Source organism: Eublepharis macularius, chromosome 1 (genome assembly GCF_028583425.1).
Source record: "Eublepharis macularius isolate TG4126 chromosome 1, MPM_Emac_v1.0, whole genome shotgun sequence".
In the NCBI taxonomy this organism is placed as follows: domain Eukaryota; kingdom Metazoa; phylum Chordata; class Lepidosauria; order Squamata; family Eublepharidae; genus Eublepharis; species Eublepharis macularius.
This window is the reverse complement of record NC_072790.1, coordinates 150084902-150373259: the sequence shown is the minus strand read 5'-3', so window position 1 is coordinate 150373259 and position 288358 is coordinate 150084902. Positions and strand designations below refer to the sequence as shown.

Below are 288358 nucleotides of genomic sequence, written 5' to 3'. Positions count from 1 at the left end.
TCAACCGAGGGTCCCACTGAGGAGTAATAAGGTGGCAGCCGACAGTACCCACCTTCCTGCCTTGACGGAATGGACGGGAGTTGCGGGACACATTCCCACCCAGCTGAAAGGGGTCCCGTCAGTCTCATTGACAGGGGAGCCGCCACGTTGTCAACCAACTGTATCCCTATACAATACAATTGGCTGCGCGATCGCAACTGAGCTGTGTAACCAAGGAGGGAGCAGTAACAGTGAAGCAGGGGCTAACCTGAGCCGCCGTCCTGCCTTTGCGGAAAGTAGGGGATGGGCAGGACAGGAGACATTGTTTGGACGGGTCAGAGTGGTTCCTGAGAGAGGGAGACGGAAACGTGATAGCAGCAGCAGCAGCTGACATCAGCCACCTTCCTGCCTTTGTAGGAAGGACATCAGTCGAGCGACCCATTCCCCCCTGCTCAGGGCTCAGCGTTTGCGATGGATGGGGGCACCGTGCGGCTGAACTATATGTGAAACAGTTCCTGAGCTGCTGCGCAAGTGCCCAAAAGAGGCTGCCATCAGCAACATCACCCACCTTCCTGCCTTGCCGGAAAGGATGGGAGGGAGAGGACCTGTCATGTGGGGGGTAAGTGGGAAGATCCCCCTGCAACCGCCAGGCCAAAGAGGAGCACACTGGTATTCCCGGCGTGGGAGGGAGAGGATATGTCGTTCGGACCAGGGGCCTGATCACCCAGCCACCGTGGGTCCTCACCCGAGGGTCTCACTGAGAAACAGTGCGGCGGCAGCCACCTCCTGAGCCATCAGCCTCGAGGTTGTAAGCAATGTTGTCCCAGACCCCGAGGGAACAATCTCCGCAAGCGCAGCCTGCCAGAGTGCTCTGCTCTCACCAGCATCACCCTCAGGGCAAAGTGACCCTCCCACTGACCCCCAATCAGAAGAGCTGGTGGCCCCCTTTTTCCCCCCATGGATGTTTCACTGGGTGAGGAGGGAGACAGGCTCGGGTGGTGCCTCTTCAGGTGCCGAGTCAGGGCCATCGAAGACAGGTGCTTCGGGTTTTTGCCCCTGCGCACCAGGACATCACAGACATGGCACCGCACCACACGGGGGTCATCAGGAAGGGCCCGAAAGTGCCTCCATACGGAGGCATTGAAACATCGACCACTAACTGTCCCTTGGGAAGGAGGATGAATGGTTACAGGCTGCGCTGCAGGGCTGGACATGGACGATGGGGTGAGGGGTGGACTGCAGGCAGGGACACCACCAAGAGTTTGGGATGGGGACAGGAGGGATCTTTCATAACACACATACCATTCCTCCAGGGATCCATCGCCCACCCACCCCTCCTCAAAATGTTGAGATGCTTTTTCCCCTGCGCAAAGACCTCTTTGGCCTCCTCCACAGCCCACACAGGTGAATTGGGGGGAGTGGGAGGACTTCCTGCAGCCCCCGAGCCACACCCAAAACCGCTTTCCACAACTGAACCAGGAGGACTGCCTTCACCCCACAACCACCCTTGGCGGCCTACACAAGAGGAAGACTCATTGTGCCACCAAACTAGAATTAAGGAGGACAGAAAAGGAGATGACTCTGTGTGCCCTCCGCCGCGGTGCCCACTGAGCTTGGTCCCAGGGCCTGGCAGCAGCCCTGGCCCCAGAGGGAGGGACTAGAGCCCTAGCCCACCACTCCCACAGACCTGACCCAATCAGGCACTAATAACAGTGTGTGAGCCCTCAGCTGAGGTGCCCACTGAGCTTGGCCCCAGGGCATGGCAGCAGCCCTGGCACCAGAGGGAGGGAGGGACTAGAGCCCTAGCCCACCACTCCCACAAACCTGAACAGATCAGGCACTAATGTGAGCCCTCAGCCGAGGTACCCACTGAGCTTGGCCCCAGAGCCAGGCAGCAGCCCTGGAACCAGAGGAGATAGATCCCTATCCCCCAAATCCAAGCTGAATCATACTCTCAGTCTCTCTCCCCAAAGGCTAGCAAGTGGCAAGCAAGAGCTCTGTCCCACTCCACTGCTTGCTGAAAGTGAAACCCAGCCTGGGAGCCCACGGCAATTTATAAGCACAGGTCCCATTGAGCAACGCAGGAGGTCTGTGTTTGGCCATCAGAGCTGCCTATCAGGGTTTGTAGGGATGAGATTGGAGTGCCCTTGGCTACAGGACACCCCCTTCCCTCTCCCTTCCTGGGTGTCTTCTCCCAACTTGTAACTGCTTTGCAGCTCCGTGGTTGGAAGGAAGACCTGCCGATCAAGGTAAGCTGGGCTTCCATTCAGGTTTCCAGGACGACAGAAGGAGCGCAGACAGAGTTCAGGCATTCCCCCGGCTTCCTTGCCAGGGGAATTGATTGCTGGTGTCTGAGTGTCTGGCTTCCCGAACCGCAACTGAACGCACCGAACCGAGCCTCTTCTGAACGCTGGTTTGTTGGCCATGGACAATCACAAGCCACCGGATCGTGATTGCGCGATCGCCATTTTCGTGGGTTTTTGAAGTTCGTAATGCAGTTCGTGCCCATCTCTAGTCGTGACAGGGCAATTGTGTTTTCTGACTCTATCAGTATTCTCCATAGTAAATATGAACAGTGGATACACTTAAGGCATTGTGGACAGGTTTGGAAGCTTTGTTTAATGTTTGTCCATCAGGCACTGTTAAGGTACACTCATCTCTCCTTCACACTCTTGTGTTCGCTATGGGAACCATCTGTGTAGCTGTAGAAAACATGATTCCTTCTTAAGTGTGAAGCAGCTTACTCACCCTTCACTTGTCAAGTTGAATTATATTTTGATAGCAGATGACCTTTCCTTACTTATTAAATCTAAAATATCAATGAAAAAATCTGTTTCAACTTTGTTAAATCCACATGTAGTTCTTTGTCACATCTTTTATTTCATGTATAAAAGAGGAGGTATAAACTTCTTTCGGAACCTAACACAAGTGCAGTTACTTCATTTTTAAAAAACTGGATTTAATAGTCCTATTTAATTCTGTGCGCACACACATGCACGCTAATTTTCATGAGACTAACCAAAATATTGTGCAAGCTTCTGAGTTCCCCCAAGCGTTTCCCATTAGATTGGAGGTCCAGTAGAAAAAAGGGGGAGGGGTTACAGTGCTTCTGGGCATAGTGAGTTATTCCCTGTAGCCGTAGTTTCAGAAGCCATATACCAAGAACCTGTGACAGGTTTAATTGGATTATTTCGTGCTATATGCAAAGAGTGGCTGAGAGAAAGAGAGAAGGAAATGACTACAAAGTAACAGGCACAATATAATATCCCGTTGTTTATCGTATTTTGCCCTAGCACTTCTTGGAATACAGCTGTCTTGTAAAGTCATAACAGGAAAAAACAGTAGTCCTTATTTACAAATACATGAGATTATGTACTAAAATATCAGGAAACAGCATGCGAATTTTCCAGTTCGCTGGACCTCTTCCATCAGTTCGATACAAAAGAAAACAGTCCAGAGGCACCGTAAAGCTTGTTTTTTATTTTGCTGCAAGAGACTTACACAGGTACGCCTCTGAACCAAGCTTGGTAAAACCACTACGGGGGCGGGGAGGGACCACACAGCAGTTCAGGGCGTGGTGGACTCCCACAGCCTGCTGCTTGAAGAACCTTACTAATGGGATGCTGCGGTTCCATTTTAAGACTCGCCTCAAGGCTCTTGAAGCTTCAGACGGAGAGATTATTCCGCCGTCTGAAATCCCGTTTTATGTATTCTTCCTCTCCCCATTTGTGTGTTTGTGTGTGAAGGGCGTAAATGAAAACCTTTGGCAGGTTCTTGGGCCTCGAAATATCTAGAATATTTTGGGAAGTTCCGAAGACGTCTTTGGAGCTCTTTGTAACCCGTGTGCAGGCACGGCTTTCGGGACAAAACGTAATCTGCTGAATTTCTGCTTAGAAATTTTTATGGAAACTACAGAGCCCCTTCCTGGTAAATGTGGGGCGGGATCTCACGTCCTGTTACCATCATCCTTTCCGAGGGAGCCGAGCAGGCGAACCTCTCTATGACGGACCATGCCCGGGGGAAGACAGGAGGAGCCCGAAGGTTCGAAGCGCGCTCCTTCCCGTTTCTCTGACGTCACGAACTGGAATCCCTCTTGGTGGGGAGGCGTGCGCGCGCGCGCGCGCCCAAAGGCTGCAAAGAGCTCGCAGGGGGATCCACTGGGGCTGGGGGTGACGGAGCCTGGAGGGTCCTGGGCGCCTCCTCCGGAGGGGGCGTGGCGGGCCACAGGGGAGCCTTCGGTCGTGCTCTCAACCCCAGCCGCCGCAGCGCTTTCCTTCTCGTGCAGTCAGCGGCCAGGAGCCTCCCAGACATGTGCCTCAAGACGGTCGTGGCCGTAGCCGGGGCGTGAGCGTTACCACTTCGAGCTACTGCTGGTTCTGCATTCTCCGTGCTTGGATCTCAGGCTCCGTTGTGCTCTGCAGGGGTGAGTCTTCGCACGGAGATCCAAGGGAATATGTGCGTGGTGATGAACGCTCCACACCAGTGGCTGGACTGGACAACGTGTTTCAAAAGCGCAGGGGGGTGGTCCGTGGGTGGAAGCTCTGGGGACTAGGATGTCTCTTCCCGTCTTCAAAACGAGTTGGTAAAATGCTGGGACTCCATGCCTACCCTGTAATGTGTGCGAGAGAGAATTCTCTTTCTCTGTCAGTGTGTATGTTGCATATGCTTGTCTATTGGCTCTGGGTCCTGCCTGTCAAAAATACAATGTGTTGCTCCTACATATTTACAGGATGCATTTCAGGTAAACGCTCAAATGTTATAACTTGTGAAACAATGCTTAAGTGGTGAAAGAGAGACTTTCTCGGGCAGAATAGTATCTCTACATCTTATGGCTTCTTATAAAGGACAAGGTGGGTTTGCATTATATTTTCTGACAGAAAAAAATTGGTGGGTTGTGTACCTGTTTGATCTGGAAGAGTGACTCCCTGACCTCAGAAATTTTGGGGTGAACAACAACAATTCAACGTAAATGTACTTTGTACTTGCTCAGATGTATTTTCTTTTGTTATCTACAGGCTTCTGGGGCTGAATTTTGGTGAGCAAGACTCAAATTAAGGTTTAGGACAGCATTTATTTGGCTCCAGTGCCCCAAACACCATAACATCTACCTGGGAAGAATGTGGTGTGGCAGCAATACAATACAGCAATACAGGCTGGCTGTTTGGCCAGGTGTGCCAAAATCAGGCTAAACCCCAGCTGCACTGCCAATGCCTTGAACTCACTTTGTTCTATTGGACAAAGGACTGGCATTGCATATTGAGCAAAAGGATGTGGTGAGTTCCTGTTTGGCACACTTACCAGGGGTTACCTGCCTCTGCTGTAGGTATACTTCAGGAAATTATCAGATGACAGACTGGAATACAGGAGCCAAGGTGCCCCTACGTCACTTTAAATGCATCAGTGCTATACATTAATAATTAAGGGGTCCCATGTAATTAGCTGGCCATAATTATCACAAGCCTGGATTACGGTAATGTTTTATACATCCAACTAGTTTAATAATAATAGGAGTTTAGTATTGTTGGTTCAGTGAAGGATGCCTGTCACTCAGTCTGTGTTGTCAGAGTAGCCCTATGTTTACCTAGGCTGTTGGGAAAATGTTGCCTTCTGGGTGCTATTGTGATGATGACTGGAAGACAGTTATTATGTAAAATACAAGACTTCTTAGGAGTAATTTCAACGTTATGAATATGGAGGCAGCAAAAGTTGTATAAGCAGCCAAAAAAGGCAAGAAACCAATTTTGAGGGCCCATTTCTCATCATGTTTTTGCTACGTCTCAGCTTTGTTAGTATACTTATCAAGATAAACTTACACTGAGTGCTGATCGTGCTTACTTGATTTGCAATGGAAAGCATTGTTAAAATAAATCTGGATTTAAAAAAAAGAGACAGGCAGGCTGATACCATCTTCTCTGGTACCTATTGACGTGCAAGTAGAAGCTTGCACTGCAGCAGCTATCCTAACATCTTGTAAGAGGCCAGGCAGGTCAGAACTAGCATGAAGCACAGTAAAAGCGTAATTAGGAAGGATAAGATGGTTTGATGTGCTATCAAAATGAGAAACTTGGAATTGGTATTGCTGACGTAGCTTAGGGATTCTTCCTACTTCTCCATTATTGCAAAAGTAATACCTTATTTAATTTCTGGTCTGTACATTTTAAGTAAATTAATGAAAAGAAGATTTTAAATCTCAAAGTATTAATGAGGTAATGAATCCTATACAAATAGGGACGTATAAAAATTCATGGGGGAATAGCCTGCCTTGCAATTCTTTAGTGGGGGGGGGGACAGAGCCCAATTTCCAGTCCTCATGATCCTGTCACAGTAATCCCAAGTATAAGGCAATGAGTGATCCCCCCTTTCTTTCATGACTGCTTCTCTGCTTCAGCAAGGGAAAGCTAGGAATTTTTTGGGTAGAGACTCTTTCATGTCTCCATCCCCTCCCCTCAGTTTCCACTGACTGTGACATTATAGATAGATACATGCTGTAAATGCATACATAAATGCTAGCTAGTTTCCTCTAAATATGCAGAAGAAAAGTCAGCTAAACTGCAAGAAACCTCAAGGTCAAATTTACATCCTAAGTCAAACTATAATCAACGCTCTGCATCTAACATTAACAAACCTTTTTTTAAAAAAATCAACATTTTCAACATGCATCAAGAGTTTGGTTTTGGTACCGAGGATGTCCAGCGTTTTACACCAAGCAACATGTTCACAGGCAGAAGTTCTGAGCATGTGCTCAGTAATATGAGCTGTTGGCTCAGAGGGAACAAGTTTATTTCTTTGATAGCAAGATGGACCTGAAAAAAACTGAGAGAAGTTGACAAGACAGTCAAGAAAAGTCCTGTTCCCATGCTGAGTTGGAAAACGAGTGCCTTGAGGTAGATGAAAATGATTGTGAAAAAGGAGCCATTTTTCAGGTGACAAACTGATATCACCAAAGATATGCCTATGAGGTAGCATATTTGATAATGATGAATGTAGATGGTTTGTAATAGGTGCATTAGATACATGGTGACGTCGCCCTGGTACATAGGGGTTCACATCCCATGTAGGGTGGGTCTTTTTAATAGTGCGGGGAAAGAGTCTGCACTCATGGTTGATACTGGCATCTAAATATTAGGAAATGTAAACAGGAGTCTTCTGTTTTATTCCCATAAGGCATTCATAGACTGGTGCCCATTTTGTTAGATGCCTTTCATGAGGTCCTGAGAGAAAATTTAAGTTACTAGGTATAATGCTGAATTCTAGAAACCCCAGGGTAACACTTTCAAAAACATCAGTTCCACAGTTAGGTGATTTCCTCACTGGGATGAGTTTCTGTGGTGTCCCTGTTGCTGCTGTGATTGCCAACAAAGTAAAGCGGCAACAGGGCTTCCACGTGGCAAGTTGTCCTGCATTTTCCCTGCTCCAGTCCCCTGGCAGCATCCATCACTCCTGCATAGGTCTGCCAGCCAACAACTAGCAACTGCTGCAAGTCTGGGAGGTGCGCTGTCATTGCAATGGCATTACATCACTTCTGGGGGAAACCTGGAAGTGACTTCAGTCTGCTGTAGGAATCATCAGTAGCTCCATGGTTTTACCATATAGTTACTAGCATTTCCTACTAGACTAATGTCACTTCCAGGTTTTCCCAGAAAGTGACATGATGCCATTGCAACAACAACAGCATTTAAAAAAAAAATTCTCCTGCTGGTGGTGGAGAATCCCCCTGATGGAAACATGGCAAGCCTAGCCCTGAACTATTTAAGTTTTTTTAGGATTTTTAAAAAAACAGCTGTTGAGTATTCCTGGCATTCATTTCATTTCTGAAAGCATAAAGGGAAAAAGATATCTCTGCAACAGAAGGGCTAGAAACTTAAACTTTAAAAAAATCCTAGAAATTCAGAGAATCTGGTGTGTAGATTGTTATAATGATATTCAGTTACCAGTGAGAAAAAACAAGAAGCACCCCCCTCAGTGGCAAGGGGAGAAATAGTCTCTGTGGGATCACAGGCAGGCAACATGGCTGTTGTGTTGGCAGGGCTAGGAAAATCCAGACTTTCCCACCCACATGGCAGCCATCCAGGCTTTGCTGCAATCTTTCCAAAAAGTAGGTTTGGAAAAAATGACAGAAAGATAGGAGAAAGAAGCTTATGACCCTATTAGGAACTTATTATTACTTACTTCATTTATACCCCATCTTTCTCCTCAGTGGAGATCTACAGCAGCTTATATCTTCCTCCTCTATTTTTTCCTCACAACAACCCTGTGACGTAGGTTAGGCTGAGAGTGTGTGACTGACCCAAAGTCGTCTAACAAGCTTCCATGGTACAGTAGAGTCTGCCAGATCCTAGTCCAAACCCACTACACCACACTTTTTATTAGTTTATCATACAACATAATAGGCCATGTATTTATATTACAGCTACTTGCTCAGGCCAGGGACTGGTAACTCGTCAAAAGTGCCATCTGAGTGACTCCTGATTTGCTCCCATCAAGTGCAGGAAGCCAGGGTCCCGGATCCACATTTCCGTGACTCAAGTACAGGATCTCCATCTTTGCAGGATTTAACTTGTTGACTTTGTCTCAACCATCAGCCATGGTTTCAAAAGCATGCTCCAGGACATCTGGGGCAGATCCAGTCCAGCCGTCCATCAACAGATATAGGTGGGTGTCATCTGCATAGTGGTGGCACCCAAGCCTGAAACTCCGCACCAACTGGGCGAGGGGGCGCTAAGGTTAACCTTTCTCAGAGTCAGAGAACTTTGAGTGGCAGGTTACTCCAATGCCTAAGCTGAGAGAGGAGGGTTTTTTCCAGTCCTGGCAGAGAGAGAGAGAGAGATTCTGTGAGGAGAGTTGAGAGATAGAGTCCTCAGGGAAAACAGTTCCAACACCAGTAGGAGAACTGGGAAAGTTGCCCGCAAATTTGGGTAGAATGTGCAGACTCCCAAATGGGCCAAAAGAGAGGGGTAGATCTTCTAAGGATAGGAGATATTCCCTTCCCAGTTAAACAAGGAAATAGTTCTGACAGTAGAGAGATCCCTGGTTGGGTGTGATTGAAAACTGTGGAGATCTTCAGGTACAGTTAAGAACTGAAGGAAAGCACTGGTGTGTTAAGAGGGGGCTTGGGGCACTTGAAAGTAGGTATCACTCTTCCTAACCCCAAAAGAGAAAGAGAATACTAAAAAAAAAGTATGGGGCGTGGCGTCGGACACGACAATGGCAGATGCCTGAGAATGGAGCTCTGATCTTCCTTACCCCCCCGCCCCCGATTAAAAAATCAAACTTTAAGAGTCAATTTGAACTAGCAAAGCATGGGCAAAACTGCCGGAAAAAAGAGTAAATCCGCAGTGCTACTAGCTCTTTAAAATTGCTTACATCGAGAAGTGAAAGCAAAGACTGCCCAAATGTGGGAAATAGCACTTCAACTAAAATGGCTGCTACAAGTGAGGTGAACAACGCCGAAGAACTACAGGTACCGGATAATGAAATAAGCTTAAAAATTGATCGCCTTGAAGACAAGATAGCAGTTAGAATTGAATCCTTATTAAAACAACAATTAATTGAAATAAAGAAAACATTGCCGCAAATAGCCCAGATGGCTGAATCTGTGTTAGAACTTGGCATAACTCTGCAAAATGAAGTGTAAAGTATGCAAGCTGAAGAAAAATTGGCGAGAAGCAAATTAATTGACCTTGATGATAAAATGAGAGAGAATAATTTAAAATTTCATGGCTTTTCTGAATTGGTTGAAGAAAATACTAGCCTCTTAGTTTTTCTAGCTAGATGGTTTGCTGAGTAAATCAATTTGTAGGAAGGATTAATGCCAACTATAGAAAAAGCTTACAGAATTGGAATACCATTTGGCCTTCAAAATGGCACAGGCAGAAATATAATTGTTAAGTTCCTAGATAATCTCACAAAAACAAACATTCTGCAAGAAGCTAGGAAAAAAGGTCATTTCAGCTTCCAATTAAAAAAAATTCAAGTATATCAGGATTTATCCAGAGAAACGCTTGAAGCCAGAAAGGAACTTAAATCAATTGTAAGCAAGAGGCAAGAAGCTAACATTAGATACAGGTGGCCTCCTCTAACAGAATCCTAGTACGTCTTCAAGGGAAAACATACCATGCGTCTGATCTTGACAATGGTTCCCAGCTTCTGCATGATCTCCATCTGGACTCTCAAAAAAGTCTTCTGGAGAATCCTCGCAAAGAAAGCAATCTGAAACAAGCTACTCTTGGAAAATGGAGTAAAATATCCATCAAGCAACTTTCCTGAAGGAAAAAGGACTCTGGACTTTCTGGACATAACCTGAACTACTTAAAACTAAAAGCTACAACAATGGCACTTGGGGGGAGAGGTGGGAGGGAGGATTATCTGGAATCTAAAGCCCTTTTATACCAGTAATCCCCAGATATAGGGTACAGTTTGCCCTATGTGACTGGTCATTTAACCAGTTAACTTGGTGGATAACATGCTGTGTTCTTTACTATTTTCTCAATGAAGTTGAATTCTTTCTATTACTGCTCACTTTTCTATCTCTATTTCTTCTTTCTTCTTTTCTATTTTCTCTGTGAGTTCAAGGGGGGAGGGGGAGAGAGGAAACAAAGAAAATCAAGGAAGTGTTTAGATTATATAAACAGCGAAAACTGTTAGCATCATCGCTATTCATTGCTATACTTTGTTTGCACTGTTACTGGTTAAAATTGAATTAGTAAAAGTTTCATTTACATTTTGTGCCAGGTTTGAAAATAACTTTGCTAGAAAAAATAAAAGATTTACTATGTTATGCAGTCTACCAAATGAGAATATGGCATATAACTAAAACTACTTCTTTCTTTACTCTATGTTAACCAAAGTGCTGTCTTTCAATTGTAGGGGGCTAAACAACAGAATCAAAAACAAAAGAGTCCTGTCAGCCCTCCTAAAACAATGTCCTGATGTGTTCTTACAGAAGACTCATATCAAATCACAGACAAATCTGGTTTTTCACTCGAGTTGGTGGGTACATCAGTTGCAAGCCACAGATACCTCCAAATCTTGGGGTGTTGCTATATCAATGCCAAGAAATGTTAGATTTATTAGTAAAGTGATTGAAAAAGATCCAATTGGCAGATACATCTTTGTTAAGGTTTGTTAGTCTCACAGAAAATTACACTGGCATCATTGTACGCCCCAAACCAAAATCAGATTCAGTTTTTAAATAAGAAATTAACAAAATTGCAATCTTTTCACAAAGGTGAAATCATAATTGGGGGAGATCTAAATATAATAGCAGACTATAATCTAGACCATTCCTCCCCAAAATATAGGTGTAAAGGTCAGTTCAAAAAGAATAAAATTTCAAAAACAAAATCTGAACTTCTACAAAAAATATTCATAAATCTTAATTCCTCCATTGGTAAAACCTGTAATTTCATAATGGAGAAAGGTTCTATGCCACCATCCTGGTCTGATTCCAACATTATAGTTATCCCAAAACAGGACAAAGATCTCACCAATCCCAGTTCATACAGGCCAATTGCCCTACTAAATCAAGACGCCAAGATATTTACAGGGGTTTTGGCAAACAGATTTAAAAAAATAATTACGAATTATATCCACTTGGACCAAACTGGTTTTATGCCTCAAAGGCAAATGACTGATATTCATAAATCATTAAGCATCATAAATTACTATAAGAATACTCACAAAGAGGCCATTCTTTTAGCCTTAGATGTTGTAAAGGCGTTTGATAGATTAGAACCAAAATTTTTGCAAACTCTCCATTACTCTATGGTCTTTGGTACCAAATTCTTAAAAGCTCGCCAGATGATTTATGCTTCTCCCAAAGCACAGCTAAAAATAAATAGTTTACGCTCCAATGATATCACTCTGACTCGAGGTACAAGACGGGAGTGTCCCATCTCTCCCTTGTTATTTGCTTTGGCAATTGAGCCTTTAGCAAAAGATATTAGACGTCCCCCTGATATCAAAGGTATCCAAATAGGAGAATCTGAATATAAAATGAGTTTATTTGCTGATGATATGGTTTTGTACCTCTCCCAGCCTGAAACCTCTTTTAACAATCTTACCCTTGTGCTACAAAAATTTGGACAAGCTTCAGGCTTAACAATAAATCATTCCAAAAGTGGACTCTACCTCATCAATCTTTCTTCAGCCACCTTAAATAAAATCAAAAATCAATTATCTTACAAATGGGTGAAGACTACATGGAAACACCTGGGTGTTAAAATTCCTTAGAGTTGAATGAAATTTTAAAATATAATCATTTAGAACTACCTCAATCACTATTCCAAACATGTAAGCAATGGAATTATAAGAATTTATCATTATTAGAAAGGATACATTTAGTCAATAATGTTTCCAAAATTTTGATTCTACTTCAGAGTTCTACTGATCAAAATCCCTTCAAAACTACTTAAAATTAGCAAAAGAAACTATCAAATTTTATCTGGAATAAGAAACCCAGAATAGCTCATAGAATCCTGATTAGACCCTCAACTTTAGGTGGTTTTGGCTTGCCAGATCTCAAGACATACTATGAAGTTTCCCAGTTAAAAAATTTGCTAATACTACTTGACCCAGCTATACAAACAAACTGGAAGGAAATAGTACAATACTACACCTATCCTAAAAGTGACCAAGAAACAATTTGGAGCTCTTCAACTTCCAGAGCTCTAACAATTAATAATAATCCATTCCTTAACTCAGTTTGGGACAACAAAAGACCAAAATTATCAGCACCAATTTCACCTCTCTCTTATTTTACAGGTCAAACTTGGTTTACATCTGCAGAAAATAGAGAATCATTTAGTATTTGGAAACAGGCTAATTTAGTGAGACTTACTGATGTTACCAAAAATGAAATTATTTTGGAAAAATCAGAACTAGAAGATAAAATGGGAGCAAGAATCCCATGGTTTGAATATTTACAACTGAAGCACCTTATTGAAAGTGCAACCATTAAAACTGTTTTGAATAAACCCTTAACATATTTTGAAAAACGATAAAAAATGACGTAGATCATAATAAAGGTATGATATCAAAATTATACAAAATTCTTTCTGCATCCTCAGCTCTAGACAGTATGCCTTATCAGAAAGCCTGGTAGAAGGATTGTAAAGGAAACCATACAAAAGAAAAATGGAAGGAAATTTGGCAATCATACATATTCAGTACTAATATAGTGAATATCCGCATGCAATCAATGAAAATCATTACTCATTAGTATTTAACCCCTGCCAAGCTGCACGATATAAATCCCAACATTTTTCCAAATTGTTGGGAAAATTGTTTGTGGGAATGTGTTCACATTAACCAATCTGCATTCAAAAGCTGTGGGAACCGTAACAATGTCAACTTCAGTCAACAAAAGACTCTCCTCTGCAGAGTCTGCACCGGACCCCAGCTCTCTCTCTCTCTCTCTCTCTCTCTTTCTCACAGAGGAATGAAAAGAAAGCAGAATGAACTCAGCAGCTTAACCTCCTCTGCAGAGTCTGGGCCAGGCCCCAGCTCACTCATTCTCTCTCTCTCACACTCACAGAGGAATGAAAAGAAAGCCGAATAAACTCAAAGCAGCTTGGCCTCCTCTGCAGAGCCCGTTCTGGGTCCCAACTTGCTCTCTCTCTCTCTCTCTCTCTCTCTCTCTCTCTCTCTCTCTCTCTCTCACACACACACACACACACACACACACACACACACACACACACAGAGGAATGAAAAGAAAGCAGAACGAATTCTTTTTTAAAAAATTTTTATTGGTGAGTTTATATTTCATGTTTAATACATACATTCCCATCATATCTAATTTACTCTAACCCTCACCCTTTCCTCCCCCCTCCTTATCGAGTTCCAACAGCTTTCCAACCCTTAACGCTTCTTATTACTTAACTTGACTTCACTTATATTCTTCTATAACACATATATCATAATATCTCTTACTCTAAGCATATTCAAATTGTTTTTATATATACTATATTAAAATCACTAATCCACCAATGTATCCATTTTACTCTTCCTTGATTAAATTCTATATTCTAAGTAAGATTTGCTTAAACATAATACTAGCTTAGATTGTAATAATTAAATTCCCCCTTAATGGTAAAGTCGCGTATCTCTTCTATTTACAACATCACATTTTAATAGTTCTCAAACTGCCACAGTTCTCCCTTCACATCCCATTTTTTTTCTAAATATTGTTTCAGTTTCCCCCAATCAGCAATAAATTGTCCTGGATCAAGATCTTTAAGTTTTCTTGTCACTTTGTCCATCTCCGCCATGTACAGCAATTTATAAAACCAATCTTCTATAGTTGGTATTTCTTGTATTTTCCATTTCTGCGCGTACAAAAGTCTTGCTGCTGTGGTCATATAAAATAACAATGTTCTGTACTGCACTGGAACACCTTCCATTCCCAAGTTCAGTAGCAACAATTCTGGGTTCTTATTTATTTGGATTTGTAAAATTTCATTAATTGCTTCAATTATATCTCCCCAGTATTGCTTAGCTACCTCACAAGTCCACCACATATGATATAGTGACCCTTCGTGCTTTTTACATTTCCAACATTTGTCTGACATATTAGTGTTTCCTAGCGCAATCTTCTTTGGTGTTAGATACCATCTATAGATCATTTTGTATACATTCTCTTTAATGTTCGTACAAGTTGAAATCTTCAATGTGTTTTTCCACAGGTGCTCCCACGCCTCCATTGTTATTTCTTTATTGAAATTTACTGCCCACTTCACCATCTGGACTTTTACTATTTCATCCTCCGTATGCCATTTTAGAAGTACTTTATAAATCTTTGAAATTTCTTTTTTGCCTTCTTGTAATATCACTTCTTCTAATTCTGAGTTTTCCATTCTTATTCCTCCTTTTAAACAGTCCAAATTGAAAAGATCTCTGATCTGTCTATATTGAAACCATCCATAACAAGGAGACAGCTCTTCTTCTGTCTTTATTCTTATTGTTGAATATTGTATTTGTGTTATCTCCTTGTAGGTCAAATGTTGCGGTTCATTGTCGACAGTTCTTGGATCTATTACTTCATACGGAACCACCCATGAAGGAATTCCATCTTCCAAATAAACCTTATACTTCTTCCAGATTGTGAAGAGGCTTCTTCGAATATAGTGGTGCAAAAACATAGAGTCTGCTTTAACTTTATCGTACCACAGATAGGCATGCCATCCAAACAACTTTTTGTGTTCTTCCAAAGCCAGCAATTTACGGTTTTTTAATGTTATCCAATCTTTTAACCATGCCAGACAAATTGCTTCATAGTATAGTCTTATATTGGGCAGTTGCAAACCACCTCTTTCCTTCGCATCCTGTAATACTTTCATTTTCACACGTGGTTTTTTGCCTGCCCACACAAAGTCTGAGATTTTCCTTTGCCATTTGTCAAATTGTTTAGAGTCTTGGATAATTGGGATTGTTTGCAACAAGAACATCACACGTGGTAGAACATTCATCTTTACTGCTGCTATTCTTCCCAACCATGATAAATTCAGTTTGTTCCATTTTATCAAGTCTCTCTCTATTTGTATCCACAATTTCTCATAGTTATTTTTAAATAGATCTATGTTTTTCGCAGTCAGTTCAATACCAAGATATTTTACTTTGTTAGTTACCTCACAATCCGTTATCTCCATTAGTTCTTGCTGCTTCTGCTTGGTCATGTTTTTACATAGTATCTTCGACTTCTTTTTATTCACATAAAATCCAGGCAAATCTCCGAACTCCTTTATTTTGTCTATTATTTTAGGCATATTCTCAATTGGATCGTCTACTATTAACATTATATCATCCGCAAATGCTCTGACCTTGTAGGAAAATTCCTTTATTTTTTGCCTCGAATTGTATCATCCTCTCGTATTTGAATCATCAGTATTTCCAAGATCAAAATGAACAACAATGGAGACAGAGGGCAGCCCTGTCGTGTACCTTTGCTTATTTTCAACTTTTTAGTTAAGTCGTCATTCACTACAATCGCTGCACTTTGGTCTCTATAAATTTCTTTAACTGCTTGTATGAACTTTGCTCCCATTTGCAGCTTTTCCATAGTGGCAAACATAAAGTCCCAGTTCAGATTGTCAAATGCTTTTTCTGCATCCACAAAAAAGAAACCAACCTCCCTATCACAGTGCTTATCATAGTATTCAATAGCATTTATTACTGTCCTTAAATTGTCTTTAATTTGTCTATTAGGTAAGAATCCGGCCTGCTCTTCTGCAATAAATTCCAACAGCCATCCCTTTATCCTTTCCGCCAAAACTTTTGCAAATATTTTATAGTCATTGTTCAGCAACGAAATTGGCCGGTAATTTTTAACATTGGTCAGATCCTGTCCATCTTTCGGAATCAGTGATATGTTAGCTTCGTTCCATGAATCGGGAATCTTATGGCCTTGCATAACTTCATTCATTACCTCTCTCAAAAAAGGTGCCAATTTGCTAGCCATCATTTTGTAGAACTTTGCCGTCAGTCCATCCGGTCCCGGTGCTTTCCCTAATTTCGTGGATTGGATGGCCTCTTTTATTTCTTCCTCTGTCACTTCCCTATTTAATTTTTCTTTCCAGTCCTCTGACATCGTTGGAAGTTTCATTCTTTCCAAATACTCCGCTATTGAATCTCTATTCACTTCTTTTTTCTGGTACAGTTTTACATAGAATTTATAGAAAGCTCTACTAATAGCTGGTTGGTCCAATAATGTTCTGTCTTCCTCTCGTATTTTAATTATGGTTTTCTTCTCTTTTTTCTTTTTTAATTGCCAAGCTAGATATTTGCCAGGTTTATTTGCACCTTCAAATGTTTTTTGATTCATTTTTTTCAAGTTCCACTCCAACTCTTTGTTATTCATTGCCGTCAATTGCTCCTGCAATATTTTTATATCCTGATATATACGTTTCTTCCCTGGTCTTTTCTTAAGTTGTATCTCTTTGGCTTTAATTTTTTCGATTATTTCCTTTCTTTTTTCTTCTTTTCTCCTTCTGTCCCTTGCATTCAAGCCCATCAATATTCCCCTTATTACAGCTTTGTAAGTGTCCCATACCTTATGAGTTTACACATCCTTATTTAAATTGTATAAAGAACTTGGTCTCCTTTCGTAGCAACGCCATGTTATCTTCTATCTGCAGCAAGTCTTCATTTATTCTCCATCCTCTTCTTTTAGCATTTTTTCCAAATCTCCACATGATAGGATTGTGATCTGAGCCTACCTTAGGCATTATCTCCACATCTCTAGTCCACAACATTAGTTCTTTGGAAGCCCAGATCATATCGATTCTTGATAGAGTAGCATGCCTCGCAGAATAAAAGGTATATTGTCTGTTTTTTGGATTTTGTCTCCTCCATACATCTTCCAGACTTTCCTGTTCCTTAATCGCAAAAAACGACTTTGGCAATAGTCCTCTTTTTTTTGGTGCAATTTTAGATTTCTTATCTTCTTCCAAGTTTGTAACTCCATTGAAGTCGCCTGCCAGAATTATTTGTCATAGGTCAGCTCATCGAGTTGTTTTTGTAAATCCTTGAAAAAGTTTTCTTTCGCGCTATTGGGTGTATAAATTCCAATCACCAAGGTCTTCTTCGAGTTCCAAATTATTTCCACTGCTAAATATCTAGCTTCTGCATCACTTAAAATTAATCTTGGCTGCAGTTCCTCCTTTATATACAACGCAACTCCTCTCTTCTTTTTGGAGGCTGCAGCAAATTCATTTCCAAGCTTTACAAATTTCAAATACTTTAAATCCTGCTTTCTGATATGTGTCTCTTGGAGACATACTATGTTACATTTTTGTTTTAAAAGCCAGTGGAAAATAGCCTTACGCTTACAAGGTGAATTTAGTCCATTTACATTCCAAGATATTATTTTACACTCCATGATCACATTCTTGTACTTTTTGGTAAGTCCTTTTCATTGTCCCTAATAAAGTTTTCCATCTCGTGACCCCACCTGATATTTCTCCTTACTCCACCAAATTCAAATGCCAGTCCTTCTGGTATTTCCCATCTGTACCTAATTTTCAAATCCTTTAACATGTGGACCAGCTCTCTGTATTTTTTCCGCTCCAACAACACCGCTCTGGGCAGTTCTTTCATAACTCTCACCACCTTCCCGTCGACTTCTAATGGTTCCTGAAACTGTTTGCTTACGATTGACTTTCTTGTGTTTCTGGTCGTAAATTGCATGATCATATCCCTTGGTAACTTCTTCTGAGCTGCAAATTTTGAGTTAATTCTATATGCCACGTCCAGAAGAGCTGCAACCTCCTCTTCTTCTTTCCCCAGGTAACCCGCCAACATTTCTGTAATCTGCTCTTGGGCTGTTTTTTCCACAATTTCCGGAATCCCGCACAATCTGAGTTGATTTTCCATTTGTTTACATTCAGCTACGGCCATACTTCCCTTCATTCCTCGCATCTCCATTCTCTGCACGTCTGTTAAGGTGTCAACCACATTCTCTACTACATTAACTCTCTGCTGTGTAGCTTGCAAGTCATTTTGTACTTGATCCATTTTTTTTGTGAGTTCTGCCATCTCAGATTTTAATGCCGCTTTAAAGTCCTTAAAATTCTCCTGCATCATTTCTTTAAGCTCTTTATTTCCTTCTGAAACTTCTTTATCCAAATTCTCCAGCGCGGTTTGCCACTCCTTCTTCGACATCATGGGGCTAGCTCTACTTCGCTCCCACGTGTCTGCTCTTTTCCTCAACTCCGTGGCGCTAGTTTGTTGCTTTCTGTTTTTTTTAAAAAGTCCAGATTCAGTTTATTTTTTAGAGAAAAGAGTTTGCGTAGTCCAAAATGTCGGGCGTTTTTTCTCTATGGTTTTATATTGAAGCAATCGCCCTTACCTTCACCAAAGATGGCCTACTTCCATTTTCCTTGAAGTCACAGCTTTACCCTGTTTCAAAATGGCGACCTTCCACTTCCGTTGTTAACAAGCCGCTTCTTGCCAGTCTCTTTATGATTCTGACGCACTTCCTGTTCCTCTTCTTTTCACAGCAGTTCTCGCGATATTAAAACTTTCTCACAGTCTGCTAGCTCTTCCTAGCTGCAGGTATGTAAACAATAATCAATTTTCCGCATTAACTTCTCTTTACAGTGTCACTTTTTAAAATTTAATTTGCCGGAACTTCCTCCTTTACATAACAAGTCTCTTGCAGTTTTTAGATTCTCTTTATCACTTTATTCCTTTTTATAATCTGTCCCGTATTAAGAGATAGCAATCTTTACCTTCTTAGACGTTTCTCTTGGGTTGTAATCGCTGCTTCAAGTATCCAATTAGTTCTTACTCCCTTTTCAGTTTACTGAAGCTTGGGTATGTAGGTCTTATGCCAGAAACTGACTCCAGAGCCACTGCAGAGATTTTGGCAACCTTTCTTCGGGTGGGACCTCAAGAGTGGATGGGGGCTCGTTGTGTAGAACCCCCCTCACACCCGAGATCAATGCACCCTCAGGTTCTTAAGCGTACTTGCCTGTTCTCCACCTGAGAACAGGGGGCTGCGGGAAGTTGGCGCCCCTCCAGCCTCCACAAACAGCGGCACGGACAGCCCAGCTCCCTGAGCTGCGTTAGACCTCCATGAATCCCAAACTGGAAGTCTCGAAAGCAGAACGAATTCAAAGCACCTTAACCTCCCTCAAAGCACCTTAGCCTCCTCTGCAGAGCCCATGGGAAGGAATCACATGGGCAGATTCCAGAGCTGCTGGAACACCGTCCCAGGGTGTTCCCCCTCAAAAAAAGCTCTGATACTTCTGTAATTGTCTTGTTTCTTTGTTATTTGTATTACGTTTAGCAAAACGAAATAAAAAATAATTTTTAAAAAGTATACTCAAGTGCTTGGGGGAAAAACAAGGGAACAACAGAAGCCTTAAGTAACAAGGAAGAATATAAGAACTGAAGTCTGAGAATGTTCTGAACTTTACCTTGGTGAATTAACAACAACATTCGATTTATATACCACCCTTCAGGACAACTTAATGCCCACCCAGAGCGGTTTACAAAGGATGTTATTATTATCCCCACAACAAACACCCTATGAGGTGGGTGGGGCTGAGAGAGCTCCTAGAAGCTGTGACTGACCCAAGGTCACCCAGAGGGCTTCAAGTGGAGGAGTGGGGAATCAAACCTGATTCTCCAGATTAGAGTCCCTCACTCTTAACCACTACACCAAACTGGCTCACCTAGATATAAAATTTCAACTCCTGATTTCACTTAACCTATCCCCTCTAATGTAAATAAACTAAATAGTTATGTTTGGATTTTTAAAAATGCCTCTGTGACTTTAGGATGAAGGAACGTCGTAATTGGTGGCAGTGCTATGATTCGAAAATAAAACCCACAACTAGTTTGTCCCACCACAGATTCAAACTGAAATAAGAAAATATTTTATAAATTTGTGAGGAATTACCACAAAATTCCTGTCAGAAATGGCACCACCATATCGACCTAGAGAGGTATACAGGGGTGAAGGAGAGGAAACATCTGCTAAGGGGAACCCTAGTCAGGAGGTAAAAATTATGAGGATTAAAGTTGAATTGGCAACAATTGAAGCAGAAAAGGCCAGAATTGAAGTGGAGAAAGAACGACAAATACAGTTAGCAGATAGAAAAAAAAAGAAAAGGCCAGAATTATGGCAAAAAAAGAATTAGCTTGAATGTCACAGCAAGAGAGAGCGAAAGAGAGCGAAGCTGAGAGGGAACATGAAAAAGAAATGTATAATATGAAGACGAGGGAAATTCAGTTAAGAGCAGAATTGCTGCTTCCACAGAGAGGTGGGGAAAGTAACTCAGTGGAACGAAAGAAATTTCCACGTTATCAAAAAGGGGATGATGTGGAGGTATTTTTCTCCAGTTTTGAACAAACTTGTGGAAATTTTAGGGCCCCAGATGAGGACAGAATGATTTATTTGCACTCAAAGATTTGTGGAGGACTGAGCGAAGTATACTCAGAGATGAGGAAATCTCAAATTATTTGCTTTTTAAGGAAAGAGATTTAGACTGACTGCTGAACAAAGAATGGAGAAACGTATGCCCAGCTAGGCTGTTGTTTGGACAAAGCCTTAAACAGATGGGTTGAAGGATGTAAAGATATTTGAGGAACTGAAGCAATTAATAGGCTAGTGCAGTTTTACAGATAAGTTCCCTCACAACTGGTTTCTGACAGATAAAAAATTAAAGACAGTCAATGAGACCGCCACTTTATTGGATGAGATAGAAGGGGACTTGGGAGGATCTCTTTTCCCACCCACCCCCCATCAAGAAAAATAAAGTTTGAGGCACGTCAGAGAAAATTGAGCCATTTAAAACCAACCCTGTGAGGCGGAGCACTCCTGAACTAAATAGGAAAGGAGGGATAGTGGGCTTTCATTGCCAGGAAGAGGGGCACATGAAAGCCCATTGTCCAAAGCTGGACAAAGAAAAACAGCAAGCTTCATCTAAGTTTCTCATACCCGAGACCCTGCTAGAGTCTTACAGGTCTGGAAACTGCAGGAGGATTTAAATGGAATACTTGGAGCCTGTAGACATAAATGACAAAGAAGTAATAGGCTGGAGAGATACAGGGGCAAAAGTCACCTGAGAAAAGCCTAACTTAGTAAAGGAAGTCCAGTATTTACCAGGAAAAATATACAAGATTAAGGGAATTAGTGGCCCAGAGTGTGAGGTGAACTTGACAGAACTCCCTATTATGGATTATGGGAGTGTGGGGAGAATTGGGTGTTCCCATTTTGTTAGGGAGTGACCTGGCCTCACAAGCTAGGGTGTTAAAGTAATGACCAGGAATAGGCCCCAAAGTCTGGCTTCAGAGCAGCAAACTAAGCCTGAGACTCAGGAAGTTGTTAAGGATACCAGTTGTAGCCACCTATGCATCTTCATAATGCATATCCAAATTGGACTGTAATGACTTCATCAAGCAGCAGTTTGCTTTTGATTTTTGAACACTGATCGGAAATGAAAAAAAATCAGCACAATCTCTTGAAGAATATAATGTGCAAATATACACGTGTTAAATAAAATTCCACTTCCACTGTTGCATGGTGGGATCCAATCCTATGTGTTGCTCATTTTGCATTGTGGCATGTCTGCTCTTGGCTGTGAAGCAGGAATATCTCTTGTTTGAGAACAAGTGTATCTTTTGTTAAGAGTGACTTTGATCAGGAATGTACGAAGGAATAAAATGCATATGCAGCTTGATCAAAAACCAGGTACACGAACCATCTATGTGAGAAGTCTGAGCTCCTATAGTAGGAATGTGTACGGCTACAGGATAATACTGCACAGAGGCATACAGCCAGAAACCTTCCATTATGTTTGCAAAGCTGGATCTTCTCCTGCCCCCTTCTCCACAAATATAGGGGATGGGAAAAGTGGTGAGTGGAGGGAGAAAAGAGCTACTTTATTTCTGTTGGGCAAAATATATGAGTACTCATTAGGGCTGCCAGTCCCCTGGTGGGGGCAGGGGATTCTCCACTCGGTGCTCCCATTCTTTGCCCTCCATGGCCACTCACTTGGCTGTGAGGGGGGAAGGCTCTGGGAATGGGCATGAGGGCCAGTGTGCAGCAGGCACTAGGGTTGCCAGGTCCCGTTACCCTCCTGGCAGGAGGGGCAGGCTCAGACATTCACCATTTGTTTGCTTTCTTGGTCATGCTTTGCATGCATGTGCTCCTGGGCCTGCGTGATGATGCCACTTCCAGGAAGTGACATCATCATCCAGGCCCAAGAGTGCACCCTGGAGGCCTGTGCCCCTGCCTTTTCCCCCACCAGCCAGGTGAGTGGTGGCAGGAAAGGTGGGAGCAGGGGATCCCCACCCCCCACTGGGGGAATGGCAACCCTAGCGGACATGCTTCCTCTGGATGTGATAGCATCACTTCCTTAAGTAATGTCACTGCACCCAATGGTGGGCATGCTTCTGAGCTTCACAAAGATCCAGATTGGCCCCAGTGGAGTGTAGGAGCATGCTCACTGCTGAGCATGATGCTGTCACTTCTGGAAGTGACATCATCACACCCAGACGGGAGCACACACACAAGAAACTCTGAAAGGTAAGTGCCAGGCCCCCTTCCCATTGGGAAGGTAAGGAAACCTGGCAACCTTGGTACCCATAAGTGGTAACAGGGAATCAAGCTTGGCTATTTCAGCAGGAAAATGGAAGTGAAGGAAGCATTAATAAGCCCATCTCCCCTCCCCACACACAACTTTCCCCCCTCAAAAAGCAGCCTCAATGGCTGCATTTGGAAGAGAAAACCGTCTTTAAAAAAAACTTAAAGAACTAAACATAACGTGTTCTGTTCTAAATTCTGGGTTTCCCATTTTTATCAAGATTCTTCGCTGATGAAATATGTCAGATCTAGTGTGAGTCTGGTTTAGTAATTGATCCAGTAATAGAGGCATCCAAGGTTGATTGTTTCCACACAAAAATATTGTTGAACATGGAATGGTGGGGGGGGGGGAGAATGCACACATTATCCCATAATCATCCAATTTTAAGGTTGCTAGGTCCTTTTACCCTCTCAGCGGGAGAAAGGGGACCTGGCACTTAACCTTCACAGTTTTCTCCTGCTCATAAAGTATGCTCCTGGTGCATGATGATAACACTTCTGGAAGTGACATCATCATGCAGGCCCTAGGAGTGCTCCTGCGCTTCACACGAGGGAGTGCTTCCGGAGGCTGTGCTCCCTGGGAGGCCCATTGTTGCGCCTTTCCCCTCAGCCAGCAAGGCGAGGGGTGGGGGAGGCTAGGAGCAAGTACCCCCTGCCCCCACTGTGGGATCTGCAACCCTATCCACTTTATACGTTTTCTTCTACTTTGCTGCATTCTTTTTCAAGTAAAGTAAATAGTAAACAAAGGGAGAGTATCACGGTAATGTACAAATAAACAAAAACAAACAAGCCGTGAAATCTAACTAATGAGTGTCTCTATTGTAAATCAATTCTTTTTCAAACCTGCTGTCAGATAACCTTTTTTGGAAAGACTGCAGAGAAAGCAACTTTGCATGCTGTGTGGATGGGAAAGTGCACATTTTTTTAAGGTCCTGTACACATCAACATCATTTTCCTTGTCTCAGCTGAAGGCTTTAAAAAAATCCCATAAATATCTAGCCTTATTCACTGTGGAGAACATCCCACATATTTCTACAAAGAAAGGGGCTAGAGACTTTAAAATGAAAGCTAGGAATTTAGAAGGACTAGTAGAGCATGGTAATATATTGTTATAACTTTATAGCAGTTTAGCAGTTCTCAGTTAACATCCCCTCTCCCCCAAAAGCCCTCTCGTGGCAAAGAGAGGAAATCGTAGTCTTAGAGAAGGAGCCTGAGGAAAGGAAAGTGCATGTTGGTGTTCCATTGCCAATGTGAATATCTCCGTAGGTGCAACAAGACCTACACAGAGAATTGTTGTCCTGTGAAAGTCTTTGACTTCTGGAGAAAGGGTGAGGGACCAGTCCATGAAGATAATTAACACTTCCCTAACCAATGGGGACTTTTTCAGATCTTTGAAGGAAGTGGCAGTTTGTTCAGTGCTAAAGAATCCTTCACTGGAGCTGGCCAATCATAGGTCATTTTAACTGACCTTTTCTAGGGGAAGTGATTGACTCTTCAGAATTTCCTGGATGATTCATGTGTCTTTTTAATTCCTGTGTGTTAGATCTGGAGTGCTTTTAAATCTTTTATTTGTTTATCTCAGTCTTAATTCTCTCAACTGGACTATTATAGTTTGGGTCCTTGCAGCCTGGTTGCTGCATTATTCTCTACCTTAAGTTGGAGGAGGTAAAACGGGATAGAAATATCTAAAATAAATCTTTTTCAGTCTTGATTTTGGCCTCACTATGGAATAGCGACTGGCTGTCTACATGGACAATCTCCATCTGTAGATGGATAAAGGGGGTGCTTTCTTTTTAGTTCTGTTAAATCTTAGCAGCTTTCAATATAGTTGACCGTGCAGTTCTGCAGACACATTTGGAATATATTTTTAGAATTAAGGGAACACCACTTACATGGGAAGATGGATTCTGTGGGGTTCCAAGGGATTCTGTATTGTCTGTCTCCCATCTTATTCAGTGCTTGTGTAAGACTACTAAAGGAGACGTTGATAACATCTGGCTTTATATCTCTTTAAATAAGGATTTTTCTTTTGTTTTTTTCATCAGTTATGGCCCCATATAGCTTTGATGTATTCCCTGAGTTCTGCACTTACACTCAAAATACCTCAGTTCAGTCTTCAAATTTAAAAGGTGGCTTTTTTGAAGTGCAGAATGTTTTCTGAGATGTAAGCCTCGGTCCAGCCTTTTGTCCTCCCCTTTATTCCTCTGCATCCTGATTGGTTGAACAGCAATGTGTAACCCACATCCTTTCTCCCCTTTCTTCTCCCACCGCTCTCAGACCTCATCCATTAAAAAAAAATAATATCATTTGTTCTGTGTTGCATTTGCATGCTTACCTTGGCAGTATGAAGTAAATTGTCTTCTCACCAATACAAGCTGTTTCCATTGACATTTTGTTCAGGAGTCTCTATTTCCTGTATTTTTAGACCATTTCCCCCCATTTTAAAAAAAAAAAAAACATTGAGACATTGCTGTTTTAACAACAAATCCCTCTTAATATTTTAAAGTTTCCCTCCAGAATGCCTCAGCCAATCAACACACAGAAATTTTGTTAAATTTGGAGCTCAAAAAAACCTGTCCAATCATTGACAGACAAGTACAAGGTGAGGCAGAGATTAACCATAACCCCTTTTAATGTGCAAACTTTACAATGTTGTAATACATGCTCAAAAAAATCCACTCTGATGAAACTGCTGACGCCAGAAAGCCCACAGCAGAAATAGGGCATTTTTTTTAATGTGCAGAAACAAAAACCAGACACCACTTCAGTTTGACTCCCTCCAGTGTGCAATTACAGAAGCCCTACGTAGATCCGATCCTTGTGGGCTGAATACTGAGAAAACCCACAGTAAGTGACTCTGCAGAAAAGCCCTAAGCCTCCATCTGTTCGCTTGGCCTGTGCATGGATGTCATAATGATCAAGTGGCTGAGTGAGAACATACTGAAGCTGAATGCAGATAAGTTTAAAGTTAAGCTTGTTGTTAAGGCTGGTGTTCTGGGGGAACTGTGCTGCCCACTCTGGATGAGATAATTCTCTTTTAACAAACTTATAGGGCCTGATTACATATTACGCTGTTTCCAGATTCACCTTGGATCCTGTCAAATGAGACATTTGCTGGGAATTCTATGTGGAAACCTAAGTTTTGGGTACAAGGGGCCTAATTTGTATTGGGACTGTGGGGAAAAGGGGCCTTTTAACCCATGCAGTTGGGAGGAAAGCATACATGCAAATATGCTTTAGCAAGAGCCTCCAAATACCATGTCATTCCTGCTTTGAGATAAAACCAACCTTTTGGCCCTTTCTGGCACATAGAAGTAGCAAGTGCTTATAAGGGAAAATGTATTGCAGCTATTAGTAAATATTCTAAAGCTGAATGTGATGTGTGCTATTAAGACAAAATGATATTGGATGTACTGAGACACTTTGAAGAAAGAGTTCAGAGGTAATATGTCATACTTGGAGAGCTCAGCAAAATTCCAGAAGGGAAGACATTGTGGCCAGAAAGGAATGACGTATATGCTTAGTTTGCTTACACATATTTATATTAGGACAAACAGAACTTTCTTACTCTTTAATTTTGACTGTTATAGGAAAAACAGTATGAAGGAGGCAATGTCAAATAACAGTACAACAAGTATATCTCAAGCAAGGAAAGCAGTGGAGCAATTAAAAATGGAGGCATACTTGGACAGGATAAAGGTAAATTGAAAATTGCGATTATGTTTACACCTTTTTACATATGTTTACATATAAATATATATTATTTCATGGTCATAAGTATATATTATTACATGGTGTATTGCAGAAATATTTAGCTAGAAACGAAGGATATGTTGCTTGTATTTTACAGTACTCATGTTTTAAGTCAGTGGGAGTTTTGCCATTGACTTGAGGAGTATCAAGATTTCACCTGTATTTCTTGATAAGCATTGGGACCACCTCTGTCTGTTGATAAAGATCATTGTCCTTCTTTATTTAGGAAAAAGGCAGATTATTTCCATTCCCAGCAGAGCTAGCAGATTTATTAAGCATCAGATTTGATGCCTCCTTTTCAAAGTACAATTTATTTTTGTTGTATTGAATGAAGGCCTTTTGAAGCCTTGATGCACATCTCTTTAGATTTTCAGTTTGCCACACAAAGGGCTCTTTGTTTATAAAAGGAAATTAAATAATGGTATAAACTGAGTTCATGATTGTCCAGCAGCAAGGTTAACATATGTACACGTTTGCATACATGCACACACCACAAATGCAATCCTGAGAACAGTTCTCTGGTAAACATCACCTTAAATAGACCTGAGTGGGATTCTGAGTAGACCTGCTTAGGATGGCACTGTAAATCTGCTGTTTTCCCATTGCAGTTTATTTCAGAACTTGAAATTATTACAGTACTGAAGTATTTCAAAAAGCACCTCCACAAACTATTCAGTGAACATCTTAAGGCCGTGCCTAAGCATATGTTATTTGAGAGCTGTGAACTTTTTTTTTAATCTGTTGTCATCCCAATTGTTTTTTAAATGCTAGAAATTCAAATTAACAAACAACCGGGACCATGTAGACAATTTTAAATAAACAGAATGACATGCCAGAACACCTGCATACTCTCTTCATGTGTTATGCCTTTCTCAACAATAACAACAGGAAAATGCAGATTCTCATATATAAGTACACAAATACAGGAGCAAGGCCTTCTATCCTTATTGAATTCCATCAGAATTAAGAAATGTTTGCAACAATCTCTGCATAGGCTCTTGAATAGAATATAACAGTAAGTGATGTAGCTTCAGAAGGTCCCCTGTCAGAAATGCACCTCCTTTGGGAAAGAACCTAGTCGTTTGCGGGCCCAGCTTGATACCTCCGGGTTTCCAAGCAAAATAACACACTGACTCTTAATTTGGAAAAATTAGGCCACAACTTTATTGATTACAGCGTAACAAAGAGCCTTGGTGGCGTAGGGCACGGATCCCAACATCGGCAGACCCGCCTGTCCACCAATGCCTCTCTACCCTGTCAGCCCATCTGCTGAGAAGGGGACACCACAGGGTGACGGATAAGGAAGCCACACTGGGTGGTAGCCTCTGTGTGGTCCCCAGTCAAGCCACACTGGGCGGTAGCCTCTGTGTGGTCCCCAGTCACCTGAACGCAGGCTTGTTCTGTCAGCCCCCCGAGCTGGGGCCTACCACTGCCAAGCCTGGTCCAAGACCCCTTATGGGGATCCCTTCTATGGGAAAACAGTGCACACAGGCCCTTTTTCGCTCCCAAAGGATCGGTGCCCAACGCCCAAACTGCCACTGGAGCCACTAAATGGCTCCCCACCAAAGCTCTCCCGCTGCAACCAACAAAGTAACCCTGCACGGATATCTTGCAACCATATGTCTTGCCCCCAGCTGGAAAGATGCACACCATCCACACGATAAAGGGGCTCCACTCGAAAAGAGATGTCAGGGTGGGCAACCACCATGCCCCCCGTGGACAAGATGAATTTCCCCACTGTTTTGGACAGCCGTCTCCAAGCCAAATCAACCTTGCTGCCATCCCTAGCCCCCCACCAATTCCGACGTTCCAACAAGTCGGACCATAAAATAGTCATGTTCGAATAACTCTCTGTCAAGACTCCCAAATCTGTCAACATGTCCTGCAGCACGTCCAGCTTCTTCAGCCCTGGCAAGTCATTCTCTCCAAGTTGTATCACAACCACCTCCGGCAGTCCCACTTTTTTGGCCAGCCGAAGGAACCACGGTAGCAAGGCTTTCCACTTCATTCCCCTTGAACCATACCAAACTACTTCGATCACATGGTCGAGGCCAAGTTCACCTCCCCAGCCAGAAGTCTTCGCATAACGAGCTGCCCAGTAAATAATGCTGTGGCCCATGATGATCCACATCTGCTTAGCGTGACCTGAAGAGACTAAAAAGAAGGGGGATTAATAACCAAGTCCGGACGCACATACGTCTTGTAACAGCCGGATGCCCATCTGCCAATGGCCCAAACTCGATCGGAGGAGAGGCCAATCTGAGAGGCCACTGTGGCAGCTCCAATTCTAAACTAATGAGCACCGAACGCCTGTGCTGGAAAGCCGGCGGAAGCCAAAGCAGTCCATAGCACGCTGACAAATTGGAAGCGTGATGGGGGGTGCCATTCTGATGAACAAACAGAAAACCCTCCCCGCCTGGCCGCAGTGCCAGGTAAGCTGTCAATGCCCGAAGAGGACATGGACTGGTTGTGGCCCCCCCCAAAGTGAAATGAACTCCACAGCCCCGCTGATCCATCTTAGATCCCCTCAAATGGATAGATACCCTAGCATTCCCCAGGGAAACATCCCCAAAACAGCTGGGGGCTTCACGATGGGAACCAGCCACTAGCTCCCCTGCACGGAAAGTGCCGAAAAAGGCCAGCGTAAAAGCTGCCTCGAAGAGCCGTGCCTCATAACTGGAGTGGCAGATGGCGGACAGACGGTTTAGCAGGCGCCCCAAAATGCGGTATGTAATAGGTCGTCTGGAATCCAGTGGCGGAGGCACTAACCGCCTCCAACCCTCTATGGCCTTACGAGCTGCAAACAGATTACAAGGATCTGGGAAACCCCTGGCTTTGCTAAAGAATGAAATGGCTGCTAGATGCCCTTTCGTTGTCCTTGGGGCGAGCCCCCTCTCCTTCATGTGTGCCAAGTACTGAAGAACCATGCCCCCTGAAGTAGGGAGGCTGCCAGAACCCCCCCCCCATTGCCGGGAAACCAACAGAAAGGTAGATAGGGCCCGACTATAAGACTGCACTGAGGAAGGAGCAAGAGATGATAATACTCCCTGCACTATGGAGCGCTCCCAAGATTCCACAGGTCCTCCGGGAATGGATCCGGCTCTTGGTGGGCTTCTGGCGCCAAGGCAAAGAACCGCTCTGTCTGGAAGTGAGACAATGCGTCGGCAATGCAGTTATTAATACCTGCTATGTGCTTCACAGAAAAGTAAATATTATTAATGAGACACACCAGGACAAACCTGCGAACCAGGCGCATGACCCGCTTAGAGCGCGATGACTGCTTGTTCAAGACCTTGACCACTGCCATATTGTCACACCAGAACAATACTTTTTTGTTTTTAAATTGTTCCACCCATAAGGTGACTGCCACAAGAATAGGGAAAAGCTCGAGGAAGGTGAGATCTTTTAGCAAACCTGCCCTGCTCCAACTTTCAGGCCAAGGTTGGGAGCACCACCGACCCCCCAAGAAAACCCCAAAGCCACCACTCCCCGCGGCATCGGAATGAACCTGCAGGTCAGCGGCAATGCCGCTAGATTCCTGCCAGAAGGAAACCCCATTATAGGTTGACAAAAAGGCCAGCCACATTCTGAGATCCTCCCTCATGCCTTTCGTGATCCTAATGTGGTGGCGCGGAGAAAGGGACCCCAGCGGTGGCTCTCGCAACTCGCGCACAAAAGGGGCGACCTGGGGAAACCCCTCTGCAGGCAAAGTTGAGGTGGCCCAGTAGGGACTGAAGCTCCTTCAAGGTAACTTTCCGTCGGCCGAGCATTGATTGAATCAGATGTGTTAAGGCCTGAAGCTTGGCTTGTGGGAGCCTAAAGCAGCATTCCACCGAATCCAGTTCAATGCCCAGGTAAGTAAGTTGGGATGTAGGGCCCTCAGTTTTTTCCTCGGCAAGAGGAACACCCAGCTCCAAGGCTAGGGCCTTGAAACCGGCCAGCCTCTCCCGGCAAATGGGACCCATTGATGGCCCTGCCAGGAAAAAATCATCCAGGTAGTGCGTGACCTGAGGGCATCCTAAGCGAACTTTGGCAGCCCATTCTATGAATGTGCTGAAAGCCTCAAAAGCCGCACAGGCTACTGCACATCCCATGGGCATGGCCTTATCAACATACCAGGCACCGTTAAACATGAATCCAAGTAAACAAAAATCATCAGGGTGAACCGGTAACAAATGAAATGCTGACTGTATGTCACACTTAGCCATTAGGACCCCTTTTCCCCACAAACATACCAAGTGGACCGCATGGTCAAGCAAAGCGTAACGTACAGAGCACAACTCATGAGGAATAAAATCATTAACTGACGAGCCTCTGGGGTAGGACAGATGATGAATAAGGCGGTATTCACCTGCTGTCTTCTTGGGGACGACCCCCAACTGAGAGACACGTAGGTTGGGCAATGGTGGCTTTACAAAGGGGCCCGCAACCCTGCCAGCCCCAATTTCTTTTTCCAGCTTAGCAGTGACGACCTCAGGCATGTCCCTTGCTGACCTAAGGTTGCCTGAAATGGTAGTCACTCTGCGGCCCGTGAATGGGATGCGGAAACCCACAGTAAAAACCCCACACACAAAAATTCAGCCCCGGCCCTGTCCGGGTAACGGTCCAGGAGACAGCGGAGGGCGTCTATCCGTATGGGAGATGGGGCGATATTCATGTTCAAGGCAGTTCTACTGCTTGCTCCCAGCTGCAGGCTGGGAAAAACCGCTGACGCCTGCGATGCCCCCTTCTTTCTTGGCACCCGCATTGGCAGGTCGGCCCCCCCGAAAGGGCAATTGGCTACCCCCGTGGCGAGGACAGGAGGTTCGCGTGTGTGGACTAAGGCAGGATTCACACAAGTGGTCAAATTTACATCGTGCCTGCTGACAATTGCCTAGGTTGTATTCCCAGCAAACCATCTTCTTATCCCGCCTAGAACCCCATCATCCTGGGCGAGATGATTCTCCCCTGCCCCTCATGTGTGGACCCACCAGCCAAAGCCATAACTTCTGACTTATCAAGTCCCACCTCCTCCTAGCACTATGAGAAGCCCGTTTTCGAAAGGCCTCATCATAATCAAGGGCTGCCGATTCCCCGGCCAAAGCCCGGGCCCTGAGCACATTAGCTAAATGACAGGAAAGGTGCCATCCCCTCTCTGGGCAAGCCATCTGCACAACCCCCATAAATACGGTAAAGCCCTCCAGCCAATTTGCAAATGACCGTTCTACTTCCACTTTCTTATCCTTTCCCTTCTGTCGCTTATAACGCAGGCGTGAGAGACCATCCTCTGCTTCTGGGCGGATCAAGGAAAATATATCTACATAATAGCCATCCAATATGCGTCTGTGCATTTTGCGGGACAGGTGTGCCCCAGGAGAGTCCCCATGCTTACTGGGGAGGAACCCCCGGACTCTGAGGCTCCCCCCGCCCAGACCGATGCAGGATCCCCCATCCCCGCCTGCCTTTTTGACCGCCACCGTGTGGCCCAAGCCGGGATAGGGGGCACCATAGCCGCCGCCCCCAATAGTCTCCGTCCGATCCCCGACCCCCCTCACTCGAGGAGGACTCACTTGATGTATCCGAGGAATCAGAGTCGCCTCTCCATTTTGAAACCCTCCTCGTGCAACTCTTCTTTTTCTTGTGTTTCATAACGATGCCCTCTCTGACCTCGGGGCTGGATGACGCACTGCTAGATGGCGCCCTGGGCGTTCCCTTTCTCTGAGCAGAACGCGCGGGAACCTCCCTGGAGCTGGGCCCCTCTTCAGGGGACACGTCATCCTCCAGAGGCGAGCTACCCGCCTCTATTCCAGAAACAGGAGCCCCCAGCAAATCAACCCGCTCCGTCAAGCTCTGAAGGGCCCTCGACAGACCTTGTATGGAGGGGCCTGGAGCGGGACTTGCTGCAGTGTCCCCATGCTCCAAGTGCGGCCGAGCCACCGTGGCCCTGCTGCGTGCCCCCTGTCCTGTTCCTTGTCTTTTTTCCCTGTGCCTCTTCCCCTTTGAGGAGCCAGCAGAGCCGCTCCCCCGCCGTGGGCGGGGTGGAGCACTAGCACCTCTGCCCGTTGCATTGGGCCTCACAGCATAGGCCCTGGCTGCCTCAACAGCCCCAGTTATGTGGGTGCGCTGAATGGCCCTGGTGACTAGCCTGGTAGAGGGTCTCCCCCTGACCATATCGATCTGAGACAACTCTCCTGCCCTTGCAGGCGCCATGTGGCGAGTCCCACTCTGCCCCCTTGAGGGCAACCTGGATTTATTACCCTTGGGGTCCCTGCTGCCTTTTTTAGTTATTCCCTTCTCCTTCATCCGCTGCTGGCGGTGCTTTTTACTTTTCTGGGCACCGTGGCCCTCACTCATGTTCATGTGCCTTATGCCTGAGACCACAGTTGGGGGGGGTGCCTGCACGCCGATACTACCACGGCGGCTCTCACCCCCTGGCTCAGCAGGAAAGTCCTCTTCAACAGGCCCCCGAGCTCTGCGCAGGAACAAGGGGACTCCCGGCGCAGCTCTGCAGCCGCGCGATGAGTCGCGCACAGGGCCCAAGGCGCGGCTCTACAGCTGCGCAAAAAGCTGCGGGGAAGGCCCTTGTCCACCTCCGGAGCAGCGACAGCCCAACCGTTCTGATCGCTGTTCCGGAGAAACTGCGTCACTGGGAGGCCGGCCTCTCGCTTAGTAGATAGCGAGGGGACCTGAATGAAAACTACTTCACTCAGGTCGGGCAACGGCTCTCGCCCTGGCTGCTCCCAGCCAGCAACTGTGATTTGGCTGGGATTCTTTCAATTGTGTGCTCCCTGCCGGAGCTGCGGGCACGTTCCTTTGGGGCCGGCAATGACGCTGCTCCTGCTTGTTTCCTCCATCCGCGCGGGCCCGCAAACTCTGGCTCAGGTGAGTTCCTTGAAAATGATAATTTGGCTGATGGTCTGCAGAGACAGGGCCAAATAGCAAGGAGGTTCAAGCTAATGAAAAGGAACCATGGTGGAGATGCAAGGAAAGGGTGGTTTGATATGGCCTTGCCTAATACAGAGGATGGATGGAAAACCTCCTGAGAACTAGATGCTAGCTATTGAGATTCTTGCAGGAAAAACAAAAAGAGTCCAGTAGCACCTTTAAGACTAACCAACTTTATTGTAGCATAAGCTTTCGAGAAAATTTTATTGTAGCATAAGCTTTTGAGAAAAGCAGGAAAAAGATACTGAAATGTATGTATAATGAATCAATGCTGTAATCCAAAAACCAGTGCTAAATACTGTTGCAAAAGTCCCCCCCCCCAAGAAAAGAGGTTAGTGTGAAATAGTGAATCAATTTGCGTAATTATTTATTTAAAACATTTTCCCAACCTTTCCAGCATTGAGATGAACAGTTAAAAAACATGAATGTGATTTTTTAAAAAAAATGTATATATAACTATAGCAACTAAAACATTAACAGTAAGCAAGAAAACAACTCCCCCCCACCAAAAAGCTTCATCTGCTGTCAGAAGATGATAATGTGGGACAGATGAACCTCTGTGGGAAGGAAATGCCACTGTTTTTGGTGCCACAACCAAAAAGGCCCTCTCTCAAATTGCCACCCATCTTGCCTCAGATGATGGGGGTACTTGAAGCAGGGCCACCAGACATGACTATAATAGTCAAGAATGTTCATATGGGAGTAGGAGGTCCTTCAGGTATGCTGGTCCCAAGCCAGATAAGGTTTAAATGTAAATATTAGCACTTTGAATTGGGTCAGGAAGCAAACTGGGAGGCAGGGTAATTGAAACAAGACTGGAGTGTTATGGTCCCTATGACCCACTCAGGCTGGCATTCCTGCCATAGCATCCTGTCTTAATTGTAGTTTCCAAACACTCTTTAAGGGCAGTCCCATGTAGAGCTCATTGCAGTAGTCTAATCTAGGTGTTATCAGCGTATGCACCACAGTTACAAGATTTTTGTTTATCCTGGAAAGGATAAAGTTGCAAGATCTTTTTAATCCAGCTCACTAGTTGAAGTTGGTGAAAGGAATTCCTGGCTATCACTGCTACCTGTTTATCCAACAGGAGATCCAGGTCCAACAGTAAGTAGCCCAAGCTATGAACCTGCTCATTTAGGGCAATTGCATCCAGAATAGGAGACACATCAATTCCTGGGTCATTCCTTCCACCTACTAGTAGCACTTAGATGCCATAAAGATTAAGCTTCAGTTTATTCGCTTTCATCCATCCCAATACTGTCTTCAGGCACTGGTTTACATCCCTGAGATCAGTTGGGAGCGCAAGATAGAGTTGAGTATCATCACATGGTGACAACCCAGCCCAAATTTCTGGATGACTTCACCTATTAGTTTCATATAGATGATAAGACGCATGGGGACCAAGATGGAACCTTACAGGATCACATAGGTCAAAGGCCAAGGAGCAGAGCAGGAGCCCCCCAGCACCACCTTCTAAAACCTACCTTTTAGGTAGAATTGAAATCACCACAAAATGTTGCCTCTCAGTCTCAATCCTGAAAGGCGGCCCAAAAGGATACTGTGATTGATGGTATAGAAAGCCGCTGAGAAGTCCGGGAGAATCAACAGGGTTGCAGTCCTGTCCATCTCCCAGTGCAAATCATCCACTAGGGCGACCAATGCTATTCTAATCCCATAACCAGGCCTGACATGTGAGTAGTATAAATAATTTGCATTATAAGTACTGGGAGAGATAGCTAAATGGGATATCAAAACTGCGTTGCTGATCATACTTTTTTCAAAAGAAGAAACACTTATTTTTTTACAAGTGCCAAATCATGAACAATTATGTACCTTAGCTATTGAGATTCTCTCTCACTCTCAATTTTTTAAAAAAGAGGCAGAGAGTATTGTTAACTATTTCTAAAATAGTGTTGTGAGATCAACAGTGGCGTTAGTAAGATGTTTGTGGATGTGCTCATTTTAGATACAAAGCAAAAGCAGAGTGGATGTCATTGCAAGAACAGTAATTATGCTTGTCTTGTCTTGGAAGGTGACTGTGGTAATTGCAGCATTTTCTCTTGTCAGTGAATGTTATAATTATAGTGTATCTAACAGGATTATGTTCTAACTTGGGCTGTTTTAAATCATCTCCTTTACTCTGAAATGTAAGGGTTGTCAGACTGTGGCTAAATAAGGTACTCTCTGCAAGATTCCCTTTAGAAGCAAGAATAAGTCCAATGTCTGGCAAAGGAAGCTTTATTGCAGAAAAGGTCCATTATAGTCCACTGTCCTGAATAGGAGACTCAGGATGGTACATGATCATTGTTACCAATGAAGAGCAAGCATAGGATACAGAGTAACAATACCCATCTGGAACAGCCTCCCCCCACAGTTCCCAAAACAACATCTTTCAGTCCTGGGAAGCTGCTCTCCTTCAAGGCCAATGCCTGGTGGAACGGTGTTAGACAAAACAGTCTCCTCTGGTGGGAATGCTGCCTGGGAACTGGTGCACCTGAGGAGAAAATACTTAAACACTAAAAGCATTAGAAAATGGAGTCAGTGTAGCTAAGATATATACTGGACCTGACATTTCTGCCCCCCTTAAAATAGATCCCCCCCTGGCTTATATGGGTAGCGAGTATGAAAAGCTTTGGTTAATCTAGGAGCATGAACATGTGCAGAGTTCACCCATTCATCGTAACCAGAATCAAAGTCCTTCCATCTAATGAGGTAAAAAAGCTGATTTCTCTTGATTTTAGAGTCCAAAATTTGTTGCACCTCATAGTGTATTTGGTCGTCAATTAAAGTTGGAATGGGTGGAGCTTTGATATGCCATTTGTTGTCGGTGGGAGCTTTCTTCAAAAGGCTGACATGGAACGTATCATGCACATGGCGAAGGTTCTTGGGCAATATTACAGCAACAGTCACTTTATTTATTACTTTGCGCACAGGAAAAGGTCCTAAGAATTTCAGAGCGAGTTTGCGGCTTGTCTGAGCTAGCTTTAGGTTCTTTGTGGAAATATACACATGGTCTCCTGGTTGTAATTCCCATTCGGCCACACGATGGCGATCTGCGTACTTTTTGTAATCCAATTTGGCTTTTTCAAGGTGTCTCTTAATGATAGTCCATTGCTGCACCGCCTCCCCCCACCATGAGGACACATCTGGCGATGTAGAGGAAGGGAGGGGGGTTGCGTCCAATGGGAAGGGATTGAAGTGAGTCCCATATACAATTTTGAAGGGGGCTTTTCCCGTTGAAGCGTGTACACTGTTGTTATAGGAAAATTCGGCTAGAGGGAGAAGGTCCACCCAGTTATCTTGTTGGAAATTGATGTAGCAACGAAGGAACTGTTCTAATATTTGGTTTGTTTTTTCGGATTGCCCGTCGGTTTGTGGGTGGTGGCTTGAACTGATACCTTGTTCAATATTCAACATTCTCAAAAGCTCCCGCCAGAAGTTGGCAACGAACTGTCCGCCGCGATCCGAAATCACCTTGGACGGAAAAGAATGTAATTTTACGATGTGTTTTAGAAACAGATCCGCTAGCTTTCGAGCGGAGGGTATAGCTGTACAGGGGATAAAATGGGCTTGTTTGGAGAACAGATCTACCACAACTAAAATACAATTATGTCCTTTTGAAAGAGGCAGATCAGTGATAAAGTCCATGGAGATTACTTCCCAGGGCCTGTTTGGCGTTTCTAATGGTTGCAGGAGACCCGGAGGTTTCCCTTTCCTGGTCTTTGCGCTGAGACAAACAGGGCAGGAACTAACGTATTGGGAAATGTCTTTGCGCATGCCCGGCCACCAGAATTGTCTTTGAACTAGGTGTAAAGTTTTCAGGTACCCATAATGTCCAGCAGTGGGAGCATCATGACAGCGCTGCAAGACTTCCAGCTTAAGGCTGTCCGGGACATAAAATTTGCTCCCAGCTAGCCAATCCCCCTGTGGGGATTGGGTTAGTTTGTTTCGCGGAGCTTTATCCCCCTCCTTCTCCACTTCAGTTTTAAGTTTCGATTTCCATTCTTGGTCGGCCGGGAGGGGCTGCTTAGTACGGCTGCGAGTAGTCACCACGCCCCCAAGTTGCTTAGGCGAGAAGACCGTGTCGACAGTCTCCGCCCGTTTGCTCTTATGTTGGGGCATGCGCGACAGGGCGTCTGCCAAAAAGTTAGTTTTGCCCGGGAGATAATTGAGGGTGAAGTTGAACTTGGAAAAGAATTCCGCCCACCGTAATTGCTTGGCATTCAGTCTGCGTGGGCTTCGGAGGGCCTCCAAATTTTTATGATCGGTCCAGACCTCAAAAGGGTATCTCGCCCCCTCCAGCCAATGCCTCCAGTTTGTGAGAGCTGCTTTTACTGCAAAGGCCTCCTTCTCCCACACATTCCAATTCCTTTCTGCCTCTGAGAACTTTCTAGACAAGAATGCACAAGGCCGCAATTTCCCATCCTCCCCCTTCTGCAGCAAAACCCCCCCTATCGCCGTATCGCTGGCGTCGACCTGTACTATGAAGGGGGATTGTTCGTTGGGGTGGGAGAGGATGGGTTCCGTCACAAATTGCTTTTTAAGGCATTCGAAGGCCGTTTGGCAATCGGGGGTCCATTGTAGTTTAGCAGAGGGTTTTTTGGCTTGGTCCCCTTTATCTTTGGTTTTCAGCAATTCTGTTAAGGGGAGTGTGATTTGGGCGAAATTTGCTATGAAGTCTCTATAGAAGTTGGCAAAACCCAGGAAGGATTGCAGTTCTTTGCGGGTGGTGGGTGTTTGCCAATCCTGGATCGCCTGTATTTTGGCTGGATCCATTTTCAACCCCTCTTGTGAGATACAATACCCAAGGTAAGTGAGTTCGGTTTTATGGAATTCACATTTGGACAATTTGATGGGCAGTTTATTCTTCATCAGGGTGGCCAGGACCTTTTGTACCATTTGAACATGTTCTTCCTCGGTGTCAGAATAAATTAAAACATCATCAAGGTACACCACCACCCCTTTGTACAGAAATTCATGTAAAACTTCGTTTATCATGGACATGAATACAGACGGGGCTCCCGTCAATCCAAAAGGCATAACTAAGTATTCATATTGTCCGAGGGGCGTATTAAACGCGGTTTTCCACTCATCCCCTGCCTTGATACGAACGTGGAAGTAAGCATCTTTTAGATCTAATTTCGTAAAGATCTTACCTTGGGCCACGACGTTGAGAAGGTCTCGGATGAGCGGTATAGGATAGGCGTTGTTGGTGGACACTGCATTTAGTCCTCGGAAATCCGTGCACAGTCTGAGTCCCCCATCCTTCTTTTTCACGAAGAGAACTGGAGCGGCGTGGGAGCTAGAGGCTGGGCGGATGAACCCTCGTTGGAGGTTGGTGTCGATGAATTTCCGGAGCTCTTCACGTTCATGGAGACTCATGGGATAGAGTCGTCCTTTAGGCAATGAGGCTCCGGGTAAAATTTCTACCGCACAGTCCGTTCGTCGGTGCGGGGGTAGAGTATCAGCTTCCTCCTCCGAGAAAGCATTTAGAAAAGGCCAGTACGGTTCGGGTATTTGGTTGACTTCTTCTTGGGTGAGGAGGGCTTTTTCTTTGTAAGTTGGGTCTTCGCCCCAGTTTTGATTCCAACGGTGAAGTTTACAGTTGGCATGATTGAAGGTAATACATCCTTGAGCCCAGTCTATGTAGGGATTGTGATCACATAGCCATTTGCTGCCTAGAATTAACGGGTACTTGGCAGTAGAGCTGATGACAAAGGACCTCTTTTCCCAATGTTGTCCCATGCCTGTGATCACCGGGATGGTTTCAGTCGTGACCGGATTCATACTGGTACCATCCATTTGTTCAAAAATTACTGGATTTTGTAAATCCCGAGTTGGTAAGACCAGTCCATTGACTAGAGCTGGGGCTATGATGTCTCTTGAGCAACCCGAGTCAATAAGAGCTTGCACCCGAATGTGCATTTTTCTCTCTGGGTTGATTAGAGTTACTGGCATGAATAAAATGGACCCAGGTGGCCGGTTCCGTGCAGGGACGGGCTTAGGGCGGATCTGTCGTTTGGGCCCCTTTACGACAGATCCATCTCGTTTCCCGACTGGGGACTTTCTGGATTGACTTCTGCAGATGGGGAAGCGGGATCGTATTCCATAACTTCTTCCGCTTCCAGCCCTCTTTCTGAGGCTGGCCTTTGGGAAGCGCCACGGCCTCTGTTTGCTCGTGGAGCTGGAGTCGGGCGTTGGAGCGTAGGGAACGGAGCAAGGGTTGGACGCCGTAATTGAAGCGGAGGTCTTTGCACAGGCCGGTAGGGGCATTGTGCTGCAAAGTGACCAGCCTGTCCGCATTGCAAACACAGCCCTTGTTGCCATCTAGCATCTCTCGCTCCACGGGTGGCGTAGCCAGCTCCCCGAGCTCCCTTCTGTAAGGTCAATGGTCTTCTTTGTCCCGTTTGTTGTTGTTGCTCAACCAAACGGACTTCTAAAATGCGATTCTCCACTTCGCAAACGAGTTGAATCCAACCTAACAGCGTAGGGGGATTGTCTTGCATGAGAGCTCTGTCCAAAAGTCTCGGATTAAGTCCTTGTTTGAACAGAATAATTTTTGTGGACTCCTCACACCTGGGGCACTTGGCAGCCAATTGTCGGAATTTCGTGATATAGTCTCTCGCTGACATGCTGCCCTGCTTAATGGCCTGCAATTCTGTTCGGGCCCTGGTTTCCTCTAAGGGATCTTCATATTGTGCTCTAATAGCATCCACCAACCCCTGGAGAGTATCGAGTTCTGGGGCCCCGATATTATATAGTCCTACGTACCAGTCCGCTGCTTTCCCTTGTAAGCGGGAGCCGAGGTGTTCAATTTGGCTGGCCTCGCTGCCGAAGAGGTGTCCCCACCGGTTGAAGAATTGCACGACTTGCACTAGAAAAAAACCCAGTTTGGAGGGATCCCCATCAAAAGTGGCGTCCAGTTTCACCCAACCCATTGGGAGGTCTTGCCTCGGAGCCGGGGCTGGGTAGAAGTCCGCCGGAAGCCTCAATGGTACTTGAGGTATGAGGGGACCCGGTTGTGCTGGCGGTGGCCTCACCGGTTGAGCCGGGGGTGCCGGCCTCGGCTGGGCTGGCGGTGGTGCTCTCGGCTGGGCTGGCGGTGGTGCTCTCGGCAGGGCTGGTGGTAATGCCGGAGGTGCTGGCCGTAGCGGTTGAGGTGCTGGCGGTTGAGGTTGGTGCGGCGGAGTAATAATCGGCCGCTGAGGGGTGGGTTGGTGGGGTCGCAATGGTGTAGGTCCCATCGGTTGGTTCGGAGGCGGTCTTACGGGCTGTTCCAGTGGCAAACGTATCGGCTGCAGCGGCGGGGTTAGTTGTGGTCGAAGCGGAAGGGGCCGCAGCGGCGAAGGCCGAACGGGTGGAAGGCCGCGCGGGCTTGCCCCCCCAGGTGTTGTTGTTCTGGGAAGCATCGGCTGGCCTTTTGGCGCTGGTAGACCATCTCCCGGAGGTTGCCCGACGGGAACAGTTTCGCGCGGTTGCCCAGGGGCTCCCTCCCCGGATGGAGCCACGGGTGCTCCCGCTTGGTCCGGCCGGACCGTTATAGGGGAAGTATGGGGGGGTATCACCGGTGTATCACTTGGCTTTTCCTCCCCTTCCGTAGTCCTCTCAACGGGGGTCTCGTCTGGCGGTACATCCCCTCCCGTGATAGGAGGCTCGATGGGAGTCTCACCGGATGGCACAACCGGGTGATCCCTTCTCGGTGGAATTTCCTGCTGAGTGGGAAGTTCCTTGGGTTGTTCTCCCGATTTGCCAGGATAGGTTCCCCCCTCGCTGGTAGGTGACGACCGCTGCTGAACTTCCTCCACCGGATAGGAGATGACACTTTGAAGGGTAGCTATCTGTATCGCCATCTCTTCAGGAGACAGTCTTTCTCCTGCCCCCATTGAGGAAATTAAATGAATGGCGTGAGCCAAACTTTCTTCCATATCCAACAGCTTAGCTTCTAATTGTTGCATACGACTTGGCCCTGGTTGTTCGCTCAGGGAACCTTCATTCGCTGTACTCACCGGGGAGAAAGGGCCCCACGGAGGAGGGTCCCCTTGGACTATTCGCGACCTCGCGGCTAGAATTCCCTTGGCCATACCCGTCACGGCCGAGATGCTGGTATCTACCGCATAGGTGCGACCTCGTATCTGCTCCCAACTTTGTTCAGGGACTTCCGTTGGCTCTTTCCACGGAGCAAGTTCGGAATAATCCCAACTCAGGGCGCCACGGCGGGACGTGTCCCCCTCCATCTGCTCAAACGTCCTGTTCCAATATCGCCATGGTTGGCTGCTATCTAGTTCCGGGACGGTTTCTAGGCTTCGGCGCCCGTCCATCGAGACTCGAGGATGGAGTCCACCTGCCCGGCGCTCTCTGGTTTCTCGGGGTCTGGCTCCCCACTCCGACGGGGTGGGTACCGAGATCAAGGGGAGAGCGGTTGCTTTCGGCCTTGCCCCCAGGTTGCTTTCGGTCTCGTTTCGAGTACTGAAGTCGATGAGAGGCAGGGTAGAAGTGGAGGCTCCGGTTCCGTTCCCGGTTGCTCCCAGCTCCTGGGAGTCTTGGGTTTGCACCGGTTGATTGTCGGGAGACGCATACGGATCAAACAAAGGATCCCTGTCCGGGACAACCTTGGATTCCGCTGGGCCCGACTCAGACATGATTGGTAACAAAATGTCAGACTGTGGCTAAATAAGGTACTCTCTGCAAGATTCCCTTTAGAAGCAAGAATAAGTCCAATGTCTGGCAAAGGAAGCTTTATTGCAGAAAAGGTCCATTATAGTCCACTGTCCTGAATAGGAGACTCAGGATGGTACATGATCATTGTTACCAATGAAGAGCAAGCATAGGATACAGAGTAACAATACCCATCTGGAACAGCCTCCCCCCACAGTTCCCAAAACAACATCTTTCAGTCCTGGGAAGCTGCTCTCCTTCAAGGCCAATGCCTGGTGGAACGGTGTTAGACAAAACAGTCTCCTCTGGTGGGAATGCTGCCTGGGAACTGGTGCACCTGAGGAGAAAATACTTAAACACTAAAAGCATTAGAAAATGGAGTCAGTGTAGCTAAGATATATACTGGACCTGACAAGGGTAAAAATCCACAATTGTTCTACAGGCTACTGATTCTCTTTTAAATCACAAGTGTTTGATAACTTAGGCCTTTGGATACATATTTTGTCCTGGGGAGGAGGTGGTGATTGTGCAAATGTATACATATAATATATAAAAAATTAAGTTTCAGTTAATGGAGGATTATGGAGCTGGTAGATACCAAAGACCATCTTAACAAGACAAAGAGAACAAGATAATTTTTTATATTGGATACATTAGTCTTTCTTTACCTTCATTTTATTTGTATCACTTGAGATTTTAATCAAGATTTCCTGAAGAAAATCAAATGAAAGATATAGCAAGAAAGATATACAGAACTTTGTTGTTGGTATTGCCAAGTAACTTATATTGTGCTTTGAACCCTCCCTTCCTGTGAGTGCCATTTGGGGGGGCAGTTTTCATAAACCTAAATATAAGAGTAGAATGCCACTGGCTAACAAGTAAGTTTGCTCACTTACCAAAAGAATGTATGCAATGGCACGTTGTGCTCTCTCATTCACCTGCACCTTCTTTATGTTTAAGTCAACATGCTTGGTTTGTGCTTCTAATTTATGGAACTATTCAGAATGTTTCCACAGCCACCATGACATTAGTGCTGATGTTCAGGTTTGTATTTCTATTTATCTTTTTGTTTTTTAAAACCCATCTAGGTATCCAAGGCTGCTGCTGATTTATTGGCATACTGTGATGCCCATATGGGAGAAGATCCACTTATCATACCAGTGCCTGCATCTGAAAATCCCTTCAGGGAGAAGAAGCTGTTGTGTACTATTCTTTGAATTCCCTTACAATTAAAAAAAAAGTCCTATGTGAAATATTACTGATGATGCATGCTTGTCCTGAAGACTTCATCTGGGTTGCACAATAATTTAGTTCAGTAATGACTTTCTTAGAACACAGTACCATTTGATGTTACTGTAAGTATTTTACATGAATGTTTAAGATAATGTAACATTTTCTATTAATGCTCTATACTAAATATTTCTGTTGTTGACAGTAATTTTGTTATGAAGGGACTCCATTTGGTCTCATATGTCTGCTAGATTGCTAGTTAGCCAGTTTTGTGTGAATGTGTATGTTTGTGAGAGAAACAGCTATTGATAGGAGCAATACCAACTCTCAGATTTAAAAAAAATGTTTTAGTTTAAGAAAGATTCATTTAGTAAATAGTGTTGTGCTTGGTGATACCAATGAAAATGTTAGAGATTTTCAGAATCTAGGTTTACTTCTCTGTTTTAGAGATGAATCTGCTAGATTGCTCAACTTTAATTTTTGACAGCATCAATAAATTCCAGATGATGGGCACAACCTAAATCTACAAGCCACAGTAAGACTGTGCTGATATTAAGCCACGGGTCATAATAACACACTAGAAGATTAGCAAGGGCAATATGTGTAGCAAGAACAACTGAAGAATTGTTGCTCAGGCAACTGAAGAATTGTTCCACAGGTTTAAATGGTACTTTTTACAAGTATTGAATCTTACACTTCCAGTTTAGCATTATAAAACAGTGCAGATAGCTATCCCCTGGATGTTCTTTTAATAATTGCTTTTATCCCAGGTTGGTCACTGCATGCTCTTTTTACAACTCTGCATGCATTAAGTAATTGTGTTTTCTTTCTTGTTGCCTTAAGTTAGCTTTTATCCTTAAACATTTCCTTGCGTCCTCTAAATAAGGGCAAAAGGATTCGTGTAATTTTTCCTTTTGGACAACCACCTTTAACTTGCCTCATGCTCTGCTTTCAACCGTGTTGACCTAAGTCCTTTTCTCCTAATTCATGTTTTTATGCTTTTGATATTAATTTAATAAAGAGGATTTTGATTTGTGATTGTTACCTTTGCAGATCTGGGGTCAAGCCTGTGCCGTGGATTCATTGTGTGACTTGGATATAACCCTACTTTCTCACCCTCATTCCCCATCTGTGTACTACTTAAGTAGTGAATATTGGTGCCATCTTCCAAGCTAAAACTGCTGAACTGGTATTCATTAAGAGGTTTTGCAAAGTCTGCCCCCCTCCAACAAAGTCATGGGATTCATTAAGTGGTTTCATACAACCTCTTCCCCTCTTGAGCATTTTCTTACTTACTACAACTGTTTACTATCTTAGCAAGACCTGGAATGCCCCACCCATCAGGGGTGATTACTAACTTAGAGCAATTAGTGAATGATCTCTGTTTTTCTTGATAAGATTTGAATTTTACAGACTTACATATACTTCCTGCATTTCCTTAACCCCGCAGTTTTATTTTTTATTGCCCTATTTAAAATGCCTACATATGAAAATCCACTTGTATATGAATGTGTAGGTTCTAGTCCACAAAAGCTAATGCTAGAATAAAATGTTATTGGTCTTTAAGGTGCTAGATGACCACTGGTGTTTTTACAAGTTGTGTAGAAGATTAACCCAATAAAGGATGCAAAGAACTCTATCCTAAAACTGCTACATAGATGACCAAATATAATACAGCAGCAAATGTATCTCTCAGCCTGACTAATAATTTGCTTATTTGCCCCGGTATTAACTTGGAATATTTTGGATGAACCTTACACTAGAAGCCTTGGAAGTGATCGTAGGATTAGTGTTTTACAGCGTATATTTTGATAATTTCTTACTAACCAATAAGAGACACTGTTTATAGTCCAGGGGATAGAAGAATAGAAGTTAATCCAACCATAAATGCATTACAGGAAACTAAGTCCTACTGAAGAACAGGAGAAATGGAATAGACAAACATCCTTCATTTTTCATGACTTTTCTGTAGCTCTGTAGATGACATCATTTCCAGGTTTTCCCAGAAGTGATATCACACTGTCATCAATGGCTGTTCTCCGCCTCCCCCACCTCAGTCACCTGCTGATTGCCCCTATGTATAAACATGGTTTCCTATCCCAAAGGTTCTCTATCAAACTAAGGCAGTGGTTTTCAGCCCTTTGTTGAGGAACCTCTATAATATGTACTGAAATACTGTGAAACCCTGATTCCCCAGCCTGCACTCTCCAATTGGTGGTGGAGAGTGCAGGGGGCACCATAAGCTGACTTAATGGTGACCCCTGCTGGGGTTCTCATGGCAAGAGACTAACAGAGGTTAGCCATCGCCTCAACCCTGGTCTTCATTGGAGGTCTCCCATCCAATTACTAACAAAGGCCAAACCTGCTTAGCTTCTGAACTGCGACAAGATCAGGCTCACCTGGGCTATCCTTGTTAGGGTGTCCTCTCCAATTCCAGACTGGTAATAAGTGTATTTAACAATATAAAGGTTTATATTTAACAATATAAAGGTTATAAACTGACTAATTAACTATAACTTGGAGAAAGTGCAGATCCAAAGAAAGGAGGCTGACAAATTTCACAGAACCATGGTTGGAAAACTATAAGCTAAAGAAAGAAGGAAACTTGGTACATTCAGTAGGTAAATACCTGTTTGATCTTTCACCTGTCTTGTCTGATCATTGGAGCTTTCACATTAACACAACTGACTCAGGAACCTATAAAGACATGCTCTTTCTCCCTCCCTCCTGCTCTCTCTCCTGTACTGTCCTCAGTAGCTGTATGTCATTGGGAGGGGTAGGGGTGGGAATAAGGCTTAGCTTGTCTACAGGCAGCTATGTGAGCATAGGCCTAGTTACCACAAGAAATTAATCGTTCATAGCAGGGCTTTTCTCTACCCTAGGACATTCTAGTAAAATTACACTTGCTGCCTTTTAATTAAATGTTAGCTTATATGTCAGGCTTGGAGTTTTAAATATGAAATTCAAGGCAAAATGTACAGATGAGGTTATTTCAATTCTCAGAGCCTTGGAGATAAAATATATCCTCACTCTACATCTGTGAAGTGCTTGGTGTATCTCTACATACTTTAAAAGGAATTCTAGCTGATATGGCAAATATTTTTAATATACTTTTCTGAAAGCAAGAAAAAAAATTACTTGCTTCCTTTGTAATAAGCTCCACTAGGGAACCCTTTCTACATCATAATTGATTTGTTAATTTTAACAAGGCTGCTCCAGTCACCATGGCAACATGTTTATTTGTCCTTTTCCCGTTGATATAGGTCTAACAGAGAGAGAACATGAAAAATGTAGGCCATGCTGCTTTATTCTGGTTATCATTATCCCCACCATGTTTCAAACATTAAAAATGTTAAATGCAAATATAAACAATTTAATATTTCTCAATTCACAAACCATGTTAAGCCAAATAATATATATTTTTAAATATTAAGCAAACAAAGGAAAAAAGGAAAACTCAGTTGCTGGCATGGTATAGTAACCTACTGGAATGTTATTATATAGTATAAACAGTGTATATTTAATTGAAAAATAAAACAAGAGTCCAGTGACCGCTTAGAGCTAACAGAATTTATTCCAGCATAAACTTTTGGGATTCAGAGCTCACTTCATCAGATGGAGGAAGTGTACATCCTTTAGGTTAATCCATTTATATATATAATAGATGTATGGATCGACCTAATGAGTGTAAGTAAACTCTGACTTTCAAAAGCATATGCTGGAATAAAATCTTGAGCACTCTGGACTCCTGTTGCATTTTGCTGCTACAGACTAACATGGCTACCTACCTGGAATTAAATTTAACTGGTAGCACAACCTGAATAGCCATTTGCTCTGTGCAAATATGATGAAGCTATGACTAATGATTAGCAAGTTTTTAAGATGAGTCATCCTGTAGAACTTTCATTTAGTGTGGTATTTTGTTCAAGAAGTACAAGCCCCAGATTTTTCCAACCCTACCAGTTATGAAGGTAGAAAGCCAGCAGTAGTGCTGGGTGCTATCTACTGCTTTGCAGGGAGGCCACATGTATGCTTATCAATCTACTAGGTAGAAATTGTGGGTGCATACTTAATGTATGGAGCCCATGGCTCTTAGGGAACAGGTTTGTTTCCTTGAGGCTAGGGTTGCTGACCTAGAGAAGTTGAGGGGGAGAGAGAAGCTTGGGGTGAGACCTTTGCAGACCTACTAGACCTCCTCCTATGCTGACAGCTCCTCTGCTGTCATGGAGTTTGTGGGTCTCGAAGTTGGAGGATATCAGGCTGAGGAGGAGGGAAATGGTGCCTTAGAGGGGACCCTTCCGTGGATGATTGACCAATGTCCTTGCATACTGAGGATACACATCTGGGTTGGAGAGGTGGGATTTAGGAATGGGTTATTTGATTATTAGGAATATAGAGAGCAGGGTTTGTGATGGGCATTTTGATGGCATAGCATTGCCTGCCTGGTACAAAGGTTGCAGGTGTCAAATGCTGTCTAGATAGATAGATCGTGCTGGGGAGGAGTCAGCAGTTGTGGTGCACATTTATACAAATGACATTGGAAAATATAGTCCTGTGGTCTTGGAGAAAAAAAATAGGTTAATAGGCAGAAAGTTCAAATCAAAGATAGTTTTCTCAGAAGTGGTATCAATCCAGGGGAGTTACTTGAGGGGGTAGTAGGCTTAAGCCCAGTACAACTGCTGAGGCAATTTAGCAAGTTCATAAACCATGCACAGCACTGGTTTATTTGCTTTTGTAAAGATAAGAGGGGGCGGGACCTTCTGTAGATAGTACTGTCTGTGTAAAGAAACAATAAAGAGACATAGAGTCAAATAAGCTAGAAAACATTGAATGAACTGCCTAACAATTGTTATGGATGGAGCAACTAAGACCTAAAGGGTACATTAATTTGGAAGTATACTATCATCCTCCAGTTCAAACCCTTGAGGCTGATCTCAAGATGGAGAAATTAATAACGCCGGTAACTAAAACACATAAGGTAATATTGGGTGATTTCAATTACCCTCATATTTACTGGGTAAACATATACAGACAATGGCAAACCGCTTCGGAACATCTCTTGCCTTGAAAACCCTGTGGGGTTTGCCACCAGTAAGCTGTGACTTGATAATACGTTCCACCACCAAATGTGTTTGAGTCATGCTGTAGAAATGAGGTATGTAGACATCATAAATGACTGTGCATTGGAACAATTAGTCACAGAGCTAACCATAGGGGTAATGAGCTTGGCTTTGGTTTTGAGTGGGGCTCAAAACCTGGTGTGAGGTGTAGATATTATTGTACCAGTTGGGAACAGTGACAACAATGCTATTAAGTTCATGCCAATGGAAAGTTACCCCTAAAGTCCTAAGTAGTAATGTTTTATGTCAAAAGAGGGAAGTACATAGGAAGGAAGCTGAAAGGGAAGCTCAAGAGAGTCAAATCTCAAGAGGCTGCTTGGAAGCTATTTAAAACCACACTAACTGAAGCCCAGATAGAATGTATTCCTGGCTTAGGAAAAGTTATGCCAAGTTTTAAAAGATGTCTGTGTGGTTAACAATCCAAATCAAGGAGGATATAAAAGGTAAAAAGGCTTCTTTAAAAAGTGAAAGGTCTGACCCAATGAAGTGAACAGAAGGGAGCACAGAGTCTAGTCTGGCAAAAGAAGTGTAAGTCAATAATTATGCAAGCAAAAAGATTATTTGAAGGATTGCTACAAGTATCAAGACAAACAATTGGCATTTCTTTAAATATATCAAGAGTAGGAAAATGGCTGGAGAGGCTGTTGGGCCTTTATGTGATCAAGGAATAAAAGGACTGTTAAAAGAGGATGGAGAGATGGCAAAGAAACTAAATGAATTCTTTGCATTTCCAGGAAAGGAGTCAGAAGAACAGAGTCAAATGGATGTGAAGAGATGAAGTTCTAGACCTACTGGGGAAATTAAAAACCAACAACTCTCCAGGTCCTGAAGGCATACACCTGAGGGTTCTTAAGGAACTCAAATGTGAACCCATTAACTTACTAACCCATATATGTAACTTGTCATTAAAATCAGTCACTGTCTCAGAGCACTGGAGAATAGCAAATGTTGCAAGAAGTTTAGAATGTGGTCCGGAGGGGAACCAGAAATTACAGGCTAGTTAGCCTAATGTTTGCTGCAGGCAATTGTAATCAAGGATAGAATTATTTGGCACACAGAGGTACAGAGTCTGCTGTGGGAAAATCAGCATGGTTTCTACAAGGGGAAGTCCTGCCTCACCAACTTCTTGGAGTTCTTTGAGAAAGTGAACAAACATGTAGATAACTGTTGTTCAGGTAGACATTATATACTTGGCTTTTCAAAAGATTTTTAACAAAGACTCCTGAGAAAGCTTAGCAGCCATGGGGTAAGAAGACAGATTCATTAATGGATTAAAAATTGGTTAGATGAAAGGAAGCAGAGTAGGAATAAATGGCATAGTTCCATGAGGATCTCCACAAATTAGATGAGTGGGCAACAGTGTGGCAAATGAAGTTCAATGTAGGTAAGTGTAAGGTGATGCACATTGGAACAAACCCCCCCCCCCAATTTTAAGTACATGCTAAAGGGATCTGAACTTGCTGAGACTGAGAGGGAAACAGACCTTGGAGTGATCACGGATTGTTCAGTTAAAATGCTATCACATGGAAATGTGGCTATAACAAGTATCTTCTAAAGTTGGTTTTACTTAAGGCCAGTAATTATAAGCAGGGCTCATTTTGAGGGGGAACGCACAGGAACACAGTTCCAGCAGTTCCCCAAAGAGGTCACATATCAGGTGGCCCCGCCCACCTTACTCTCGACCATTTTGGGCCCGTTTTGGCCTGGATTGGGGCCGAAACGGCCTGGATTGGGCCCCTGATGGGTGGTAGATCACTCTCCCGCTCATCAGCAGCCTGATCCTGATCATTTTGGGCCCCTTTTCAGCCCTTTTCAGCTCCTTGATGCCATTTTGGGCCCAATTTCGGCCCTGAATGGCCAGGATTGGGTCCAAAACAGCCAGAATAGGTGGTGTCAGGGGGTGTGGCTTATGCAAATCAGTTATACTAATGACACACTTCTGGTGATGGCAAGAGGCGTGGCAAATGCTAATGAGTTGTGCTAATGAGTTGTGCTAATGAGTTCCTCCAGCTCTTTTTCTACGAAATGCCCCCTGATGATAAGCAACTGGCTCCACAAAGTTACAAATACTACATTCTAAGATTATAAACAGCTACAATTTGTGCTGTATTAATGCTTGTGCCTTTGGAGTAACTTGCCTTAGATAAGTAGGTGACCCAGTTGCTATTTCATGACAACTAACTCTCATTGAGAAAACATTGATCTGTCAAAGGAGAGGTCAAATAGCAGATGAAATATTATTCTAAGTTGAAGTCTCATATTTAGAAAAGCAGATCTTATCAACCAAGCCATAAAATATCAGACTACAGATTTCTGAGCAGTTTTGAAAGATAAATTCTAATATGGTTAAGAGCTTTTTAAAAAAATTGTGGTTAAAAAAAAAAGTCACCAGATCAGGCTGTAAAAGCTACCATCTTTATGCACACTTTGTTTCATAATAAAGCACCAAATAGACTGCAAGAACAGCGAACAAGTTTCTTTTGCATTCTGCTCCCCTTGCACACCTCAGCTGCACACTCCCATTTTTCATGGAGAGTGGTAGTTATTGTGGTGCATAATGGAAAAATTGTAGTCCTGTAGAAACATTCTAAATGTAGGTGCAAATTAGTATGCGGACTGAAATTGCAGTAACAGGACACACCCTGAACTTCCATTTGTTTATTGAGTATAAAATCTGTGTAGCCTCCAAAACATTACATTTTCTAGGGTCCTGGTTCAGGAGATGTAGAGCTTAGATGGATTAAATTATGCAAGCTGGAGACCCACAAGGAGCCCTCCACTATTGCAATGGACCTTCCTACACTATTCCATTTTCCCCCTTTTCTTGAAAGCTCCCCCCATCTTCTTTCCTTTCCCTCCCTCCCTCCCTCCTTGCTTTCCTATGCACCAGCCAACCTACCTTTATCTCCCCCCTTCTTCAGTTTTCCTTCTTTCCCTATCCCTGGCAGTCTTTATCTGGAAAATGTCTGGCTGAGCTGTGCAATGTCAGCTGCTGAACCAGGCCGAGTTGCATGGTGGGAACCTCCAAGGACTTATGAGGGGCACTTCAGTTTCCCCTGTATACCTTTCCCCCTACTATTTCCTCTTTCCTTCTCCTGACAGCCCTACCTTTCCTTGCTTCATTCTCTCCTTCCCAGACACCAACCAGCCTATATTTTAACTGCTCACTATCTTCAACTATATTATTTATTTACTACATTTACACCCTGCCTTTCTCCACAATGTGGATCCAAAGCAATTTATATCATTTTCTTCCATTGTAGCTTCACAACAACTCTATGAGGTAACTTAAGCTGAGACTGTGTGACTGACTGAAGGTTGCTGTGACAGGCCTTTTCTTTCAACTGAGGAAACCTACACAGCCTCCTATAACCTGGGGGACCTAGGTTTGTTTTGAAATGTAGATCTTTCCCCCAGTTGCTAGATATTCTTAACAGTAGTGAGTGTAAAGGCTTTGGGTTCTCTGCTGTGAGGTACATTTTGTTGCAAGAAGAACTCAGAGATCACTGAAGCAGGAGGTCTGTTCAAATAATCAAGATGATTTACTTATGTACAGCTTGCAGAGAAGTTAGCCGTGTTAGTCTGTGGTAGCAAAATCAAAAAGAGTCCAGTAGCACCTTTAAGACTAACCAATTTTATTTTAGCATAAGCTTTCGAGAATCAAGTTCTCTTCGTCAGATGCCTGATACAGAGACTGGACAAACCCAGAAGAGCAGAGGGAAGAGGCAATTAGGGGGGGAGGGGGAGGGAGCAATCAAAACATTCCTTTGCTAGTATATGTAAACATCTCCTTTTGGTGTGTGTATCAGTTGGCTTCAAAGGAGTTTGCCCTGTTAGTTTGTAGAAGCCAAACAGCTAGACCATCCAATTCCAATGCAGTATGGGCCTTCGATAACCACAGCTCTCCCTGCCAGATGCATCTGACAAAGAGATCTGTGGTTCCCGAAAGCCCACGCCAGGTACCACTGAGCTCCCCCAGACCCCACCTCTGTAAAGGAAATCTGTTACCTGTGGTAATGTGATAACCATTCATAGTCCCTATTCAGTCCCAGCTTGACAGAGTCAAATTTGCATATGAATTCCAGTTCAGCAGCCTCCCGTTGGATTTTGTTTTTGAAAGGTTTCTGTTGAACTACAGTGACCTTTAAGTCTTTGATGGAATGTCCTGGTAGGTTGAAGTGTTCTCCCACTGGTTTCTGGACGTTTCCATTTCTAATGTCAGATTTGTGTCCATTTATTCTTTTGCGTAGAGGTTGGCTGGTTTGTCAACAGAAACCTTTCAAAAACAAAATCCAACGGGAGGCTGCTGAACTGGAATTCATATGCAAATTTGACTCTGGCCGAATCCACATTACCTTCGCGCGTCCCGGTGTTGCGCTAAATGTCCGCGAAACACCCGGAAGTATAGAGTCTTTCAAGCGCGATTTCAGAAATCGCGCTTGAAAGACGCTATACTTCCGGGTGTTTCGCGGACATTTAGCGCCGCGCGGAGGTAATGTGGATTCGGCCTCTGTCAAGCTGGGACTGAATAGGGACTATGAATGGTTATCACATTACCACAGGTAACAGATTTCCTTTACAGAGGTGGGGTCTGGGGGAGCTCAGTGGTACCTGGCGTGGGCTTTCGGGAACCACAGATCTCTTTGTCAGATGCATCTGGCAGGGAGAGCTGTGGTTATCGAAGGCCCATACTGCATTGGAATTGGATGGTCTAGCTGTTTGGCTTCTACAAACTAACAGGGCAAACTCCTTTGAAGCCAACTGATACACACACCAAAAGGAGATGTTTACATATACTAGCAAAGGAATGTTTTGATTGCTCCCTCCCCCTCCCCCCCTAATTGCCTCTTCCCTCTGCTCTTCTGGGTTTGTCCAGTCTCTGTATCAGGCATCTGACGAAGAGAACTTGATTCTCGAAAGCTTATGCTAAAATAAAATTGGTTAGTCTTAAAGGTGCTACTGGACTCTTTTTGATTATGTACAGCTTGTTTTTAAAGAACAGATCAGCAGCCCAGGCCTACCAACATTCAAAGGAGAAACCTGACTGAGGCACATAAATTTAAGCTAGTTATGGCTTCAGATTGTGATTTTAATTCCTTTTAACAGTTTCAAGTACAAACAGGTTTTCATTGACTAGCCACCAGGTTATAAACTTTCACACATGCACAAGATTCCACCCAATCAACCTGCCCTTACCCAAGAATAAGACTAAAGGGTGCAAGATGTGATAATCACCAGAGACAGTCCTCACAACTTTGTCTTCTCACAGAGATAGTTACACCATTCTGCCACATTACCAGGCAGAGCTATCCTTGATACTGTATGCTCTTTTGCTGAGGCAGACCTGAACTGAACTGCTGCTGTGTTCCTGCCACCATTCTATCCTCCCTGTGACAAGTGATTGGATGAGGGAGCAACACTCCCATAGGTTCAGGGATAAAACAGCTGAGTGACCATTTTACTCCTCACGGGCAGAACAGCCTCCTGTCCATCACAGCTGCCCAGAAAGATTCCATGACAGAGTAGGGATTTGTGCCAGCTGCTGAATAATAAGCAGCTGGGCCAGGGTGAGTCATGGAAGTTGCATGGTATCATCAACAGGTGGTTTGAGCTGGGCACAGCCCCTTGAGTCCTCTCACAAAGGCCAAAACAGACCTGGAAAGGTCTCCCCCTCCCACTGTCTTTTACTGACAGAAACTAAGGTTTCAACTGGCAATACTGTTATGGGAGCTTAGCAATGACCACAGAGGGTGTTTGTTTCTTAAAGTTACAGGCACTGCTTCCACAGTATTTACTGAAATGCAAAACTAAGTTTTCCCCTTATGCTATCAAAAAAGGAGGGGTGCTGTTTTACAGATCCATACAAATAACAGTTATCTCCAATAATAATTTTTGGAGTAACATTTTAAATGGGCCATGTTCTATTCAGGATCAGTTTCCTTTTAAGTAAATATGGTATATTTGGGGGTGTTTACCCCCTACTTGTGTGAGTTTTTTTTTTTGCACAAACTTGGCCTTTTTCTCAGGTTTGTAGAAAGACTTGTCTTGTACGTTCATGACTCCAGTTTCCAGATTTAAGTATTCTCAAATTAGACGATGTTGAGATTTAGATATATTGATGCCTGCAGGTTCCATAAATCATGGATGGAACTTACTACTGCATCACATTCTCCTTTCTGCTAGTTCATCTTGCCTACATTTTTAACCTCTCTATAGGGCTTATAGCATAGATCTGACCTGATAACTGTCTATGCAGGTTAATTACTCCTTTGCCTGTGTCTGGATGCAAAACCCACAATCTAACTACCATGGTACAACTCTTTCCAGATTACACCACTTCAAGCTACTGATGGATGTTAGTGTGCATATATTTCTTCCTATATAGAGATTAGGCAACCCTTCCAAAGTTCATCCTAAACCTGTATTTTTCAGATTTCGTTAGGTTTTTTGCTGCCACCTGCTGGATAAAGTAATAAAATTATGCACGCTTCAAGATGAGGAAGGCATGATTGAGTAAATCAGTAGCTAAATACAGCATGATTTTCAACTGCTTCAACTACTTTAAGTTTCTGAAACTAATTCAGTGCAAAATATTACTATTTGAACAGACCTGTAGTTTGGGGAACAAAAGTGGAGGAGCTATTCATATTGATTTTATTCTGTCTGATTTAGGGTTGCCAGTTCCCTGCTGGAACAAAACTAACAATATGAGAGCTCCTTCGGTGCAAAACCAGTAACAATTAAGGGAAAAGACCCTCTACCAAAGGGAAAAAATTATAGATATTCTTCAATAGTACATTAATAAATATTTTTGTGAATTTTTAAAAACTATTTCTTGTTATGTAAAGTGCAAAGTGGTGAAATGTGCAATGTAATAATCAATGAACAGGAATGCCTATAAATATAATAATATAACCTTATATGAGAAGACTATATAACAATCCTTCCTGTCATCACATACAATCAATGTTAGAATATTACCATAAGTTAACACTACAATAAAATATATAGTCCACAAGTCCAATTGGAGAAAAAGGTGACCTCAAAGTTAATCTTGCAGGTAAGTATTCTTCGGTATCTTTTTATTAGTAATTTATATTCCTTCTCTTTACAGGTACAGTGACCATGTGTCAACCAGATCTTCCCACTGGAATGATATTCCTACTCCAGAATGTAAAAATCCTGTTGCAGGGCAGAGCCTGACAGGGCATGCTCACATAGCAACTTTCCTATTTCGTATTTAAAACTTTTTCAAAGGCTCATCATTCCATAATTGCTGTAATAAATTATCCATAATAAATATGTTACAAACTGTCAAAGTGTTGTTCTAATTTTGCTAAAAACTTTTTAAAAAACCTCATGTTTACATTCTGGAGTAGGAATATCATTTCAGTGGGAACATCTGGTTGCATGATTGTCTGATAGTTGCAGTACTCCTTGGCATCCCCTTTTTTGGGGATTGGCATGTAGACTGAGTATTTCCAGTCTGTAGGCCATTGTTTTGTTTTCCATATTTGTTGACATATTCTTGTTACGATTCTGATGGACTCCATTTCTGTAGCCTGAAATAGCTTTATTGGTATTCCATCTACTCCAGGTACTTTGTTTCTCCCAATTGCTTTGAGTGCAGCTTTTACTTCACTTTCTAGGATTTCTGGTTCTTCATCAAAAGATTCTTCATCAAAAGCATCTGTCATCCTTCCATCTCTTTTGTATAGTTCTTCAGTGTATTGTTTCCATCTTTTCTTTATTTTGTCCTGATCAGATAATGTATTTCCATGTTGATCTTTCAGCATCACAAGACGTAGCTTGAATTTCCCTTTGATTTCTCAGATCTTTGGGAACAAGTCTCTTGTTCTTCCTTTTTTTGTTGTTCTCTATTTCTTTGCACTGGTTATTATAAGAGATTTCTTTGTCTCTGTATGCAAGCCACTGAAAAGCTGCATTTAGAATTTTGACCCTATTTCTGTCGCCTTTTGCTTTTGCTTCTCGTCTATCTTTAGCAATTTTAAGAGTTTCCTCAGTCATCTATTTAGGCTTCTCTTTTCTTTTGGCTACAGGAATAGTCTTTGCACATTCTTCCTTGAAAATATCTCTGGTTTCAGCCCACAGTTCTTCTGGCTCACGATCAATTAAACTTAGTATTGCAAATCTGTTCCTTACCTGGTCTTTAAATTCTTCAGGAATGTTATTTAGATTGTATTTTGGCACTATGATTCTTTTGGTGTTTCTCTTCAGTTTTATTCTAATTTTTGATATTAGCAATTCATGATCTGTATCACAATCAGCTCCTGGTCTTGTTTTAGCTGAGAGAATAGAGCTTCTCCATCTGCTGCTTCCAATTATGTAATCTATTTGGTTCCTGTATTGGTCACCTGGTGATTTCCATGTATACAATCATCGTTTTGGTTGCCTGAAGCATGTATTAGCAATGAACAGGTTGTTGGCTTCATAAAATTCTATGAGCCGCTCTCCTGCTTCATTTCATGATCCTAGTCCAAATTTTCCAGCTATCTTTGATTCTGCTTTATCACCCACTTTTGTATTCCAGTTGCCCATGAGTATCAGCATATCTTGTTTAGGTGTATGATCAATTTCTTCTTGACACTTGCATGAAAGTTTTCTCTTCCTTCTTCCTCAGCAACCATAGTTGGAGCATAAACTTGAATGATGGCTATGTTAACAGGCTTTCCCTGAAGTCTGACTGATATTACTCAGTCAGACTTTGCATTGTAGCTCTTAACTGCTTGTGCTATGTCTCGCCTCACTATTAGAGCAATACCGTTTCTTTTGAGTTCATTTCCGCAGTAAAACACTGCGTGATTTTCTGCCTGAAAATGTCATGAGTCGGTCCACATTAGTTCACTCACACCCAGGACTGCAATGTTTAAACGTTCCATTTCTTGTTTTACAATTTTTAGCTTACCTGTTTTCATACTTCTCATGTTCCATGTTTTTATTATGTGTGTCGCACAGCTTTAGACATTCCTTTTGCATCTATTCACGTCCACAACTGGACGTCCTTTTGGCTTTAATCCAGTCCCATCATTAAGAATAGCACTATTCGTACTTGTCCTCAGCTCTTCCCCAGTAGCCAATTGAGTGCCATCCGACCTGGGGGTCCTGTCTTCCAGCACTATATCTTTTTCATTTTGGACTGTCTTGTCATAGGGTTTTCAAGGTAAGAGATTAGCAGAAGTGGTTTACCATTGCCTTCTTCCGCTACGCAGTACTAACCAGGGTTAGTTGAAGTGATACTGCCATTGTCTGTGAGAGATCCTCTGCCAATGTCACCTTCCATTACTGCTGCTGCCCAGTAGCTAACCTTCAAGAATTCTTCCACTCCCATCACCACTGGAACATTCAGTTCACTTCTGCTGATGTGACCATTGACTCCTGAAGGGGGTGGATACATCTTAGTCTGATGTCGCAGTTTTGACCATTCCACCTTAAGTGACTCTTCTAGAAGTTTAGACTCTTGACCAAGCCTGTGCTCCTGACAGTGTTGCTCTCAGCTTCACTGACACACTCAAACCCCCTCACTGCATTAAGGTGTGTATCTAAGAGGGAGTTTCTAACTTTATATAGATGTTTTTGAAGGACTGGGTTGATTTCCTGGCATTCACCATGTTTACTGGAACACTGCAATACTCCTAGGTGTAGGAAGATTCCCTACTCTGTACTGGAAAATATGCAAGTCACAATTCAACAACTGAAAGCTCAAAGTGTCATCACAAAAGTGACTAACAGTGCAATCCTAAGAAGAGTTACTCCAATCTAAGCCCATTGAAATCAATGGGCTTAGACTGGAGTAACTCTTCTTAGGATTGCACTGTAAATCCACTCCTTGTGTCAGCAGCCTGGATATCAAGCAAAAGAAAAACAGATCACTATGAATTTGCCTTGATCCCCATGATCTTAGTAAAGCAGTGGTGAGGCAACGTTTCCTTATTTCCACTTGTTAAGGATGTCAGGAAGTTTGGCAGAAAAGAAGCAGTTTACCATTCTTAATGAAAAAAGATGGCTACTGCCAAGTAAAACTGGATAAGGAATCTGCAGAAGTGTGCACCTTTAATACTCCATTTTAACAGACTTCTTTTTGGTATTCAGTCAGTAAGTGAAGTATTTTAGCAAAAGAATCACAAATGCTTTGGCAACATTCCAGGTGTCCACCTCATTGCAGATGACTTCATCATTGCAGCAATGACTAAGGAAGAACATGATGCCATCTTGAAATGTATTCTTGACAGGGATATCAAGAATGCACTGCTGAAGGAGGAAATTCTGCATGGAAGCAGGCTGCCGCCTCAGGATTCTGTCATTAGACTAAGAATCAAGTGTGCAGATCAGACAGAGACAAACAGAATAATTTAGTCCAAGTTCACATTCAAGGCTTATAATGTACAAAAAGACCAGTAGGCATATGCAAAACCTTGTTCTGCAACTTTAGGTACAGGGGTCCATTGAACATTGATTCAATAAAGCAAATGATAATATTTGCTATGATACTTCTGGGCTAGTAGAGAAAGTGCAGTTATAATCACAGAGAAGACTGCCAGCTTATCATGTGTGAAGCTTGGCTCATACTAACCTTTCTTCGTATGATCTGTGCCCTCCAGTACATGGAAGAATTTGGCATTGCGAACTAGTCAGTCTGTCAATGGAGACATTTTTATTTAAAAAATACACTATACCATCTGAGTTGGATGGTGCATCACAAAGTGATAAAGTGAGCTTTGGTATTTCCTCCCACAATAGATTCTTCTTCTCAAACACATACCAAAATTTGCTTATCCGAAGACCACAAGCTTTCCCATCCTAATTTCATTGTTCATATGCATGCGCACAGCATCTAAGTTACACATGCATCCTCTGCATATCTATTTCTCAGATTTAAGCCTTCTAACCTTTCCATGTTCCTGACACATTTTCTATCATCAAAGCATTGGCTTGAAGATCTATCTACCCTCCCATCTCACCTAGTTTGACCTTGCCCTAGAGTCACCTCCCAGACACTGTCCACTCTAGGTTCTCAGAGCTTAAAGCCAGCAGAGTTTGCCCCATACTTCTGATTTTCAGATTCCAAAATGCTAAGGTTATGATTTTATATCTTTTCTTACCATATTCAAAGCAACTTACAATGAAATGCAAATAACCACTACCATTTTACCATATTATAGGATTAGATCCAACCATCCTCCTAAGGAGCCTTTTTCCCATCTAAGAACTCTTCTTCCAACTCCTTTCATGGAAGACATCTAAATTGGACAAAGGATCCGTAGAATGGATGAAAGCTTCAGACTTTTCTCAGTGGAGTGGAAGGCTAGGAGCAGGATCCACCTCACTGGCAACATCCACACAGAGGATTTTCTCTGCCTTGACTTCCAAACAGCATCAGATTTTTCGGAGCATCTGCATAATGCAGTCCTCTAATTATCCTCTTTCAGGGTGTTCCCCACCCTCTGTATACTGTTTCTCAGACCTGCTTTGATATAATCTTTCCAGAAATTTTAATGTTATAACAATGGTTATACATTGTTAAAATGTTATCGTGCTATACTGCAATATCAGTTACCAGATAAAAATAAGCCCCCCAAAGCCTTGGGTAGAGGGAGAATGCAGGGGAAATGGTGGCTGTAGAGGAAAGTGTGCACAAAGCTCCTGTGTGGACAATTCATTGCCAGTGCAAATGCTGCTGCATTCCCAGTGCCAATGACAGAAAATGGAGATTCAATCCTTGCTATATGGGTGCAGCTTAACAGAAAAGGTCTTGCTTGTCATCTCTTAAGTGAGAGTTATTTACGACCTTAACAGTAATATCAATACGTTACTTTGTACCCAGAAGATAACTGGGAGCCAGTGAAATCCATGAAAAAAAGGAATAATATGTGCATGGCATCCTTCCTTCATAGGATGATGCATTTTGTCCATATTGAAGTTTCTGAACACTTTGTAAATGTAGCCCCACATTGCAGTAAAAAAGCCTGACAGTTATAAAAGTATGAGTGACAGTTGGCAAATGCCTTCTCTGAAGATAAGCCTGCAGCTACTGAATCAGATGGAAATGGTAAAATGTAGCCTTGGTTAATGCTATTATTTGTATGTCCAAGAACAGTCTCTGAGTCCAGTTGCATATCCCGACTGGCCACTTAACTATCTAATGATGCATGAATAACAAGATGACTGTCCACATCTGGTGATTTAGGAAAGTTAGAATTTTCAGCCTATCCTGTCTAGATTCAGTTCAGGTAATTGTTTGTTCTCCTACAAGATAGTTCCATGTTTGTTTAATGTGTCACATTTTTGTTTGTTTAATACGTCTACTTAGGTTTTGGTTCAGCATTGTTTTTCAGCTCTGTATCATATATCTGTTTTCAAATTTCTGCTATCAGTACCCTACTGTATTATTTTTAATGTCCCAGCCACTGATCATGTTGACTTATTCTATATAATCTGCCTTGAGTCTCAGTGAGAAAGGCAGCCTATAAATAATGTACATATAAATAAATAAGTTTACACAATCTTAAAAGAAGCAGACATTGCAGATTTCATGTTTTGAAAGAAGCTACCTATTTTATTTTAATTTACATATTGTATTGTTCACTGTTCTGGATATTTTTAAAGAAAAATTATTTATAGATATTTTAAATACATTAAATAATAAGAGAATACTGCTCCTGTTAAAACTACAATCTGATGTGCTCATAGTCAGCTACAAAGAGGAGAGACCTATGGGAAGCTCATTACGAAGCTGTGAGGCAGCACCACTGCTCACGCATCAACATAAATATGGCTCCACTCCTCCACTCCCTATGGACTTTTGCAGGAGAGTTCCACTGGCAGCTGAGCTCAGTGAGGTGAGGCACGGCCACTGCCAAGAGCATCCATCCGCCATTCCCCTGGCAACCCTGCTCATACCAGCCAATGGCCACACTGCTTCCCTGACAAGCAAGTAGCGGTGCAGCCAATGGGGACGCCATGATCCCCGCTGCCCACCAACAGCCCCCCCCGTCAAGGAGCAGACATCCCTGGTGGGGAGGGGGGCAGAAGTGACAGTGAAGGTCTGGATTGAACACCCACACTCTCGCTTGTCTAGCCCCCATTTCCGATGAGGGCCAGTGGCCACAGCTTGGTGTGCCTGCAAATCCCTACCGCTGCCACAACTGCTACCATGAGAAACAGGTTCCCCCTCCCTGAAAAGTGGGACCAGAAAGCCTGCAGCACTTGGGAGCAGCCCTCAGGATCCGGAGATGCAGGTGGGGGTGGGGGGTTCTTCAATGAGTGACAGGAATGCCCACTGGAAACCACGCGAGAGGCCAGAAGGGAGTGCAAAGCACCCAGACTTGCAGCAGTGCCATTTGAACACATCACTGCATCACAACAATGCAAGAACGTGGGTTGGACCTCGAGAGCCATGCCCTGGTCCAGGGGTGATGCCCCCCCCAGTGGACTGACAGCCCGCAGGAGCAGAGAAACTGCTCTGGGGGCTGCCATTTACCCCCTACCTGTGCCAATTTCCCAAGTCCATCCATGCTTTCACAAACAGAGAAATGGAGGGTGGTCCATCCTTCTGGAGGAGCCCTGGAGATCCCAAGACATCGCTCCACAACCCCCACCTCCTAGCAGTAACTTCCATCTTCCCCTCTGCCTGGCTTATCAGATGCCAGCAGCTCAGTCTGTCAGAGAATGAACATCCTCAGTGGAGGATGCCCTGCCCTGCCCTGCCAGACATTCATGGGTCACACTTCAATTCCCACCCCACTGCCTGAAATTACATTGAGGAGAGGGAAGGAGGCAGGGAAGCTGGGCAGGGCGCCACTTGACACCTGGCAGCAGAGCCCACCTCGTCGATCCCAGCCCCAAGCCAGGAAAAATTTGCAGGGATGTGTGAGAAGACGTCCTGACGGGGAGTTGGCGGTGGTGGCAGCTACTTAATGTCAAGAGAGCAAGCGAACAGAGAATAAAATATGTGTTGTTTTTCAACACACGTTATTAAACTGGAAAAGGTGCAGAGGTCCTCTGGAAGTATTTCCTGCTAATGTGGCTGAACTCCAGGCTGCCTTGGTAAACTGCTCCCTGGGCAGGACCTGAATGGCACTCACGGAGGCTTATAGGGGGCTCAGACAGCCATACTCCTTTGTCTCCCGAACGAGTGGCTATCTGCCTGCAGGGGGAAAAGACGTGTTGCATGTGACCCAGGCCAGTGCACGGCTGAGGCCAAGCCCCCTCTGCAACATTTGGGAAAGTGTCCATTGGTTGAGGCAGATCCACAGGAGCAACTTGCAACCACATGATGCAAGATCCTCTGGCGAGACAGTACTCTGCCTTGGGATGATCTTATCCCATGATGGAGAAACTGAAGTGGCTGAGCATCCTCCAGCAACAGGGTGTTACGAACACTCAGTCAACCCGACCATTGGCCACACTTCCTCCTCTTCCAGGAGAGGCCCCAGTTGAGGAAATCTGATCAGAGCATCCACATGGTTAGCCGCCCTTCCCAAATGGCTGTGTCATGAGTAGTTTTCTGGGCAACTGCTTCTGTAGCAGGCAGTGGCTGCCGCTACTGCCCCTCCCCCACTGATCCTCACCTGAAAAGGCTGGCAGTCAGGTGAATTCAGGTGAGGGGGGCAGCTGGCAGAAATCAGCGAGCTGGGTTAGCCACCACCCCAGCTTCTTCTTACCTGTCAGTGCTCCCTTGCTTCTTACCGAGCTGGAACTCCAGAGTCAGATAACCTGCAAAGGGACCTTGATGGCTATTGTCAATTAGTCAGACATTCTGGACTTTGCCCTTCTTCCCTTGAGCAAGTGCAAAGTTCTCCCAGTTTTCCTTGCAAACTGTGAGATGGGGGAGCTTGGAGGGGGGTGTGCATTGAGAAGAAATGAAGGCCCCTGTGTGGGGCTGATTTGATAGAAACTGGCCCCTAATCTAGTGTTGGGGGCTAATTTTTATCAAATCAGTCCCACATGGGGGCCTTCACTTCCTTGTTGTGTTGGGAATGATGTCATTCCTGGCACAACCAGGAATTGTGAGAGTAGGAGGGACCCCCTCTTCACTCTCCCCACACTGTGAGGCAGATTTTCCCACCAAACTTCAGTTTCCCTGCTTTACTAAATAGCGTGTAATATTCGTGGTTTTGAAAGTGTTTGTCCCACCCTGACATGCAGATATAATTTTGGCTTTTTAGCCCAGACCAGGAACTTGATGGGGAAAAGTAGGAACTGTCCTCCTTTTTGTTGGAAATGGCACTAGAGACTGTATAATATCAAAAAGAAATAGTAATTGTATTTTACAGGCAGGGATTGAATTAGTCAGGGAATGGAAATGCGGAGGTAAAATTTTGTTGGTATTACAGAATGCACTTCATGTAACAGGCAAAATAGTATCTGTGAAGCTTATTTTCATATATTCTCGGTTATTAACAGTGGGAGATGTTTTATTTAGTAAGATATAGCAACAATATTTTTTTCAGGAAGTTTCCTATGACAGTTCAAGTTTTCTGGAATTAGTCACTTTTCTTGTGCACTTAACTCATTCCTTTCTTGAAACTAGAGGGTATTTTGATCTCTTCAGCAGTCTAAAACTGTTTCCCCTTCACAACAGATCCAAGGTCTTCCTCAGAACCAACCTCCCTTCAAAACTGGTCCAGAATTAATCTTCTCCTCAGAAGATATAACCCCTCTTCTTTTTGGCTTGAAAGGGAGTCTCAACCCACTACCCAATCACTCTTGCCAAAACACACTCCCAGTTCTCTAGTGTCTGTATTCTCTAGTGTCTGTATAAAGTGAACTTCAGCTTATGATGACCCTTAGACTTTGAATTCTTAGGCGGCGTTCTTCCTCAGGACAGTAATACTACAGTTAAGGCAAAGGAGTCTTCTCTCTCCACTTTAACGGTGAACCTGTCGGACTTTTCTTGTCAGACTCTCTGACTCCAAATCCTGTCAGAAATCAACTGCCTGCCTTCAGACTGGTTCTAACTGACCCATCAGAGAAGAAGAAGCAGGCTGTCACGCAAGCTCTTCATTCTAGAGAATAGTTAACATTTCCCCTCCTATCTCTCTGATTTTGCTGCACTTTGGAAATCTGTTGTTAAGTGCAGTCCATCACAGAGGGCTCTGAGGCCCATTCCCCATACTTTCCCCCCCTGCCAGCCAGATGAGAGGTGGCACTACTCTCATCCACACAGACATAGATTCACTCAGCCCTTTTCACACAGTTTGCCTAAGCTAGACAGAATAACCTGATTACATGACACACACAGGCTGACCTAGACTTCCTCACAGTTTATCTGAGTTATCCTGAAAAAATACTTTCTCTCAACACTGTCTAAAAACTGCAGTTTCCTCCACCCCCTGAGGTAAAGCTACCATCCAATCAGAGTACACTTCATTCACCCATCCTGCTCCTCCCTAATACAAAAATATATTATATTCAATAAAATCACAATAAAACAACAGCCTAATAACAAATTAAAAACCGCTCTAGTCCCAACCCCAGCCTATAATACCCTGCAAAAAACATAAAATAGAAGGTAAAAAGGAAGGCTGTGATTACTAAGAACCAGCATGGATTTCACAAGAACAAATCATGTCAGACTAACCTTATCTATTTTTTTGAGGAAGTTACTACCTTGCTGGATCAGGGGATTGATGTAGACATAGTTTAAGTCGATTTCAGTAAGGCTTTTGATAAAGGTTCTACATAATATTCTTGTTGACAAGTTGGTAATATATGGTTTGGATCCTATTACTGCTAGGTGGATCTGTAAGTCGTTGACAGATTGCACCCAAAGAGTGCTTGTTAATGGTTCCTTATCCTCTTAGAGAAGAGGGAGCAGTGGAGTGCCTCAGGGACTGGTCCTGGGACCTGTTCTGTTCAACATTTTTATAAATGACTAGCAATATAGCCTGTTGTGGGAGGAAAATACAATGGGGTCTAGAAAGGGGAGGGCAGGCAAACAGGCATTCACTCCTCCTCTGTCACTGATTACAGCTGGTGAAAGATGGGGGTGGGCATTGTCATCTACTCCACACCTGATAGGCCTGATCTCGGGCATGTGAAGGGATAGTGGGCCTTGCTGCCCGCTCCATGCCTGATACATGCCAAGTAAAGGGGGGGGGACATTGTCTCCTGTTCTGCACCTGTGGCTGGGTGAAGGGGGGAAGGCACTGTCGCCTGCTCCAAACATGATCCCAACTGGGTGAAGGAGGTGGGCATTGCCACCTGCTCCCTGCTGGGTGAAGGGAGGAACAGGCATTGCCATCTACTCTGCACCTGATTCCAACAGGTGAAGGTGGGTGGTGAGCTTTACTACCTGCTCTGCTCCTGATCCCAGCTAAGTGAAGGGGGTGTGGTCATTGCCACCTGCTCTGTTCCTGATTCCTGCAGGTTGGGGGAGGCAGGCACTGCTGCATGCTTGGCTCCTGACTCCAGCAGGGTGAAGACAGGGAGGGCATTGCCACCTGCTCAGTGGCTTATTCCGGTAGGTTGAAGAGGGCAGGCATTGCCACCTTCTCCACTCCTTTTTCCAGCTGGGTGAAGGGAAGAAGGGATTGCCTTCTGCTTTGCGCCTGATCCCAGCCAGGTGAAGGCGCAAGGTGGGCACTGCCGTGATGGTGGGTGATGATGGTGGGGTTGAGCATTGTCACCTGCTCCACTCCTAATACCAACTGGGTTAAGTTGGGGGGTGGACATTGCCACTGGCTCCACTCCTAATACCAGCTGGGTTAAGTTGGGAGGAGGGGCACTGTCACCTCCTCCATTCCTGATCCCAGTCGGGTGAAGGATGGCAGGCATTGCCATCTGATCTGCTTCTGACCCCAGTTGGGTGAAGGGAATGGGTATTGTCACCTGCTCTGCTCCAGATCCCTGCTAGGTTTGGCAGTGGGTGGGCATTGCCACCTGCTCTGCTCCTAATAACAGCTGTGTTAAGGTGGGAGGGGAAATTCCACCTGCTCCGCTCCTAATACCAGCTGGGTTAAGGCAGGTGGTGGGGATTGCCACCTGCTCCGCTCCTAATACCAGCTGGGTTAAGATGGAGGGTGGGCATTACCATCTGTTCTGCTCCTAATACCAGCTGGGTTAACACACGGGGGGGGGCATTGCCACCTACTCAGCTCCTAATACCAGCTGGGTTAAGGTGGGCGGTGGGCATTGCCACCTGCTCCGCCACTAACACCAGCTGGGTTATGGTGGTGAGAGCCAGTTTGTTGTAGTGGTTAAGAGCGCGGAACTCTAATCTGGAGAGCCAGGTTTGATTTGCCACTCCACTTGAAGCCAGCTGGGTGACCTTGGGCTAGTCACAGTTCTCTGGAACTCTCTCAGCCCCACCCACCTCACAGGGTGTTTTGTTGTGGGGATAATAATGAAATACTTTGTAAACCGCTCTGAGTGGGCATTAAGTTGTCCTGAAGAGCGGTATATAAATTGAATGTTATTATTATTATTAAGGCAGGGGAGGGCATTGCCACCTGCTCCACTCCTAATACCAGCTGGGTTAAGGCAGGGTGCACGCATTGCCACTTGCTCTGCTCCTAATACCAGCTGGGTTAAGATCGGGGCAGGCATTGCTACCTGCTCCGCTACTGATACCAGCTGGTTTAAGGCGGGGAGAGGGCATTGCCACCTGCTCTGCTTCTAATACCAGCTGGGTTAAGGTGGGTGGTGGGCATTGTCACCTGATCCGCTACTGATACCAGCTGGTTTAAGGCAGGGAGAGGGCATTGCCACCTGCTCTGCTTCTAATACCAGGTGGGTTAAGGCAGGGAGAGGGCATTGCCACCCGCTTTGCTCCTAATACCAACTTGGTTGAGGTGGGGAGTGGGCATTGCCACCTGATCCGCTCCTAATACTGGCTGTGTTAAGGTAGAGGTGGCATTGCCACATGAACTGCTCCTAATACCAGCTACACGTGGCCTTCGGCAGCTGGGACGCCAGAGGAGGAGGAGATGCTGGGGAAAAAATGAGGGTGATACCCGTAGTTTGCCATGAAGAGGGTTTGCTGGGTACAGGAGTACATCGCGTTGTTGTAGGTGAATTCAGCCAAGGGAAGGAGGGTCACCCAGTCATTCTGCTGGTAGTTGGTGTAACACCTCAGGTATTGCTCCAGAGTGGCATTGGTGCACTTCGTCTGTCAGATTGGGGGTGGTGTGCAGAGGACAGGTAGACTTGGGTGCGGAGGAGAGCATGCAGGGCTCGCCAAAACTGCAGGACTCCCTGATTTGTGACCAGGTGGTCTGGTATCCCGTGGAGTCGGAAGACGTGCTGGAGGTACAGTTGTGCAGTTGCTTGGGCTGTGGGTAATCTGGGATAGCGAACGAAGTGACCCATTTTCGTGAACAGGTCCACCACCACCAAGATGCATGTGTGGCCTCTGGAGCGGGACAGGTCCATGATAAAGTCCATAGAGATGGCCTTCCAGGGCCCTGGGGGTGTAGGCAGTGGTAGCAACAGTCTAGAGGGTTTTCTGGGGTGGTCCTTGGCCCACATGCAGGTGTTGCAGGAGTCCACGTACTGGGCCACATATGATTGAACACGAGGCCACCAAAATTTCCAGGTTAGCAGGCAGGTGGTCTTGTGATAGCCAAAATGCCCTGCGGGCCTGGCATTGTGTGTCAGCTGCAGCACCTCAGTTCATAGCGATTCCAGGGGAATGTATAGTTGGCCCCGGTGGGTGAGTAGGCCATTTTCCTCTGTGAATCCTGCTGACTTGGGCTGTTGGGAATCCTGGAGGCACTGGAGCTGCCTTTGGGCGAAGGGGTCTTGTGACTGCTGGGCTTATATCCTATCGGGGAGACTCTGGATGGATTGGGTGACTGCAAACGTTTCTGGGGATAGGATGGTGGCCAGGGGGGTTCATCTCTTGGCAGCGAGGTGTATTCCGGTTTTCATGAAAGTGCATCTGCCCATTTGTTCTGGGAACTGGGCACATAGGTAAGTTTGAAGTTGATCCAAACCGGGAGAAGAAGAGGGACCATCGAATTTGCCTCTGATTGAGGTGGTGAGCAGTCTGGAGATGTTCCAGGTTCCGGTGGTCCGTGAGGACCTGGAAAGGATGTTGAGCCCCCTCGAGATGGTGCTGCCAGACCTCGAAGGCCGCCTTGATTGCAAGCAGCTCCCGCTCCCAGATGGTATAGTTTTTTCTGCCGGGAAGAGCTGGCGGGAGTAGTAGGCGCAAGGTCATGGGGGGTTTGAGGGTGAGTTCCGCTGGGAAAGCCCTACCCCAATAGCAGTACTTGAAGCATCCGCCTCGACGATGAATGGTAGCTGGGGGTCCAGGTATCGTAAAACTGGTTCTGCAGTGAAACATGCCTTCAGGGCTTGAAAGGCTTGGTCTGCTGCAGGTGTCCATTGGAAGGGCTCCCGGGGGTGCAGTAGTTGAGTCAGGGGCATGGTGATTCAGGCAAAACCCGGCACAAATTGCCAGTAGTAGCTGGCGAATCCTAGAAACCGCTGCGCGTCCTTCCAGGAATGCAGGGCCTGCCATGTTTGTACGGCCTCAATTTTCTGTTAATCCATGCAGATCCTGTGTGGTGAGATCACATGCCACTGACTCTAGATGGAAGGCACACTTCTCCAATTTGGCAAATAGGCCGTGCTATCGCAGTCGTTGTAGCACAGTGCGCACATGCAGAGGGTGGTCCATTGGGTTGTGGGAGTAAATCAGGATATCATCCAGATAAATGATCACAAACTGGTCCAATTGGTCCTGGAACACATCATTCATGAGTCTTTGGAACACTGAGGGCGTGTTGGTCAGGTCGAATGGCATTACTAGGTACTCATACTGCCCATGCCTGGTGCTGAAGGCCATCTTCCATTTGTCGCCCTCCTGGATGCGCACCAGGTTGTATGCCCTTTGGAGGTCCAACTTGGTATATATCCGTGCCCCTTTCAAGCGTACTAGGAGGTCAGAGATCAAGGACAATGGGTACCGATCCCAGATGGTGATTTTGTTCAACTCTCGGTAGTTGTTGCATAGTCGAAGCTCTCTGTTTTTCTTCTTAACAAAGAGTACTGGAGTGGAGGTGGGTGAGGTTGAGAGGCAGATGAAGCCTCATTCCAGGATCTTGGTGAGAAAGTCCTGGAGGGCAGCTAGTTCAGGTCCTGATAAGGAGTACAGCCAGCCTACAGGCAGGGGTGCCCAGGGAACCAGATCTATGCCACAGTCATACAGCCGATAGGGCAGAAGTTGGTCAGCCCCTTTCTCCTCAAACACGTCCTGGAACTCAGCGTACTGACTAGGTAGTGCAGGAGGTACAGGTGTAGCCGTAGCATCATCTAGACCTGGGGTTGCGGTCTGGTGCAGGCAGGGGTCCCGGAACTGGAGCTCCAACTGAGTCCATCCAACCAGGGGGCCATGGAGGGTAAGCCAAGAGAGTCCCAACACGAGTATTCGGGCAATATCAAAACCTCTCCCAATGCTGATGAATCTGCAGCATGAGAGGTTTGGTTTCGGTGTCCACTGGGCCGGAACACAGTGGGCGCCCATCAATGACCTCCACTACAGTGGGTGTCGCCTTGGGGCACAGGGGAATGTCATGCTGAGTGGCGAACTGGGTGTCCATGTAAGAATGGGAGGCCTCTGAGTTGATCATAGCATGAACAAACAGCCAGTGTGCGTTCAGCAGGTGGAGCTTTACAGGCACAAGGAAGGGATCGGGGTGGTCGCAGGGGACCTCAGTGGAACCAACTAGTTGTCGGGCTGCAGATGGCGCTGTGTCGTGCACAGGGCTGGGCACAGCAGGCAGGAGGCTTACTGGTACTACAGGGCTGAACAACACAGACTGGAGGTCAGTAGTCCAGAAGGCAGCAAACCAAGGTCAAGAAGTCAGACCAAGTGTCAGGACCAATATGCCAGTCAGAGAGAGGAGCAGGCAGAAGGGTAGTCAGAAGGCAGGCCGGGGTCAAAGTCCAATCAAGCAGTAGAGCAAAGCACAAGGCAAGGCAAGAGCGTTCAGGCGTAGGGCTCTGGTAGCAGGGAGTGGCGAGCTGAGTTGCTTCCACGCTTGGTTTCCTCAGTGTCTTCATTTTATGCTGTCCTAATGAGGAACAGCTTTTGCCTCTCTCTCTAACAGCTCCGCTTGGTGCTGTGCCTGTAAATGGGCACTCCTCCGTCTCTCCAGCAGAGCTGTCTTATCTCTATGTTTCCTCCTTTCAGCTGGCCCCAGGTGCTCGGGTTTCGCTTTTGCCCTGGGGGAGTCTTTGTCTCTTACAGCCTCTGTGGAGGTTTCTGGCTGTTCCTTGTCCCCGACAGTCTCTGCAGAAGCTCCAGGCTGTTCTTGCTGAATTCCCTCTGGAGCCGCAGCAGTGGTTTCTGACTGCTCTTCCTCTCCAATAGCTTCTGCAGGGGCTTCTGCCTCTAGAGAAGATCCTGCTGGCCCTTCCTGCTCATCTTCTGAGGAGGACTCTGAGGCAATAGGTAAGGTGGCCAGTCGAGGCTGGGGCTGACTCATGACACGCTGGTTCTAGAATGAGGGTTCTCTGTTTCACAGAGCATCCGATGGCGTAGTGCCCTGCTTCACCACAGTGTAAACAGAGGTTGTGGGTGTGGCACAGCTCCTTCAGGCAGCAGGCGGAAGCGTCCCACGCTCAGCTGCTCTGATTGGTTCTCCTTCCCTGGTGGGGCCCCTGGCCAAGGGTGGTGATGTGATACACAGGCCTCCAGTTGCCCATCGATACATTGGCACAACAGAATCAGAGCTTGTAAGGCTGGAAAGGCGTTCGACCCTGGTCCCCAGCTCATCTGTCTTCCAACAACCCTTCTACATATTGATCGACCAAGATGGCCTCATTCCAGTCCAAATCCTGGGCCAATAGCTGGAAGGCAATGGTATACTGTGCCACAGTACCTTTCCCATGTTTCAAGGCATGTATTCTCCGGTTGGCCTTTTCGGCCTTCAGGGGGTTGGCAAAAGCAGCGGTAATGTGTGACTCGAAACCTGGGAAGATCTCCAGCAGGGGAGAGTGGAAGAGTAACAAATGTGTAGCCCATTTAGCTGCCTGTCTCTTTAAGAGGCCGAGAACGAAACCAACCTTTATCTTATCAGTGGGGAAGTCCTGGGCCTGAAGTTCCATGTAAAGTTTGCACTGGGCAAGGAAAGCGGGAAGCTCTTCCACATTCCCCTCAAACTTGTCTGGGGGGCTTATGTTAGTAGCAGCAAGAATTCTATATGCTCAATATTGGAAAAAAGAAGAAATACCGAATGTTGAAGAATGGACAAGGAAGCTGTTGTACATGGCCAAAATGGATAAAATAACTAGACATTTGAATGAGCAAGATCCAGAAACTTTTTTGGAGGATTGGAAGAAACGTAAGAAATATTTGGAAAAGAAATGCGATGTTAAAGGACAATTGTGGTCTTTGGAGGGATTTTAAATTTTATATAGAAAGACTTTAAGAAAAACATATTAAGATCTTTACCATGGTAAAAATGATAGCAATATAGTGTAATAATAATAGCTATGAATAAACAGGGGGTTCGAGTGTTGTTGGAAGTCAACAAAGAAAAGGGGGAGGGGAGGGGGTGGGGTATATATCTATGTATTAGGGTTAATTTGGATAAGTTTAATGTATTAATCAATTATTGTATATTGCCTCATCCAATAAAAATTATTTTTTAAAAAAACTTGTCTGGGGGGCTGACTGGACACCTGTCAGGCAGAAGTATGGCAGGTGCAGTATGGAGAGTGGCCACCTGCTGTTGGAGCATGGCCAGGACTCCAGTGAGTTTCAGCACCTGGGCTTGCAAAGCCGTCAGGCTCTCAGGGGTGGCTGCAGCAGCATCCATGCTATGAAAGTTTGTAGTGGTGGAAGCAAACTGTCGTGGGCTGGGTCAGCACAGGCAAGATAGTCTGAGTCTGGTCCGAGGTCGGTGCACGAGTTCAAAGCCAGGTGAGAGTTTCAAGTCTGAAGTCCATAATTCGAAAGCCAAGTCAAGAGGTCCGTAGGTCAGTTACCAGTCAGAGTAAGGGCTATCCAGAGGAAGAGTCAAGACATGGTCCAGAAGTCACACAGCAAGGCAAGGGCAGGGCAAGGTTCAGAGTGGTCGCAGCAGGAACAGGATTCCAATGTGTTGCTTCCACGCCTCCTGGCTGTCTATGGCAGGCTTTTATAGATAGGCTGGGCTTGCAGCCAGCTGCCTGGGAGCTATCCTTCATCACTCTCAACAAGCAGCTGGCGTCTAGCCAGGAGGTGTGCACTTTGCCTCCTTACCTGTATTTCAGTTCTCAGCTTCACTCAAGGCACTCGAAGGGTGGAGGTGAGCCTGGAGGCCTGGAGTCGGCTAACTGGGTTTCACCGGCTGCATCAGAGCTAGAGGGTGTTGGTCCTGCCTCAGCTGTTGGTGGTGCTGGCTGATCAGCAGGTATTCCCTGCTGGTCAGCTTGTGTTAGCTCCCCTTTCTCTGAGGAGTCCTTAGCTTCTGGCTGTTCAAGGCTGGCTGCACAGAGCTCCTCTTCCCCTGAGGATTCCTCACTATCACTCAGCCCTGTCTGATTCACGACATCAGACTTCACCTTGTTCCTGTGACTCTCCAGACTGGCCCATGACTCTGCCTGTACCTAACCCTGGAACCAACCTGTGGATGACTCTGCCTGTACCTAACCCTGGAACCAACCTGTGGATGACTCTTGGAACTCCAGACCTTGCAACTCAGACTGCCCCTCAGACCAGACCAGACCAGACAGCTTCTGGACTGTACTCTGACCTAGGATCGGACCTTGACTAAGTTGGGGCTCTTGCTTCTACTTGCTCCATGCTCTGATGGTGCAACCTGTGCCACCCCACCCCAGCCCACAACCCTGGTGGTGTTAATTTGTGAGAAGGACCACATCCTCTTCACTCAGTCAGGTCTTGGTCACACAAACCAGGACACAATTGTTCTTTCTAATAAGCTCCTGGAGGGTATCAATTTTGTTCTTCACTGACCTGGTATTACACATCAAACTGGAAGAGAAGGGAACACACTGGGCCTGACCACCAGTATTCCAAGAGACGGGACAGAGGTTAGAAGGGAGCCAAGTATATCCGTATCTTGCCCCCCTTCTTTGAATTCCATACCTCCCCCCTACCCAATTGCTAATCCTGAGGCTTGAGTTGCAGAGCTAGAACTAAAATCCAGCTGAGCAACAAAGTAAGGCATACACCAAATTACTACTATTTCAGGTGCAAAAGCATAGTAGACCCAGTTGGATGGCAGAGTGACATTTTGCATTCCAGAGAAAACCACTGGGTGTTGATATACTGCAGAAGATGAACTGAACAGACATGATTTTATAATGTCCTTGATAAAGTGTATGAAACAGGATCAGAGCTAGGGACATTTGGATGTTCGGATGGACATTCTTGGACACACTGTTGTCCCAGCTGGGACTGGACAGTTTGATGGCACTTTGCTGTCCAACTGAACCTGAACCTGAAACAAAGAGAAGAAAAGTCAATACAGAGGACATTTGAAGGTCTACATACTTAGCGTTTATATATTCACCTGTGTACACATAGTGGATAGTAACCATGTGACTCTCTTGGCCGGATGCTTCAATGTGCAGCAAAGGAAGCAAGACTATAGGAGAATCCACGCTGCTACATATAGCTGTCCATGAGAGATTTATTGTCACTCTAAGAGTGTATGATTGCTTACACATTTTATATTGTGATTGTTCTATTGTCACCTGTACAAGCAAGATTTGCTTGCAATGTTGTTATCTGTTTATTGAGTATTGTGCATTGTTATATTCACTATTTAATATTTATTGCTTACTTTCAATGTAATCATTCCTGTTGAGATATTTATCGGTATATATTGTATGATATTCACTCTTGAGCATTTGCACTTTATAAATTACTAGCTTGATACCCATGCTTCGCTACGGTATTTAACTACTTTAAATCTAGTTATAATATTTATGGGTATGTAACATTTTTTGGTTGGGGGGGCGGTTTGAGTTGGTTTTGTAGTATAATAGCATAGTATCCAAGCTTCACAAAAGTGTTTGAATAAAGCGAAGCATGTTGATGTCTAAAACTGATGAAGTGAATTTCGAAATGTAACATTTATTGAAAAGATTTTTAAAAGGAAAAGATTGTAATGCAATAAATAAAGTGAAAAATACATACAACGTTTTTTTTCTACTGAAGGATCTCTTTGTAGACCTCATTGGTAGTTCCCCTCCACTTTGGAGCCCTCACTTTGAGAAGCTTGTGGGCTGGGAAGCCAGGAGGGTTGAGCATTTTGAGGAACTCCACAGGGTAGTGAACAGCATCATCCATTTGGACCACTGAATCCACAGATCTGTACTCCATTTCTGCCCCTTCAAGGGAGTTAAGTTGTGTTTCATCAGTGATGACAGCCTTGTCATTCTTGGGGGTCAGAGTGGCACGCTTGCACAGCCCATTCATGGACTTCTTCATGATAGTGATATCAGGGTATATTGTGGCTGTTAGGTCAGCTAGGGTCGTCACTACTGTGCCCAGGCCTGCAGGGATGGTCACCTTTCCCTTGGACTTATGACTTGCTGGTATTTGCCCACTGCTGCTCAGTGCACTGCAGGAGTACAATGTGCATATTTCTTTGCCGCATCTCTAAGTTGCTTCCTTCTTTTAGCATCGGTATTTCTTGCACAACTTTGGCCAGGAGGCTTCTTGGGGGCAGTAAAAGGTGATGGCTGCAAGAGGTGTGAGGAGAAGTTGGACTGAGGGAGGGGTGGTATGGTGGGCCCTTCGGCAGGTTCATGTGAGAGGTTCACATTGAAATGACCCTTAGAAAGGTCATGCACCCATCTCCCCATGAACATTTAAAAACTCAGCTGCCATACTGACTTTTATATAAAATCCCTTTTCAGGAGTCTTTACTGTCTTTCTTCAACTGTCTGCAGTTTCCTTGACCTAATTTTTACCTCAGAACACAGTTCCACAGCTGACCCATCAGCCTGCCAGCCACACAGGAAAGCCAGGCCCCACAGGGAGATTGGCAACCCTAGAGAGGAGGTGTATTTTTACCTCAGGACACATTCAATGACTGGGAGTCATTGAATGTGTCCTGAGTACTGTTTAGAATGTTGGGATGATGACCAATCAAGGCCACATATGCAAAAGACTTCAGGGCAGCGTGGCTGAGTTGGCAATTGGTGGTGGGGAGGGGGATGAGCAGCCTCCCAGCCACACAGGGAAGCGGTATCCCTATGGGAAAACACATTTGACCCCTTTTTACCCCCTTAGGGGGCGAATTTCTTAAAATCTCTTCTTAGTGAGCCTCTACATCACAAAAGGAATGTTCTCCCCAAATTTCACATTTCTAGATCCAGGGGTTTGGGCTGGGCATTGATGAGTCAGTCAAGATACTTGTCTTTATATATATAATTTATTATATAGATATTTTACATTTATTGATTGGTAATCCACAGGGGATCTTTGTTCCAACTGTTCCAGCATTTGTATCTGCGGAGGCCTCTTGTTGTGATTTGGAACCTCCAAGTGAGGTTTGGAGATCTCTTGGAATTACAATGGATCTCTAGACTACAAAGATCAATTCCCCTGGAGAAAATGGCTGCTTTGGAAGGTGGTGGTGGACTTTATTGTATTATACCCCACTGAGCTCCCTCCCCTGTCCTCCCCAGGTTCCACACCTAAATTCTCTAGCAATTTCCCAACATGGAGTTGGCAACCCTATTGCCTAGCAACGTAGCATACGGTCATTAATCAATCAGGATCCTGCATTGCCATGTAAGGTTGATGTTCTGCAGTTATGTCAAGTCTACATTACACTACTAGGAACATGTACCACTTTCTCATGAGAACTGCAGCTGGGTCAGATAAGTTTCATTAGCTTGGGTGCTTAGGCCTTAGACTAATCTTGAAGACTTCAGTAACTGCACCTAGGCTGCAAAAACAGTGATGTCACTCTCGTACTAGCAACTTTTACCCATAATGCATCTAGCTCTTGTCAGTAGGCCTAACTCTTTTGGGCCATTCAAGTAACTCAATTATCATACCCAGGAGATTCAGTCATCCCACCTACCCCACTGCTTTATCTGGTACCCATAATTCACCCATCTTTAAAACCACTTTTGGTCATCTTCTGCTTTATCTTTACAAAAATCCCACCCAACCAATAACAGCCAGAACTCTTACTTTCCCATTAGAGCAAACATTTTGCTAAGTTTCCAAAATCACCACCAATAGAATTTAGTTCCAGTAGTAAATGCCTACTGGAAAATAGGACAAAAATAGCACCCCAGTAATGGAGAAATTAGGTTTAATTTGATCCCCAAGGATTGCTCCTCCACCACTAAAATCACTGGACAGAGACCACCACCACCCCTTGCACTACTTTGGATCTCTTTCAACTGCATTAAGACTTCTGGACCAAGCAACATATAAAACTTTCTGCTTTGCTTCTCTAAGACTTTCACTCTTCCTTCTTCCTAAGCTTTATCCCTTCACTGAAGAGCTGCTCAGGGAGAACCTGGATCCTCTGCCCTCCTACCCCCCACTTCCCTGACTCTCTCTTAGGGACACTGTATGCTCAAACAAGACTGAGGATGGGTGGATTCGGACTTTCTGGATGAGCCTGAGGGAGCAATACCTACCATAATTGGGTTAGCTTCTACCAGAAAACTTCTGATTTGTTTGTTGTTGCCAATGCTGGTATGATTATTTGCATTTCAGTAATCCCCCAAATTTAGTTACAATCTACCTGCATTTCTCACTTTTCCTTCTGATAATTTTACATCTTGAACAAAGATTAAAATTTAGGTATTGATTCCCTCACTGTCTGCCGTTCCCAGCCCCTCACAGACGTATTGCCCGAGTTTGCGTTTATTTCAAGCATGGGCAAAAAATCCTTGTCACAGAAATCTAGTACATATGGCAAAAAGCATTTTACATGTGTACTCTGAGCATTTCTGGTAATAGCTGGAAATTTAGAGAACATTCAGATTGGCCTTGGTCAGAATTTGTATGGGAGCCCACCAAGGAAGGCCAGGGCTGCCATGCAGAGGCAGGCAATGGTAAACCACTTCTTAACATCTCTTGCCCTAAAAATTCTACATGGTCACCATAAATTGGCTGTGACTTGATAGCACACAAAAATATCAATATAGCAATATTCAGTTGCAAAAAAAAACACCAAACCAGAAGTCCCCTCCAAAAGAGGCTTGTGTCCAGTCATTGTTTTCCATGTGAGTACCTAACCTGAGTAGCCCAAGTGAGCCTGATCTGCATCTGACGAAGAGAACTGATTCTCGAAAGCTTATGCTACAATAAAGTTGGTTAGTCTTAAAGGTGCTACTGGACTCTTTTTGACTTTGCTACTACAGACTAACACGGCTAACTCCTCTGCATCTATGATCTTGTCGGATCTCAGAAGCTAAGCAGGGTTGGCTTTGTTTAATAATTGGATGGGAGACCTCCAACAAAATCCAAGGCTGTAGAGACAGGCACCTCTGTTAGTCTCTTGCCATGAAAACTCCACCAGGGGTCGCCATAAGTCAGCTATGATTTGAGGGCACTCTCCACCACCACCACCTGGAAAATACTGAGATTATTTCTGCAAAAATGTATTGTGTGAATTGGTCCTACCATTTATAACACTCTTGAAATCAGGAGACTTCCAGTCTAGTTAGAAATGTTCTTGAATCAATATGAATTTTACATTTCTGAATTTTTGGATTTTCCAAGGGGTTAAAATTCTGTTAAAATACCAAACTTAATTGTTCTTTTAGAAACGGGAAAAGGTTTTGACAGTAACTGTTTGTGAAGCTTGTACTTTTTTACAAGCCGCTTGACCTTCCTAAGGTTTATCACATTCCCTTTCTCGCTACCAATTCCGCTGTAAATGTTGTGACTATGTGGGCACCAGCCGACATTTCACGAAGTGATCCCAGATTCGATATGCCAGAATCGCAGAGCGCTGCCTTGGAGGATGGTGCTGCTAAATGAGGGGACCAACCTTCTCACCCTCCTACGCACAAAAAGCCAGTTGCCCGGAGACGTGGGCGTCATCGGTGGTTTTAAAATTGCTCAGTTCACATGTTCATGCACTTGGGAAGTATTAAAATCTGGAAGAGAACCTAAGGGACTTACCTTGTGCAGGAAAGCGACGGGATTTTAAAAGATGTTTCTATTATTAATAAGCATAGATCAACGCAATTTTATAAAGTCAGCAGCAGGAGGTAGGGGAAAGGAAAAGAGAATCGTTCAGCTTTTTTATGCAGCACAGGTCTTGACCACTATTCGTTCCTCCCTAGCACTTTTCTACCCGTTCAGCTCGCTGGGGGAATCTCCCGAGAGAAGGCTCGGTAAGGTTACAGCATGTCGAAGAGCCTCTCGGGGGCCAGAGAAGGCGGCTCCCTTTCGCGGCCAGGCATTGTGGGGATTGTAGGCAGGCGCCCGCTTCTGCGCGCCTGCTTTCCCCACTCGGGGCGGGACTCTAGCTCCCGCCCGCAGGAAGAGGGCTGGAGAAGAGACGTCTGAGATTGCCGGCTGCTGCGAATCGGGGAGCCTGTGTTCTCCCTCCGGGTCAATCCATCCCTGAGAAGAGAGGTCGCCGCCACGGCTGGGAACTGGCCGCCAGCGGCCAATGCGAAATTGGCTGGTGCTTCTGTGCCCGTGTGCGGTCGGGGTCGTGCTGCACCTCTGGCTGCTGCTCCTCAGCTGCCCGGCTGGTGGCCCCGGGAAGCAGCACCCGGCAGGTAGGGAAGAAGGCAGCGACACAGGCCGCCTTGGTGTCAAGCCGCTTCGCCGGAGGGGAGGGGGGGTGCATCTCGCAGAGGGGGCATTGCGCCTTCGCCCTCCAAGCCGAGTGTGAGGTAATGGAGGCGAGAAGCAGATATGCGGGGTGGCAGCGAAGGCGCCACCCGTAGCAGTCCGTGCTGGGGCTGTGACAGAACAGGAGCGAGGAGTAGCGGAGACCGGGTTGTTTTTTCTCCCATTTTTCTGTGGGGTAAATTCTCCTGGAGTAGGTGGACGTCAAGAGGTTAAGGTTGCTGGTAGCGCTTCTGTGCAAGGAGTTAGTGAGAAGGGAATGTCTGAATCTCCCCTCCTCACATACACACATGCAGTCACCCAATGGAAAACCAGGGACAAATAGTATCGCCCCTCAGCGTGGTTACTTCCTCTCATTTGGGATGGAGTGTCCTAAAGAAACAGGGATGGTTTAGCAAAAAATCTTAGGGCAGGCAGTTGAGGCTCAGGAGCCAGGAGAAAAGGTTTTAGTGGGTAGAGTGTCATGGTTCCCCCAAAGACTTGAAGTTAAGTTGGGGGGTAGAGAGCTAGAGGGGATGCAACAGAGGGGATGGAACAGAAACTGAGAGCATATGGGAGGAAAGGAAACAGATAACTTCTGCCTGCTTTGTGGGAAAAGGGAATGGGGTAAAGCATATCAAGGAAAAGACGTTTGTAGCCTCATCTTATTTGTAGCATGCTTATTTGGACGTTCAGTTTGGAGTTCAATGAGAACTCTTTCCAAGTAAATGGGGTTGCAGTGTTAGATTTTTTGGGTCTTTTGCAGGAGGATGCCGTGATTCAATGGCAGAGCATCTGCTTTGTATGCAGGCTCAGTCCTTGGTATGTCCAGTTTAAAAGACTAGATAGTAGGTGATGTAAAAGACCTCCACCTGAGACCCCCACAAAGCCGCTGCTCAGGTCACAGGCTATAGTGTGAACACGCATACATCTGTTAGTACGAAAGCCAAAATGTGTTCACTTAACAAATGAAGCTGGGGTCCAGCACCTGGATAAGTATGGGGTTTAAATTACATGAGCTGCTGTACATATGTAACATGAGAATTAGTCAATACATGCGCAAAGAAAAATAAAGAGTATGCTGTACACATATTGTTATGGAAAAGGCTACTACCTATCAGAGTAGAATAACCAGAAGACAGAGTAGAATGTACTGACCTTGATAGACCTGACTTGTTATAAGGCAGCACCGCACAACATTTGTTGTTATGTGTGTCTTGTCTGGCCTTTGTCTGTACTGGGGAGGAGGGAAAGGGCCAGTTAATAGCAACCCTTATTAGAACCACAGTCTCAGGTATGGGAAAGGTACCAAGCAGCCAAAGCAGGTAAGATCTGAGATATAATCTTGGCTTTCGTTTCCCAGAATTTAAGAGTGCCGGGGGGCTCTGGCTACTGGTAACAAAAAATAGTTAAGAAAGCTGTTCAAATAATAAGAAAAACATTGAGAAACAAACTTGCTGTAGAGCAGCTTAGACATTAATTGCCTTTGAAATTGTAGTCTTTTTAAGTATAGTCAGTTAAGATGGGGAGAAAGTACTTGCAAATAATTCTCCCCAAAATGTTCATAGGATTGTTGAACTTTGGCATGTTTCTATTTTAGGTGTTGATTGCAGTGAACTTCTACAGGCAACCAGAATAAAATCTACACTTGGAGTAAAAAAATGATTAATTTGTTCTCTGTTGATGCTTGAAAGCTAGCCTAAACTTGCCCTTCAGATATGATAAAGGCTATGAAACCAGTTTGTACGGATATAAGGCAGTGGGCAGAAATCTTTGTGATGTAAATGATGGGCTGCCCTGAAAAGGGTCTTCCTGAGAAGATGCAGAATGTGACATGAAAGCTTATGAGTGGGGGGGGCAGAATCTTGCTTTAAGATGCCACTACTGTTCATTTTTGCTGCAACAGACTAATATGGATACCCCCTGTCAGGGCTTTTTTTCTGGGAAAAGCGGTGGTGGAACTCCGTGGGTTGCCCTCGGAGAAAATGGTCACATGGCTGGTGGCTCCGCCCCCTGATCTCCAGACAGAGGGGAGTGTAGATTGCCTAAATAGAAGGCAATCTAAACTCCCCTCTGTCTGGAGATCAGGGGGCGGGACCACCAGCCATGTGACCATTTTCAAGAGGTTCCATTCCACTGCGTTCCAGATGAAAAAAAGCCCTGCCTCCTGTTAATTTATTAGCTGGGGATTATCCATGCAGACATACTGGGGGTGTGTGGGGAAGATGGCTGCAGGAGGGTACTGCTAATTTAAGTTTATTTGCCTGTCTCGTATTTTTCAAAATTATGGGACTTTTTAGATTTAGGGAAACAGGAATGTGTTTATGCTCTACCATTATTATTCCATTTATGCTCTACCATTATTATTCCACTTCTTGTTCAAGTATTCTCCCCTTTCTCTATTAACTTTTAATTATACAGAAAGTTAGCCTTTCCTTTGTATGAAATTTGTTGTATTGTGGTCATTCTACTCTCATGTGAAAAGTCTGACATGCTCTGTGACCTTGAAGAACCACTTCCAGTCAGAGTAGATGGGATAGGGCAATGATGGCTTTATATGCATATGTCGTCTCAACTAGGATGTTGAGAGAGATGTGAACCACACTGCTTTTCAGTTCTGAGTGTCTTTTGGAAGTCATCCTAATATTTGGTAAACAAGTCCTCAAATACCACTTGCTTGCATCAGCTGTAACAGTTCTCGATCTCAGCTAACTACTTTGTCAGAATAGTCCAGTGGTATTTGAAGTATATTGTGAAGAAACTGATAGATAGCTTGCTGTATTTAAGCAGAACTGTGCTGACATGGTTTTCATTAATTTTGAATAAGGGAGGTTTAACTGATTAATAGTATGTAGCTGCATTTTTATAGAATGAAATATCATCAAATCTATTCATCTCAAGCCAGTTCCACTTCCATTAGAAACCTATATGATATAATTGAACCAGTGAACCATATTTTCAATACAAGCTGACTAAAATTTACAGTAAACACTCTCCAGCCAGATTCAAGTCCAGTAGCGCTTTAAACACCAACAAGATTTCCAGGTTATAAGCTTCAAGAGTCAAGCTCTCTTTGTGAAATACAAATAGAAATGGAGCTTCCTGAGCCCTTATATCTCAGTCAGAAGGTGGGAGGGGTGTTGCAAAGAAGAGAGTCAGCATACAACGGTACCATGCAAAATATAATCATCTTGATTAGAGCAGGGGACAAAATGCAGAAAATTAGCATCTGTAGTGAGACAAGAATCCTATGTCCCTTTGCAGCCCCCAAGGGGGAGGGGGGGTTCCATTGTTTTGCATTTGTGAATGAACTCAAGTCCAGCAATATCACCTTGTAATCTTCCACTGAAGTTTCTTTGTTTGAGGACTGCCACTTTTAGGTCAGCAGTGGAATGACTGAAATGTTCTCTCACTGGATTTTGAGTGTTATGGTTTTTAATGTCAGATTTTTGCCCATTTACTCTTTTGCTTAGGGACTGACCTGTTTGTCCGCTTTCTACAGAAAGTGGAAGGTTATTACTGATACATGGTAGGATATATAATGTTGGAAGATGAACAAGTGAATGAACCTGAGATGGTATGGTTGGTGTTGTTAGGTCCAGTGATTGTGTTGTTAGGGTAGGTGTACAGAGTTGGCATCTTGGTTTATTTCAGTCCCTGGTACCAGAGTCTTGTGTCCATGTTAGGAAGTACACTGTGAGTGAGAAGTTGTTTAGGGTTAGGGGGCTGTTTGTGGGCAAGAAAAGCCCCCCCCCCCGATGCCTATGAGAGAGGAGTATAATTCATGAGCGTATGCTACAGGTCATTTATGACGCATTGAAGTGGTTTGAGCTGAGAGCTATATGTGGCCACCAGTGGTGGTCTGTTATATAGATGAGAAGAAAAAATATAAATCCAAAATAATTTACCGTAAAACATATTTTTTAGTCAACAGAATGCTTCTCAAAATACCGTAACTAACCTGACTTTAATGTTCTCAGAAAGCCCTAGCAGAAAGCATTTGTTTTCACACCTCTACTCTAACTTACTCCACTCCATGAATGACTGAATACCGTACTGTGTTTACTCTTTCCACATAGAATCACAGGAACATAGAGCTGGAAGGTTTCTCAAAGGTCATGTAGTCCAACCCCCTGTACAGTGCAGGAAATTCACAGCCACCCACACCACCTCAGTGACCCCTACTCATTACTCAGAGGAAGGCAAAAAAACAAAACCCTCCAGGATCCCTTACTAATTTGGTCTGGAGGAGAATTCCTTCCTGACCCCAAAGTGGAGATTGGCCATCTTTATCTTTTTTTAGGGCAGTAAGTCTAATTAGGGGACACACCTCTTTTATTTAGCCATTTTTGTTTACTTGGAGGAGTATCTTGCTTTCATAACTTGACAAATAACAAATCTGGACACTGTTAATAAATTTAAATACATTTAAAGTGATAGCCTACACTCTCTTAAGGATCATTATCTCGGTTCAGAAGCATAGCCTTCTGCGTAAATGCAACTTTGATTCCCATTTCTTGCTCACCATTTTCTAGATAGAATCTATCAGCCCACTCAAATGTCCACCACATATGGGAAAAGTTTGCTTTAGGAGTTTTAAAATACCAGCAAGCACCTTCTGATATTTTATAAATTTTAGCTAGCTTCATGGATATGGGTACCATATATTTACTTGATTAATGAAAACACGTATGATAATATTGTGACTGTAGGGATCCATGCATGAAGCTATATGTCAGAACAATGCCTTGCAAGGCAAATATATTGAGACTCAGTATGGTATAGCGGTTGAGTAGTATCAGGCTAGGATCTGAGAGGCCCACGTTTGAATCCCCACTCTGCCATGGAAGCTTGCTTGGTGACCTTGGGCCAGTCACATTCCCTCAGCCTAACCTACCTCACAGAGTTGCTATAAGAATAAAATGAAGGAGAAAAGAATTATGTGAGCCATGTTGGGTCTCTGTTGCGGAGAAAGGTAGGGTAAAAACAAAGTAAATAAGTATATTAGTATAATATGAATATAATTTTATTTCTCATTCTAGTCAGCCGAAAGGTAAGCACGAAGATGTTTGCTTCCATTTTTGTTCACAGACAGGAAAATAGCATTAGGAAACGTAGACTAAGATATTTTATCTGGAACATGAAGTGTAAATTGGTAGATCTTCGGGGACATAGTAAAATTAGATTTCAGAAATTACTTCTTGTGTTTTACGTGCAGTAGTTGTTCCAAATTGTCTTGGCATTTAGTTGATTTGTCATCTTAATTTTTTTATTCACTCTCAAATTAAGCAGAGTGAGATAAAACTGATCCCATGCCAATGCTAAATATAAATCTAAGTCTTTCCATAATAGAATAACTGATTGGAAATAGGTCAGGAGTACATACTATCTATCTTCCCTTATTGGCTTTGGGATTCTTGCCACATTTATCAGGTTTCACTTTTAGCGAGCATCCTAATTAAAAGAAATGGGGACTTTAATAACAGGCTTTATTGTATGTTTATTTTTAGTGACACTTTTGACATTATAATTGAAGATCAACATAAATAACAAAAATACAGGAAAAAGTGCACTATGTATTATTAACTTTACCAGATCCTAAAACTTTTAGAGGGCAGAGTCTTGTCAGTAGATTAAATGAATGTTTGTGCTCCTCATATTATATATCCTTCCTTCTCAGATGCTATTATTTGAATCATCTGTAAACTATACTATGGTAGTAGGGATGTCAGGTGCCCCTACCCTCCAGGCGCGCGGGGGGGGGGGAGAACCCGGTGCTTACCTTTTGGCCATTCCTGTGTGGTCCTTGTGTGTGAGCTTCTCAATGGGCAGATTTTGGCCCCAAAGGTGTCTGATTTGGCCTGTCTGGGCCAAAATTGGCCCACAGAGAAGTGCAAGAGTACTCTGAGAAGTGGCATGATGACATCACTCCCAGTGGGGGAATAGCATCCCTATATGGCAGGGATATAGGCTTCCCAGTTGCCTGCTGGTGGCCCCATTGGTGGGAAACCCTCCAAAGATCACTTGCCACCAGCAGGCAACCCAGGAAAGTGTATACCAGACATGTTCTGTGCAGGGCATAATGACATCACTTCCTGAAGTGACATAGTTGCACCAGCTGCAGGAGTTCTGTGCCTTGCTGTGGCTAAATGTGGCTCCAAACAGGCCAGAATTAGCCGGAGTATGCCTGTGGCCAGCGTGATGACATAATTTCCAGGAAGTAATGTCAACAAATCAGGTAATTCCCAGGTCCCCCCTCCTGCTGGAAAGTTATAGGAACCTGGGACCCCCCCCCCCCACCACCACCTCACAGAGACACAAACCTTTCACGCTCCTTGCCACCCAGGCAGGTAAGGGCTGGGAGTCCACCGCCACATGCCATCACCTGTCCAGCCTCCACCACAGCAGGCAGAGAGCCCTGACCCACATCCTCACAGGACCCTCTCTGTCCTCTTCCAGAGGCTCCACCAGACAGGCAGCCAGTTCCCTGTAGGTACCCTTACCCAGCTAGAGCCCAGAGCTATAGGGGGAAAGGGAACTGGCTGCCTTATATATACATTCCTTATTTCAATTCTAAAACAGGTTTCCTTATATATACATTCAGACTAGGCCCATTTAACATGCTCAGAGCTTTTGTGTATGTTGCCTTATTTTCCCTCAGCTAACAAAAGGTCCGCCAGAGTTAAAGAAAATTTATTTATTTATTTATTAAATTTATAGTCTCTGCAAGTGGGTTCAGAGTGGATCATACTAACAGTATAGAATTTTATTGTTCAAAGTGCTAGTGCAAAGTGAAAAAGGCATGGTGTCCTTTAGGCAAAGGGTCTACATTTTTCTTTTCCTTTGCCTATCACCTTTTCCTTTGCCTAAAGGACACCATGCCTGTGGGCATTATAATGTATGTGCTCTCTCGGTAAATTCAGATGCCATTTTCAATTCTAAAACAGGAAAACGATTATTCACCAAACACTTCTCAACTTGTTCAACCCCCAATGTAGTGTATATAATAGAATGTAAATGTGGGCTGCAATATGTAGGGAACACAACACGACCCCTGAAAATACGAATCCAAGAGCATATGTTGAAAATAAGAAACAGCTCTTGAGGCACCTTTAACACAACACTTCAATCAATTTCACCCTTGTGAAAGGGATTTTAGATTCTCAGTTTTATATGTAGCAGATCCTGCAACCACTACACCCATCCAAAAATTGTTATTATGTATTGAAGCCGAATGGATCTTCGGATTGGGGAGTTTGGCACCCGTAGGTTTGAATAACAAAATAGACTTTACTGCATTTTTGTAAAGATTTTATTGGCACCAGTCACTTTAAATGTGATACTGCCTTAAGATTTTCACTTAGTCATGGCCACTATGGATATAAATTAAGTTGACCTTTTGAGAATTACATGCTTGTAAGGAAGATACTTGCCAATGCTGACGTGGCGAAGATACTTGTTGAAGAGGATGTAAGTAATGTAATGTTGTATAGGTCAATTTTGTATTGTGTATGGAGTGGATGCTTTGGTGTTACATTAATTTCTGTATTATAGGTGTTAAATGATGGCTTGATAAAGCGTAACAACGTGAAATGGGCTGTTACAACTGCTGATGCTCCCATTGCCAGCCGCCCAGAAGACCTATATTCCATCTTGTCTCTCATGGGGATTTCTTTGTCGTCCTTCATTGACAGCTTTTGCCTACAGGAGAAGAAACAACAGATTTCATATTGGACATTGCATCATATGAATTCAGTACTCTTGTTGCCTATCATCATTTAGGAATTGGAACTGTTATATTGGACTGTTGAGCATTGGGTCTAAATACCTATGCATGGAGTAGATTATAAGTTATTGAAAAAATTTTCACTTTGCACTAGCACTTTGAATAATAAAATTCTATATTGTTAGTGTGGTCTTCTGGGACCTGCGGTCCCCTTGTATTTTCAGATTGTTGAGACCAGTCCTTTTGATTGTTTTGTTGTCAGAGTGGATCACAAGTAAGATACATAAAAGATAAAACACTGGTATCATAAAAATAAATTACAGGCTGTTAATACATCCGAAGTGCAGTACATATATTGCAAAACTTTATATATTTAATCTATTTACACTTTATTTTTGTTGATGACTTCTATTTCTTTGCACTGGTTATTATAATAGATTTCTTTGTCTCTGAGTGCAAGTCTCTGAAAAGCTGCACTCAGAATTTTGACCCTATTTCTGTCACCGTTTGCGTCTCGTGTATCTTTAGCAATTTTAAGAGTTACTTCAGTCATCCATTTAGACTTCTCCTTTATTTTGGCTACAGGAATAGTCTTTGTATAGTCTTACTTGATAATATCTCTGGTTTCAGCCCATAGTTCTTCTGGCTCATGATCAGTTAAACTTACTGCGCAATCCTATGGGTCCGAGCCATAGAGGTGTGTCTGCAGAGGCACAGAGGCAGCACTGTAGGGTTGGGTCCTGTGGTCGAAGTGCTCAGGTGGTGGTGGCAGCAACGTAGATTAGGGAAGTGGGAGTGGTGATAAGCAATGTGGGCAGAGCAGAAGGGTAGGGCCTGCCCCCAGCAGCCAATGGGCACTGCTGCCCTCTGACAGCTATAAGTGGGGCAAGGGAAGATGCAGCCAGTGGGCGGGTTGCAATCCCAGTGATGCGTGCTCCATGCCCGGAAGATGCCAGAACACCTCCATGATCCCTAGGCAAACTGGCCTATAGAGAATTGCTAGCTGACCTCTAAACAGTGATCGCCATCGCCCTGGACATGTAAGGACCACGGGAACTAGACACTAATGTGACCCATTCTGCCCTTCCCCTCATGGTCTGTGCAAGTTCACAGAACCAGCATTGCTTCCAGATGGGCGTCTAGTTGCTGCTTATAACCCTAGACAGAGAGGCCATCACCTCCTGCGCTGCCCTCTGTGATCTGGGACACAGCAGCATTGTCAGGTTATGTTCCTGGACTATGTGACACCTGAGGAGTGATGGTGCCCCCCCCACATCGGGCATGGCAAAGCCCTCTTAAAGGGACCCTGGGTGGCTGCCCTGTTCTGCCCATCTCTGCCACAGCAAGCATGTGTACTCATTTGGTGCAGCCTCCCGCCATTGCAAGTATGCCCCATGCACGTGGTCCATTGCTGCCATCCAGTGCTCGTAGACGGTTCCTGTGGGTGTAATGCAGAATGACCACTTGTAATGGGGCGCATCCATCCCATGACCCATGGAGCTGCCCCTGTAGCGGGTGCTGCCCACCCCTGGAGGGGGATGCTGTGGTTGGGTCTGGGCAGGCCTGAGGCCTCTCTTGGCTCCCTCTAGCACCCAGCCTGCATGGGCCACGGGTCGCGGGCAAGTGGCCTCCACCCTAGTACTTACTCTGCACGGGGTCTGCCCTGTCCTCCTCTAAGAAATCGTGCTTGGCATCCCCACTGGCCTCATCCAGCTGCTGCCGCATGAGGTGGGCCTCCTCAGCATGATCGGGGAATAGCTCCGCGAGGTCCAGAGGACGCGCAGTCCTCACTGCCTCATCACACAGGACCTCGTTGCCCTGGGCCTTCGTGATGAGCTGGGTGCCCATCCTGCTTTCCCACTCTTCCCGCGATCCATTGCCCGCCATGCTGCTGTGATGGGCAAGGCTGTTAGGGTGGGAACAGGATGGGTGAGTCTGCCGCCAGGGCCAGGGATGAACTTCTTTAGGGGGGCAGCCCCTGGGGGTTCAGCTTCACGACCCTCCCATTGCCCTTGGGACTTGCAGCTGAGATCGCAGAGCCTGCAGGCAGGGACCCCGCAAGTGGGACAGGCCTTCACAGAGGAGGTGGCTAGACCACATGTGGCCATCCTGGCATCTTTGGGGACAGCTGGGCGGCCCATTGTTGGATGGTGCCAGCCCTGGTCGACTGCACCGCACAGGGTCCTGCTTGCCTCGAGCATGTGACTGAGGCTGGGGCACCTACTCCAGCAGTCCGTAACCGGCCCAATTGTGCAGTGCTCATGCCATAGGCACGCAGGCCACTGCCCCAACCTCAGCCCATCATAGGGATTGGATGCTGCTCGGCCTGTTCCAGGGTGGCAGGGCCGGGGGCCACTTGGATCTGCATGTCCTGCACAGGCTGCGGCGTGTCCTGTACAGGCTGTGGTGCACTGGCTTCTCTTCCCCAAGGGGCCCTGACCAGGACCAGGGCTGATAGTCGCCACCTTGTTCTCAGGTCGCCTGAGAGGATTTCCATTCCAGCTCCCCATTCATCCCATGGCTTGTGCATGTAGTGATGTGGCTTCTGGAGCACATGTTTGTGGGTCCTAGTGGGCCACCTCCTTTTCGGGGAGTTCGCTCAATGGCTGTGGCTCAGAGGTGGCCAGAGGCTTGCCATCCTCCAGGTAGTGGCCTGGGATCTCTCGGAATTGCGACCGATCTCTGGGCCAGGGGGATCAGTTCTCCTGGAGGTAGTGGCTGCATTGGGGGATGGGAATTACGCGATCATTCCCTGTTGGGGTCCCTCTCTTCCCCCACTCCTGCCCCAACTCTTCTGACCCAACTCCCAGTATCTCCAGGTATTCCCCAACCTGGAGCTGGCAACCCTGGGCACTTCATGGGAGCAGGCACCTGGCGAGAATGGTGTAAGCAGCATGGTGGCTCCTGGGTCCCACTTAGGGCTGATTGTTCCTGGAGGCCAGGTGTGCGCCTGTGAATCCATTTTACCACTTGTGGTGGGCAGAGCAAGTGGGTGGGGCATACAGACTACTAGCCGCCTGGTACCCCGTAGGGCTGATGAGACTGGGGCTCCATCACTCTCTGTGAGTCTGGGAGGCACTACCAATCGCAAGTTCCCTCACCCTATCCCTGGATGTCCCGGTGACCACTTGCCCCTCATCTGGCCAGGCAGATCACCCCACATCCCTCCAGGATGCTGGTTCGTGGGATTCTGTGTTCTGGTCCGCCTGCCCCCTCCCCCTGTCATATCCATGGCGCTCCATTATTCTGGCTCTCTGGCTGGATCTCCATGGCCACTGTAAAATATTCTGGGAGTGTAAACATGGTTGAAAGCGGTGGTGGTGACAGCTTTGGCTAAAGTTTCATGGGTTGCCACCCTCCTGGAATCATAACTGATCTCCAGGTAACTGGGGCCAGTCCCCCTGGTGAACAGGCTGCTCTGCAAGGTGGTATCTTTGGCATTATACCCAACTGGGGCATTCCTATCCCCATACTTCACCCCCTCCTGTCTCCACACCCAAGACTTCTGGGATTTCCTGGACTGGACCTGGCAACCCCAGGCCTCACCTCTCCCTTCCCATTGGTAACATGTGATGGAGGGTGGTGGGACTGGGTCAGATGCTTGTGGGTCCAGGCCACAGCATCTCTGCCCATGGGACCCAACCCCTCCGTCCCAGCCCTGGCCTGCGATCCACTGCGGGATTGGGTGAACGTACATCCTGAGGGGAGGGGGGCCTCAGCGGGCATGGAAGCAAACAGACAGGCATGTATATGTCACTCATTACATGGTTTATTGAACTGGATATGTTCAAGGGGTGTCTGGAAACGTGATTGGCCATTGCCCCTTGTCTTGGAGGGATACATTGGCCACTTGTGTGGCTGCCCAAGCCTCAACACCCAGACCTAGTCCAGCCCACTCGGGGGTGGGGCTGCAGGAAGGGGTGCCTTCTGCCCATGCTCCCTGGGCTGGACCGGATTGGCCCTTGGCATTGGATAGTCAGAGGGGTTTGACACCATGTACCTTCATCTTCTTGACGGGTTGCAACCAGCCTGCAAGGGGAACAGACACATGGGTGGCAAATGGATCCAACCTGGTCTATGGCCACTGTAAAATGTTCCAGGAGGGTAAACATGGTTGGAAGCGGCAGTGGCGACAGCTCCAGCTCAAGTTTCACAGGTGCATCCCCTGGCTGGATGACGCATGACCTTCTTATGAGGAGGCGCTCTGCATCAGGAGATACTTCCTGTCAGGGAAGTATCTCCTGTAACTCAGTCAAAGGACTGAGGACTCACCGGCAATGGGAATTTCAAACATCTGGTCAACCTGATCTGTGGCCCCACTTCCTCCTCAGCCGGGAGGAACCCTGGCTTAGGGAGTCTGACCCGGGCCCCTTTTGGGTCAATAGCGGCTGCCTCCCCCCCCCCCGAATGACTGTGTCAAGAGCAGTTTTCTGGGCAACTGCATCTGTGGCAGGGAGACACTGCCACTGAGCCCCCCACTGGTGAGCCTCACCTGCAGATGCTGGTGTTTGGGAGGTTTCAGGTGAGGGTGGCACTTGGCATGAAGCAGCAGGCCAAGTTAGCCACCACCCCAGCTCCTTCTTACCTGTCAGTGGTCCCTCGCTCCTTCCCGAGCTGGGACTCAAGAGTCAGATATCCTGCAAGAGAACTTGAGTGGTTATTGGTTGTTAGTCAGATGTTCTAGACTTTGCTCCTTTTCCCATGAGTGAGTACAAAGTACTCCCAATTTTCCGCTAAGTCCACCCAGTGCACTCATGGGCCGCCATTGTGAACACCCACTCTCCCACCTCGCACACAAAGTCCCTGCGGCAGGGGGCTGTAGGGCAGAGCCTCCAGCTGCCTGTCCACTTACCTGAGTGTAGGCAGCATAGCCAGATGTTATATAGGGTGCCTGGAGAGCTGATTGGGCATGGCGATGGGGGCTTGCCCACCACGGCGGTTACATAGGATTGGTCCCCACAGTAGTTAGCATCCTATGCTCCTTCGGGCCTCATGGACGGGGCTGGGTGCCAATAGGGGGGCCCAATTTATCCTATGGGCTACACGCCTTTTTTCTAGGTGTAACTTTTCACCACTGCAGGGGGTGTTCCTGGGCCTGAGGCAGCTTAGGAAGCTGACTAACTCGGAGCCCGCCCCAGCTCTGCGCCCTCCGGTGCTGGTGCAGGGACTTGTACCTCATGCATTCGTTTGGCCGCCAAGCATGGCCACGGGTGTCTGGCCCGTCTGTGGTAGCAAGCCTCCCCACCTGCTGGCAGAAGAGGGGATTACGCCCATGTAAGTGCAAGTTGCACTCACGTAAGCCTTAGTCCTCTTCCTGTGCAATTTCCACTCTCCCCTTAGGATTGCATTGCCAGTATTGCAAATGTGTTCTTTACAAAGTACACGATCCAAATACTGCTAGGTAAAAGTGAACCCCTGCAAATACCAACCCCACAACCAAAAAAACTCTACAGAGAGCGAACCAAACCTCTATGCCAACAGAAAACAAAAACACCAACTAGCAAACAAACAGCCACCAACAACAAGGGAAAACTGCCCCGCCAAAGAACTAGCAAAAATTAACACACAGCACAAGAACAGGGGAAAACACCGACCCGAAGAACAATAGAATATAATAAGCAGGAACTATAAAACACCAAAAGAAGCACCCCAACTACAGGATAAAACAGACTTGCCTAGAAGAACAGCAAAATAACAATAACAACAATAAATAAATGCCAAACCAATTATCCTCACCCACAGTACCTCACCCACAGAGAAAGCCCATCCAAAGCACCCCACACGCCTCACCCACAGTACCTCACCTACAGAGAAGCCCAACCAAAGCACCACACACACAGCAAAAAAAGAACAAGCAGCAAATATTAAGCAGCAAATAAATTTAAAATGTAAACTAAAAGAAATCCCTTCCCTTCTCCCTCACCCACCAAAGCAACCCCCTCCCCACAAAGAGAAAAAAACCCTGTGAATCTAATGACTCTCAAACCAGTCCAAGTAAGGTGCAGTGCCGTAGACCTCTCAGGTTCAGAAGTCCTCCTCCAAGTGCAGGTCAGCAGTAGGAAGGAATCACTCTCAAGGAATCCACACAGTCTTGGAGAAGTCCAGCAGGCCAGCCAGAGTCACAGCCCAGACCACAGAGACAGAGAACCAAGCCAGCAGAAGCAGCAGTATCACCAGACCAGAGCAAAATGGAGGCTTCCAAACAAGCCTCCCATTTAACTTTTTGCAGGGCAGTTTAAAAAGGGCACTCTCCTTCTCTAGAATCTCATTAGCCAGAGAAAGAGAGCTGCTTCAAGGATTGGCCAGTCACACTCCTCCCCTTCTCTGTTCCCCCTCTTCCTTCCCCCTTCTGCCTCTGACTCACTTCAACTCTCTTTTCCCTCCTCCTATCATGTCAAAAAAGGTGGGAAGCAGTGTTTCTTGTTCCTTTGCAAAGGAACAGGAAGGGGAGACTCCTGACATTCGTACTGAAGTTTACCAAATTTAACTGAATAAATTTGGTAAACGGAAATTCAGTATTACCAAATTTATTTAGATTCAATTCGGTAATACCGAATTTTACTGACTTAGGTAAAATTTGGTAATTTTTACCAAATTCCAAACCTGAACTGCACATCCCTATTTTAAATTAACAAACATACTGGGGTTAAACAGGAAAGATTTCAAAATAATAGAACAGATTTACAGCCAGCTATCTTTCTGCTGCTTCTCTTATCAGCATCAAACCCTTGTCTCTCTCAGTCTTTCCAAGAACCTCTTTTCCCTCCAATGGACTCTAACCCTGATTGGCCCAGTATTCCACCCCTCTCCCATTGGCTGTCTCTCAGGAGAGGTGGAGCTGGAGCCAGTTTGTCCGTCACATATACCTATCAGTACCACGAGGTCCCCCTTTGCCAGGAGGGCAATTTATTGAAGCTAGCCTGTTGGGCCCACAACATGGAAGCAAGAGCTAACGCTCTTCTTGAAACCCCTGAAGCTCAAACACTTATTAGTGAGCTACAGGACAGACAGAATACAGTGCACACTCCATCAATTTTGGTTAAGTTATTAGATTTGTTGACACCAGCCTTTACTTGTAAACCATCGAGAACTCAATCATCTCTCTGCTCATGGTTCAACAATGAATGCAAGAAAATGAATAAACGTACTCAAAGTAAACATCGATGATTCAGAGATTATCATAACCCTCTATTGCTTCAAAAGTTTCTTCAAACAAAAAAGAAATATAAAGCCATGATCCATAAGAAAAAATGCAAAGTTATTTATAATGGATGGAATGCTTTAATTAATGCTTCAAGGAATAGTAATTCTAAACAATTTTGGACATTATTTTCCTCTATTCATATACCTATCAGTGTTTGAGGGTAATTTAATTGTTTTCTAATTTTACTGTGTAAACTGCTCTGGAAATTTTTGTTGAAAGGTAAAATGTTAGTGTTGTAAATTAATAATCAATAACATGTCAATATGTATGGCAATACAGTAAATATACACAGAATTTTTCCTGTTGGCGTCACTTTAGCTGCTTGTGTGTTAATCTTTCAGTTCCACAAATATGGGAAATTATTCTCAGAAATTTTTGATACCTTGTCTATTATCTAGAGAATACATTTCTTTTTAAAATTGTTTGTCTTGTGAAATAGATTTGGATTGTTTAACTTATAAGAAATCATTTGGCTAACTCTTACTCAAAGAGTTACAAAATAAGAGCAACTGTGGGACAAAGATCAAGATGGGTAGTGTGTTAGTCTGCAACAGTAGAAAAAAGCAAGAGTCCAGTAGCATCTATAAGACTAACAAAATTTGTGGTAGGGTATGAGCATTCATGAGTCACAGCTCACTTCTTCAGATACCACTAGAATGTGGGCCAAAGTAAATATGACTGTTTCCTTGTGTTTGCCAGGCGGCGCTGCTGCCATTTTAAAGTGATTTAAAAATGTTGTGAGTGATTGGGCCCCCAGTGCAGTGGGCAGATGTGCTCTTGATTCCCTTTACTCCTTTTCATGTGCTGAAACATCCATGTGGGGTGTGTGTGCACAGCTGTTTTGGCAACTGAAAAGTTGTGGTAGGGCAACAAAAGTGCCTCCGCCTGCCGTGTGCCTGATCACCACTTCTAGGTTGACCTTATGTTAGCCTTTTGTAGAGAAAGAAAAAGCATTGTCTTAAAGCAGAACAGATTTATTGAAACATAAGCTTTTCTGGGCTAGAGCTCACTTCATCAGATTCATCTGTTCACAAAAACTTATTAATAAGTGGATTCTTTTTTAGAGTGGCACAAATCTTTTTTTAAAAAATAATGGATCAAACTCTGTAAATCTGTTCCTCTAACAGAGGGCCTTTCCTCTGGTACAGGGAGCTTTCCATAGGATTCAGTCCCCCCCAAAGCAGCTTGTAAGTTACAATCTACTGACCCAGTTCTGTTTCTGTTTTTTAACCCTTTTCTTTTACTGCTGGTGCATTTTAAAAATGTGGACTTTAGATTTGTGATACCATATGGTTGCATGCTTTTCTAGTAAGGCATTATTCATTTATGTACTCCTAGGTCTGTTGGCTTTCTTTCCTCACTGGAAACCGAAGCATTACGATGTCATTGTAGGGGTACTGTCTGCAAGACACAACGAAGAATTGCGTAATGTTATAAGAAGCACTTGGGTCAGGCATCTGAAGCAACATCCAGGATTAAGTCAACGGTAATTCCCAGTACTCACTCTCTCTCTCCCATGAAGCCCTAAGCCTAATATCATTGCTTACACATATGAGGTGATTACATTGGTTTAATTTGTATTAATTCAAAATATTTTACAATCATTACAAACAAGTTGAGGAATTCTGGGATGGAGGAACCCTTTGAAATCTACCCCTCAAGTCTTGCCCTCTAGGATTCTTAAGCTTTGTGGGGTTTGATCATGCAAATTCCCACCCCCTTCCAACTACTCTCAATAGAACATTTTTAGTTCTTAGGCTGATTTTTGAGGGCTTATTTTCTTTTTTCTGCACCTATGATATCTCCTGAGTATTTAGAGACCTCTACCTTGTCTGTTAGCGATTTGGTTTGGCTGCTTTCATCATCTAAGAGGTGGTGAGACACTTTACTGTTAGATATGTTGATATGTAAATTAATACTTGATAAGTTATAGAGTGTTCTGATGTCTAACTCTCAGTGCTCTCATATGAAATACTTTGAACAAAATTATTCACCTGCTTGGCAGTTCATTTCTTCATTTTTTAACATGAACTTCTCATGGCAGTGTCTAGAATAGCTGGATTGTTCCACAGTGACACGTTGCTGTATATTAAAATATGCATTAATCTTAAAGAAGAAAATTGATAGTAACTTAAGACTAGTGGGTAGAAAGAGTTTGTGTGCTAATTTTATTAACAGTTTAACATATAATTGTTGTTAATCCTTTATTATGAGAAAAAAGCCTTTATACAGGACAAACCTGAAGTGTGTTATATCAGTGATCTTAACTGTGTTATGGGGTATTATGAATACATCCTGATGTGTGGGGAACAGATATTTGCCCTTATATTTAGTATTCTGAAGATGGTGATATGGAAATCAGTAAATCTTCTTAATGGCAACATTTTAGTGTCCTTGTGAAGTTCATAATTGGTGCACGTGGATGTGATGTGCCACTGGAAGATCGAGAAGATCCTTATTCATGCAGACTTCTGAACATCACTAGCCCAGGTATGAATGTCAGGTTTTGTATTGGATAGATTAGTGATTTTTATAAGGGTATTCCAAACCATCAATCTTGAAAACTTTATACGTGAAGCCATCACAATTCAGCAAATCACATTGGACTGTTTAGTTGTGTTAGACTGAGCCATGATATAGTCTACAGTCTTATCAACCTTTATTACGGATTAAGATGCAAGCTGCTTCTAAGTATATTATCTCCTGAACTTGCATTGATGATAATTAATATGGAGATGTTCCATGCCTTGTGTAACAGAGTATTCTGGTGTTACAGGATCTTGATAACTTCCTCCCCACTTTAGATGGTCTTGTCTTATGTTCTTTTTTTAATAGTCCTGAATCAAGAAATTGAAGCATTCACTTTGCCAGAGGATGATACTTCAATGCTTTCTGAAGACAGAATTGTCAGTGTACATTTCAAAGTCCTTTACCCGATTGTTATCACGAGCCTTGGGGTTTTCTACAATGCTAAGGATGTAGGATTCCAGAGAAACATCACAGTGAAACTGTACCAGGCAGAACAGGAGGTATGCTGCTATCGTTATTGTAACAGAATGGATTAAATCCATAGCCAGGTTAAGCGTAGATTGAAGGAGAGATAAAAAAAAATCTCTGAAGAAAGAAAATGCATTATGGGTGTTGTAATATTCAATCTTTTGGCAGTTTTATTTTCTTATAGGCAATTATATATAATCAGGTAGTTTTGTTATTGTGTGTGGAAATCTATATTCAGTATGAGCATTTCAGAGCTCTAAACATGGCAGTATGTTCAGGGTGATGATTAAATCATGATTTCTTTTACCATAAAAAGAAGCTAATGGCACATGAAAAAAGGAACATATTCTTTCCTTACTAGGCCACCAAAAAAGATAAAACATGCCAAACTACTCTTGGGTTTTCAGTAGAGCTGAGCTGGAACAGCTTTGTTTTTTTTAATTCTGTTGAACTGTGTCCTCATTTTTAGTAAGCTTTCAACAGTCCCCTTGGAATTTTGTCTTTTATCCAAACCCTGAATATTAAAAAGTGGACAAAACTCCATAGATACTTTTTTTTTTTTACATATGGGGAACTTTGTAGTCCCTGAGTTAGCCCAGAGGGCATAGCTCATTGAAACTCTTGACCCTTTGGGTCAAGGGAGCTGTGAAGTCTATAAGTAGTCTGAGCAAACTTGATGAAGCTCCCCAGTCCATTGAACTACAGCTTAAGCAGAGTCACTTAACATGTAAGCCTTCCCCTAGCCCACATTATTTTTGTATGGAGGGCTTCCAGATAAAGGATCTTTATTTGTGCTTTAACTTAATCAAGTTGAGGAGCTTAGTCAGTCAAGCTCAGAAACTTCACTGCTTCTCTTCTTCCAAGTCTTGGATTTTCCCTTAGTTGTATCATGTAGGGACTGTATAGTTTTTATTGCAATTCAACCTTTGGGAGTTTTTCTATGGCTCTGTCTGAGCTGTGCTTAGTGCTGAGGACTTAAGACAAAAACCAGGGAAGTACAATTTCCTTAAAGGGCCGTTTTACAACAGTTTTACAACAGTTCTTCAAATTGCATTCTATTTTGGAAATATATCCATAAAAGGGAGAGTCATAAATAATTAGCCTGTAATTAGGGTGGCTTTCATATAACTTACATGAAGTTAGCAGACATTACACTATATTTGGTAAACATGTCAAACTTAAGCACCTTTCACATTTCTGTTTTGACCTGGTTGTTATCAGTTGCTGTCCCAATTTTGTGTTAAGCGATGTGGGGTGGCAGATTCAAACAGCATTTGTTTTTGTTTATGAATTGTATGTGACTTGCTGTGGCCATTTCAAACACCACTGCTATTTCTGGTATGAGAAGTGTCTACCCTGCCTCCCCCTGGGCCACCAGGGCTTTTGCATTAAAGAAAAAAATCTGCACAATAGTAGTGCTGTAAGGAGAGATGTAGCAGGTTTTCTGATATCTCAGTTTTCATGTTAAAAAAATAGTCTCTAGCCCTTTCTGTTATGGTGACAAAGGAAAAAAGACAATTCCAACAACCTGCTATACCTATAGTTATAACTCTATAGTGCTACTCTATATATGTTTAAAAAAAAAGAATGTGCTGGAATTGGATGGGAAAATAAAAAGGCAACACAGTTGGAAGTGCTATGGACATTTCAAACAGTACTCTGCAGCAAATAGAAAGCACATTGAAAACTTGAATGGGAAAAGCAGTTTTTAAAAAACTCAATCCAGCATTGGAAATAGGACAGAAGTGGCTTTGTCTGAAAAGGTTAAAAAAATCCATTTGCACCTGGCAGCTGAACCAGTTGTGTCCGAAATGGTTCAAAAAATCTACTAGTAACCAGCAGCCAAAATGGTTTATAAAGGCAGTAAGCAAAGGGCCTTGTCTGCCTTTTTTGTTCTGCAATTGGTACAGTTACATGTGGAAGAACCTGAAATTTTGGTATAGGGGCTTGTAAACATGTTGGTTTAAACTTATTACTTGCTTTGTTTTGCGGTCCTTAAAAGCTGGAATTTTATAAAAAAATGTATACACTACTTACAAAGTATGCAGGAGATTGCTTGCTTTCCACTATTCTTTAAGCTGCATTCCTAAAAATAAGGAAAGTAAGACTCAACTCTATGGGAGTAACTTCTGAGTAAATATAGGTTCATGTTGCAGAAGCACTGCCTTTTTCTGTTGTAAACTTGGGCCGTTTCCACACACCCTTAAAGGGACTGCACACTACTGGAATGCTGATAACGTCTCCATTTGCAAAACAGATATGGGCCGTTTGGCTTCTGTTTTTTCTGCACCTTTTCTGGGACCACGGAAAGTGCGTTCCCAAATAAGGTGCCGGAAAAAAGAGAAGCCAGATGACTGGAAACTATTTTGCAAATGGAGATGTCTGGATTCATGGGGGAAAGCTGCCAGTTTTCAGTTAGTGAGCTGTCCCTTTAAGGGCGTGTGGAAATGGCCTTGCTCAGGGAGTAAGGATAAATAATATTAATGATAAATGTGACTTACCAATTTGTTGCTTTGTTTTCGTAGGAGGCACTGTTCAGTGCCCGTTTTAGTCCTCCTAGTTGTGGAGTACAAGTGAACAGACTCTGGTACAAGCCTGTAGAACAGTTCATTTTGCCTGAGGTATGTGCAGTTTTTAAACTGGGCCATAGACAAAATAGATACTTACCCATGGAGTTTGATTTTTTTTAACTTGTAAAAGATGGTTCAATCTTTTTTCAATATGTATTTAATTTGGCTTTGAAAGTGTATTGGCTTTGAAGGTTTTGCAGTATCACTCATACCAGGCATTAGCATCCATTTGTTTTTGCAGTGTAAAGATCTATGCTTAAATTTGTTCTTCATAAGAAACTGAAATCATAATGATATAGGGAGGTGGCATTCATGAGAACTGCCTCCAAGTCTTGGTCTGGAGAGAGCAATTCTGTATTGGTAAGGCAGCTTTTGCTTATAGGGCGTCAGGAGGAGGCATGAGTAGACCATTATATTCTATAATGTTATAGGTTAAAGTCTGTTCATACAGTGGGGAGAGCATTGAGTCTTGGATTTAAACCTGGATTCAAATCCTGTAGTAGCTTAAGATTTATGGAGAGGCCTTGGGCATATTTTTTTCTCAGACTATTTTTCATCTATAAAATTTGAACATTAGTGACTTCTGTCATGGGGCTAGCATGGTATTGAGTGAAATAAAAAACGATCATTATATGATTCTCCTGAATTTTGTGGAAGTAATTGTTCATTGAACAGAGAGGTATACAAGAAAAATGAACACTGCGTTCTGAAATTTACAGATAACTTCTGAGTATTAGGTACTCATCAGTGATCACACAAGAACCACTTCCAAATAAAAATTACCATAAAATCTGTTATAAGTATGTAGCTATGCTTGCTTTTCATTTCCCAGTGTGTATATATTCCCATGTAGAAACACAAGAAACTAGCATCAAGCTTCATCATGCCACATGTTTTCAAGTTAATTTTCAGTTGTTAGTACCATTTAGGAATTTAGCAGTGTGTCATAGGGCACATTGTGTTGACTATTGATGTCCAGATTGTGAATTAGTTTGTCACTTATGGGACAATAAGACAAGTGTGTAACTTTACTAAGACAACTGTACTAGTGTATTCCTACATTGCGTAAGGAGGAAGCCAAATAATGTACAAAAGTTGTTCATTAAAACAAACTTTATTTTAAATGTGTGTCATGGTTTTAGGGGAAAACAAATTTCACTTATGTCTTCAGTTAAGGATAAACTGCTTTACAGATTATCATTAGGTGTTGACAAAAACATAAATGGGTGTTGATTACAAGGCTTTTTGATCAATCTGAGGAATGAAGCTTGCTGTGCTGCCGTGTCACAACTGTTCAGACTCTGGATGGAAGAGGTGAGCAGATGGCAACATTCTAGACCTAAGGAATATTTTTGAGTTAGTAATTCAGTAGCATGTTCAGTGATAAATAAATGTTTATAACCGTAATCTGAGCCTTGATTTTGCAGAATCCTGTGTATATATTCTTCTGTTTCTGTTCTGAGCCTCTGGAAGAAATACAGTGAACTATTTTGTCTATACAACAGATTTTCAAGGGTGGAACAGGGGAAGCTGACAACAATTATAGTGTCTTTAAGAATGATTTACTTGTTTGAGTTTGTTGTTGTAATTGCCCTGAGTTTATATTGAAAAGGTACTTTTAAAGTGAGGATTTACAAATTGTGGCTGAACTTTGTAACCATTTGTTGTTTTTTACTCACTAGCTTTCAAGTTGAATCTCAGCATAATATTATCTGTAGCAATAAGAAAATTTCTGATCTAACTGGAACATATACTAACAGTGAAATCAGTGAGCTTAGACTGGAGTAACTCTGTCTAGAATTGCTCTGTAACTGTGTTAATAAAAGGAAATCATTCTTTAAATTTTGTTTAAAGCAGCAGTTTGGATATTTGCCAGGGGTATACACAAACTGCAACATTGTGAGTTACAAACTGCAATATTTTTAATGGAACCTTAATATCTGTCATACTAGAACCTGGCATGAAATGATGGTTCAGTAGGCAAAAATGGAAACCAGATGCAAGAGAGTGGATCAAGGAAGCAACTCAATCATTTTTTTTCTTCTTCACTGTAACAAGGTATCTTTAAAAAAAAAAGATTATCACTTCTTCGGGTGTGATAAGAACTAGAGACACCAGATATTCCATACCCTTCAGTCCTGGGGCTAAGGGGAGAGTCCAGAGAGAAGGCCTAGGAATACAGAAATATCCTGGGATGGGAAACAGAGGCAAAGAGAAAGGCAGACATGAGGGAGAAAGAGACTTAGCGGGCAGCTAAGAAATGTTATTTCTCTGCCACTGTTGCATCAGCTAGTTCATAACTATCCCATTTGTTCAAGGTAGCTCAGAGTCTGCTGATTCCAAAATCTGATCCTTTATTGTCTCAGGAACAGATAGTTGTGATACTCTTGTACAATTTTTTTGCTGATAAAATATCAAAAATTCACTCTGATCTGGATGCTGGTTGAAACATTAGGTACAACCGAAGAAATACCTAATATACACTGTGCGGTCTTTTTAATGACCCAGTTTTAATGACCCAGTTTCCAGTATGGATTTTGACAGGATCCTGGGATCTGTGAAGGCCATTACTTGTGCCCTGGATCCTTGCCCGTCCTGGCTGCTAAAATCATGTAGGAATCACATCAACAAGTCCTTATTATCTATTATAAATCAATAACTAATCCAGGGCACCTTTTCTTGGATGCTCAAAGAGAAAATCTTTTCACTATTAAAAAAAAAATCCCTACAGAAAAATTATGTAGCCAATTATTGCTGAGTCTCTAATCCGGCCTTTCTAGGCAAAGTAATTGAGAGAACAGTAGTGGACCAACTCCAGTTCTTCTTGAATAACTCAGCTGCTCTGGACTCTTTTCAGTCTGGCTTCAGGCTGGGCTATGAAACAGAGACAGCCTTATTGGTTTTAGTTGATTACCTCCATTTGAATATAGACAAAGACCATGCCTCCTTGTTGCTCCTATTGGATTTATCTCCTACCTTTGATACATTGGACCATGTCATCTTGTTGAGGTGCTTGGTGGCAGCAATTGATATCAAAGGATGTGTGTTATACTGGTTCAGATAATTTCTCATGAACTTGACACAAAGGGTCGCCATTGGAGACCAGTTATAATAAATATGGGTCCTATCCTGATAGATTCCACAGGGCACAATCCTATTCTTCCTCCCCCCTCCCAATGCTTTTTAATCTCTGTGTAAAACCCTTAGAACAAATCATTCCTAATTTTGCGATTGGCTGTCATCAATATGCCAATGATACCTAGTTCTATATATCCTTATCCAAATCTCCTAGTGATGCAGTAGAGACCCTGAATCACTGCCTGGCTGCTGTGGTTAATTAGCTAAGAGTGAGCAAATTGAAACTAAACCCTGGAGGTAATGTTGGCTTGCAAGCAGGAATTCTTAAAGGACGTTGTCCTCCTTACTTTCTGTGGGGCTCACCTGACCCTTACTGACTCAGTTAAGAGCTTAGGGTTATTCTAGTTCCAACACTGCTGTTGGAGAAGCAAGTTAAAGCTGTAGCAAAAAACTCTTTCTTCCAACTCAGTCCAGCTCAGAAGATAGCACCCTACCCTGATTGATCTGATCACCTGGATCTGCACCACAATAACATTGACATTGATGGTGGTAGAGAGTGCCCTCAAGTCAGAGCTGATTTATGGTGACCCTTGGTGGGGTTTTCATGGCATGAGACTAACAGAGGTGGTTTGCTGTTGCCTGCCTCTGCAACACTGGTCTTCATTGAAAGTCTCCCATCGAATTACTAACCAAGGCCAGCCCTGCTTAGCTTCTGAGATGTGATGGGATCAGGCTGTAATGCACTTTACATTGATTTCCCCTCAAAATCCACTCAGAGACTCCAGATGGTGCAGAACACTGTAGCTAGGACATTCAATGAGGAAAAATGCAATATGATCAACATTTAGGACTTTAATTGAAAACATACAACAGCATAGGGTAGCAACAAATCTAAAAACTAGCATAAAGCCAAACATAGCAAAATCAACAACTGCTTGTACACATGCATTCTCTGTGTGGCCCCCATCTTGTGGAATGGCCTGCCTGATGAGGTCAGAAAGGCTAGCCTGGCTTTCTGCAAACTAGGCAAAGCTGAATTACTTCAAAGGCTTTTCTACACAGATAATAAGGCTGTACTATAACAATATAGTTCAGAAAGAGACTTGGATGAATAAGTTAGGGGCTGTGGTCTGTACTGTCTGTTGTAAGCAGAATCCTATTATGTAATTCTTGCATCTTTGCTGGTATATAACTGTAATAAATCAATTTTTGCATAATTTAACATATGTTAATACTTAAGTTCTGCTTCTGTTCTGTTTAGATTTCTGGTTGGTTCTAAATTTGTACAATTCAAATCCTATTGCATTGTCTAGCTCATCCTGTTGATTGTATTGACTTACTCTGTGTAATCTGCCTTGAGTCCAAGTGAGAAAGGCAGACTATAAATTATGCAATTAATAAATCTACATTTTTTCCTCTCCTCACACACTTAGAAAAGTGCCTGGACAAGCAGCTTTGCATATGAATAGGAAACAGAAAGTAAGAAGCAAAGTACTTAAACAGAATAATTGAAACTTTCCCCACATATAGCAAAGCAGCAAGGAAGGATTGATGAATCGCTGCATCTTCTGTCTACATTGCAGGGAGTTATCTGGCCCCAGGTGGGGCGGAGGGTGGGGGGAGGGATTTAGCCACCATGGTGAGAAACTAGCATGTGCTTCTAGTACTTTTATAGAAGGTTGTTCATAAGCTTTTAGAATTACTTGGAGGGTTTAATCTTTGATACATTATATTTTTATTGTATTTTACGCATGTACCATCTTATATGTATTTAAGACTGTAGTGGCCATGTGGTAATTGTATTTATCTTACAAGCATATTTGGTGTAGACCCAGATTGGCTATGGCTCTTTTTCGTTGGCTTCCTTTCACGTGATGGCAAACTCACATGTGCCTTTGTGTAATGTGTGATGTGGCCCTATGTTTGCTAGAGTTAGTCTGAGAAATTATATGAGATTCTCTTTGGAAAAGGGGGATCTGAAAGTCACTATCTGGCCAAGGCAACTTCACTGAGGTCTTAATGGCAATGCTAGGTAATGCCCCCTGCAGCAGTGTGTTTGTGGGGGGATCATAGTTACCTTGTCCATTTCCTGTTGAAATTGCTTCCTATTAGCTATAAACCTTGGGGATTGCTTTTCTGTTCCTAGAGGCTGCCTGGAACTCTATTTGAAACAGGGGGAAAGAAAATAACACAATATATAAATGGTGGATGAATGTCATCTGTCTTCTTGATTGAAGTGCATCCGGTCTTTTGATATTCTTAAAGACAGCAACTGAAATAAAAAAATAATAACTGGTTGTCAGATCAAATTTATACTGCTTTAGAAACCTTTAGCCTGGTTAAAGATGAGAAACTACAACCAAAATAAACAGCAAAAGAAATGGAAAGAGGCAAGTTTTAAAACAGAATTTCTCTGTCCCTGACTCAGCCATGTCTATTGTTTGCATATTAATGGTAGTCAGATAAACAACAGGCATTTTAAAGAAAGGGGATTATGTCAATACCTGTTCAGTTGTGTTCCTCAGTGCGAAGGCTGTGAGGGTGGCATCTAAATATTGAGAAACCAAATAGTCTCAGATGTGCCACATTTTCCTTTCTGTAGTTTTAAACTAGAAATTTTCACTGGACAGCTTGCAGAAAGAATAACTGATGGCCAATGTCATTGTTAACATGCTGCCATACTTTTCTGTGGGAAAAAAAGGATTCTGCAAGTAACAATACATGTTAGAAATATAAATGAATTAAGCTTCTCCAAAACACTTGAAGTTTCCCCAGTGTCTATTTCCTATTAACAGATACAAAACTCAACTTGAAATCAAATCTTACTATATAATTGAGTAAGCGTATTTCAGACAACTCACTTTATACCCTGGTGCACTACCAGAGGGCGCTGCCATGGAGGGAAGCCTAGGCAAGGTGCCATGTCGCTCCAGAAAACATGCCATAGTGGGAAGCCCAGGCTGGAAGCAGGATGGGAGCAGGTGGCAATGCCCACCTCCCACCTTCACCCAGCTGGTATTAGAAGTGAGACAGGTGGCAATGTCCGTCACCCAACTTAACCCAGCAGATATTAGGAGTGGAGCAGGTGGCAATGCCCACCCCTTGCCTTCACCCAGCTGGTATTAGGAGTGGAGTAGGTGGCAATGCCCTCCCCGTGTCTTAATCCAGCTGGTATTAGGAGCGGAGCAGGTGGCAATGCCCACTCCCACCTTAACCCAGCTGGTATTAGGAGCGGAGCAGGTGGAATTTCCCCTCCCACCTTAACAGCTGTTATGAGGAGCAGAGCAGGTGACAATGCCACCCCCGACCTTAACCCAGTTGGTATTAGTAGTGGAGCACTTGGCAATGCACACACCCCCTTTCACCCAGCTGGGATTGGAAGCAGAGCCTTGCCCATCCACTGCCTTAACCTAGCAGGTATTAGGAGCGGAGCAGGTGACAATGCCCACCCCTGGCCATCACCCATTTGGAATCAGGAGTGGAGCAGGTGGCAATGCCCACCTCGCACCTTCACCTGGCTGGGATCAGGCAGAGAGCAGAAGGCAATGCCCTTCTTCCCTTCACCGAGCTGGAAAAAGGAGTCGAGAAGGTGGCAATGCCCACCTTCTTCAACCTACCGGAAGAAGCTACTGAGCAGGTGACAATGCCCTCCCTGTCTTCACCCTGCTGGAGTCAGGAGCCAAGCATGCAGCAATGCCTGCCCCCCGTCCCAACCTGCAGGAATCAGGAACAGAGCAGGTAGCAATGACCACACCACCTTCACCCAGCTGGGATCAGGAGCAGAGCAGGTAGTAAAGCTCACCACCCACCTTCACCTGTCAGAATGAGGTGCGGAGAAGGTGGCAATGCCTGTTCCTCCCTTCACCCAGCCATAGGTGCAGAACAGGAGGCAATGCCCCCCTTTACTCGGCATGTATCAGGCATGGAGCAGATAGCAAAGCCCACTACCCTTTCACATACCCGAGATCAGGCAGATCAGGTGTGGAGCAGATGACAATGCCGACCCTCCCGTCCTTCATCAGCTGTAATCAGTGACAGAGGAGGAGTGAATGCCTGCCTGCATGCCCTCCCCTTTCTAGAGCCCATTATATTTTTTCCCCACAACGGGCTATGTTGCTAGTTGTATAAATAACTATGCAACACATTAATAACAAAAAAATAGGAATAGCATCTCTTATCTTGTCTTTTCATAGATGAAAAGAAAGGTAAGAGATGTTATTCCTTTTTTCATGCCAAAGTTTGGTACCCAGTTTATGTATTGCTGAAAGCTTTACTCTTTTGAGTGCTATATATATTTATTCTTCAAGAACCTGTCTTCTGCAGATCAGAACTGGCATTTGTTCTTTGAGCTAGAGACCTAGGAAAAAAGTAGGGTTACATCGTACAAACCATGAGTGAAGGGCACTTGCATTTATAGATCATTCAGATCCCCACTTTCCCTTAGCCACCCCCTGAGACCTTTGAAAAGCTGATGTTGTAAGTCAGGGAAACCTCATAGACAAAATTGGGCGGGGGGGCCTTCTTTGAAGAAGGGGGAATTGGGTGACATTGTCCTCACTTCTATCTTTTACTGACTGAAACTCAGCCTGGGAAAGAGCAAGGAGGGCTGATATTGCCCAGTTCCCATTGTTCTTCACAACATTTGCCAGTTTTTCCATGGAACTCCAGTGATGGAAAATTCCAGCTTTTCTTTTTTTTTAAAAAAGAATTTTTATTGGATTAGAAACATACAATAACAATTATAATCACATTCTTTAATTTTTTCTAATTCTAACCCCCTCCCTTTCCCCCCCTTTTTATTTACTTCCAACAGTTTTCCAACCCCCTATCCACTTTCGCTCTACTCCTTCATATTTATTTTATTTGTTTATTATAATATACTTTCAGATTCTTCTAAGCACTATTTCCACTTCCTTTCACATATAAATTGTCATATAAATTGTCATATAAATAAAATCCTCTTAATCTATCTTCTTCATTAAAACTACTAATAATATTCATTTTGATAACCTGTGTTTTATCTTACTCCTTCTATTCTCTTCAATATGGGACAAACAATTTGCCCTCCTTTATACATCAATTCCAATACTTCTATACACATACTTATTATACACACTTATTGTCATTTGCTTAGGCTTCTGTTCTATATGTTGTTCTTTATCTATACATATACCATAAGTCTAACAATTAGACCTATCTTTGAATTTACGTATGTATGTATATATTCACTCTATGTTATACGGTTATCTTTCCAAAAAATATAGATTAGTTAATTTCTATCCCATTAATTCTCATAGTATCAACGCTATTGCTACTTAATATAATACTTAAAAATCATATAAAGTTGCTTAGAATTTTTCCATTAACTCTCCACCCCCTCGGTATAGTCACTTCTCTCCTCCTGTGTACCTCAATAATTTTCAAACTGCCACAGTTCTCCTCCCACCTCCCATTTTTTCACCAAATATTGTTTCAGCTTTCCCCAGTCCGTGTTAAACTGCCCTGGATCAAGGTCTCTCAGTTTTCTTGTCATTTTGTCCATCTCCGCCATGTACAGCAATTTGTAAATCCAGTCCTCAGTAGTTGGCACTTCTTGTACTTTCCACTTCTGCGCATACAAAAGTCTGGCTGCTGCCGTCATATAGAATATCAATGTCCTATGTTGTGCTGGGATGTCTTCCATTCCCAAGTTCAGTAGCAGGAGTTCTGGGTTCTTGTTAACTTGAAATTGTAAAATCTCACTCATTACTCTTATTATTTCCCCCCAGTACTGCCTAGCTACCTCGCAAGTCCACCACATATGATACATTGATCCCTCATGTTTTTTACATTTCCAGCATTTATTAGACATATTCGAGTTCCCTAGCGCAATCTTCTTTGGCGTCAGATACCAACGGTAAATCATTTTGTAGATATTCTCTTTAATATTGGTACATGTCGTGATTTTCAATGTATGTTTCCACAAGTATTCCCACGCCTCCATTGTTATTTCTTTGTTAAAGTTTATAGCCCACTTCACCATTTGCACTTTAACTGTCTCATCTTCAGTATACCATTTTAACAACACTTTGTAGACCTTAGAAATTTCCTTTTGGTCTTCTTGTAAAATTACTTTCTCTAATTCTGAGTCTTCCATCCTTATCCCTCCCTTCGCACAGTCTGAGTAATAAAGATCTCTAACTTGTCTATATTGAAACCAGTCGTAGTTTGGAGACATCTCTTGTTGCGTTCTTATTTTAAAGGATTCTATTTGAGTTATCTCCTTATACGTTAAACACTGTTGTTCATTATCGACCGTTCTTGGATCTATTACTTCATATGGAACCACCCAGGAGGGAATTCCTTCTTGTAGGTATTCTTTGTACTTCTTCCAAATTGTGAAGAGGCTTCTCCGAATATAGTGATGCAGGAACATAGAATCTGCTTTTACTTTATCATACCATAGGTATGCATGCCATCCAAATAATTTTTTGTATCCCTCTAAGGCCAGCAGTTTGCGATTTTTCAATGTGATCCAATCCTTCAACCATACCAGACAGATTGCATCATAATAAAGTCTCAAGTTGGGCAGTTGCATTCCCCCTCTTTCTTTTGCATCCTGTAACACTTTCATTTTCACTCGAGGCTTCCTGCCTGCCCACACAAACTCTGATATTTTCCTCTGCCATTTATCAAATTGCTTGGAGTCCCTAATGATTGGTATCGTCTGTAACAGAAACATAACTTTTGGTAACACGTTCATCTTGATTACTGCAATTCTTCCCAACCATGACAAGTTCAGCCTATTCCATTTGATCAAATCATGCTCTATTTGAGTCCATAATTTCTCATAGTTATTCTTAAATAGATCTATATTTTTTGCAGTCAATTCAATTCCCAAGTACTTCACCTTACTTGTTACCTCACAGTCTGTTATTTCCGTTAATAACTGTTGCTTTTGTTTAATCATATTCTTACATAAAATCTTTGATTTCTTTTTGTTTACATAGAAACCTGCCAAGTCTCCAAACTCTTTTATTTTTTCTATTACCTTAGGCATGTTTTCAATTGGATCTTCCACAATTAACATTATATCATCTGCAAACGCTCTGACCTTATAGGAAACGTCTTTTATCTTTATACCACGGATTGCATTATCTTCTCTAATCTGCATCATCAAAATTTCAAGAACCAAAATAAACAACAATGGGGATAACGGGCAACCTTGTCTTGTACCCTTTCCAATAATCAGTTTTTTAGTCAGCTCGTCATTCACCACAATTGCTGCACTCTGGTCTCTATAAATTTCTCTCACTGCTCTTATGAACCTTTCCCCCATTTGTAGCTGTTCCATGGTGGCAAACATAAAGTCCCAGTGAAAATTCCAGCTTTTCAATGGTCTGAGGAAGAAGTTGCAGGAAAGGGGAAGTGGGAAAGATCTCTGCATGAAAGGGCAGTTAATGGTGTGTGTTCATCCGCTGCATTTATATGCATGTATACTATGGACTAGTCAATTTAACCGCTGAACACCATACGGTAGAAGCTGGAGCGTATAAGATAACAACTGGAATTTCACTAATATAATTTTAACAAGGAATCATCAAATATTAAATTAAACGATTGTTTGATTGTTGTGGGTTTTCCGGGCTGTATTGCCGTGGTCTTGGCATTGTAGTTCCTGACGTTTCGCCAGCAGCTGTGGCTGGCATCTTCAGAGGTGTAGCTCTTGTGCTCATACGAGGCTAGCCTGGGTCAGGTCATACCCCTGATCCAAGGGCTCAACCAGTTCCTGGCCAAGGTGCTCCAGCATGAGCAAGATGCCAGCCACAGCTGCTGGCGAAACGTCAGGAACTACAATGCCAAGACCACGGCAATACAGCCCGGAAAACCCACAACAACCATTGTTCTCCGGCCGTGAAAGCCTTCGACAATACATAAAACTATTGTTTACCAGAGCCAGGGGCCAAAAAAGTGTGACTGGTGAGTAGAGGCAGTTGAAGCATATGTAATAGAAGTGGTAGATCGGTGATGATCTGATATTAGATCCTTGATGTTTTGTTCCTGGGTTCGACCTGGACGTGAACGGAAAAAAACAAATGAACACAGTGTTCGTTGTTCGTTGCCATCCACGAACAAGGATAAACGAACAGTAACAAACATGACCTGTTAACAAACATGTTCATTGTTTGTGGGGGCCAGAATGGCCCTCTTGGGATTTAGAGAGCCCATATTCACAGAGAGTGTTCAACAGGCTCTCCTCCAGCCATCACCCAAGTTTGGTCAGGATTGCAAAACGGATTTTGGAGTTATACATTCCCAAATCCAACACCCTCAGGAAACTCCCATTCGATACAATTGGAGCCATCAGTTGAGTTTGGCCCCGTTTACAAGTGGAGGACTCCCATGGCAGGCTGCCTCCCTTTCTCAGGGGTGGGGGGTTTGGCCGCTCGCTGGTGGCACCCCCCCATGTACCCACCCGCTAGGCCTCAGAGAGGCCGCCTTCCAGAAGTCATTAATATGGCAGGCTTGGAGAGGTGGTGGCAGGCCGCCTCCCCTCTAGGGTGCGGAGGGTTTGGCTGCTTGCCAGCGGCACCCCCCATGTGCCCACCCGCCAGGCCTCACAGAGGCTACTTTCTGCTCGGCTGGAAGGTGGGTCATGTTGACGGCCACTGGGCCTGGCGGGCTCGGGGAGGTGGTGGCAGGCTGCCTCTCCTCTAGGGAGCAGGGGGGTTGGCCGCTCGCTGGCGGCACCCCCCATGTGCCCACCTGCCAGACCTCATACTGGCCACCTTCCAGAAGCCATTAAGATGGGTCGTGTCAGCGGCCACCGGGCCTGGCGGGCTCAGGGAGGTGGTGGTGGGCCACCTCCCCTCAAGGGGGCAGGGGGTTTGGCCACTCGCTGGCAGCACCCCCCATGTGCTTGCTCACCCGGCCTCACAGAGGCTACTTTCCGAATGGAAGTATGGTGGGTTACGTTGGCGGCCGCTGGGCCTGGCTGGCTCAGGGAGACGGTGGTGGGCCGCCTCCCTTTCTTGAGGGTGGAGGGGTTTGGCTGCTCGCTGGCAGCACCCCCATGTGCCCACCCACCAGGCCTCACAGAGGCTACTTTCCGCTCAGCCAGAAGGTGGGTCATGTTGGCGGCCTCCACATAACCAAATGACCCAGCAACAGTCGGCAAAGAAAACCCTCCAGCAAGACATAGTGGCATACGTGGAGTCCTTGCACACACAAACACACACCCTGGTGGGTCAGAGACACCAACATACATCCACCAGATGGGGACATCATGGCATCGGGGCCGATGCTGTTGTCCGCACCTTGCATAGTGCAGTGGCTGTTGCTGCCAAAATGTACCAGCTGGACATGGAACATTGGACGGTTAGGTACATGGTATAGATAGTTTTCTCAATAGATAATTGGGGAGATTGGTGGATTGCATAAATACCCACCACTCAGAGACACCTTTCCTGCGCAGGCAGGACAGGCACCAATAATAAGCAGTGTGAGCCCTCATCTGAGATACCCACTGAACTTGGCACCTGACCATGGAAGGAGCCCCAGGAACTTAGGGGGGCTAGAGCACGACACCACCACTCACAAAAACCTGACCTGAGTAGCCACAGGACAGGTAATAGCAGTAAGTAGCTTTGCCCCAGAGCCAGTCAGCAGGCCAGAGATCTTGAGGCCGCTGCAGAAGAGCTTTGCCTAGATTAGAACCACAGTAGACTGGGGTGGCTGAAAGCACAGGTAGGTCCAGGTCCAGGGAGGGATATCCAAGCAGGTGGAGGTTGACCTTAACAAAGGTCAACATGTCCACCAGGTCCAGGTGCAGACATGCACAGCGGGGATGGAGGCGGTCTCCCAGGTGGGAGAACACCCACTCGCTCTGCACGCTGGTGGGAAGGCAGTTCAGGATGTTGGTTGCCATGATGGACAGGTCCAGCCATACAGCAGATTTACTCGCCCAATACTCTTAACGGGTTGGACTGGGGGGGGGTCAGTGGGCTCTGCAAGGTACTCTCACACCATGGCCCCCGCCGAGTCCTCCACAGCGAGAGATGCGCCCACTGTGCTGTGGCCAACCATACAGCCCACCAACGAGGCCCAGAGATCGAGTGGGCCCATTTGGGTGAGTCTCTCCTGCTGTGGCTCTTTTCCCGCCTCCTCTCCCTCCTCTGCCGCCTCCTCCTCCTCCTGCCCCTCGCCCCTGCCCGGTTCCCTCTGTCCTGCCTTCTCTGCCTGGAAATGGAGCACCACTTTCCAGCGCTGCATCTTGCCCTCCCACATGGTGATGCTGCCATTGATCCGGGAGTCACAGAGGGAGGTCATTTGGTACGGCACCTCATGGTGCAGAGGTTGCAAGCGCTCGGCCACGCATGCCTGCATTGTCCTCACAAAGTCCCTGACCCTGGGGAGCAGCTCTTGCTCGTGCTGGAGCACCTTGGCCAGGAACTGGTTGAGCCCTTGGATCAGGGGTATGACCTGACCCAGGCTAGCCTCGTATGAGCACAAGAGCTTGATGGCCTCCTTAAAAGGTTTCAACAACCGGGACATCTGGGCAACAGTTGGGACATCTGGACATCAGCTAAGGCTGAGCTTCTCTCCCTTCCTCAGAACATCCAGCGATGACAGGATGTCCTGCAACGGGCCCTTCTGCTCCATGTCATAGGTGGAGTTCCAGCGGGTGGGCAGGTCCTCATAGAGGTGGTGCTTGGGGTCCCCCTCCCCCTGCCTCTGGAGCAGCTCACGGGAAGCGATGCGCCAGTAGCTGTCCAGCAGTTTGCACGTCCACAAGGTTCCCTCGTCCCAGCTGTCTCTTGGCTTGCTCCCTAGACCAAGAACATCCCTCATGACCAGGTGCAGCTTGTGCGCCATGCACACCAGGCCCGGGAGGGATGCCTCTTTCAGGGCTGCCAACATGTTGCTTCCCGCATCCATCACCATGAAGCCACGGACAAACCCTTCCTCCCTGGTCGTTCACTCCCTCAGAGTCGCCTTTATCGTGGTGGTGATGTTCTTCCTAGTATGAACATCATCCGTCCTCTGAGCCTGGAGAAGAACTACCCTGTAGCCCGGTGTCAAGCATGGCACCTGTTTTCGGGTGCCAGTTCTTGGCCTTGGGCAATTGCCACCAGTGGGCGGTAATGCCAAGGTAGCCGTGATGGCAGCCGCTCCAGAGGTCTGCCGTGAAGTGTATGGTACGGCCTTTTGCAGTCGACAGCTCCCTGAGCATCATGTCTCATGGTAGAGGGCAGGCAGGACTCGACGGCCAATGGTGCGCCGTGACAGCATGGAGAACCATGGGACAAAATGCTGAAGCAGCCTGCAGAAGCCCACACTCTCCACGACGGATAGGGAGAATCCTTGTAGGGCAATCGTCTCTTCCACAACACGAATGCCCGCCTCCTGAGCCCTCGACGTCATCCTTTTCAGTGGCACTATCCCCAACCCCGAGGGAACAACCTCCACAAGGGTGGCCTGACTGAGCGTTCCGCTCCCACCGGCAGCAGCCTTGGGGCAAGGCTTCTTGCTTGCAGTGGATTCCGGTGACCCTCCCACTGATCCTTGGTCAGAAGAGCTGGTAGCCGTCTTTCTCCGCCCTGCCAGATGTTTCGCTGGGCGAGGACAGAGACCACAGACTCAGGTGGTGCGTCTTCAGGTGCCTACTCAGGACCGTTGACAACAGGTGCTTCAGGTCATTGCCTGTGCACACCAGGGCATTGCAGGCACGGCACCATACTACATGGGGGTCATTCGGAAGGACCTGAAAGTGCCTCCACACAGAGATGTTGAAACGTGGCCCACTAAGTTTTCCAGGGGAAGGAGGACGAAGGGTTACAGGCCGCGCTGCAGAGCTGGCACTGGAAGACGGAGTGAGGGGTGGACTGCAGACCGGGACAGCACCGAGAATTTGGGATGGGGATGGGATGGATGTTTCATCGAACCCCAACCATTCCTCCACGGATCCCTTGCTCTCTTCCTCCTCCTCCTCAAAAAGTTTAAAGAGATCCTCTTCCCCCAGTAGCAAGACCTCTTTGGCCTCTTTCACAGACCCCACAGGTGAATCTTGGGGAGCAGGAATTTCTGCTGCCCCCGAGCCCTGCCCAGCATTGCTTCCCGTGGGGCAACCGGGACAGTCTTTCCACTTCCCCCCACGACCACCCTTGGCCTCTGCTCTAAGCCTCGTACCAGCAAACAAGAATTAAGGAGGAAAGAAAAGGAGAGAACACTGTGAGCCCTCAGCTGAGATGCCCACTGAGCAAGGACCCATGGCCTGGCAGCAGCCCTGGAAACAGAGGGCTCTAGCCCAGCACACCCAGATACCTGACCAGATCAGGCACTGATAATAATCAATGTAAGCCCTTAGCAGAGGTGCCCATTGAGCTTGGCCCCAGGGCCTGACAGCAGCCCTGGAACCAGAGGGAGGGGGTAGAGCCCTAGCCCAGCACACCCAGATAGCTGACCAGATAAGGCACTAATAATAATCAATGTGAGCCCTCAACCGAGGTGCCCACTGAGCAGGGACCCAGAGCCTGGCAGCAGCCCTGGAACCAGAGGGAAGGGGCAAGAGCTCTAGCCCAGCACTTCCAGATACCTGACCAGATCAGGCACTAATAATAATCACTGTGAGCCCTCAGCCAAGGTGCCCACTTGTCAGGGCTTGCTGTGTGTGCCACTGGGCAGGGCGCCGGCATGCCTGGCTCTGACTTCAAAGGGGTATCAGGGATACTGCAGGACCCTGCTCTGTGGAAGGAGGGACGGTATACCTCACCCAGACTCCCTCTCAGTCCACTTGCTGACCTGCTCCCATCATCCCTCTTAATCGCCTCCATCTCCTCCTTCATCAACTTGCCTCCTCACTCCACTCCACTCCACTCCACTCCACTCCACTCCACTCCACTCCACTCCACTCCACTCCACTCCACTCCACTCCACTCCACTCCACTCCACTCCACTCCACTCCACTCCACTCCACTCCACTCCACTCCACTCCACTCCACTCCACTCCACTCCTACACAACCCACCATGAATACTCTCCTGAGCCAGCTTTTATAGGGTTTCCTTTACCTGCCCCCGCCCTTCCTTCCAAGCTCTCCTGATGCTGCCCAGCTGTGTCTGCCCTCAGGTGTTCCTTCCCTTTCACTAACTCCTCCTCGCCTTCCTTGCCTCTCTAGCTAGGTGGGGTTAAATGTGAATGTATCCCAGCTGGGGCTTCCCCCAGGTGTGCCTCCTTTTCTTCCTTCTTCCTTCTCCCTCAGTCTTTCTTGCAGGACAGGGCTGGCAGGGCTTTTCCAGGTGATGCGCCTTGGCCATCTCTGCCTCTGCTCGCGAGGTGCCACCCTGGCCAGTGTCTGAGCTGCCTGTCCATTGTGGCTGGGCGTGGCTGTGCTTCCCTGGTCTTGCTCATGAAGTGCTGCCCTGGCTGGTGTCTGGGCTGCCTGTCCATTGGTGCTGGGCGTGGCTGCCCTTTCCTGGCTGGCTTCCCCCTCCGGCTATCCCTCTCCCACGCTTGCGGCTGGCTGTGCTGCCTTTTCTGGAGCCTCTGGGTGCCCTGAATCTACTGCTGGGGTGCCAGGACTGCTCAACCCTGGACAACTGTCTGTTGAGGCAGCTGGGCAGCTGTCTCTCGAGGGTCTCCCATCCTCTTCTCCAGGTAAGTCCGGGGGCTGGGCTGTGGACCCCGGACACCACTGAGCTTGAACCCAGGGCCTGGCAGCAGCTCTGGAACCAGAGGCTGGGGCTAGAGCCCTAGCCCAGCACTCCCAGATACCTGACTAGATCAGGCACTAATAAAAATCAATGTGAGCCCTCAACCAAGGTGCCCACTGAACTTGGCCCTAGGGCCTGGCAGCAGCCGTGGAACCAGAGGAGATGGATCCCTATCCCACCCATAGAAAAAATTCTTTCTCCAATGCACTCTCCCTGTCTCTCTCCCAAAATGCTAGCAACAGCTCTCTTCCACTGCACTGTCTGCTGAAACTGAAAGCCAGAACTTGGAGCATGCTTTCTTTTATAACCAGAGGTCCCATAGAGCAACACAAGAGGTCTGTGGTTGGCAGTCACAGCTGCCTAACAGGGTTTGCAGGGATGAGATTGGAGTTCCCATGGCTACAGAACACCCCTCCCCCCCCAGTCTTTGCTCCCATGTAACCAATTTGGAACTCCACACTTGGAAGGAAGACCTGCCCATCAAGCTAAGTTGGTCTTAGATTGGGGTTTCCAGGGCAAGTGAAGGAGTGCAGACAGAGTTCAGGCAGTCCCTGCCTCCGTTGCCAAGGAAATTGATTGAAGGTGCCTAACTGTCTGGCTTCATGAACAGCAGACGAACGCACGAACAAGGCTTGCGACGACCACTTGTTCATTTAAAATTGCACCTCACAAACGGCTTGCTTGCGAACAGCCAATTGGGCTGTTCGTGGCTTTTTTTTGTTCGTATTGCTGTTTGTGCCCACCTCTATCCTGAGTTCTTACAACCCAAGCTATTTCTTTGCAACAGAGAATAAGGAGTTGGGGGAAATTAAAGGGTAAAATCTGGGATAGTATGGATTGATCAGCCATGCAAGCCAGATAAAAAAAGGCTGCATTGCTCTTAAAAACAAACCAACCCCTTATAGCTGGTTTTGCTAGGCCTTCCTCTAGAACCTTGTTTCCTTTTTAAGGCCAAGCAATTAATTTTTCAGTGTAAAAAGTTTGCTTGAGGTGTAGTTCCTCTCACCGCCCCCTTTAAAACTTAGTTTTATTAAGTAGACAATATGAAAAATTGTATATCGGGTGCAGATCCAGAAGGTACATGTACAGGCAGGAGCCCGACGGAGAGTTACTTGTACTTTCCATCTCTTCTGATTAAGATCAGGCACAGTAAAACATTCTTCTCACTGCAGGCTCCCAAAATTCTTCCCTAAGCAAGCACTGGGGTAGAAATTGTAGTTTGAGTGTAGTGTTTGTGTTTTACTCCCAATATCATTGAAGTGGAGTAACTGATAAATAATAAAAGAGAAGTGATAAAAGTACACTGACAGCTAGGAAATAGTGAACTCTTGTGAGCTACCTAAACTTGTAAGGAGCTATAAAATAGGGGGGGGAAGGCAAATGAAAGCAAAGTAATTTGGTCAGTGAGTTCAAACAATGTGTTCAAACTGAACAAGGGTTTCAAAAGAGACTATTGCAATCCAGTAATCTGGCTTTATTTTTACTATACGTCACTGAACTATTTTAATATGTGTTATATTTTTTTCATTCTACTTTCCAAAGTTGGAGCCATTTATTATTTTGACAGACATGAGGTTCTAACCCACTGTTTGGGGGGATAAGGGAGAATGCAGTTCCAGGAAGGCACTTGCAGGGGAGGTTTGGGAGATACAGTACTTAACCCCTTCTGACCTTTTAGTTTTCCTCTGTGGTTATTTTTCATTTCTGTTACACAGCTCATCTGTGGGAAAAAAACCCAGCCTCTAAAAAATGCTGAGAAGGTGTGGGATTTATAGTGAAAGGTTTAAACATCCTTTATTACTCACATTCACTCCTGCAATTGCTTGCCCTGCTTCTGAATTAATGCTCTGAGGAAAATGTGGGCTTGGGAACATCTTTGTTCTTCATATCATTTTTCACCCTTTAAAATGTATCTAGTGTTATTGTTAACTAGCAACATAGCCCGTTGTGGGGAAAAATACAATGGGCTCTAGAAAGGGGAGGGCAGGCAGGCATTCACTCCTCCTCCGTCACTAATTATGACTGGTGAAGGATAGGGGGGGGCATTGTCATCCGCTCCACACATGATCTGCCTGATCTCGGGCATGTGAAGGGGTAGTGGGCTACCTGCTCCATGCCTGATACATGCCTAGTAAAGGGGGGCATTGCCTACTGTTCTGCACCTATGGCTGGGTGAAGTGGGGAAGGCATTGTTGCCTGCTCCCAGCATGATCCCAACTGGGTGAAGGGGGTGGGCATTGCCACCTTCTCCCTGCTGGGTGAAGGGAGGAACAGGCATTGCCACCTGCTCCGCACCTGATTCTGACAGGTGAATGTGGATGGTGAGCTTTACTACTTGCTCTGCTCCTGATCCCAGCTGGTTGAACGGGGTGTGGTCTTTGCCACCTGCTTTGTTCCTGATTCCTGCAGGTTGGGGGGGGGAGGCATTGCTGCATGCTTGGCTCCTGACTCCAGCAGGGTGAAGTTGGTTTCAAGAGGATTGGACCAAGTAACTCTTTTACGTGCTGAGTTGGTTTCTAGCCACCAGGAATACACCCTCCCTGTTGTGTAGTCTTTTGTATCCCTACGGAATTTCTTTATCTTAATTTCCTTTGTCTTCTTCTCAAACTCTGACACCTGTGCTTCCAATTCCGCCAATTTAGTATCAAATGCTGTATGTATCATATCCTGTTTAAGAGTAGTTTCTAAGGTGGTAATCTCTTTTTCTAAATTGCTCACTTCTACCTTGGCTTGTTCTATAACCAATAGCATCAAATCCATTGAACACTTATTGAGGACCGCTGCCCATCGACTCTTAAATTCTTCATTATTCTGAAACATCCCCGTGGGCTTATTGATTCTTAGTCCCCTCGGGATCCTATTGCAACGAATATAATCCGTGAGGGAAGTTGCATGCAAATCGTATCTAGTTCTTTTCTTTTTTATAAACTACAACTGTCCCCAGGAGTCCTCATCCGGTGTATCAGCAACATTCATTATTGAGGACATCTCTGCTAGGATTCTAGCCTTATCAGCTTCAGAGAAAGTCAAAAACCCATCAAAAGAAGAGTTAGACATAGCTCTCAGTACAAATGCCAAAAACACAAACAGAAGACAGGGAGGGAATTGCCACCTGCTCTGTAGCTTATTCCAGTAGGTTGAAGAAGGTGGGCATTGCCACCTTCCCGACTCCTTTTCCCAGCTGGGTGAAGGGAAGAAGGGCATTGCCTTCTGCTCTGCGCCTGATCCCAGCCAGGTGAAGGCGCGAGGTGGGCATTGCCACCTTCTCCACTCTTGATCCCAAATGGGTGATGGCGGGGGTGAGCATTGCCACCTTCTCTGCCATGAATACCAGCTGGGTTAAGACAGGGCAGGGCATTGCCACCTGCTCCACTCCTAATACCAGCTGGGTTAAGTTGGGGGATGGGCATTGCCACCTGCTCCGCTCCTAATACCAGCTGGGTTAAGTCGGGAGGGGGGCATTGTTACCTCCTCCATTCCTGATCCCAGTCAGGTGAAGGACGGCAGGAATTGCAATCTGATCTGCTCCTGATCCCAGCTGGGTGAAGAGAGTGGGTATTGTTACCTGCTCTGCTCCAGATCCCTACTGGGTTCAGGTGGTGGGTGGGCATTGCCACCTGCTCTGCTCCTAATACCTGCTGGGTTAAGGCAGTGGGTGGGCAAAGCCACCTGCCCTGCTTCTGATCCCAATAAAAAAAAGAGACACCCACTCAAAACATATGGTATACCAAACAGTGCTAACACAAGAGTGGTTAGCAAACACAGTCAGAAAGAACTGAAAAATCAGAATGGATGTGATATATTCACATACAGATTCATAACAATGAAGAGAGTCAAAGCGAAAGCAATATAAAGTACAGGTGCAATTATTCACACTTCTTCAAGTAAGTACAAATATCCACACTTCTTCAGGTGAGTACACAAGTAATTCAATATTCATATCTATGTAAAGTCCAAATAATGAGACGTGTATATTCACGGGTGGAGAAATACATGAAGATGCACAAAGCAGAGCACGACGCCCTACACACGGCACCGGTATGTCCTGCTGTTTCGTCACCGCGACCTCCTCAAGGGCGAAACGTCTCCACCACTCTAAAATGATACATAAAATAAGTAATACTACCCACATGCCATCATGCCCTATAAATGTCAAAAAATAAGGAACGTATACAAAACTTACCCAAATACTTAATAAGTTCTAACACACAAACATTAACAAATTTAAAGCGCAGCACCTGGCATTAGTCAACACAGTCAAGTCGGCATTTTCCAGCAACGAAATGCATAAAGAGGTGTGATTAAATACATAGCCTCGTTAGATAACCCCACAAAGTTAACAGTCCAAGAACAAAGTATCCCAACTTTAACATACACAGTAACGAGGCATAAGCAGCCAAGTTTGTGAGTGAATGAAATTTACAAGAAGCATGAGAGATCCAACTCGCTATTCAGCCCCGCAAGTTTCAACGTGTTTAACATAAAAATCCATTGCGCTTCTTTCTTAAGTAAAGTCGTAGAAAGCAGACAGCTCGGAACTCCCCACAAAGATAAAGAAACAGTCATCAATATTGCATCATTTGCTAACAGTCCAAGAATAAAGTATCCCAACTGTAACATACACAATAACGAGGCATAAGCAGCCAAGTTTGTGAGTGAATGAAATTTACAAGAAGCATGAGAGATCCAACTCACTATTCAGCCCCGCAGGTTTCAACATGTTTAACATAAAAATCCATTGTGCTTCTTTCCTAAGTAAAGTCGTAGAAAGCAGACAACTCGGAACTCCCTGCCCATGAAACAGAACTGTGAATTGAAATTCGTTCTCCTGATGGCCACAAGTAATAAAATGATCCACCAATGGGGCATCCTTAACCTTGTTGCGGATGCGGGACATGTGTTCCAAGAGTCTAGTCCTCAAAGGTCTGATTGTACTGCCCTCATACAATTTGGGGCAGTGACAAATAATCAAATATACAACCCCAGTAGACTGTCAAGTAGTAAACTGTTTCAGAATAATAGGACGACCACTTGGCACCACACTGACCCTATTGTCAGTTAGTGCCAACGGGCATAGGCGGCAATGGCCACATTTGTAATGCCCAGATGGTGCAGTCCTAATGGGGACGTTACCCTGAAGATCCAAATGAACAATAAAGTCTTTGATGTTTCTTGTTCTGTGGAGAGCTACCAGGGGCCGTGTCAAACACCCAGGCACCTCCCTCAACAATGGCCAATATTTCAAAATCACATGTCGAATGTGATTGGCTCTAGAGGTGAAGTCTAAAGCCCAACGAATCCTGTTGGAGGGCTGTTTAAGTTTGGGATGAAACAAATTTTCTCTAGGAACCGAGTCAGCTCTAGAACATGCTCTTTGTAACACCCCAAGAGGGTATCCCCTATTTACAAAGGATTGAAGTAAATTTTTGATTCACTGGCATAGTTCCTTGGATCGGATGCATTCCGTTTAAGACGGCGATGCTTCTGATCCCAGCTGGGTGAAAGGTGTGTGCATTGCCAAGTGCTCGGCTACTACTACCAGCTGGGTTAAGGTCAGGGGTGGCATTGTCACCTGCTCTGCTCCTAATAACAGCTGTGTTAAGGTGTGGGGTGTGTGGGCATTGCCATCTGTTCCGCTCCTAATACCAGCTGGGTTAAGACACGGGGAGGGCATTGCCACCTACTCCGCTCCTAATACCAGCTTGGTTAAGGTGGGCGATGGGCATTGTCACCTGCTCCGCCACTAACACCAGCTGGGTTAAGGCAGGGGATGGCATTGCCATCTGCTCCACTCCTAATACCAGCTGGGTTAAGGTAGGGGGCAGGCATTGCCATCTGCTCCACTCCTTATACCAGCTGGGTTAAGGCAGGGTACACACATTGCCACTTGCTCTGCTCCTAATACCACAGTTAGAGGCAAACCGAAGTGCAAACAGAAATCCACAAACAAGGCACTTACTACAGAAATTTACAAAACCGTCATTACAAATTCATTATATATTTTTCAAAGTTATTTTCAAAGTGCTCAGTGCAAACAAAATAGTAAACTCAATCAATGAATAAATATCCAATATTTACATACACAAGGAGAAAACTGAACAACCGTATCTCTTTAAGAGAGTCCCATGATGAAAATCCAGGCTTTTTAGCGTTTCTTCGTTGGTTTTCTTTACCTTGCTCATATGAATGCTGTATTGAAAATCATGAATGTTCGCGTTGTGAAATGAGATCCTGAACAGAGGAGAGGAGTTCCCATGTGGATTCAGACAACCCGCCGTATCCAACGACTGCAGGTAGAGAAACAACAGGAAACATCCAATGTATGAATCTCTAATGTTTTTTCTTTTTTCAAAAGGTGGATTTCTAAGATGGATATAGGGACCCAAGGGTCCCTCCGGCCCTAAAAGCTGCCAGCTGAAAATTCAGCTTGTTTCGTGCCACTCCCACTTCCTCAGGGGCCAGTCTTGTTTCCACTGATAAATAAATTTCACAACTCAACCAGACAGAAATTTACATGCTCAGAATTCAACACACACCCATACAGTCATGAATGAACTCCTCTCCTCTGTTCAGGATCTCATTTCACAACGTGAACATTCATGAGTTTCAATACAGCATTCATATGAGCAAGGGAGTCTCCTATTTTGTAAAGAAAACCAACGAAGAAACGCTAGAAAGTCCGGATTTTCGTAATAAAATTTTTATTGGAATTAGAATCATATAATTTCATATTACAATCAATTCCCATTTCCCAATTTCTAACCCCCTCCCTTTCCCCCCTTTTCTTTTGACTTCCAACAGTTTTCCAACCCTTTGTCCCTTCTAAGCAATAATTCTTTAACTATTTTTTATACTCTATACCTTATCTTTGAGTCCCTTCTTCCACATTAGACAAACAATTTGTCCCTTTTTAACATAATTTCGTAGTTTCCTGGTTTCAAATATTTGTATAAGCCATATACCATATGACCCATACATTCATATAAGTCAACCAATTTAACTTATATTCCGTATATTACTTTGTATAACTATCCTCAAAAATTATCAATCAATTTGATCCCTTCAGATAGGCTCATTCAGTTTAACATATTACACGTTTATACCAGAAACAATATTAATCTTATAGTTAATTATTTTCTATCCATTTTCTATATATTTTTCTATACATAACAATCTAACGAAATAACTGCTTAGACATTTTCATTTCTCTCTCTACCCTCCAGTAAAGTCACCCCCCTCTACATTTTGTCATATTTCAGTAGTTCTCGAACTGCCACAGTTCTCTTCCCACCTCCCATTTCTTCAGCACATATTGCTTCAGCTTCTCCCAGTCTGTGTTGAACTGTCCTGGGTCCAGATTTCTCAGTTTTCTTGTCATTTTGTCCATTTCGGCCATATACAGCAATTTATAAGTCCAGTCCTCAATAGTTGGCACTTCTTGTACTTTCCATTTTTGCGCATACAAAAGTCTGGCCGCTGCTGTCATGTAAAATAACAATGTTCTATATTGGGCTGGAATGTTCTCCATTGCCAGGTTCAGTAGCAGGAGTTCTGGGTTCTTATTAATTTGAAATTGTAAAATCTCACTTATTACTTTTATTATTTCTCCCCAGTACTGCCTGGCTACCTCACACGTCCACCACATATGATACAGAGAGCCCTCATGTTTTTTACATTTCCAGCATTTATTAGAAGTGTTCAGATTCCCTAGCGCAATCTTCTTTGGTGTCATGTACCAACGATAGATCATTTTGTAAATGTTCTCTTTAATATTAGTACACGTTGTAATCTTCATTGTGTTTTTCCACAAGTGTTCCCATGCCTCCATTGTTATTTCTTTATTAAAGTTTATGGCCCACTTCACCATTTGTACTTTAACTATTTCATCTTCAGTATACCATTTCAACAGTACTTGGTATACCTTGGAAATTTCCTTCTTATCCTCTTTTAGAAGTGTCTGCTCTAGTTCCGAATTCTCTGTTCTTATGCCTCCCTTTGCACAAGCCGAATTGTAAAGATCTCTGATCTGCCTATACTGGAACCAATCATAGTTGGGTGATAACTCGTCCTGTGTCTTTATTTTAAGTTTAGAAGATTCTATTCGGGTTATCGCCTTATATGTTAAACACTGTTGCTCAGTATAGACAGCTCTCGGATCTATTACTTCATACGGAACTACCCACATGGGGGTTCCTTCTTGTAGGAAGTCTCTATACTTCTTCCAGGTTGCATATAGGCTTTTCCGTATGTAATGATGTAGGAACATAGAGTTCACTTTTACTTTGTCGTACCATAGGTATGCATGCCATCCGAATATTTTTTTATATCCCTCTAGGGCCAATAATTTCTTATTCTTCAACGTCATCCAATCTTTCAGCCACACTAGGCAAATTGCGTCATAGTAAAGTCTTAAATTGGGCAGTTGCATTCCGCCTCTTTGCTTTGCATCTTGTAAAACTTTCATTTTCACTCGAGGCTTCTTGCCTGCCCAAACAAAATCTGATATTTTCCTCTGCCATTTTTCAAACTGCTTAGAGTCTCGGATAATTGGTATTGTCTGTAACAAAAACATTACTCTTGGTAACACATTCATCTTTACCGCTGCAATCCTTCCCAACCATGACAAATTCAATCTATTCCATTTGATCAAATCTTGCTCAATCTGAGTCCATAATTTTTCATAATTGTTTTTGAATAGATCTATATTCTTTGCAGTCAGTTCAATTCCCAAATATTTCACCTTGGTTGTTACTTCACAGTCCGTTATTTCCATTAACAATTGTTGTTTTTGCTTAGTCATATTTTTACATAATATCTTTGACTTCTTTTTGTTAATATAAAACCCTGCCAAATCTCCGAACTCTTTGATCTTCTCTATCACTTTTGGCATATTCTCCATTGGATCTTCCACAATTAACATTATGTCGTCCGCAAATGCTCTAATTTTATAAGAAAAGTCCTTTATTTTTATTCTGCGGATTTCTTCATCTTGTCGTATTTGTATCATCAGTATCTCCAGTATCAAAATGAATAGCAGCGGAGACAACGGGCAACCTTGTCTTGTTCCTTTACTTATAGTCAATTTCTTGGTAGTCTCATCATTCACCACAATTGCTGCATTCTGGTCTCTATAAATTTCTTTAACTGCTCTTATGAATTTTTCTCCCATTTGTAGCTTTTCCATAGTGGCAAACATAAAATCCCAGTTCAAATTGTCAAACGCTTTCTCTGCATCAACAAAGAAGAAACCAACCTCTTTATCACAACGCTTATCATAATACTCAATAGCGTTAATCACTGTCCTTAAATTGTCTCTGATTTGTCTACCAGGTAAAAAACCTGCTTGTTCCTCCTCAATAATTTCCGAGAGCCACCCCTTCACTCTCTCTGCCAGTATCTTCGCAAAGATTTTGTAGTCATTGTTAAGTAAGGATATAGGCCTGTAGTTTTTCACACTAGTCAGATCTTGGCCCTCTTTGGGGATCAATGAAATGTTGGCTTCCTTCCAGGTATCTGGAATCTGTTGATCCTTTAATACTCCATTGATCACTTCTTTTAAGAATGGTACCAGTTCGTTGGCCATTGTCTTATAAAATTTGGCTGTAAGTCCATCTGGCCCTGGTGCCTTTCCCAAATTTGTTGATTGTATTGCCATTTTTATTTCCTCATCCGTTACTTCATTGTTCAGTCTGTCTCTCCACGCTTCCGAGATTACTGGGAGCTTCATTTTCTCCAAATATGTCGCTATTGATTCTTTATTGACCTCTTTCTTGTTATACAATTTAGCATAAAATTTATAGAAGGCTCTACTAATGGATATCTGTTCCAAATACGTTTTGTTATCTTCACATATTTTGTTTATTATTTTCTTTTCCTTTCTCTTTTTCAATTGCCATGCCAAATATTTCCCAGGTTTATTTGCACCTTCAAACACTTTTTGATGCAGTCTTTTAAGTTTCCACTCCAATTCTTTATTATTCATTGCTGTCAGCTGTTCTTGTAATATTTTAATGTCCTGGTAAATTTTCTTTTTCCCTGGTCTCTTCTTTAACTGTATTTCTTTGGCTTTTATTTTTTCCATAATCTCCTGTCTCTTCTCCTCTTTCTTTTTTCTGGCTCTTCCATTTAGGTCCATTAGTATGCCCCTAATTACCGCCTTGTAAGTATCCCAAACCTTGTTGGTTGGTACTTCTTTATTCATGTTGTATTGTATGAAGAACTTTGTCTCTCTTCTCAGCATCTCCATATTCTCTCCCTCTTGAAGTAAGTCCTCATTTATTCTCCATCCTTTCCTTTTGCTCCTTCTCCCCAATTTCCACATTATTGGATTATGATCCGAGCCTACCATCGGCATTATTTCCACTTCCTTAGTCCATAACGCTAAGTCTTTTGAGGCCCAGATCATATCAATTCTCGATAATGTAAAGTGTCTTGCGGAGTAAAACGTGAATTGTCTGCTTTTCGGATTTTGTCTTCTCCATACATCTTCTAAGGTTTCCTGTTGTATCAGTTCAAAAAACAACTTTGGTAGCAATCCTCTTTTCTTTTGTGCAGTTGATGATTTTTTGTCTAATTCCAAATTTGTCACTCCATTGAAGTCTCCAGCAAGTATTATCTGATCATATGAGAGTTCATCTAGTTGCTTCCTTAAGTCCTCAAAGAAGCTTTCTTTTGCTCCATTAGGTGCATAAATTCCAACTACCAGCACTTTCTTTAAATTCCATACGCATTCCACTGCTATAAATCTGGCTTCCACATCTTTCATTACAAACTTTGGCTGCAGCTCCTCTTTAATGTAAAGCACTACTCCTCTTTTTTTCTTATTAGAGGCCGCTGCAAAATCATTGCCCAATTTTTTAAATTTTAAATACTTTACATCTTGTTTTTGAATATGGGTCTCTTGCAAACAAACAATATCACATTTTTGTTTTGATAGCCAGTGAAAAAAGCTTTTTCTCTTATTCGGTGAGTTAAGTCCATTTACATTCCAAGATATAACTTTACACTCCATAATCATAATCTTGTTGCTGGTAAGTCCTTTTCATTGTCTCTTATAAATCGCTCCATCTCTCGTTCCGATCTGATGCGTCTTTTGGCCCCTCCAAATTCAAAGGACACTCCCTCTGGTAGTTCCCATCTGTACCTGATTTTCATGTCCTTCAAAATCTGAATTAGCACCTTATATTTTTTCTGGTCCAGTAACACCGATCTGGGTATTTCCTTCATAATGATAATCGTCTTGCCGTCGATCTCCAATGGATCCTGAAACTGTTTAGTCACAATCTTCTCTTTCATATTTCGGGTCGTAAATTGCACAATCACATCTCTTGGTAGTTTCCTCTGGGTCGCAATTCTTGAGTTTACACGATATACCACGTCCAGGATAGCCACAACTTCCTCCTCCTCCTTCCCCAGGTATTCAGCTAACACCTCCGTCATCTATTCTTGCGCTGTTTTTCCTTCCACTTCCGGCAAACCGCGAAATCTTAGCTGCTTCTCCATGTGTTTGCTTTCCGCAACCGCCATTCTCCCCTTCATCAGCCTCATCTCTGTTGCGTGTCAGCTAAATTCTCCACCGTGCCTTCTACTACTTTAACTCTCTGCTGTGTTCCTTGCAGTTCATTTTGCATTATTTCCATACCTTTCTTTACTTCTGACAGCTCACTTTTCACTGTCTGTTTAACCTCTTTGATCAGCTCCGGTTTAATATCCTTAAGTTCTTTAATCACTTCTAAGAGTTTTTTGTCTAGGTTCTCTATTGCCGATTGCCACTCTTTTTTCGACATCGTGGGGCTTGCCTTGGCTCGCTCCCACGAGTCCGCCCTCTTCCTTAACTCCGTGGCGTGAAATTAAGCGTCTTTTTAATTTTTAATTTAAATGTCTCAGTCTTTTTGCAAAGAAAAAACTTAAAAAATCCAAAATGTCGGGCGTCTTTTCTCTATGGTTCTTCTATAGTTTTTGTAGTCCAAAATGGCTTACTTCCTCTTCCGCTGAAGCCGCGGCCTTTCCCCTTTCAAAGATGGCAATTCCCTTCTTCCTGCCCTCCGGCAGGGGCCGCTTCTCTCCAGCAACTCTATTGTTATTACGTACTTCCTGTCTCCCGGCTTCCCGCAGTAGCTCTCGCGATGGCAGAATTTTCTCACAGCTCCATAACCGCAAGTATTCAAGACAATAGTCCAAATTCTTTAATAACTTCTTTAAACTTAGTCTTTTTTCTGTTTCGACTCTTGCCGAGTCTTCTCCTTGTTATAATTAGCCTGTTGCAGTTTTAAAATCTACTTTTAATCTTCTTTACTTTTAACAATCTGTCCCGTATCAGAAGATAGTGATCTTTACCTTCCCATTCACTTTCCGTGGGTTGTAATCACTGTTTCAATCTTCGTTTCTCCTCCACTCCTCTTTCCCCTGTTGAAGCTTGGGTACGTAGGTCTTATGCCAACCGCATTGGCCCCGAAACTGCCGCAGAGATCTTTGCCGACCTGTCACAGGGTGGGACCTCAAGGGTCGTGAGGGGGCCCGTCGCTCCGCTACTGATACCAGCTGGTTTAAGGCGGGGAGAGGCCATTGCCACCTACTCCTCTTCTAATACTAGCTGGGTTAAGGTGAGGAGAGGGCATTGCCCCCTGCTTTGCTCCTAATACCAACTTGGTTGAGGTGGGGGGTAGGTGGGCATTGCCACCTGATCTGCTCCTAATACCAGCTGGGTGAAGGCAGAGGGTGGGCATTGCCACCTGCTCCACTCTTAATATCTTCTGGGTTAAGTTGGGTGATCACCCAATTTAACCCAGCAGATATTAGATTAAGACGGGGGGCAGGCATTGCCACTTGCTCTGCTACTGATACCAGCTGATTTAAGGCGGGGAGAGGGCATTGCCATTTGCTCTTCTTCTAATACCAGCTGGGTGAAGGTGGGAGGTGGGCATTGCCACCTGCTCCCATCCTGCTCCAGGCCTGGGCTTCCCACCATGGCATGTTGGGTGATGGGCATTGCCACCTGCCTCACTTCTAATACCAGCTGGATGAAGGTGGGAGGTGGGCATTGCCACCTGCTCCCATCCTGCTCCCGGCCTGGGCTTCCCACCATGGCATATTTTCTGGAGGGACATGGTGCCTTGCCTAGGTTTCCCTCCAGGCAGCGTCCTCTGATGGTGCACCAGGGTATAAAGTGAGTTGTCTGAAATACACTTACTCAATTATATAGTAAGATATGCCATGATTATAAATGCCTTGTTTTTAAAGCTTATAAAACAGACTTTTCCCCTAATAAAGCAAAACAAAAAGAAATGACCGATAATGAATTAAAATAAGAGAGAGGCATTGAACATAAAGTTGCAGATGATATTATCAAAAAATGATGATATCAACAGTAGAGGGACTGGTTTTTGAGGCTCCTGTTGGAGTGCTGGTATGTGCAATGCATGCTGTTATTGATAGCACACATTGCATGGCCAGCAGGTGCTTTTGCTTTATGGTCCTGGCAGACAAGCAAAAACTCTTCCATGTATTTCATTGGAGTGATCCTAGTACTAAGGGTCCTGTTATCCCTAATTGATTTTCCCGTACATAAAATGCAGTATTCATGGTTCAAAAAGCTGTTGGCTTAGGTAAGGATATGTACATTAGAACTAGACTGTAATGCATCTATTTTATTTAATTCTCCAGAGAGAACTTTAAAAGACTTGAAAAATCCAATTGTATAGTTAGTGTATGTGTGTGTACATGCATGTACATATATAGATATGTTGTGTAACAGTATGTGGTGGGTTGTTTTGGCAGAGTTTTGAAGGCACTATTGTGTGGGAAAGCCAGGATCTGCAAGGCCTTGTTTCTAAAAATCTTCACAAAGTGACGGTGAATGATGGAGGAGGTGTCTTCAGAATCACAACGGTTGGTCAATTGTTCTCACATTTGCATATTATAATGACAGCATTTTGGTAAACATTTTAAATAGGTTCCTAAATTCCTATCAAATACTTTTTGTGTTATAGTTGAGCTATTTCCAAAACGTGCTGTTATAAACTTTTAAACATTGGTAAAATCCACTCTCTTTTCTCCTATCCTGGTGTAAAGATGCTGTTTTATTCTCTTTATCTTTCTTAGCTTTACTGCAATTTCCTTCTTGGTTCACCCGCTTTCCTTTGCTTGACTCTCTGTCTCATTTCATTCACATTTTTCCTTTGTTCTCCTTTTCGGTTCTTTATTATGTCTGGTATAAACCTCTGCCTGACACTTTTAAATATCTGTACACTTTGGCCTCACTCTCTCTTCCCTTTATTTGCTCCCTAGTCTCAACTCTTCATTCCCTTAGGCAGTATCTTAGATTTTTTTCCTTTATTTCATTCTCTGTCCTTTCTCTTTTTCTGCATTTTTTCTGGGGAGAAAAGTGATTGTATCACAGTACTGCTGTCCAGGTGCCCCAACTCTCTTCCTTTACAATTTTTTTTTAATGTGCTGAAATGTACCATGCTTTTCAAACTTTTGACCTTTGGCTTCTGCCCTTCTTTTTCTCTGCCTTCCCTCTTTTCTCTATTTGTGTTGTCTTTTTAGATTCTGGGCTCATGGACCTGATTCATCATCTTTTATATTTTTATGTACAGCACATTGTTGTTAAAAGTTTCATATCTATTATTATACTTATTTGCAAATCAAAATATTGCCTTTGGATCAAATCCCTTCTCTCTGACAATTTTGAATGTTTTTAGTGGTATACAATTACACCAATCCACAACTTTTAAAAAGTCTTCAGAGATGAAATGCTAATATTCCTAGGGTTCCCAGATTGAAGCAAAAAAACCCCCCAGACCCTGGGGTTCCTTGTGTGTGCTAAGTGTGTGCGCATGCTCCCAGGCCTGGCACAATGAGGTCACTCGTGGAGGAGGCTGGCTGGGCCACCTGCTTCTCCAGCATCCTGCCACTTCCCAGGCACAGTGGAGGAGGCAGGCTGGCTGCTTCTCCAGTGCTCCACTGCTTCCTGGGTGTGGTGGAAGAGGCTGGCTAGGCCGGATGCTCCTCTGGCTCTCAGGTGGGCGAGCGGGTCTGCTGCATCCCTGGGATGGCTGGAATTAGCAGGAGGAGGCAAAGGTGGTTCAAGAGGCTGGGATGCCTGAAAGTAGGGGGGAGGGGGAGGAGACAAAGCTGGCGCAGGAAGGCCTGCCGGGACTGCCATATGCTCATGGATGCCAGCAGCCTGCTGCCCCTTCTCCCCATGCTCAAAAATACCAGATATTTATATGTCCGGTATTTTAACTGTGTTTCCCCCAGACAGTCCCAGAAAAAAATGGACTGTCTAGGAGAAAACCAGACACCTGGCAACCCTAAATGTTCCTAACCTTTTGTTGCTTCTTACCAGTCACTCTTTTGTGGTTATCTTAAAATAAGTGTTGTGTTCTTAGTTTAAGACTCTGGGACATGATTTTACCTAGAATTGTTTTAAATTATTACAATAGAATCCAAAAGTGCTAGGAGAAGGACAGAAAAGAATGAAATATTATGTCCTTATATTTCAAGCAACATGCCCATTACTAAATTCTGAAAAAAATATTTCTATTTCCATTTATATAAAATATTTGCTTTTTTGTATATGTAAATATTCACTAAACAAAGTATTTTAGATTCTTTTGTTGCATGGTTGAATTTAAAAGATTAATTTCAGAATGACAAACAGAAATGGAGCCATTTGTGGAATTAATATAGCAAGTACCATGGCATTTTATTGTTCCTTGTTCATTTCATGTTGATGGTTAGACTGTATAGTATATTGTATACAGAGACCAGTATGTTCAAGTGGATGTTTCAGAAGATTCTCTATGCTTCACTGTTTATTAAAACTGTGTTGGGGGAAAAGAGTAAGGGAATAATCTCTAGCAATTGGTTTTTCACATCTCCCTTGGGAAAGCTGTTAAGGAGTTGTATAATATTTCGTTCCAGTTGTACGGTAGTTGGATTTCCACTGTAAATGCAGGATATGATTCCCTTTGGATCCCCAAATAGTGATTTAAGTATTGGCTGATGTGGTTTGATAATTTGGGGTCAAATTGGGCATTATGTTAAACATGAGGCTCTGGTCAAAAATGTCAACAGCAAATGTAGCTTCTCTAATCTCCCACTGTAAATTCTGGTAGAATTTTATTTATCTTGTTCATATCCTCAAAAGGCTCAGTGCATGGAGAGGGGAGCAATATTGCATTTGCTGTCCCTCACATGTTTGAATGAAAGTATATTCAGTAGTTTTCTTTCCATTCGTGCATTGCTGAATCCAACGCATTGAACTTATGCACTTTTGAAAATGTGAATAGGTTTTTTGTCTTTTAAGCTGCAAGTCCACTTAGTTCATGATAAACTTGACTCACCTTAGGAATCTTGACTTTGAATACAAGATGAAAAGGGATATATCTATTGACAACACCAAACAGTTCGCTTCTCTTACTGTAAATAAAGATCTGTATGCCCTTTGTTAGCTGCAAAGGTCATGGATTAAATTTACTTCTGGGAAATGAATAGATTGCAGCCATGATGTAATTGTCTTTTTAAGGCATTGGTTTAATGGTTCACAAACTATTCTGAGCTATTGCATCTTGGTCAGATGAGTTGCCACCTGAAGGTGATGAGCCAAAAATGTGTCCTACAACTGAAAAGCACCCCAACTGATTTGCTTCAAGAGCCCTTGAAAAGAGGGTAGTATTGTAGCAGAGTTCATGGGTGCCCAAGTTTCTCTCAGTAGTGGCAATTATTATTAAATGTATTTCTTAAAATAACCACATCTTTTCCTCTCACCAGAAAGGGCTTAAAAATTCTCAGGGTAATTGCAGCCTTAAATATTCCAATGTTCTTGACAGTTAAAAGAGGTTCTGGATTGTTTTAGCTGTATTGTAAAAAATGACCTAATTCTCATATTATTAATCACTATGTGAAGTAGGCAGGAGAAGGATCATTGCCATATGAATTTACGCAAGGTGTGGAAGGAATCGCAGGTGGTTTTATTTACACTATTCAAGGTGAGTATGCAGATATTCTATAAAGCATCTAAAGGTGTCATCCATGAATAATTATGCTGGCAGATGCTTTTTCCTTCGTTGCTATATGGGTAGCTGAGCTCAGGCAAGTCTCAGATATATATGCCATACTGCTTAGACTAGTGGTCATGCATCTTCCACTCTGTTTGGAATACTCCTTTGGTACAAGTTTGTTTTTCTGGGATTCTAATATCTGATTAGGAATTGTAGTAACTTCTCTGACAAGTTGCAGCATTGGTATCATCGGCGCTACTTTATCCCACTTAATTTTTTTTTGCACTGGCTTATATCAATATAATGATTGAATGTAAAATGAACAGATTCTGTGAATTCCCAGCTTTCATTAAAAAACAGGACGTCTCTAGCTCTTTCTCTTCCGGAGATATAAGGAAAAAGCCATATCTCTGCAACGGAAGGGGCTAGAGACTTAACTTTGGAATCTAGAGAACCCACAAAACCTATTTTTGGGGAATGTTTATATCTCTATATCAATATAAGTGTTGAATTTTTTAAAAGAAGATTGAAAAAAACCCATGTCTTCAGGGTAGAGGGGGGAGGAGAGAGAGTGGTATGATAATAATAATAATAACATTCGATTTATACCGCCCTTCAGGACAACTTAATGCCCACTCAGAGCAGTTTACAAAGTGTTATTATTACCTCACAACAATCAGGTGGGTGGGGCTGAGAGAGCTCCAGATGACGACAGTCCAGTGATTACAAAGTGGGTTGGAGGTGGGAGTGAGTGAGATAAAGAAAACCAAAAGAAACATGCATGAGAAAAAGGTAACTCAAAATTGGCTTCCAGAAAAACATTGGGGTAGAAGTGGTCTCAAAAGAAATGGAGGGAGGGGGGAACAAAAACTAAATGCACAAAATTGCTTGCAGAAATCAGGGGATAAACTGAAGCAATGTGAGGCCAGAACTGATGAAAAAACATTGTGCAGAAAACCCTTAATTACACTGACACTTTCCTATGTGCCATCTTGGAAAACTGCACTTGGATTTCTCAAGAATAATCTAGTTGCATTCTTGTTGATATGACGGGAAATCTTAGAAAATATGGCTTGTCTATAATTGTCATGTGGATGCTGTACATAGCTGTGATTAAAAAAAATTTTAACATCTCCTGCCTCGTTTTCAGAAGGAGAGGCCCTTTTACAAAGCTTGCAGAGTCGCCCTGAAAGGATTATGCATCATGTAAATAAACTTAAAGAGGAAGATGCCTTATTGAAAGATGAAAGCAACACTTACGAAGATATTGTTTTTGTTGACGTTGTTGACACATACAGAAATGTTCCAGCTAAATTATTATACTTCTATCGATGGTAGGTGTGAAAAGAATGTTGCGACTTTGCCAATGGGCTTTAGTACAATTAATGTGCTTTTTTTGTTGCTTTTTGAGGCTCAGTTTGTATGTCTTGCTGCCTGGTTGCAGTTTTTTTGTTGTTGTTGGCTCCATCATATTCCCCAGCAACGAATGCACATTTTATACTTTGGAGAAAATACAGTTGTTCCCTCAGATTAATTCATCCCTTGCTGTTTTGATTTCCATGTGAAGTGTAACTGGGTGTTAAGATAATACCAGTTGGCATTATCTGTAATACCATTAATAAAGAGCAGTACATGCACTGCATATGCAACGCAATCATTGCATTGTTGTGTGAACTTTTTAAACTTTACGTTTATTTTTTTCTCTTTTCTCTTTTTTGTATATGTGTTCTCGGTAGTTTGTGCTCTGCCCAGTGCACCTCCCATCTTAATGTGCATATCCAGTCCCATTTTTATTTATTTACTTACAATATTTACTAGCCACCTTTTCTCGAAAGGTGCTCAAGGTGGCTTACAATAACCATAACCAAAAATAACAGTTAAAACATAGTTAAAGTATGTTAAAAGCTCTCCTAATAAAACAGTCTTCAGCTATCTTCTTAAACTAGAGCAGGGGTCCCCAACTTTATGCCTGTGGGCACATATGTGTTTTTAGAAAGGGGGTGGGGTCAGGTGGGGCTTTTGCCCAGCACGGATTATGATTGGCCATTGGATATTTGATCAGCTGTGTAGATTTTTAAAAACATTGCTTTCGCAGAGGCTGCTTCCAGAGTACAAGAATCTTCACTATATGACTGAAGGTAAGCTGCAGCAGCCATTTTGTGGCAGCCATTTTGTTGGTCAGAATTTCAAATGGACCCACAGGCTCAAAAAGGTTGGGAACCCCTGAACTAGAGAGTGAGGGGGCTAGGAACACCTCCCTGAGGACATTGTTCCACAATTGTGGGACTGCCATTGAAAAGGCCCTCTCATGTATACCCACAAACTGAGCTGCTTTGATGTTCCTGTGATCTTAACTTCTGGGCAGGAACATATGGGAGAAGACTTCAGATACCCTGATCTCAAGCCACTTAGGGTTTTAAAGGATAGAACTAGCACCCTGAACTGGGTTTGGTACTCCATGTAGTTGCTGCAATATTGGGGTCACATGTTCCTGATAGTTGACCCTAATCAGCTGTCCAGCTTCAGCATTCTGCAGTAGTTGCAGCTTCAGAACTATCTTCAAGGGCAGCCCCAAGTACAGCATATTGCATAAGGCATGGATCACTGGGATAGTTCTGACTGAACCAGGCATGGATGCATCTGATGCATCAGCCAAAGCTGGGCAAATGAATTCCAAGACAAGGGAGATCTCAGATCACTGGTCAACCTTTTTACAAACCCAGAGAACCTCTGCTTTGTCAGGATTAAGTTTCAGCTTGTTCACCATCATCCAGCCCATTACTGATTTCAAGCCCTAGTTCAGAACATCAACAGTCTCTTGCCTCCTGGACTGAAAAATGAAGTAATTTAGGGATAGTTTAGGCATTGTGACTTTACAAATGTCAAGCCGTGCCACTTAGAGTCAATAAATCCCAGTTCAAGACTATTTTATCTTCCACTTTTCACTTTTTGCTTCAGTCAATATATTGTATCATAGACAACACTTTAGTGCAATGATATTTTTCACTAAGGTTGTACATTTAGGCCACTGAACCTCGCTGAAAGATATCTGATAACTACAACAACTCTCTAAATACCATTGTGAATACCATAATTCATTTTTTAAAAAATTGAGTGCTACAATCCTCAGCTTGGAGGGAGGAGGCAATATTTACTTTTACGAACAAGCACTTTTATTGTTAGGTACAGAAAGAAACCAAAGTACATAGATGAACTCTACCATAAGAAAATATGATCTGGTTCCATAACAAGCATGTATGCTGGTTTTTATACCTACAACAGCTGAGTTACATCCCGTTAATAATGGATTAATTACAAAACTGGTGTTGCTGCACCAAGAAAGTAATTGGTACATCCTATCATAACTAGTCTTTCATCAGCAACTTGCAAAGCACCATTGCACAATAGGCTGAACTCAACTCACTTGATAAGGATATCTTTCATAGTGTCCATGTACCCACTTTTCTACCATAATCTTCCAAACATCAACAAAGAGAACCCAAGATAGGACTAAGAGTAGCTTCTGCCCTTATTCCACCAAACCAACAGACAAGAGGCAGCATTAGTGGTCCAACAGAACTCTTCTATTGCTTATACTTTTCGATTTAAACTTTCCAATAGGCAGCAAGGTCTCTGCGCGCAGCTTCATATCAGATCTGTTTATGATATTTTTCTTCATTTTGGAGGGTGTCTGCCCCTCTGTCTGCTGCCAGACAAGCAGCAACATGGCTGTCCCTCTGCAGCAAGATTATTCCTCATTTCTAATCAATCAAGTAAGGACAAGAGATTGTGGTATTTATCAGTTAGTGGAAATACCATGCTGAGAACAAAATGCCATTACAGCCCTACCTGACCGTTCACTGAAATTTCTCTCTCCAGTCCTAAGAGTTCAATGTGAACTTGGGTGTGCCGATTTTTGCAGCATTAACAATTTTTATCCCATTGAATTCAGCTCTATCTTGCCTGAATTCATCAAATTAAAACAGCTAAATGAATGAATGGGAAAATTCTTTCCTGAGTTTTCTTTTAGTCCTTTATATAAAACCATGCTACCTTGTCACAGTGGTTCAAAGGAAGAAGGAGAAGGGGAAAACCAGAAACAGGATCTTGCTTCCCTAAAACAGTTTCATTATTTGTTGCTCTGACACAATAGCCCTACATTCTCAGCAGGTAACTGCCACCATTTAAGTGCCTGTCACTTAATCTCACAGCCTGGCTCATCTGAGTGCTGGCATAGACATAACCCAGTCCTTTTGCATCTAAGTGATCTGGGGATGACACAAAGTATAAACTTTATTTGGAAAACAGAGGAAGGGGAAAGTTGCATATAACTATTTACATTGGAAAAGGGGAGTAGGGAAGGAGTCCAGACACATGGGAGGATGCAAAACGGAATTTAAATAACACAGAATACAGCCTGAGTAAATGGTATCCAATTCTTCATAGATGCTGTGGCATGTCAGCCTGACATGGGCCTTTCCTGTAAGGAACTCTTCCCATGTTCCTGGGAAAGGCAATACTAATTCTCTCTTGAGGTTTTAAAAAAGTAAATAAAAATAATTTTTTTGTTATCACATAGTGCAAGGCACAGACTCGGTTCCCTTCCTAGCTGATGATAAGCCAATCCGCTGATTCTTTTTGGAGGAAAAATAGGGATTCCATTCCCCCAATGGGGGCGGGGGATCCCTCTGCCCCCGCCTTGACTTACCTAACCAGTGGGGGAGGAAGGCATGGGAACGGGTCTCCTGGGCACGCTCCCAGGGTGGCGTGATAATGTCATTGACATCATCATGCCATCCCAGGAGCACTCCTGAGCTTCGCCGTGGGCTGATTTGGGCTCCAAATGGGCTGAATTGGACCTGTTTACCAAAATTGGCCTGCTGTGAAGTGGGTGCATCCCCCTGCACCTGCATGGTGACGTTGCCGGAAGTGACATCACCATGCAGTTGCGGGACCATGCATGAGTAAAGAATAAGGAGGTAAGAGCCAGGTCTCCTGCTTGGAGGGTAAAGGGACCTGGCAACCCTAAGGAGAAACCCTGTTCCTCTCTCTGGGCATTTATGATTTTCTGTCCCATTTCCAGTGTGACTAGTGATGCTACCTGAAGGGATAGCCTGGCTTTGGAGCTTAATAAGAAACAAGAACATCGTGGCAATCAGGATGGGACTCATGAAAAACTTAGACTGGTTTCATGTTTACAATAATGTATTAGCATGTTACTCAAAATCACCAGAAATATGCACTTTAGTAGTGTATGGACAATGCATATAAAAATGCAGCTTCTGACATGGCTAGTTCATGTTATTTGCTGGTTTTACGTTTGTTCAGTCCAGTAATGGTCAATCTTTTGACAAATCACAAGTCATATTCAAATATTAGGTAGTCTAGTGTACAACTACAGGACATACACAGCTCTAATCTATTGAACTGTAGCGCAAGACACTGCAGTGCAGGAATACAGGTCTCATTTGGGTTGTAGCTTGCAATCTACCTTGCTCATGTCCTGGCTTGTATCAAACTCTTGCGGCCTGTGCCACTTGTGGCACCAGTGTTGCAAGCTGGCCACCCATTCTTTTAATGCTTTTATCAGTTGGTGTTATATTATTGTAATTCTAAGCCACACTGCTTAGTTCTTCATCAGTGGAGTATCGTTATGCGGGTTGAGCCTCCTATTTGCTCTGTGGGCAGGGCTTATGCAAATTTCTCACAAAGTTTTCCATTATCCTGAGGCAGCACCCTGTCTATGCCCTGCCCGCTCCATGGATGGATGAGCTTCTACAGTTCTTTCTCCTCATTTAGGAAAAAGCAGGACAAAATGTTAGAACATCTAAAAAAGTTTTCATCTGCTTCCCATGACTCTCACTCACTCGCAGCACTTGTTGGAGCAAAAAAGAAAAAAACTGCCTCAACTGGAATGTCCCAAGGCAGCAACTGCAGCAGAACCACCCAAGACAGTACATTAGTCTAATCCTTTGGGGCCCCAGAAGAAGCCTCTGCTATGGCTATAACTCCTCTTCTTCCGCTGAAACTCTCCCACTTTGAAGTACACATGGCAAATGGGTCCATCAGCAAAAACACCCTCAATATGTCCAAACCAATGACTCTCACCCTGTCATGTTTGCAAGGCTAAGAGGTTGTGACAGGTATGAGCACCGAAGGGCATTCCCCATCCACCTCCAACCTCAACTATAGGAATTGAGCCTCAAAGCAGTTAATAAGACAATGGCACTGCATTTGTCTTCAGATGGTCACTGTTCTCTCATTTCCCTACCGATTATCATCTATGGACCTTCCCTCCAACCAGACCTCTGTGCCTACGTTACTAAATATTGTTAAGCACAATCTCAGGGAAGTAAGGCACAAAAAAGGAGACACCATAGAATTAGGAATGAGGATTCCTCCTTCTCTCTCTACTCTCCCTCCTCTCCTTCCCCTCCCAGGAGGAGACAAAGAAAGGGGCCCAATAGAAGCCAGAAGAGTACCTGGGGGAACTGAGCTTTTACTTCCCGGATCCCAGAGCTACCCTTAGAGATCACCATCGCAGCTTTTATGCTAGGCTTGCTGGACCATGAGTCCAGTGTTCTTCTCTGCCCTTTCTCCCCAGGCCAGAACACTCTGCCCCTTCTAGCCATTTTGAAATCACTGCACTCCAACACTGTTTCAGAATCCATGTCTTTGAATAAAGAAGAAGGGGTGTGGGTGGGGGGAAAACAACATTGTCTGGCCCAGCCTTGACAAGGCTGTTCCAATAGGAGTATTTCCCATGCCTTCTCGGGAAGGTCATCTCTGGCTTATGATTTGTTGGACAAGCCACTCCTCAAGACACTACCAACAGGGGACATGGTAGGTTCTTTTGCCAGCCAGGCCCAACTTCCAGATTCTGCCCTCCCCAGACTCCTTTGACAAGGCCCTCAGAAACGAGTGGGCTTCCCTGGGTGAAGAAAGAGGTTTAATCTCCATGGCAATGAGAACGTATCCCCTATTCTCTGCCACTGTGAAAGCCCTGAAGGTACCCAGGTGGATGTCTCAGTGGCTGCCCTCGTTTCTGGAGCGATTCTTCCCAAGGACAGGGAGAATACCCTTAGAGACCAAAGCAACAAAAATAATGAGTTCTCCCTCAAGAAGGCAAATGAAGCCTCAGTCCTCGCTATTAGGGCAAGTATAGCCTCATTGGTCTTCTCTGGAGCTTCCATTTTCTGGGCATAGGAGCTATTGCAGGATCCAGTCTGATTCAAGTAAAACTTACTAAAACTCAATTGGCTGGAGCTAAGAGTGATATGACTCACACTTCCTTTCAGTGGGTGATAGAGCATTTTCATGTCTTCATCCTTACCAACCATATACAAGGAAGACTCATGTCTATCGTCAGGGAGGCACAAGGTCTCGCTCTCTCCAGTAGATAGCAACTCTTCTATTCCAATGGTCAGTCCCACCTTGGCTGCCTTTTGGCATTTGCAAACTGAGGGCAGATTGGCTTAGCTGCAGGACTTGGATCCAGGTGAATGGGCCTTCAATCCCAGGGTCTTCCAAATGGTGACCAGGAGGATGGGCCTCTCCTGCTTGGACTTCTTTGGATCCCAAGTTAACAAGTGACAAAGTTTCTGTCCAGATTCCCATTGGAGGAGGTGGAGGGTGCGGATACACTCTCAGCCCCTGGCCAAAGGGACTCCCCTCTGCGCTTTTCTTCTGCCCATGCTCATAGCCAGAACAGTTAGCAGGATACTAAGAGAGGAAAGAGGTCAACCTCATCATGCCCCACTGGACAAAGAGATCCTCATTCTGATGGTACTGATGGCACAACCACCTTGGATCATTTCATCAGCCCATGATATTCTCCTACATTCTCCCTGTTCCATCCCAAACCAGGTTGGCCCCACCTCTGTGTGGAGATTGAAAGGAGAGTGCTAGAGCAATATGGTTATCCAGAAAACATCATTAGGGTGATTCTGGTGCCCTCTGTGCACAGGATCTATAAAGATATATAAAGTACTGCAGAAAGAAAACTGGTACTCTTGCAGCGGGGGTACCAGAGGTCCTTCACTTCCTCTGGATAGGCTAGGCCAGGGCTTCAGACTTAACACTCTTCCGTGCCAAGTGGTAGCCCTTTCATTGGTTTTCTGCCCTGTTGCAGGACAACCTCTCTCTATATACAGCCATATAAAACATTTCCTAAGAGAAGCAGCATAATCCAGTCCTCCTATCTAACATTGTTTTCTTATGTGGGACCTCTACAAGGTGCTGAGAATCCTGCATAAATCCTTCTTCAAATCCTTGAGGTCAATTCCACTAAAAATACTGTCTTTCAAAGTATTTTTCCTCATAGCCATTATTTTAATCAGGAGGATTTTGGAATTCGCTACTCTTTCAATCCGAGACCTGTGTTCCTTTCAGGAGGATTTGGTGACCTTGTGCACTGATCCTTCTCTTATACTGAAGGTGAACTCTAGGTTTCATAGGAATCAAAAGATCCATCTTCATTCTGCCTTTGTCCCAGCTATTCTAAGGAATATGACTGATATGTTACATGTGTCCACAACTATATTAGAAGAACACAAGCCTTCAGATCTTCAGTTGCTCTGTTTGTCTTTCTTACTAAATAGCGTGGAAAAAAAAGGCATACATTTCCCTGGATGTTAGAACTGAGTTTGAGAACTCTATTAATGGCAGATGTCTGAAGCTGTACTTGGAGGAGAGGGGATTATGCACCCCTTGGGTAGATAAGAGTAGCTATCTCCCAGAACTTTTTAAAAATAGGATTATGTTATGTACCAGAAAAGAAATACAAAGAATATTAACTTTCCTATTAAGCTGTGTGTAGTCTTGTAACTTTCAGCCAATGCAGCTTAAACAGAGGTCAACATTCTTTTATCTGTTCAAGGAATTACATTGCATGCCATTTTGTCTGTTTAGTACTTCCGTGTGCCATCTTTTGGCCAAAAAGCCTTCCAAGACAGCTAACTATCAACCAAAAATATTTACTAGTAAGTGATTTTGTGTTTAACATATTTACAAGTGCAATCATTAGGTATACTAAAATAACACATGCTTATCCCACAAATCCAGAATTTGGAGGTAGCAACTGAAAAGGCCCTCCCCACAGCTCCTAATCAACCTCGTTTCAGATAAGGCCTTTTTCACAGGAAGGCTGCTGTCTGGTGCTCAGGCATTTTGATGTAGATGGAAGTGATTTGGGCCCAAGTGTTTTATATAATGCAGAAGACAAGACCAGCACTTTGAACTGAGCCCACAAACAATTCAGTAGCCGGCGTAGCTAGTAGACAACTGATCTTACAGCAAAGATCAGTTAATGTTCTTGCTACTGAATTTTGTGTCAGTTGAACATTCTAAACTGTCTTCAGGGGCATCTTGGTGCATATCGTATTACAGTAATTGAATATAGGTGTTACATGTGTAACTGTGTCAAGATCAGTTAAAAGGCATTTCATTGTAATTCCATGATTTTGTTTGTTTGTTTGGCTACAGGACGGTAGAATCGGCAAGCTTCAACGTATTGCTGAAAACAGACGATGACTGCTACATAGATCTGGAAGCTGTGTTCAACAGAATAAAGCTTAAAAACTTGGGCAGACCAAATACTTGGTGGGGAAAGTGAGTGCATCTTTAGTATTCATGATGATGATGATCATCATCAATATATATGATAGTCCCCAGGTGAACTCAATCTCATCAGATCTCAGAAGCTAAGCAGGGTCAGCCTTGGTTAGTAATTGGATGGGAGACCTCCATCAGGGTTGCAGAGGCAGGCAATGGCAAACCACCTCTGTTAGTTTCTTGCCTTGAAACCCCCACTGTGGATCACCATACGTCAGCTATGACATGACAGCACTCTCCAACACCAGAATTTCACAAGAAAAACCAAATGGGTCCCTGATGTCTAAGAAGCTTACAATAAAATAGACAGTGGGGAAAACATGGGCTAGAAGATACTTTTAACATACAAATATTTCTTGCAAACAAAATTCAGTTTTACAGTGTTTTTGTGTTGCTAACTTGAACTTCACAGTCACAGAAGTGTCTCAGGGACTTCTGTAGCAATGTGATTGATGAAACCAGTTTCAGGTAACTGTTTTAATTTGCAGTATAAGGACCTAACGGCAGAGCTAAAGGCAAGCCGTTACACTGCATGAATTGTAAGTTAAGTGCTTGGTTTGTGCACTGTCAAAATGTAATATGCAGCTGAACAGCACAATCAATAATTAATGTTTCTGTGCACCAAAAGTTTCTTTGCATTGTTTACTTTGAAGAGGACTGTTAAAGAACATTTAACAGTGTACAAAAAACATGTGCTAGAACCTTTCTTTTAAACTCGTCTTGACTATCTTAGCTTGTACCTTGATGCATTTCCCCATGGGCCTTTATCCATTATGGCTGGTAGAACCTGTGATCTTACACAGAGAAGTGCTCTGTGTATGAGCGAGTGAGTGAGTGACAGACATGCTCCATATTGACACTATGAAAGCCAGTGATTAACTCAATTACAAAGTATTTTTATAGTACACTTTCTAGGAAATGTGTCTAATTTTATCACTGTTTATTGCTCTTGAACTTTTTATTCCAGGGATTGGATCCTATCCTTTTGCTCCACTGAGTTGTTCCTCCAAGACAAAATACTTTCTTAGGGCACAGGACTGTCCTATGCCATCAAAGTTTTGTGTATCAGAGAAATATGCTGGTGCCGGTGGAGCAAAAGTTTGGGATATAAATTGTCGAAGGCTTTCACGGCCAGAGAGCGATGGTTGTTGTGGGTTTTCCGGGCTGTATTGCCGTGGTCTTGGCATTGTAGTTCCTGACGTTTCGCCAGCAGCTGTGGCTGGCATCTTCAGAGGTGTAGCACCAAAAGACAGAGATCTCTGTGTCACAGTGTCTCTCAGTGAAAGGAAGCATTTGTAGCCAATTACATTAGAATGCCCCTCAAGATTTATATTGGTAATCTCTCTGGATCTCTGCAATCATAATGGAGTTACATACAGACATTTTTCCTGCCCCTAAAATGGTTGTAGTTTGACTTGCCCATTGTACCAGTGGGCTAAGAGGAGACAAAAGAAAAAAAACGTGATCCTGCACGAACCATACCTTGGCAGCTGGGGAGCAGGGATTGCTATTATCCTCTGAGAGTCTTTTAACTTTTGCAGACTTACAGTGCAACCTATAATAGGCATTGACTGTATGTTCCTCTCATTGGGAACCAGAGATAAAGCGTTCTGTTTATTTACCATCCACCCAGCTCCCCACTAAATACTCTTTCTGAATTGGCAGAGATGATCTCAGATGTAGTGTTGGAAACACCTAGACTGATCATTCAGGGGGACTTTAACATCCATGCTGAATGCTCCACATCAGGGCCGTCCCAGGAATTCTCTGATTCCCTGGTGGCCCCGGGCCTCTCTCAAATAGCGACAGGTCCCACACATGAAAGAGGTCAAACCTGGGACTTAATATTTTGCATTGAGGCTTTGAAGGAGGGCCTTGCTTCGGGGTTGGAGATACAGCCTGAATCATAGTCTGACCATTATCTAGGCAACAGTCAATATTGCGACAGTGAATACCACCATCCACCCCCAAACCAGGAGGACATATTAAATTAGTTCTCCCAAAAAGGTTCATGGACCTTCTAAAATGCCCTGAGGGATCTTAGGATTCCAAACACATGCTCTGTCAAAGGTGCTGTAGGAACATGGAATGTGAAGCTCCTTGAAGCCCTTGACAACATTGCCCTTTGACGACCTCTCCCTCCCTTGATATGGAAACCTGCCCCATGGTTTACCATGGAGCTGGGTGACCTAAAGAAGGCTGGAAAATGTCTAGATAGATGCTGGTACAAAAATCATGCTGAAACTGATAGAAGTGTGCTACACAGTCAATTGGAAGACCTATGAAGCAGCGCTGAGGGCAGCAAAGAAAAGTTATTTCTCTGCAACTATTGCATCAGCCAGCTCATGACCATCCCAGTAATTCAAGTTATCTTGTCATCTCCTAATCCTAAATCTGAATTTTAAAGACCATTAGATGTGATGCCTTTGTAAAGCTCGTTGCTAAAGAAAAGCACAAATATGCTTAGATCTGGACAGCAGCTGTAATAGAGGTGAGGTCAAAGAAACACCCATCACACTGTCTAGTTCACACATGGACTACTTTAACAGTTTAATGGATAGCTTTAACAGTTACAGTGGATATTGACAGGCTCCTGGCATCTGAAAGCCACAACCTGTACACTGGACCCTTGTCCATTTTGGCTGCTAAAATCATGTAATGACCACATATATGAATGTTACGACCCCTTTCTTTCTCTGGGGTAGATTTAGTCTTTAAGCCTTTTATTCTTGCCCCCTCTTGGTAGATTGTTGCCACCAGGAATTAAATTCTAGAATAACTTAATTTTTTCTTTTTAGTAACGTGTCCAAGGGTCAGGCTTTTTCATGGTACTATGTGGCCCTGAGGAAAGGAATGGGATATAGGAATGACAGATACTCTGGGATATTAAAAAAAAAACCAAAGTAAACTTTTATTTTTATAAGAAGCATATTGGTTTCATATTATTTCTAAAACTTGATGGTTTCAAAAGAGTAGTTCTCAATTCTTAAAGTTACTTTACTTAAACCCAGTCACATAGATCTTCTCTCAGGCTTCACACACAGTTTGCCTGCTTTTGATATTAATATTTCTCTCGATCACAAGTAAGACCTTTTCTCAGGCACACACAGTTTGCCTGCTTGTCTCTGACTGTTCTTTCACAAACACACAATTCAGGTTTCTACATAGGTTATATTTCTCTCAGACAACATAAACAAGCTCAGGCTGCACACAACTTGCCTCTCTTGCCCTGATTAAATATTTTCTCTCCACTCTCAATCTAGAATTGCATTCACTCCACCCACACTCTCAGTCATCAACCAGTCATATCACTCACTCATCCCTCTCTTTCACCCCCTCTTCATCTATACCTCACCAAGTGTTTAAAGACACATACACGCATTTACTTAAAATCATTACAATGAACCTTTGAGGTATATTGTAAATCAGTCATTAACTCAGGGCACCTTCCCCTGACTTCTCAAACAGGCAGTTATCCACCAGCTACTTAAAAAACAGCCCTAGACAAAAGCAACATGGCAAATTATCGCCCCATCTCCAATCTGCCTTTTCTGGGCAAAGCGATTGAGAGAGCAGTAGCTGACCAAGTCTTCTTGGATATGTTTGGTGCTTTGGACCAACTTCAGTAGGGATTCATGCTGAGGTATTGGACAGACACTTCTCTGGTGGCACTAGTTGATGATCCCTGCCCGAACGTAAACAAAGACCATGCTTCTTTATTGTTCCTCCTGGACCTATCTGCTGCCTTTGATACAGTAGACCATGGCACTTAGTTGAGGCATCTGGAAGCAGGAGTGGGTTTCAAGGTATGTGCCTTAGACTGGTTTAAATTGTATCTCTTGGAATGGACTCAAAGGGCAGCTGTTGGGGACTATCTGCAGAATGGGAATTATTGTGTGGAGTTCCACAGGTTGCAATCTTATCTCCCGTGTTGTTCAACCTCTATGTAAAACCTCTAGAAAAGCAAATAAAGGTGGCTGCAAAAAATGCTTTCCACAAACTCAGCCTAGCCTGGAAGATGGCCCCCTACCTCAACATGGCTGATCTGGCTACCTGGATCCATGCCATGGTAGCAACTTGTTCACCACTCTGGGTGAGGTACTAATCTGTCTAGAAGAGCGGTATATAAGTGCAGTTATTATTATTATTGAGACTTGTTGACTGCAATGCACTGTACATTGGTCTCCCCTCTAACTTAACTCAGAGACTCCAGTTGGTACAGAATGCTGCAGCTCGGCTATTATTGGGAACTAGGAGAGCCATGAGTGTTACTCCCATTCTACAGTCACTCTGTTGGGTTCCTATCAGTTACCAAACCTAATTCAAGGTATTGGCTGTCACCTACAAACTCTCCATGGCCTTGGAGTATCGTATCTATGGGACTGCCTCTCTCCCTATATTCCACCATGGCAATTTCGCTCATCTGAACAGGACCTTCTTCAGGTACCACCCTTCATATGGCCAAAATCAACAGCTGCCCATACATGAGCATTTTCTGTTACTCCCACATTATGGAATGACCTACCTGAGGAGGTTAGGAAAGCTCCCACTATCCTGGCCTTCCATAAACGATGCAAAACGAAATTGTTCAAGAGGGCTTTTCGCTCAGATGGGAGGCTGTAGTGTAAGAAAGTGGCCTCAAGAGATCCATCAGTAAAGAGATAGGGAGGGACTTCTGGTTTGGATTTATGGCGGTCTGAAGCAGCCTAAGACTTGGGCTGTCCGAGACACTGTTTTTCTTGGAAAGCAAGGTGCCCCAACACCCGTTTCCACCCCAAATTCAGGGAGAAGTTGAGCTCGAATGCTACGCACCCCCAAGAGTGTGTGATCTAGGTGAGGGAGGGGGTTCTGAATCAAGGACTCCCACCACCACCTTGAGGTCCTCTCGGAGAAGGGCGAGCTTCTATCTCTGCAGTGCCTCAGGAGTCATTAAATTGGCATAAGATCATCAGAACCAAGCTTCAGCAACAGCTTTTACCAAAGAATAAGCAAAGGAAACAACACAGACAACCCACAGAATCGGCAAAGGTAAAAATCGTTATCGGACTTTTAAAAATGGGAGGGCAGTAAAAAGACCAAGGGAAAATAAAGTAATGGACAGAATATAAAAGAAGACACGTTTAGTAATAGAAGCAGAGTAAAATTGAAGACGCTGGGGAAGTAAATAAGGACTAAAAATTTGAAAAGAAATATTGTTTATACTTACTGCGGTTAGAACTGAGCGGAGGGGGGACTGGAGAAACATTGTGAGATGGGAAGTTAACAGCAGAGCAGACAACTGGATTCCTAGCAAGGACAGCAAAGCAAAAGGGAAGAGGATTGACGTAAAAAGGAAGAAAAAAAGTATACCACTGGGAGGCAACGAAGGTAACAGGAACAGGAAGTGTACCATCTTAAGTAAGGTACAAAGTTAAACCAGAAATCATAGAGACGTTGCAATGGTACCATAGAGAAAAAACGCCCGACATTTTTGGATTTTAAAAAGGCTTCCCCCCCCCTTTTCTTTAAGAAATTTTAAGAAAAGGCAAGGTTTAAACGACTCAACACGGATTTGAGGAAAAGAGCAGACACGTGGGGAGGCTTGAAACCGAGCCCCACGATGGCCAGGAAAAAAGGAGCAGATAAGGAATGGCAAATTTCGGTGGATGCTGCGATCGAAGGACTGGGGAAAAAAGTGGCAGAGAATCACAAAGGTTGTTACAGAAGATGCAAGAAATGTTGGCAAAGGATTTTAAAGAGATGAGAGATGTTATTCAAGCCGATGTAGCTGCACTGACAAAAAAGATAGAGGGAGTAAAGGAAGATTTGCAAGTGACAACTAAAAAAGTGGAGCAGGTGGAACAAAAGACAAATGACATAAAAGCAGAAATGAAACATGAAAATCAAGCGATTCAGACGAGTGGCAATGATGGAGGGTAAGGCGACGGAAAAGCTGTTAAGATTTCATGGCATTCAGGAATCTGAGACTCAAACCACACAAGAACAGATGACAGAGATATTGGCAGAATTTTTAGGGAAAGAGAAGGATGAAATAACAGCAAATATGGATTTGGCGTACAGAATCAATTCGGCTTTTGCACAACAGAGAAAGCTACCAAGAGATATTATTGTGCAATTAGTGACAAAGAGAATGCAGGAAGAGATACTTAAGAGGCATTTCGAAAAACTTTTAATAAAGGAGGGGAGTAGAATTAAGATCATGAAAGAAGCCCCAAAACGGATTCTCCAAGAGCAGGAAAAATATAGGGAATTGACTCAGAAACTAAGAGACAAAGACATCAGATATAGATGGGAAATTCCAGAAGGTCTAAGCTTTTATTACAAAGCCTTGAGAATTATCATCAAAACAAAGGAGCAAATGGAAAAAATTTTACAGGAAAATGCAGAGGACTTTCCTGGACTATTAAAAATGTAAAATATGGAGTACAAATTAATATCGTGGAATGTGAATGGACTAAACTCACCTCAAAAGAGAAAGACAATTTTTCATTGGCTAAAGAAGCAAAATTGTAATATAGTATGTCTACAAGAGACACACATTAAAGATAAAGATATAAAATATTTAAAAAACAAACAATTGGGGAAAGAATATATATTAGCGTCTATACAAAAGAAGAAAGGAGTAGTGATTTATGTAAAGAAGGCTGTAGAATCAAAATTAATTTTTCAGGATCAAGATGGAAGATATGTGGCCATGGAAATAAATATAAATGTGAAAAAAATATTGGTAATAGCTCTCTATGCGGCAAATGGAGCAAAAGACCAATTTTTTAAAGATTTCTTGAATAAATTAGATCAGGATGTATTTGATCAGATGATATTGGTTGGAGATTTCAATGGTGTGGTGGACTTGCAATTAGACAAGAAATCAAAAACAACCGTTAAAAAATCAGGGAAGCCACCAAAACCTTTTTTTGAACTAGTTCAACAAGAACATTTGGAAGACGTATGGAGAAAAGAAAATCCGAAAAGTACTGAATTTACATACTACTCCGCAAGACACTTATCATTTTCACGTATTGATATGATTTGGTCAACAAAAGATTTGACTCTATTGACAAAAAAAGTGGAAATTTTACCGAAGGTGAGCGCAGACCACAACCCAATATTATGGAAATGGACAATGGGTTGAAGAAAATTTAGATGGAGAATAAATGAGGACTTATTACAAAATCAGGAAAATTTGAAGTATTTGAAAGTAGAAACTAAGCAATTTTTTGTAACAAATAACAACAATGAAGTCTCAACACAGATGGTATGGGATACCTATAAGGCTGTAATGAGAGGAAATTTAACCTTACTTAACAGTAAGGATAAGAAAAGAAAGCAGGAGAAATGGCAAGAAATTCAAGAAAAAATATATAAAAAAGAACAACAATTGAAGAAAAGACCAGGAAAAAAGTCGATTATACAGGAAATTAAAATATTGCAGGATCAAATAACAGCCATTAGTAATAAAGAGCTAGAATGGAAGTTAAAGACATTAAAGCAGAAGTCATTTGAAGGAGCAAATAAACCAGGAAAGTATTTAGCCTGGCAACTGAAAAAAAAGGAAGGAAATGAAAATTATTAATACATTAATGGAGGAAGGTAAAGAATTGAAAGATCATCAACTAATTAAGCATGCGTTCTTTAAATACTACAACTAAATTATTTCAAAAGAAATCTGTGAATGTACAAGAGATAGATGGGTATTTAAGGAATGCCTACTTACCAAAGGTACCAGAAGAGATGAAACAGAGACTGAATGCTCCAATAACAGAAGAAGTCATACAGGCAATTGAAGCGGCTAAGATTGGGAAAGCACCAGGACCTGATGGGATCACAGCTAAATTTTATAAAGTAATGAAGGAGGACCTAGTACCGATTTTAAAAAATGTAATGAATGATATGCTTCAAGAAAAGGGTGTCCCAGATACATGGAATGAAGCAAGTATTGCGCTGATCCCAAAAGAAAGCCAAGATTTGACAGAGTTGAAAAATTATAGACCCATATTGCTTATAAACAATGACTACAAAATAATGGCAAGAATACTGGTGGATAGGCTCAAAATATGGTTAATGGACTTTATAGATGAAGATCAGGCCGGATTTTTACCAAACAGGCAGTTAAAAGACAATTTGAGAGTAGTGATAAATGCTATTGAATATTACGATAAGCGACCTGATAAGGAAGTTGGCCTTTTCTTTGCAGACGCAGAGAAGGCCTTTAACAATTTGAACTGGGATTTCGTGTTCACAACTATGGAGAAGATGGATCTAGGTAATGAATTTATACAAGCAGTGAAAACAATTTATAACTTACAAAGGGCAACAATATGTGTTAATGACGACCTGACAGAGAAGTTGGAAATAAGGAAAGGAACCAGACAAGGATGTCCACTATCGCCGCTTTTGTTTGTGATGGTCTTAGAAGTATTATTGAGGAGGATTAGAGAAGACGATAGTATAAAAGGAATAAAAATAAAAGGATCCTCCTACAAACTGAGAGCATTTGCAGACAATGTGATGTTTATAGTGGAAGACCCTCTACAAACCTTGCCAAGACTGCTGGACAAAATAAAGGAGTTTGGAGATTTGGCGGGTTTCTACATAAACAAAAAGAAGTCAAAAATAATAACTAAAAATATGACTAAGAAGAAACAACAAGAATTAAGTGAACTAACAAACTGCGAAGTGGTACACAAAACTAAATATTTGAGGATAGAGCTGACAGCTAAAAATATAGACTTGTTTAAGAATAACTATGAAAAGCTCTGGACTCAAATTGAAAGAGACATGATAAAATGGAATAAATTAAATAATCCGTGGTTAGGTCGAATTGCCACAATTAAAATGAATGTACTGCCCAGAGTGATGTTTTTAATGCAAACAATTCCAATTGTGAAAGATAAGAAACAATTTGAAAAATGGCAGAGGAAGATATCAGAATTTGTCTGGGCAGGAAAGAAACCAAGAGTCAAGATGAAAGTTCTTTGTGACGCGAAGGAAAGAGGAGGAATGCAGTTACCTGATCTAAGACTTTACCATGAAGCGATATGTTTGGTGTGGCTAAAAGAATGGGTGTCTTTGACCAATCACAAGTTATTAACGTTGGAAGGATATAATAAATTATTTGGATGGCATGCATACATGTGGTATGAAAAGTACAAAATGGATGCAATGTTTCAGCACCACTACCTTAGAAGGCATCTATTGTCAACTTGGCTCAAGTACAAGAAATTTATAGAACTAAAGAAACCACTTTGGATTGTTCCAGCTGAAGTAATTAACCCAAAGATGGAATATCAGGGAAAGGAATGGCTTACCCTCAAAGAATTAATAGTATTAGACAATGATGGGTTGAAACTTAAGTGAAACGAGGAGTTGCCATTTAAATATGGTTAGTTACAATATAGACAAATTAAAGATTTATTTGATTCAGAACATAGAAAGAATGGTTTTAGAATTAAAAATTCAGAACTAGAGGAGCTATTATTGGGGGATAATAGTAAAGCAATATCTAAAATGTATACGTTGTTATTGAAGTGGTTTACAGAAGAGGAAACAGTCAAGGTGCAAATGGTAAAGTGGGCCATAAATTGTAATAAGGAAATAGCGATGGAAGCATGGGAACAATTATGGAAAAATACCTTAAAAATATCAACTTGTACCAGTATTAAAGAGAACAGTTATAAAATGCTGTATAGATGGTATTTAACACCGAAAAAATTAGCCATAGCTAACAAACAGTTATTGAATAAATGTTGGAAATGTAAGGAGCATGAAGGTTCTCTATTTCATATGTGGTGGACTTGCCAAAAGGCTAGAGACTTCTGGTCTAGAATATGTGCTGAAATGTCTTTGATATTACAATACAATGTTGCTAAAAATCCAGAAATGTTATTACTATCTTTACATTTAGAAGAGGTTAATAGAAATGATAAGATATTGTTGTATTATATGATAGTAGCAGCAAGAATTTTATATGCTCAATATTGGAAAAAAGAAGAAATACCGAATATTGAAAAATGGACAAGGAAGCTGTTGTACATGGCCGAAATGGACAAATTAACTAGAAATCTTAAAGAACAAGATCCAGAAACTTTTCTGGAAGACTGGAAGAAGTTTAAGAAATATTTGGAAAAGAAATGCGATGTTAAAGGACAATTGTGGTCTTTGGAGGGATTTTAAATTTTATTAAGTAAGATTTTAACGAAGGGAATATATATAAGATCTTTACCATGGGTAACATAATATAATTGTATTATAATGAAATAATAATCTCTATGAATAAACAGGGGGTTCGAGTGTTGTTGGAAGTCAATAGATAAAAGGGGGAGGGGAGGGGGTGGGGTTATATATTCAGAAAGGTTTAATTTGAATAAGTTGTATGTATTAACCAACTATTTTATATCACCTCATCCAATAAAATCTATTTTTTTAAAAAAAGTAAAGGGATAGGGAGGGACCATAAAGTTCACTACTATTGCTGTAAATGGTGAAGGACCATAGACTTCACTACTGTGTTGCTGTACGTACTATCTATTGCATTAAGTATGTACTCCTATGTACTACCAGTTGCTTTAAGTATGACTGTACTGGGTAGTTCTGTGTTGTCTAATATTAGTCCTAGAATTGTTTGTGCTCTCTTTTGCAGCATTTCTTCAACTTTTTATTGGTTTTTTTCCCTAATCTTATGTCTTTGTAAACTTGCATTTATTTATCCTATGGCATTGTTTATTGAAATATCCTTGACACTGACTGTGTTAATCTCACGCCATATAATCTGTCTTGATTCTCAGTGAGAAAGGTGAACTATAAATGACATCAAATAAATAATGAATGAATGAGAAGTAAAAGCTTCAACCTATGAAGCAGAATATTTGGGTCAGAGGAGCAAGGCTTTGGTGAATGCATTAGATCCACTACCTCTAGAACTGTTTGAGCCAGTGGATCTTGGAAGCCAATTTAGGTGACCTCTTTCATACAGTTACAATAATATCAGAATAGGGAACAAGTACATCTATAGTGAGAAGCACCTATAAACAAATAGAGGAAGTAGAGGAGGAAATAGATCACCTCTTTCCTGTTTGCATTTCTGTTAAACTGTAGGATGGAAAAAAGCAGCAGGAAAAGAAATCAGAACAAAAAATTTAAAGTTACTGTCTGAATTATAGTCTATTTCTCTGCTTTATCAGAAGGCAGGAAATCTGGGGAATGAGGGTACATCCCTTCTTGTCTGGTACTCTACATAAAGAAACTCATTTACTCAATGCATTTCTTGTTCAATTTAAACATTTTTGTTCAGGATTTTGAGACTTTTTTTTCTTTTGGGAGACTAAGGCTGGTTGGTACTGTCAGTTCCAGTCAGATAAGAGAGGTCTTGAGCTGCATGTGTGCAAAACTGTAACAGCTCTCAAGGACAAAGCTTGAAAGAGGCTGGCATTAGCCTTCCAGCTTGCTAATACATAGCATTATGGGGATGAAATAATTAATTCTTCCTCCAGGTAACTGCAGTGCTTGTCTCAGGTAAAGTCCCTTGTAATTGGTTAAGTTATCTGGACCTGCTGCAGGTGGCTACCTTGCAGGGCTCATTTTGCCTGTTAGCACCCAGGTTTGAAGCTTGCCTCTTGGTCTCAAGCTGTGGATTAAAAGAGACTGGTGGCAGCTCGCTATGCTGATGACTAGTGAGGCTTCACTTGCCAGTCTTTTGGAATTTTGCACTTTGGCACTTTCTTAGGCTACCAACAGTCCTCTGGGGATCCGGACAGGCTTGCTAGGAACCTTTAGACTCCTGAATAGACATGTAAAATTTTCAGAATTTTTTAAGCTGCAGGGAGGGTGGATGCGGGAGAGGGGGAATTATATATACAATATTTGCTGTCTTATCAATCCTAAACTAATTTTGCTGCTTTAACAACATATTTATTTATTATATTAGATTTTTAGTCCACCCTTCCCACCAGGTGGGCTCAGGGCGGAGTACAACATTTCAAATTACATAAATACATAAAATGTATACTATTTAATTTAGCATATAATATTGCTATATTTGACATTTATAGAATGTAAAACTTATAAATGCTTCAGTGTTTACAAGCAAAATTGCAAATATATCCAATACTTGAGAGAAAACTGCAAGCTGATGTACTTTATGCTACTTTAGCACATGTATTTTTATTTTTTGCTATCTGAAAAGCAGGAAAAAAAACAGGAGTTAAACAGAAAACACAAATTTTGTAGTAAATAACAAAAAATATTATTTGGTCAAAAAAGTCACAAACACGGAATAAAATTAATAATGTTTTCATATTATAGCATTTTAATTATGTACAAAACACATTTAATAATAAAAGAATCAGTACCTCAGGTCTGAATTCTGATTCTGAGCCTTCATTTTTATCTTCATGCAAGCTTGAGGTTTGCATGAATTAAAACAAGCTTATCTCCTCTTTCTTAATTTATAGGTACAAAAATGCATCTTGGATTTAAGTGCTGTATATGTTTACAGTATGTTTCAGTATACCCCCAAATTTCCAATTTTTCCTTTGGAATTTTTTTAAAGGCTGGGGGGGGGGGTGGAGAAGAAAAAACATCCTCCTTCCCCCAAAATTTCCCAGTTTTTTTTCTTGGCTTTTACATCTCTGTTCTTAAAGCAAGGATTGATCCCATCAGTCAAGCCGCTGAAAGAAAGAGAATACATTTGAAAGAGCCTTAAATTGCACACAGGAAAATTATTTATTATCTTAATTAAAAGAACATTTGATGATTTTGCTCTTAAGTTTCAGATTAAATTGGGCAGTTGATCGGACAGGGAAGTGGCAAGAACTGGAGTATCCAAGTCCTGCATACCCAGCCTTCGCTTGTGGATCTGGTTATGTCATCTCCAAAGACATTGTAGAATGGCTTGCAAGCAATTCAGAGAGACTAAAAATATATCAGGTACTGTAAGTAGTTTGATAATGGAGTGGAGGGAAATGGAATGTCTGATTAAAGAACAAATAGGGTTGCATATACAGAAAGCCAAGCATTCTAGAATTGGGACTGTGTTACTTTTTGGAGACTGGGTGCCCAGAAGTACACACAATCCCCAGATTTATATTTATTTAAATGTTGGCCACTGTGCTTGAAATAAATGAGAAAACTCTTTTAGCTATGGAAGGAATGCTCAAGAGTCCACTGGACTAAATTGTGGCAATATTCTACAGCATTACAGTGTGGCTGTTCCTGGTCATTAAAAGTTTCTCATAGGCTTAGTTCTGGCATCACACAAAACTATTCTCTGATTATGCTAGTTTGTGGATTGTCTGAACTCTGCTGCCTCAGTAATCATAATTAATTCGGTTCTCTAAAGTTAGAATCTGTTTTTTTTAAAGCCACAATTAGCTATGGTTGGTTCAGTGTGATTATGAGCAGGGAATCCTGGGTTGCTGCTTTTCATACTACCTGGTTTGCATAAAGCTCTCTCTTTGTCTAGGCTCATCGCTTCCCCTTCCTACTATGCAATCCTAACTTTCCTGGGAGTAATCCCCATTGAATCAACTTGAGTAAGATTCTAAGTGAACCTGCTTAAGATTGATCTCTTACAGGTGTATGAACAATGGCATTCTGCATCAATAAATGATCTATTCAAAACATTTCTGAGTCACCTTTCCACTAAAATTGGGTCCCCAAGGTGGTAAACTTCAAAACATTTCAATGTTTAAAAACATTTAGAATAACGTATGTATACAGTAATTCAGTAAGAACATGTAAACACAGATAACCCACGTGCCATAATCAAGCTCTACTTGTTTCACTGCCCCAGAGCAGCTAGTGGCCTTTGTCTGGGAGGTTGATTTGCAGATACTAGGGTGCAAGGCTGGTTCTCTTAGCCTATGGTAGGGCACAGTAGCACAGCATCTTTTTTTAAAATTTTATTTTATTGGATGGTTAACATATCATACATATTGTTAATACATACTAATTATCCCCTATATAAATATTGTATGCTCCCCACCCCCTCCCCTCCCCCTTTCTTCTATTGACTTCCAACAGCACTATAACACCCCGTTTCTGTTCCAAATACTATCTCTTAGTTGTCATTTTAAACTTAATGGTAAAGATTTACATTATATCTTATCTTACTTAATAACACTCAAAAGACCATAATTGTCCTTTAACATCCCATCTTTTTTCTAAGTATTTTTTCAATTTCCCCCAGTCCTCAAAAAATTCCTTTGGATCTTGCTCTCTCAGTTTCCTTGTTAATTTGTCCATTTCCGCCATATATATTACTTTTTGTATCCACTCTTCAGTTTTCGGTATTTCTTCTTTCTTCCAATATTGTGCATACAAAGTTCTTGCCGCCGTTATCATATAGTACAGTATTACTCTATCCCTTCTATTAATATCTTCTAAATGCAAAGATAACAATAACATTTCTGGATTTTTAACTACATTATTTTGGAGTATTAAGGACATTTCATACATACTTTAGACCAAAAATCTCTAGCCTTATCACAAGTCCACCACATATGAAATAGAGAACCTTCGTGCTCTTTACATTTGCAACACTTGTTGGATAGCTGCTTATTAGCAATGGCTAACTTTTTCGGTGTTAAATACCATCTATATATCATTTTATAGCCATTCCCTTTAATACTGGTACATGTTGAAATTTTTAAAGTATTTTTCCACAACTGTTCCCATGCATCCATCATAATCTCATTGTTACAATTTATTGCCCATTTTACCATTTGAACCTTAATCATCTCATCTTCAGTATACCATTTTAACAATAATTTATACATTTTGGAGATTATTTTGTTATTATCCCCCAATAAAAATTCTTCTAATTCTGAGTTTTTATTTCTAAAGCCTGCCTTCCTTTGATCTGATTCAAATAAGTCTTTAATTTGTCGATATTGCAGCCAGCCATATTTAAATGGTAATTCTTCATTCGATTTAAGTTTCAGCTCATTGTTTTAGGTTTTTAATAGTTCTTTATAAGTAAGCCATTCATCTCCTTTATATTCCAAATTCGGGTTAATTATTTCTGCTGGAACAATCCACATTGGTTTCTCTTATTCTATAAATTTTTTGTATTTTAGCCAAGTTAACAATAGATTGTTGTTGGGGGTTTTCCGGGATGTATTGCCATGGTCTTGGCATTGTAGTTCCTGACGTTTCGCCAGCAGCTGTGGCTGGCATCTTCAGAGGTGTAGCACCAAAAGACAGAGATCTCTCAGTGTCACAGTGTGGAAAAGATGTAGGTCATTTGTATCTACTCAGGAGGGGTGGGGTTGAGCTGAGTCATTCTGTAAGTTTCCCAGGGTGTGGAATGCTAATGGCGGGAGGCTTCACTGTATCCTGAGGAGGTTCTTTTGCATATGGATTGGTGCTTGATGTGCTAATCTTCTCTTCAGGGCTATTGTCGGGTGTGGAGTGTTTAGTTGGCCTGGTGTTTTTCAGAACTGGAGCCCTGACAAAGTAGTTGGAAGTGTTGTCCAGTATTTTGGTGTCCTGGAATAAGATACTGTGCCCTGTTTGAGTTAGGCTATGTTCAGCCACTGCTGATTTTTCAGGCTGTCCAAGTCTGCAGTGTCTTTCATGTTCTTTTATTCTTGTCTGGATGCTACGCTTTGTGGTCCCGATGTAAACTTGTCCACAGCTGCACGGTATACGGTATACTCCTGCAGAGGTGAGGGGGTCTCTGCTGTCTTTTGCTGATCGCAGCATCTGTTGTATTTTTCGGGTGGGTCTGAATACTGCTTGAAGGTTATGCTTTTTCATAAGCTTTCCCATCTGATCAGTAATTCCTTTGATATATGGCAAAGTGGAAAAGTGTTTTTGGCAAACATCGGGACCACAAACACTTCCAACTACTTTGTCAGACTGCACAGGGAAGCCATTGAAATTCACAAGCATAAGCAAAACTTCAACAGGAAAGAAGAAACCTTAAGAATGAACAGAGCATGGGCTCCAGTTCTGAAAAACACCAGGCCAACTAAACACTCCACACCCGACAATAGCCCTGCAGAGAAGATTAGCACATCAAGCACCAATCCATATGCAAAAGAACCTCCTCAGGATACAGTGAAGCCTCCCGCCATTAGCATTCCACACCCTGGGAAACTCTTACAGAATGACTCAGCTCAACCCCACCCCTCCTGAGTAGATACAAATGACCTACATCTTTTCCACACTGTGACACTGAGAGATCTCTGTCTTTTGGTGCTACACCTCTGAAGATGCCAGCCACAGCTGCTGGCGAAACGTCAGGAACTACAATGCCAAGACCACGGCAATACAGCCCGGAAAACCCCCAACAACCATCGTTCTCCGGCCGTGAAAGCCTTCGACAATATAACAATAGATTTCTTCTCAAGTAATGGTGTTGGAACATTGCATCCATTTTATACTTATCATACCGTAAGTATGCATGCCATCCAAAAAGCTTGTTATACCCTTCCAAATTTAACAATTTATGATTGGATAAGGACACCCATTCTTTTAGCCATACCCAACATATTGCTTCATGGTACAATCGAAAATCAGGTAATTGCATGCCACCTCTTTCTCTTGCGTCACAGAGCACTTTCATTTTGACTCTAGGTTTTCTTCCTTCCCACACAAATTCCAATATTTTCCTCTGCCATTTTTCAAACTGTTTTTTGTCCTTAACAATTGGTATCGTTTGCATCAAAAACATAACTCTAGGCAGCACATTCATTTTGATTGTAGCAATCCGACTTAACCAAGATAAGTTCAGTTTATTCCATTTTATCATATCTCTTTCAATTTGAGTCCAGAGCTTTTCATAGTTGTTTTTAAACAAGTCAATATTTTTAGCTGTCAGCTCTATTCCCAAATACTTTGTTTTTTGTACCACCTCGCAAGTCTGTTACTTCCATCAATTCTTGTTGCTTCTTCTTCGTCATATTTTTTGTTATTATTTTCGACTTCTTTTTATTTATATGAAGGCCTGCTAAACCTCCAAACTCTTTGATCTTAGCTAACAATCTTGGCAGAATTTGTACTGGGTCTTCAACTATAAACATCACATCATCTGCAAATGCTCTTAGCTTATATGAAGACCCCTTTAATTTAATCCCTTTTATATTCTCATCTTCTCTTATCTGCCTCAATAGTATTTCTAAGACCATTACAAATAACAGCGGCGACAGTGGACAACCTTGTCTTGTTCCTTTCCTTATTTCAAATTTCTCCGTCAGGTCATCATTAACACAAATTGCTGCTCTTTGGTTCTTACAGATTGTTTTTACAGCTTCTATGAACTCTTTACCTAGATCCATCTTTTTAATCGATGCAAACATAAAATCCCAATTCAAGTTGTCAAAGGCTTTCTCTGCATCCACAAAAAAAAAGCCCACTTCTTTATATGGACGCTTATGGCATTTATAACCACCCTCAAGTTGTCTTTTAATTGTCTGTTCGGTAAAAACCCTGCCTGATCATATCGTACAAAGTCCATTAGCCATATTTTAAGTCTATCTGCTAATATTCTTGCCAATATTTTATAGTCATTGTTTATTAGCGAAATTGGTCTGTAGTTTTTAACATCAGTCAATTCCTGTGACTCTTTTGGTATCAAGGTAATATTTGCCTCATTCCACGTATCTGAAAGACCCTCTCCTTTCAATATATCATTCATTACAACTCTTAAAGCTGGAGCTAGGTCTTTCTTCATTGCTTTATAGAACTTCGCTGTAATCCCGTGCGGTCCAGGTGCCTTACCAGTCTTTGCTGCATCAATTTCTTCATCTGTTATTGGAGCATTCAGCTTCTCTTCCATGCTAGTTGGTATGGTTGGTAAATCTATTCTCTGCAAATATTGATCTATGTTCTCTTGTGGTATTGCTTTCCTTTGAAATAATTTTCATAGTATTTATAAAACACTCGTTTAATTCTGTAGTGTTCTTTAATCCCCTTCTTCAATTATTCTACTAATTATTTTCTTTTCTCTTTTTTTCTTTAGTTGCTAGGCTAAATACCTTCCGGGCTTATTAGCTCCTTCTAGTTCTTTATTTTCCATTGCTCTTATTTGCTCTTGCAATATTTTAATTTCTTGTACTATTGATTTTTCCCCTGATTTCTTCTTTAATTCTTGCTCTTTTTTAAGTAATTTCTCTTGAATTAATTGAGCTTTCTCCTGCTTCCTTTTTTATCTCTGTTGTTTAATGTAATTAGTATTCCCCTTATTACTACTTTATATGTATCCCATACCACCCGGGATGAGACTTCATTATTTTTGTTAGTTTGAAAAAAATATTTTGTTTCTTTCTGTAGACATTTCATATTTTCTTGATTATGCAATAGATCTTCATTTATTCTCCATCATAATTTCTTCTGTCCCATTGCAGCTTTCCAAAGCAATGGATTATGGTCCGAACTTACTCTTGGTATTATTTCCACTTTTTTTGTCCTTAATGCCAATTCTTTAGTTGTCCAAATCATATCAATTCTTGAAAATGATTGATGTCTCGCCGAGTAGTACGTATAATCTTTGCCTTTAGGATTGTCTTTCCTCCAAATATCCTCCAGTTTTTCTTGCTCTACTAGTTCAAAAGATGATTTTGGTAGCTTCCCCAATTTCTGTTTTCCTCCTCTTATTTTTCTATCCAATTGCAGATCTACAACCCCATTGAAGTCTCCCATCATTACAATCTGTTCATATACATCTTGATCTAGTTTGTCTATTAATTCCCTATAAAATTGATCTTTAGCTCAATTGGGTGCATATATACCTATTATTAAAGTCTTATCACACACATTAATTTCCACGGCAAGATATCTCCCATTTTGATCTCGAAATACTAATTTTGAATCCAAATCTTCTTTAATATACATCACTACTCCTCTTTTCTTTTGTTTTGCTGATGCTATAAATTCTTTTCCTAGTTGTCTATGTTTTAAGAACTTGACATCTTGATCTTTCTTGTAAGCAAATTATATTACAATTTTGTTTTTTTAGCCAATGAAAAATAGTTCTTCTCTTCTGTGGTGAATTTAGTCCATTTACATTCCATGATAATGATTTGTACTCCATTCTATTTTCTTACTGATCTAGGAAAGTCATCTGCATTCTCAGAGAGAAACTCCTCTATTTCCTGTCTTGATTTAATTATAACTCTCAAGCCATTAAAGTAGAAGCTCAACCCTTCTGGTATTTCCCATCTGTACCTAATGTCTTTCTCTCTCAGCTTCTGAGTCAGTTCTCTCTATTTTTTCCTCTCTTGGAGAATTCTTCTAGGTACCTCTTTCATTATCTTGATCCTACTTCCCTCCAGCGATAGGGGATTCACAAAATGTCTTTGGATAATCTCTTCTCTCATTCTTTTCGTTATTAACTGCACAATAATGTCTCTTGGTAGGTTCTTTTGTTGTGCATATGCGGAATTGACCCTATATACTAGATCCAAATTTACAGTAATTTCTTCTGGTTGTTTATTCAGAAATTCTACTAAAATATCCGTCATTTGGTCTTGTACATTTTGCGCCATCAATTCTGGAACGCCCCTAAATCTTAGTTGTTTTTCTGTTGCCTTACATTCCATCATTGCCATCCTCTCCTGCATCACTTGATTTTCCGTCTTTGCATTTGTAGCTAAATCATTAGTCTTCTGTTCCACTTCTTGCACCTTGTTGTTTGTTGCTTGTAGTTCATTTTTGATCCCCTCCATATTCTTAGCCAATTACGCCACCTTCGTTTTAATTACATCTTTCAAATCTTTTACCAATGTTTCATGCATCTTTTGTATCGATTGGTTCAGTTCTTTATAACCTTCTGTAACTTTCTTCTCCAGTCCTTCAATCGCTGCATCTACTGAGGCTTGCCACTCTTTATCTAATTTTTTCGCCATACTTGGACTTGGCTTAGAGCCCCCCCACGTGTCCGCTCTCTTCCTTAAATCCGTTTTGTATTTTTTCTGTTTTCCCCTTAATATTACTCACTTTACTGGTCTCGATAAAAGAAAAAAAATCCAGTTTGGATCCAAAATGTCGGGCGCAATTTCTCTATGGTAACTGGAATCGCTTCTTCCCTCAGCTACAATGGCGTATTTCCTGTTCCTTTAGTCCCAATTTCTCGCGATGCTTACTTTTGTTTTGCTTCCGGGTCCTCTTCTTGCTGTTCTTCCTGCTTCCCGCTTGTTCTTGTCCTCTGTAGGCATACGTTGTCTCCTCCTCTCTCAATCTCCTCTCCTCTCACGATGTTTCAATGCTATTTCCCAGCTCCCTCCTCCTCTCTCACGCTGGTTATCTCTCTTCAAACTGCAAGTATGCGTAAACCTTTATATTGCTCTTTTTGTCTTCAAAAGCTTGCCAAGTTAGGGATTTCTTACTCAAATGCTGTTCCTTATTGTTTCCTCTATTTAATTAAGTCTTATTACTTTAATATCTGGTCTTTTTTCTGCTTTTTCTGTTCAAAAGTCCGATAACAATCTTTACCTTGCGCTGCTTTCTCGGGTTGTCTGTGCTGTTTCCTCCGTTTCTAGTTGGTCAAATCTAGTACTCAGGTATTGTCGAAGGCTTTCACAGCCGGAGAACGATGGTTGTTGTGGGTTTTCCGGGCTGTATTGCCGTGGTCTTGGCATTGTAGTTCCTGACATTTCGCCAGCAGCTGTGGCTGGCATCTTCAGAGGTGTAGCACCAAAAGACAGATCTCTCAGTGTCACAGGGTCAGATCACACTGTGACACTGAGAGATCTCTGTTTTTTGGTGCTACACCTCTGAAGATGCCAGCCACAGCTGCTGGCAAAATGTCAGGAACTACAATGCCAAGACCACGGCAATACAGCCCGGAAAACCCACAACAACCTGGTACTGAGGCTTGGTTTCTGATGATCTTATGCCAATTCAATGACTCCAGAGGTACTGCAGAGTTAGTAGCTCGCCCTTCTCCAAGGGGACCTCAAGGTGGTGGGGAGAATCCTTGATTCAGAACCACCCCCCCGTCACCGAGATCACAAACTCTCGGGGCCGCGTAGCATTCAGGACCCCCTTCTCCCTGAAGGGGGGACGGTAGCAGGCGTTCAAGTGCCTCACTTCCCAAAAACAGTATCTCGGATAGCCCAGCTCCCTAGGCTACTTCAGATCACCATTAATCCCAAACTGGAAGTCAGTAGCATGGCATCCTCATCACTTCTGCCATTGCCAGTGGAATCCAAGGCTGCAGGTGCACCTCAGTGGTATGGGCAGAAGGCTGGAAAGTGTACACCACCTCCTCTTAACTCATGACACCCTGCCATGAGGTCTAGGGATTACTGCCCACCCTTCCCCAGGACCTGCTTTGCTACTACTGGCAAGGCAATGCAAGCTTCTAAGGCAAAATAAGTTGAATAAGGTTGTCAGTTGTTGGATAAAATGGGGATTAAGATCTGTCAGACCTTTGGGTCTGTGCTTCAATTTAATTGGGATGTTTTCTGATTTGGTGTGAGAAAGGGTTAATGTAAGAACTATATGCCTTGGAAGGGGGGATAGATCTATAGCTCTACCATAATGTCTGCAAGTAGAAAGTCAGTTGGGTACCTGGGAAAGCTTTGCTTTGATGCTGCAAAGCAGTCTGGAATATAAGCCAGGTTGTTTAGAAGAGGAGTAGAAGAGTAAGAAAACTGTGAAAGAAGGATTTGTCAAGGCAAGGTAGAATTGCCAGATACTGGTTTCAAAAACCACAGCTAAAACAACCTATGTCTTCATGTGTCTGAACAGAACGATATACCTGTTCTGTTCTCTAAAATATGGATGTCAAGGCAGCTATATTTTACAGAAGTGTTGTAGATAAGAATGCAGAAAAATTAGTCAAAGCATCTGCATTAGGCATCCAGTTTTAGTTCTGATTTTCAGTCTTGAGATTAACTTAATTGCTTTTTTTTATACATAGGGTGAAGATGTGAGTATGGGTATTTGGATGGCAGCAATTGGGCCCAAACGATATCAGGTATGTATTTACTAGGGGTATCAACTAATTAAAGAATTTTTATGATTGATATATTCCTGAACAAAACGATCAATTACATTTAAATGAGTGTACATATTATTAAAATATCAATAAATATCCTTTCCAGAGCTACTCAATTTCATCAGCAATTTACCACACAGTTATAAGTAAAACCAGTTTAATTGTATAGTACTACAAAAGTAGTTTCATAAGCTCATGGGGAGCTTTGAACTCACCTCAAACAGTTTTGTGGCAAGATATTTTTAATTCCACTCTAATAGTGTATTTGGCCCTTATAGGAACCTCTTTGGCTGGCTCTTTGGATCCTGGAATAATTTGATTAGTTTGAACTTGATTAAAATTCAGCTTTTAAGTAGAAACATTTTGAAAAAAATAATACTTGTTCATAATAACATTTATTATTACATGAAGTGTACTGGTTTCATGCTATTTCTTAAGCGTCATGGTTTCAAAGATTTGTTCTTAAAGTTTCTTTACATAGGCTCAGTCACACAAAGCATTTTTCCACACAGGTCTTCTTTAAGAGAATAAACTTCAGATTCATTCAGGCCTTTCCACTTAGCTTGCCTGATTTAGATAGATTAATCTCTCACTCAGATATACATAGACTTTCTCTCTCAGGTGCCCAGAGTTTGCCTGCTCTAGACACAGTTCATATTTCCACACAGGTTGCCTAACTGAAATAGAACGAGAATCCTTTCAGGCTTCCACACAGGTTGCCTGCTTTGCTCAGACTGAATGTTTTCTCTCAGACATGTAGTTCAGCTTCCACACAGGTTGCCTGCTTTGTCAAGACTGAATGTTTTCTCTATACTCAGTAACTAAAAAACTGCAGTTCACTCCACTCCTAGAGTACTGCTACTGTCCAATCAGATTTCACTCCAGTCATACTTCTCAATTCCGCCTATACTGTCCGTCATCAACCAATCATCTCTCTCACTCATCCTTCTCCCCCACCCCCCGCCATTCTTCTTCAGTAAAACATCAAGCATTTAAAGAAACACACTTAAAATCATTACAGGGTCCACTTTACAAAGTGGTTGTTTAGTATTGCTGAATATTTGTTAAACACTGTGAGAGAAAAACTTATGCTAGAAACAGCGAGACATCAGTTTTAACAAGAAAATAACCTGTTAGAGATGAGCACAAAATGGGGAAAAAACCCAAAACGTACGTTTTGCGTTTCGTCATGTTCCACGAATCACGGAACATGAACTTCCACGAAATTGTCCCATTTCATGATATGATTTGTTAGTTTCGTGATTCGTCAGAACCTGGCAACAGCCCCCTTCCTACCCAGAAATGCCAAACTCGCAGGGAGACTTCAGCAGGCTCTCTTCCACCCACCCTCCCAGTTTGGCCAAGATTGCAAACCGTTGACCGGAACGTGGTCAGTGGGAAGGGTGGGAAGTGCTGCAAGAGTGCTTGACTGAAACGGGGACCAAGACTTGCTGGATCAGGACAGGAGGACGACGAAGGATTACCAGCTGCAGTGTGGTGCTGGGCTGGGGGGGATGGAGTGAGGGGTGGACTGCAGGCATGGACAGTCCCAAGAGTTTGAGATGTGGAGGAGCTGTTTCTCCAAAACCCTGCCAGTCATCCTGAGATCCCCCCTTGTCATCTTCCTCACAAATGTTGAAGATATCCACTTTCACTCCTGCCAGCGGTGAGACCTGTTATGCCTCCTCCACAGCCCCTGCAGGCAGATCTACAGTAGGAGTATCTGGTGCCTCCCAAGACCTCCCCCCTCCAGTATTGCTGAGCACCGATGGACAACCTGGACAAGTTTTGCACTTCTTTCCCCCACGACCACCCTTGCCCTCCATTCTACGCCTCATAGTGCTACACACAAAAATAATTTGGAAACAAAAGAAACAAGAAAACTTTTAGGCGTTTGAGCCCTCAGCAGAGGAACCCAGAAACCTTGGCCCTCGAGCCTAGCAGTGGTCCTGAGAGGGGGGGGTGAGAGCCCTAAATCACCACACAGACACCCGGCCAGATGGGACAGGTGCTCAAATTAAAATTAAAGAAAACAAAAGAGAGTGTGACCCCTCAGGTGAATAACCCACTAAGCTAGGCCCCAGAGCCAGGCTGTGGCCCTGAGACAGGGCTTGGGGGAGGGGAGAGCCCCTAAACACCACAGAGACACCTGCCCAGGTGGGAGAGGTGCTCTAAATAAAAGTAAAATCCACAAAATAGGTGCACAATAAAAGAGAGAGCAAACAGAAGAGTGAGGCCCTCAGGCAAGGAACCCACAAAGCTTGGCTCCAGAGCCAGGCAGTGGCCCTGAGACTGGGCTTGGGGAGAGGGCCCCAAAACCACTACACAGATACCTGCCCAGGCGAGAAAGGTGCACAAAATAAAACCAAAGGAAACAACAAGAGTGTGAGCCCTCAAAAGAACAGAGAAAGAATTAAGAAGACACAAAGACAGAAAAAATAAGGGAGGCCTCAGTCAAGCTAGGCCCCAGAGCCAGGCAAAGGCCTGAGACTAGGGTGGGGTGGAGGAAAAAAGGCACCCTCACCCAAAGACCTTCCCAGCAAAGACAAGTGAGGAAAATAGAGGCTTTTCAGTCTCTTTTGAAGCAGCAGCAAATCCAGCCAAAAGCTCCCAACTCCTCTCTCTCTCACGCCAAATCCCAGCAACAGATCCTCCCTCTCTCTGGAACTAAAAGCACGAAGCAGAGAGAGGTGCCTTATATAACAAATGCTCACACAGAGCAGAACAGGAGGTCTTTGGTTGGAAGACCAACCTGCCTAACAGGGTTTGGAGGGATGAGATTGGTGTTCCCATGGCTACAGAAGGCCCATTACTTCAGTTGCCTAGGGGATTAACCCCCCTGCTCCTCGCTGTATAAGGCAAAATGGAAGCTCTCCAATTGGCAAGGAGAGCTGCCTATGAAGGTTAATGTGGGCTAAGATTGGGATTTCCAATGGCAACAAAAGGTCTGCAGACATTCTGGCCCTATGTTCCCTAGGGAATCAATGGATTGGCACCAGCCTGTCTGGCATCATGAATCGTTCACAAATCGAATGAATTGGGCCAAAAAGTCAAGAATTTCATGAAAACCGCAGCCCCACAAAACGCATTTTCACGAAACACGAATCGGCCCAATTCGTCACAAAATTTTATTTGTATTTTGATTCATGCCTATGTCTACCTCCTATCCCTCCCTTAAGAGTTTTCTGACAAGCTAAACCCCTATAGAATTTCTTGCTTGTCAGGAGTTTAATAAACTAATAAGCTTTAGTAATTGCAGAGCTCCGTAGAATAGGAACAGAGCTCCGTAGAAACAAAACATACAGGGAAAACCCAAAAAGCTCCCAGCATAAATAAAGTGTGTTTAATCAATGCAAACTACTTACCCAACTGAGAGAAGGGAAATTCTTTCTTCTGTGAATGTAAGATGAAAATTTGGCTAATTACGGAGTCATTTATTTGTTTTGTGAATTTTCCTGCTAGTCAGATTATTGCTTTTTTATAATACACTAAGACTAGGTATCATTAGTCTAGTCCTACGTTTCCTAAACTTTTGATGTCTGATCTAGAGATTTGGGTTTCTTATTCTGGATTAAAACTCACTTCGTTCAAGATCTTGAACGACAAGATCTTCGGCGACAAGATCTTGGCAGGCCCAGGTGTTGTCAGACAGAGTTCCACCAGTTTGGGGCCAGGACCAAGAAGGCCCTGGCCCTGGTTGAGGCCAGGGACCACCAGTAGGTGCTTACCAGCTGATCTCAGCACCCTCCAGGGAGTATATAGGAAGAGACAGTCCCTCAGGTATGCTGGTCCCAGTCTGTTTAGGGCTTTATAGGTTGATACCAAAACCTTGAACCTGATCTGGAACTCCACGGAAAGCCAGTGTAGCTGCTATAGAACTGGAGTTACATGTTACATTAGGAATAAACTATTATATAATTATCACATTTTAACAAATCCAACCCATGTGGGTAAGTTTTTTTTATCAGAAGCAATGGTGGTATCACCCTTGTGGTATACTTTCCCTAGAAAAGAGCAAGAGTCCAGTATCACAGATAAGACTGACATAATTTGTGATAGGGTATGAGCTTTTGTGAGTCACAGCTCTGTGACTGTCAGCTGTGACTCACAAAAGCACATACCCTCTTATATGTGCTACTGGACTCTTGCTCTTTTCTACTGCTACAGACAGGCTACCCATCTTGATCCCTAGTGAAATTTGCTCTGGCCCTTCTGTTCCCCAATGCTGAAACAGGGTGCTATCAGTCACATAACTTATTCAACAATTATCTCTAACTTCTGATCAATGATATGGAGCTTTTATTGCTGTTTCATTTAGGTTTTTGTGCTAATTTTTATTTTTACTGTGTTTAACTGTGATTATCTATTTTTCTGTTAAGGTGCATTGAATAATTAATTAGAACATTAGACATTGTTTCTCAGTAATTTCAGTGGTATGAGAGCCACTGATGCAATTAAAAGATGTTAGCTGAAAAGTTTTCTCTGATCATGTGGTGAGTGATGTATGGCCTGCTGGCTGATTCATTCTATACATGAAAAAGCTCTCAATGATTTGTCCAAACCATAAAAAATTAATGTGAAATTCTGAAGAAAAAAAAACTGCATAGACATTTAGTTTTCTTCAGCTTTCACTATATTAAGTAGATCTTTGGTAATTCATTCCCTATCTTAAACCAGAACTTAACATTACATCTACTCTAAATTGGTTCTATATTTATTAATAGAACCAATATTTATTAATGTAGGGATTACAGTAGTTCCTACAGCATGCACCTGAAACTTGCTGCTGTTTCACCTTTTCTCAGAGTTGATAATATTCTGTTCAAAACCAGGTTTTCCTGGGCCCTAATACCCCAGAAAATTATTTTTCATGCTGTCAGTTGTACATGAAATGCAAGTTATATTATCTGGTAACAAGAACAAAGTTAAACGGCTCTGTGTCCTCAGAGTGCATCTGTTTAATGGTTTTATTAACAGTGGCTTGTCAAAAAGTTACTCACTGTTCATTACAGTTATCCTTAAGGCAGACATGTCCCTTTCTTATTAAGGAGCCACTGAAATTTCTCTCTTAAACAGGACAATTTGTGGTTATGTGAGAAGACATGTGAGAGTGGTATGCTGTCTTCTCCTCAGTATTCTCCACAGGAACTTACAGATCTATGGAGAATAAAAGAACTTTGTGGAGATCCCTGTAAATGCGAAGAGAGCTGAAGACTTTACAAAACAAAATGCAGTGGCTCCACCTGGACAGCGTCTAATAGAAGTTTTCAGTTATACATTAGATAGGGGAATACTCATAAGGTAACTTCTCAGAAATCTCCAAAAAAATTGCATTAATTCTACATGTAGATTGACATTTGAGACAAATGCACCAAGTGTCTGTCAGTACCAATTATGCCCCTCCCCTTTATGGTTATACGAAGTGAGATGTGTGCATTTATCACAGGTGGCGAACTACACATATTTATCCTTCATGTAGGTAATTTCTCTTGTGAACTGGCCCTTATTGCAATGTTTGCACATTCAATTTATTTTTTAAACAGATATATCCTAGGTTTGATTACTCTTCAGTACAGTGTTTCTCAAACTGGAGCCCAGAAACCCCTGGAAGGGGGGCAGGCTGAAAGTTCATGGTAAGGACAGAGCACAAGCAGCAATTCTAAGTCTATCTGGCTCATGTGAAAATAGTGTGCTCTCAGTTTTCTAGGAATATCAGGGGAAAGAAAAGGGTTCCTCCCTCTTTTGAAGGGAAGGAACGCACAGAGCTCCAGTTCACCTCAGAGCACCAACCAGAAAATGTTGCTGGGAACCAACAGGAAATCTAATTGGTTTACAGGCACCAGGGAGGTAAACCCCTATTGCAGTCATCAGTTACTTTTGACATAACTGAACTACCTTTCATTTTATATTCCCGCCCCCCGCAGCCTGACAGCTGATAGTTTAAAGGGCCCCTTTCCTGCCGCTTGCAAGTGGCAGGGAAAAGGGCCCTTTAAACTATCAACTGGCAAACAGCAGGGGGGATCCCCCCGCCACCTGCTAGTTTAAAGGGCCCTGCCACTTGCAAGCAGCAGGGTCCTTTAAATGGCACAAACCCCAGCCCCCCACTAACCTTGGTTCTGCTGCTGGGGTGGTAGAGGCCACGGCCCAGTAGCAGCAGCTCCAACCTTCTCTGCCACCCTGCGGGGCCACGGCCTCCTCCTCCTCCTCCGTGGCGGCCATTTGAGGGGTAGGAAGGCCCTTTTTGGCCTCCTCTGCCACTGCGCAGGCTCGCAGGGTGGCGGAGAAGGCCGGAGCTGATGCTGCTGGGCCACAGCCTCCACCACCCCAGCAGCAGAGCCAAGGTAAGTGGGGAGCTGGGGCTAGGGTTTGGGCTGTTTAAAGGGCCCTGCCACTTGCAAGCAGCAGGAAAGGGCCCTTTAAACTATCTGCTGCCAGGTGGCGAGGGGGGATCCCCCCCCTGCCGCCTGCCAGCTGATAGTTTAAAAGGACCTGCTTAAACTGGCCCTTTAAAGGGCCAGGTAGGTGGGTTGGAGGGGACAGGGGCTAAGTGGAGGAGTTGAGGAGTGGGGGTGCTGGGAGAAAACCCAGCCCCCTGAATCACTTTGAAATGTTCTGAATCTTTATGGAGCATTCTGAAGCTATTCAAATACCCAAACCTAAAGCGGCTTGCCGTTTTGGGTTTTCCTGAATATTTTCGTGGTGCACACCCCTCGATGACAATAGTAATGGTGGTTTTAAATTGATTACTAGGAGCTGAGATGCTGATATTTTTCTATTTCTATTAGCAACTTTTTGAAAGTGTTTCCAAGTCTTTTTTCACTCCGTTTCTCAGTCAATGTTTTATCTAGAAATTAACCAGAAGGGAAGTTTCTTGCAGTCTCCAGTGCAAAGTCTCTTCCAACCAAAGGCTAAGATTTTTTACAATTTGGGTCAGGGTCACTTGAGTTGTGGCCATATAGTATCTGTTGCCCTTTAAGATCTGATGTTGTAGGCCACATTTTGGACAAAAAAAGGGACAATTAAAAATACAATTAAGACAAGGTAAAAACCCAACAAGTAATAATCCACTATAGTAAATAACACAGAGCTGTCTCTTCCCTCTGTTAACTGAAGACTCTTTCTGAAGACTTTAACCTTGCTTTTAAAGTGGGAGCTGGTAAGGGTCTCACTGTATTTTGCCAACGATATTTGTGGCTTACTGCCCATGTTTTGAAAAGGAGCTGCTGTTGTGTGCTGGTGAATTTTTAAAATTGGGGGTGGACTGCTTTGGTTGCTAGTGTTTGGGAACCACTGCTATAGTAGACTTAAAGCCAAATGCCTAACTTAAACAATTTATTTTATCAACAAATTAGTTGGCATTAGTAGGTACAAATGTAAATAAACTTGACCTTTTATGCTGTAGGGAGAAAAAAGAACAAGGACTTGAACTAAGTTCAGGAATACGGGTGTGCCAGTGTAAGAATCTTTTAATCAAGCCTGAAGTTCCATGTCAACATGCTTCTTTATAGAGCACAAATGCAAGATTACATAAATAGTGGTTTATTAAAGTTTAAAGAATCCAAGTGATACTGAGATGTTTTTAATGCTATGAGTCAGATTCATTAACATGAATCAGCTATCGATCTTTCATGCAGCTGGCAGTTAGGAAAGGTGATTCTGTGATTCTGCCTCTGAAAGGTGATTCTGCGGTAATTCTGTCTCTTCCCCTTTCTATCTTGAAGTACATTGGAGTTTTCCCCATGCAACGCTGGGCACAGAATCAATCCATAAATATTCTTTTAAGTGCAGCAGTCATTGCTTGTTAGAAATATGACCAGTGGGCTATACAGGAAATAAAAATACCTTGCCTAGTTTTCTATGGGTTGAATACTATGTCTCCCACTGAAGTGAGGAGCGGGATGGTTCCTTTAACACAAGAAAATTATAGGATTTATGTAGGCTTTTTAAAAACTGCATATCAAATTCCCACTGATTATTCTATATGTTAATTAGTAATTTAGCATAGTCATGGATTTTACTTGTTTTCACTATAAACTGCTTAAACTTCCCTATTTCCAATAGTAGGTATGAAAGTATTCTTAAAAGACATTTAATGCCACAAGCTACAGGAACCAATAATTTATTTGGTAAGTAGCTTTCCACTAAGAAAAAATCATGGTTCTTCCAAAAATATACAGTTAACACTCAACGTATGTACATTTAATTGTAGAGTTTCTGCAAGCAGCCTGTCATCAATGCTCTTCAAAAACTTCATTTTTCGGCTGCTACCAGCGCACTAGAATGCAGTCTTCATTTTCAATAGAGTAAAACTGTAAGGGCTTGAGGTCGTTGTCCAGTTCAAATTCTTTGCCCTTCATCTAGGACAAGAAAAGTGTTGTTAGGATCATGCATTTTAACACTACATAATTTTTTGAAAAGACTAAGTTTTGGGGGTCAAACCACCTCTACTAAGAGCTGAACAGTGGCAACAATTATAGTATGACTGCTTTCCTTTTAAAAGAATTAATTCAATAGTGTGTTAGAGTTCAATGTTGACTTTTAGCAGTGTGAAAAGTTGTATTATTCTGAATTAAGTCTGAATTAATGTATTGTCACATTACTGAATTTAAGCTTACTTTAGAACTTTCATAGGATAGTTTCAGTTTTGAACCTGGAATTCGAAGTAGACGATACAGCAATCCTTTCAGCTTCTGAATAGTCATTGAATCTGTACAGGAAAAAAATTAATTAAATCTCTCCATCTGAGGCATTTACACCACAACAACTTAAGTTCTAGCAGACAACAATGAAAGTAAGATTTTGCAACTCTGAGGAAGCAATTACTAACATTATCTCAGTGTGACATTGTTACTACTTTGACAAAATTATAAGTCTGATTAAGCCAAATTGGAGAACTTCCAGTTGATGTATACATACTGACCTAAGTGACCTTCAGGATTTAGTCTGACACTAAGAGTAAAGGCCGTTCCCTCTACAGAAAACAAGAATTCTGAGACTTCATGTCTTGATCAGCAAGTTATGTATACTAATTAGTTCCCAACAGATTTGCCATAGTTTAATGCACTTAATGTATTCTGAACCAATACATATGAACAGGAAGGTATTTTTATAACAAGACTTGAATGACTAAATTAAACAAAATCAAATTCTAATAATGCAAAATATTGGCTGTTTTGGCTAATTTTCCCTGTTTCTTTTAAAGCTTTATCTGATGGCACAGCAATAGTGAGTTATTCCTCTATTGTCACAAAATGTATCTAGGTAAATATTTTTCTATAAACTTTTTGGAAAAGCTGTATCATTTTATGCAACTTGTGATAAATGTGATTTTTATTTTAGAATAAATACTTTTCAAAATACAGTATTCAAGATGTTTTATTGAATGGCACACGTACTACTGCATTAAGACATGGTAATGAAGGTGGTAACAGCTTTAAACAAAGAGCCTTAAAGCAGAGGGGGTTTTTTTCTGAAAGTAAAGGTGTTTTAACAATAAACACTATTTTTATTTATGCTGGCATCCTTCCTAAACAAGATTAGACTATGAACACTTAATCAAGCACATTATTAGCAAAATGTTGTAAGCATTTTACAAATATTAATCTAATTTGAATTCAGTACATTCACAGCAAAATGACATTCAGACACTTTATCCTGCCTTGCCAACATCATTTGATGGAGGTCCAGTTTTCACTGAGAATTAGCATTTAAGTGAGAACTAGCCAACACTTTTGTATAAGGAACCCTCTTGTATGGAAGAACATGCTATCATGTGAGCCTCCACTTAAATTGACACAGCCCAGACACAAGTTTAACAACTATAAAGAAGTATTGTCGAAGGCTTTCACGGCCGGAGAATGATGGTTGTTGTGGGTTTTCCGGGCTGTATTGCCGTGGTCTTGGCATTGTAGTTCCTGACGTTTCGCCAGCAGCTGTGGCTGGCATCTTCAGAGGTGTAGCACCAAGAGACAGAGATCTCTCAGTGTCACAGTGTGGAAAAGATGTAGGTCATTTGTATCTACTCAGGAGGGGTGGGGTTGAGCTGAGTCATCCTGTAAGAGTTTCCCAGGGTGTGGAATGCTAATGGCGGGAGGCTTCACTGTATCCTGAGGAGGTTCTTTTGCATATGGATTGGTACTTGATGTGCTAATCTTCTCTGCAGGGCTATTGTCGGGGATATCATCTAGACCACGCACTTCAGGCAAATGGCTACTCCAGAAATGAAATCCGAAGAGCAATCAAACCCAGGATGAATCAAACAACCAAGGAAAAACAGTCTCCTACAGGAAAAGTGTTTTCGCCATATATCAAAGGAATTACTGATCAGATGGGAAAGCTTATGAAAAAGCATAACCTTCAAGCAGTATTCAGACCCACCCGAAAAATACAACAGATGCTACGATCAGCAAAAGACAGTAGAGACCCTCTCACCTCTGCAGGAGTATACCGTATACCCTGCAGCTGTGGACAAGTTTACATCGGGACCACAAAGCGTAGCATCCAGACAAGAATAAAAGAACATGAAAGACACTGCAGACTTGGACAACCTGAAAAATCAGCAGTGGCTGAACATAGCCTAACGCAAACAGGGCACAGTATCTTATTCCAGGACACCAAAATACTGGACAACACTTCCAACTACTTTGTCAGACTGCACAGGGAAGCCATTGAAATTCACAAGCATAAGCAAAACTTCAACAGGAAAGAAGAAACCTTAGAATGAACAGAGCATGGTTTCCAGTTCTGAAAAACACCAGGCTAACAAAACATTCTATCCCCGACAATAGCCCTGCAGAGAAGATTAGCACATCAAGTACCAATCCATATGCAAAAGAACCTCCTCAGGATACAGTGAAGCCTCCCACCATTAGCATTCCACACCCTGGGAAACTCTTACAGGATGACTCAGCTCAACCCCACCCCTCCTGAGTAGATACAAATGACCTACATCTTTTCCACACTGTGACACTGAGAGAGCTCTGTCTTTTGGTGCTACACCTCTGAAGATGCCAGCCACAGCTGCTGGCGAAACGTCAGGAACTACAATGCCAAGACCACGGCAATACAGCCCGGAAAACCCACAACAACCAACTATAAAGAACATTAAGGGTTTTACAAGAGCTTAAATATATATGGCATAGACTAAAGTTTGCCATGGGGCTAATGATTACTACTCAAATCACCCTTCACTGTTCTATATTTTGTTCTCAACATGTAGCAGTCTTCTGCCTGTGAGTGAAACTGATCCCATCATATGTGCCCCTACCTATATGAGATGGGTTCACCATATATACAACAAAATAAGGAAAAAATGTTTTATACATATATGCAAGTCCCTAACCACTGATCATGCCTTATTCGTAAAGGATGTTAACTTCAGTCTAAGCACTCACTGTGAAACACGCACTATTTTAGTAAAACTAGAACACCTGGCTGACTGTTCAGCACATCCTAAGTAATGGAAGAAGCCTACTTGGAGTGCTTTTGCAGAGAGATTTTAATATCTGAAAAGTATATTTTTGTTTTGTTCTTCAAGCCAACAATCTTATCGAGATGCTTCTGACATTGCAGTTAGACACAGGATAATTACAATGGTTTTGAAAAGATATGCAAATGTCAGAACTTTAAAACACAAGGCTCACTGCTGAGACTCCAGGAAGAGTTACTTCCCACAAGTGCAAGGCAACTGTTTTGTCTGATGAAGGAAGTCTGGCCTCTACAGCTTCACTTCTACCACTAATGCAAAGAAATCTTTCGATCACAAAATATTTTTATACTCCTCGAAATACAACACAGATTCCTGTCCCTACCTGGAAGTTTCTTCTCTACGGGCTTCAGATCAGGTTTATCAGGACACTTTATAGTCAAAGCTTAAGGAAAAAAGCGATGTGAAAAATATTAGGTAAATCAGCCATTTATCAAACATTTGTCAATTCTCCATTTCAGTTCTTTATAGGGCTATTTCTACACAAACTTGTTCTACATGGTACACAAAATCATTATCAGAAAGCAGTAGTCACTGAACTTCAATGCCCAACTCAGTAGTTTAAAAACTTTCCCCTCAACAGCAGGCATCATGAATACACTGGAAAAAAAACATTAAACCTAGACTCTGGTAATGGCTGAATCACCTTTCATACAGAATTTTATGAAAATGAACCCTACAACCCTTTGCTGATTTCTGAGGCCTGGAGAAGTTATAGAGAAATGGAATAAGCCATCTATTGTATAGTCTGTCTGTTGGGGATGTGTGAACCATGTGAACTCAGATACCATGAAAGAGATTTAACCTGCCCTGAATTCCACATCTTATTATAGTACTATATTTTATTCGTCTAAAAAATCATTTGTACTTATACAACTAGTACACATCTTACTAATGTCATGTCTTACACAGCAATTGATTTTTCAGGGAAAAGGGCTGTTCTTTTTTCAGCTCTCCATCTTCAGGGGTGCCATACTCTTAAGAAAAAAACAGCAAAAATAGATTAGATTAGTTTTACATGCCTAAAACACAGTAATAATTCAAGGTGCAAGTTGGCTAAATGGAAGGGGACATGCCCCCTGTAGAATTTGAAGTTTTCCTAAGATTTCTAGTTGGTACTCACACAATACCCATAAATGGCTGCAAAGCTAAAATAGAAAAAAACAAGTTTTGCTGTCATGGAAAAGCAGATGTAACAGATTTGTGGCATTCATCATCCAATGTCTACTATGTAGAACAGGGAATCAAGGCAGTGACTTGCCAGTCACACAACACTGAACAACTTCCAAAAACCTCCACATAGACTGAAATCATCATAACAACAGCCATATATTTGCTAACAGATGAGGCTTCATCTTGAATGAACAAGCAAATCTATGACAGATTGATTCTGCAGGTCTCCATGCCCAGTTAAGGGTCTCCTGCACCAAAGGTTCAAACACACCTAAAATATTCAAGTATTAAAGTATGCCCTAGGGCAAGTTACATCATTTGGGTTTGCACTTACTTTATTTTTTTTAAAGCATCAAGTTAATGATAATGATTTTGACATAGTCAAATGCTGTTAGGGTGAGATATTAAGTCTTCAAAATCTGTACTTTGCATTAGGACCCTTTGGATTTGAAACTTAGAAAATCCAGAATTTCTGAATATCTGGAACTCCATTAAAGTCAACAGGAATAGCCATTTTCCACTTGAAAACAAGAAAAAGGCAAACTACTTTTTACATGTTTTCCCTCAGCCCGCTGACCCTTTCCAAGCACCTATGCCAGCCTCAAAGAGTAGAGAAGATGTGGTCCCTTCTTACATGCCCAGGGTAATGCCGCTTTGGGGTCAGGAAGCAATTTTTCCCAAGCCAGTTTGACTAGGGAGCCTGACTGTGTTTTGCCATCTTCTGGGCATGGAGCAGGGGTCACGGGGGATGTGTGGGGAGGAGGTAGTTGTGAATTTCCTGCACTGTGCAGGGGGTTGGACTAGATGACTCTGGAGATCCTTTCCAACTCTATGATGCTATGATTCTAAGTGCACACAGTAATAGCAACTATTGCTAGGCAGCAGTACCAGGCATTAGAAAACAACTGAGAGCTGGTCATGAACCCTGAACAGTGTAAATGCCATCAGGGCAGCACTGGAAATGACGCAGTGAAGCAGAAGTCAGCTGGTGCTGGGGAGTGGGCAAATACTCTGGGCAGCACTGTCAGGTAGACTGGAGCAGCAGACGGGGAAGTGCTGGGTGGGTGACAGCATTGGGCACAGCACAGTTGAATGACCTGTAGTAACAATTAGAAGAAGGGAAGGGACAGCAGGAGGCAGCAGCAGACTAGAGCATGGCATATCGTGTACTGTGGACTGGAATGTGCCGTTGTCTCTTACTCAAAGGGCACCTCAGGAAAACTAAGCAATGTCCCTACAGCTTTCCCCATACACCAGCTTCCTCTGCCATGCTCATGTTTCATACCTCTGGTAGACTAAAAAGCAACAGTATGTGATTTTGCTACAGCAGAATACATCCCCCTCCCAATGAAAATCACACACAGACAAAATCTACACTAGTGGCCAAAATTGTGGAAACCTTTTGGAAAAAGTGCATTTTTGTGGTTTGATAGCTCATAACACCACTTTTTTGGGGAGTAATACCATAAAATTATATATTTAATCAAGAATGTAATGCAACAAAATTTGTTCAATTATCTGTATTCTATCAATTGTTATAGCCAAATAACCAGGAAAAGGAAGCACAACTTGCTTAAGTTGATAAGGTTTGTGTTCTTTCATTTAGTGAGCTTGTAAAACGTAGTAAAATTAAAGAAATGGCACAAAGAGTTGACTGGTCACCCAGAAAGCGATGTAAAACAGTACTATTAAGTGAACAAGGCTACATGGTTGTTGTGGGTTTTCCGGGCTGTATTGCCGTGGTCTTGGCATTGTAGTTCCTGACGTTTCGCCAGCAGCCGTGGCTGGCATCTTCAGAGGTGTAGCACTACAATGCCAAGACCACGGCAATACAGCCCGGAAAACCCACAACAACCATCGTTCTCCGGCCGTGAAAGCCTTCGGCAATACAACAAGGCTACAGTTATGAAGAAATTAGAAGAAAAATTGGTGGAAACTTAACCAAAGGTGGCATTTCTAAATTTCTGAAGAGGTATAAGGAAACTCAGTCACTACAAAACCAGACTGGTAAAGGCAGGAAAAGGTGCACACAAGCAAGGGATGATAGAAGAATTGAGAGACTGAGCCTAGGTGACAGAAGAAAATCATCGGGTGTATACAGAACGAAATGGCGCAATTCAATATGAAGTTGAGTGCAAGGACTGTTCAGCACAGACTGGAGAAATTTGGTTTTAATGCTAGAATTCCAAGAAAAAAACCATTGTTCTCTCTCAAACAAAGGTTGAAAAGATTAAACTGGGCTCAAACTCATGTTAGCTGGACAGCGGAACAATGGGACAATGTTATTTGGAGTGATGAGACCAAAATCTCCCTGTTTGGTAGTGATGGCATAAAATACGTGAGAAGAATCGGAGAAGATTTGCATCCCGATTGCATTACACCTACCATGAAACACCCAGTTAGTGTTATGATATGGGGTTGTATGACATCAAAAGGTGTGGGCAGAATTTGCTTGATAAATGGCAATATAAATGCCCCAAAATACATAAATGAAATACTTGAGCCCAAACTGAAGCCTTCCATACGTGATCTTTTTCCAAGATAATGAAGCATTTATATTTCAACAAGATTCAGCTCCATGTCATGTTGCTGCTGTGTGCAAAAAGTGGTTTCAAGATAATCATATTCCACTGTTGGAACGGCCTGGGAATAGCCCAGGCCTTAACCCCATTGAAAATCTATGGAGCTGACTAAAGAAACTGGTTAGTGAGAAGCAACCCAGCAATAAACCACAATTAATAGAAGCAATAACTCAATCGTAGTTTCACATTATAACAGCTGCAGAACTAAAAAACTTGGTTCACTCCATGGGAAGGCGTTGTAAGGCCGTAATTAAAGCAAAAGGTCACCCAACTAAGTATTAACTGACATGGTGAGAATTGTTGTATAACTCATTTTTTCTGTGTTGTAATTTTCTTCTTTATAACTACTGTTCTAAAAAAATTTCCTTCATAAAAGTTATTGCATTACATTCTTGATTAAAGTATCTTTCCATTGATATATAACTTTATGGTATTACTAAAAAAAAAAGTGGTGTTATGAGCCATCAAACCTCAAAAATACACTTTTTCCAAAAGTTTTCCACAACTTTGGCCACTAGTGTATTATCTAAATCAAACTTCATCCTTATACCTGATGTACCCCAAAAGGGCAGAAACTTAATATAAAATTTCCCTATTAATCTACAATCTAGTTAACCTATTATATTCGTAATATACACTAAGGTGTAGAGAGGGAATCAAATGTAGGTTGATGTACTTAGAAAGGGACAAAGAAAAGACCACTGCAGTATGCAGAGCACTAATCAACAGCAAATGGTCAGTGGACAGCAGGGAAATTATATAAGCAGCTATGCCCGCCTTTTAGTTGGAAAGAACCAATGTTAATATGCCCATTGGTGTCTGTGTCTTCTTCCGAATTTCATAAGGGCAGGAAGACATCACTCACAGGCTTTGCTCTCACTTCATTCCACCCTCACTAGGCAAAACCATGGCAACACTAGTCGGGACACTGAGCTCTCTGTCCCTACCACCCTTTGTACCAGGCTATCTGCAGATTGTTTTAATTTCCTGTCTCAAGACATCAGCCAAGCTTTCTGAAGAATAGGTTTCACTTTCCTCCTCTCACAAGCAGCCTTGGCTGCTTTCTATAGGAGTCAATGTGATGCTGAACATGTCCAGAAGTATAACATTCAGATTTGCAAATATTTGTAACTATTCCAAATAAAGTGTTACTTTGTGCTTTGTGCCCATCCCTACAAAAACTGCAAGGCAAGTATAATTATTAACCTCCAAGGAAATGGGGTGTATTTTGACCCTGGAAGTCAAAGGAAAAAATTGGTTTACCCATTTAAAACTTTCTACAGACACCAAACTCCTGTTATGCTTTCTCCCCAATGAACCGGAGAGCCCTGAAGTCTCTTTCTTCCCTCTCCACTGCCTTTCTTAACTGTGAAGTTCATCAAAAGGGTAAAGGGGGTCATTCTGACCCCCAATAGACTTGGCTTGAAATTGAAAGTACTATGCATATATGGGGGGTTCTAGTGACCCCAACAAATACTGAAAAATGATTTTAGCATTGTTTCTATGTAAAAATAGATGGACCAACACCTATTATCTCCATTTTATAGGAAGGCAGAGCAAATAGTGAAAACTAAAGTTTCTCTTCTTAAATATTTGTCATGCAAATATATCACACTTTCATATTTGGAATTTTACACCACTTTTAGAATGGGGGGTTGAAATTAACCCCAAGGAAAACCAGTGTTTGCAACCCGAATTGTTCTGTATATAGTAGGAGCACGTAAAAACTCCGTGATTGTGCTCTATCAAAGCTTCCCTTATGTCCAATAGCAACATGGAAAATAGAAAATAGCTCAAATAGAAATGTATTGCAATATTGGAAAATGGAGCCATTCTATCCCCCTGTAAGACAAGCCTAGGCATGTTTACAGACATTCTCTGAACCTCTTCACATTTTCCAGACTTGAAGGAGCCATTCAGCCTGGAACTTTAGCCATCTGTCCACAGAGCTAGCTATTTCCCTTCGTTGTTCAGGAAGAGCTGTTAATTGTAAGGATTCAACAGGAGCAGCCTAAGGGCAGTTTACAAGAAGTCTAGCAGAAAGAATGCAAATATTTTCTTTTTGTTAACCTTTTGTTAAATTCCAGGAATGGGATTTTCCTTTCCATTGCAAGATCTGTTATGTGCCTACTTTTTTTTTTCTTGTTCGTGTCATAGGCTTAAAAGTGGTGGGGTCAATTTGGTCCAAATTCCATTTCTGTTGGGTTATGACAATTTAATCTGGAGGTATATGGATTGGGAATATATTGATAAAATAAGCTGCAGTCCATCTATGAAAACTAAGTTCAGCTTTCTTATTTTGGAAATTTACATAGCCAAATAAAAGTATTAAATCCCCACAGACCAAGTGGCTCTGGAATAGTCAGCTATTTCAGATAGGTGTTTCCTGTACTTGTCAGAAAGAACAGAACTAATTATCCCACAGTAGTTATTCAAGGATGTGACACAGAAGACTGACAAGATATTTGTGTGTGCGCGCGGAGGGGTAAATTGTTAACAGGCTAACCCCCTTAATTCAAGCAAGGAACATTGAACATTTGCAATCAGGATCCAGACAGGCTGCCACTGAACTGCTGGGAGTTGTAAGGTAGATGACACCTGTGTGAAAAGGATTGCAAGACTCCCCTCAAAAATGTATACAATGTGCAAGTTTTGTCTGCACACAACATGCAGTTTTGCTGTGCAATGCATGCAAGTAGGCACTTTTCAAGGAATAAAAGTGCTCATTTATAAAAGTTCTATTAAAACTACTGTATTTTACCTATTTAAAACCATTCTGTTTGTATCATCTGTTACCTCACTTTTCTATTATCTGTTGTTCCACGTTGTACTAGTATTACATTAAGTTTCAGTATTGTAACAGTTAAAAATGATTCCTTTTTAAAAATAAAGTTTTACCGATCCCCAACTATGTCTTATGCTTTTAAAATGATGGAGTCAATTTGACTGGCCTGCCAGTCTGAAAGGAACACACTACTAAGGCATGCAGGGAGCTGAAAGCCTCAAGTCAAAATAGGAAAGTCTTCCTTCTATTGCCAGACACAAAGGGTCTTGTGGCACCTTGATAACAAATTTATTGAAGCATAAGTTATTGTGAGCAGATGCAGCTGACGAAATGGACTCTAGCCCACAAAAGCTTATGTCTTAATAAATCTGAGACTATACTGCAACAAACTACCCCTCCCCGCTCACATTTGAACTTCTACAAACACTATACTTACTATCACAGAGTAATTGGAACCTAGGATGGGAAGCGAGAAATTCTTTACTTGGATTGTTTTTATTTGGGTCTTGATTGCCACCAGCTTTTATCCAATCAATTCCAAACTCTTTCCTATAGTCAAGTTCTGCTCCCTTCCTTTCTTCAGGAAAGATCTATGGTAAACAAGAACAAAACATATCTTATTTCTCTATATTGCATTATCAGAAAAGTTAAACCAATTATATAAAAAGAGAAAATACTTTCTGTTAGGGGTTGGACCGTTTTGCTTATTTGGAATCTTTTATAACGATGAACTGTTCCCAGTTACTTAACAGAAAAAGAGACCAGCAAGTAGTCCAAGGAAACTCTCAAACTATATTTAAATTCTGTCTGTCCATTTCAGTCACAGTCCTGGCTTCTTAAGATTATGAACAAACCTCCTCCTAGCTCTAACAGATGTACATTGTATTGTTGAAGGCTTTCACAGCCGGAGAACGATGGTTGTTGTGGGTTTTCCGGGCTGTATTGCCATGGTCTTGGCATTGTAGTTCCTGACGTTTCGCCAGCAGCTGTGGCTGGCATCTTCAGAGGTGTAGCACCAAAAGGCCTTTTGGTGCTACACCTCTGAAGATGCCAGCCACAGCTGCTGGCGAAACGTCAGGAACTACAATGCCAAGACCACGGCAATACAGCCCAGAAAACCCACAACAACCAGATGTACACATTCCTTACCCTCCCATGCTGTTTTACACTATCTTCCCCTTCAAAATACTTCCAAATTTAATCTTTCAGATATTAGAACATACTGGTATTTCACTCCATTAGCAGTAGCCTGACTGCAACTTCAGTGTAGCACTTCCACAATGATGCTGCATGGTGTCCTCGACTATGGTCTACAGAACCATGCTGCTAATTAGGCATATCCAACGGTGTGCTGTAAATGTGTTTCCCCAGATAAAACAAAAAAGTCTTTAAACAACAGAAGTTTCAAAGCTCCTCATCATGTGTTTCTGGCATTCTCAAAATACTGCCCTTGTGTTTTTCTAGTGGTGATAACTGAAAAACAAAACAACATACCTGGGACTTGTTCAAAAACTTTAACTGGCCTATTTTGGCAATAATAAGTTGTTTTACGGTCTCTACGTTTTTGTCAGTATTCATTAAAGGGTTATTCCGGCAGTCAAATGACTGAAGACTTTGTAGTTTATCAAGTTCATTGATAACTGACCACTGAAACAACAAAAGAAAAATGTGACAAAGTTGAACAGCCAAAATTTGAGCTAAAACAAAAATTTCCCTCTAATACATATACATCCCACAACTCCCTCTTAATGGATCACCAGCATACCTAGTCTCTTATACTGAAAGAGAAATTCTAAGCAGAGTTACTTCAGCCTAAGCCCATTGAAATCACTATGAATATGCCATATTCATTTAATAATCTACTTGATTCTTTGACACTGTGATCAAACTTTGCTATTAAATCTAAGAAGCTAAATCTTGCCTGCTCTCATATATGCATATAATACAGATAGAATGTCATATATTCTGGATTCATTTTAATTCTATTTCTCAATTCCAGACAATATGGATTAAAGCAGAAAGTTCCTTAATTTTTTTAAAAAGTTGCCTAAACCAATGATCAAAAGTCCTAGCAAGCTGCTTCCTCTGTAAGCCTCTTTGGGTAGAAAAGTGGGACAGAAACTATCGAATAAACTGTCTCCTGATGTTTTTAGTCCCAAATGATTCTCAGAAGGTGTTAAGTGGTCATAACTTGCCCTCACAATATCAAGGCTTATGAATATGGCAATATCATAAGCCCCTCTGCTCATGCGTTTAAAAAACAGACAAGCTGCCTGGCTAGGCAGCAGATGGAAAAGTACTGGAATGTGAGAAGTAAGACTAACTTAGCCCCATAGCCCGGAGATTGTGCATAACCATAGAACAATGGAGGTCTCCAGAAGTACTTGAATGAATCCATTCACACACCCTGCTGTTTTACCCTTCATCCACTCTATTATAGCCTCACCCATCCAGCCATTGTGGGTCATCAAATAATCTTTTTACACCTATAGTTCCTCCCAGGAAGACCTAATCAAACTTCCTAGTTCATTGTCCCACTTTGGAGAAAGTTCACCAGCCTTATTGTCTCAGAGCCAAGCTACAAGTGATGACTGACACAGGTTGGACACTTGTCAGCTTCCCTCAAGTTTTGATGGGAAATGTAGGCATCCTGGTCTTGCAGCTGTAATGGAGAGCCAAGCTGTAAAACCAGGACACCTACATTTCACATCAAAACTTGAGGGAAGCTGTGTTTGTGTGCAATTGAGCTGTAATATTTTAAATAAAAAACCCTTTTTGATTTAATATCTGCCTGATGAAGAGAACTGTGGTTCTCGAAAGCTTGTGCTACAATAAAGTTGGTTAGTCTTAAAGGTGCTACTGGACTCTTTTTGATTTTGCTACTACAGACTAACACGGCTAACTCCTCTGGATCTAATATCTGCCTGCTTATTAAAAGGGTTCTCTAGAGGAAGGGATCCTTGTAGACATTGGCGCACAAGATCCCATAGTTACCACCTCTCGCATAGCCGTCTTCCTTGCTGCTAATTCCCCCCACAATTCTCTTATTGCAAGGAGACCAATTAAGGTAACAAAGGAAGCACTTCCAAAGGTTAATTTCACTAGCAGTCTAGATGGCAGGGCTGCTAATGCAACACTAGATTTCGACCCTATGGAAGAGCATACAAGCAGACAGACATCAGAACAAAGGCATTACAATGTTCAGGAGAAAGGCAGGCATTTATTTAAAATATTTATATTCTACTTTTCAAACAATTGTCTCCCTAAGTGTATCCTATGTCAGGCAAGACAGATCGCTGCCACTCAGGCTTACAAATCAAAGCAAATAAAATAACCTTCCAAAGGACAAGATGCTCAAGATGTGGAGTGTGGTGGGAAAGATCAGCATTACAATATCAAAACTAAGTGGGCCAGTTCAGTGTAGGGGTTACGAGATTAAGATATGGGAGCCCTAAGATTGAATCCTCTCTTCCACAGAAGCTCACTGGATTTCCTTGGGCTAGTCACTATCTTTCAACCTATATTCTACCTCATAGGATTCCCACTGTACAGACAAAATGGGAGAATAAAATTGTAAGCCATTTTGGGCCCTCACTGGGGATAAAAACGGGGTATAAACATCCTAACAAACAAATATAAACAGTTGGGGCCAAGTTGATAGACCCATTTAGCATTAAAGGAACCTCATGTTGGTACTTGTCTTGGGAGGGAGGGAGAGGGTGCAACCTAAGATCCCTAGGATCTCTGGCCACTGGCAAAGACCAGACTGCCCTTTTGCTAGCCAATGCATATGGACCCAGAGACTCCAACTCCAAATTACTTAATTCCTAACAAATAGCTGTTTTTTTTGCTAACCTGTAGTCAGCAACCGGTTTTGTTGAAATTAGATCATATTCAACATGAGCATAGTTCAACATATGACACAGATCCATATAATACAAGCTAACTCTAGGAGTGGGACTGCCCTTCATGGAGGTCTTCTTTATGGCTTTCCATTTCTCGCATAATTCCCCAGTTTGATGCTTCCTTCATAGCAAAAGTTGCATGAAAATAAATAGTCAAGACTTTTTATCTTTGTATTCATCTTTTACCTTTTTATATCATTATCTGTGAGACAGTCATATACATGGCAGGGAGTTCCACATGTATGGTTATCTGCCCACTAGGTAGAAATTGTGGGTGTGTGCTCGATGCATGAAGCTTTTGGTTCTCAAGGAACAGGTTCATTCCCTTGAAGCTAGGTCTGTCAACATGGAGAGTCATAGGGTTAGAGGGATCTCCAGGGTCATCTAGTCCAACTCCCTGCACAATGCAGGAATTTCACAATTACCTCCCTCTCTCACACCCCCACTGACCCCTGCTGCATGCCCGGAAGATGGCAAAACACTGTCAGGATCCCTAGTCAAACCAGCCTGGGGAAAATTGCTAGCTGAGCCCAAAGTGGCAATCAGCATTACACTGGGCACGTAAGAAGGGGCCAGGAGAACTAAGCACTGATGTAACCCTTTCTGCCTTCCCTTTTATGATTGGCCTATGTTCACAGAATCAGCATTGCTGTCAGATGGTTATCTAGTCTCTGCTTAAACATCTCCAAAGGAGAGCGCACCACCTCCCAAGGAAGCTTGTTGCACTGAAGGACGGTTTTAATTGTCAGGAAGTTCTTCCTAATGTTTAGCCGAAAACTCTTTTGATTTAATATCAATCCATTGGTCTGACCTTCTGGGGAAATAGAAAACAACTCTGCACCATCCTCTATATGACAGCAATTCAAGTACTTGAAGATGGTTATCATATCACCTCTCAGTCATCTCCTCTCCAGGATAAACATACCGAGCTCCTTCAACCTTTCCTCATAGGACTTGGTCACCAGAACCCTCACCATCTTCGTTGGTCTCCACTGGACACCTTCCAGCTTGTCTATATCCTTCTTAAATTATTGTGACAAAACTGAACACAAGACTCTAGGTGAGGTCTAACTAGAGCAGAGCAGACCGATACTATCACTTCATGTGATCGGGACACTATGCTTCTGTTGATACAGCCCAAATTTGCATTTGCCTTTTTACTTACCACATCACACTGCTCACTCATGTTCAGTGTATGGTGTACTAAGATTCCTAGATCCTTCTTCCATATACTACTGCCAAGACAATTCCCCCCCCCACAATCCTATAATTATGCATTTGATTTTTCCTACCTAAATGCAGAACTTTGCATTTATCTCTGTTGAAATTCATTTTATTTATTTGTCCAGCCTGTCAAGATCATCCTGTATCCTGACTCTGTTTTCTACCATATTTGCTATCTCTCCCAATTTAGTATCATCTGCAGATTTAATAAGCATTCCCTCTATTCCTTCATCCAAATAACTTATAAAAATGTTGAACAGAACAGGTCCTAGGACCAATCCCTGAAGCACACCTCTTCTCACTCTTCTCCAAGAGGATGAGGAACCATTAACAGGCACTCTTTGGGTGTGATCTGTCAACCAGTAACAGATCCACCTAACAATAATAATGGACAGAGGTTCAGAAATTACATCTGCAAGTTCTTTTAGTACCCTTGGATACAATTCATCTGGCCCTGAGGAATTAGTTTCATTTAAAGAAACTATGGGTTTATGTACTACCCCTATGCCAATCCTAGGCTATAACTCACTTCCCTCATTATGCATTCTGTTATTGTCTCACTTCAGATTCTGACACTGGAGGCCAATTCGGCATGCTTAATAATGGTACACATGACAACATATTCTTGTGCTCACATCTAAAAATCTTCAGAAAATGATTATACCAAGAATCAGTCTAAGCCCATAGATCCAGTCTCAAAACCAACAGTAACCAGGGCCCAAAATCTGCTTTCATTTTTATTGTTCGCTGCTTCTTGAAGCTCAGACCAATAGCGGCTGGCAAATTCCTGTTTCTTTTCCTTTAATAACTTTTTATATTGGCTTTTAGCCCTTAGAGACCTTAGGGATCTCAAATCCCATTTCCTTCTAGCAACCCTCACACATTTCAGTAAATATCTTTTCAACTGTATACACTCCCCATCAAACCAAGCATTTCCGGAAAAATGTGAGGACATAACTGGTTCCTTACACATTAACAAAGATGTTAAGTGTTGGACAATGTTTTCATAATAATCAATCGCATCAAAATCTTTATGCCTGGAACCCATAATTTCCAGTACACCTTCCTCATTGTTCAGGACTTCAGCAATTGAATTCTGTGCACAGGCAGACCAATTAGGTCTCTTGTGGATGAATGTTGAATTTACCAGATAGCATAGGTGATTCCTCCCTGCAGTCAAGAGTGATTCTCAATGGGTTATGGTCACTATAAATTGTGTCTAATACCTCAAAAATATAAGTTTTTTTTTACTACTTCCATAGAGACCGCCATATAGTCAATCAGACTAGCCTGATCGGCAGAAACATATGTAAAAGCTCCTCCTGAAGTATTGAGACCTGAGCCATTCAGCAAGTATAAATTAAACAATGACAGTAACTCCAAAAACTTCCTACCAGCTTTATTAACAGGATCCTGTTGCACCCTCTCTTCCATTATAAAACCTTCGTTCCTGTCCTCTCCATCGATCAATTCATTGTTTTCAAGGCCAATTCTAACATTAAAGTCCCCTCCCAAAATAACTTGAGCTTTTGGGAATTGTACCATTAGCCTTTCCAATAATTCAGATAGTTTATCACAACAAGTCATTATTTATCCTGCCATTTCCTTTAGATGGAAGATATACATTAATACATAACAAAGATCCCAAGGGAGGGCCTTTCAACAACAGAACCAGTGCAAAGTTTTCACACTCGTGGGATAATAACTCCACTTCCAGGTGGAGGTTCCTCTTAATGGCAATGGAAAGACCCCCAGAGCCTCTTCCCTTATTATGGAACTTTATGGTGGGGGAATTATAAATAATAAAACCATCCATCATGGTGGGGGGCTGACTCCAGAGCCCAGATCTCTTGGAGAAAGAATATCTCAGAATGGCCCCAAAACCTTATGAATTTGGGGTCAGATTGTTTATTCCACTACCACCCTACATTACATGACAGAATCCTTAGGCGTCAGAACTCTGTGTTGATCGTTTCTAGTACCCCCTCAGAATCAAAACAAATGCTCCCCTTAGCTTCTAACCCTATAAAGACCAGACCACGTTGGTGCCTGGTCTTACATGGAATTACATATTGTCAAACATACTCTTTCAGGTTTAAGAACTAATTGGTAAGTACTTTCTCTCAGCATCTTTTCAAAGGGTAGGTGTTGATTTTCACAGGAACAGGGTTGTTTGACCAGTGGCTCGATTTCAGTCTAAGTCCCAATGCTGCTTTGCGTCTTCTTACGTGAATCATGTAGAACAGCAACCTCTGCCCTTAACTGTTTAACTTGATTAATAATTTCATGAATATACCCAAAAATACAATCCACTGTTCTGGCAGTCAAGGCAAGCTGGCTACATTCCAAAGATGTAATACCCTCCAAATTATTCTCTGCCAAAAGGTAAATCCCCGGGAAAAGACTTGATCTTAGCAGAATGCTATAAAACACATATTGACTGGTGGGTCCCTCTATTGACAAAACTTTTTTGCCAAATTAATGATATGGGTAGACTCCCTAAAGGTTGGACCACAAGCATCGTGGTTCCAATTTATAAGAAGGGCGATACGAAGGACCCCCATAATTACAGGCCAATTAGTCTACTGTCCATCGCTTCTAAACTCTATAGTAAATATCTAAAAAATAAATTAGAGGACTGCATCACTGAGAATAATTTAATTCACCCCCTGCAGATAGGGTTTAAAAAAGGTCACTCTACAATCGAACACTGTCAAACAGTATATTCTTTGGCTACCGATGCAATTAGAGGCCCAATGAAAGTGTTATATGTGGCGATGTATTGTTTTCTGGGTCCATATGCATTGGCTAGCAAAAGGGCAGTCTGGTCTTTGCCAGTGGCCAGAGATCCTAGGGATCTTAGGTTGCACCCTCTCCCTCCCTCCCAAGACAAGTACCAACATGAGGTTCCTTTAATGCTAAATGGGTCTATCAACTTGGCCCCAACTGTTTATATTTGTTAAAAATATAAATAAAAATAAAACCCACAACAACCATTGTTATATGTGGCCTTTATAGATCTGGCCTCGGCCTTCGATTCCCTTGACAGGGATAGATTATGGAAGAAATTGATAAAACTTAATATTGATCCAAGCTTGGTCTATCTAATAAGTCAACTGCATAGAAACACCATGGTTAAAGTCAAAGTTGGAAAGGAAGGTGTGTTAAAGGATGATATACCAGCACAGAAGGGGGTAAAGCAAGGCTGTATTTTGGCTCCTACCTTGTTTAATCTATATATAAACAATATAATTAACAGATCTGAGGGCATGGAATTTATGGCCCTGGCAATGGGTTGAACCAAGGTACATATAATGTTGTATACAGATGACATGGTTTTATTGTCACTAAAATTGGTTTGAGAAGGCAATTGGATAAATTGGGCCAATATTGTAACAAAGAAGGCCTTCATATAAACTATTCTAAGTCCAAGGTAATGGTTTTTAGGAAATGACTTAGGAAGTCAGTTTGGAAAATCTTAGGTGTACAGATTGAACAGTGTAGCACATAAAAATATTTGGAAATAACATTCTCAGAAACTCTCTCATGGCAGCCTCACTTAACACTGTTAAAGTCCTCTTCCCTTTTTTTTAATTAATAAATTTTTATTGGATGGGTCAATATATAGTCAGATTAAAACACAAATACAATCCATTTCAATTCCAACAAGTATATTTCCCCACCCCCTCCCCTCCCCCTTTTCGATGTTGACTTCCAACAGCACTTGAACCCCCCGCTATTAATATCACATTATTTCTATATTATAGTTGTTCTTACTTATTATTAGTAAAGATCTTAACTATATCTTATCTTACTTAGTATCATTAAAACCCTTCAAAAGACCATAATTGTCCCTTAACATCCCATTTCTTTTCCATATATTTTTTCAGCTTTTTCCAATCTTCCAAAAATATTTTTGGTTCTTGATCCTTCAAGTTTCTTGTTAGTTTGTCCATTTCAGCCATGTACAACAATTTGTTTGTCCATTCTTCAATTTCAGGTATTTCTTCTTTGTTCCAGTATTGAGCATATAACATTCTTGCTGCTGTTATCATATAATATAGCAATGTCTTGTCATTTCTATTAACATCTTCTAAGTGCAAAGATAATAACAACATTTCTAGATTTTTAACAACATTATACTGGAGTATTAAAGACATCTCAGCACATATTTTAGCCCAAAAGTCTCTAGCCTTACGGCAAGTCCACCACATATGAAATAGAGAACCTTCATGCTCCTTACATTTCCAACACTTATTAGATAGCTGCTTATTAGCTATGGCTAATTTTTTCGGTGTTAAATACCATCTATATAACATTTTATAGCCATTCTCTCTAATACTGGTACATGTTGATATTTTTAACGTATTTTTCCACAATTGTTCCCATGCTTCCATCATTATTTCATTGTTACAGTTTATGGCCCACTTTACCATTTGTACCTTGACTGTTTCATCTTCTGTGAACCATTTCAATAACAATTTATACATTTTAGAAATTGCTTTATTACTATCTCCTAACAAAAGTTCCTCAAATTCTGAATTCTTGGTTCTAAAACCTGTCTTCCTTTGATCTATATCAAATAGGTCTTTAATCTGTCTATATTGTAACCAGCCATATTTAAATGGCAACTCCTCATTTAATAACAGGTCTTTAATCTGTCTATATTGTAACCAGCCATATTTAAATGGCAACTCCTCATTTGGTTTGAGTTTTATCTCCTTATCTACTACTTCTGTTAAGTCTTTGAGGGTAAGCCATTCTTTTCCTTTATATTCTACGTTTGGGTTGATCACCTCAGCTGGTATAATCCAGTGGTTTCTTCTGATCTATAATTTTTTTATATTTTAGCCGTCAACAATAAATTTCTTCTCAGATAGTGGTGCTGAAACATTGCATCCATTTTGTACTTATCGTACCACATATATGCATGCCATCCCAAAATTTTGTTATAGCCTTCCAAAGTTAGCAATTTATGATTGGCTAAAGACACCCATTCTTTTAACCAGAGTAGACATATCGCCTCATGGTAAAGTCGAAGATCAGGTAATTGCATTCCACCTCTTTCCTTAGAATCACAAAGTACTTTCATTTTTACTCTTGGTTTCTTCCCTGCTCACACAAATTCCGATATTTTCTTCTGCCATTTTTCAAATTGTTTTTTGTCTTTTATGATTGGTATTGTTTGCATTAGAAACATAATTCTAGGCAACACATTCATTTTAACTGTGACAATCCGACCAAACCATGATAACTGTAATTTGTTCCATTTTATCATATCTCTTTCAATTTGTGTCCAGAGCTTTTTATAATTATTCTTGAATAGATCAATATTTTTAGCTGTGAGCTCTATTCCCAAATATTTAGTCTTGTGTACCACTTCACAATTTGTTAATTCACTCAGTTCCTGTTGCTTCTTCTTGGTCATACTCTTGGTTATTATTTTGACTTCTTTTTATTTATAAAAAAGCCTGCCAAATCTCCAAATTCCTTAATTTTATGCAGTAGTCTTGGCAAAGTTTGTAGTGGATCTTCTGCTATAAACATCACATCATCTGCAAAAGCTCTCAACTTATATGAAGATCCCTTTATTTTTATTCCTTTTATGTTGTCATCTTCTCTAATCTGCCTTAATAATATTTCTAAGACCATAACAAATAACAATGGTGATAGTGGACATCCTTGTCTTGTACCTTTCCTTATTTCAAACTTCTCTGTCAGGTCGTCATTGACACATTGTCACTCTTTGTTCCTTATATATTGTTTTTACTGCTTCTATAAATTCTTTACCTAAGTCCATCTTTTCCATTGATATGAACATAAAGTCCGAGTTCAAGTTGTCAAAGGCCTTCTCTGCATCTGCAAAGAAAAAGCCAACTTCTTTATCTGGTCGCTTGTCAAAATATTCAATGGCATTTATAACCACTCTCAAGTTATCTTTTAGTTGTCTGTTTGGTAGGAATCCAGCCTGGTCCTCTCCTATAAAGTCCATTATCCATATTTTAAGTCTGTCTGCTAATATTCTTGCCAATATTTTATAGTCATTATTTATAAGTGAAATTGGTCTATAATTTTTCACATCTGTCAAATCTTGTGATTCTTTCGGGATCAGAGCAATGCTCGCTTCATTCCATGTATCTGGAAGCTTTTCCTTGAAGTATATAACAGGGTTAACATACCTGTAACTTATGTTCATCGAGTTCTTCTGTGCTGACACACATGGGACTGCGCAGGCGCAGGCCAGCCGCCGGAGAATTTTCTAGAGCTTCCATGGCTCTGAAGGGGCCGTTTGTCGCGCGCCTCAGCGACCGTTTTCCCCGCCCAAACGGTCACGTGATCCTCCAGCGACCAACGGCCCCTTCTCTCAGTTCTCCCTTGCCGCCGCTTGACCAACACACTTCAGCCGTAACACCTTAAAAACACCAATATCCGTTACAGCCATCACAGTATTGTGCATTGGAGTTCACAGCGGGGTAGGAGGGAGGGTTGTGTGTCAGCACAGAAGAACTCGATGAACATAAGTTACAGGTATGTTAACCCTGTTTTCATCTTCGTTCTTCTGTGCCTCCACACATGGGAGTGTACCAAGCTTCACACAATAAGGAAGGCGGGGGTGAAGTCCAACACAATTTTATTAAGCAAACAAGATCAACAATAAATAGATATGCATCTATGTAAAAAATACTGTGTAAGGACACATAAATACTCAATATTTACATATATACACCCCAAGGTACATATATACACTTTTTCACTCAAGGGTACCCAGCAGGTACACCAAAAAAGTCATCCCAAAACTCCCTCAGGAAAAAAGGGAGTGTAAGACAGCCTTGGCCACAGATACATCTTGCTCCGCATTGACATCAACGGCGTAATGCCTGACAAAGGTGTCTGCAGAGGACCATGTGGCGGCTTTACAAATGTTAACCAGGGGCACCCCCCTGAGGAGTGCGGAAGAGGATGCTTGGGACCGCGTGGAGTGGGCTCTGACATGGAGCGGGCAAGCCACCCCTGCCAGGGAATAGGCCTTGCTAATGGCCGTCACAATCCACCTAGACAGGGTCTGCGAGGAAGCCCTGTTACCCTTGTCCTTGGCCCCAAAACATACAAACAGGTGAGGACAGGTGCGGAATTCCTTTGTCCTATCAAGGTAATAGGCTAGGGCCCTCTTCAAGTCTAGGGAATGGAGGGCCTTTTCCCCCTTAGAGGAAGGTTGAGGAAAAAATGCAGGCAGTGAGATATCCTGCGAGAGGTGGAAGGCGGACACCACCTTGGGCAGGAACCCGAGGCAGGGACGCAGGACCACCTTGTTGGGATGAAACACAAGAAAGGGAGGGTCAGACCGCAGTGCAGACAGCTCACTGACCCTCCTGGCCGATGTGACGGCCACCAAGAATGCTACCTTGTAGGATAGAATATCCAAGGGGCAGGTAGCCATAGGTTCAAATGGAGGCAACATGAGACGTGAGAGCACCAAGGACAGCGACCACTGAGGCACTGGCGCTGACACAGGTGGGTAAAGATTGTACATGCCCTTAAGGAACTGGCGGGATTGTGGGTGAGAAAACACCGTAGCACCCTCAACTCGGGTGTGAGCAGCTGATATCGCTGCCAGGTGGACCTTGAGGGAGGAAGCCTTCAAGCCCAGGCCACGCAAGTGGCACAAATACTCGAACACAACCCCCAAGGGACTGCTTTCGGGCACCACTCCTCTGGCAAGTGCCCAGAGCTCAAACCTGCGCCACTTGGCCGCATAAGCGCGCCTAGTGGATGGCCGACGAGCATTAAGGAGGACCCTCTGCACCTCGTCAGTAAAGCCTATCGGGGAGGAACGATCCGCCAAGCCGTTAGGTGCAGCTTCCTGGGATCGTGGTGGACTAGGCTCCCGTTCAGGAGAAGGTCTTGCCGAGGGGGCAGACTGACATATGTCCGTTGGGACAGCCGTAGGAGCTTCGGGAACCAAACCTGCCGTGGCCAAAAGGGGGCCACCAGGATGCAGTCCGTCCCGTCCTCCTCTATCTTGCACAGGACCCTGGGAATCAAGGGGAACGGAGGAAACATGTAGTGCAAGCCCTGCGTCCACGTAAACTGGAAGGCATCCCCAATAGAGAGGGGGTCGCTCCCTGCCCTGGAACAGAACGTGTGGGCCTTGGTGGTCGCCGCAGTGGCGAACACGTCTATCACCGGATGACCCCACATCCGGAAGATCGGCCCAATGCACTCTCCGTTCAGTTCCCACTCGTGGTCTAGTAAAGGGGCCCTGCTGAGGGCATCTGCCCGGGCATTGTCTGACCCAGCCACGTGTATAGCACGGAGCGACACGCCGTTCTTGATAGCCCACTGCCAAGTGAGTGTGGCCTCCCGGCACAGGGCCAGGGACACTGTGCCCCCCTGCTGATTCACGTAGTACATGGCAGTCGTGTTGTCCGTCTGCACCAGGACATGACGATTTCTCAGCAGTGCTGTAAGAAACACAAGTGCAAAACGAATGGCCCTTAGTTCAAGCACATTGATATGGAGGGTCTTTTCCCTGTCAGACCAGACATCTTGCACCGACACATCACCACAGTAAGCCCCCCATCCCAACAGAGAGGCATCAGTGGTAACCGTGATGTCATGGTGTTGATACCCGAAAGGGGTCCCTCTAAACAAGTTGTCATCAGACAGCCACCAGTCCAAGGAGGAGAGGATGACCCTCGGGATAGAGAACTTGAGGGACGGAGGGTGCAGTAGAGCATCATACCTCCGCACAAACCAGTTCTGGAGAGGGCGCATACGCAGCCTAGCGAAAGGCACCACAGAGGTGGCCGCTGCCATATGCCCTAGTAAGCACTGGATAGTGCGCACAGACTGGAACCGGTTCCTTTTAAACATGGACACTAGACCCCTTAGGGACCGAGCCCTCTCCAAGGGGAGCAGGGCCTTACCCTCTACAGAGTCTAAAAGCGCACCAATGTAGGACACCTTGCAGCTGGGCACTAGCTTGGATTTCTCCAAGTTCACCAGGAGCCCCAGGCGTTGGCAAGTGCTAAGTACCAAGCCAATATCCTGCACCAATCTAGGCTCTGATTCAGCCACGATGAGCCAGTCATCGAGGTACGGAAAGATGGTACAGCCTTCTTCCCGTAGGAAGGAAACCACAGGGGCCACACATTTAGTGAACACTCGTGGGGCAGTGGACAGGCCAAAGGGGAGCACCTTATACCGGAAAACCCTTTGCCGGTAAACAAAACTCAGGTACTTCCTGTGCTCCTTCCGTATGCCCACGTGAAAGTATGCGTCTTTTAAGTCAAGAACCGCAAACCAATCCCCTTGCTTCAGTAAGGCGATCACAGCCGCCAACGTAACCATTTTGAATTTGGTCACCTTGAGGAAGGCATTAAGGCCCCTCAGATCTAAAATGGGACGTAAACCCCCATCCTTCTTAGGTACCAGGAAGAACCTAGAGAAGAAACCCTTTACAGAGTCCTCATAGGGCAATTCTTCCACAGCACCCTTGGCCAAGAGCGACACGATCTCCGCATCCAGCTCGGCCATAGTGTTATTGACAGCTGTCAGGGGTGAACTGCATCTAGGCAGCTCAATGAACTCCAGCCCGTATCCCAGTTCAACAATAGTTAAGACCCATGAGTCAGATGTTATTGACTCCCACTCAGAGAGGAGTGGACTAAGTCTGTCCGAAAAGTTCGGGGATACGGCTGGCGCGACCCGTCAGTACTGCCTCCCGGCGCCCTGCTGGTCTTTCTGCTGGGCCGGTTGCTGTGCCTGACGAGGCTTGAAGGGCCGACGCCTCCTCTGCTGTTGTGCGGGAGGGTAAGGCCGCTGCTGGTAGGCAGGATACTGATGGTAGCCCGGCCGCTGCTGTTGGTATCTGCCCTGGTAGTGGTAAGGGCCAGACCTGGGAGCGTACCGTGACCTGGAGGAGGGCTTGTCCGCTGGAGCCAGACCCAAAGACCGCGCCGTCTGCCGGTCCTCCTTCTTCTTCTTCAGGGTCTCGTCGGTCGACTTGGAGAACAGCGAGTCCCCCTCAAATGGCATGCTCTCCACCCTGGAACGCACCTCCTGAGACAGGGCCGTAGACCGCAACCAGGAGTGGCGCCTAAGGACCACCGCCGAAGCCATCCCTCTAGCAGCAGTGTCAGCAGCGTGGCTCCCAGCGTTCATCTGCTGCTTAGACAGCCTCACAGCCTCTGTCTGCAGCAGGGACACCACAGCCTTTTGCTCAGGAGGGAGGTCTCGTGTATAGGATGCCAACTTCTCCCAGAGGTACAGCTGGTACCCTGCCATGATGGTCTGATAGTTGGCAATCCTCAGACCCAGGGAAGAAACAATGTACTGGCGCCTGCCCATGGCATCCAGTTTCTTGCCCTCCTTATCGGCAGGTACCGAGGAGTGACCCGATCGCCTGGGGTTGAACTCCTCTGTGACCAAGGAGGAAGGTGGAGGGTGTTTCACCAGCGCCGGCCAGGTACCCTGCTTGATCTTGTAGAGCTGCTCAATCCTCTTGGATGTTGGAGGCTGATCACAGGGCACCTGCCATACCTTCTCCACGATTTCCTCAATACCCTCGAGCATGGGGAAGCCAACGTACGCCGGGTTGTCTCCGTAAATGCGTTTGAGGAGCTTGTCCTTGGTCTGGGGAACTGCCGAGGAGATGTCCATCTCGAGAGCCTTGGCCATCCTTGCCATCTGGTCGGCGTAGATGCGGAGGTCCTCGAATGGCGAGTCCGCAGATGGTACCAGCTCCTCAGCTGGCGATGGTTCGGACCAGGACTCCGACTGGTAGCCGCCAAAGCTCTCCACATCCTCCTCATCGGAACCGAGCTGGGATTCCGGAACCTGGAGCGGAGGGGGAGCCCACGCCGACCTCGATGTCGAAGGCCTCGGTTCCGATACGGAGAAACCCGCAGGTGCCCCTTCCCACTGGCAACGGTATGGCGAGGGGAGGTAGGAGGCCTGTCGATGTTGGGACGCAGTGGACCGGGCCGATCGGACACTGTCCCCAGACCGACGTCGCTCACGACCAACAGCTGGTGGAGATGGACGGGCAGGGGAAGGACGGCTCCGACGAGGAGACGGGCTCGGTTCCAGCCTCGGCGACCGAAGAGCAGGCGATGGTCGGCTCCGACGGCGCGGGCTCGGCTCCGGCCCCGACGAGAACTCTGCGGGCACCGTCTCGAAGGCCATCGGATCCGGCACCGGCACGGCGAGTTCCTCTGGTTCGGGGGAATCCAGATGAGGGGAAGGCGTGTGAGGAAGCACGATGACCTCCTCCTGGGGAGCGGGACGCGGCGACCGATGATGTTTGGTCTTCTTCTTCTTCTTCGCCGGTTCCGAAGAAGACCTCGGAACCGACGCGCTCCTCGCCTCCGAAGGGGACCTCGGCCTCGACCTCTTAGGTTTTACCGGAATCGACCCGGTCGTCGGTTCCGATCGGGGACTCGGTAGACGGATCCTCGGTTCCGATGTCGGTCTCGGATCCGACCTTGTGGAAGATGCGCTACGGGGCGGCCGCACCGGTCCCTGCGCTGGAGAGGCCGCTCTCGACGCCGAGGCACTCGGGGGACGCGGTTTCGACCCCGACCTCGCGGAGGCCACTGAGCCAGCTCTGGAATGCCGTTCGGCAGAGGGGCTAGGGCCGGCCTTGGAGGAGGGCAACGGGGCGCCTCCGGACATGACCTTCTGCCACAGGGAGGAGTTAAGACGGGCCTTGCGCTCCTGTCGGGCCTTGCTGGTGAAGCCCTGGCAAATCTTACAGGCCGTTACATTATGGGTCTCCCCCAAACAGAACAGGCACAGTTCATGGCCATCGGTCTTGGCCATTTTAGTGTGGCATTGGAGGCAATGCTTGAAGAGAGCCTTTGAGGCCATCTTCAGGGGCACGCGAAAGGAAGGTCAAAAACAGTCCGAGTCAAATTACCGAGTCCACAACAAAGTCCAAACGAGATCCGAAGAATAGTCGAGGTCACGAAGTCCGAAGTCAAAAGCCAAGCAATCAGTCAGAATAAAGCACGAAGCACAAAAGCACAGAGCAACGAAGCTCACGTTCTCTCCAAGCGGCGGCAAGAAGAGAACTGAGGGAAGGGGCCGTTGGTCGCTGGAGGATCACGTGACCGTTTGGGCGGGAAAACGGTCGCTGAGGCGCGCGACAAACGGCCCCTTCGGAGCCATGGAAGCTCTAGAAAATTCTCCGGCGGCTGGCCTGCGCCTGCGCAGTCCCATGTGTGGAGGCACAGAAGAACGAAGATGAACATTCGTTATATTTTTTAATATCGGTACAAGGTCTTCCTTCATTACTTTATAAAATTTAGCTGTGATCCCATCTGGTCCTGGTGCTCTTCCAATCTTTGCTGCTTCTATTGCTTGTATAATTTCTCCCTCTGTTACTGGAGCATTCAGTCTCTGCTTCATTTTTTTCTGATATCCTTGGTAAATCTGTTTTTTGTAAATATCGGTCTATTTCTTCCAAGCTTACTGCCTTCCTTTGAAATAATTTCGCATAATATTTGTAAAAGGCACGCTTAATTGTTTGCCGGTCTTTCAATTCTTTTCCTTCTTATATTATCTTGTTAATAATTTTCTTCTCCTTTTTCTTCTTCAGTTGCCAGGCTAGGTACTTTCCTGGTTTATTTGCTCCTTCAAATGACTTCTGTTTTAATATCTTTAATTTCCATTCTAGTTCCTTGTTACTGATGGCTCTTATTTGTTCCTGCAGTATTTTGATCTCTTGTCTTATTGATTTTTCCTGTTTTTTTCTTTAATTCCTGTTCTTTTTTATACAATTTCTCCTGTATTTCATGCCATTTCTCTTGCTTTCTTTTCTTGTCCTTGTTATTTACTGAAATTAAATTTCCTCTTATTACTGCCTAATATGTATCCCATACCATCTGGATCGAAACTTCATTGTTATTATTTATTCAAAAAAATTGCTTTGTCTCCTCTCTCAAATACGTCAAATTTTCTTGTTCTTGTAGTATATCTTCGTTTATTCTCCATCTTACTTTTCTCTGACCCATTATCTCTTTCCATAGTATTGGATTATGGTCTGAACTCACCCTTGGCAAAATTTCCACTTTTTTTGTCCATAGAGCTAGTTCTTTTGCTGTCCAAATCATGTCTATTCTTGAAAATGATGAATGCCTCGCGGAGTAGTATGTAAAATCTTTGCCTTTAGGATTTTCTTTTCTCCACACATCCTCAAGTTGTTCTTGCTGGACTAATTCAAAAAATATTTTTGGTAAGTTTCCAGATTTCTTGTTACCTCCCTTTATATTCCTGTCTATTTGTAAGTCCACAACACCATTGAAGTCTCCAGCCATTATCATCAGGTCATATGAGTCTTGATCCAATTTGTCCATTATTTCTCTGAAAAACTGGTCTTTTGCACCTTAAAGTCCTCTTCCCTGAAGACTGTGGGGGCGATAGTGAAATTTTTCTTTTCCAAGGGTGGTGGAATGGTCGATCCTGTCATTAAGCTGTATGGGAGTAAGGTGATCCCCAGTCTCCTCTATGGAATTGAAATTTGGAGCTAGGGAAAGCAGATCCTGGACATATTAGAAACAATTCAAAATTATTTTATGAGATGGATTCTTGTGTTACCAAAGGGCTCTCCAGTGGCACTAATGAGAGCTGAGCTTGGTATTCCTTCTCTGAAAGCTAGAGCTAATTGTTGAGTCCTGTCTTACTGGAAGAAAAACCTAGACTGTCGTCAGGACTTGCTGGGCAATCAACGTTTTTACCTTCTCTTGACACATGTTAAGACCTATAAGGAATATTTGGGCTATATACAGTCCAAGTATGTAATCCCGGATGGCATGATTAGACCTAACAGATCAGGATGGGAGTTGAGAGACTGGGTCTTCAAAATGGACGGGAAAGCAGACAGTCACGCAATTGTTCAATCTAAAGTGGCTCTTATTTTTAAATGTATAAAGAAAAGATCATCATTAGGTCATCCTATCTAAGGACCTTAACAACAATGAAATTAAGGATGGCCTTTACTAGTTTAAGATTTCAAGCTATGCCCTCAGTGGTCCATATGGGCTGCTTTCTAAGTGTCCCTGTCCCTCCACGACTCTGTGTGTGTGCTATGGGAGAAGTAGATGATTTGATCCATTATATTCTGAGATGTTCTCTCTTATTGGCTCCTTGAAATAAATTCTTTATTAATATTGTATCTTTGTGGGAAGGACTTTCAGATTTGGATAAAGTAATATTTCTGCTTGCCGATGAAAATCATTTTGTTTCCAATAGAGTTGCTGTTTGCATTCGCAGCTAGAAGGATTAGATCGAACTATATGAAACGGTATAATGGTTAAAACGGTTTTGAATATATTTTGAATATATTCGGTCTCAACACTATGGGGTTTTGTTCTGAATTGTATTGTAATTTTCCTAATTTTTTGTTAATTTTGGAATTTTAGTATGTATTGTTTTTCATTGTTATGACCTACGGTCAATACAATACAATAAACAATGACTGACTGCGATTGTCATGTTGAGCATCATTTCCCTCTCAAGAGAACACTGAAGAAAAGTAGGAATTGAGCACTTCTGCCCTCTCTTCATCACCTGTTACAATTACAACAAGAAGTTGAGGGAGTTAGAGAAACTTGTGGATGAGACCTTCATATACCTACCAGAAGTATCTCTTCTGTGCTGACAGCTCTTCTGCTGTATTGGAGTGTGTGGGTCTCGGGGATGGTGGGCGTCTGGCTGAGGTCAAGGGCATAGGGAAGTGCAATTCAGGTTCGGTAAAAATTACTGAATTTTACTTGATTCAGTAAAAGTTGGTATTACCGAGATTAAATCTGCATTTTCCTGAATATATTCAGTAATACTGAACTCAAGCTTACTGAATTAATTCAGTAAAATTCAGGAAGCGCAGCTGTGCTGTTCCTTTGCTAAGTAAAGAAACACTGCTTCCCGCCTTTTTTAACCAGATGAGAGGGGGGGAACTGAGGCAGAGGTAAAAGGGAGGAAGGGAAAGGGTGGGTGAGTGTCCAATCCTTTGAGCAGCTCTCCTTCTCTGGCCAATCGGATTTTCAAGATGAAAAGTGCACCTTTTTTAAACTTCTGAAGATTGACAAACACCGTCTGTGTCATGGGTCAGTCAGGCACTGCCAGTTGTGACAAAGTAGTCAGTTCGAGGACAGAGGACGAAACAACCACAGCAGGGTTCTACCCACCTTCAGCTATGAGCAACCCACCACCATTCAGCAGCAGCCCATCTGTCTCGGCCCAGGACACAAACTATCTCCCCACCATCCACCTCACCTCCATTGAAGCTCAGGCAGAAGAGAGTCCAGTGTGAGCTACTGGAGAGGAGGCGAAGTGCACGATTAGCAACTCAAAGGCACATGGAGCCGATCGAGGGCGCAGGGAGTGCACATACTGGCCAGGTGCAGCTCAGCAGTGAAACATGCACCGTGGCAACAAAAGACTAAAGGGGGGAGCAACCATGAGTTGAATCACCTTCGACCCCGCCGCCACTCAACCTGACCCTGCAACCTTGGACTTCCACCTCGTTTTGCTTTGGACTACAACTGGATCCTCCTGCCCAATGAGTGGATTCCTGGCTGCTGTTGCTTGCGCTGAGACTTTCTGCACCGAGGACTTCTGCTGGTGCCTGGTTTGAGAGTTGCAGACTCACAGGGTTTTTCTCTCTTGGCAAGGGGTAGGGAAAAGGGGTTTTTTACTTTGCATTTTAAAAACTTTTTTTTCCTGTGGGTGGAGTGTGCTTTGGTTGGGCTTTTGTGTACAAAGGGGCTTTGATTTCTGGCTTTTGAAGTTATATTTTCTGTTCATTTTGCTGCTTGTTCTTCGTGTGTGTGTTATCCTGTCATGGGTAATTTGTTGTTTGGTGTTTTATAGTTCCTGTTAATTTTATTAAATTCACTTGTTGTTTTGGGGTGGGGTATGTTTACCCCAGTTGTGGGTGCTTTCTTTGTTGCTGTAAATTTTTGTTGGTCATTCTTTGGAAGGGGCTGCTTTCTCCAGTTGTTGGGACTTGCTCTTTCTTTACAGAACAGGTTGGTGTTTTGCTGGATTCTGTTTTCTGTTGGCACAGAAGTTGGTTTGGTATTCAACTGCTGGTGGTTGTTCTTTGGGGGGTTTGGGGTGCTTGGTCCATGTGTTTCTGTAGTAGGAGAGCTTGGAATTTTTTCCCCACAACAGGAACAAATGGGGTGGCTCGGGGCACCTTGTTCTAAGGCCTACAGAATTAGACCTGTGTCCAATATCTCTGAAACTTGAGAAGTCTTTAGAAGACAGTCAGGAGTAGATTCACTGAAAAATTGTTAGATTTTGCTTCAAAATGCCACCCCACAGCCTTCTGGATAGCCCCCATAGTTTTCCCCATAGAGAATAATGGAGATGGGAGGTGGCTAGTGGCATCTTTGGGGGGAGCATAAAACGGCGTTCCGGGGTCCAATCTCTATTAAACTGGGGAGGGGTCATTATAGGACAGTTAGGATTAGGTCCCCTGCAAATTTGGTGAAATTTGGTCAAAAAATGACACACACACCCCCGGCCACCAGATAGCCCCAAAGTGAGTTTCCCATGGGAAACAATGGCCGTATTTTACCAAATTTGCTTTATATTACTGAACCAAATGGTAGAATGAATTCGGTATTTGGGGGGTGGTAAAAAAAAATTCAGTTTGGTATTACCAAACAGAATCAACTAAATTTTTTTCTTGTGCTCACCTCTAGGAAATAATCCCTTAGATGAGATACTTCTTAAAATGATGGACCAATATCCTCTTGTACAGAGGATATTCCTCTGGGGCTGGGATGGGTTTTAGGAATGGATTATTCAAGAATGAGGTCTGAGACGGGCACTTTGACTGCACAGTGACACCTGCCTGTTGCAAAGGGTGCAGATATCAAATGCTTTCTAGATATGTTGACAGATTGTGCTGGGGAGGAGTTAGTTGTGGTGCACATTTGCACAATTATAGTAGTAACAGTAATAGTAATAATAGTAATAATAACAACTATGCTAATATACCACTCTTCTAGACAGATTAGTGCCCCACTCAGAGCAGTGAACAGTCGGTGTTATTATCACCCCATGATATAGCTGGGGAACTGGGGCTGAGAAGAGTGGCTTACCCAAGGTCAACTGTTAAATTCATGGCAGTAGCAGGATTTGAACCAGCAGAGTGCCAATTTGCAGCCAGCCACTTAACCACTATACTGTAACACAAATGATATTGGAAAATATAGTCCTGCAGTCCTGGATGAAAATTTTAGCTTACTAGGCAAAAAAAATACAGGCAAAGACAGAGCATTCAGAACACATACCAGTTTCCTGTGGAGGGCCAGCTAAACAGGCACAGATTAGGGGTCTCAGCGTGATAAGAAAGTGGTGTGAGGAGGAAGGGTTTAGATTTGTTAGGTAACGGGAAATTTTCTGGGACAGGCCAAAGCTGTCTAAAAACAGAAGAGATTCAACTGAACCAAAAGGGAACCACTCTGCGGGCACTTAAGATCAAAAAAGTGGCAGAGCAACTTTTAAACTAATCCTGGGGGAAAGCTGACAGGAGCTGGGGAAGCACCAGTTTGGAACAAGTTAGTTCAGATGGACAATACTATAAACACTCATGGTAATATTGGTAGGAGCACAATAGAACTTGGGAGTGTTGCCAAGGAGCCCCCTGTCTAGCAGAACCCCTTTAAGTTCATTGCCTGTATTGGTTCAGGCTTCTAAGTTTCCACAGGCAAAGTTCTAGCTTAACATCCTGGGAGCAGAATGTCTGGCTCAGCTAATTAACTGCACCTGCAAACTGTTGCCGAGAGGGGGCCTTGAGAAACAAGGGAGTCTTATCTCAGTTCCCGCCTAGCAACGCTGATTGACGGCACCTCTGATTGGCTAGGAATCTGAGAGGGGGATGTTGGCTCCTCTCAGCCCTCAGATTGCTCCAGGCTACTTTTCCATCAGCATGAGGGAGATTTTTGCTCTATGCCAGGCCTGATGACCAGACCTGCCTGGTATATTGTCGAAGGCTTTCACGGCCGGAGAACGATGGTTGTTGTGGGTTTTCCGGGCTGTATTGCCGTGGTCTTGGCATTGTAGTTCCTGACGTTTCGCCAGCAGCTGTGGCTGGCATCTTCAGAGGTGTAGCACCAAAAGACAGAGATCTCTCAGTGTCACAGTGTGGAAAAGATGTAGGTCATTTGTATCTACTCAGGAGGGGTGGGGTTGAGCTGAGTCATCCTGTAAGAGTTTCCCAGGGTGTGGAATGCTAATGGCGGGAGGCTTCACTGTGTCCCGAGGAGGTTCTTTTGCATATGGATTGGTACTTGATGTGCTAATCTTCTCTGCAGGGCTATTGTCGGGGATAGAATGTTTTGTTAGCCTGGTGTTTTTCAGAACTGGAAACCATGCTCTGTTCATTCTTAAGGTTTCTTCTTTCCTGTTGAAGTTTTGCTTATGCTTGTGAATTTCAATGGCTTCCCTGTGCAGTCTGACAAATATGTGAGCCGCACTTTCTCAATGAGGAAATTAATCATCTAAACCACGCACTTCAGGCAAATGGCTACTCCAGAAATGAAATCCGAAGAGCAATCAAACCCAAGATGAATCAAACAACCAAGGAAAAACAGTCTCCTACAGGAAAAGTGTTTTTGCCATATATCAAAGGAATTACTGATCAGATGGGAAAGCTTATGAAAAAGCATAACCTTCAAGCAGTATTCAGACCCACCCGAAAAATACAACAGATGCTACGATCAGCAACAGACAGTAGAGACCCCCTCACCTCTGCAGGAGTATACCATATACCCTGCAGCTGTGGACAAGTTTACATCGGGACCACAAAGCGTAGCATCCAGACAAGAATAAAAGAACATGAAAGACACTGCAGACTTGGACAACCTGGAAAATCAGCAGTGGCTGAACATAGCCTAACGCAAATAGGGCACAGTATCTTATTCCAGGACACCAAAATACTGGACAACACTTCCAACTACTTTGTCAGACTGCACAGGGAAGCCATTGAAATTCATAAGCATAAGCAAAACTTCAACAGGAAAGAAGAAACCTTAAGAATGAACAGAGCATGGTTTCCAGTTCTGAAAAACACCAGGCTAACAAAACATTCTATCCCCGACAATAGCCCTGCAGAGAAGATTAGCACATCAAGTACCAATCCATATGCAAAAGAACCTCCTCAGGACACAGTGAAGCCTCCCGCCATTAGCATTCCACACCCTGGGAAACTCTTACAGGATGACTCAGCTCAACCCCACCCCTCCTGAGTAGATACAAATGACCTACATCTTTTCCACACTGTGACACTGAGAGATCTCTGTCTTTTGGTGCTACACCTCTGAAGATGCCAGCCACAGCTTCTGGCGAAACGTCAGGAACTACAATGCCAAGACCACGGCAATACAGCCCGGAAAACCCACAACAACCATCTGCCTGGTATAGTTTAAGGAGTATGTTAGTGAGTAAAAGCCTCAAGTTTTCCTCAGAGAAATGCTAAGTTAGCCAGCTTTATGTTTTAGTTAGTCAGCTGTACTTACAATAGACAAGCTTTTATTGTTTTAAATGCCTTTTGCTTGTGCCTTAGTAGAGTGGTTCCTGCTACTTGCATATATTCTTCTGAAGTAATAAACACCTTTTGTGTAAGCCTTGTGTCTGTAAGTGTCTGACCAAGTGTGTGCAGAGTCCCCCAGGTTGGAAAAGAACCCAGAGACTGGTGAGTCTCAACAGGAGAGGTAAGGGCTATTCTTCCAGGAGGCCTGCTAGGGGTTTGAGTGGCTGTAAGCAGCACTTGAAACGGCAGGCGGGAGGTAGCCCCTTGGACCCCTATCCCTGGATACCCCCCCCTCTCCTGCTCTTAAGGTCTGCAATGAACTGTGTTTGTTTTCTGTGTTGCTATTTAAAGCTACACTAAAGACTCTCTTTCTGGGCAGCATTGCCCATGCCTGTATCCTGACCTTCCTGTGTGTCTGGACTCTACTACACGTGTCTGTTTCCTGCCTACACTCTTTGCTACGGCTTACCTACACCGGTTCCTGTCTCTGCTATGGACTACGTTGTTTATACTGTTTCCTGCCTCCATGGACGTCTGCCTCACCTGGGCCCAGAGCCATGCTGTTAGCAGCACGGTGCCAGCCAGGGAAAGCCCTCAGTGAGCCTGGCCAGGCACCCCCTGGTCAGTTCCCGCCGGGAGCCTCCCGCGGGCCGGTCACCAAGCTTGCCCTCACTACTGGGCAGCCTGCTAGAAAGCCCCAGTCATGCCCAGCCAGCAGCCATGTTCCCAGGCAGCCTGAAGACCAGCCTGAACAGCCTGCTTAGAGAAGCCATTTCAGAGAAGCGAGCAGACCACGTCTGCAGCGGCCAGCCTCACCCTGCTCTGCATATCTTGATAGCCGCCCCGGAATGGAAGCTAAGTGCCGGCCATCCTAAGCACTTAATGGATGCATCTCAAAGCAGCCTCCACATTCCAGAGCTGATGACATCGCGACCAAGCCCAGTGTCCTGGAACATCCATTCAGCCCGCCCGGCATTCCCCCTCCCTCCTTTGTCCCCTCTTCCCGAGGTGTCATAATAACAATCAGTTTCTAAAGTGGCCCATCTAGGGTAGTTGTAGAGCCATTAAAACCTTTGTTTCACCCATGAGAACCACTGGGAACTGCACCAGTACGTTTTGGGGTATTTAAGGTGGCCTCCCAGGCCACATGGTGCATGTGCCATTCCTATCCAGACTCCTTGCTGTCACTCTATATTGGATCTAGTGCAGGCATTAGACCATCTCATCTCGCTGCTACATCTTTGCTCCACGTCGGGATTGTGAGTATACCCAGCTTCATCGCTCTCAAGTGGGCTACCTCGCTAATGCAACCATCTCTATTTTCCTACTCTGTTTTCCTAGCTCTTGTGTGTAACCTTGTATGCATGTGCTAGTTCAGGCATATGCCACATTATTTAGTAAAACACGTTGTATTGTTAATTAGTCTGCCTCTTTATTGCATGAGCGTCTGGAGAGGGACCCTGGTATATATTGGTTAAGATCCGCATTAAACCCAGACTGCGCGCTTATTTCCCCATTAAAATAGAGCAGTTCTGGTAACAGGAGTGAAAGTAGGATGGCAAAGGGCCATGTGTGAAAAAAAGATGTTAGTAGTCAGGCCCCTTCTCACGCTGAGAGGGCAGTTTATCATAAACCCCTTCTCCTATGCCATAAGCACAAGGCACTGCCTAGCCCAAGGCAGAATGGATGCCAACCGAACAGGAACCTGGAAAATTACCAGGAGGTGAGTCACAGTGGCTGGCTGACCAACAACCCCCTCCACATCCAGAAGAAGCTCCTGACTCATCTCATCAACTCCCAACCTTCCTTCCCCTAACCCACCTATCCTAATCAAAGCTATTCAGCAAACCTGGTAGCTTTCCCATCCGGTACCTACCAGGTCATCAAGCAATTTTTTCACCTATAGTCCACCTCAGATAGGAACCATCAAATCTCTCCCAACTCCTTTGTTCACTTCCGGAAACAGCCATTAAGCTATTGTTTTGGGGCAAAGATGTCAGTTTCCTTTAATACTAATTCCTTTAATGCTAAATGGGACTATCTAGACTTATGTCAATCTGGATCCCAGCTTGGTTTTGGAACTGACCAGCCTTGGTTGCTCTAGACAGATTGGTCTAAAAATGCCAGAAGAACACCAGAGCACACTGGAAAGATGCATTATGCAAATTCTTACATTATAAACTGTGATAAGGGACTTAATTGTTTATTAGTCAATTTTTGGTGAATTATGACGGCCTACAGCTATAGACAATAAACTCTTTTGATCTTTGAAATTCTTACATCACACAAAAAAAGAATGCATAATAGTGACATTTTACTCACTTCTGCTATTCTATTGCCCTTCACTACAAGGTGTGTTAAAGAAGGAAACAGAGCTGTCTTCTTACCTGCAATAAAGAAAAATAAACTGTTGAAATAATAGATAAGAAGAAAATATAGAAAAAAATAAGTGCTCAATTTACATACCAAATTCTACATCAGGAAAGCATATGGAAGAAATTTCATTGTTTGCAAGTATTAGTCGTTCCAACCTGAAATTTATAAGTCAAAATATGACTGTTAAAATATAATCTAATAATATACATTTCACAAGCAATAACTGGATGTGTCGTTAATTAGAATATGTATTATGATGTTGTAAATAAATTTCTGGTAAATAAAACTCTGCAATGGAAAAATACACTAAAATATTTTTAGTAATTGTGGGCTGTTTGAAGGAACTACTCTTTGAATGAGGAAACCAAGACAAGTTGAAATCATTTAAGAAAACTGAAGAAAGAACACAAATGCATTTCTAAAAAAAAGGATATCAGGAAATTTTCTGAGGAGTTAGCCGTGTTAGTCTGTAGTAGCAAAATCAAAAAGAGTCCAGTAGCACCTTTAAGACTAACCAATTTTATTGTAGCATAAGCTTTCGAGAATCAAGTTCTCTTCGTCAGATGCATGATCCGAACTGGTCAAATACAGAAGAGGAGGGGAGAGAGGAGAGAAAGAAGGGGACATATATCACAAGGGAACAGGATGCAATTAGCGGGGAGGCAACCCAAACATTCCTTTGCTAGTAAATGTAAACATCTCCTTTTGGTGTGGAGTCAGTTTGCCGTGTTAGTTTGCAGCAGTGAAAGCATCCAATTACTATGTAGTATAAGCCTTCGATAACCACAGCTCTCCCTGCCAGATGCATCTGACAAAGAGAACTGTGGTCCCCGAAAGCCCACACCATCACAGTAGGAGTCTCAGGATACATGGACTCTATCCTCAGGCCCTATGCCACCAGCACACGCAGCTACTTACGGGACACCACTGACTTCCTCAGGAAAATACAGTCCATTGACAACCTACCAGATGACACCATCCTAGCAACCATGGATGTGGAGGCCCTGTACACCAATATCCCACATGCAGATGGACTGCAAACCATACGGAATACTATCCCGGACAAAACCACAGCACAACTCGCCACTGAACTTTGTCACTTCGTACTCACTCACAATTACTTCGAATTTGGTGACAACTTATATCTACAGGTTAATGGCACAGCCATGGGCACACGCATGGCACCACAATATGCTAACATATTCATGGCGGACTTGGAGCAACGCTTCCTCAGCTCCCATCCACTGGAACCACTACTATACTTAAGATTCCTGGATGACATCTTCATCATTTGGACCCATGGGAAGGAAGCCCTTGAGAGATTTCATCAGGACTTCAATAACTTTCACCCTACTATCAACCTAAGCCTGGACCACTCTACACAACAGGTACACTTCCTGGACACCACTGTACAACTACATAATGGACGAATAAATACCACCTTATACCGGAAACCAACAGACCGATACTCATATCTACATGCCTCCAGCTTCCACCCTAAACATACCACTCGGTCTATTGTCTACAGCCAAGCCTTACGTTACAACCGTATCTGCTCCAATGCTCTCGACCGAGACTCACACTTAAGAGATTTCCAACAAGCATTTTTGAGACTACAGTACCCACCAAATGAAGTGAAGAAACAAATCAACAGGGCCAGACTAGTACCCAGAAACAGTCTGCTCCAGGACAAACCTAAAGGAACTAACAACAGAACACCACTGGTTTTCACCTATAGCTCCCAGCTCAAACCCATCCAATGTATCATCAGTGAGCTACAACCCATCCTGGAAAATGATACCTCTCTCTCAGAAGCCCTGAGTGGAAGACCTTTCCTTTCCTTTTTTTTAAAATTTTTTATTGGATGAGATGTCATTAAATTATACATTACAATCAATTTCCTTTAATTTTTCCGATTCTAACCCCCTCCCTGTCCCCCCCCTTTTGTTGACTTCCAACAGTTTTCCAACCCCTTGTCCCTTTTCCCTTACTCATTTTAAATTTATTCTATCTATCAAATGTAAACTTTCACTTTCTTCTAAGCTTATCTATATAACACAGTGCTCCTTCTGTCTTCCTACTTACTTTAACAACTAAATAATACATAACTAAATAATACATTCTTGGCATATTTTCTTTTGATAATAATCATTTAGCTAATTTTGGTACTCTATACTCTATCTTATAATCTCATCTTCAATATGGGACAAACAATTTATCCCTCATTTAGCATAATTTTAGATACTTCTATAAACAGTACATTCAATATAAGTCAACCAATTTAACCTATACTCTGTATATTACTTTTTCTACATATCTTATCTTCATACTGTTTTAATTATATAATTATATTATTCTTCCATTATGCAACTATCCACCAAAAATAGTCAACCAATTTGACCCATATATACCTCCAAACCAATTCAATCAATTTAATACATGATCTATACCTTAATATATATTTTCCCACCTTACTTAAATTCCTTCATTACAATTATAAAATTATCTCCATTATACAATTATTGCCAGAAATGAAATTAATTAGTTTCTATCCTTATAATTAGTTGTTCTATCATTATAATTCTTGTAATAACACCTATAATACTTAATGCTATATATAGTAGTCTAATAAAATAATTGCTTAGAAATTCTCATTTAACTCTCCACCCCCCGGTAAAGTCACCTCCCTCTACTTTTATTGTATTTCAGTAATTTTCAAACTGCCACAGTTCTCCTCCCACCTCCCATTTCTTCACTAAATATTGTTTCAGCTTCTCCCAATCCGTGTTAAACTGTCCTGGATCAAGGTCTCTCATTTTCCTTGTCATTTTGTCCATTTCCGCCATGTACAGCAATTTGTAAATCCAGTCCTCGATAGTTGGCACTTCTTGCACTTTCCACTTTTGCGCGTACAAAAGTCTAGCCGCTGCTGTCATGTAAAATAGCAATGTCCTATATTGTGCTGGAATGTCCTCCATTCCCAAGTTCAGTAGCAGGAGTTCTGGGTTCTTATTAATTTGAAATTATAAAATCTCGCTTATTACTCTTATTATTTCCCCCCAGTACTGCCTAGCTACCTCACAAGTCCACCACATATGATACAAAGATCCCTCATGCTTTTTACATTCCCAGCATTTATTAGACATGTTCAAATTCCCTAGCGCAATTTTCTTTGGTGTCATATACCAATGATAAATCATTTTGTAGACATTCTCTTTAATATTGGTGCAAGTCGTGATCTTCACTGTATTCTTCCACAAGTATTCCCACGCCTCCATTGTTATTTCCTTATTAAAGTTTATAGCCCACTTCACCATTTGCACTTTAACTGTTTCATCTTCAGTATACCATTTCAGCAGCACTTTATATACCTTAGAGATTTCCTTTTTATCCTCTTGTAAAAGTGCCTGTTCTAATTCCGAATTCTCCATTCTTATCCCTCCCTTCGCACAGTACGAATTATAAAGATCTCTGATCTGTCTGTACTGAAACCAATCGTAACTTGGAGACAACTCGTCCTGCGTCTTTATTTTAGGTTTAGAAAATTCCATTCGGGTTATCTCCTTATATGTTAAACACTGTTGTTCATTATCGACAGTTCTCGGATCTATTACTTCATATGGAGCCACCCATGAGGGGATTCCATCTTGTAGGTAATTTCTGTACTTCTTCCAAGTTGTGAATAGGCTTCTCCGAATATAATGATGTAAGAACATAGAGTCCGCTTTTACTTTATCATACCATAAGTATGCATGCCATCCGAATATTTTTTTATATCCTTCTAAGGCCAGTAATTTCCGGTTTTTCAGCATCATCCAATCTTTCAACCACACTAAACAAATTGCGTCATAATAAAGTCCCAATAATGTCCTTCCGCTCTATACATTGGAGAAACCAGCCAACCTCTACGCAAAAGAATAAATGGACACAAATCTGACATTAGAAATGGAAACGTCCAAAAACCAGTGGGAGAACACTTCAATCTACCAGGACATTCCATCAAAGACTTAAAGGTTGCTGTGGTTCAACAGAAACCTTTCAAAAACAAAATCCAACGGGAGGCTGCTGAATTGGAATTCATATGCAAATTTGACTCTGTCAAGCTGGGACTGAATAGAGACTATGAATGGTTATCACATTATCACAGGTAACAGATTTCCTTTACAGAGGCGTGGTCTAGGGGAGCCCAGTGACGCCTGGTGTGGGCTTTCGGGGACCACAGTTCTCTTTGTCAGATGCATCTGGCAGGGAGAGCTGTGGTTATCGAAGGCTTATACTACATAGTAATTGGATGCTTTCACTGCTGCAAACTAACACGGCAAACTGACTCCACACCAAAAGGAGATGTTTACATTTACTAGCAAAGGAATGTTTGGGTTGCCTCCCCGCTAATTGCATCCTGTCCCCTTGTGATATATGCCCCCTTCTTTCTCCCCTCTCTCCCCTCCTCTTCTGTATTTGACCAGTTCGGATCATGCATCTGACGAAGAGAACTTGATTCTCGAAAGCTTACGCTACAATAAAATTAGTTAGTCTTAAAGGTGCTACTGGACTCTTTAGGAAATTTTCTGTTGCAAGTTCTCTGCCCTTTTATACTCAAGACATAGTTGCAAACTCATTTGTATATAAGGCATGCAATATATAAGAGAACAGCCTCATCATTCTCAACCTAACCTACCACACAGGGTTGTGTGGAGATTAAGGGTTACTGCTTTGTGTTCCTTGTAGAAACGCAAGAATAAGAGATGAATAATGAGAATGCATTATTTTGTAAAAAATGTTGTTTTCCAACATGTATACCTAATGATGATCTAAGACCAGGGGTCAGCAACGTTTTATAATTAAAGAGCCAAACAATGTCAAAATTCAGAGCAAGAGATCAAAAAGCCAATATAAGAAAGCCTATTTGCATAACTGAAAATGTACAGTCTCTATATATAACCACTACTCCTGCAAGTCTTTTATCTGAAGTGGTACATGCAAGGCTCAGTTCAAGGCACTGAACTAAGTATTGGCCTTTAAAGCCTTATATGGCTCAGGACTAGAGGTGGACACGAACCAGGAAAAAAACCTAACCGTGTGGTTCGTGGTTCATCCTGTTTCACAAACCAGAAACCACGAACTTTCATGAACTTGCCTCAGTTCGCGGTTCATGGGGTTTAAATCCCTCTTTCCGTGCTGCTGCGAAGTGGCACGGAAAGGGGCATTTCACACACACACCCCACCGGCTTGGATCAGCTCCTTGGCAGGGAGAACCCTGAGAAGCAGCTGACCAGGGGGTTTAAATGCCCCTTTCTGTGCTGCTTCACAGCAGCAGGGAAATGAGCATTCACCCCGTCTTGGATCAGCTGCTTGGCGGGGAGATTCCCGACAAGCAGCTAATCTGCTCTCGCAGCAGGTGAAGGGAACTGCAGGGCTGCTGCTGCAGGCCCGCTGCTGCTGGGCACTCCATTCGCCTGCTGCAGGAGCAGTGAGGGAATCTGCTGGCCGCTCTCGCAGCGGACAAAGGGAATGGTGGGACTATGAGCTTAAGCCCACAGCCCCGCCACAGCTGGGTGCTCCATTTGCCCGCTGCAGGAGAGGCCAAGGGATCCCCTGGTTGCTCTCGCAGCAGGCAAAGGGGACAGCGGGGCTGCAGGCTTAAGCCCACAGCTCCGTTGCTGCTGGGCACTCCATTTGCCCGCTGCAGGAGCAGCCAGGGGATCCCCTGGCTGCTTCTGCAGTAGGCGAAGAGAATGCTGGGGCTGCCAGCTAAATCCCCGCCCAGCAGCTGATCTGGGGGTTTAAATACATTTAACCCCCGCCAGCTTGGTTTAACTCAGAGCAAACAAACTGGCAGAGCAGTTTATAGAAGTTCATGAAAACGGGGCTTCCATGAACTGCAGGTTTGTGAACCACAAACCAGCCCAGTTTGTGACAAACTTTAGTTCATTTTACAGTTCATGCCCATCTCTACTCAGGACAATATAGTTTAAGGACCACCTTCTTCCATATGAACCTACCCATCCACTCCAGTCACTCTTTGGAGGCCCAGTTTCAGGCACCCTGACCAGCTGACACCATAGACGTGGCAACCCAAGAAAGGGCTTTCTCAGTCATGGCAGCAAAACTCTGGAACCCCCTTCCAAGGAAGATTAGTCTATCTCTATCATTGTCTTCCATCAGCTGACTAAGTCTTGTTTTGTGTCAAAATATAAGTTTGATTTTGATTGTTTGATGACAATAAAAGTACTGACTGACTGACTTGTTTTATTTGTGTTATGTTTGTATGTTTTTATTGACTTGTTTAAATATTTTATATATATTGTATTTTAAATGCTGTTTTAATGTCTTAAATGTCCTACTGTTGAAATTTTTTAACGTTTGCCACCTTGGGGGCCTATTTGGGTGGAAAAGAGACATAGAAATGTTTTAAATAAATATATAAATATATATTTGATCCTGTACTGTATCACACTGGGCTCTAGAGCCATATGTTGCAGACTCCTGACATACATATAATGTACACATTTTCCACACAAAAATATTTTCTACAGGAAAAATCATGCTTGTTAATTAAGTGAACTGACAAAAACTAATACAATTTCAAATTTTAGTAGTACTGTGTTACCTGGGGAGACCAGCTATTAACTGAAGTTGGTATCCATCCGTTAACTGGTTGTCTGAAAGGTCTAACCATTTCAAAGTCTGCAGAACATCTATGGGTCTAGGAAGGAAAAAAAAGATTACATTTAATATAGTTTTAACTTTAAATAAAGGAGACCCTTATAATAAAATGTGAAGACTAGTTTGCATCTCCTTGTCTCTCTGCTACACTATACTATGTGAGAATTTTAAATAAACTATTTCCTGCATAGCTGAAGGTTCTTTTCTGATACGCCTGTTTATGTATTGTCTGGATCTTGAAATTGTAGGTAGTTTTGTCTAACATACTGGACAACAGGGAACACAGATCATAACATGCCCAGGACTATCTCCTTCAATCAATTTCTGTTTGGTGAAATAATGAAATGTGACACTCTCACTTGCTCCTTAGTACTTCTCCAAAGATACTAGGAAAGAGGAACATACAAATCTGCCATATAAATGGGCAAGACTGAGATGTAATGCTAGTCCTACTCATGTTCTTACTAGTTATTTCTAAGTTTTCAGCAAATTATGTCATTATAGCCAAACCACAAACTGTAGTTTGTTCCAAATGTGCAAATCAAGTTTGTGGATTAAGAATAAACCAGAGTTTGGAATTCTGGTTTGCAAAACTAGCATAGCACTGTTTGCTGGTCCAGATATGAAGCCAGACTATGGTTTGCCAAACACTCAGAAGTGACTAATTATTTGTGGTGTGTGGGTAGGTGAAAGGGAGGATTGCACAAGCAAGTCCCAAGTTCCTTAAGGACTCTGCCTCAGAGTCAGACCATTGGCCTCCTTACAGTACAATCCTAAGAAGAGTTACTCAAGTCTAAGCCCATTGATATCAATGGGTTTAGACTGGAGTAACCCTGTATAGGATTGCACTATTAGTCCATTACTTTCTTTTCACTAGCAGAGGCTCTCCTTTCCCCATCTCCCCAAGATCCTTTCTTCTGAAGCTGGTACAGTCTACATGCAAGGCCTGAGCTCTGCACTGAGCCAAAACAACAGAGCTTTGTTATCATCTTTTTTATAAGCCTTATTAGTTGGGAGTCCTCCGAGAAAATTAAACAGTTACATCAATGTTCTAAAATGTAGAGTAGTTCTCTTATTTGCAGGTTGCACATAAACATAAGCAAAAAACAAGGATTGTACCTGTAAATCTACATCCAATATTTATGTTATTGGGGTCATTTCGTAGAAAAAGAGCTGGAGGAACTAATTAGCATAACTCATTAGCATAACTCATTAGAATATGCCACGCCCCTTGCTATCGCCGGAAGTTTGTCAATAGCATAACTGATTTACATACGCCACTCCTCCGGACATCACCTATCCTGGCTGTTTTGGACCCAATCCTGGCCATTCAGGGACGAAATTGGGCCCAAAATGGCAAAAAGGGGCTGAAAATGGCAAAAAAGGAGCCCAAAATGGTCCGGATCGGGCCGCTGCTGAGCGGGAGAGTGATTCACCACCTGTCACAGGCCCGATCTGGGCCGTTCTGGCCCCAATCCAGGCCGAAACGGGCCCAAAATGGCTGAGAGGTAGATGAAGCCATCTGTCATGTGACCACTTTGGGGAACTGCTGGAACTGCGTTCCTGCGCATTCCCCCTCAAAATGAGCCCTGATGTTAATCATTATGTAAAATATATGTACTATATATGAAGTAATTATACTCAAGTAATGTTTGATACTGCTTTTTATGATGTTGATAAAATACAATCTAAAAAAACTAACCATAGCATTTAGTTCCCATCCTACCTTTGTAAAACTGATATTTCATTGGATGCAAGGTACAATTCTTCAAGAGCAGGCCACCCTGTAGCACATAAAAGAACCTAATGGGAAAACATCATTTAGTGCAACATCTGCACTTCATGTGCCTCAGATAGGCACATCCAACAAAGCATGAGAAGCTTTACTTATTTCATGAATACTCAGAATTAGCTGGGATACTGCCACCCTATGGATTAGTAAAGTTTTACCTCAGACTGAAGGTCTTGTTTTAGGTCTATAACAGAGCACTTGCTGCTGACTAATGCTGCCCCTGCACTGTTGGTCTAGCCAATACTGTGTTTAATCCTGGGGAAGAACTGATGGCCCCATAAAAAGGAATAGGAGTTGTGATTTCAGGAGATTACAGTAGAGCTCATCCTATCATGCGCTTTGATGTAAAATTATATCCTTACAATTTGTTGGAGATTAAGACTTAACTCTCACCCAGACTATATAAGGCACGCATGTCTGCACCAGAATTTTCTTTGTGCTGGTAAACCTGGTGCATGTGGAGCAACAGTGTGGATCCAACCTTATTCCAAGAAAACTTCCTCAAACTTAAAAATGATTTTTCCACAAGTGGAAGAGCCATTTTAGTTGGAGGAAGGCTACTTGCTTTGCTCAATGGAGCGGAAGTATCTACTCCAACAAGTTGACTCATGAAGCAGTCTTATTACCTCCTTTAGAGCTTAATATATATTCAGAAGCCTGCACTGTTGTTTTTCTATATTCTTAAAAAAACCTATTTTCATAGTGGTAACTCTCTCCATAGAAATATTAAAATTTAAATTTGCTGAATTAAAGAAAAGCCTTTTTAAATATTTGTGGCAGAGTACTAGTTCTTCAAAGTTTTTCCACAGATGGAAAGAATTTGAACCACCACCACCTCAAACTACTTCAAGCACATCTGTTTTCACATTTTACAGCAGTTCAACCTTGAACACATTTGTTCTTAAGATTCAATAGCTTCAAAAGGACTTACATCCGAGGAAGTGTACATAAAACAGCAGCATTACTTAACTTGGACAATTGTTACTTGTAAATCACAACACACATTATTTTATAAGGATGTGTGATTTTTATACATTTTTAAATGTTTTGTTTTAATAAAAGCAAACTTTCAATGAAACTGAAAGTGCATTACCTCATCCCATGTTACACCTGTTTGATTAAGGGCCAGAACTCTCAGTTTACAAAATGCTCCTGAAGTAGGCGGTGAATCAGATGGAAATTTCATTTTGTTTTGACTATGATGAGAACAGAAAAAGAAGTTTATATTTTTCAGTAAACAGAACAGGTTCATCTCAATGGTCTTGATTTGCTACACTGATACAACTTTGGATCAAACCCACAACTTGGATATAAACATAAAATATTAAGGCAACTTAAATCAGTGATCTTAGTTTTATGAACTTAGCTGAAACTAAGTCCTATGCATCCAACCTAACTTCTTATCTTAACACTGTAGACATCAGAGTGTATGTACTTTTTCCTTCAGCCTTCTCAAGTTCCTTTTTATTGGAAATTAGTCATTTTTCAAAGGCTTTTTAAAAAACACGTTTTCTGAGACAGGCTTGTACAACTTTTAGTCCAGTGAATCCTGTCAGACTTCTATTGTTCAAGTTATTTAGTGCTTGACAATGCTTACTTATGAAATACAACACTTTAACACTGCTGAGCTACAACACATGGTTAGTGAGCTATGTTGAGATCTAAGAGTTATACTCTGGTTTCTTTTCAAAGCGCGCGCGCGCGCACGAGATCTAAGAGTTACTCATTGTGCAGCTTTTTTTAAGAATAGAAGGCCAATATAATCTAAGAGCTAACAGGATGTTTCTCCTCATGTGATAAGAAGAGAAGATCACAGATTTTCCAGAGAGCACGGAAATGCCACTTCTTGGACAACAGCCAAGACTCTTCCTCCATCCCATTAAAGAGCTATTCAGACTACTGTCAATGTAGATTAGATAAATATAAGTCATTTAAAAAGTTTTCACTTTCCATAAAAGCATTTTTACTACCATGCAGAAGGACACAGCAAAAATAAAGACTTCTGCTATGAAATATTCATGAATACCTGAGATTTACAAGTTCTAGATTTTCAACTTGGCGGGCAACAGCTATCACTTCCATCCAGGATGACAAAAGATTTGTTGACAGATTTATTCTTCTGATGTCTGGGTATGTGTATTGAGAGAAAATGTTTGAATTCGGAAACATTGCTCTCAAAAGGGGCTAGAAATTAAAACATTAAAACCATTACATTCAATTTTCCGTATCTTGAAAAGTGGTATTACTTAAAAGTGCGAGTCTCTCCCCAAAGTCCTTATCAGTAAAAACTAGTGAAAATAATTAATTTAGATTATCTGCTCTCATTCCGTCATTCCTAGATAGACACAACATTCAAGTGAATATTTTCTCAACGCCCTGGATAAACTGTGGAACCAAATAAGGCAATTTCATGTTACTGTTCCTCCAAGGAGGCTGCTGAAAACCACATTGTGGCATTCAATTTCATTCCATTTGTAAGCTTCTTTCAATGCATCCATATCCCTTGTTATAATTCTAACTAGAGTTGAAATGCAGATACATTATAGTTGCTAAACCAAGGACTATTAAGCTAGCTGTCTCTATGCACAAAAGGACTGACTACATAAAAATGCTAGGTTATAGTCTCTTGCTGTAAAAGTTTCATGCAATGCTTGCAATCAGCACTGTAAAACGCATGTTGAATTCTTATGTCACAACCTACTTGTAAGTGTGAAGGACACTAGAAATCTTTTTAAAAAGGATACTAGGGCATCCTTTCCTGATTTCCTCATCTTGTCCAGCAAGGCTCACTGCACATTCATCTACTGAGATGTCGGTCAATTTATTCAATTGCCTGCAGAAAGAGAGATCTCATTATTATGAAGAAAATAATATCGAAAAGGACACAAAAATGTGAAGGCTCTGAAATCTCTACATTTAAACAATAAGATCATTAATGTTTAGGGATGATCTTACTTAAAAGGACTTTTACAAGACTAGAATACAATCTTACTATATAACTGAGTAAGCATATTTCAGACAACTCACTTTATACCCTGGTGCATCGCCAGAGGGCGGTGCCATGGAGGGAAGCCTAGGAAAGGAACCATGTTCCTCCAGAAAACATGCCATGGTGGGAAGCCCAGGCCGGGAGCAGGATGGGAGCAGGTGGCAATGCCCACCTCCCACCTTTACCCAGCTGGTTTAGAAGTGAGGTAGGTGGCAACGCCCATCACCCAACTTAACCCAGCAGATATTAGGAGTGGAGCAGGGGGCAATGCCCGCCCCCTGCCTTCATTCAGCTGGTATTAGGAGCAGATCATATGGCAATGCCACCCCTACCTTAACCCAGCTGGTATTAGAAGCGGAGCAGGTGGCAATGCCCTCTCCCTGCCTTAAACCAGCTGGTATCAGTAGTGGAGCAAGTGGCAATGCCTGCCCCAGTCTTAACCGAGCTGGTATTAGGAGCAGAGCAAGTGGCAATGTGTACACCCTGCCTTAACCCAGCTGGTATTAGGAGTGGAGCAGATGGAAATGCCAGCACCCCCCCACCTTAAACCAGCTGGTATTAGGAGTGGAGCAGGTGGCCATGCCCTCCCCTGCCTTCACCCAGCTGGCATTAGGAGTAGAGTAGGTGGAAATGTCCTCCCCGTGTCTTAACCCAGCTGGTATTAGGAGTGGAACAGATGGCAATGCCCGCCCACCCCGGCAATGCCCACCCCACACACCTTAACCCAGATGGTATTAGGAGTGGAGCACTTGGCAATGCACACCCCCCCCCCCTTTCACCGAGCTGGGATCAGAAGCAGAACAGGTGGCTTTGCCCACCCACTGCTTTAACCCAGCAGGTAGTAGGAGTGGAGCAGGTGGCAATGCCCACCCCCACCTGAACCCAGCAGGGATCTGGAGCAGAGCAGGTGACAATACCCTCTCCCTTCACCCAGCTGGGATCAGGAGCAGATCAGATAGCAATGGCCACTGTCTTTCACCCAAATGGGATCAGGAATGAAGGAGGTGACAATGCCACTCTCCCGACTTAACCCAGCTGGTATTAGGAGTGGAACAGGTGGCAATGTCCTCCCCTGTCTTAACCTGGCTGGTATTCATGGCGGAGAAGGTGGCAATGCTCACCCCCCGCCATCACCCATTTGAGATCAGGAGTGGAGCAGGTGGCAATGCCCACCTCGCGCCTTCACCTGCCTGGGATCAGGTGCAGAGCAGAAGGCAATACCCTTCTTCCCTTCACCCAGCTGGGAAAAGGAGTCGAGAAGGTGGCAGGGTGGATTTGATTTAAATCAAACTGATTTAAATCACGATTTAAATCACGATTTAAATCACTAGTCAGTAAGGCTTGATTTAAATCATAGTTTTCTACATAAAGACTAATTCTTGCTGGTATAACTTTAATATGCAAGTAGATGAAGATTTTTAGAATAACAACTTTTCATATTAGTTTTACAGTTGTATAAAATATTGATTTTAATACTATTAAAAACACATTATAGTTAATTTATTGTGAGATGAATTATCCCGTTTAGGTTAATCATTCATATTTGGACAACTTTTCTGTTGTACTTTATTGGAAGGAGAAAAATAATCATTACCTTAATAAGAACAATTTAAATAGTTTTATTTATTCAACTGAAACAATAACATTACAGCATATGTTATTTGCTTAAACAAACATCCATGTCTGTTAACTAATTTGGCTAAACAAAATATATATATTTTAAAAAACTTAGACTGTCAGCCCAGCCTACACATGAAAAACTTAAATACTGTCCTCTGTAGCTCACTCGTCATCTTCATCTTCTTCTTTGTTCATAATCTGGAAAAAAAACCAAGCTTTCCTGCTTTATCAGGTCCCAAACGATTTCTCAATTTAGAATGAATGAGTCCAAAGGAAGAAAATGTTCTTTCAACGCCTGCAGAAGAAGCTACTGCTGTTAAAAGTGAAATCATTACTTGAACAGTCTCTAAATCCAAGTGTTTAAGTGATTTCCACCAGTTCATTGGTGTGACTTTCTTTAAAATATCTTCAGCAAACATATATTTCTTGACTGGTTCCCCCTTAGCTCTGAAGTTTATTATAGTTGGCATTACAGATGGATGATTGCTGGATACCCATGTCATAGCTAACTCCTCTTCCTCAGCACTTAATTTTTGACCCTGGTACTGGATATTGACAATATTTGCCAAAAAATGAGCTGGAGACAGTGCTTGTCCCATTCGTTTTTTTAATGCTTGTAATTTAATTCTGTCCATGTGTAGTTCTGTTTTTACGTGTTCACTCAGTTCCTTCCAAATTTCAACAACATCAGGAATAAAACAGCTATTTTTCTGTATTTTGTTTAAAGCTTCAGAGATGGGTTTCAGGATGCTCAGCATATGTTCAACATTTCTCTTAAGCCCAATGTTGAGGATTTTGGCCGTGACAGTGCCATCTATTTTATCTCGATTTTGTTCACAAACTGTCATCAGAATAGGCCAGTTTTTGATATACTGCTCAAAACAGTCCACCACAGAGTTCCATCTAACATCTTGTGGGAGTGTTAGCTTGGTTCCACCCATCCTTTTCAGAGCTGCTGCAGCAAAATGATTGTTACGGAAGTATTTAGCAATTTCAACAACATTAGTCTTTATTTCTGGAACACTTAAGTCTTTGGCTAAGAGGTGCAGCAAATGAGCACTGCAACCATATGTTATTAGCTTTGTATTCCCTTCCTGCTCTTCTAAATTTCTTCTCATCTTGGATACATTTGCAGCATTGTCTGTGACCAAACTGCGTACTAGACATTTGAATTTTTGTTCACATGTTATTATAGCTTTTAATGCCACTTCTTGTAAGTATTCTGCTGTGTGCGCATTTCCTGATGTATCAATTGCTTGTGCAAGGAAGACTTTCCCTTCTTGTTGTTATATAAGCACATACAACAGGATCATTGTGGACATTACTCCACCCATCAATACTTAGGTTAACAATTCTACCCTTCAGAGCTGTTGCACATTGCTCCATTTCTCTGTCATACACTTTATCCAGCAGTTTCCCTGCAACATCTGCTCTGCAGGGTAGACTGTATCTTGGTCTCAGTGACTGAACCATATTAATGAAATGTGGGTTCTTAGTCAGACGGAAAGAAGAGTTCGTTTCATAAACAAACTGGGCAATTTTTTCATCAATTAACTCTTTTTCTAATCTGCTAGCTTTTTCTCACAAACTTATCTATGGTGGTTCCAAGAGGGAAGGGTTTTTTCTTTCTTTTAGGTAATATACTGTGGGTGTCTGATGATGATGCAAATGAAGCACTATCCGGGATGGATAACTCTGAAACTGTAGAACAGGAGGATGGTGATCTTGAAGGTGGATAGTTTCCAGAATCCTTAATGCTGACGATGAATTCCCCTAAACAAAAAAGTCAATGCTGTTATTTTATTGTTTATACAATTTCTGCTTATTGTACAACACTGCCCCAAAAGGAATATTTGCTTTTCTTCATAACTGTACCAAATGACAGTAACATGCAGTAATAATAAGAAATATAATATTGCTCAAACATGACAGTTCAAGGCAGTCTTTAGAAATATGATTCAATAAAAATGTTTACCAACCTGAAGATCCTGCCTGTTCAAATGTGTTTCTTTGGTCATCTTCATCACAGCACTTCTCATGATGTTGCCTCATTCGGGCCACCAGGCCTTGCATTTCTTTGTTGCAGTGTTTGCATTTTGCACGCATGCCTGCCTTACCAATAGGTAAAGGAACTTCATTAAAGTATTCCCAAACTGGGTCTCTTTTACGGCCTGCTGCCATTATAGGTTTTTTCCTCCAAGGAAAGAATGTGATAAACCTCAGGTCATACACACAAAAGATCCAAAGACTTGAGCAGTATTGTGCTCAAAAAGTTTCACTTTCATTTTGTACTGCTTGCCCCTCCCTCCTCACACTTAGTTTCTTCTTATGCAGATCTATTCCACTCCAAACAATCAGAAAAATATTGTTTCTATTCACTGAACTTCTTGAAACTTAGCACTGAAGGGGTTGATTCTGACTTCATAGGTTTGTAGAACAATAGGATTAAGGTCTTTTTCTCAACTCTGTTCATGTTATAACATTTTTGCTGTGAAGAAGAGGCATGTGATCTCTGCTGAGCTGACACAAATTCAGTTTTGAGAACTGCAAAACCAAGCATCTGTGATAGTATCTTGTAGGCAGAGAAACTGCCCAATAATCTTACAAAAACCTCTGGAAGAGCATGACATTGTGAATGGATTAATGAAATTTATTTACCAAAAAAATTAAACATATACAGCCTTATTCTACATAATTAAAAACTAATCTTTATTTCATGGTGGAATAACCTTTGTATGGTAATATATTTTCCTCAAAAAGCATTTTATTTTAAAAAATCCAATTTAAATTTAAAAAATCTGATTTAAATCAAAAAAATCCGATTTAAATTTTTAAAAATGCTTTTTTAATTTTTTTTAAAAAAATCATTGATTTTTATCCACCCTGGAAGGTGGCAATGCTCACCCTCTTCAACCTACCGGAGTAAGCCACTGAGCAGGTGGCAATGCCCTCCCTGTGTTCACCCTGCTGGAGTCAGGAGCCAAGCATGCAGCAATGCCTGCCCCCTCCCCAACCTGCAGGAATCAGGAACAGAGCAGGTGGCAATGTCCACACCCCCTTCACTCAGCTGGGATCAGGAGCAGAGCAGGTAGTAAAGCTCACCGCACACCTTCACCTGTCAGAATCAGGTGTGGAGCAGGTGCCAATGCCTGTTCCTCCCTTCATCCAACTGGGAGCAGGTGACAATGCCCACCCCCCTTCACCCAGTTGGGATCATGCTCAGAGCAGGCGACAATGCCTTCACCCCTTCACCCAGCCATAGGTGCAGAACAGGAGGCAATGCCCCCCTTCACTCAGCATGTATCAGGCATGGAGCAGGCATGGAGCAGGTAGCCCACTACCCCTTCACATGCCCGAGATCAGGCAGATCAGGTGTGGAGCAGATGAGGATGCCAATCCCCCATCCTTTACCAGCTGTAATCAGTGACAGAGGAGTAGTGAATGCCTGCCTGCCCGCCCTCCCCTTTCTAGAGCCCGTTGTATTTTCCCCCCACAACGGGCTATGTCACTAGTTTTGTCATAATGAAACAAATACTACTTTAATCTCTGTGCTTACATTATTGGCATCAAAACAAAGAAAAGATATTGAACATAACTCTGCAATAACTGTAGAACAGCTGTGGATATGCCAAGAGAGCAATCCTATTTCAAATGACATAAGAAAATCTAAATAATCAAAACACATAGTTAACAGAGAGCAATGGCAGTTGGGTAACAGATCTGCATTATTATCAGAATTTCAGTAACTACAAACATAATTATTTTTCTGCTTATCAAAAATTAAATTACACTTCCCTGTACTCTGAAATTCTCGCCAAGCCCCAACTTTACCAAAAAAAAAGATTTAGGTGAATGATCCAACATGGAAGACAGAGAGAGAAAGAAAGAAATCTTATCCGAGTGAGTTTGCAGAATAAGTTTTTGATACCTTCCCTTCCCACCCCAGTGCCATCCTCTCCCCCTTTACTGAGTGTCAGGGGATGCTTGGGAACTACAATGCTGGAGGCTGTAGCTAGAGAGCAGTTTTCACTTTTGAAAGATCACTTCTTTTTGGTCTTGGGCAAAAGATACCAAGGACATCTGCCAGCAACATCATCCAAATGTGTGAAGCTATAAAAACGCCACTCTAGTCCTGTAATACTGAAACCCCCGTAGACAAAAAACTAAACCCAAAACAGGATGAACAAAACTCCAAGACTGTTACAAAAACCAATTTAACCAGTGTTGATGATCTTATACCTCAATTTTCTCCAAGAATGCAACTTGAATTCCAGTTGTCATTAAGAGCAGGGCTAATTTCAAGGGGGAATGCACCGGAACACTGTTTCGGTAGTTCCACCAAAGTCAGGTGGCTCCGCCTACCTGACTTTAAAATATTTTGGGCCGTTTAGGCCTCGATTGGGGACAAAACAGCCACAATGGGGGCCAAAATGCCCTGATCAGCTCAGTGCCAGGCGGGGGATCCACCCAGCACATACCTGATCCCGGCCAATTCGGCCCCGATCCGGACCGCAACGGGCCTAAAATTGCCATTTTGAACACGTTTCAGCCTGGATAAGGGCTGAAATGGCCTGGATTGGGGCTGAAACAGGCAGGATCCGGTTGGTGCTGGACAGGGGGTTCCCCCACCGCCTGGCACCAACCTGGTCCCAGCCATTTCACCCCTGATCCTGGCTAAAATGGGTCATTTTTGGCCCATTTCGGCCCGGATCGGGGCTGAAACGGCCGGGATCGTGTCGGTGCCGGGCAGGGGAAACCTCTCTACCTGGCACCAACATGGTCCCAGCCGTTTCAGCCACAATCCGGACTGAAATGGGCCCAAAATGGCCATTGTCAGCCATTTTGGGCCATTTCTGTCTGGATTGGGGCCAAAACGGCCCAGATCAGGTCGGTGCCGGGCAGGGGAAGCCTCGCCCACCCAGCACCAATGTGGTCCCATCCATTTCAGTCCCTATCCAGGGCGAAACTGGCCCAAAAAGGCCCGGTTCGGGTTGGTGCCGGGTGGGAGAAGCCTCCCCCACCCAGAAGGGACACAGTCCCGGCCATTTTGGCCCCAATCCTGTCTGAAACGGGCCCAAAATAGCCATTTTGGGCCTGTTTCAGCCTGGATTGGGGCCAAAGGGGCCAGGATCTGGTTGGTGCTGGGCGGGGGAGGCTTCGCCCGCCCAGCACCGACTCAGTCCCGGCTTTTTAGGCCCTGATTTCAGCTCAAAGGGGCCCATAATGGCCGTTTGGGGCACTTTTCCGCCCTTTTAGGCCTGGACCTGGACCAAAACAGCCTGGACGGGGTAGTGCTGGGCAGCGGATGGTTCCCTTGCTCTGCTCCAACCAGATCCGGTCCTTTTCGGCCCCGATCCTAGCCCAAAATGGCCGCATTCAGTTGTTTGGTCCATTTTCTGCCGGGATCGCGGCCAGAACTGCCGGGATCTGGTCGGTGCCAGGTGAGGGAACACTCCCCTGCCCAGCTCTGATCTGGCCCAGGCTATTTCGGCTATGCTCTGGGTCCAAACGGGGCCCAAATGGCCAACTGGGGTCCTTTTTGGCCAGGATCAGGACCAAAACTTCCAGGATTGGGTCAGTTCCTGGTAGGGGACTCCTCTCCTGCCCGGCACTGGCCCAATCCGGGCCGTTTCTGGCCTGATCCACTCCAAAACGTGCCCAAAATGACCATTTTGGGCCTGTCTTGGGGGCAAAACAGCCCTGATCAGGCCATTGCCAGGTGGTGGAACACTCCCCCATCTGGCAGCAGCTGAATCCTGGCCATTTTGGCTTGATCAAGGGGTGTGGCATACGCTAATGTGTTATGCTAATGAGTTCCTGAAGTTCTTTTTCTACAAAATGACCCCGATTAAGAGTAAACACAAGTTTGGTTTCTATAAAAGCATCCCCAGCAGTCCTAGGACCTCCAAAACAGATGCTGAAAGTCGCAGGAATTTTCACACACAAAATGATAGAAGAAATCATCCTTTTCCATCTCTTGTCCTTTTACTGACACAAGAAGTTCAACTGATGGAGTAACGGTGCCACCATTTCCCCCTTCCAGCCTCCTGAACCTTTTTTAATATTTACGATTTTTTAAGTTGACAATATGATCCTATGAGTTGTAATTTGGCAATCAACCCCAAAGGGTTCCCCCCTTTCAGTTTCAACAAATAGGGAGCCAGCATAGTATAGTGGATGGGGCTCTTGCCCAGCAGGGCCTCTAAGTCACCACTGAAAATCTAATTGGCTGTGCAAATCACCACAGTGTTAGTCTTATTCTTTCTCAGACTCCCTTTTCCAAGTGTATTTTTAAAAATTACTTCTCATGTTCCATGCAATTGGGATTTCTGTGTGGGTGTGGGGCTCTGTCTCCTGTGGTAGCCATTTTGTGGTTACACTCATCGCCCTGTGTCAGAATTCTAAAAGTACCTACAGGTTCAAAAAGGTTGGGGACCCCTGGTGTAATGTTTAGTATGTCAGGCTAAAATCTGGAAGACCCAGGTACAAATCTCCACTCTACCATGAAACTCAACAAGAGACTTTGGGCTAGTCACTCTCTTTCAGCGTAACTTAACTCATGTGGTTGTTGCAAGGATAAAACAGGGAAAACAACATGTGCCACATGAGCTCTTTGGAAGATGGGTCAGATAAAAATATAGTAATGCTTTCAAAGATTATATGCATATTTTTCCAGCTGAGAACAATAATTAACCAAGGAGTAATGAGAAGAGAACGTGAGCCTGCTAGGCCCAATTCAAACTGTTGGTTTTAACCTTTAAACCATAACTTCTTTGGGACAAGGGTACTTCAAAGACAACATTCTCTAATATGAGAATTCAGGTTACTTTGATTATCAGGTCAGGTTCTGCTCCATGTTCCACCATCACTGAGCTCTGGATGATAATAATAGGACCTTTTGGAAGGTAACACCAAAGTCCTGCAGGAACTCCTTGTACGATGCAGCAACTTTATGCACATCCTTCGTAGCTTTCAGATGACTGCTGAAGATTATTGTGTTTCAGTGGGCTTTGGGAATGAGTTCGCTGGTGATCATACTGACATTAAATTTTGAGATTTTTTTGCTGATGCAGCAATTTGGTTTTGATCATGAATATGCCATCTTTGTTTGTTGGTTGTGTTTTTACCTTTGGATTTTATTGTAAATTGTAATTTATTTTATCAAAAGAAGTGACTGGGTTTTTACAAAAAAAATGTTGAAATAAAGTGCATTCCTATAATGCATTATATATGTGGTCATACTAATAGCACAGAAGTCAGCTCCACAGATACACACACCAATATAAATTGAAATAGACACTCTAGAAACATATTCATAACACCAGTACTACCCCAAGAAAATATACTTGCTTTTGCTTTTCTTTAATTGAGTCAAACCCAACACGTTCCACTGTCTTCCTTCCTATTACCAACGATGCTTCTGTTTCATTTTCATTATCCTGTTCATCATCATCCAATCCATACCGCTTCCTTACAGCAGAAAGGAAATCCACTCCAAAATTTGCCTTATTTGGACGGATGAAGGATCCCCCGGTAGGGTGCCTGAAAGAAGATTTAAAAGAAAAACAGTACTTGCAAAAAAGTTTTCAGTTTTAAAGCGGTCTTTCAACAGCCTGTGTTGCTTTTGAAAAGAAAGCTTTTTAAGTGGTAGTTTAAGGCATCTTCTCAATGCCATACTCCTTTAGCTTTATTAAACTTACTTAAGGCTTTCCTTTAAGTAGCTACTGACTTGAGATCATCACACCTTTGCTTTCCCCTTAGGACAGGTAATAATCAATGATACCTCTAATACTTGCCATAATAGATTTAATTTTCTGGCAGCATCTTCCCCTCAAAACATACCAGATGAAGAGGGAAACACTTAGAGTGCAATCCAATGCAATGTTTCTCCAGTGTCAGCACGCTCATTTCAATGAATTTAGACTGAAGTAGCTTTGGTGATTATGGTACAAATAAGTCTGCAAAGACCCAACACATTTCATCTCCCCCAATCAGAAACATGATGTATTGTCAGAAACATGATGTTCATCTTTGTGGCTTCTGGGTAGTCCTACATTGGGACTATGTGTGTGCAGGTCAGCCACAGAGATTTCCAGAGCTTTCTAGAAGATTAGGAGTGCCCCAACTACATTTAAAGAAGAAAAGCTTCTGTCTTTCCCATCATCATGGCTCAAGAGAAGCCTCTTCAATATGCTGGAAAATGCCAACTGGATTAAAGGCACCTGCTCCTTCCCTGGCATCCTCAATTACCAAGGGCTAAGTCCAGAGCTGTGGCCTGTCAGAGCCTCCTCACAATGGCTTTTCCCAAAAGCTGTGGCTTCATGACAGCCTGATTGCTTCCCTGTCCCCCTTGAGTGCCAAGGGCTAAGTCCAGAGGTATGGCTCATTCGTCAAGGCTACAGTTGCATGTCAGCCTGATTAAAGGCACCTGCCCCCTTGGTTCTGAAGGAAGAAGTCTGGAAATGTGGCCCAACAGAGCCCTCAGTTCCAAGATTCTTTCCCAAAGATTTCGCCTTCATGCTTGCCTGGATAAAGGACACTCCTCTCCTTGGCTGTATCAGCTCAGAGGGAAGACACCTGGAGGTGTAGCATAACAGATCTCTTGGTCAGAAGGCTGAGAGGCTTTTTCCTAAAGGGTTTGACTGCCTACCAGCCTGAATAGGCCCCTCCACCCCTTGGCTGTGTGGACTCTGAGAGGAAAGATGTGGAGGTGTAACTTAACTGAGGCCTTTAGAAATATGCCTGCCTGACTCAAGGAATCCCTCCTCCTCCCAGGCTGTCCTTGGTTCTGATTCCGTAGAGGCAGGAGTTAATACAGCTAAAACAGTGACATAGCAGCTTGGAACTATCAATGTAACGGTGGGCTCCTCAGCTACTTCTGTTTTAACAGAGATGATAAACCTACACTTCTAAGCCCAATGTTTCTTGAAGGATTTTTTTTCTTGTTGGTTTCATATATGCTCAAACTCCCCTTTTCCTACCAGGGAATGGTGCTGGCTCTCCTTAGGGTTCTCAGTCTCGTTGTAAGATTCAGCAGTCATTTTAAAAAATGCAGAGGTCTCTTTTAGACAACTCAGAATAACTTTATTCAGCAGAAATGAAGAAAAAACACAAGGTCTAGCATAGGCCTTCCCTACCAGTCATTCAACCAGCTTGTACAGAATGAGTAAAACCTGGACAGGAATTGCTCCAGATTTAGTATCCTGGGACTAACATGAAATAGACTCCACAGCTTTAAAATTGCCTTTGCAAGGAGAGTCTTGACACAATTGTGTTCATCCTGTCTCTGGGGACATTCCTGCATGACCCCATTTCTATCAAGAGCCAGTTTGGTGTAGTAGTTAGAGCACTGGGCTAGGATCTCGGAAATCCAGGTTCTAATGCCATTCTGCTTTAGTAGGCTTGCCTGTGGCCTTGGGCCCATCACATTCTCTCAGTCTGGTTTGCTTTGCAAGATTTTTGTGTGGATGAAATGGAAAGATATAAGATGTTATAGCCACTTTTGAGTTCCCACTGGGGCTGGGAGGTGAGGTTTACTTAAATTCCACACCCATCTTTTTAAAGGACATCTTATGTTTCTAGTCAGAAAGGGTACACCAGGGCAAGTCCTTAACACAAATTTTAATTGAACTGGCTGCTGTCAGGGGCCCTGCTGCAATACTTTAGCAGTCATCATTATTGTTGGTGATGGCTGCAGATTAAATAGAACTTCATCTCTAATTCAGTCACTGTAGACTGTGAATGCTATAAGCTGTTAACCTATGTGGGAAACAGAATTCCCCTGCTGCAAGTTTTCCTTTAAGCTGCTAATCAACAAGTAATTATGACCCTTTTACCGTCCCCTTTGAAGGGAGCTTAAAACATGTGTTAACCTTATTGTGGGACATAAAGGGTACTGGCCATAGTATTATAAATTGAGGCTAGTGAACATCTCCAATAGGAGATTCCATCTTTGTAGAATAAAAGTCCACTGGCTCCATTAGGTCTAACCAGGGCTTTTTTTGAGCTGGAAAGTCCCGGAACGGCATTTCAACACCTCTTTAAAATACCCACGTGACTGGCGTGATGTGGGTGTTTAAAAAATGGCCTGTTTTGGCCATTTGGAGACTGTTTGGGGCCAGATTGGGGCGCTGCCAGGCAGGGGAGGGGTCCCTTGCCCAGCAGCAGCCCATTGCAGGCCCTTTCGGACTTGATCTAGGCCCTTTGGGCCATTTTGCGCCCATTTCAGGCCCAAAACGGCCACGTTTGGGCCTGAAATGGCCAGGATCGGGCCACTGTCTGGCAGGGGAACACTCCCCCACCTGGCAGCGGCACAATCCTGGCCCATTTGAGCCCCTTTCAGAGATTTTGGGCCAAATTCAGGCACAAAATGGCCAGGATTGGGCCCGAAATGACCAGCATCAGGCCCCTGCCAGGCAGAGGAAGAATCCCCCACACAGCAGCAGCCAGATCCTGGCCATTTTGGGCTATTTTGAGCCATTTGGGGCCCAATTTGGGCCAAATTGGCCAGGATGGGGCCTGAAACAGCCAGGATCAGTCCTCTGCCAGGAGGGAGAAGACTCCGCCAGCCAGCAGCAGCCCGATCCTGGCCCTGGCCATTTTGGGCTCCTTTTGGCCAATTTTGGCCAGAATCAGGCACGAAACAGCCAGGATCAGTCCTCTGCCAGGCGGGGGAGTGCTCTCCTGTGTGGCAGCAGCCTGTTCCAGCCTGATCCAGGCCATTTCAGGCCCATTTTAGCACAATTTGGGCCCAGAATGACCCAGATCAGCCAGGTTTGGGCTGCTGCTCGGCGGGGGAGAGCTCTCCCGTGCAGTACCAGCCTGTTTCAGGCTGACCCGGGCCATTTTGGCCAAATTTGGGCCGGAAATAGCCTGGATCCAGCCACTTCTGGGTTGGGGAGTGCTCCCCCACAGCGCAGCGTCCTGATCCAGGCCGATTCAGGCCCAATCCAAGCCAAATTGGATCCCCTCATAGAGCACAGGAGAGGTCCCTGACTGCTTGATGATGTCACTTCCCGGAAGTGACGTCATCCTGCAGTCCCAGGAGAGCGCATGCACACTGTGCAATGTGTCATCCCAGGAGTTGCCCCGGGTGAGAGTTCCCCCACATCTTTCCACCAGAAAAAAAGCCCTTTGCAATGAGCTTTAGTGAGTTCAGTTTACTCCTTCAGGAATCTGTGTTTCACAGATAACTGTAGTGTATGTGATGAGTCTCTTTCTTTAATCTGGAACTGGACTGCCCTAGGGGAGAAACAGGTTTGCCGTCAAATTCTTTAAATTCATTTGTCGATCCTCAGTGATGATTTGCTCTATAAGAGAAAGTAAAAGTTCAGTGATCTGCTGCCTTGTCCACTACTCACAATTTTCCTACAATTCTTTTTCACATTTCGCTAAAAAGACCCAAGCTCTTCCCCACCTTTCCTTTCAGGGGAGGTTGCCTGTCCTCACATTAATTGAACTATTTCATTCAGTATTCTTCCGGAGACTAAAATAGGGTGCTACTTTTGAGTGTTCCTTATATTTATTTATTTATTTATTTGCCTTCAATTTCTATTCCGCCCTCCCTGAACTGGCAGGCGCAGGGTGGATTACATTCTATAAAACAGCGCATTAATAACAATGATTTAAAATTTTAAAATTAAACATCATAAAATATAAAAACAGTACAATAAAAGTATTTAAAAGTACAAGGAAGGCAGCGCAGGAGTAATCAGTTTATCAATTTCAGTCTGCCCCCAGTCCACCATATTAAGATTCCTTGTTAAGGATAGATGGAAAAGTGTATTTTAGGTCCAGATCATCTAATGTTGTGTATTATAGATTGACATTCACCCACCGGTGCTTCTAAAGAAGCAGGGAGCTCTCTAAAAAGTCTCTTACTTTGAGAGCTTCACACCCACTTCCTTCAGTAAGTGAACTTGCTATTTTCCTGATGTCTGACTGCAGGAAAACAGGGTTGTACTTACCTGCAACTATTGTTTATCGAGTGGTCTTCTATGCAAGCACATATCCCTCCCTCCTGCCCCACTGTGAACTCTCTGGAATCTTAGTTTCTGAGGTGTCTCTGGTGATGGCATGGAGAGAACTGAGGGAACTGTACCCCTTTTCCTTGTCATGTGATGATTTTGGTGGGAAAGCACTAAAGGGAAGGGGGGCACTCCTAGTCTTCTGGAAAGCTCTGGAAATCTTCTCTGTGGCTGGCCTGTGCGTTCACAGTCCCAATATATGCCTGCACAGAACACTACTCGATGAACCACTTTTACAAGTAAGTGTAACCCTGTTTTACTGTAGCACTGTTTCTCCTTCAATAGCCATCATTTTTTAACAGGGCATCCTTTCTACATTTTACTTTTCTGGTTAGACTTGTTACCATCACCTCACAGGGTATAAACCAGACCAATTAACATTACTGAGTTAATACAGAAAGATTAGAATATGAATGCACTCCAGGAAATGTCTACAACAATTGACAAAATCAAACTTCCAAAGTTCTTCATTTAGTTTTCCTCATACTCTCTCCCATATTTTATTTTGCTCACTGCTCTGAGACAGTAACAGATTTTTTTAAAAGAAACACTACAGCTATTCTCATTTGAAGCTTTGAGCTATAAACTTAAGTCATAGCAAAGGTAACAGTCCAACACTGGCTAGCCAGACCAATTATCTGTTTAAGCATATGTTCAGAAAAGTCTGATCATGGATACTGAAATAATTTCAGCTAGCCCTCCAGTATATATACAATCATTTTTCATTACAGTAAGATAATAAACAATTTGCTGTGCTATTTTATTAATGCAAAAAAGGCAGATCTTTAATTCCTCGAGCTATGTATTTTTTTCCTTCTTACTTCATGTTCTGAAAAGGAGTGGCATTTTCAGATAATGAACTAGGAAGTCTGATATACAGACTAGACATGAGCACGAATTGAAATATGAAGCAAATTTCATCACAAAACAGGCCGTTCTGTGTATTGTGAAACAGCATTTTGTGGGGCTGCGGTTATCACGAAATTATCACGAAATTCACGTCTTTTTGGTCTGTTTCATTAGCTTCGTGAATGATTCGTAATTGCAGACAGGCTGGCGCCGATCCATTGATTCCCTAGGCAACAATGGGCCCAGACCTTTTGTTGCCATTGGAAACCCCAATCATACCCCACTTACCCTTGATTGGCAGCTCTCCTAGCCATCTGGAGAGCTTCCATTCTGCCCTATACAGCCAGGAGCTGGGGGTCAATCCCCTAGGCAACCAAGGAAGTGGGCCTTCTGTAACCATGGGCACACCAATATCACCTCTCCAAACCCTGTTAGGCATGTCTGTCAGCCAACCACAGACCTTCTGTTCTTGGGATGAATGGCGGGGTTTTGGAGAAACATCCAGCTTGTCTTCCATATCCCAAACTCTTGGGACTGTTCCTGCCTAGTGTCACTCCGTCTTTCCAGCTCAGCTCCACACCACGGCCAGTCCTTCGTCCTCCTCTTATCCAGCAACTCTCGGTCCCCGTTTCAGCCATGCACTCTGACAGCACTTCCCTTCCCACCCTCCCTGGTGACCTTCCCAATCAACATATTGCAAACTGGGAGGGTAGGTGGAGGAGAGCCTGCTGAAGTCTCCCTGAGAGTTTGGCATCTCAGGGTATGAAGGAGGCCATTGAAATGCCCCAGGTTCTGACAAATCACAAAACTAACAAATTATTTTGGCAAACATGTCAATTTCATGAAGTTTCATGATTCACAATTCGTGGATCGTGACAAAACATGAAACTCTCATTTTGGTTCTTTTCCATTTCGTGCCCATGTCTAACGCAGACATAGTGGAATTTGACCAGTTTTGGATAAATTAAAAAATAACAAAGTAATCTGGCACAAACCAGAACGCAATTTTCTTTAGAACAAAGCAGTATCGTGTTCGTTTTACAAATGAAACCGGGGGCTACTACCTCAATAAGTGTGGCCAGTTTTAAATCATGCATTTGCTGTACATGCATTGAATGCAATCTGAGAATTAATGCACATGTAAAGAAAAATCCACTGTAACCTGTACACAGACTGTGTGTGCATTCACTGTAATTTGAGAACAGAACAGGTATTTCTATACACATTCCTGCTGAGTGAGCATCTTCCTAGCCTTTTTGGAATTGTACAAATAATACTTAATGCAAATGGGCAATTAAGCTTCCCTTGTAAATCACCATAAATACAAGACTTTCTAAACATCAGCCTTAGTTAAAAATAACTAATTTATTTCAGGAAATGAGAATGACTAGCACAAAATTGCATTTTCCAAAGAAAACAAGTTGGTGAGACTATAAAGGGCAGGAACTTATTATTTTAAAAATGTATGTGCCCCTGCTTCAGAAACTACTTGAGATGACTTGATACAAATAAAATAAACAACATTAAAAACAAACCAACAGGTATTAAAATACTCTCAGTCCAGCAGCCATGCTACCAACAAATATCAGCAAAATTGAATTCCTCTGCAGGATTTGAACTAAGCATCTAATTATCTCCTTCAAAGCAGCAGAGACTGTTATCCTGCTGCTGCTCAGTAGAATGGAAGTATGTGTCATCTTCACTTTTTTTTGGTGGGGGGGACTACAATGGGGAAGTTTATTCTTATTCTACTAGGTCCCACAGAATGGGAGACAAGTCTCTGCTCTGTTTTCTAGAACTGTACATCATCATTACTGCACTGAAGTCTTCAATGACAGTGGGAAAGTGAACAGTTGGATCAACTGTTCTCTTAACAGATTAAGTGGTTAATCAGCAAGAGCCAAGGAATCCTTTCTTCCAAACCTATCAGATAATCAGCACTGTGAACATTGTGAAAACAACGAAGCCCCTGACATTATGTTTTTCCTCATTTCCTCACACACTTCAGTATTTTACAAAATTTTCTGTTTGAGAGTTATTTCTGCAAATATAAGAAGACTCAGATCAACTGTATGCTTCATATTCACAGCACAAGTAAGAGCCTCAAATATATTCTATAGGTGAAGAAAAAGACACGTGTGTGACCATTTAAAAAAGCATCATTGATGTTCAAGACCGCAGTCAGTTTAGGCTATTGGAGCAAAAATGTCAGGAAGTTTCAGAGGAGATGGCAACAATATTAGCATTAAATGATGAAGTGTTTGAAATCCTAAATTAAGTTTGCTACAAAAAAGCACTGAATACAATATGCAGAATAGCAAATTAAAATTCAATGTTTTCATAATTAAATTTAGAATCTTCACATGCAATGCCAGAAAAGTCCAATAAAGTTGTACTAAAGCATTCCTCTTTCTCGATGCCCGCTCCTTTCATCAACATTCTCAGATGGTACTAAATCATAGAATCATAGGGTTAGAAGGGATCTCCAGGGCCATCTATTCCAATGTCCTGCACAATGCAGGAAATTCACACACACACACCCAATACACACACCCAGTGACCCTTGCTCCATGCCCAGGAGACAGCAAAACACTGTCAGGATACCTAGCCAAACTGGCCTGGGGAAAATTGCTACCAGTCCCCAAGGTGGCAATTGGCATTACCCTGGGCATGTAAGAAGGGGCCACGGGAACTAAGCACTGATGTAACACTTTCTGTCCTCGCTCTTATGGCATGTCTAGGTTCACAGAATCATGACCTTTTATCAAATAATATTTAAAGTGACTACATATATTGTGCATATCTTAAAGTGGTCAACATTCCACCAGGGATTCCTCTTTCACATATCAATAAATACAATCAATAAATACATTCAATAACTATTCCATTATAGTTCAATCAATACAATAAATACATTCAATAAATATTAGAAAAGACAAATTGATGGCTGCAATTCAGCACTTAATATCCCAGTAACACAGACCTTGTATTGCTTAACCCCAGCAAAGGTTCCTTTAAATCGTTCAGGGAGACACTGGGGAAACAGCTCCAGGGAGAATAGCCAACAGGTAAGTGGTTTCCAATGTTATGCTGTCTAACGTTTCTTCTTTTTCAGGTGCACTTGTGAAGGACAAAGATGGAAGAGCTCCAAGCCTTCCTAGCCCTAACTGGGGCCAGGGCTGGATTTAGGGGGTGCAAAGGGATCGCTTGCCCTGGTCGCTGCCAAAGTGTGTGCTGGGCATGGTTGCTAGCTGGGAGCGCGCGGAGCTGGCGGCAGCGACCACCAGGAATGGCAACACTCAGTGCAGAGGCCGGGCCACGCGGGAGGCGGCATGGCCCCGCAGCACTTAGCAGCCTTCCCAGCCCCTCTGCTCACACCCTTTCCCTGATTTGCCTCCTGCGTCCTCAGCACAGGTGGCGGCAGAGCCAGGCAGGGAATGCCTTATGTGCCAGCGTGAGCCAGGCAGAGGGAGTCCACCTTCAGCCAGCAGCCCCATGCCTGCTCGCTCCTCTCGCCTCCGCCACCCTGAGAACTTCACTGGTGAGCAAGCTTGCCCCCCCTCCTCGCCAGAGTTGGGATTAGCAGCCCTCTCTTCCCAGCCAGGCTAAGGAATGGGAGCCCTGCCTAAGACTCAGATGGTCACCTGAGGGTGAGTCACTCTCCCTCCCTCCGCTGGTGCTCAGCTGCACCCTGGTTGGGATGTGCGGTTGGGCAGAGAGTCTCTGGTCTGTTTGTGTTTGCACAGAACTTTCCAAATCTGTTCACCCAGCTGGCCAGTTTCTGAACTCTAGTGGAGGCTTACGTTTCGGGCCAGCCTGCACTGGAGGATAATGAGCAGGGAGGCAAGTGGCCCAAATCATGAAAGCTCCTGGGCGATGATGTCACTTCCCAGAATTATCAATATAATTCTATAAAGACACCAGTATCTTTAATATATGATGGTGCCTTTTTCACTGTAGGCTGGAGGAACGAATCGAGGTAAAGGGCCAGTGGCTCCAAGATAGAACAATACTGGAGATTACTGGTCTCCCAGCATTTTGTAAAATTCTTTGCATTATTGCCTATAGGGATTGCTCAATAGGATATTTCGGTTATATTGATAGTGGGTCCCTTTAAGACAAATCATTTAATCAATTCGAGTAGAAGTTAAAAGACTGAAGGGTATGAGGAAGGGCGCACATGGCTAAGAATGCAGGCACTGCTCTCTGAGATGTATAAGATAAGTGAGATATATGGTGGTAAGTTTAAAATGCATACTTATGAGACTTTGATATATGATGCTCATTTATTAGTTTTATTGTTAGAAATTTTTGCGTTTATAGAAAGTGTTGCAGTGGACAGAACTCTTGACTCTGAGGAAGTCTTCAGATGAAATCTGTGTGACAATAGCCAGTCCCACTTAGGGCTAAGAGGGCTTGGAGATTTTCCATCTTTGTTGTCCACAAGTGCACCTGAAAAAAAGAAAAAAAAACGTTAGACAGCATAACATTGGAAACCACTTACTTGTTGGCTATTCTCCCCAGAGCTGTTTCCCCAGCGTCTCCCTGAATGATTTAAAGGGACTCCTAGGCATCGTTTGGCTTTGGTTCTTGCTGAGGTTAAGCAACACAAGAACTGTGTTACTGGGATACTAAGTGCTGGATTAAGGCCGTCAATTTGTCTTTTATAATATTTATTATTGTATTAATTGAACTGTGATGGAATTTTTTTTAATATATTTATTGATTATATTTATTGATATGTGATAGAGGAATCCCCGATGGAATGTTGAGCACTTTAAAATATGCACAATGCACATAGTCACTTTAAATATTTGATATAAGGTCATGTTATGAATAGAGAAAGTTAGTGTTTTTTCTCTTGGCTGGGGGTTTTCTCCTCTTGTATTTTCCTGTTTCTTACCAGGAGTGCTTTCTGTTTGTTGTTGGATTCACAGAATCAGCATTGCTATCAGATGGCTATCAAGCTTCTGCTTAAAAACCTCCAAAAAGAGACTCCATCACCTCTCAAGCAAGCCTGTACATCATCGTGTCTTCTGTGCAGTCGCACATGGGAACTGCACATGCGTAAGCCAGCTATGGACCTATCAAAGCTCCAAAAAGTGCGGGACGCTTGCCCAGCATTTCACACACGTTTTTCAGTGGGCACGGCTATAAAAGACATGGTGAGCAGATCCATCCCTCAGTTCTTCTTTAGCTGCCGCTAAAGAAGGAGATGCTTAGAGCTCCTCTCTCCAAACAGCAAGAAGATATAACTTTGAAGGCACTCTTCAAGAACTGTGCACTGTGGCGTTTGTAAACCATTCACACCTAAAGCCCAGCATGAAAGGGCATTGCACCTGAAAACTGCTCTTTGGGAGTCAGCGCTGAAAGGTTTCTCCAATTCCAAACTGACTAAAGCTGCTAAAAAAGGAGCGCAGAGCCCAGAACGGGCCTCCTTGGAAACTATTACTTCGGCTCCAAGTGCTGATAATATGAACCAGTAGGTCCTCCTACTTCAGCCCCAAGTACCAATAACATGAACTAGTCAGTTCCTACTAAAGATTCCAGCCTACCTCAGTTTTCTTCCAAGCCGCCATTGAAAAAAGCCAAGCTGAAGTTGAGGCATGCTGATAAGCACCCGGCTCAGAGACCACAAAAGAAACAATGATCCTCTGCTTTGGTTCATCTGCCTAGGTGGCATCCAGTCCACCTGAGGTTCTGAGAACTCCTTCGTCGACTCCTAGGTGTCGTTTGGCTTTGGTTCCTGCTGTTCTAGACAGTGAAATACTAGACTTCCTTGAACTAGGAATGGCTTTATCTCTATTACCACCTTCCCCAGTGAGACGTGCACAGAAAGAAGCGGCTTCTTTGGCTCAAACTGACACCAAGACTTGTCTAGAGGTCGTCAGTAGGAGTGTGCAAGGCCAGCCTGATTCAGTAAACCTGATTCAGTTTTAACCGAATCAGGAAACCGTTTCGGTATTCTCATTTCGGTAATAGATTCGGCTTTTCGTCTTGATTCGGCCATAGTTTTCAATGAGAAAACCTCCTGGCTTTCCGGGAGCCAGGAGGGGGAGCATTTTCTCACCGAATCAAGCCAAACTTGGTGGGGACCTTCTCCCAAATCCTCTCTAACAACTCCCCAAGTTTCAGAAAGATTGGACTTTGGGGAGCCATGTTATGCTCCCCCAAAGAAGGTGCCCCCATCCTCCTACACTCTCCATTGTTCTCTATGGGGAAAAACAAGTCATCTTTCTAGGTGGCTTGGGATGGCATTTTGCAAGCAAAATGCCCCCAACTTTCAAGGTGCCTGCTCCCACCTGTCCTCCCACCCTCCACCAAGTTTCAGGCAGATTGCACTTTGGGGGGCCATTTTATGGCCTCCCAAAGAAGGTACTCCACCCTACTATTCCCTGTGGGGAAAAAAAAAGAGGCTTGTCTGGCTAGGGGTAGCATTTTGCACGCAAAATGTCCCCAACCTTCAGGGGACCTGCTCCTACCTGTCCTCCCTCCACCAAGTTTCAGGGAGATAGCACTTTGAGGGGCCATTTTATGTCCTCCCAAAGATGCTGCTCTTAGCCCCCCCCCTCCATTACTTTCTATGGGGGAAAAAACAGCGGCGTGTCTGGCTAGGGGTGGCATTTTTAATGCAAAATGCCCCCAACCTTCAGGGGACCTGCTCCCACATGTCCTCCCACCCTTCACCAAGACTCAAGCAGATCCCACTTTGGGGGACTATTTTATGCCTCCTCCAAAGGTGGTTCTCCTGCCACACCACTTTGTCTTTCTACTGTGGAGAAGACTTCCACACAGCAGAAACACATGGGATTTGCGCCGCCAATGGCCACAGTCCACCTGCACCCAAATTTCCAAAGAGCGCACATCCCCTCCCCAAAACCTAACCTCCCGTCCTGTGGCCAGCCACTTTCTATTGATTCCTGTTATGGGAAAATCTCCCACAGCAGGAACCCACAGAATATGGCATCTATGGCCACAGGCAGAGTCCCCCTTTTAAATCCACCCCTTACAGCCCCACACTGACCCAAAGACACCCTCCCCAACATTCTCACACCGGCCACTACCCCAGGACCAGGCTGGCCAGCTGTCCCCCATTGTTCCCTATGATGGGAACTCTTAAACTCTTTCCCAGGGCAATTACACCTGAACCACAGACACCCTTCCCCAATTCCCCTACCACCTACAGAGATGGCTGGCCAGCCAGCCCCATTGTTCCCTATGCTGGGAACCAACTGCACAACAAAGAAAACACAAACACACCGTGAATAAAATTAAAAAATGGTTGTTGTGGGTTTTCCGGGCTGTATTGCCGTGGTCTTGGCATTGTAGTTCCTGACGTTTCACCAGCAGCTGTGGCTGGCATCTTCAGAGGTGTAGCACCAAAAGACAGAGATCTCTCAGTGTCACAGTGTGGAAAAGGTGTTGGCAGGTCATTTATATCTACTCAGGAGGGGTGAGGTTGAGCTGAGTCATCCTGTAAGAGTTTCCCAGGGTGTGGAATGCTAATGGCGGGAGGCTTCACTGTATCCTGAGGAGGTTCCTTTGCATATGGATTGGTGCTTGATGTGCTAATCTTCTTTGCAGGGCTATTGTCGGGTGTAGAGTGTTTTGTTAGCCTGGTGTTTTTCAGAACTGGAAACCATGCTCTATTCATTCTTAAGGTTTCTTCTTTCCTGTTGAAGTTTTGCTTATGCTTGTGAATTTCAATGGCTTCCCTGTGCAGTCTGACAAAGTAGTTGGAAGTGTTGTCCAGTATTTCAGTGTCCTGGAATAAGATACTGTGCCCTGTTTGAGTTAGGCTATGTTCAGCCACTGCTGATTTTTCAGGTTGTCCAAGTCTGCAGTGTCTTTCATGTTCTTTTATTCTTGTCTGGATGCTAAAGCGTTATATGGAGGCATGTGGGGCTTAGAACCACTGCATTGGCTACTCATCATAGGTTACGGGTTGAAAATCTACCCTTCGAGGACAATGATCTTTTCTTGTATACTACAGACGATATATTAAAGAAAAGGATGATAAGGTGACTGCTAGCTCCCTAGGGATTACCCCGGTCACACCATATAAGCACTGGTTCCTTCCCAGGCTTATCCTCACTACAATCCCAGATACAATCGGATCCCATCTCAACTGACACAACATTTCTCTTGGAACCAGCAACACACTACTTCTACACTTCCATTTAATCAGCCTCAATGGAGGTGCTTCCGTTATAAATCGAAAGATGGTTCCATTTCCCCCAGGGAGCAGTTGGGCTGTGCCAAGCAACGTTTTTGATGCCAGGACATCTTCCCCCTCCCTGTCGGTCAATCCCTGCCTCTACCTGCATGGGAAAAGATCACCTAGGATATCTGGGTACTGTCGACAATCTGGGAAGGTTGCTCCCTAAAGTTCAGGACTGTTCTTCCAGACATTCCTCTCCAGTTGAACCCTATCCTGCCTCAAAAACTGTTGGTAAAGGAAGTACAAAATGTGTTGTTGAATCAAGCAATAGAACCAGTTCCAAAGGGGTTTATTCCCACGACTTCCTTTCCTGGTACAGCTCTTTTGGCCATAGCCTTAAGCCTACATTAACAAACAAAGACAGACCGAAATACTAAAACTACTATTGCCAATATAGTGATAAAAGAATCTCACGCCAGTCACAAACATTTCCTAATTTTAGGCTAGATTACTAAAAGGTAAGATGCCAGAGACCTGGTTATGTATGGGCCCTTATCTTGTAAAACAAAAGAAAGGCTCTGATTAATATTTGTGAGCTCATTCTTCTCAAGTATCGGACTAATTCATCTTTGTCTCTTCTCACTGAAATTTGGGTATTCAATTACTAGGTGAGCCAAGGTTCCTATCTTCCCTGTATTACAGAAACATTTACGTTCTGAAAAGGGAATTTTCAAATGCAACCTTTTATTTCTGGAGTTAGTACAGCATTCAATCTAGCAGCCAAGAAAATATCTTGGTATCGAGGTATTGTCAAGGGCTTTAAATACGCTAGTAAAGCATCTGAAAGTTCGAGTCCATTATAGGCAAGAGGACAGACCCTTCTTGCTCGCTGATTTGTGCTTCTGAAATTAGCAGCAATAACTGCTTTTTGACCCTTTGGAATGTGTTTTTCTAACTTCCTTCAGAAAGTAGTAAAATTGGAGTAAAGCCTAATTGTTCCAGTCTCTGGTCAACCAGCCTCTTCCATTTGCTCTGGAAGGGATCTTCTCTCAATCTAAAAAGTAGTTTAGATCTGTAGTTAGAGGATCTTGATTCAAAGTCTAAATGCATCCAGCCAAGCTAGTGATTCTAAAGAAGAGACTGAAAATTCTTGATGGATAGCTATACTGGATACACACTTTGTAAACTGGTTATTTTTCTCAGGAATTTTAATAACAAGGAATCAACACACACTCCAGCACCATAAAGTATCATTTGATTAATTTTACCCCCAAAAGGTCTTTATAGCTGTTGGGTAACATTTCCGTCCTTCTGTGTGAAAGAAACATGCCAAGGCATTTAAATATGGTGTTATCTTGATTTTTCCAAGATAGGTCTTGGGACAACGTAATGTCTAAATATCTAAATGTTGTTACTTATTCAATGTTGGTATCTGCCATCCTCCAATCCTTTTTCTTCAGGCGGCATCCTCTTGCAAAGACAACTACTTTGGATTTTTCAGCATTTATAGTTAAGGCTTCATCAGCACAGTAGGAGTTAAAGCTAGCCAGCATGTGTTTCAATCCTATCGATGTGTGAGATAGTAGAGCAGTATCATCAGCATAAATTAAGATTGAGAGATCTTGATGGTTAAGGGTGGGTACATGGTGGGTAGGTTCTGAAACTGCTTTAATGATATCACTGATGTAAAGACTGAATAAATAGGGGGATAAAAGAGAACCTTGTTAGACACACCTTTAGAGGCTGGGAAGGTATCTGTAGTCTGGCCTTCAGGGCTACATCTGATTTTCACTTCTGTGTCACAATACAATCTAGTCAATAGCCATAGCAAGTGCCTGTTGATTGTAGTTTCCTGTTGCTTCTGCCATAGTCTAGTTGTAGATATGCTATTGAATGCAGAACGCAAGTCCATGAAGGCTACATATAAATGATTACTCTCTGTAGTGGTATACTTTTCAATCAAATGAGCCAAGACCAAGCAATGATCAACTGCAGAGCATCCTTGGTGGAACCCACCTTGTTCTCACTCAGAATTTCTGACTCCTCCATCCATTCTTTCCAGCTTATGCATAAACAAGCTTCATATAGTTTCCCGATTACTGAGAGGAGTGTAATTGGGCGATAATTCTGAGGGTCTTGCCTTTTCCCTTTATTCTTGAAGGGAACTACTTTATGGTTCCCACTACTTTATGGTGGACAAAAAGTCAGCAGGCTCTTGCCCCATCTTAGATTTTTTGAACAAGTTTATTGTTCCGAAAAAGTTCAGAATGTTGCTGTTAAAGGAAGTTTTACCCCTCCTAGAGAACCACTGTTGGTTTGTTACCGTCGATTTGAAGGACGCTTACTTTCATGTGCCAAAAAATGTTCATTACAGAAAATATCTCCATTTTCAATGGGGTTCTGAAAGGTTCCAGTACAAGGTCCTTCCTTTTGGCTTTTCCTCTGCTTCTCGGGTGTTCACCAAGGTTATGGCAGTAGTGGTTGGTCACCTCAGGGAAAAGGTTGCACTGTATTCTCCTATCTGGACCACTGGCTTATCATAGTCCAGTCCAGGGAGTCCGTTTCCCATCACACTTCCTTAGTCCTGTCAACCCTCTACCAATTGGGACTACAGGTCAACTTGAAGAAGTCTTCCCTGGTTCCACATCAAAGGATAATATTCATGGTAGTAGTGTTGGACTCCCCACTAGTTCAGATTTTTCCTACTAGAGAACAAATTACCTGGTTCCTAGCCACTCTAAACAGGGTGTGTTCTTGCAGGCACCAAGGCGCAAGGCAAATCCAAAAACTGTTAGGTTTCACGGCCTCTCTAACACTGATAGTACTGTTTGCCAGACTCCAGCTACATCCGTTACAAAATTGGTTTGTTAGGGTATTCCATCCACACTACCAGAACCTGTACAAGCAGTTCTCGGTTCTGAGGATTATATACAGATCCCTGACCTGGTGGAATGTCAAATGGAACCTAATGGTAGGGATCCCGTTTGGTTCCAAACTCATTCACCTTTTCACCTATATAGATGCCTCTCTGATGGGCTGGGGGGCTTATTCTGGAATCAATCAGGTGAAGGGTCTTTGGTCTTAGCACAAGTCCAAGCTGCATATCAACCTTCTGGAACTAAGGGCTATTCAGTTTGCTCTGAAAGCTTTCCTTCACAGTGTCAGGATCAAGAATGTCCAGATATGCACAGACAATACAACTACCCTGCATTATTTGAACAAGCCGGGGGGCATGCTCTCTCTCCTGGGAGTCCTCCCTGATTTGGGAATGGGCGATTCAATATCATGTCTTCCTCTCAGCCATCCACATTGCTGGAGAGGACAACACTTTGGCAGATACCCTGAGTCAGTCCAGGAACTAAAATTATGAACGGTCCATCCACATGGATTTCCTGGATCCTCAAACCATATTCTTACAGTGGGGGTTTCCCAGCATCGACCTCTTTGCTACTTAATTCAACAAGAGGTGCCTTGAAAAGCACTCTCAAGCAGGCAAAGGAAAGTCATCTCTAGGAGACGATTTTCAAATATCTTGGTCAGGCAATCTACCTTCCCTCCTCTCCCTCATAACCTTGAAACTCAGCAAAATGATGAGGGAGAGGGCATCTGGGGGGGGGCATTTTAGGACCGAATTTTACCAAATTTGCTGGGACCTACTCCTAGCTGTTCTCTAAAGACCTCCGAAGTTTCATGAAGATTGGATATTGGGGGGGCCATTTTATGCCCCCCCCAAAGGTGCCTCCAGCCATCTCCAATCTCCATTATTCCCTATGGGGAAAACTAGAGCTATCTAGGGGCCTGGGGTGGCATTTTTCAAGCAAAATCCACAGAATTCAGGACCTACTCCTAACTGTCCTGTAAAGACTCCCCAAGTTTCGGGGAGATGCCGGGAAAGGCATGATCTATGGGTTTCCCCAGTTGCTGTCAGTTTCTCTCCACAATAAGAAAAAATGGGGTGGCTGAGGGCACCATCTTTGGGGGGCTCTAAAATGCCCTCCCAGAAGTCCAAAATCGACCAAATTTGCAAGGGACCTACCCCTGTCCCCTAAAGACCCCCAAGTTTCAGGTGTTTGAACCCTGGGAAAGGCATGATCTATGTGTTTTCCCCCTTGCTGTCAGATTTTTCCTTGCAATAGGAAAGAATGGGGTGGCTGAGAGCACCTTCTTTGGCAGGGCTCTAAAATGCCCTCCCTTAAGTCAAAAATCAACCAAATTTGCAGGAGACTTACTTCTAACTGTCCTCTAAAGAACCCCCAAATTTCAGGGAGATTGGACCCCGGGAAAGGCATGATCTATGTGTCTCTGCAGTTGCTGTCATTTTCGCAGTAAAATAAAGGCAAATGGAGTCGCTGGAGGCACTTTCTTGGGGGGGGGCATAAAATGGCTTCCCAAGGTCCAAAACTGACCACATTTTCAGGGGACCTACTCCTAACTGTCCTCTAAAGACCTCTCAAGTTTCAGGGAGATTTGATCCTGAGGAAAGGCTTGATCTGTGTGTTTCCTCCCTGGAATAAAGACAAATGGAATGGCTGGGGGGACCTTTGGTGGGCTATAAAATGGCTCCCTACGGTTCAATCACCCTGAAACCTGGGGAGGGGGGTCTTATAGGACAATTAGCAGTAGGTCCATTGAAAATGTTGTAGGGGCGTGGCATCGACTCTGAGAATGGATGCTTGAGGCTGAGGCTCCGTTTCGATCCCACCCTAAAGCCCTGGTAAAACGCTTCAAAACACGTTCTACCCAGTCTGACATGAAGGGAAAGCAAGATCTAAATACCAAGAAACAGAACGCCAAAGCTGTTAGGAATTTACAAAGCTACTTTCCAAACTCGCAGCTTGAAAACACTGAAGGGGAGGCAGAGGGAGCGCGGGGGAAAATGGTGGCTGCCGAAAATGCTGCGGAGGCGCGAAACTCACACACCCTAGCCTATGACCCTGCCTTACAAACTTTGCTTAAAGATCTTGAAATGAGCTTCTCTAATCGAATGTCTCACTTAATGGAGCCATTAACTAAGCAAATAAGTGATCTCAAACTTGTAATGGACTCTGTTGCCCAGAAGACAGATTGGGCTCCAACCCAAAGCGCAGTCTTGCAAGAGGACGTGCGCCTTCTCCAAACTGATAACAGCCGAGTTCAAAACAAGATACTGGACATCAAAATTCATTTGCGGAGCTCTAATTTAAAATTTAGAGTGGTGGATGAGGCCCTACCAGCAGACACGGCCCTCTCTGATTTTCTGGCTGATTGGCTGACAAAAGAGCTTCAGATGGTAGACGAACCAGCCATCATGATATCAAAGGCATACAGGGTGGGGCCCAAAAACCCAGAAAAAAGGGGACCGCGAGATGTCGTAGCAGCCTTCTCTGACTGGAGAGTCAGAAAGAAGATCCTCGAGGTAGCTAGAATACGGAGATTTTTAATGTGCCATGGAACAAGGATCAGCGTCTACACAGACCTCCCGTCTGAAATCCTAGAGAAGAGAAGGCAACTCAAGCAAATAACCGAGGGGCTGAGAGCCGCTCAAATCGAATATGGCTGGTCTAGATATTCCACGCTTTGGGTCAAGCTTAATGGCAAAATGCACTTTATTTCGACTCCTGATGAGGGACTCCGTCTCCTGCACGACTTGGGCATAGAAGTAGCCATGGAAACTGAAGCAAGCTCGCAAAATAGAAAGCGAAGTCTACCGTTGTCAACTCAAAAAAATAGTAAAATTCCTGTTCGTGATAACTAATCTACGGTAATGCTAATTTCTTGGTCAGTACTGGGGTTTTAGAACGTTTAAAACTAATGATAACTTTCTATCTTTAAGGGGGTTTGGGGTGGGATTGAAAGGTTCGTCTTTTCTGTCAGCCCTTTTTTATAGGCAGTCCTTCTGACTGCTTAGTTGCAGTAGCTTCAGTGGAGTTTTTTTTTTCCCTGAGCTACTACGGATGGCTTGGCAAACCGATTATTGTTAGACCATTTAAGGAAAGTTAACACCTGATTCTACTTAAAATTTTATTTCACATATATAGCTTCTTCAGAAACCAAAGAAATTGTTAAAGTTAGTGGGTAATGTGCTTACTGAACATAGCTGAATTTAGGCATATTGGAAGAATTTAATATAGTAGGTATACATAGAAAATTTCATCTAGCTATTTTACATATATTCTATACGCAGGAGGTGGTAGTCATTGCTTAGACAATTTGTCCAAAGGGTTATACAGTGCACTAGTTAGATTGTGGGATAATACAGACTTGATTTAATTGGTTATAGGGACTTGGGAACAACTATACTTGAATAAAATTGCACATCTCTAATTCACTTGCTTAATTGATTCTCATAAATTACATAATTCTTTACAAATAAATAACAGCAAAAAATACTAAATAAAAAATAATAAAAATAAAACTCAACTACGATAAGAAAACAAGCAAACAAGACTTCCTGTTTGGGATCCATGGAGGTCTAACGCAGCTCCACTTGCGGAGCTGACCGGACTGCCGTTTTAACCGGCCGGCGGGGTGAAAATAGCCCGCGGCCGACTGCTCTCAGGCGGGGAGCAGGCAAAGAACGCTCAAGACCCTAGGGTGAGCTAGATCTCGGACGAGGGGGGGCTCTACACAACGGGTCCCTTCCCGATCCTTGAGGTCCCACCTTGCGACGGGTCGGCTATAATCTCTGCGGCAGTTTTGGGGCCAATTCGGCTGGCATAAGACCTACATACCCAAGCTTCGATTGGGGGAAGAAGCTGAGAGGAGAACTTAAAATCGAAACAGCGATTACAACCCGAGAAAAGTGAAGAGAAGGTAAAGATCATTATCTTCTGAGACGGGACAGATTGATAAAAACAGAGAGGAAAAAAAGTAGATTTTGTGAAAAGGAGGGGAAGACTCGGCAGGAATTGAATTTAAAAAGAGACTAAGTTTAAAGAAGTTATTAAAGAAATGGGACTATTGTTTTGAATACCTGTGGCTTTGGAGCTGTGAGAAAAAGACACCATCGCGAGATCTGCTGTGGGAAGACGGGAGACAGGAAGTGCGTAATAACAATAGAGTGGCTGGAGAGAAGCGGCCCTTGCTGGAGGGCAGGAAGTAGGGAATCGCCATTTTTGAAAGGGGAAGGGTCGCGGCTTCAGCGGAAGAGGAAGTAGGCCATCTTGGATTACAAAATCATAGAGAAACCATAGAGAAAAGACGCCCGACATTTTGGACTCTTTAAAATTTAATTTCTATAAGAAGACCGGGACATTTAAAATAGAAAAACGTTAAATTTTACGCCACGGAGTTAAGGAAGAGAGCGGATTCGTGGGAGCGAGCTAAAGCAAGCCCCACGATGTCAAAAAAAGAGTGGCAATCGGCAATAGAAAACCTGGATAAAAACCTGGACAAAAAACTTTTAGATATGATTAAAGAACTTAAGGACACGAAATTGGAGCTGATAAAAGAGGTTAAAGAGGTTACACAGACAGTAAAATCGGAGCTGTCAGAAGTGAAAAAAGGTATGGAAACAATACGAAGTGAATTACAAGGAACGCAGCAGAGAGTTAAAACAGTAGAAGACGCGATGGAGAATTTAGCAGACACGCAACAAACAGAGATGAGATTGGTGAAGGGGAGAATGTCAGTTGCAGAAACTAAACATATGGAGAAGCAGCTACGTTTTCGTGGCTTGCCAGAAGTGGAAGGAAAGTCAGCGCAAGAACAGATGACTGAGGTGTTGGCTGAGTACCTGGGGAAGGAGGAGGAGGAAGTTGTGGCTATCCTAGATGTGGCATACCGTGTGAATTCGAGAATAGCAACCCAGAGGAAACTACCAAGAGATGTGATTGTGCAGTTTACAACACGAAATATGAAAGAGAGGATTGTGACAAAACAGTTTCAAGATCCATTGGAGATTGATGGCAAGACGATTATTATAATGAAGGAACTGCCCAGATCAGTGTTACTGGACCGGAAAAAATATAAAGTGCTAATTCAGATTTTGAAGGACATGAAAATCAGGTACAGATGGGAGTTACCGGAAGGAGTGTCCTTTGAGTTTGGAGGGGCCAAAAAACGCATCAGATCTGAGCGAGAGATGGAGCGATTTATTAAGGACAATGAAAAAGACTTACCAACAAGATCATGAGTATGGAGTGTAAAGTATTATCTTGGAATGTAAATGGACTAAACTCACCGAATAAGAGGAAAAATACTTTTCACTGGCTACTAAAACAAAAATGTGACATTGTTTGTTTGCAAGAGACCCATATCAGAAAGCAAGTGCCAACTATTGAAGATTGGACTTACAAATTGCTGTATATGGCTGAAATGGACAAGATGACAAGAAAACTGAGAGATCTGGACTCAGGGCAGTTCAACACAGACTGGGAGAAGCTGAAACAATACCTGGAGAAGAAATGGGAGGTGGGAGGAAAACTGTGGCAGTTTGAGAACTACTGAAGTATTGAAGTAGAGGGGGGAGACTTTACCGGGGGGAGAAGAGATAAATGTGAATTAATAAGCAGTCAGATTAATAGATTGACATATATATAGATATATATAGGTTAACAAACAGAACATAGAGAAAATAATTAATTATAAGGACTAAATATAAGGAGCGATTAACTAACAATATTTTCTTTTTTTCTGATAAGTTTTGTACCAAACTGAATGTCTGAAGATATAGATGGGTCAAATTGATTGACTACGTGATGAGAGATATATAGAACTATTATAAAAAGATAGAATGAGTAATATATATAGAGAATAAGTCAAATTGTTTGATATAAACGAATGTATGATCTATACGGTTTATGATATATAGAAATATCTGAAATTGAAAAATTGGGATAAATTGTTTATCTAAGATGGAAACAAAGACTTACAGTTTGGGCATATAATGTTAAAAATAGTTAAGGATGTACTGCTTAGAATAATGGAGAATATATATTTGTTTTAGATAGAGGAAGCTAATAAAAGTAAGGGAAAGGGGACAAAGGGTTGGAAAGCTGTTGGAAGTCAACAAAAAGGGGGGGAAAGGGAGGGGGTTAGAGATGAAAAAATTGGGGAAAATTGAATGTAAATGTGGAAATAATAGATTCTAACCCAATAAAAATTTTTCAAAAAAAAAAAGAAAACAAGCAAACAAGGCACCATACATATATATACATTTTTATAGTGATTCCAACGTACTTTTATTCTGGAAAGCAATTGATTTTAAAACAATTAATTAATTAACTATCTCACTTGTATATATATATATTTATTACAGTTATATTAGGGGGGAGCTCACACTTACTTACCTGATTAATTACTTCAATTAAATTAACTTATTTTGAATCAATTTGGGTAGAAAGGAACTAGGGGAGGGGGGAGTTATATTCTGTAGGGAAAGCATATACTCTGTTTTGCCTCTTCACAATCTGTTCTGCTCTTCTTATCTTTCGAAAGGTGAAAAGCGGTTCACCCTAAGGTCCCTTCATTGGTGTTGCATTGTGTTGGTTCACAACCAAGGTGATCTTTTGGTGAACATTAGAGTTATAACACGGTATACTGAAACTGATTATGAACCTGTTTTTATTATTGATTAACTCACTGCTGTAGATAGATTACCAATATATTGATTTAGCTTAGCAAATAATTATCCTGACTGCATCTTGTTCTACTGCTATTTTGACAGTCCATTTAGTATTTACTATACCAGTGCTGTGTTACTGACACTGATTAAGTGAAGACTAATACTTAATTGTTGTAACTGTTTTAATAGTCTGAAAAGCTTCTCTTTTACATCAGTGTGCCCGGATTCTGTTCCAAGGGATACCTCTGAATCTCTAAGTAGTTGGTCATGGCATCTCAAGAAGGGCTTCATATTATATCTCAAAACATGCGAGGGTTAAAATAACGTAGTGGAAAGAAAAAGGGTTTTATCCAGATTAGCAAAACTCGATGTTGACATCGCATTGATACAAGAAACTCATTTACATGCACCATACGAATCAGAACTCAAGGCTTCATGGATACAGATGCAATTTCATGCAAAGGGCTCCTCAAAATCCCGGGGCATAGCAATTCTGCTGTCAAGGAATATTCAGTTTACACACAAAGCTATCTTAAAAGATCCCAGGGGGAGGTTTCTGTTTGTAAAAGGCCAGTTAAATGGCCAACTAGTTACACTGGCCTCAGTATATGCGCCCAATGCAAAACAACTAGACTTCACAGAGGAAGTACTACAGAAGTTGAAAGATTTTCAGGAAGGTCCGGTAATAGTGGGCGGGGACTTTAATTGTATAGTAAATCATAATATGGACAGGTCCTCCTCTTGCCGTACCAACACTAAACCCAAAAAGAAACCTGAATCTACCCTCCCAGACACAAAACTACTCACACTCTTTAACCAATTCCATCTGATTGACATCTGGAGAGAAAAAAAATACATTGGTCAGAGACTACACTTATTACTCGCCACACCATGGGGTATATACCAGAATAGACTATGTCCTTGTGTCTACTGATCTCACTGACAGGGTGTACCACTCCAGAATAGGGAACATAGAATACTCTGATCATGCGTGGGTAAACTGTATGTTATCATTAACCTCAGAATATAATAGAGAAACTGGACGTTTAACAAAAATTTAATACTCAATGAAAATACTGTGGTAGTAATAGAACAGTATATCAAACAATACCTTGAGGAAAACCAAACGGGACAGTCCTCACCCCAAATAATATGGGACGCCCTCAAAGCTGTGCTAAGGGGACGACTAATAGCACTATCGGCTTCCTTAAATAGGACCAAAAGACAACAAAAGCAGGCCTTAATCGATAAAATCAATAGCTTAGAACACCTGCATAAGAAAAATGGCAGCAAGAAAGTTTATAAGCAACTGTTGCATGAACGTAAAGCGCTGGAAGCCCTAGAGACTCATAAAATCCAAAAAAATCTCTTGTATGTATTGTCGAAGGCTTTCACGGCCGGAGAACGATGGTTGTTGGGGGTTTTCCGGGCTGTATTGCCGTGGTCTTGGCATTGTAGTTCCTGACGTTTCGCCAGCAGCTGTGGCTGGCATCTTCAGAGGTGTAGCACCAAAAGATGGAGATCTCTCAGTGTCACAGTGTGAAAAAGATGTAGGTCATTTGTATCTACTCAGGAGGGGTGGGGTTGAGCTGAGTCATTCTGTAAGAGTTTCCCAGGGTGTGGAATGCTAATGGCGGGAGGCTTCACTGAATCCTGAGGAGGTTCTTTTGCATATGGATTGGTGCTTGATGTGCTAATCTTCTCTGCAGGGCTATTGTCGGGTGTGGAGTGTTTTGTTGGCCTGGTGTTTTTCAGAACTGGAGTCCATGCTCTGTTCATTCTTAAGGTTTCTTCTTTCCTGTTGAAGTTTTGCTTATGCTTGTGAATTTCAATGGCTTCCATTGAAATTCACAAGCATAAGCAAAACTTCAACAGGAAAGAAGAAACCTTAAGAATGAACAGAGCATGGACTCCAGTTCTGAAAAACACCAGGCCAACAAAACACTCCACACCCGACAATAGCCCTGCAGAGAAGATTAGCACATCAAGCACCAATCCATATGCAAAAGAACCTCCTCAGGATTCAGTGAAGCCTCCCGCCATTAGCATTCCACACCCTGGGAAACTCTTACAGAATGACTCAGCTCAACCCCACCCCTCCTGAGTAGATACAAATGACCTACATCTTTTTCACACTGTGACACTGAGAGATCTCCATCTTTTGGTGCTACACCTCTGAAGATGCCAGCCACAGCTGCTGGCGAAACGTCAGGAACTACAATGCCAAGACCACGGCAATACAGCCCGGAAAACCCCCAACAACCATAAATCTCTTGTACTTGAAACAAAAATATTGGAGTCATTCCCCGAGGACTCTTCGCTACCTTTCCTGGAAAGTAAAGAAGAAAACGATTAGTAGACACATTAGACTTATAAAAGACACCGACGGTCAAATCTTTACTAGATCCAGTGACATAATGAAAGTATTCAAGACATTTTACTCAAACTTATATTCCACAACTAAACCAGACGGAGCGAAAATTAGGCACTATTTATCTAAACACAAAACTATTAGGAAACTAGCGGAAGCTCATAAGCAGATAACGGACAATCCGATTTCCAACACAGAAATCACTGAATCCATTAAACGATTAAAATGCAACAAGGCATCGGGACCCACCGGATACCCGGCTGAATTTTATAAGAGATTTGCCCCTATTTTGAATCCGCCCTTGCTATCGGCTTGTAATGCTATATTTGATTCAGGTGCCCTCCCCAGACCTTGGACGGAAGCAGCTATAACATTAATTCCCAAGGAGGGAAAAGACCTTGCAAACCCTGGCTCCTACAGACCAATATCACTGCTGAATGTTGATTATAAAATCTTCACTTCAATCTTGGCACAGCAAATGAATTCATTTGTTGGACAGTATATATGTAAGGATCAGATTGGTTCCATCTCCAACAGGGACATATCAGACAATATTTACAAAGCCTTGAATATCTTAACGTTTAGCAAGCAATACAATGTGCAATCAGTGTTTTTGTCCTTGGATGTAGAAAAAGCTTTCGACTCCTTGGAGATCCCATACTTACAACAGCTTCTTGCTCACATGAATTTTAGCACTAACTTTCAACGGGTAATTAAAGCTATTTATGGTTGCCCCAAAGCGAAACTCAAAGTTAATGATGCATCAACACAGTTTATTGATCTTCACCGAGGCACACGCCAAGGCTGCCCCTTATCCCCTATCCTCTTTGCCCTGGCAATAGAGCCTCTAGCGGAAGCGGTTAGGAATAACAACCAAATTCAGGGCATAACTATCAACAAAAATACCTATAAATTATGCCTATTCGCCGACGATATCCTGCTGTTCATTACGCAACCTTTAACATCCTTAAGATATCTCCATGAGGAGTTATCACAATTTGGACAGATATCTGGCCTATGTGTTAAACAAAATAAATCTAGCATTCTCCCCATAAATTTGCCTGACTCAATAGGTAATGCCATACAGCAACAATTCCCATATCGGTGGGCCCAATCACATCTACACTACCTAGGTATAAATATCCCACAGAACCCAGCTAGGTTGCTTCAAATCAATCATCTGCAAAAAATGAAGGAAATTAAAAGTACTCTTCTTAACTGGAACAAACAGAATTTGTCATGGTACGAGAGGTACCACCTAATAAAATCGTTCATCCTTCCAAAGCTAATATTTCTCTTCCGAACCATTCCGATAGACATCCCTCAGAGCATCCTAAGTCAATGGCAAACAACTTTAAATAGATTTCTGTGGCAATAAAAATGTCCTAGGATAGCCTTTAAATCCTTGCGCACTCGACACTCTAGTGGAGGCTTTAACTATCCAGATGTGGGACTTTATTATGCAGCAGCCAGACTATCGGACGTGATTCATATCCTACACCCTGCAGTACATTCTGATTGGATCAATATTCTGCATACATATCACCAACCCAACACAATTCGCGAAACATTTTGGGCCAATCATACTTGCCGCTCCCCCTCAACTAGTCATAACATCTTCCTTACGACACTATTGAAGCACTGGGACAGGCATAAGAAAAATTTGATTCCAGTGATCTCTAGAATTTCCGTAATAACTGCACATGAAGGTCTACCTCTCCATCACAACGTAACAGCGCTGAAGGTTTGGGATAGCTTTAGGGAAATAAGATTATTGGATGTAGCGTCTAAGGAGGGCATAATAGACAGGGCTGAATTGAGCCACAAAATGGAAAAAGAGGTGCCATGGTTCTTCTACTTTCAGCTGAGCTATCTCTTAGGTGAGCTCGGGATACGGAATATTCTGACTGAACCGATGACTGATTTTGAAAGACTCCTAGACTCCCACTCACTCATTCGTAAGGGTTTGCTGTCCAAAATTTATAACATATTGTTGAGCTCCCAACCTGAGCAAAATGGGGTACTAAAAAATAAGTGGCAACAAGATTGTGGGATTAGCATCTCAAGAACAGATTGGGAGCAAGTCTGGTCTTCTAAATTGATAAACTCCCATGTCACCAATGTGAAATTGCAGGCCTACAAACTCATACACCGATGGTATCTTACACCCCAGAAATTGGCAAAAATATACCCCAAAAGGTCCCCCTTATGCTGGAAAAAGTGTGGAGGTCAGGGGACATTCATACATGCCTGGTGGGAGTGTCAGTCCATAGCAAATTTTTGGCAAGCGGTCTTCTGGGAAATATCTAAAATTGCAGCTCATGCTATACCCTTGCACCCTGAGCTAGTATTCCTAGATATCTGGAAAGATTCACTTGTACCCCAACAGCAGAGGGATTTGATTCGAACATTTCTGGCTGCCGCCAAAAACGCGATTGCGGCCAGATGGAAATCTCACTTTCCCCCAAATCTTGACATCTGGTACAGAATGGTATGGGATCAACTTATGATGGAGAAATTAACAGAAAGAATACAGCTTCTCTTGAACCCCTCGAAGCCCTCCAACTTCTATGCAAAATGGTGTGCAAGTGAACAGGAAAGCAACGGAGAAACACATGTAAGTACATTCACATGTCATACACATATAATTTGTCTAGTGTAGTCTGGCTCCTAGACTATCTGGTCTATTAAAAAAACAGAGAGTCTCTAATTCCTCCGTGAAGGTCCATCTGGCAGTCATTGCAGCCTATCATGAAGGAGTGAAGGGAAAGTCCCTCTTCTCCCAGCCTGACTGCAAATCCTTCCTTAAAGGGTTAGCTAATGTTCATGCTCCAGTGCCAAAACCACTCCTCAGTGGAGCTTATCTTTGGTTTTAACAATACTCTTGCATAAGCCTTTCAAGCCTCTAGCTACCTGTCCTCTTAAACTTCTGACAACCGAAAGCACCTTCTTAGTGCCCATAAGATCAGCTAGGAAGGAGGGTGAGTGAATTGCAAGCCCTGAGGTACGAGCCATCTTTCCTCAGAAAGTTTGCAGACAAAGTGGTTCTCTGTCCAAGCCTACAGTTTCTACCCAAGATAGTCTCTGCTTTCCACCTCAACCAAGACATTATTCTGCCAGTATTTTTCCCCTTTGCCCTCTACAAAGTCCGACAGACTCCTGTACACACTGGATGTCAAAAGTGCACTGTGTTTTTACATAGATAGGACTATCACCTTCAGAAAGGACCCTGACCTCTTTATCTCATTCAGAGGACCCAAGAAGAGACAGAAGGTCACTGCTCAGACCACCTCTAACTGATTGGTGTGGCTCATCAAAGAGTGCTATAAACATTCCAGACAGCCTTGCCCACTGGGCATCAGGGCATACTCTACAAGAGCCCAATCGACTATGTCAGCATTTAACACGGGTATTCCACTAGTGGACTTATGTAAAGCAGCCACCTGGTCGACACCATCCACCTTTATTCGGCATTATGCCATTGACAGACTCCAGAAGGGATGCTGCATTTGGCAAAGTAGTCCTGATGAGTCTCTTTCGCTGAAGAGCAATATGCCTGCCTCCTAGGTATGTTAGCTCGCTAATCTCCCATGTGGGACACCACAGAAGACATGACAATGAAAACAGGGTTGCACTTACTCATAACTTTTGTTCACTGAGTGTTCTTCTGCGCAGGCACACATCCCTCCCTCCTTTCCCTGCCATGTGCTCTTTAATATACTAATTTCTCCTTCTTCACCGGCAGCTTAGAAAACTGAGGGAGGGATCTGCTTGCCCCGCCTTTTATATCCGTGCCAACTGAAAAAAACATGCAAAAAGGCCAGGAGAGCGTCTTGAACATTTTGGAGCTTTGATATGTCCATGGCTGGCCCGCACATGAGCAGTTCCCATGTGTGCCTGCTCAGAAGAACATTCAATGAACAACAGTTACAGGTAGGCGCAACCTTGTTTTCCTGATGGATCGCTCTGATAGGAAGTTCTTCCTAATATTTAGCTGAAAACTCTTTTGATTTAATTTCAACCCATTGGTTCTGGTACAACCTGGGGTAACGAAGAACAACTCTATGCCATCCTCTATATGACAGCCTTTTAAGTACTTGAATATGGTTATCATATCACCTCTGTCGTCTCCTTTCCAGGCTAAACATACCAACATCCATCAACTTTTTCTCATAGGACTTGGTCTCCAGAACCCTCACCATCTTCGTTGCTCTCCTCTGGACACATTCCAGCTTGTCTATATCCTTCTTAAATTGTGATGCCCAAAACTGAACACAATACTCCAGATGAGGTCTAACCAGAGCAGAGTAGAGTGATACCATCACTTTCCATGATCTGGACACTATGCTTCTGTTGATAGAGCCCAAAATCACATTGCCTTTTAGCTACCATATCACACTGCTGGCTCATGTTCAGTGCATGGTGTACTAAAACCCCTAGATCCTTTTCACACTTACTTCTGCCAAGACAAGTCTCCCCCTTCCTGTAATTATGCATTTGATTTCTCCTACCTAAATGCAGAACTTTGCATTAAATGAAATTCATTTTATTTGTTTTAGCCCAGTTTTCCAGCCTGTCAAGATCATCCTGTAGCCTGACTCTGTTTTCACCAGTATTTGCTATACCCCCCAATTTAATATCATCTGCAAATTTAGTAAGTACTCCCTCTATTCCTTCATCCAAATAATTTATAAAAATTTTGAACAGAATTGGACCCAGGACTGATCCCTGAGGCACTCCACTTGTCACTCTCCTCCAAGAGGATAAGGAAGCATTAACAAGCACTCTTCGGGTGTGATCTGTCAACCAATTACAGATCCACCCAACAGTTTTATATTTTAATATTAACTCACCTGCATTTAAAATACTGTATTCCTTCATGGTTACCATTATGTTTTCCTCTTTGATGGTTGTCCCATTCTATTCCAAGCCAAATACCTACCATAAGTATAAACAGTAATTTATGAATGTAAGATTCAGAGTAAAAAGGTTTACTATTCCACAAGTTTTGCACTCATTATATGAATGGTTACAACTGTCAGGCAAAGTCTTCAAATAATTCTGCAATTAATTTTAAGCCATGCTAAGCCACATGCTAAGCCATGCTAAGCCACTTAAGCCACTGCATCACTGCAGTGATTTGTTAAAAAAAAAAAAAAGAATGGCTAAGAAGAATGAAGCAGGAAGTCTTAGGAGTTGTCTGTATTAAGCTTAAATCAGTTATAACTAGTTCTTCCACATACATCTCTATTACATGTAGTTGCACTCAGTATTGGGTCATGTGGAGGAGCTCGGCATGCAGTGTCCAGAGCTTTTATCTTTACATGTTGATCAAGTATTTGCATTTTAATGAGATTTTAAAAGTCTTGATCGATGAGAGAAATACTGACCTATTTTATGAACAACTGACATTCAAAAAAACCCCAAAACAATGAAATGCTGGTGTATGATAGCAGAGCATCTGACCAGAGTTAGAACGAAGCAAAATGAATTCCTGTCAAAAGTACATAATTTGCAAAAGGTTATCTGGGGAAAAAAAAGCTACAATAAAATAATTAAAGAAGAAACCACTACAGGTATATTTTAGTTCTTAAACTGGAGCAATTCATAGATAATATGCATTAGCTTCAGCAAAAGTACTTTGTATATTGTGGCCTAAAAGATCTAGCACCATAAGTAGAGGGCAACCAGAGACCAGTGACTCAATATTAATTTCTAGCTAAAATAATGTGATCAGAGTTTGCAGAACTTTGATACTTGATGCTTAAGAAGAACATAAGAATCCTAGTGAATTAACCAATGTTCCATCTACTCCAACATCCTGCCTCACAGAATGGCCAAGTAATTAGTCTTGGGGGGCCAACAGGGCACAAAGGCCAAGAACTTCCCTGATATTGCCTCTTGACACTGGTATTCAGAGATTTACTGCCTCTAAATGGGAAGGTTCCTTTTAGTCACCATGGCTAGTAGTCAGACAGACCTATTCTCCATGAATCTGTCTAATCTCCTTTTAAAGCCATCTATGCCTGTGGCCATCACTATATCCTCTGGCAATGAATCACTCACTGTGTAAAGTAGTATGTCCTTTTGTCTTTCCTGAATCTACTGCTCATCAACCTCATTAGATGCTCCCAAGTGCTAGTATTTTAGGAGAAGAAAAAGTTTTCCTGTCTGCTTCCTTCTAATTAGTCCCCTCATTTTTGTAAAGTTCCCTGTTTTGAAAACAAATGTTACTGTTTTTTACTTGATATGAATGCTAAATCCAATAGCATTGTGGTAACTGTTCTCAACTGGTACAACATCTACCTACACCTTGCACCAGGTCTTGAGACCCGCTCAGAACCAAATCCAAGATCCCGATCCCTCTGGTTGGCTCTGTGACCAACTGTTCCAGTGCACAGTCTTTAATGATGTCTAGGAATCTCATTTCTACAGTGTGACTTGAGCACATTTACTTAATCAATTTGAAAGTAGCTGAATTCACCCAGTGTCACAACATTATCTGTTTTAGTCACCTCTTATTTCCTTCTCCAAGTCAAGATCAGCCTCATGGGTTTGATCAGATGGGGGATTGTACACCCACACTTTTAAGTAGCCTTTGGGAACAATACTTCCACTTAAATCACTTCTGTTGGGTTTTCCCTCTAATGTTGTCAAGTCTGAATCAATCATACAAGAAACTTGCTTTGTAACTGTTACCCTTTCTCAGGCCCCCATTCTCCAGTAACTTTGTTATTATAATACTAAGAGGATTGGAGTAAAGGAAAACAAAGAAGCAACCAATACCCACTACAGAAATAAACTGGCTTCTTAGTTATTTGCATCAAGCCTACCATGTGGTTCCTTCAAGCCAATAATCCCCTCATAATAAACCAAGTGAATGCCAGGTGACTCCCTGAGTCCAAGCACTTCCCTAACTGAGGATACGACGACGGATTGGTCCTAAAAGTTTCAATTATAGCAATAAGGATAGAAAATAAATGAAAAAAAAACTCAAAAAGAATTTTGTTGGGTATGAAATTTAAGTCCCTAGTTTCTGGGCCTGAACAAGGGGTGTGGTCACACTAGCAAGGAATAGGTAGGATTTTCCAAAAGAGATAAGCAGGATAATACAAGAACCATCGCAATAGCTTCCTATGAAAACTGAGGATTAGAAATCTGAACAATTGCAAAAACAGAAATTAAACTCAGATCATGTATAATAAGCCAGACTTCTACAACTGTCTTAAGTTTTCCCTCTCAACACACTCCCACTGAGATGTGGGAGCCACTGCTTGTCTTAATTCATATACTAGCTACTTAAAGATTACAATTATCTCCCCTCCTCCATCAATAAGTTTACTGCCGAGATGCAGCACTGCTTGGTCTGCAGACAGCCTCTCTGAAGCTCATTTGGCAATCAACTTGTTAATTTTGTAGACAGTATCCATATTCAAGTTCAAGTGAGAACTGACCCATCAACAGCAAAGAAAAAGAGAGATTCAAGCTCACAGCCTTCTGTATTTAAACTTAAACTATTACTTCCATTTCCTTCCACTGATGGTAGTCAATGAAAAAGAATTTTTTCTACCTGCTGTAGGAGGAACACTGCCAACATAGAGAACAGTTCCATATTCTCCATTACAGAGGATTCTCCGACCCACTGCATCAGGAGGAATGCTACTGGTCATTGTGAGATAACAGGAGTTCAATACGCTTCAAAGACCTAAGGAGTGAAAAGCAATGGTTTTACATTAACATGGAAATGCATGAGAGTTATAGACAAAGCTAAGCTTCTTAAATACCCTGAAGATAGCAAACTGATGAACTTGCTTACTAGCGATACTTTTCATCCAAGAGAAGTCCTCCTTAGAACAGATGAAAGCAAAAAAGACCAAGTTTTCAAACAGAAAACTTTCATTTAAAAAAGAATTAAATAGAAAAGCAGCATTTTCCCCAATCATGTGATGCATTTGGCAAAAAAAGATGTATTCAAAATAATAAAGTTAAATTTAGAAAGTTAACTAGTTTACTCTTACATTAGAGTAGATTTTAATTAGCTCTCTAGACCATATAGTTTTTTGGAAAATGTTGGTTACTGTTGTGAAGAAACAGGTAGAAATACGCCCTGATGTAACACACAACCTTGTTTGTGAAATGAGATGCAATTCAAAGAATTCTCAAGTCTCTCCAGTGAGGGAAAGATTGTCAGCTTTTGATATAGAATGAACCAGGAAACATGGTGTAAGGGAGAGCCCTTACTGTCCAACAGACAGGATGGAAGATTTGAAATTTACAGCTCAGGCATCCTTAAAAATCTTTTTCACAACTCTGGAATGAGTTGACCTCTTGGGTATTTCCCCCAAGAGATTCAATCTGTCTATAAGCATCAGATTCAAGTTCTTTTAATGTTTTCCGTGTATATTCAAAGGAACCCACATCCTCAAGATAATGTACACAGTATTTTTTTATGTCTACATTTTCAGTCCTTTGTCGCAGAATGTTCTGCACCTGTGTGCTTTCTGGCCTGGACCATATGGCATGGATAGTTGGGAATGAGAATTTCCCTTCTGTTCAATCTTCACAAAAACGTTTGTTCTCACTATATTCTTTGGAGTGCAAGTTTGCATAGTCATCTCTAATTTTAAAGAAGAGCCAAAGGGATTCCCTAGGGCATTTTCTTGATTATGTGGCAATTGAGCTCTTTGAGGTCAATACTGCTCCCTATTCTCCTGACTTTTTTGGGAACTATAAGAATAGAATATGTGTCTTGGATAAACTGGTGCTAGAGGTACTGAATCTATATTGTTCAAGTATAGGGGTGTGGGATTCGGAATCCCGATTCGAGGAAAAAGCCTGGAATCAGGCCTGATTCTGAAAGATTCAGGATTTCCAAATAGGGCCCAGCAGTGATGGCCAGATTCGGAAATACCAAATCAAAGCTTTCCAAAGTGATTTGGATCACTTTGGAAAGGTTCAGATCAAGTGGGAGCATTTGCAAACAGCCAGAAAAGTGCTGCTTGCTTTCAAACTTCCCACCCCGCCGCTTTTTTCTCCTGATGGGAGGGGGAGGATAGAAACCCGAAGGAGGAAACCCGAATATTTGTCACGTACATATCCCTAGGTCAGTATAGATAAATAAATAAATATAGCTCCAAGTTCAAGGTAAATAAGGCATTGTATTGTATCCTACTTCCATAATGGATAAGACCCTAACAAACTGTGGTAGGCTTTTTTCCACAATGGGCGAAGACTGCCCCATGCCCTGGACCCTGAGTCATGCAGAGGTCTACCAACCTTGTGAACTCACACCTTGTTGCTTAAGTCTGTGATTTTTTTTTGTGCTGCCAACTAATTTTCAATCCCTATTGTCTCTGTCCCTGCTGGATTGAAGGGATTGGACTTTTTTCTTACATCTTTGGATTCAATGAGAATTATGTCAAGTGCTCTTTCTCCGAAGAGCAGTTGTCCAGAAAATTTTTCAATGGAGAGGTTAGACGCTGATAATGTGTTTACCTTCCAAGTTACAACCAGAGGAAAAACCCTTACAACCACTCTGACCAAAAATTTAATGCTGTCTTGCGAAGCATCTACAACTAACTGAGCATCTCTTTGGTAAAGATGTGTTTGAGTCAAGGATCTGGTTCAGTATGTAGTAATGTTTTTTTTGTCCCAATACTACTACATGGGTAAATTTTGGAGTACAGTTGATATTTCTGAGCACTAACAAAGCTGCTTAATGTGACTTCTTGAGGGAAGACTCATTCTTCCTATCTACCAGATCTTTTAGTGTGTTATTGCTGTCCAGATGGGACCGCATCCTAAGTAAAGGGGTCACCAAGGGCGCACCAACCATGAGAGCTTTTAGATCCTTTATGATCTCACCCAGAGAGATGTAGAATCTTTTGGTGATTGATTACAGTGTAGACCACAGCTTGTTATGGACATGGGATCTCCTTAATGTTTTGGAAGGAGAACTGCCTGTGACTGGCCCTTTAAATCCCAGTGTCCTAGTGGATGAAATAGTAGCCACTGGCTTTTTTTTTGTCTCTACAAGATAACAGAGGTTCTGGTAGGAGAGAACCTTAGTGTCAAACTTGCCCCAGGCCACTCTATCTCCTCTTCATTGAATGATTTTGATAGCTGAGACTTGCCCCTTTGTATGGAACTGAGAACCTCAATGCGGTGAGGAGCAGTTGGATAACTTAGTCTCTCCGATCTAGACTTCTTAGAAGGGTTTTATTTTATTTTTTTGGAATTTGGAATGCAATAGAGTTTTAAAACTGCTTATGCGGGGCCTGTTCTCTTTTTCAGGAGAGGGTGAGATAAATGAATCTGGTGTGGTGGACAGGATGGGTTACATGCATGAAGATACTTAGGTGTCCTTTGTATTTCGCCTGCCATTGATCTCCCTCCACCAAAACTCTCCACATTTGAAACCCTTCCACCCTTCTGCTTAGGTTTGATGATGGTTTACATTGGACCCTGTAGCCTGTGGAGAGGTGATCAAGGCTGAAATTCAAACCTGTAATTCAATTAGTAATGCGTGGTTCATAGAGAGCACGGCTGCCATATTTGCCACTCCCATCGTTGCCAGCTTTCCTAAAATGGTGGTTTGGGCTTGCCAGCCAAAGGTCTGCCTGCCGAAAGAACCCTGAAAAACTGGAGTTCTGGTCAGTCAGAAAAGTTTAAGTGGGAGGTTAGACAAGGGAGGGCTTACAGCGCACGTGAGCTAATCAGCCTGCTGTGAAGGAAAACCAACTCTACCCTGAGACCTTAGTGCCATTTTGGAGCTGTTCCTTCATGCCCTTCCCTGACCTTGCCAACAAATTTGATCGCATCAATAATGTTGGTGGCAAGATAGATCTAGTCAAGGACATAAGCTAAACCTCGGGAACTCATGATCTTTCTGCCTATAGTGCTGTAAGGCGAGCGGCTCTCACCTGCCTTTTCCCTTTGCCCAAAGCCTCGGACAGGGAGGCCTCAGTGTTGCCATGGAGCTGTCCCTCCTCAGCCTTTCCTTACCATGACAACATCTCTGATTGCATTGAAAGTAGCGACATGGATGAAATTGTTCTAGTCAAAGAGGTAACCAAAGCCTTGGCAACATCTGGCTTTTTTGCTTGTTGCGCTGTAAGGTGTGTGGCCCACATTTGCCCCTTCCCTTTGTCCAAAGCTTCGCCCATTCCTTGTCAACATCTCTGATTGCGTTGATATTGGCAGCATGGGTGAGGCTGAGCTGGTCAATGAAGAGTCCGAGGGAACAGAGGCCCTGGAGACTCCTGACCTTTCTGCCTGTTGCGCTGTTAGGCACGCAGCTCCCATCTGCCCTTCCCCTGTGTCCAAAGTGTCAGACAGGGAGGCGTTAGTGTTGCCATGGTGCTGTTTCTCCTCGCCCATTTCCTGGCCTTGCCAACATTTTTGATCATGCTGATGTTGACAGCGTGGGCGAGGATCAATTTAGTCAAGGAAAGTCTGTGGGAACGGATAGCCCCGGAGACTCCTGATTGTTATTCCTGTTGTGCTATAAAGCACATGGCTCCCATTTGCCCTTCCTCATTGCCCAAAGCCTCAGACAAGCATGGCATGTTGTTCCATGATCTTTTCCCCTCAGACCCATAGCCCTGGATCCTATTAGAGGAAATAATTTCCAATACTGCTGCAAATTTAACCAACAGAGAAGGAAAATTTTGAAGGAGCCCCTTCTTCTGTTGTCTTTTCAATTGGGTAGGTAAGGCTAGACACCAACATCCTCCTGGAGTGACAGGGCAATTCAAACTGGACGGACTCCCTTGCAAGCATACACAAATTTGCATAGCCCTGTCTCTAGCAAGAGGAGGTGTGACCTAACCAGTTTGGATGCCTTCTGCCACTGAAGGAGAATCTTATTTTTTGTATCTAGTTTCCCAAATTAATTAAAGCCATCCCACTCATTCTGGCTCACCCAGCAGCATTTTTATAACCAAGTGATGATTCACTATTAATTAGGTGGGTAGCTGTGCTGGTCTGCCACAGAACATCAGGATTCGAATCCAGCAGCACCTTAGAGACCAACAAGATTTTCAGAGTAAACAAGTATCTGAAAAAGGGAGCTATGACTCTTGAAAGTTTACACTCCGAAGATTTTGTTGGTCTCTAAGGTGCCACTGTACTCAAATCCTGCTGTTCAGGATTAATGTGGATAATTACAGATTAGACCATTTGACATTTTAAGCCTTCTAATATGGGTCCAGAAATGATATAGAACAAGGCAGTTACACAGCTGCAAACAGGGAAACAGCCAATAAAACACAGTAGGAATGAAATGTGATGTGCTTCTGAAGTAATAGGTAATGCACTGACCATAGTAGGTTGGGGCTGGCTACAGGTTGGCATACCGCTTATTCTAATATGGAAAGAGTTGAAGAAGGAGTCAATGTCCATGTTGCTATTTAGTAAACAGGCACACAAAAGTAAGTGAAGAATGAGTTACCTGAAGTTTATCTTCAGGAACATTCAACCAGTGATTGAAAGCTTGAGAGAGTTTAGTTCTGACTTGTTTACCTGTAATTAAGAAAAAACAATTACAACATCAAAGTTTAATATAGCTTTGGAATTTCGAATTTATCTGTTGGTAATATTTCACTAAGGGCAGTGGGTTAGACCTAAGTGCCAAAAAACCCAAGAGTTTACACAGAAGCAAATCAACCTTACCAAGCAGCACTTTGTGCCTCCCTCTTGAAGGAACTACTGCGAAGGTGGGAAGATCCCACTGAGCAATATGAAGCTGTACAGGCTTCATAACAAGGCAGGTAAACTGGGTAAAATTGCCCCTTTTTCTTGCACAAGCTGAGCAAGAACAAGGGTGGAGCAGGGAATTTGGCAAAGATTTGTTGCTGTCCCCTGTGCCACTTGGTACAGGGAGTTCCCCAACCCTCAGCAATAGCTTCATCATGAGCAGGGACACCGGGTAAAGATCTGCTTCCATGAATTCTTTCCAACAGCCTCCAAGAGAGAACGGATCCAATCCAGTGTCTTTTTAATAAGTTATTCAAATTCATAAAAGACAAAATCATGTAGATTAATAATTACTATTTCCAAAGTAAAGGAGTATGGGATAAGAGTATGCCACAGTATGGGATACTGTAATATGGGATATTATTCCATAGTATGGGATAAGAATAGCCAATGCATACTAAGCTGGCATGTATTGTTGGGGTCAGAATTCCAAAGGTGCTTGAAGGCTCAAGAAGATTAGACCCCTGCCAAAGGTGAATGCAGAGGCATTTAAGCATGCATACTGGTTTCCTGAGAGCACAGTTCTTTGGAAATTTACAAGACATAGACAAAGGAGAAAACTAAACAAAATCATTGCACCATATCAGAGAATAATCCAGAGCTTACGGTCCTATAGACTACATGCCTTTTGCATCACAGACTCTCAAGGAAGAATACCAATCCTGGTATTCCCATGGAACTTCTACAAGAATAGAATTGGGCTCCAGAACTTTCCAGAAGCAACAGCTGATACTATTTTTTCAATGAATGGAAAATAATTCCTGTATCTTCAGCTGGTCAAATCAACAACTGAACAAATTGTATTTCACCCAGATAAAATTTAAGGACAATTCTGATGATAAGTGCACATCCAAGATCCTATTAATCATTACAACTTAATAGTCCCAGAGACTAATAGGTAGCCCACAATATATATGACACTATGGGCAATTAAACAACTTCAAGTAGCATTTTTCTCCATGGGGTTACCCTCAGTTAGCACAGTAGCCTTTAGTTTAAATACACCGTCAAATCATGGTCTAGCATTATATGAAGGGGTAATGTCAGTCTATGGAAGACAGGATACATTGAAGGTGACTCCCAACCCTTGCAGCAAGAAATCCAAGCTCTCTTGAGTACAATGGGTCTTTATTGAGATATCACAGGCTTCTCTTTTTTTAAAAAAAAATATTGGGTGGGTTAACATAATTATTACATGTAAAGTCAACTTCATTTTTTCTCTCTATAGCAACTGCTTTACAGTTACCAATTAATGGATACATTCCCCACCCTCCCTCCCTCCCTCCCCCTTGACTCCCAACAGCACTAAAACCATTTTAGTTCTTAAGATATTCCTTCTATTCTATTATTTCTCCTTATTTTCAAACGTAAAGTTCATACATATAGCTTATCCTACACACTTCAATAGTTATCTATAGACCACAATTGACCTCCCATTATCCTACACACTTCAATAGTTATCTATAGACCACAATTGACCTTTTACATCCCATTTATTTTCCAAGTATTCTTTGAGTTTTTCCCAATCCCTTAAAAATTCATTTGAACTTTGTTCCCTCAGTTTTCTGGTCAACTTATCCATTTCCACCATGTATAACAGTTTTTGTATCCATTCTTCAACTTCTGGTATCTCCTCTTGCTTCCAATATTGCGCGTACAGTAGTCTAGCTGCTACAATCATATACCATAATAATGTTCTATCCGCTACATTTACATTTTCCATGTTAAGTCCTAACAAAAACATTTCAGGATTTTTTGGCAAGTTACCCTTCATGATTTTCAACATTTCTGTATACATCTTAGACCAAAATTGTTTCGCCTTATCACAAGTCCACCACATATGTTAGAAAGAGCCTTCATGTTGTTTACATTTCCAACATTTGTTTGACATAGCATGCTCATATTTGCTAGTTTTTTGGTGTTAAATACCATCTATTACATCATCTTATATCCATTTTCTTTTAGATTCACACATGTAGATATTTTCATAGCATTTTTCCACAAGTATTCCCATGCCTCCATAGTAATCTCTTTATTAAAAATTTAAAGCGCATTTCACCATTTGAATCTTGACCACTTCATCTTCCGTATACCATTTCAATAACAATTTATAAAATTTAGAGATTATCTTTGTTCCTTCTCTTAACAGAAGTTCTTCTAGTTCTGAATTTCTAGTTCTGAAACCAACTCTCCTTTTGTCTGATCCAAATAAGTATTTAATTTGTCGATATTGTAACCATCCATATTTAAAAGGTAAATCTTCTTCTTTCTTCATTTTAGCTGTATCTCCTATCAACAATAAGTCCTTGTATGTTTGTTATCCAGTCTTCATCTTGATATTCTGTATGTGGTTTTATCACCTCTGCCGGGATAATCCATAATGGTCTTTTCTCCTCTACATATATTTTTTATATTTTTGCCAGACCAAAAAAACATTTTTCCTTACATAATGATGCTGAAACATACCATCCATTTTATGTTTATCATACCATAAATATGCATGCCACCCAAAAAGATTATTATAGCCCTCCAAAGTTAACAATTTACAGTTAGACAAGTTTACCCAGTCTCTCAACCACGTCAAACATATCACTTCATGATATAGTCTCAAATTTGGTAACTGTAAGCCACCTCTTTCTTTCGCATCGCACAACACTTTCATCTTAATTCTTGGCTTTTTCCCCGCCCATACAAAATTTAATAGTTTCCTCTGCCACTTATCAAATTGCTTTTTCTCTTTTACAATTGGGATTGTTTGTAATAAAAACATCATTCTTGGCAATACATTCATTTTCACCGCTGATATACGACCCAACAATGACAGATTCAATTTGTTCCATTTTATCAAATCTTTTTCCAACTGTATCCACAATTTTTCATAATTATTCTTAAATAGATCTATATTTTTCATTGTCAATTCTATTCCCAGGTATTGTCATGGCCCAGCCTGGGCTCAGAGAGAGCGAGGACTCCTCCTCAGGAGGAGAGGGGCTTCGTGTAGCCAGCCAGGACTCCTCAGGAGGAGCTCCATGCAGCCAGCCCTGACTCAGCAGAGGCTGGTAATCAGGAGCCACAGCTGTTGGCTAATCGGAGCCTACAGCCAGCAGCTGAAGCAGAGCCATCAGTACTCTCCAGCCCCAGCACCACAGGGGAAGTGCAGCCAGGGACTTCCACAGGGGAAGCTCAGTCAGGGACTGCCAGCACCACAGGGGAAGCCCAGCCAGAGGCTTCCACCCCCCCAGGTTCACCCACACCCAGAGAACGCCGCAGACAGCTCCAGAGACTGGAGCTGCAGGAGAGACGGCGCAGTGCTTGTCTCCTGAGCCGACACCAGCTGCTGGAGAGTGATGATGAGTAGCTTCAGGATGGAGCCCCAGCAGCTGCCTGAAAACCATGCCTGGCAATAAAAGCCAGTCAGGAGCAACAGCCAGGCGTGGAAGCAACGTGTCTACTGCCTGCAACCAATCTGTGCTCCGTGATCCTTGCCCGTGCCTACTGTTGGATCTGACACTACTGGTAACTGACCTTGGACTGTACCTGACCTTGATCTTGGACTCTGGACTCACTTCTGGCATTAGCTTGTGCTCTGACCACTGCTCTGACTTGGCTTTTGGCTCCTGAAACTCCCTCTGGACTTGGTACCGAGGTTTGGACTTACACCACCCTGCTTGGGCTGGCCCAGCCCGTGACAGGTATTTTGGTTTTTGGACCACTTCACGTTCTGTGAGATTCATTAGTTCAACCTGTTTTGCTTTCGTCATATTTTTATAGAGCAATTTAGATTTTAATTTGTTAATATGAAAACCTGCCAAATCTCCAAATTCCTTAATCTTGTTCAACATTAGCGGTAATGTCTGAACCGGATCTTCAGTAATAAACATCACATTGTCCACAAATGCTCTAAATTTATAAGAGAAGCCTTTGAGTCTTACACCTTTGATACTTTGATCTTCTCTTATCTGTCTTAACAGTATTTCCAAAACCATAACAAACAACAAAGGTGAAAGTGGACATCCTTGGCATGTACCTTTTCTTACCTCAAATTTTTCTGTCAAATCATTATTGCTGGTCTTAGTAAATTGCCTTTATGGCTTCTATAAATTCTTGCCCCAAAGTCATCTTTTCCATTACTAGAAACATAAAAAACCCAATTTAAGTTGTCAAAGGCTTTCTCTGCATCCGCAAACAAAAAGCCTACCTCTTTTTCAGTATGTTTATCATAATTCTCTATAGCATTGATAACAACTCTCAAATTATCCCTTATTTTTCTATTAGGTAAAAAACTGGCTTGTTCTTCTCTGATAAAATCCATTAAAAATATCTTCAATCTTTCCACTAGAACTCTTGCAAAAATCTTATAGTCATTGTTTAACAGAGATATCGGCCTGTAATTTTTAACATCTGTTAAATCTTGCGCCTCTTTTGGAATCAATGAAATATTAACTTTATACCATGTTTTTGGTAATCCCTTTTTCTTCTTTATCTCATTTATCAAGATTTGTAAAACTTGCACCAAGTCTTTTTTCAAAATTTTATAAAATTTAGCTGAAATTCCATCTGGACCTGGCACTTTGCCCATTTTCATTGAATCTATAGATTTTAAAATTTCCTCTTCGGTAATTGTTTTTTTTTTTTTGAAATTTTTTTTATTGGGTTAGGATCAAATGTTTACACATTACAGTCAATTTTCCCATTTCCCAATTTCTAACCCCCTCCCTTTCCCCCCCCTTTTTGTTGACTTCCAACAGTTTTCCAACCCTTTGTCCCTTTTCCCTTACTCTTTATATATTCCTCTATCTAACAAATGTATATTCTCCCTTTATTCTAAGCAATACTTCTTTAATTATCTTTAATACTCTGTACCCTGACTATGAGTCCCTTTTTCCATAATGGATAAACAATTTATCCCATTTTTCATTATTCCACTTTCAAATATTTCTATATATCATAAACTATGTAAACCATACATTCATATAAATCAGCCAGTTTAACTTATACTCTATATGTTATTCATTCTATCTTCTTCTTTCTATTTTAGTTATATTTGTTTACATTAGTATTTCTATTCCCCTTCAAACATAAGTCTATACATGATATCAATCAATTTGACTCATATACAGCTTCAGATAAACATATTCAGTTTGGTACATTGTACGGAATCAAAAAGAAAATATTATTAGTCAGTCAATCCTTATAGTTAACCCTTATGATTAATTGTTTTCTATCAATATTCTATTTATTATTCTATATATATCAATCTAATATCATAACTGCTTAGAAATTCTCTTTTACCTCTTCTCCTCCCCGGTAAAGTCACCCCCCTCTACATTTTGTTGTACTTCAGTAGTTCTCAAACTGCCACAGTTCTCCTCCCACCTCCCATTTCTTCTCCAAATATTGTTTCAGCTTCTCCCAGTCTGTGTTAAACTGTCCTGGGTCCAGGTTCCTCTTCGGTAATTGGAGAGTTCAAAGTTGTCCTCATGGAGTCTGAAATCTTAGGTAGCTTCATCTTATCCAAATATCCAACTATTTCTTCCTTATCAACTAGCTTCTTTTGGAATAATTTGGCATAATACTTGTAGAAAACTCTTATTCCATGATGCTCCACTACTTCTTTCCCATCTTCCAAAATTTTGTCAATTATTTTTTTCTCCCTCTTTTTCTTCAATTGCCAGGCTAAAAATTTCCCTGGCTTATTTGCCCCTTCAAAGGATTTTTGCTGCAATCTTTTAAAATTCCATTCTAATTCCTTATTCGCAAAAGCCCTCAACTGTTTTTGTAAGATCCTAATTTCTTGCAATATTTTCTTCTTCCCTGGTCTTTTCTTTAATTATTGCTCTTTCTTGGTTATTTTCTCCTGGATCTTTTGGAATTTCTTTTCTTTATATTTCCTTTCTTTGGCATTCAATGTGATCAGGTTACCCATGATCACTGCATCCCAAACCGTTTGTACTGGCACCTGTTTACCAATATTTTGTTGGAAAAAATACTTGGTTTCCCACTGGATATAGTCCACATTCTCTTGTCTCTGAAATAAGTCTTCATTTAATCCCCATCTGAATTTTCTAGAACCCATCAAAGCTTTCCACATCATCGGATTGTGGTCAGAACTCACTTTTGGCATCACTTCAATTTTCTTAGTCAATAAACTAATGTCCTTTGTAGTCCAAATCATATCTATTCTTGAAAAAGACTGATGCCTTGCAGAATAGTAAGTAAACTCCTTTCCTTTTGGGTTCCATTTTCTCCAGATATCTTCCAAATTTTCCTGCTTTACTAATTTGAAAAAAGATTTAGTTTCCCTTCTTTACTTTGGATCCTTTTTGATTGTTTGTCTAATTGTAAATTAACAACTCCATTAAAATCTCCCATCAACATTATCTGATGATAGGTCGTTTGGTCTGAGTTCTGATTTCTCTCTTTATAAAAACCATCTTTAGCACTGTTAGGTGCAAAAATTCCTAAGACCAAAGTTTTCCTGGAGTTCAACATTATTTCCACCGCCAAATATCTTCCTTCCTTATCCTTAAAAACCATTTTAGGATATAATTCTTGCTTTATATATATCACAATACCTCTTTTGTTTTGCTCTACTGTCTTTTTTTAATAAATTTTTTATTTTTAATTACTAACATCAAAAACTACAAAAGGGAAAAAGGGAACAGGGGGAAAGGAAAGAAACAACATATGAAAAACACACACTACATCTACAAGTATTGCATTCCCTTCATAATACAATTATTTAAAATTAAACTTTCTAATATGCTATTAGATTGGTAGATCTTATAAAATACGAACTACAGTCAGGATCAGGTCTTCTTCCCCCCCCTGCGTCTCGGTCGCAGCTCTCTCAGAACAGCTACAGTGGCTGCGCTCACTCCCTCCTCCCCATTCCCCCCTTCAGATTCTAAATCCTCTCCTTGCTGAAACTCTTGATGATTAAACACAAAGTCCCTCAGCTGTACTTCCGATGTTATCTTGTAGGCTTGGTCTTTATAACTGAACCAGATACCTTCCGGAAATAGCCATTTGTATTTTATTTCACGCTTCCTCAGAAGAGCTGCAAACCTTTTATATTTGAATCTTCTTTTCCAAGCTAAAAATGGAACGTCCTTCAATATCTTAACCTTGTTACCCAGAAAGTCCAAGTCCACATTGTATGAATTATATAAGATGGTGTCCCGAGTCTTCTTAGATGAAAAATCAATAATAATCTCGCAAGGCAGCTGACGCTTTGTTGCATATTTTGAAGATGTCCGGCGGACTTCCAGAATATCGCTTTTTAACTCTTCTTTAGTTGCCTTTGCGAATGACACCAAAAATTCCAACACCAAATCCTTTAAATTTTCACTTTCCTCCTCCTTCACATTCTGAAGACGCAGTACCGTCTGAGCACGATCCACTTATAACCCCATCAATTGATTCTCCAAAAGCTTTACTTCTTTGTTTGTTGTTTTCATGGGTACTGCGTTTTCCCGAGCAGACTTCTCTGCCCCAGACGCTACGTCTTTAATGGTTTTCACTTCGTTCTCAACTGAGCCAACCCTTTGACCGATTTCATTTAGGTTATCAACAAAGGGCTTCATAGCTTCAGCGACCGACCGTTTAACCACCTCTTCAAGACTCTCCTTTCCCCTGCAAAGCAGCCGAAACATATTTGCCCACAGCAGGGCTCTGCTTTTTCGTCGCCATCTTAGGGGGGGGGGAGTCCGCCAACTAGGTTCCAAAACTCAATGAAGGGGAAGATATCCGAACCTTCTTAGCTTCAACTCCCACCAATCCTTCGCATACGCTTGGAATGACAGAGGGGATTCGCTACTTATAGGTTTTCACCTTAAATCTGCTTGTTGCCGTTCTCCATGGCCCGGCAGCACGCGATGTGCTGCGCAAGTCCGCCGGCCTCCGTAGGAGCAAATGGGCAATTTACCCCCTGCATCGACTTCAGGGGGCTCTTCCTGCAGCGCTCCAGACCCTGGCCCCCTCACTGGGAGTCCTGGGGGTTAACCCTCGCAGGTCAACCACCCGGTCAGGCTGCTTGGGCGCTTCCTCCCGGACCTGCGGAGAGGAGCGTCCAACATGGCCGGGAAAACGAAACCGAATCTTCATTTGCTCTACTGTCTTGATGTTGATTCTTGTAGATTGAAAAAAGAAGCTCAAACCTTCAGGTATTTCCCATCTATATGCAATGTTCTTCTCTCTCAACTTTTCAGACAGTTCTCTGTATTTTCTTCGTTCTTGTAAAATCTTTCTGGGTAGTTCTTTCATAATTCTGATTCTGCTCCCTTCTATTTCCAGTGGCTCAGCATAATGTTTTCTCAAAATCTCTTCTCTAAATTTCTTAGTTGTCAGTTGTATAATTATGTCTCTCGGTAAATTTTTCTTTTGTGCATAGGTCGAGTTCACTCTGTGTATCAAATCCAAATTTACTTCTATATCCTCTGGCTGTTTCCCTAGGAGTTCTGCCAGTACACCCACTATATGTTTTTGCACATTTTGCTTCAAAGTCTCCGGCACTCCCCTCATTCTCAAATGGGTCTCCATTGCTTTGCATTCCATCACCATTACATGTTCATGAAGTTTTTGATTCTCTTATTTTAAGTTGCTAATCTTTTGCTCCACTTCTTGTACTGTTTGCGTCGTTACCTGTATTTCCTTTTTCATTTCTTCTATATTTTTAGTTAATTCTGTCACCTCTGCCCTTATCAGTTCTTTCATGTTTTTAGTCAATTTTTCAATTAGGTTTTCTCCCATCTTTTGACATATTTCTTGCATGCCTTCCAACATTTTTTTCTCCAGTGCTTCCATGGCTGCCTGCCACTCTAGGTTTTTTTTTTGTCCGTTTTTTTTTGCCATCCTTGGGCTAACTTTAGCACCACTCCAAGTCGTGGCTCTGTTTCTAAGCTCCATTGCTAAGGTTTACTTTCAATCCTTAAGTCTGACAACAACTCCTTCTTTTAACTTGTATTCAATTTATCTTTTGCTTATCAATTGAATCGCTGGTTTTAAATTCTTAATTTCACTTCCTATTTCTTATTTTAGCAAAGTTCCAAAATTGACCTTACCAAAATGTCGGGCACAATTTCTCTATGGTAACGTCTATGCTTCTTTATTTCCCTTCCAAAAATGGTGACTGCTCATTTCCTGTTCCTTTTTGACCTTCAACTTTCCTCTAGGCACACAGTCACAGTCCTCTATAGTTTCCACAGCCTCGTGATGTTTCTCAGCTTCCTGGCTTCTCCCTTCGTAGTCCCTCCCAGTTCACAGCATCTTGTCAGCACTCGGCAACTTTCGACTCCTCTCTGGGCACACAGTCTCGCTCTTCTATGGTTTTCACAGTCTCGCGATGTTTCTCAGCTTCTCCCTTCATAGTCCCTCCCAATTCACAGCGTCTTTATCGGCACTCAGAAACCACAGGTATGTATAAACAATCTTGTTTTTTTCTCTCCTGGTACTTCAATTTTCACTAAATTCCCCAACTTTTACACCAAATTCCTTCCTCTACTTGTTTACAACCACATCAGTGGGTTATTTTCTCTTTTTGAAGTTCTTTTTCTCTTATTTTTTAGTCCCGAAAATAGATTAACTTCTTTACCTTGCTTCGTTCTTTATGGGTTTTTTGTGCTGCTTCTTATTGTCAATGTTGATCAAGTTCTGATGAAGAAGCCTGGATTCTGGTGATCTTATGCCAAATTATGGCTAAGAAAGGGTCCTGCAGAGGTCGAGGCTCACCCATCTCTGAGGGGACCGCAAGGTGCTGGGAGAAATCCTTGATTCAGGGCTTCCCCCTGCGCCGAGATCACACACTCTCCAGGGCTTGTAGCGTCCTAGCTCTTCTTCTCCCTGTAGAAGAGTGGCAACAGGTATCCAGTGTACCTGACCTGCCAAAACAAGAACCCTTGATTGCTCAGCTTGCTGAACAACGTCAGGTCGCCATCTTTCCAGACCGGAAGTCCCGAGATATCACAGGCTTCTCGATACATATGTAAATAGGTTACACAGGAGCAATCAAAAGTGTCTGGCTGTACACAGGTCTCTTGTTAAGAATGACACATTGAGTACAGGATACATTATATCAACCTGTTCGCATGTTCCCCCACCCCTCCGGCTCTCCCAGCCGCTGTGGCGAGCCATCCGAGATAAGGGCTCGACCATCCTGGAATCTAGAAGGCAACAAGGGAAGCAGGTGCAAGAGGGTATTGCAACATATCATATGCTGGGAAACAATATGGAGGGACAGTGGGAAACAGACTTGACAGGTAGTGAATGAACCATATATTTGTGTGCTCACCTTCTATTTCCCTGCTGTGATTTACTCCCTTCCTGGTTTGTGTGGTTTGGGGAGAAAACACAAACCAGCTTGCCAGTTCAAGACCACAGCAAACTAAGCAATCCATATGGGATAGAACTGCAACATGGGGGAGGGGAGCTGAAGGGTTGCTTGCTGACACCAGCATTTTTACTAATGTATTTTCAAAAACCTAAGTAGTACTAGTTTCCTTTAATGAAACCTGAATCACTATGGCAACTTGTTACATTTAGTCAAATGTAAGAAAAAAGTATACGCAATTCATTTGAGGTTATCTAAGTCTTGTCCCATTGTTCAGGTTCATTTAGAGCATTCTAGCTCACTGTTGTCCAAAACCAGATTAATCCAGCACTCCCGGCCGGCAGCAACAGCCGCTACAGCTGGGGGCCGTGCTTTGCCCCTCCGGAGGAGGAGGCAGCACCAGCACTCTTCCTTCCCTTGGGGACGTGCATGAGGGGCGGAGCTATGTAGGATCTGTTACTGCCACTCCGCCCCTCAGAGCCTCAGTGATAAAAAGTGTATGCAATTCATTTCAGGTTATCTAAGTCTTGTCCCATTGTTTGGGTTCATTTAGAGCATTCTAGCTCACTTTTGTCCAAAACAAGACTAAAGGGAGGTTACAATAAATATACAATTAAAATCCATAAAACCCAACATGTAATTAAATTTAAACAATGTTAAAATCCCTCCCTAGTAATTCTACCTTGCACAATTTAATACAAAAAAATATTAAGCACAAGCGTAAGGCAAATGCTTACATCACTTGCATTAAAGTGGAACTTAAAGTGCTTAAGTGGATCATGTTCTGTGATATGCTTTTGATTGAATTATATTAGTATCTTAAAAGAGAACATCTATTCTAAACAAATTCAAATCATATTAAGAACATGCTTGGGAATTTAGTAGCATTAATGTTTTTAAATCTTAAAAGATCCAAATAAAAAGTCAGATACTAAAGTATTAGATGCAGGGACATGGCAATTCATTATTTCTCTAACAAGAAACAAGTAGAGAACTGCCATTTCATGTCATCCATCTAGATTTATTCAGGCACATTCATCAATATAACTACTGATACTGCTTAAATGCAAGAAAATTCAACGAAGGTTTCTCCATTTCTACATGACACATTCTATTTAAGAGTCAACAGATTGCACCAAAGACAGGGACAGTGAGAAACACAGTGCTATAGAGCTAGAGAACGAGACACACAGTAAGCTGTGTAATTCTTACACATCTTAATTACACACCAAAGGAAATAGTTGTACAATTCACCACCTTTTGGTGAGGTCACTTTGCCTTTATGTTAAATGCACAGTTAAGATTAATCAAAAGCAGTTGCTAAAAAGTATGCAGGTAAAATCTAGAGCAGCCAAAACATCCTAGAAAATAAAGCCTTACAGCTTTATCTGTTAAACAGATCAGCGTGTGAACACCTGAAAAAAGCTGGAACACTTAGGCTTCACTCCTCCCCACATGGAAATCAGCTTGGTGTACAAGAAAACATAACCTGAAATGGTACACCTATATTCAGGCTGGTATTTTTTGCACTGCAGTAACACAGATTAGCCTGTTGCAAGGTATACCAAAGAACTGACAAAAACCTCCAGGAGAATGTGTATGTTTAAGTACATAACATTAGAATGCGTTTGAGTGGTCATATCCCCTGACACAAACATTATTTTTAGTCAAACACTAATATTTTTTTAATTCTGAGATTTTTAAGTATATACATTTTGATGTCTACATTAAGCTACAAACCTCTATTTTTATAGGATTAAATACTGTCCTTGGTAGACAATTCACATAATAGAGACTCCCTGAGCTTCTCTACAGCACTGTTTTCAGTGGGGAAAAGACACATTATTGTAAGTCACGCCCTGTCCTGCACTTCTCTCTCAAAAACAGTAGCCTATATTGAAATCTGATACTTTCAGAATTTAACCAAATTGGAAATATCGCTGGTTTCCGATACAACATTAGAAACTCCGTGAGAACATAAACCAGCAACGCTACGTTTCTTGTATCAAAATTGTCATAAGCAAAGATCTGACTCGTTCTGAAACTTCGGGGCGCCTCTAAACCCAGGCGAACAAAAGTTACCGGCAAGAAGACAACAGTCGCCGCCGCCCGGGCCCGCGCGCGCACAGAAGCAGCCAAGAGGTGGGGAGCAAAACCCGCTCCGTGTCAGCTAGCAGACAAAAGGCGGCGAGCGCTGAGGCACGTTCACAGGGCACCGACCTGCATTACGCGGTTCCAAGCTCCTACCCCACGCACACTCCGAAGGAGAGCGGCCCCGAGAGCCTTCCTTCACTGTTCTAGCGGGCTCTGCTGGGTTAGGACAAGCACACGGGCTCTCGAGCCGAGAGGCGCCGCTGCTACTTCTCCAGCCCCTAGGAGGACCTACGCGCCCCCCCTCTCCTCCCCTCCCCTCCCCTCGAGAGGCGGCCGTCCATCCATCCCTTCTTGATAGCCGTTGGAGGGAGAGGGGGGAGCCTCCTAGGGGCGTGTCCGAAGACCTCTGACGGGGGGCATCGGGAGAGAAGCGAAACCCAACACTCCCTCGGCTGGCCTGTTCAGCAGACGCACCGAACAGGAAGCTTCAAATACACACCTCAACGGCAGCGACTACCACCTACCGTCGCCTCCGACGTGCGGTTGCTCTGACCCAGACCGAGCTGGTTCCAGCGCTCTTTTTGGCCCGCGTCAACCCAACCTCAGCTACAGGCGCCACCCTCTTCCGCCTCAATCGCCACCTTCGCCTGATGGGGGGGAAAATGCGCCACCGGGGCCTTTTGGCGCAGGCGCGGGCTCCTCCTATGCCCGATTAATAAACTCTATTTGGGTCTCCTTCCCCCCCCCCCATCGCTCTTTCCCCGCCCCCATTTTCTCGTTCTCCTCGATGCATCCCGGGATTTGTAGTTCCGATCGAGAAAAGTCCCTTTCTAGCCTGCGACAAAAAAGAGGGTGAAACCCCTTGTTACCCAGAAGGCACCGCAGTGCCGAGTCTCTGTTTCCTTAGAACTGGTGCGAGAATTACATCAGCGTTTCTGACAGAGAAGCTAATAGCGTTAAAAGTGGGTGGGCCCTTGTGTTCTAGGGACCAATGGCGGACGAGTAAGGCGGGGAGAGGGTGGGCTTCAAGCTGTCAGTCACGTTTCAGATGCGGGAGGGGGAGCGAACAGCTTGGATCGGAGCCGCTGTTGTCGCCGTCGCCGCCGGGGTTCAGACGGGAGGGACTGGCCCCTGCCACTGCAGGGTGGAAGCCGCCGCCGCCCGTCTCCTCAGGCGAGTCCTGTGTTGGGAGGAGGCTCCATCCTCCCCCCCCTGCAGTTAGGGGGGACCCGCGAGCGGGCGACAGGAACAGTCACATTCATTTGCCAATTGTGCCAGACCTGATTTTTTACAACTGTACACTGCACCATGATTTGAACAGGCTTCGGCTGTCAACGTGGTTCCTTTGAGCCTTAAACTTACAATTTTCTGAGGAAGTGGTGAACATACTGCTGAATGCTCGCAGACCTTCAACTTGATATTCCTATAACTTTAAGTGGAATAGATTTGTTTGTTGGGCTCGTGATAAAAATGTAGCCCACTGTCCACTATCTTTGATTATCTACTGCATTTGCGAACTACGGGCCTAGCATCTACATCCCTTAAGGTTCATTTGGCTGCAATCTCTGCCTTTCATGCACATATTGATGGAAAGTCAATTTTTTCACACTATTTCTCCAAACTTTATTTGAAGGGTACAATCTGAACCCACCAAGAATCCCCATGATACCACAGTGGTCACTGTCCTTGGTTTTGTCAAGGTTGATGTTAAAGGCTTTTGAGGCAATGGCAACATGCCCTCTATCCATCTTGTCTTTCAAAGTGGTCTTTTTATTGGCAATTACCTCAGCAAGGTGAGTCAGTGAGTAGAAGCCTTGAGGGTAGACCCCCCCCTTTCTTACAGATCTATGGGGACAAAGTGGTCATATGCACTAGTTTACAGTTCCTACCAAAGGTAGTTTCTAAATTTCATGTGTCACAAAGCCTATCACTTCCAGTAATTTTTCCTGACTCTCAAACTCAACAGGAATGCACACTACACACACTAGACATAAGAAGAGTGTTTTAATTCTACATGAACAGAACCAGGGCTTTCAGGAAAGACATGACTTTTTTGTTCGTCATTTGGGCCCCAACAAGGGTAAGGCAGCTTCAGCCTAAACAGTATCTAGATGGGTAGTCTCAGTCATTAAATTTTGCTATAAAACTGCAGATATTCCATGTCCACTTGTGCTGCTAGCCCATTTGACAAGAGCACAAGCAGCTTCCACAGTTTTTCTCTGTGGAGTACCGTTGGGAGACATCTGCAAAGCAGCTACATGGTCCTCTGAGGAGACTTTCATAAAGCATTATGCGATGGACATCAGTTCTAGAAGGGAGACAGCAGTGGGTCAAGCAGTTCTGCATTGGCTCTTCAACTGAGAGCATTAGGCCACCTCCTGGTAGGTAGCTTGCTGTTCTTCCAAATGTGGGACTGCACTGAAGACCGTAGATTAAGTTGCAGTTACCTGTAACTGCTGTTCTCCCTCTGAGGTGGAGGACATCTTGTGCGATTCCCACCATCCAATCAGAGAGGCAGGAACTAATTTTCTTCCTCTTCCTGTCTGGCATGTGGGACACCCTCTCTTCAGTTCTGTTCCTGCCTCCAGGGAGAGCAGTCTAGTAGCAGACTAGCTCTGCTACTTTCCTATTAGGATTTCACTTTCACTTTCCCATTCCTACTCCTTTGTTCTCTTCCTCTAATCTTTCCTTTCTCTTTAAAACTCTGTTGACTAAACTTTCATAGTTCCTCCCTATCTTCTTGCTGTCCTATCCTGTCTCTTACTGTTCTCTCTGGCTGACTGAGAGGATCACAGCAGCCATTTGGGGCAGCCACCTACAAGATGGATGCCAGGGATTCTGAGGACAGCTTCCTAGACAACAGAGAGAAATGCTCCCCAGTGTTCACATTGAACGTGATGGGGATTGATGAATCCAGTGCCAACATGCCTTCTGGCTTGTACATGCTCCTGGCAACAAGTCGGCACCGACATACCTGTGTGGCTTGTGCAGTCTCCTGGCTACAAGTCAGCCTCAGAGCCTCAGAAGAGCTTCAAAAGGCCCATCCTACTGAGCAGGAGACGGAAGCATCTGCACACTCCTGCTCTGCAGCTGGAATGGGCATGTTACCTCAGCCCAGGCTTTTGGCAAAAATGACACCAGACAAACGATAGCATAATAATACCAACAGACTCTCCCACAGCTTCCATGACATCTCCACACAATTTACTAATTACTACCTTGTGCACTGATGATCCCTTTAATAATGGGGGGTGGGTCCCCACTTGTAGTATAGTGGTTAAGTACCTGAACTGTGATGCAGTACTCTGCTGGTTCAAATCTCACTACTGCTATAAACTTACCACATGGCCTTGGGTAAACCATTCCTCTCAGTCCCAGCTCCCCAGCTGTATTGTGAGGGATAATGCTTACTTTGTCCCAAGATCAAACAGACACTTCTTCACACATGGAAAAAGATCCGACCTTGATATCAAGCTCTCTAAGACAGAACTCAGAAGCCATCCCTGTGAGAGGCCAAGTACTCCTTACCATCAAGCCTGGGTGGACACGTGGGCAGGCAGCTGGACCTTAGAAATAGTCTCACAAGGCTATTCCATACAATTTGAAAGTTACCCACCAGAACATTTTGTCATCTCTCCCCTACGTGAAATCTTAACTCAAACTGTAATCCAACACCTGGGCATTCAAGCTGTTATGCATGTTCCCCATAACGAAAGTAGAAGGGGGAATCTACTCAATCTTCTTCACAGTCCCTAAAAAGAATGGGGACTGGAGAGTGTTATTAGACCTCAACTTCTGTAACAAGTTTATCAAGTTGCGTCACTTCTGAATGGAGACTCTATGCTCAGTTGCAGAGGCCATTCAACCGGAAGAATACATGACATTTCACGGAAGCATACGTCCATGTACCAATTCTGACAGCCCTTCAACAATACCTAAGATTTTGCGTGGGAAAAAAAATCAATCGACAGTTCTCAGCCATATCTTTCGGCCACTCCACCACGCCCAGAGTGTTCACAAACCTCCTGATAAACCCCATCGTATGTCTCATAGAGAGAGAGAGGTATTCATGTTCACTTGTACCCAGATGATCTCCTGATCAGATCAAGTTCAAAAGAAAAATCTCACCACGACACTCCTGATCAGATCAAGTTCAAAAGAAAAATCTCACCACGACACTCAGTTAACCATTCAGTTCCTACAAGCTGGAACAGCAGGGTATGATCATCAAAAGAGTGTTGTCTATCCCTCACCAAAGAAAAGGTCAGGAAGACCAAACAGCTGGCCGAGACTGTCATGAGAGTGAAAATCACTTCTCATGACACCACCCAAATTGATGAGTTTGCTAGTGGCCAGCAAGAAGGCAATACCTTGGGGTCGTCTATATGCAAGACTGCTTCAGACCTTTCTCAGATATTATTAACAACAGATCATGGAGAAGACAGATCTTCCCACTCAAGTACCACTTTAGATCAAAAGATTCATGACCCCTTGAAAACAACAAATATTTACAGATGCAAGCATCACAGGTTATGCACGTCTTCCTATCAATGTCTTGGAAATGTGAGCGATTTGTCTGGCCCTGTTTCAGTTCAGAAATCAGACAGTGAACTCACACATCCTGATCTGTATGGACAAGGTCGCAGATAAGACATGTAAACAAGCAGGGGGGGATCCAAGACCTCGAGGCGGCACAAGGAGGTGACAAGGATACTTACCTGGGAGGAAGGTCACCTAGCCTCTATCAGAACTGAACACATCCAAGGCATATCCAATGTCCAGGCAGATTGACTGAGCAGGTAGACCATTCAGCAAGGGGAATAGTCCCTTAAGAAAGATCTCATCTAATGGGATCTCATCTAATGGGATCTAATGGGATCTCATCATTGCTCTTCGCAACGCCTTTCATGGACCTGTTTAAGTCCCAACACAACCATCAACTACCAAGATACATAACAAGGTTTGTTCCACCCACAAGCAGATGCCCTGACATTGCAATCACCATTAGGCCTCCACTACGCATCACCACCCTTACCAGTAATACCCAAACTCCTGAGAAGGATCAAGGGACAGGGAACGACGTGCTAGTGATTGCCTCTTGGTGGTCCCACAGACTGTGTGTTTCAACAGATGATGATATCTCCACCCCTCATCCTACCGACCTCTCCGGTCACGTTACTCATTTAGACTCACTCTGCGTAACTGTGGAAATAGAAATGAAAATCTTCCTAAGATGGGGATATTACGGAAAGGTGGCTGACACTCTCCTAGCATCCAGAAAACAGTTCATAGTCAGAATTTTCAATTCCTCTTGGAAAGCAGGTACATTACCCTCAGTGGGGCAGGAGGAAAGCACTGGACATTTTACACAGCCTTGCCCAAACATCCATTTGAACTGGTCAAGGAAGTTGCCCTGAGAAGGCTGAGAACGAAGACCATCTTCCTTATTGTGGTCACTTCTGCCAGAAGAATCTCAGGCCTAAGTGCACTGTCAGTCAGACCTGAACTCTGTATCTTTCACAACGATAAGTTGATAATTCATACTGTCCCCACCTTTCTTCCAGAAGTCTATTCCAAATTCTATACGTTGCAAGAGATAAAGGCTATCATATTTCTACCTGTACCCTAAATATTTTAGGGAGGGGCTCTGACACAACCTAGAGGTCAGAAGGAAGCTCAAGGCCTATCTGCCCCAAACAGTGCAAATCAGAAAGTTGGACTTAATATTCATCAATATATCTCCCCTCAATTGGGGGAAGAAAATGTCTTCAGCAGCCATAGGTGCCAATAGCAAAACATACACTATTAAAGCTCACAAAGCTCTCATCGTAGAGGTTCCTAATGGAATAACAACTCACTCTGTGAGGAGCGCTGCTACCAATGTAGCATTACAGAGGAACACTTCTGTAAAAGAAGTCTGCACGCCAGCAACATGGTTGTCGATCTCGACCTTGGTGAGACGCTACAAATTAAATCTATATGATTCAGCGGACACCACCCGCGGTAGAAAAGTACTGCAGCTCATGATCTCGGACGAAGACCACATCCCACCCAGAAAGTGGAAACTGCTTTGCGAGCACCCAAGATGTCCTCCGCCTCCAAGAGAGAACGGACCTTTGGACACTTACCGTGAAGGGTCCTTCTCCTCTGAGGAAAGGAGGACATCTTGCCCTCCCCAGGTCTTTGCCTTCCTCTATCCCACTGCCTCGTTCTTCTGCCTCCTCCGGATTATGCTTTATTTACAATACATGTGTAAAGAGCAGGTGCCCCTCTGGCTCCGTGCTGGGTGCTGCTAACAGCCACCCAGGTTCCAAGAAGCACTTAGAGGAGTAATTTCACCTGCTTCACACAAGACCCGCCAGGAGTCTCTGGGTTCTTAGCCTGGAGGACCCTGCACACAGCAGCCAGACACTCGAGCTTTAGGCAAAATAGTTATTTATTAAATCAAATAAAGCCACACTAAAAGCAACAGCAATGGCAATAAATTACAAAAGAAAAAGAAAACCCAAATCTAACTTGGCTAGCACTAACCAACAGATGAGTACAAAACTTGTCCTTGGCGTCGACCAACTAACTCCTCCCCGCCCACGCCAACCCTTTATCTTAACGAGGAGGAGGAACCACCTAATCTCGGCACAGCCCAGGTGCATTCAATTCACTAACTATCTGCCGTTCTAGACATCCCCCCCAATTCTCCAACAAGGCTATACAGGACATGGTGGAGAATTCACTTGAGTAGGGTATCATCCAAGGGTCTTACAGTCAGCAT

General features: G+C 43.0%; 3 protein-coding genes across 10 annotated transcripts; 2 read left to right on the top strand and 1 right to left on the bottom strand.

Annotated features, from left to right (window-relative positions):
• The first annotated feature begins 4070 nt into the window (after window positions 1-4070).
• GNG4 (G protein subunit gamma 4) lies at window positions 4071-44668 on the top strand. Its single transcript, XM_054982053.1, has 3 exons — window positions 4071-4402; window positions 26659-26767; window positions 43489-44668. Exons 2-3 carry the CDS (start codon window positions 26669-26671, stop codon window positions 43615-43617), a joined length of 228 nt encoding a protein of 75 aa, XP_054838028.1. The 5' UTR covers window positions 4071-4402; window positions 26659-26668; the 3' UTR covers window positions 43618-44668.
• Window positions 44669-79215: 34547 nt separating this feature from the next.
• B3GALNT2 (beta-1,3-N-acetylgalactosaminyltransferase 2) lies at window positions 79216-171240 on the top strand. 5 transcript variants are annotated; one of them, XM_055000209.1, is made up of 12 exons: window positions 79216-79440; window positions 95761-95908; window positions 96812-96912; window positions 97258-97451; window positions 99945-100040; window positions 130534-130644; window positions 133673-133751; window positions 134917-135097; window positions 143247-143372; window positions 156140-156299; window positions 165241-165297; window positions 170395-171240. In XM_055000209.1, the coding sequence occupies exons 1-12, from the start codon at window positions 79329-79331 to the stop codon at window positions 170527-170529; spliced, it is 1500 nt and encodes a 499-aa protein (XP_054856184.1). In that variant the 5' UTR covers window positions 79216-79328; the 3' UTR covers window positions 170530-171240. The 5 variants fall into 5 exon arrangements, with proteins under 5 accessions (XP_054856184.1, XP_054856176.1, XP_054856191.1 ...); XM_055000201.1 differs by having other exon boundaries at window positions 134914-135097; XM_055000216.1 differs by lacking the exon at window positions 99945-100040 and having other exon boundaries at window positions 134914-135097.
• Window positions 171241-172766: 1526 nt separating this feature from the next.
• TBCE (tubulin folding cofactor E) lies at window positions 172767-282252 on the bottom strand. 4 transcript variants are annotated; one of them, XM_054975090.1, is made up of 18 exons: window positions 282089-282252; window positions 268864-268934; window positions 263983-264117; window positions 261266-261350; window positions 230812-231003; window positions 221597-221685; window positions 220879-220978; window positions 219946-220048; window positions 218787-218863; window positions 217005-217100; window positions 210485-210549; window positions 210341-210405; window positions 184838-184990; window positions 183780-183933; window positions 177712-177780; window positions 177129-177188; window positions 173934-174025; window positions 172767-173675 (listed from the first exon to the last, which is right to left on the bottom strand). In XM_054975090.1, the coding sequence occupies exons 3-18, from the start codon at window positions 264080-264082 to the stop codon at window positions 173583-173585; spliced, it is 1593 nt and encodes a 530-aa protein (XP_054831065.1). In that variant the 5' UTR covers window positions 264083-264117; window positions 268864-268934; window positions 282089-282252; the 3' UTR covers window positions 172767-173582. The 4 variants fall into 4 exon arrangements, with proteins under 4 accessions (XP_054831065.1, XP_054831046.1, XP_054831056.1 ...); XM_054975071.1 differs by having other exon boundaries at window positions 282114-282252; XM_054975081.1 differs by lacking the exon at window positions 282089-282252 and adding an exon at window positions 281716-281854.
• Between the last annotated feature and the right edge of the window lie 6106 nt (window positions 282253-288358).

Bases quoted from the DNA above. Each gene is read 5' to 3' on its own strand.
- B3GALNT2 (XM_055000201.1), top strand. From the start codon at position 79,329: ATGCGAAATTGGCTGGTGCTTCTGTGCCCGTGTGCGGTCGGGGTCGTG. The intron at 95,909-96,811 runs GTAATTCCCAGT...GCAACATTTTAG, and splicing joins CATCCAGGATTAAGTCAACG to TGTCCTTGTGAAGTTCATAA. The intron at 97,452-99,944 runs GTATGCTGCTAT...TTGTTTTCGTAG, and splicing joins TGTACCAGGCAGAACAGGAG to GAGGCACTGTTCAGTGCCCG.
- TBCE (XM_054975090.1), bottom strand. From the start codon at position 264,082: ATGACCAGTAGCATTCCTCCTGATGCAGTGGGTCGGAGAATCCTCTGT. The intron at 217,101-218,786 runs GTAGGATGGGAA...TTTCCTTCCTAG, and splicing joins GAAATATCAGTTTTACAAAG to ACCCATAGATGTTCTGCAGA. The intron at 210,550-217,004 runs GTAACACAGTAC...TATAAATTTCAG, and splicing joins TTAATAGCTGGTCTCCCCAG to GTTGGAACGACTAATACTTG.
- GNG4 (XM_054982053.1), top strand. From the start codon at position 26,669: ATGAAGGAGGCAATGTCAAATAACAGTACAACAAGTATATCTCAAGCA. The intron at 26,768-43,488 runs GTAAATTGAAAA...AAACCCATCTAG, and splicing joins CATACTTGGACAGGATAAAG to GTATCCAAGGCTGCTGCTGA.